The 288,358-nt window shown below is 43.7% G+C and overlaps 2 protein-coding genes, 1 long non-coding RNA gene, 2 other non-coding genes and 1 pseudogene across 13 annotated transcripts; 1 reads left to right on the forward strand and 5 right to left on the reverse strand.

Moving 5' to 3' along the window:
* Positions 1-16,565: 16,565 nt before the first annotated feature.
* trnag-ccc (transfer RNA glycine (anticodon CCC)) lies at positions 16,566-16,637 on the reverse strand. The gene has a single exon. It is a non-coding gene; the product is annotated as a tRNA-Gly (tRNA).
* Positions 16,638-21,835: 5,198 nt separating this feature from the next.
* trnag-ucc (transfer RNA glycine (anticodon UCC)) lies at positions 21,836-21,907 on the reverse strand. Its single transcript has one exon. It is a non-coding gene; the product is annotated as a tRNA-Gly (tRNA).
* A 37,744-nt stretch (positions 21,908-59,651) lies between these two features.
* On the reverse strand, positions 59,652-182,192 carry LOC122552141 (uncharacterized). 7 transcript variants are annotated; one of them, XM_087985055.1, is made up of 38 exons: positions 182,088-182,190; positions 169,701-169,780; positions 167,579-167,662; positions 167,304-167,353; positions 162,386-162,530; positions 162,196-162,272; positions 161,937-162,101; positions 156,511-156,655; positions 155,965-156,041; positions 155,725-155,886; positions 148,883-148,978; positions 147,468-147,563; positions 146,253-146,342; positions 144,201-144,296; positions 141,332-141,427; positions 130,934-131,017; positions 128,134-128,217; positions 126,613-126,684; positions 123,854-123,958; positions 121,899-121,982; positions 118,896-118,979; positions 117,386-117,457; positions 115,028-115,117; positions 112,341-112,430; positions 107,081-107,176; positions 101,667-101,762; positions 101,162-101,257; positions 99,857-99,952; positions 97,629-97,724; positions 95,219-95,314; positions 93,440-93,547; positions 87,040-87,135; positions 86,424-86,519; positions 84,389-84,484; positions 80,058-80,153; positions 78,280-78,375; positions 64,505-64,590; positions 59,652-61,215 (listed from the first exon to the last, which is right to left on the reverse strand). In XM_087985055.1, the coding sequence occupies exons 4-38, from the start codon at positions 167,335-167,337 to the stop codon at positions 61,126-61,128; spliced, it is 3,384 nt and encodes a 1,127-aa protein (XP_087841181.1). In that variant the 5' UTR covers positions 167,338-167,353; positions 167,579-167,662; positions 169,701-169,780; positions 182,088-182,190; the 3' UTR covers positions 59,652-61,125. The 7 variants fall into 7 exon arrangements, with proteins under 7 accessions (XP_087841181.1, XP_087841183.1, XP_087841180.1 ...); XM_087985057.1 differs by lacking the exon at positions 169,701-169,780 and having other exon boundaries at positions 182,088-182,192; XM_087985054.1 differs by lacking the exon at positions 182,088-182,190 and having other exon boundaries at positions 169,701-169,953.
* LOC122552395 (lysine-specific demethylase 4B-like) lies at positions 82,404-83,126 on the reverse strand (annotated as a pseudogene).
* A 25,950-nt stretch (positions 182,193-208,142) lies between the features above and the next one.
* On the reverse strand, positions 208,143-232,455 carry LOC122552143 (uncharacterized). 2 transcript variants are annotated; one of them, XM_087985061.1, is made up of 2 exons: positions 232,323-232,455; positions 208,143-210,402 (listed from the first exon to the last, which is right to left on the reverse strand). In XM_087985061.1, exon 2 carries the CDS (start codon positions 209,666-209,668, stop codon positions 208,856-208,858), a length of 813 nt encoding a protein of 270 aa, XP_087841187.1. In that variant the 5' UTR covers positions 209,669-210,402; positions 232,323-232,455; the 3' UTR covers positions 208,143-208,855. The 2 variants fall into 2 exon arrangements, with proteins under 2 accessions (XP_087841187.1, XP_043550574.2); XM_043694639.2 differs by lacking the exon at positions 232,323-232,455 and adding an exon at positions 218,891-218,987.
* Positions 232,456-232,793: 338 nt separating this feature from the next.
* On the forward strand, positions 232,794-274,730 carry LOC122552144 (uncharacterized). 2 transcript variants are annotated; one of them, XR_015755365.1, is made up of 3 exons: positions 232,794-232,951; positions 242,499-242,588; positions 272,895-274,730. It is a non-coding gene; the product is annotated as an uncharacterized LOC122552144 (long non-coding RNA). The 2 variants fall into 2 exon arrangements; XR_015755366.1 differs by having other exon boundaries at positions 232,920-232,947.
* The last annotated feature ends 13,628 nt before the right edge of the window (positions 274,731-288,358 follow it).

The raw sequence follows: 288,358 nt of genomic DNA on the forward strand, positions 1-288,358 counted from the left end.
AGATTCGAGAATGGGTCTTTTTAACAATCAGGAACTGAGAGCCAGAGCTGAGTTTGCATCCAGATCACAAGATACCTACGGTATAGAAGCTAGCCATTCGGCCCATCGATCCATACCGACCCTCTGAAAAGCATGCCACTCTGACACCCCCGCACACTCTATCCCCGTAACACTGTAGCTGACATACATAGCCTGCACATTCCTGGATATTATGGACAATTTAGCACGGCCAATCCATCTACATCTTTGGACTGTGGGAGGAAACTGGTGCGCCCGGAGGAAACCCATATAGATACGAAGAGAATGTGAGAACTCCCACACACAGTGGCTTGAGTCTGGAATCAACAGCGGGTGCCTAGTGCAGTGAACCACTGTGCCACCCAAAAATACAATATGGTCAGGATCTAAAAGGAGCAGGAGGAGAAAGGTGAAGCAGACAATAAAAGGGGGTGGTGGGGGGGGGGGGGGGGGGGGGGTGGGGGTTTGTGCTGAAAAGACAGAGGTTATAAAATAATAGGATCTGAGATTGGAAAGAGCTGGCACCTGAATGGCATGCAGAGCAGGAAAGGAGCTGTGAATGACAATTACGAGAAGTCAAGAGTTAGGGCAAAGATTTAACAACAGCTGGCGTCAAATACCAAAGCACACGTTTGTTTGCAAATAAAGTACAACAGCAATAGTTTGCAATCTGCCCTGATTTTATTTTTTTAAGAAAACCGCTGATATGGCTACCTTTTCTTTCAGGAGAAAGTGAGGTCTGCAGATGCTGGAGATCAAAGTTGAAACTTTATTGCTGGAACAGCACAGCAGGTCAGGCAGCATCCAGGGAACAGGAGATTCGACGTTTCGGGCACAGGCAGGATTCCTGAAGAAGGGCCTGTGCCCGAAACGTCGAATCTCCTGTTCCCTGGATGCTGCCTGACCTGCTGTGCTGTTCCAGCAATAAAGTTTCAACTACCTTTTCTTTCACCTCATCAACATTATCTGCCACATTTTGGATGTTGGGTAGCAGATTTGTACACCTCATTTATACATGTAATATATTCCCTCTCACTCTGAATGCCGGAAATCTTCTTGCTTCTTGTTCAAAAGCTGCATGACTTTTTTTTTTGCCTTGAATACAACATCTTACTTCCTGTCATTTTACAATTTAATTGAAATCGTCTCCAACAATACTAGCAAACTGTAAGGGCACTGTTCTTGATTCTGTGCAGCTGCTACACATCCCCATTACAAGACTCCCGGATATCTGAACACTCCATACAACCCCATCCCTCGTGCACCACTCTGTTTTTCCAGAAACAATATTTCGACCTTATTCAACGAAAGCAACATACTGCGGATGCTGTAAAAACTAAATAAACAGAGAATGCTGGAGAAACTCAGCAAATCTGGCAGCATCTGTGGAGAGGGGATCAGAGTTCACATTTCGAGTCTAATGTAACGTGAACTCAGAAAGACAAGACACAAGTCATAAATGGAGTTTGATATCCCATGTATTTCAAACGAAATGAAACCACAGGATTGCAGTTTATAAACAAACTGAAACTGTGTCTCGAGGGAAGTCAACAAAAGAACAATCATTGCTATCTATCCCAGGGGTGTCCAATCTTTTTGTCTGATGTGACATGTTTCAGTTTTTTCTATTTCCAGGGACCAATGAGCACACTTCGGGAAGGTCTGGCACAACATAAATATTAATTACAAAAACAAATGTCAAGGAATGACAAAAACGTAAATTGCTGAGCAAGGATAAAGAATATTGAAGCAAAAGACACATGCTTTTCTTTTAAAATTGCCACGAAAGATATAAAGTGACATAGAACTTACAAACGTTTTTGTTTCAGAGCTAGAATGACACTGCCTTTGTGATTAGCTCTGATCATGAGCTAAGCCACTGGATCAAAAGTGTCTGTGTCGGTCTGTCTATTTGTCAGAGAATCAGTAGAAGCATCTAATTGACTCCTGCATAGTCACAAGGATCACATTAATTCCCCATCACCCACAGTGTAATTGTGAGACTGGATGTTTCCTGCTTCTCTAAGTCCTGCTTTCTTTCAGTGTTGCCCCTCGGACAGTTCAGTACTCATTCAGTACAGTCCATCAGGCAGTGCAGGAATCCATCAGTGATGCTCTTTAAACATTGTATCTTTCCTACTCCAGAAATCTATTCTGTTGTTTTAGACATCACCTTGTGAGACTTTGATGACTTCTTGAAGAACCTTGATGTCCAACCCAAACCAAACAACAATTTAAGCATAATTTGTTTCGACTCCATTGAGGAGGAAGAAAGATATTTGAATGTCGAAGCCTCACTCAAGGCCAGCTTTCTGGGCAGACTAGTAAAGGTAGCAACTCCTCAAATCCGCAAGCTTGAGTCACCCTGAACTATCAAGCAACAATCTGCTTTGAGCAGCTGACCATGAGGCAATTGGGGCCCAAGGATATTGCCTATCCGTGTGTCTTTGATGAAGGCTCAGCAACTCATGGCGCCACTGCTATTTTGACTTTCTTCATGTTTGACCAAGAATATTACTCCAATGACAACAAGCAGGAAATAGAAGACAAGCTGCAGGTGATGATTAAAAAGGTCCCATTCCTAAGTATCAAGAAAAAGGGTTCCTTGCAATTCTGAGATGATGAGAAGAAAATTGCCAATTTCAACTGCTCATTTCATGAAGATTTCTTCTTCATCCAGAACCCAGTGAGCTATCAAGATGTCCTGAGTTATTGGGTGATGATGGATAGAATGAAACCAGTTGGTAATTCCGCATCAAGCCACTCACAACCCTGGCTTGGAAAACATCTCATTCCACTAATGCCATTGGTTGAACATCGTAAAGCTCCCTCCTTTATATCTGAACGCGTGAAATTAAAGGTTTAAAAGATCAATGCTATGGCAACTATGGAGTGACCTTCAGATATTGCAATCAATTGTGGAGAAGATGCTTTTGCTACCATGAAAAACACTGGTTTCCAGAAGTAAATGCAGAGCGTATCTTCCTGTCATTGAGCAATGTATAACTGTAGTATGCAACAGCCAGCGGAATGATTTTTGAAATATTTTGGGATGAACAATCGTCTGAACGTTGCTGAATTTCTGAAGCAAAGGCGCATATATGACTCTCTGGAAGGAGTTGGAACACAAAATGCACAAACCCTCAGCACATGCCTGTAATCAAGGAGTAGTGTGGCTGTACCATATTCACGTCTTGCTCCTCCCAAGAGCTTTTGCTAAAGTAAATTGAATTCTCTTTCACTGCGAAATTAGAATTCGTGCATTATTTTACCTACAACAACTTATCTACTACACACCATTGTGTGTTTATATGAACCAAATGAATGGCAGCAATGGAAGATGATAACTCATCACCATCTTCACTACAGCAATCATGTTTGCACAATACGTGGTGGCCCAGCCAGCGATGACCCCAACATATTGGTGAATCATTTTAAGGTGATCACCATTTGGCACCTGAGTATTCCAATGCTGAGTATCTGAATAAACGTGGTTTACATTCTAGAAAATTGGAAGGCGATTTCATTAGGTTTAGACGAGGCAGAGGCTTGACAGGGTAACTGCTAAGAAAGTTTTCATGTGCATCTGGGAATCTGAAACATAAGTTGACAATCTCAGGAGTTGTTGAAAAAGCTCAGCAGGTCAAGCAGCATCTGTGAAGACAAATCAGAGTTCATATTTCTGTTCTGGTGACTAAAGTGTCACTGGACACGATATGTTAATCTCAGTTTCTCTTCACAGATGCTGCCAGATCTGCTGAGATTTTTTAGCAACCTCTCTCTGCGTTTCTGATTTACAACATCCGCAGTTCATTCGGTTTTTATTGATAGAATTTCAGCGTAAGGGGAAGATTATTTTTGACTGAGATAAGGAGACAGCGCTTCTCTAAACGTCTACTGAGTCTTGAATATTTTCTATCCCTGTGGACAGTGACTACTCTCTCATTGACAGCATTTCAAATTGGAACAGACAAATTACGGGTGGCTAAGCGAGACACTGGATATGGGGGCTGGATCGGAAACCGGATTTGAAATCAACTATGATTAGATTGACCGTAAGGACAGGTTGCAGAGTTTAAACAGGCTGTATAATCTCTTCCTGCTCAAATTTCGTGAGGTCTTAGATTGTTACTGAGCCAATTTTCAGTCCCTTTAGATTTGGTTCCATGAAACCGTTTGTCATTAAATCTCTGCAGCCTCCACCCTATTACAACCCATCTTATTCTTTCTTCAGCATTACCCCACCCCAATTGCTCAGAAATCATTACTTTTCTAACATCCTTCCGTTCAGCTGAAGCCCCCCTTCGATTTAACCTTTCCCCTCCCTACTCCTTTGACGCCTTTATCATCTCGCTAGAGATGCTGCCTGACCTTAGCAGTTTTCTCAGGATGGTCTATGTTTATTTCAAACAGAATAACATCTATCTGTTCCTCTTTGTGAGAAGATATATTCTCCAATCCGACTCCTGACGTTCCGTTTGTTCACAGAGAAAAGCAGTCCCACTCTGTCCAAATTCGTAATGTGCCAAGGGCATCGGTTATTGTGGGGATATTAAAACTCAAATATCTTAAAGCTGTTGAAATTCACGAGGAAATGTATATTGCAATGGGATCTTTCACGGGATAGAATTCAATCTGACCTCTCCTGTGTTCCCGGTGAAGCACGCTCCTGAACTACTAATACACACTGAATGCACAAACAACTACTCTCCAGATATTTTATTCAGAAGAAATTCAATAACACGACGAATTAGAACAAAACGTAAACTGTGATGAGTGCTGAATGTAGGAAGTCATGTTCTTCCCGTGGGTTTCCTCCAGGTGCTCCTGTTTCTCCCATGGTCTAAAGATTAAATTACTTACAGTGTGGAAACAGGCTCTTCGGCCCAAGTCCACACCGACCCGCCGAAGAGCAACCCACCCAGACCCATTCCCCTACATTTACCCCTTCACCTGACACTACGGGCATATTAGCATGGCCAATTCACGTAACCTGCACATCTTTGGACTGTGGGAGGAAACCGGATCACCCGGAAGAAACCCACGCAGACACGGGGGGAATGTGTAAACTCCACACAGACAGTTGCTCGAGGCAGGAATTGAACCCAGGTCTCTGGCGCTGTGTGGTAGCAATGCTAGACACTGTGCCCTGAGATATGCAGTTTAACTCGATTGAACATGCTCAATTGCTCAAAGTTTAGGTCAGGTGGATTGCAAGGTTATGGGGATAGAATGGGATGCATCTTGGTGGAATGTTTAATGGTCCGAATGGCATGTTTCCAGACCTTAGGGTGTCTATGATTCTATGCTCCTTCACATCTGCCTCTATGGATGAGGTAGACTATCACTTGATCCAATGTCCCTTTGGGTGTGCAAAGGCTGCCAACATCATGAAAAACCCCTCTCACTCCGTTAACATTCTCTTCCAACCTCCTCTGTCCGGCACAGGACAGAGATTTTTGAACACACGCAGCAACAGCTTCAAGAGTAGCTTCTTCCCTGCTGTTATTAGACTGCTGCTGAATGGAACTCTCTGACTTCAAATACTTGCTGATATTGTCGATATTAATCTCGCTTTGTGAACCTCCTGTATGCCTCGCTCTGTCTAACGCACCCTGTAGTCTATATGTCCTTGTTTGCTGTGATCTGACTGTACTGCTTTTCACTGCACTCAGGTCAATGTGACTACAATCAACCAAATCAAATCCTTATTGAAGTTTATAATTTAATAAGGGGCATAGATAGGATTCATGTTAGCTATCTTTTCCTAGGTCTGGCCATTTCGGGACAAAGGGGCACATTTTTGTAAGGCGGGGGAACAGAGATTAAAAAGTGACGAGGGGCAAAGTTTTCGCACAAAGTGCACTTCGTGTGTGTAATGAACTTCCTGGGGAGTGACGGATGTAAGTACAATTACAATGTTTAAGAGACATTTCAATAAGGACGTGAATAGGAAGGTTTTGGATGGACATCAGCCAAGAGCAGGCAGTTGGGACGAGGTTAGTTTGGGACAATATTCAGGATGGACTGGTTTGACCAAAGGGTCTGTTTCCACGCTGTATAATTCTATGAGAAGTTCAGTGAGTAAGTGGGATGAAAATAGTCTGTGTAATACTATGTCGAGAAATGGGAGTCTTTGTTCCTTCATTCTTGTCTGGAAAGGGTTTCAGAGTATTGTTAGATTTTTAGAAGATGAGCTTAATCCAGACCCAGAAGCAGCAAAGAGCCTTTCTCCCTATCTAGTCCAGCAGTTTGCATTGTTGCCTCAAACACCTTCATTACCTCCGATCCCTCTAAATTCCAGGAGCATGATATCCATTCTTAATGCTACATGGAAACGTGAGGAAACTATCAAACCCTTTTGAATCTGTCACAATAATCTCCAGGATGACAAACATTTTCCTTTGATTCTTTTACTCAGGAATTGTAGAATGCCATTCATTTTCTCCAACTTGATAAGCAAAAGCAGGAGAAGACCACTCAGCCCTGCCTGTTCGTAATAAAAGATAATGAGGCCATTAGGAATGTACATAAGGATAATAGATGCCCATTCAGTCTGCTTGCACTGACTGCATTATTGAAATAGGTAAGGGCGAATATACTATTCAGAGAATACTTACTCTGTACTCACCACCACATTTTATTTTGAATTGAGCCAGGATATAGACTTCACTGGATGGTTCACAATTTATTCCCCATTTCCTAATTGTCCTGGAGAATGTACTTGAACCACTGCAATGTGCTCTAAGTAGACCCATAATGCTGTCAGGCAGGGAGTTCCAGGATTTTGACGCAGTTTCGCAGAAAGAACGACAATTAATTTCCAAGTCAGGATAGTCAATTATTGGTGAGAAGCTTGCACATGGAGTTGTTCCAATGGATCTGCTGTTCTTGACCTTAGTAGTAAGTCATGTGTATGGAAGGTGCTGTCTCATGTATGCAACTGAATTTCTGCATTGCGTCCCGTGGATAGGATACCCTGCTGCTACACAGCGTCAGTGGTGGAGGGAGTTAATATGATGCCATTTAGGTGGACTGACTGAGCCCTGGGTCTCTGGATTACTGATCCAGCTGACAACACCACAATGCCAGCACTTCCTCTTCATTAAACAAGTTGGGGTAATATTTCCACTGGATTTCCCCATTAATCTTTGATAGTTTTATATTCATCAACCTGTCTTAAAATATTATGACACACCTCTGAGAGAAGTGGGCCTTAAATCTGGGTCTTCTAAGCCTGTGCGACAATGATACCTATTTCAAACAACCGGTTCAAACATCTTGTGATGTACCTCCAGGGCAGGTGTGTCTTGAACCCCGGTCTTTTAACTTCAGACATGTACAGTAATACGATGCCACAAGATTTCCTTTCACCATTAAGCTTCTAAACTGATGAAATACGGATGCAATTTGTCCGTATAACAGAACTTAGCACGAGATCAAGCCATCTTACGCCCTGTCCTCAATCCATGTGAAATATTTAACTCTGAGGTAACATTTGAGGTTGATGTTGCTCATGTCCCAGAGGAAACTGCTCAAATTATAACTCTATCTATACTTTCCACCGTTGCTGGCAGCTCTTCGGTCTCTTCCACTCTTCTCAGGCTCTGGCCTGTATCCTTCCTCTTTCCTTCCTTCTGTTTTGTGGCCAGATGGTGAGTTGACAGTGAGTAAGCTGGAAACGTTGTATGTGAAATGGATAGGGACCCACTCTTTATCTCTGGGAATGTCGATTTGTGAATTCTAAAGAGCTTCCAGGATAGCAGATGTTTGACGATCGCAGGATGTGCTCATTAGCTGGCGAACGATCCTGTCATTCTTAAAGTGGTGTCTAATAAAAGGCAGAGAAAGAGAGAGTATTTCTTTTCTTTTCTCTCTCCCGCAGCACTCGGGCCCCGGAGGGAGCAAGTACTCTTTCTTGAGTGTCTCCTTCAGAGGGAGCTGGTACACCAAATTGATCATTTTGCGAGTAGCTTCTGCCACTTCAGCAGGATTCCTCTCTCAGGGGTTAGGATCAGCAGCTGCTGACACGGAGCACTTCTGCCTTCTTTCCCAAATGCAGCAGACACTTGGATCCTGTAGGATGTGGCTCATGACCAGACTTATTGACGAGGTCAATCATGCCATTAAAGCGATAGACTTAAAAACTGCCGCTGGGCCGGTTGGAATGGTGATTAAAGATATAATAATAATTTTGAATAAAGATAATCATATAATTCCTAGAATATACTCTATGTGGATTAGAACCGGAAATGTTCCCAAATAGATAAAACTAGTCATACAGTGCTCATCCCCAAAACGAATGATAAGGAAGAACTAAAACATATAGATAATTATTGGGCCTATCCTGCTCAGGATATTTACGAAAAATATTGCAAGGAGATTGCGTGCAGCAATTGATCTGAATAAACGGCAGAAATGATTTCTCACGAGAGTGTCTGGCTGTGATCAGAACATTAAAATACTACATAATATCTTTAATGCAGCCAAAAAGAAGAAGCAAGAACTGGCGGTAGTGTTTATCGATCTAGCTAAAGCTTCTGATTCTGTGGGAAACAATCACATTATAAAAACCCTGAACAGACTATCAGTGCCTGCAGAATTTGTAAAGTTAATAACAAATTTATATACTAATAATTACACAATAATAGATGGATTGTTAATAATAATAGAACAATAGAAGGACGTTGCAAAACCAATAAAATTGATACCTTAAAAGGAGTTATGCAGGGAGACTCATTGTCGCCCATTTTGTTTAATATAGCATTAAATCCTCAAAGAATTACTTTGGAAGAGGGCAACAAAGGGATTTTTTTTTAGATCCCAATGGTGACACATGTCACTGCGAATCACTGACGTTCACTGATGATATTGCTCTTGTGAGCAGTAATTATGAAGGAATGCTGCATAATTTGAAAATAGTGCTGAAAGAAGCACATCCTGCGATCGTCAAACATCTGCTATCCTGGAAGCTCTTCAGAACTCAGAGACCGGGGTTCAATTCCCGCCTCAGGCGACTGACTGTGTGGAGTTTGCACGTTCTCCCCGTGTCTGCGTGGGTTTCCTCCGGGTGCTCCGGTTTCCTCCCACAGTCCAAAGATGTGCAGGTCAGGTGAATTGGCCATACTAAATTGCCCGTCGTGTTAGGTTAGGGGTAAATGTAGGGGTATGGGTGGGTTGCGCTTCGGCGGGTCGGTGTGGATTTGTTGGGCCGAAGGGCCTGTTTCCACACTGGAATGTAATCTAATCTAATCTATTCTAAAGAGTGGGTCCCTTACCATTTCACATACAACATTTCCAGCTTATTCACTGTCAACTCACTATCTGGCCACAAAACAGAGGGAAGGAAAGAGGAAGGATACAGGCCAGAGCCTGAGAAGAGTGGAAGAGACCGAAGAGCTGCCAGCAACGGTGGAAAGTATAGATAGAGTTATAATCTGTGCAGTTTCCTCTGGGACATGAGCAACATCAACCTCAAATGTTACCTCAGAGTTAAATATTTCACATGGATTGAGGACAGGGCGTAAGATGGCTTGATCTCGTGCTAATTAAGTTCTGTTATACGGACAAATTGCATGGACCACATCCGTATTTCATTAGTTTAGAAGCTTAATGGTGAAAGGAAAACTTGTGACATCGTATTACTGTACATGTCTGAAGTTAAAAGACCGGGGTTCAAGACACACCTGCCCTGGAAGTACATCACAAGATGTTTGAACCGGTTGATTGAAATAGGTATCATTGTCGCACAGGCCTAGAAGACCCAGATTTAAGGCCCACTTCTCTCAGAGGTGTGTCATAACATTTTAAGACAGGTTGATGAATATAAAACTATCAAAGATTAATGGGGAAATCCAGTGGAAATATTACCCCAACTTGTTTAATGAAGAGGAAGTGCTGGCATTGTGGTGTTGTCAGCTGGATCAGTAATCCAGAGACCCAGGACTCAGTCAGTCCACCCAATTGGCATCATATTAACTCCCTCCACCACTGACGCTGTGTAGCAGCAGGGTGTCCTATCTACGAGACGCAATGCAGAAATTCAGTTGCATACATGAGACAGCACCTGCCATACACATGACTTACTACTAAGGTCAAGAACAGCAGATCCATTGGAACAACCCCATGTGCAAGCTTCTCACCAATAATTGACTATCCTGACTTGGAAATTCATTGTCGTTCTTTCTGTGACACTGAATCAAAATCCTGGAACTCCCTGCCTGACAGCATTATGGGTCTACTTAGAGCACATTGCAGTGGTTCAAGTACATTCTCCAGGACAATTAGGAAATGGGGAATAAATTGTGAACCACCCAGTGAAGTCTACAAACCTGGCTCAATTCAAAATAAAATGTGGTGGTGAGTACAGAGTAAGTATTCTCTGAATAGTATATTTGCCCTGACCTACTTCATAATGCAGTCAGTGCAAGCAGACTGAATGGACATCTATTATCCTTATGTACATTCCTAATGGCCTCATAATCTTTTATTACGAACAGGCAGGGCTAAATGATCTTTTCCTGCTTTTGCTTATCAAGTTGGAGAAAATGAATGGCATTCTACAATTTCTGAGTAAAAGAATCAAAGGAAAATGTTTGTCGTCCTGGAGATTATTGTGACAGATTCAAAAGGGTTTGATAGTTTCCTCACGTTTCCATGTAGCATTAAGAATGGATATCATGCTCCTGGAATTTAGAGGGATCGGAGGTAATGAAAGTTTTTGAGGCAACAATGCAAACTGCTGGACTAGATAGGGAGAAAGGCTTTTTGCTGCTTCTGGATCTGGATTAGGCTTATCTTCTAAAAATCTAACAATACTCTGAAACCCTTTCAAGACAAAAATGAAGGAACAAAGACTCCCATTTCTCGACATGGTATTACACAGACTATTTTCATCTCACTTACTCACTGAACTTCTCATAGAATTATACAGCGTGGAAACAGACCCTTAGGTCAAACCAGTCCATCCTGAATATTGTCCCAAACTAACCTCGTCCCAACTGCCTGCTCCTGGCTGATGTCCATCCAAAACTTTCCTATTCACGTCCTTATTGAAATGTCTCTTAAACATTGTAATTGTACTTACATCCGTCACTCCCCAGGAAGTTCATTACACACACGAAGTGCACTTTGTGCGAAAACGTTGCTCCTCGAGTCTTTTTAATCTCTGTTCCCTCGCCTTACAAAAATGTGCCCCTTTGTCCCGAAATGCCCTGTCCCACGGAAAAGATAGCTAACATGAATCCTATCTATACCCCTTATTACATTATAAACTTCAATAATGATTTGATTTGGTTGATTATAGTCACATTGACCTGAGTACAGTGAAAAGCAGTACAGTCAGATCACAGCAAACAAGGACATATAGACTACAGGGTGCGTTAGATAGAGCGAGGCATACAGGAGGTTCACAAAGCGAGATTAATATCGACAATATCAGCAAGTATTTGAAGTCAGAGAGTTCCATTCAGCAGCAGTCTAATAACAGCAGGGAAGAAGCTACTCTTGAAGCTGTTGCTGCGTGTGTTCAAAAATCTCTGTCCTGTGCCGGACAGAAGAGGTTGGAAGAGAATGTTAACTGGGTTGGACGGGTATTTCATGACGTTAGCAGCCTTTGCACATCCAAGGGGACATTGTATCAAGTGATAGTCTACCTCATCCATAGAGGCAGATGTGAAGGAGCATAGAATCATAGACACCCTAAGGTCTGGAAACATGCCATTCGGACCATTAAATATTCCACCAAGATGCATCCCATTCTATCCCTGTAACCCCGCATTCCCCATGGCTAATCCACCTGACGTAAAAGTCCACGGGACTTTGGGTAATTCAGCATGTTTAATCCACTTAAACTGCCCACCTTACGGGCAGCACAGTGTCTAGCACTGCTACCACACAGCGCCAGAGACCTGGGTTCAATTCCTGCCTCGAACAAATGTCTGTGTGGAGTTTGCATATACCCCCCGTGTTTGCGTGTGTTTCCGCCGGTTTCCTCCCACAGTCCAAAGATGTGCAGGTTGCCAATTTGCCCGTAGTGTCAGGTGAAGGGGTAAATATAGGGGAATGGGTCTGGGTCGGTGTGGACTTGTTGGGCCGAAGGGCCTGTTCCCACACTGTAAGTAATTTAATCTTTCGACCGTGGGAGAAAACAGGAGAATTTGGAGGAAACCCACTCAGACACGGGGAGAACATGACTTCCTACATTCAGCACTCATCACAGTTTACGTTTTGGTTTAATTCGTCGTTTTGTTGAATTTCTTCTGAATAAAATATCTGGAGAGTAGTTGTTTGAGCATTCAGTGTGTATTAGTGGTTCAGGAGCGTGCTTCTCCGGAAACATGGGAGAGGTCAGATTGAATTCTATCCCGTTACAGATCCCATTGCAATATACATTTCCTCGTGAATTTCAACAGTTTTTAGATATTTCAGTTTTAATATCCCCACAGTGATGCCGTTGGCACATTGCCAATTTGGACAGAGTAGCACTGCTTTTCTTTGTGAACAAATGGAATGTCAAGGAGTCGGATTGGAGAATGTATCTTGGAGATAGATGTTATTTCGTCTGAAATAAACATAGACCATACTAAGAAAACTGATAAGGTCAGGCAGCATCTCTAGCGAGATGATAAAGGTGTCAAGGGAGTAGGCACGGGAAAGGTTAAATCGGAGGAGAGGTTGCTGAAAAATCTCAGCAGATCCGGCAGCATCTGTGAAGAGAAACTGAGATTAACATATCGTGTCCAGTGACACTTTAGTCACCAGAACAGAAACATGAACTCTGATTTGTCTTCACAGATGCTGCTTGACCTGCTGAGCTTTTTCAACAACTCCTGAGATTATCAACTTGTGTTTCAGATTCCTAGATGCACATGAAAACTTTCTTACCAGTTACCCTGTCAAGCCTCTGCGTCGTCTAACTCTAATGACATCGCCTTCCAATTTTCTAGAATGTAAACCCAATTTATTCAGATACTCAACATTGGAATGCTCAGGTACCAAATGGTGATCACCTTAAAATGATTCACCAATATGTTGGGGTCATCGCTGGCTGGGCCACCACGTATTGTGCAAACATGATTGCTGTAGTGAAGATGATGATGAGTTATCATCTTCCATTGCTGTCATTCATTTGGTTCATATAAACACACAATGGTGTGTAGTAGATAAGTTGTTGTAGGTAAAATAATGCACGAATTCTAATTTCGCAGTGAAAGAGAATTCAATTTACTTTAGCAAAAGCTCTTGGTAGGAGCAAGACGTGAATATGGTACAGCCACACTACTCCTTGATTACAGGCATGTGCTGAGGGTTTGTGCATTTTGTGTTCCACCTCCTTCCAGAGGGTCATGTATGCGTTTTTGCTTCAGAAAACCAGCAGCACGTTCAGGCGATTGTTCATCCCAAAATATTTCAAAACTATTTCAGCTGGCTGTTGCATACTACAATTATACATTGCTCAATGACAGGAAGAAACGCTCTGCATTTACTTCTGGAAACCAATGTTTTTCATGATCGCAAAAACATCTTCTCCACAATTGATTGCAATAGCTGAAGGTCACTCCATAGTTGCCATAGCATTGATCTTTTAAACCTTTAATTTCACGCGTTCAGATATAAGGGAGGGAGTTCCACGCTTAGTGGATTAGTGGCATTAGTGGAATGAGATGTTTTCCAAGCCAGGGTGGTGAGTGGCTTGATGCGGAATTACCAACTGCTGGTGTTCCCTTGTACCTGCTGTGCATACCGTTCCACAGAATAGTGCCATGGGGCTGGGAGCTGCTCTGTGAGGAATCTTGGTGAATTTCTCCAGTCCATCTTGACTCAGATGAACTATTCCAATCAGCTACTTGAGCAGTAATCCTGTAATCCAGTTGATCTGCATCACAAACACTCCTTCCATTGGTCATCGTCTTCCTTTGAAGGATATCCGTCAAGATCATCATAACATTTTCCCTTAATAAATCCATCCTGTCATGAGTTATTTAATCAAGCTTAAAATTATTATTCATATAGCTCTCCCAGAGCCTTTCAAATCGTTTTCCCAGCTCTGAGAGTGTAATAGCAGGTGGACCCCCTCATAATTTGGAGATGCTTAGAAAACCTCTGAGAGATGAATCTCCTTTATTTCATCTCGGCATTTTACCCTGTCTAAGATTACATTAAAAGCACAACCCTTTACCAGAAATTTGCAAATTACTTCCAGGGCCGTGATCATGACCAATTCAATCCGCTGCAACAACAGAAATTATTAGTGAAGTTCGGGAAGCATCAGAACCCATTAGCTTTTTTTTGGACAACGATGGACGGTAATCAAACCCAGGTAAACTGCTTAGAAGGCAGCTGTGCTCACCAAAATACGACTATAGACATGTGATAACTGCGCTCGCCATTCCCAAACACACTTCACAAGACCGTGATCATGACCAATTGGAGTGGGGCTGAAATAACAACAAGAAATTGTTGGCGAAGCTCAGCAGTTCTGACAGCATCAGCATCAGAAACATTCAGTTCCGAAGAACGTTTAGTGGCCTGAAGAGATTCGTTCTGAACTCTCGCCACAACTGATGATGGGCCTACTAAGTTTCGTCGGTAATTTATTATTTATCTTTCAGCTCTCTTGTATCTGCAGTTCGTTGTTTTAAATGCAGTAGTTAAAAATCACACAACACCAGGTTATATTCCAACAGGTTTAATTGGAAGCGCTAGTTTTCGGAGCCCCGCTCCTTCATCAGATGGTTGTGGAGGACACAATTGTAAGACACAGAATTTATAGCAAAAGTTTACAGTGTGATGTAACTGAAATTATACATTGAAAAACGCCTTGATTGTTTGTTGAGTCTTTCATTTGTTAAAATGACCACGATAGTTTCACTTCTTTCGTATATAAATCTCAAAACATTTTTTGAAAAGTTACATTCTCAGGTTAACTGTAACAATTGGTGTCAACCCGATAATATGTTGAAGGCCCCCTGTGTTCCCTGTCTGTGCCACAATGTTTAGATTGATTCTAATCGAAAAGTGAGTTAACAGAGTCTTACATGGATTCATGCAGTTTTTTGAGTAAAGTACAATGTAACTCTGCAAGTACAAATTCATCCCACAAGCGTATGTGTATAGTGCATGTAGGTTTGTGTGTGTGTGTGTGTGTGTGTGTCTGTCTGTCTGGGGTGGGGGTGGGGGGTTGTGAGTATGAGAGTGTTATATGTGTATGTATGTGAGTGTACAGTGTCTAAGTCTGTGAATGGGTGCATGTGTGAGTGTGGGAGTGTGTGTGTGTCTGTCTATCTGCCTGGAGACTTGTGAGTGTGAGAGAGAGTGTAAATGTGTGCGTATGTGAGTGTAAAGTGACTAAGTCTGTGAGAGGATGCATGTGTGAACGTGGGAATATGTGTATCTGTAGGAGTGTGTGTGATTGTGTGTGTGTGTCGGTGGATACGTGTGTCTGTGTGTGTATACGAGTGCCTGTGTTTGTGTGTGTGTGTTGTGTGTGCGTGTACGGAGGCTGAGCAGAGGCTGTTTGCTAAATTCCGTACCCATACCGAGAACACTTTTTCGATTAGAACTAGTCTAAACATTTTGGCACAGAAAGGGAACACAGGGGGCTAAAACCTTCAACATACTATCGGGCTGACACCAATTGTTACAGTTAACCTGAGACTGTAACTTTTCAAAAACTGTTTTGGGATTTACTGTCCTTGCTCTCCAGCTCTCGCTCTATTAGTGACCTCTCAGTATCCCTGGAAATGTGCTAAACCTAATTTTGCTGGATTCCTGACCTTTATCCTTGGTGAGCTGACAGTTGAGGAATATCATTTCCAAATGACTTCTGTCCAAGATAGCAACGATCAATGTGTATCCTTCCTTAATCAGTAAAAATCATTGTTGGGACTGTATTTACGAAATTGATGTTGTTCTGAATCAGAACAAACCGCCTTTGTTAAGAAGATGGACTAGAGCCCTTTTATTTTCTAATTTCCGAAAGGCAAGTATAAGGCATTGCAATTCGATTGGTCAAACTGTCAGGTTGAATCAAAACACATTTTACTCACGCTATCTTTGACATTCAAACATAAAAAAAATACGTAATGCTGGTCTCCCTGCTATCGGAAGAATGCTTGTGAAACCTGAGAGGATGCAGAAAAAAAATCACATGTTTGTTTCTAAAATTTTGATTGTTTTATGGCTCGAGTTTATTTGATCATTGTATAGATTTGACACGTTAATCCTCCCTCCCCACGACTACAGAAGCTGTTCAATGTTTAGTGTTTCCAGCGGCTTCTGTAATTATTTCAAGTTCCTGATGGAAGCAGCCTCTCATTTTTCGGGGAAAACAAAACATCCTTGCAATACGTAAATCAGAAATAGAAAGCAGCAGAGGGGAACATTTCCCAGATGCTGAGCAATGCTGCCCGATCCCCCATTGCAATTCACAGAAACCATCACCACGAAAAGCAAGGAGCAATCTGGTCGATCCGTCTCACCACAGAATAAAGCATGGCGAGTCTCGATTTACCCCCGCAACGTTCCCTTAAAAAAGGGCACAAGACTGCGATGGCTGGGAATCGAACCCGGGTCAACTGCTTGGGACGCAGCTATGCTCACCACTACACCACCATCACCTAGATTCCCCGCGCTTTTCACCCTTCATAAACGCACTTAACCAAGCCGTGGTCATCACCAACTGGATTGGGGCTGAAATAATAAAAATAAACAAGAAATTCCTGGTGAAGCTCAGCAGGTCTGACAGCACCGGAATCAGAAGCCTTCAATTCTGAAGAACAGTCAGTGGATCGGAAAGTTTCACTCCCAACAGATGCTGCCAGACCAATTGAGTTTCCCCAGCAATTCTGTGCTGTCTCTCAGATCTGCTGTTCTTTGTAGTAAACAAAGCAAACGTTGACCCACCGAACGGGTATTGGGTCAGGGGCAGATGTGAAGGAGCATAGAATCATAGAATCCCTACAGTGTGGAAACGAGCCATTGGAAACGTCATATATTCCACCAAGATGCACCCCGCTGCCCTATCCCTGTAACCCCGCAATTCCCATGGCAAATCCATCTGACTGACACGTCCCTGAGCACTATGGGCAATTGAGCATGTGCAATCCACCTAAACAGCACATCTTTAGACTATGGGAGAAAACAGGAGCCCCTGGATGAAACCCATGCAGACACGGGGAAAATATGCAACCTTCACATAGACAGTTTCAATCATTCAGAGAGCTAGATAATTGAGAGTTTAAGAGTGGGAGTCCAGACAATTAGGCTGGCGTGTGAATGATGGTATGCAGACAGATTTCAATGCCATTTAAAAAATCTCTTCAGTAACATGACTCCCTACATTCAGCATTCATCTCAGTTTACGTTTGTTTCAATTCATTGTGTTTTTGAATTTCTTCTGAATGAAATATCTTGAGAGTGGTTGTTTGTGCATTCAGTCAGATCTGTGTATTAGTGGTTCAGGAATATGCTTCATAGCAAACACGGGAGAAGGCAGGTTGAATTCTAACCCCTTACAGGTCCCATTGCAATATGCCATTTCCTCAATTGCTTTAAGATATTTGAATTTCAATATCATCACAATACTCTGATGCACTTCTTAGCACTTTACGAAACTGTACAGAGTGGCATTGCTTTCCTCTGTGAACAAACGGAATATCAAGGAGTCGGTTTGGAGAATGCATCCGCTCACAGAAAGAGGAACAGATAGATGTTATTCCATCTGAAATAAGCATAGACCATACTGAGAAAACTGATAAAGTCAAGCAGCGTCTATAGCGAGATGGTAAAATTGTCTGGGGAGTAGGTAGGGGAAGTGTTTATTCGGAGGTGGGGGCCTCAGAAGGATGTCAGAATAGTAATGATTTCTGAACAATTGGAATGGGTGGAAGGCTGAAGAAAGAATGAGATGGTTTGTAATAGGGTGGAGGCTGCAGAGATTTATTGACAAATGGCTTCATGGAACCAAATGTAAAGGGACTGCAAATTGGTTCAGTAACAATCTAAGAGCTCACAAAATTTGATGAGGAAGAGATTACACAGCCTGATTAAACTGTGTGGTCTGTCCCTGCGTCCAATGCAATCATAGTTGATTTCAAATCCCCATATCGCGTGCCTCTCTTAGCCACCGGTAATCTGTCTATTTCAATCTGAAATGTAATCAATTCACAGGGCATTCACAGTCTGCAGAGAGAGAGAAGATATTCAAGACTCAGTAGGCTTTGAGCGAAGCGCTGTCTCTTTATCTCAGTCATAAATAATCTTCCCCTCATACTGAGATTTTGTCAATGAAACCCGAATGAATTGCAGATGGTGTTAATCAGAAACTAAGAGAGGGGTTGCTGTAAAATCTCAGCAGGTCTGGAAGCATCTGTGAAGAGAATTCGATGTGAACTTATAGTGTCTGGTGACCCTTTAATCACCTGGTCGGAAACGTGAACTCTGTCTTCACAGATGCTGCCAGAACTGTCCAGATTTTTCAGCAGCTCCTGATATAATGAACTTGTGTTTCAGATTCCTAGAGGAACAGGAAGACTTTCTGAGCAGTTACGCTATCAAGCTCTGCTTCCTCACAATCTGATTCATTGTATGAAATCGCTTTTTAATTGTCTAGATTGTAGCCTCAATTTATTCAGGTATTCAGCACTGGAGCACGCAGCTACCAAATAGTGAAATAGTTTCAATGATTCACTAATGTGTTTGAGCGATTACCACCTGAACCACCACATATTGCTCAAACATAATTGCTGTGGCGGAGATGACGAGGAGCTATCATTTTGAATTGCTGCCATTCATTTAGTGCATATAAACCCATAATGCTATGTTGCAGGCAATTTCCTGGAGGTAAAATAATGCACAAATTCGAATTTAGCAGTGAATAAGAATTCAGGTTATTTTCGCAAAACCTTTTGGCAAAATTAAGACACAATACAGTACAGCCACGCGACCCACTGATTACTGCTGGAGAGTTAGGGCATTTTGTGTTGCAACCCCTTTCAGAGAGTTATGTACGCTCCTTTCCTACTGTAAACTGGCAACATGTTCCGGGCCATGGTTCATCCCAAAGGATTTCCAAGATATTTTCCGTTAGCTGTTGCATCCATCAGTTACACATTGCTCAATGACAGGAAGAACCTCTCTGTATTTACTTGTGGAGTCCAGTTTTTGCATGGTAGCAAACACATCTTCTCCGCAAAATCTGAATGTCACTCTGTAGTTACCATAGCATTTCTCTTTTACACCTTTAATTTCACGCGTTCAGATGTAAGGGAGGGAATTCCAGGATATTCAAACAATGGCACTTGTGGAGCTGAGATGTTTTCCAAAATAGCGTGGCGAGTGTCTTGATGTGGAATTGTCAGCTTGGGTGTTCCCGTATATCTGCTGTGCTCAGCATTCCACATGATAGTGCCGTGGGTCTGGAAGCTGCTCTGTAAGGAACCTTGGTGAATTTCTACAGACTGTCTTGAATCAGCTGAACTATTCCAGTCAGCTACTTGAGCACTGATCTTGTAGTCCAGTTGATCTGCATCACAAATCCTCCTTACATTGGTCATCGTCTTCCTTTGAAGGATATCCGTCAAAATCATCATACAAGTTTTCCCTTCGTAAAACCATCCTGTCATGAGTTATTGAATCAATCTTAAAATGAGTATTTATATAGCTCCACAGAGCCTTTAAAAGCATTTACGAAGCTCTGAGAATGTAATAGCAAGTGGATCTCCTCATAATTTGTTGATGTTTAGAAAACCTCTGAGAGATTAATCGCATTTATTTCATCTCAGCATTTTTCCCTGTTTAAGATTGCTTTAAAAGCGCAACAGGGCGATGACACAGATCCGAGCCCGGGTCAACTGCTGGAAGGACACATTGCAAATTACTCCCAAGGCCATGATCATGACCAATTCAATACGCTGAAATAACAACAGAAATTATTAGCGAAGTTCAGCAGTTCTAGAAGCATCCGAACCCTTTAGTTTTTTTTTGGACACCATAACACTGCGATAGCCGGTAATCAAACCCAGGTCAATTGCTTGGAAGGCAGCTATGCTCACCACTATACCTCCATGGCCGTGTGATAACTGCGCTCGCCAATCCCTAACACACTTAACGAGACTGTGATCACTACCATTTAGAGTGGGGCCGAAATAAACACTAGAAATTGTTGACGAAACTTAGCAGTTCTGGTAGCATCAGCATCAGAACAATTCAGTTCCGAAGAACATTTCCTGGCATCGAAACGTTCGCTCTGAATTCTCCACAAATGATGCTTCTCCTCCTAAATTTCGCCGGTAATTTATTTGTTTTCTTTCAGATCTCCTGTATCTGCAGTTCGTTGTCTTAAATACAGTAGATTTTTACCAGCCGAAGGGGATATTGGGTCAGATGTCCGTCTATGTCATTCATTGAGGCAGATGTCATTTTAAACCAGAGAGGGTCTAGAGGAGCGGAGGTGTTTTGAAAAGAGTACAGAAATTAATACAGCTCAGCTCAAAGCACGGCGCTTAGTGCACCCCCGATGGCAGGGGAGCAGATGGGCTGAGACAGGGTGGGAGTGAGGCGACATTGCTCATGTGGAAGTACAGTCCATCAGATAACATTCTGTCAGTCTGACTAACAGCAGTCACTCAGTGGTGAAGAGTCCATGAATAGAGCGGACTGTCCCTGTCATGACTCTCCAGCCCCCGCTCAGTGAGTGAACTCTCAATCTCCCAGGAAATGTGCTGCACCCAATTTTGCTGGATGACTGGATCTGTGGTGAACTGACAGTTGAGAAATATCATTCCCAAATGACTCCTGTCCAAGATAGTCACGATTTCTGTGCCTGTGTATCCTTCTCTAATCCATAAACATCATTGTCGGAAAATGTATTGACGTAGGGCAGCACGGTGGCACAGTGGCACAGTGGTTAGCACTGCTGCCTCACAGCGCCAGAGACCTAGGTTCAATTCCCGCCTCAGGTGACTGACTGTGTGGAGTTTGCACGTTCTCCCCGTGTCTGCGTGGGTTTCCTCCGGGTGCTCCGGTTTCCTCCTACAGTCCAAAGATGTGCAGGTCAGGTGAATTGGCCATGCTAAATTGCCCCTAGTGTTAGGTAAGGGGTAAATGTAGGGGTTTGGGTGGGTTGCGCTTCGGCGGGTCGGTGTGGACTTGTTGGGCCAAAGGGCCTGTTTCCACACTCTAATCGGAAATCGAGGTTGTTGTGAACCACACCAAACCCCCTGTGTTAAGAACATAGTCTCAACCCCTTTTTTTCTAATTTCCGAAAGACAAGTGTAAGGCATTACAATTCGATTGGTCAAACTATCAGGCTTGAATTAAAACACATTTTACTCAACGCTATCTTTTACATTCAAACATTTAAAAAATAATAATGCAGGTTTCCCTGCTATCGGAATGATAATTGTGAAACTTGAGAGGATGCAGAAAATGATTTACAAGGATGTTTTTAAACCTTTGATTGTTTTATGGCTAGAGTTTATTTTATCGTTGTATAGACTTGACACGTTAACCCTCCCTCCCCACGACTACAGAAGCTGTTGGGACTGTTCAGTGTTTCCAATGGCGTGTTTAATTATTTCAGGTTGCCGACGGGAGCAGTCTCTCATTTTTCGAGCAAAACAAAACCTTCAATAATTAAATAAGAAATGGGGAGAGCAGAGGGGAAAGCTTCTGAGATGCAGAGCAATGCTTTCTCGTTCCACATTGCAATTCACCGAAACCATCGCCAGGAAAAGCAACCGTTGAAACCCATTTTACCACAGAAAGGGACACCTACAATTCATCCGCGTAAGTTTTAGTTAAGAAAACGCAGCACTGCGATGGCCGTGAATCGAACCCGGAACAACTGCTTGGAAGGCAGCTATGCTCGCCACTATACCACCATCGCCACGCGAGTGCTGCTGACCCCTTTCCTAAACAGACTTAACAAAGCCCGTGATCATGAGGATTGGGGCTGAAACAAAAAAAAATCAGAAATTGCTGGTGAAGCTCAGCATGTCTGACACCGTCAGAATCAGATGCTTTCAGTTTTGAAGAATAATCACTGGATCCGAAAGGTTCAATACCCGCAGATGCTGCCAGACCTGCTGAGTTTCCCCAGCAATTTCTGTGCTGTCTCTCAGATCCGCAGTTCTTTTTTTAGAACATTACAGCGCAGTACAGGCCCTTCCACCCTCGATGTTGCGCCGACCTGTCATACCAATCTGAAGCCCAGTTAACCTACACTATTCCATATACGTCCATATGCTTGTCCAATGACATTAAATATACTTAAAGTTGGCGAATCTACTACCGTACACTTACTACACTTACATCTGTCCTATATCTATCACCCCTCAATTTAAAACTGTGCCCCTCGTGCTCGCCGTCACCATTCTTGGAAAAATGCACTCCCTGTCCATCCTATCTGACCCTCTGATTATCTTATATGTCTCTATTAAGTCACATCTCAACCTTCTTGTCTTTAACGAAAACAGCCTCAAGTCCCTCAGCCTTTCCTCGTAAGACCTTCTTTGTAGTAAACAAAGCAAACGTTGACCCACCCAAGGGATATTGGGTCTAGTGATACTCTACCTCCCCCCTTGAGGCAGATGTGAAGGAGCACAGAATCATAGAATCTCTACAGTGTGGAAACGGGTCATTTGGCCCATCATGCGACCAACAAGATGTACCCGTGTAACCTATCCCTGGAATCCCACATTTCCTATCTTGAATCCACTAACCCACAGGTCACTGTACATTATCGGCAATTTAGCATGGCTAATCCACCTAAACTACACATTTGTAGATGTGAGGAAGCAACACCATCTGTAGGAAACCCAAACGGACACAGGACAACGTGCAAACTCTACATAGACAGCCTTCAATCAGACAGGGATCTGGCTAATTGGAAAGATTTAGAGAGGGAGTCCAGATAAAGACTGGCGTGTTAATGATGGGCCAAACAGCCTGATTTCAGTGCTATAAGAAACTCCATAGCAACATGATCCCTACATGGAACATTCATCGCAGTTTATGCTTTAGTTTAATTCATCGGGTAAGTGAACATATTGCGAATGGAATAACTGGAGAGTGATTGTGCATTCAGTCTGATTTATGTTCAGGAGGGTCGTACATAGCAAAAACGGAAGAGGTCAGATTTGAATTCTTGACCCTTACAGATGCCATTGCAACATTCCATTTCCTAATGAATGTCAACTGGTTTAAGCTATATGAATTTTAATATCATCACAATACACTGATGCCCTTCTTAATCCGTTACGAATTGCAGTGCAGCGAACCCCTGTGGACGTTCCCCTCAATGACAAAGATAACACTTTGGATACTGTTGGGGACGAGGAATGACCTACCTGCTCCTCGGATGCTGCCTGACCTGCTGTGCTTTTCCAACAATGGAATTCAATGTAGCTAAGTGCGAGGTGATTCACTTTGGGAAGAATAACAAAAAGATGGGGTACTGGGCTAATGGTCGGATACTTGGTAGTGTGGATGAGCAGAGGGATCTTGGTGTCCATGTACACAGATCTCTGAAAGTTGCCACCCAGGTAAATAGTGCGGTGAGGAAGGCATATGGCGTACTGGCTTTTATTGGTAGAGGAATTGAGTTCCGGAGTCCTGAGGTCATGATGCAGTTGTATAAGACTCTGGTACGGCCGCATCTGGAATATTGTGTGCAGTTTTGGTCGCCATACTATAGGAAGGATGTGGAGGCATTGGAACGGGTGCAGAGGAGGTTTACCAGGATGTTGCCTGGTATGAAAGGAAAATCGTATGAGGAAAGACTGAGGCACTTGGGGCTGTTTTCACTAGAGAAAAGAAGGTTTAGGGGTGACTTGATTGAGGTGTACAAGATGATTAGGGGGTTAGATAGGGTCGACAGTATGAACCTTTTCCCGCGTATTGAGTCGGGTATTACAAGGGGGCATAGCTTTAAATTAAGGGGGGGTAGATATAGGACTGATGTTAGGGGTAGGTTCTTCACTCAGCGAGTCGTTAGTTCATGGAATGCCCTGCCAGTAACAGTGGTGGACTCTCCCTCTTTATGGGCATTTAAGAGGGCATTGGATAGGTATATGGAGGATAGTGGGTTAGTGTAGTTTAGGTGGGCTTGGATCGGCGCAACATCGAGGGCCCAAGGGCCTGTACTGCGCTGTATTCTTCTATGTTCTATGTTCTATAACACCAGTCTAATCTTGACTCTAATCTCCAGCATCTGCAGTCCTCACTGTCGCCTAGAGAAAGATTAGGGCTAATCAAGGATGGGAGTGGGAAGTTGTGTTTGGAGTCTGAGGAGATAGGGGAAGAGCTAAATGAATATTTTTCCTGCATTCACACTGGAAAAAGACGATGTTGTCAAGGAGAATATTGAGGTACAGGCTACTTGACTAGACAGGATTGCATTTGCAAGGAGAAGGTCTTAGCAATTCTGGAGAACGTGAAAATTGATAAGTCTCCTGGGCCGGATGGGATTTGTCCTGGGATTGTCTAGGAAGTCAGGGTAGAGGTTGCAGAGTCTTTGGGTTTGATCTTTATGTCATCATTGTCTACAGGGATAGTGCCAGAAGACTGGGTGTTAGCAAATGTTGCCTTCTTGCTCAAGATGAGAAGTAGAGACAACCCTGGTTGTATAGACTTGACACGTTAACCCTCCCTCCCCACGACTACAGAAGCTGTTGGGACTGTTCAGTGTTTCCAATGGCGTGTTTAATTATTTCAGGTTGCCGACGGGAGCAGTCTCTCATTTTTCGAGCAAAACAAAACCATCAATAATTAAATAAGAAATGGGGAGAGCAGAGGGGAAAGCTTCTGAGATGCAGAGCAATGCTTTCTCGTTCCACATTGCAATTCACAGAAACCATCGCCAGGAAAAGCAACCGTTGAACCCCATTTTACCACAGAAAGGGACACCTACAATTCATCCGCGTAAGTTTTAGTTAAGAAAACACAGCACTGCGATGGCCGGGAATCAAACCCGGGTCAACTGCTTGGAAGGCAGCTATGCTCGCCACTATACCACGTCAGCGTGTGCCGCTGACCTCTTTCCTAAACAGACTTAACAAAGCCGTGATCATGAGGATTGGGGCTGAAGCAAAAAAAATCAGAAATTGCTGGTGAAGCTCAGCAGGTCTGACACCGTCAGAATCAGATGCTTTCAGTTTTGAAGAACAATCACTGGATCCGAAAGGTTCAATACCAGCAGATGCTGCCAGACCTGCTGAGTTTCCCCAGCAATTTCTGTGCTGTCTCTCAGATCCGCAGTTCTTTTTTTAGAACATTGCAGCGCAGTACAGGCCCTTCCACCCTCGATGTTGCGCCGACCTGTCATACCAACCTGAAGCCTAGTTAACATACACTGTTCCATACACGTCCATATGCTTGTCCAATGACATTAAATACACTTAAAGTTGGCGAATCTACTACCGTTGCAGGCAAAGCATTCCATACACTTACTACACTTACATCTGTCCTATATCTATCACCCCTCAATTTAAAACTATGCCCCTCGTGCTCGCCGTCACCATTCTTGGAAAAATGCTCTCCCTGTCCATCCTATCTGACCCTCTGATTATCTTATATGTCTCTATTAAGTCACATCTCAACCTTCTTGTCTTTAACGAAAACAGCCTCACGTCGCTCAGCCTTTCCTCGTAAGACCTTCTTTGTAGTAAACAAAGCAACCGTTGACCCACCCAAGGGATATTAGGTCTAGTGATACTCTAAATCCTCCCTTGAGGCAGATGTGAAGGAGCACAGAATCATAGAATCTCTACAATGTGGAAACGGGTCATTTGGCCCATCATGCGACCAACAAGATGTACCCGTGTAACCTATCCCTGGAATCCCACATTTCCTATCTTGAATCCACTAACCCACAGGTCACTGTACATTATCGGCAATTTAGCATGGCTAATCCACCTAAACTACACATTTGTACATGTGAGGAAGCAACACCATTTGTTGGAAACCCAAACAGACACAGGGACAACGTGCAAACTCTAAATTGACAGCCTTCAATCAGACAGGGATCTGGCTAATTGGAAAGATTTAGAGAGGGAGTCCAGATAAAGACTGGCGTGTTAATGATGGGCCAAACAGCCTGAATTCAGTGCTATAAGAAACTCCATAGCAACATGATCCCTACATGGAACCTTCATCGCAGTTTATGCTTTAGTTTAATTCGTCGGGTAAGTGAACATATTGCGAATGTAATAACTGGAGAGTGATTGTGCATTCAGTCTGATTTATGTTCAGGAGGGTCATACATAGCAAAAACGGAAGAGGTCAGATTTGAATTCTTGACCCTTACAGATACCTAATGAATGTCAACTGGTTTAAGCTATATGTATTTTAATATCATCACAATACACTGACGCCCTTCTTAGCCCGTTACGAACTTGGACAGAGTGACACTGCTTTTCTCTGTGAAGAAGCGGAATATCAAAGAGTGGAATTGGAGAATGTATCCCCTCACAGATAGTTGTCATTCCCGCTGAAATAAACATAGCCCATGCTGACAAAACCAATAAGGTCAGATAGCATCTATAGAGGTGGCAAAGACGTGGTGCAATGCAGGCAGGAAAAATATTAACCTGTGGAGTTGGGGTGCGGGGGGAGTGCGGATGTTAGGAAAGCAATGATTTCCGATCAATTGGAATGGGGGTAACGCTGAAGAAAGAATGAGATGGTTAGTAATCGGGTGAGGCTGCAGAGATTTAGTGATAAACGGTTTCACGGAACCAAATCCAAAGGGATTGGGGATTGGTTCAGTAAGTTGAAACTTTATTGCTGGAACAGCACAGCAGGTCAGGCAGCATCCAGGGAACAGGAGATTCGACGTTTCGGGCACAGGCCCTTCTTCAGGAATGAGCAGAGAGTGTTCAGCAGGAGAAGATAAAAGGTAGGGAGGAGGGACTTGGAGGAGGGGAGTTGGAAATGTGATAGGTGGAAAGAGGTCAAGGTGAGGGTGATAGGTCGGAGTAGGGTGGAGGCGGAGAGGTCAAGAAGAAGACTGCAGGTCAGGAAGGCGGTGCCGGGCTGGAAGGATCCGGCTGAGACAAGGTGGGGGGAGGGGGGATGAAGAAACTGGTGAAGTCCAAGTTCATCCCCTGCGGTTGGAGGGTTCCCAGTCGGAAGATAAGACGCTCCTCCTCCGACCGTCGGGTTGTTGTGGTTTGGCGGTGGATGAGTCCAATGATCTGCATATCCTCGGTGGAGTGGGAGGGGGAGTTGAAATGCTGTGCCACAGGTTGGTTGGGTTGGTTCGTCCGGGTGGCCCAGAGGTGCTCCCTGAATCGCTCCGCAAGTAGGCGGCCTGTCTCCCCAATATAGAGGAGGCCACACCGGCTGCAGCGGATGCAGTAGATGATGTGGGTGGAGGTGCAGGTGAATCTGTGGCGGATATGGAAGTTTCCCTTGGGGCCTTGGAGAGAAGTGAGGGGGGAGGTGTGGGCGCAAGTGTTGCACCTCCTGCGGTTGCAAGGGAAGGTGCCGGGAGTGGTGGTTGGGTCGGTGGGGGGTGTGGATCTGACAAGGGAGTCGCGGAGGGAGTGGTCTCTATGGAAAGCTGATAGGGGAGGGGAGGGAAATATATCCTTGGTGCTGGGGTCTGTTTGGAGGTGGCGGAAGTGACGGCGGATGATGCGCTGTACATGGAGATTGGTGGGGTGGTAGGTGAGGACCAGTGGGGTTCTGTCCTGGTGGCGGTTGGAGGGGCGGGGCTCAAGGGCGGAGGAGCGGGAAGTGGAGGAGATGCGGTGGAGGGCACCGTCGACCACGTCGGGGGGGAAATTGCGGTCCTTGAAGAAGGAGGCCATCTGTGTTGTACGTATTTTGAACTGGTCCTCCTGGGAGCAGATGCGGCGGAGACGAAGGAATTGGGAGAATGGGATGGCGTTTTTACAGGGGGCAGGATGGGAGGAGGTGTAGTCCAGGTAGCTGTGGGAGTCGGTAGGTTTGTAGTAGATGTCCGTGTTGATTCGGTCGCCTGAGATAGAAACAGAAAGGTCTAGGAAGGGGAGGGAGGAGTCCGAGACTGTCCAGGTGAATTTGAGGTCGGGGTGGAAGGTGTTGGTGTAGTGGATGAACTGTTCAACCTCCTCGTGGGAGCACGAGGTAGCGCCGATACAGTCATCAATGTAGCGAAGAAAAAGATGGGGGGTGGGGCCAGTGTAGTTGCGGAAGATGGATTGTTCCACATACCCTACGAAGAGGCAGGCATAGCTGGGGCCCATGCGGGTGCCCATGGCTACTCCTTTTGTTTGGAGAAAGTGGGAGGATTGGAAAGAAAAGTTGTTCAGGGTGAGGACCAGTTCGGTCAGTCGAAGGAGGGTGTCGGTGGAAGGGTACTGGGTGGTACGGCGGGAAAGGAAGAAGCGGAGTGCTTTGAGTCCTTCGTGATGGGGGATGGAGGTGTACAGGGACTGGATGTCCATGGTGAAGATGAGGCGTTGGCCTCCTTCTTCAAGGACACAGATGGCCTCCTTCTTCAAGGACCGCAATTTCCCCCCCGACGTGGTCGACGGTGCCCTCCACCGCATCTCCTCCACTTCCCGCTCCTCCGCCCTTGAGCCCCGCCCCTCCAACCGCCACCAGGACAGAACCCCACTGGTCCTCACCTACCACCCCACCAATCTCCATGTACAGCGCATCATCCGCCGTCACTTCTGCCACCTCCAAACAGACCCCAGCACCAAGGATATATTTCCCTCCCCTCCCCTATCAGCTTTCCGTAGAGACCACTCCCTCCGCGACTCCCTTGTCAGATCCACACCCCCCACCGACCCAACCACCACTCCCGGCACCTTCCCTTGCAACCGCAGGAGGTGCAACACTTGCGCCCACACCTCCCCCCTCACTTCTCTCCAAGGCCCCAAGGGAAACTTCCATATCCGCCACAGATTCACCTGCACCTCCACCCACATCATCTACTGCATCCGCTGCAGCCGGTGTGGCCTCCTCTATATTGGGGAGACAGGCCGCCTACTTGCGGAGCGATTCAGGGAGCACCTCTGGGCCACCCGGACGAACCAACCCAACCAACCTGTGGCACAGCATTTCAACTCCCCCTCCCACTCCACCGAGGATATGCAGGTCATTGGACTCATCCACCGCCAAACCACAACAACCCGACGGTCGGAGGAGGAGCGTCTTATCTTCCGACTGGGAACCCTCCAACCGCAGGGGATGAACTTGGACTTCACCAGTTTCTTCATCCCCCCTCCCCCCACCTTGTCTCAGCCGGATCCTTCCAGCCCGGCACCGCCTTCCTGACCTGCAGTCTTCTTCTTGACCTCTCCGCCTCCACCCTACTCCGACCTATCACCCTCACCTTGACCTCTTTCCACCTATCACATTTCCAACTCCCCTCCTCCAAGTCCCTCCTCCCTACCTTTTATCTTCTCCTGCTGAACACTCTCTGCTCATTCCTGAAGAAGGGCCTGTGCCCGAAACGTCGAATCTCCTGTTCCCTGGATGCTGCCTGACCTGCTGTGCTGTTCCAGCAATAAAGTTTCAACTTTGATCTCCAGCATCTGCAGACCTCACTTTCTCCTCGATTGGTTCAGTAAACAATCTAAGAGCTAAGGAAATTTGAGCAGAAGGATACTGTGCTCCCAATTTGAATTGTACAGTCTGTTCTTGCAGTCAATCCAAATATGGTCAATTTTGGATTTCAAATCCGGTTTCCTATCCACTTCCCGTATTCCGTGACTCTCTGAGTTACAGGTAATCTGGCTATTCTAATCTGAAATGTACTCAACGAGAGAGCATTCACAGTCCTCAGGGATAGAATGTATTCGAGACTCAGTGGGCTTGAAGTTAATCGCTATCTCCATATCTCAATCATAAATAATCGTTCCCTTACACAGATTGTGTATATGAAACCCGAAAGAACTGCAGATGCTGTAAATCAGAAACGAAGACAGAAGTGGCTGGAAAAGTTCAGCAGGACTGGTAGCATCTGTGACGAGAAACCAAAGTTAATATTTCGCGTTCGGTAATCCCTCATTCACCGGACCGGAAACGTTCATTGTGATTTGTCTTCACAGGCGCTGCCAGACCTGCTGAGCGTTTTCTGCAACTCCTGAGATCATGAAATTTTCTGTCAGATTCCCAGCCGCACACGAATGCTTTCATAGCATGTACCTTATCAAGCCTCTGCCTCCTCACAATTTGGTACATTCCAATGATTGAAATACATACCTTGAGCATCGGGGCCCTGCAGTTTTGTTTCAGCAGCCGAAGGAGCGGAAGTGTCGCCCAGGGAAGGTGAGTCACTGATTTAAGTACTTACCTAGTCACGCTGAGCAGGAGGGACATGGCACTGCTGAGTAAGTGATGTAATATATTTGGGTTGTTGCATTAGGTAGTGTCTCACACCCATCCTCCTCCTCTCACCAACATATAAGGCTATGTGCGCTAGATTGGTAAGGTAACTAGATTTTTTAAAAAAAAATGCTTCTACAGTCTTTTTGGGAATTTAGGACAGTGAGAATGGTGGTTAGGTCAATTAAATGCTCCTGGAGAATGAGGAAAGTGAGAATCACCACTCGTGTCCCTGCTGACTTCACCTTCCGGAAGTGCACCCAACTCCCCCTCCTCGAAAACGGCATTATGGAATTGGAGCTGGAAGAGCTTGTTGAACTTTGGATCATTCGGGAGGTGAAGGGAGGTAATTGAGAGGAGTTACAGGGAGGTAGTCACACCTCAGGTCCAAGAAAAAGGCAGATGGGTTACAGCCAGAGATCGGAAAGAGAACCAGCAGGCAGTGCAGCGAACCCCTGTGGCCGTTCCCCTCAATGACAAAGATAACACTTTGGATACTGTTGGGGGCGAGGGATGACTTACCTGCTCCTTGTATGCTGCCTGACCTGCTGTGCTTTTCCAGCACCAGTCTAATCTTGACTCTAGTCTCCAGCATCTGCAGTCCTCACTTTCGCCTAGAGAAAGATTAGGGCCAATCAAGGATGGGAGTGGGAAGTTGTGTGTGGAGTCTGAAGAGATAGGGGAAAAGCTAAATGTATATTTTTCCTGCATTCATACTGGAAAAAGACCGATGTTGTCAAGGAGAATATTGAGGTACAGGCTACTTAATTAGACAGGATTGCATTTGCAAGGAGAAGGTCTTAGCAATTCTGGAGAACGTGAAAATTGATAAGTCTCCTGGGCCGGTTGGGATTTGTCCTGGGATTGTCTAGGAAGCCAGGGAAGAGGTTGCAGAGCCTTTGGGTTTGACCTTTATGTCATCATTGTCTACAGGAATAGTGCCAGAAGACTGGATGTTAACAAATGTTGCCTTCTTGCTCAAGATGAGAAGTAGAGACAACTCTGGCAATTAAAGACCAGTGAGCCTCAGTTCGGTTGTAGGTGAAGTGTTGGAAAAGGTTAACAGAGATAAGACTTTTAATCATCTCGAGAGTAATAAGTTGATTAGTCAACACGGTCATGGGGAAGGGTAGCTCGTACCTCACAAACCTTATTGAGTTATTTGAGATGGTGCCTAAATAGGTGGATGAGGGTAAAGAGATCCATGTGGCGTATATGGATTTCCGGAAAGCGCATAATAACGTTGCCCACAGTAGTCTAGTCCACAAAATATGGAGGCATGGGATTAATGTCGATTTAGTGGTTTGGATGAGATATTGACTTGCTGGAAGAAGACAGAGGGTGGTGGTTGATGGGTAATGTTCATCCTGGAGTTCAGTTAGGAGTGGTGTACCGCAAGGATCTAATTTGGGGCAGTGCTGTTTGTTATTTTTCAAATGCATCAGATGAGGGCGTAAAAGGAAGGGTTAGTAAATTTGTGGAGGATACGAAGGTGAGTGGAGTTGTGGATAGTGTGGAAAGATGTTGCAGGTTACGGTGGGACATGGGTAAGCTGCAGGGCTGGGCTGAGAGGTGACAAATGGAGTTTAAGTGTGAGGTGATTCACTTTCGAAAGACTAACAGAAATAAAGAGTACTGGGCTAATGGTCAGATTTCAGGTGGTAGAAGAGCAGAGAGATACCAGTGCCCATGTCCATAGATCCCTGAAAAATGCCACCAGTCTGATTGGGTTGTTAAGAAGGCGTACGGTGTGTTAGCTTTTATTGATAAATGAATTAAGTTTTGGAGCTGCGAGATCATGCTGCAATTGTATAAAACTATGGTGCGGCTGCACTTGGAGTATTGCGTACAGTTCCAGTCATCACATTATAGGAAGGATGTAGAAGCTTTGGAAAGGGTTCAGAGGAGATTTACTAGCATGTTGCATAGTGTGGAAGGAAGATCTTATGAGGACAGACTGGGGGACTTGAGGCTGTTTTCATTCGAGCGAAGAGGGTTGAGAGGTGACTTAATTGAGACATATAAAATACTCAGAGGGTTGGATAGAGTGGAGGGTGAGAGCCTTTTTCATCGGATAGTGATGGGTAGCACGAGGGGACGTAGCTATAAATTGAGGAGTGAAGTATATAGGACAGATGTCAGTGGTAGTTTCCTTACTCAGAGAGTAGTAGCGACGTGGACTGTACTGCAGGCAACAGGTGTAGACTCACCAAGCTTAAGGGCATTTAAATGGTCATTGGATAAACGTATGGACGAAAATGGAATAGTGTAGAATCAATAGGCTTCAGATTGGTTCCACAGTTCGGTGCAACATCGAGGGCCGAAGGTGCTTGTACTGCACTGTAATGTTCTATGTTCTAGTAACCTCATTTCCTGGGAGACTGAGAGGTCACGAAGAGAGCGGGCGCTCGAGAGTCATTAATAGAATAACAGGGACTGCCTGCTCTGTTCACTGACCCTTCACCACTCATTGAATCCAGTGTCAGGAACGACTGCTATTACTCAGACTGACAGACTGTTACCAGATGCATTATCCTTCCACATCATCAATATGGCTCCTGTTCCCATCCTTTCTCAGCTCCTCTCTCATCTTCAATATTCCAAACAGGGAGCACTAAGTGCCGTGCTTTGAGCTGAACTATTTTAAGTTCTGTACTCTTTCTCCAAACGGCTATAACTCTTCAGATCCCTCGAAGATGGTTCTTGACATTTGCCTGAATGAATGAGACACACCGTAAACTGAACCAAAATCCTCTTCAGTTCGTCAACATAACGCAGCATTCTGCAAATGCAGGAGAACTGAAAGAAAACTCAGAAATTACTAGCTAAATTTAGTAGGATAGGCATAATTTGTGGGGAGAAATTAGATGAGCCTAAGGAGACCAGTGATTGTTCTTCAGAACTGAAGGGTTCTGAGACTGATGCTGCCAGAACTGCTGCACTTTGTGAGCAATTTCTTTTTTTTTAAATTTCAGCCCCCATTCCAACTGGTCATGGAAACGGTCTTGTTAGGTGTGATTGGGAATGGCGAGCGTGCATTCAGCAGGGCGGTGGTGGTATAGTGGTGAGCATAGCTGCCTTCCAAGCTGTTGATCGAGATTTGATTCCTAGCCATTGCAGCGTTGTAGTTTCTAAACAGACATTTTAAGTGTTCTGATGTTAATGCTGCCAGAACTGCTGAACTTGTCCAACAATTTCGCTTTTTTAAATTTCAGTCCATTCAATTAGTTATGATGACGGGAACAGTTTGAAAATTACTGGCCAAGGACTGAACACATGTCCTTCTCAGCGGTTGACCCAGACTCGAAACGTTGCAATGGCACTGTTGCTCTTTTAAAACAATCTCAGACTGGGAAAAACGCCGAGATGAAATGAATGAGATTCATCTCTCGGGGGTTTTTCAAACATATTCAAATTATAAGGAGGGTCCACCTCTATTACATTGTCAGAGCTGTGAAAACGATTTTTATATGTTCTGGGGACCATATAATTAATCATTTTAAGATTGATTGAATAACCCATGACATTTACGATGGATTTATTAAGGGAAAAACGTGTATGATGATCTTGACAGTTGACCTTCAAAGGAAGACGATGACCGATAGAAGAAGTGCTTGTGACGGAGATCAACTGCGTTACAGGATTAGTGCGCATGTGCTTGACTAGAATAGTTCAGCTGAGACAAGGTTCACTGTAGAAATTCATCAAGATTCCTTACACAGCATCTTCCAGACCCATGGCACTGTCATCTGGAATGCTGAGCACACAGATAAACGGGAACACATGGCCATGATCATGACATTTCCACAACAAGCCACTCACCACCCTCGCTTGGAAAAATATTTCAATCCCGCAAGTGTCATTGATTGAAAATCCTGGAACTCCCTCCCTGACATCATTGTGTAATTAACTGCACCAAATGAATGGCAGTAGTTCAAGACGATAACTCATCGTTATCTTCACCATAGGAATTATGTTGAGCAATACACGGTGGCCCAGCTGGCAATGATCCAAACACATTAATGAAGGGTTCAATATTGCTCCCTGCATTCTCCAATGCTGTCTATCTGCATCAATTGCGTGTACGTTCCAGGAAATTGAACGACAATTTCATTGAACAGTCTGCCATTACTGCTGAGTTCCCCAGCTATTTCTGGCTGTCTCTCAGATCTGCAGCATCTGCAGTTCTTTGTTGTAAACAAACCAAACATTGCTGACCCATTGAAGGGATGTTTTGGTCATTTGATAGTCTACCTCATCCATAGTAGCAGATGTGAAGGAGCATAGAATCGTAGAATTCGTATAGGGTGGAAACAAAGAACAAAGAAAAATTACAGCCCAGGAACAGGCCCTTCGGCCCTCCAAGCCTGAGCCATCCAAATCTATTATCTAAACCTGCCACCCATTTCCTAAGCATCTGTATCCCACTGCTCCCCACCTACTCATGTATCTGTCCAGACACATCTTAAATTAATCTCCCGTGCATACTCTACTACCTCTGCTGGCAACGTGTTCCAGACACCCACCACCTTCTGTGTAAAGTACTTGCCGTGCGTATCCCCCCTTAAAAATTTCACCTCTCACCTTGAAAGCGTGACCTCTTGTTACTGAATCCTTCACCCTGGAAAAAAAAAGCTTATCTCTATCTACCCTGTCAATACGATTCATGATTTTGTAGACCTCAGTCAGGTCCCCCCTCAATCTCCTTTTTTCTAATGAAAACAAACCTAACCAATGAGCCATTTGGGCCATCATACATGCCAACAAGGTGCACATGCCCCCCCCATCCCTGTAACTCTGCATTTCCCATGGCTAATCCACATGATCGCACATCCCTGGAATCTATGGGAAATTTAGCGTGGCCAATTCTTCTAAAGTGCAATCTTTGGACTGTGGGAGGAAACAGGAACAGTCGGAGGAAACCCACGCAGACCAGGGGAGAATGTGCAAACTCCGCACAGTCTTCAATCAGACAGGGATCTGGGTAATTGGAGAGGTTTAGAGAGGATGACCAGATGTTTACACTGGCGTGTGAATGATGGGCTGAACAGCCTGATTTCAGTGCTGTAAGGAATTCCACAGAAACATGACTCCCTATATGCAGCTTTGTCTTTCCTTTTAATTTGTCGTGTTATTGAACTTATTCTGAATGAAGTATCTGGAGAGTGGTTGTTTGTGCATTCAATCAGATCTGTGTATGATTGGTTCAGGAGCATCATACATGGTAGAAAAGGAAGAGGGCAGATTGAATCCTCGCCTCTTATAGAGCCCATTGCAACATGTCATTTCGTCATGACTGTCAATTGGTTTAAGATATTTTAATTTTAATTTTAATATCATCACAAGACATTGATGCCCTTCTTAGCACGTTACAAATTTCGACAGAGTGGCACTGCTTTCCCTGTGAAGAAATGGAATATCAAGGAGTCAGATTGGACCATATATCCTATCATAGAACGAGGAACAGTGACGTTATTCCCTCTGAAATAAACATAGACAATGCTGAGAAAACTGATAATGTCAGGCATCATCCATAGCAAGATCGTAAAGGTGTGAAGGCAGGTGAAAGGTTAACACGTAGAGGTAGAGGGCTTCAGCAGAGTGAAAGAATTTTAGCAAGGTAATGATTTATGAGTGGAATTGGGGTAATGTTGAAGGAATAATGAGATGTTTTTAGTAGAGTGGGATACACCCGCAGGAGATTGGAAGAACAGAGAAAACCAGGCAGCATCAGGAGGTGGAGAAGTCGACATTTGGAGCATAACCTTTCAGCACTGTGGGTGCGTGTGAGGGGAACTGAATATAAAGACGGTGGCGAGGGCAGGGTGGTGACGTGAGGATAGGTGAAGACAGGTCGAGGGTACGACCTGGTTGGTCAGCGGGATGAATGAATCCAGTTGGTGGCAGAGAGCAGTGGAAGAGGAGGAGAGGCTGGGAAGTGAGTCGGGTTTGGTGAGAAAATTTATTTGGAATTAGAGAACTTAATGTTGTGTCCTATGGGTTGTAGGCTGCCCTGGTTGAAAATAAGATGTTGTTTCTTCAATTTGCACTGTTGTTTGTTTTGGCAATGGAGGAGGCCAAGGTAGGGTATGTCAGAAAGGGAGTGGTTGCGGGAATTGAAATCGGTGGTGAGTGGGAAGTCTGGTCGGCTCCGTGGACCCTGTTGTTGTGCTCAGTTCCCTGTGGTGGTTCCCGAAGTTTATGAGCGGTGTCCCCAATGTAAAGAAGACCAAACTGGGAGCACCTGATGCAGTAAGAGGATGGAGGCTGCAGAGACATAATGACCAACGGTTTCATGGAACCAAATCTAAAGGGATTGGAAATTGGTTCAGTAAACCTCTCAGAGGAAATTTGAGCAGGTGGAGACTATACAGTCTGTTTAAACTGTTCAGTCTGTTCTGGCAGACAATCCAGTCATAGCTGAGTTTAGATTTCAAATTCGGTTTCCTATCCACTCCACATATCCCGTGCCCTCTTCAGCACGGATAATCTGCGTACTCCAATCTGAAATGTAGTCAATGAGAGAGCATACATAGTCTTCAGGGATAGAAAATATTCAAGACACAGTGGTCTTTGAGTGAAGCACTGTCTTCTCTTCTCAGTCATCAATAATCTTCCCTTTATACTGTGATGTGTCAATGAAAACTGAAACAACTGCGGATCCTGTAAATCAGAAACAAAAACAGAAATTGCTGGAAAACCTCAGCAGGTCTGGCAGCACCTGTAAAGAGAAATCAAACTAAACATTTCGGGTCCGGTGACCCGTCAATCACTTGACCAGAACCGTGAACTCAGATTTGCCTTCACAGACACTGCCAGACCTGCTGAGCTTTTTCAGCAACTCCTGAGATTATGAACTTCGGTTTCAGATTCGCAGACGCACAGGAATACTTTCTCAGCATCTTCTCTGTCAGTTCCTTAACAGAGTCCTTAACTCTGTTTACTAAAGATATCTCAAGTACCCCTTTTAGCCCTCTTAATTCTGCATTTCAGATTGGTCCTACATTCCCGATATTCTTCCAAAGCTTCATCTGTCTTCAGTCGCCTAGACCTTATGTCCACTTCCTTTTTCCTCTTAGCTAGCCTTGCAATTTCACCTGTCACCCATGGTTCCCTAATCTTGTCATTTATATCCCTAATTTTCACAGGAAAATATCTCTCCTGAACTCCAATCAACCTCTCTTTAAGTCTCCTACATATTAAATATTGATTTACCTTCAAAAACCTGCTCCCAATCTGGAGCTTTGACAAAGGGTCAGTTAGACTCGAAACGTCAGCTCTTTTCTCTCCCTTCATTCATTCATGCTGCCAGACCTGCTGAGATTTTCCAGCATTTTCTCTTTTGGTTTCAGATTCCAGCATCAGCAGTAATTTGCTTTTATCTTTTGCTCCCAATCTACATTCCCCAGCTTCTGCCGAATTTTGTTATACCTGGCCTTCCCCAAAATTAGCATCATTCCTTTAGACAACTCTCATCTTTGTCCATGAGTAATCTAAAACTTACAGAATTGTGATCTTTCTTCCCAAAGCAATCCCCTACTGAAACGTCAACCAATTGGCTGGGCACATTTCCCAACACCATATCTAGTATGGCCCCTTCCTGAGTTGGACTATTTATATTCTGCTCTAGAAAACCCTCCTGGATGTTCCTTACGAATTCTGCTCCATCTAGACCTGCAAAACTAATTGAATCCCAGTCAATATTGGTAAAGTTAAAATCTCCTATCACTACCATCTTGTTGCTCCTAAATCTTTCCATAACCTGTTCACATATTTGTGCCTCTATCTCACGTTTTCTGTTGGGAGGCCTGTAGTACTGTCCAAACATTGTTACCACACCCTTCATTTTTCTGAGCTCTGCCCATATCGCTTCACTGCTCGAGTCTTCCACAGTGCCCTCCATCAGCACAGTTGAGATATAATATTTGACGAGCAATGCAACTCCTCCACCTCTTTTATCTCCCTATCTATCCCGACATCAATATCTTGGGATAATTAGTTGCCAATCATGCCATTCCCTCAACCAAGTCTTAGTAGTAACAATAACATCATACTCCCAGGTACTAATCCAAGCCCTAAATTTATCTGCCTTACTGACTACACTTCTTGCATTAAAACAAATGTACCTTAGTCCACCAGTCCCTTTGTGTTCTTCTTATGCTTCCGGCCTACTATTCCCATTAGTCGCCCTCACATCATGATCTATTTCTTTACAAGCTTCAGGTACTACCTCCTTACTGTCAACTAACCTCCTCATTTTTTTCCCATCCGTCTTCCACATTAGTTTACACTCTGTGCAACAGCGTTAGCAAAAGCAACTGTAGGGACATTGGCTCCAGTCCCACCCAAGGGTAGACCATCCAATTTGTAAGAGTCTCACCTGCCCCAAAACCAGTCCCAATGTCCCAAAAATCGGAAACCTTCCCTTCTGTACCATCTCTCAAGCCACGTATTGATCCTGCCTCGTCTTTCATTTCTAGTCTGACTAGTGCGTGGCACTGGTAGCAATCCAGAGATTGCTACCTCTGAGGTCCTAGTTTTTAAGTTGGCTCCTAACTCCGTACATGCTGCTTGTAGGACCTCATCCCGCTTTTTAAGCCTATATTTTCGGTGCCTATATGCACCATGACAAATGACCCTTCACCCACCCCCTTGAGAATTTTCCGCAGCCGATCTGAGACAGCCCGACCAATGATCGGGGAGGCAACATACCATTTGGGTTTCCATTTTCGACCACAAAACCGCCTATTTTCATCCCTTACAATGGAATCGCCTATGATTATAGTCCTTCCATTCTTTTTCTCGCCCTTCTCTACAGCAGAGACAAGCACGGTGCCGTGAACATGGCTATTGCTGCCTTCCCCTGGTGAGCTATCTCTCCCAACAGTACCCAGAATGGTAAACAAATTCCTGCTCTTTCTCTGCCTTTTGGTCAACCAGTCCTTTTCTCCCTCGGCAATCCTAATTTGCGGTGTGATCAATTCACTAAACGTGCTATCCACAACCCCCTCAGCATCCTGTGTGCTCCAATATGAGTCCATCTGCAGCTTAAGAGTTGTCATGAGGGCTAACAAGAGCTGCAGCTGCTCACACTTCCTGCACATGAAGGAGTCACTGCCTAAATATACCAGTTCACTCATTTTCCCAGCACGCAATTCCACAGTTCCCACTCAGCTCCTCGCTCTCACCGCTGCTGTAAATAGAGGCCTGATTCTCCAGGTAAGTCCCTTTTAAGTGGGCAATTTACCTTCTCAACAGCCACCTGGTCTTCCCTCTCTCTCTCTCGCTCTCTCACTTCGCACCACCCGAAAAATGGAGACCTGATGCTTATGGTAAATCTCTTTTTTGGTGGAAAATTTTCCTTCCTGGCCGCCCCCTGGTCTTAACTCTCTCTCTCTCCTCCCAAAAATGGACGCTTGACGCTCGAGGTAAGTCCATTTCTAGGTGGGATATTTACCTTTCTGTCAGCCTCCGCTCTTCTCTCTCTCTCTGTCTCTCTTCTCGCTCCTCTCGAAGGATGGAGATTTATGTTATGATTCATTAATGTATTTGGATCATCGTTGGCTGTGTCACAACATATTGCTCGAACATAATTACTTTGGTGAAGAGGATGATGAGTTATCATCTCGAATTGCTGCAATTCGTTCGGTACAGATAAACACACAATGATGCAATGAAGGGCGTTCGACGATTTTCAATCAATGGCAATGTTTTCCAAGCCAGGGTGGTGAATGGCTTGTCGTGGCATTGTCAACTGTTGGTGTTCCTGTCTATCTTCCGTGTTTGGTGTTCTAGGTGTTAGTGCCGTGCGTCTGGAGCCTGCTCTGTGAGGAACCTTGGTGATTTTTTTGCAGTGCATTTTGTCTGTGGTACACAATGCTGATACTGAGTGTCAGTGGTGGAGACAGAGGATGTTTCTGGCTGTGGTGCTGAGCAAGCCTCACTGCAAGTTCATTCTCCCAAATTATGGAGAACACAGCTACTCTCCATCATCATTAATGCATTTCACAGATGGACATCCAGTGATTGCAAGGATCTGCTGTGCAAATCTGTTAATTGCACAAATGATTATGAGATTTTAAACATATTTCACCTCTTCCCTGACTAGATTGAGTGACATCACGCGACAGTTCCACTTTCTCATCAATATTTCATCTGTAAAAGCTGAGAATGATATGGTGGGCCACAGAGTGTGTTAGAGATGGTTAAACTCAGGGCAGTGTCAATGACTGCTCACAGATTCTGCGTGTGCCTCTGTGCTTGTGTGTGCACATTACAGTGTGTGTCTTCGATTCTATGTCTGTGTTACTGTGGTGTCTACCTACTAATCTCTGTCTAACTATCTGTGTGTGTCTCAGTGTTTTTCAACAGATGTATTAGTGTATCTCCATGTTTGTACATCGCTCTGTCTCTGTTCTGTGTGCAATGGGGTCTGTTTTGTTTTTGGCACTATAGCCATTGAAGTAGGGTTTAAACACCCCTCTATCTGTACCTATGTCTAGTCTTCTTGTGTTTAAATTGATGGGATGCTGTTGGTCATGTTGACGTGTGTGTGTGTGTGTGTGTGTGTGTGTGTGTGTGTGCCCACCTCTGCCTGCAATGGGACACAGTTTTTTCTGGAGGGAAGTTTGAATTTAAGAAGTGATGGATCAATGTCTCTGACTCTCTCTCTCTGTCTGCATCTGTCCCTCTTGTGTTTAAAATGATATAATGCCACCATCTGCTGGACTCACCGCGCCACTGCACAAGCAGCAGTATTTTTTATATCTGGGACAATTTGCTCCTGTTCATTCCATTATTTCTTACAATCTCACAATGACCTGGTGGCACGAAGACGCAAGGGCTGTGCGGTGACATCATCCCAAGATGGTTGCCTGCAAAGGGGAGGGAGGAAGCTTGAGGTGACTACAGGTGACTCCAGCCGGGGCCATGAGGCGAGGCAGAGCGGCAACTCTAGCGGCCAGGTGGAGTAATCAATAACCACTGTCTGAATGAAGGAAACTAGGTCATTGTTCTCCTTTCATTATCCAATAGTAAGGCAGCAACCACCCCCAAAAATACTAAAATGAATTATTTCAATGCTATAATACAGGACGTGTGTAAGTATTAGGAAGTATTAAAAGATGAAAACATTTGATACAACACGGTGGTCAGCTCTTCTGCTCATTAAACCAATCACACAGACAAGCCCATCTCTCCTCGTATTCTGTTCAAGTATGAGTGACACTATTTATCTTCCTAAGTGAACATTAAACAACAATTATTTAAAACTCTAAGCCTCCTTTCTCGTAAAGTCTCCCACTCTATAAAAGATACTCATCCAATAAAGCCCCTTGTTAAATTTACACCAACTTAATGTTTTCAAACCCAGAAAACGGCTGTTGTCTCCTGTGTTGATCTTCTTTTGTTTATAGATCTCTCTAGGCGGTCTTCAGTCTTCTGCTATAAAGATGTTTCATATGAGAAAGGTACCTTTGAGAGAATGCTTTGAATAGCAGTTTTTCGATAGCAGAAGGTGTTCTTTCTTTGGTTAACTATCCAAAATGTCTGCTTTTTATACCTCAAAACATTGGGCTGCCTCATTGGTTCGATTTTGTCAAAACAGTAAAATTCATATTGATTGGGTTTTACTATTTTGAGGCATAGTTTAAACTGGTTGGTTAATTTAGAACCACAGTGGAAACAACTCAGTATCTAGATTCCAGCCAAAATATTAGGTGTTTCAATTCTCCTGCACACACTGTGACATGATAGCTGCTTGGCAGCTTTCCCTCCCTCTTAAAGTACAGTACACACCTTCAACTTCATAACACATTTAACATTGTTACTTTGAAAGAAGCTAAGCAAACTGGTCCTGTCTTTTCCTACTTTCTGCCTCCCCCCTTTCTAAGTAAAGGGCTTAGATTAGTTATTTCTCAGTGTATTTCATGCAGAAAATAAAAGTAGAAGAGCAGTAGTAATAGGGGGATGGAACCAGGCAGATGTCTGTCAGGGTGGAGATGTGACACCAGGTAGAACTCTGCCTCCCTGGTTCCAGAGTCTCAGATGTTACTGAGTTGGTGAAGGACAGTGTTAAAAGGGATACCAGCCAATATAAGATGAGGCGACAGAGGGAGCCGTGAAAACAGAATATAGAAAGCTGTAAAATGATTAGTAAAGCAGGACTTTAAAGGGACTCATCTTAATGTCCCATGCTAGCAAGGTCAGGGATGGGTCAAGAAGAACCAGTGGGTGTGTTGCATTTGGATTTTCTCAAATCTTTTGATTAAGTTTCACTTAGAACTTACCATGCAAAATCACCACACATAGGATTGCTTGTGATCCACAGGCATGGACTCAGGACTGCGAAAGAGTAAATGAGTCATTTCCAGACAAAGACTATCCTGTCTACCCGTAATTCAACTTTGAAGGAGCTATAAACTTGCACTCCAATGTTTGATCCATCTCTATTTTCTGACATACTAACTAGTGGAAATTCTTTACCCTGTCAAAATTATTCATAATTCTGAAAATCTACATAAGGTCTCCTCTTAATCTCTGTCCCACAGGAGAACAAGGCCAATCCATCTAAACGTTCCTTGTATCTAAAATCCTTCATTCCCGGTGTCATACTTGTAAGTCAACTTTAAACTCTCTCCAGAGCTTTAACAACATTCTTTAAATGAAGTGCCCAGAACTGAACACAGTACTGCAAATGTGATCTGACCAATAACTTGTAAAATTGCAGCTTCATTTCCTTGTGTTCATACTCTGTTTCTATTTATAAAACCAAGGATCCTGCAAACCTTCTCAACAACTGTTTCAACTTGTCTGGTCACCTTTAGAGAATTAATGTATGACAACCCCGAGGTCCTTCTGCTCCTGTTCAGGTAGTTTTGCTGTTACACAGTAGATGTGTTCCTGTGCAAACCCGTGTTATAGAAAATTCGCGCTATACAAATCACTTTAAAAGTGTTGGTGATGCAATCGTGCTACAGTCAACACATGGTTTGAAAGTTCACACTTTAGAAACATCATCCCCTATTCATCAATCGCGTTACAGCGAATTGATGTTGATGAAATGTGCATCATAGCAGAACGACCTGTCCTCCGCTTTGAGGTGTACCATTTCAGACTGTGTTGTCTCTCCGTGTTACTTCTACTAAACTGCATTCCCTCCTATTTCTGTGCATTGACATTTTTCTGTCAGGTGTCTGCCCATTTGGCCAACTTATCAATGTCCCTCTGAAGTTGCTCAGCATCATCCTCACTGTTCTCGCTAACTTAGTATCATCTTAGAATTTAGAGATTTTGCAACCAACACTCACTTCCGAATTATTTATATAAATCATAAAAAGCAAGTGACCCAGCACAAATCCCCGGGGAACAGCCTTTCTAACACCTCTCCACTCTGTGAAATGTCCAACGATACCTTCCCTCTGTTTCCTGCTTGGAGCCAATTTCTAACCATTCGGCCACAGACCCATCAATCCTATACATTTCTAATTTACTAACCAGACTACCATATGGCACTGTATCAAATGCTTTCTAAAAGCCCCACATCCACAGCACTGCTCTCATCCGCTGCCTGTGTCACATTCTCAAAGAGCACAATTGCTTTTGTCAGACATGACAATGCACAGTTCTCGACAATGCACAGTTGACTGCTCAGCATTAACATTTTGAATCCAATAAGTGTATATTCATCTTCCTCACGATTGATGTCAAGCTGACAGGCAATTCCAGAAGTTTTTTTTAAATTGAATTTAAATTCCACCATCTGCTGTGCCGTGATTTGAATGCGGAACATTAACAGTGTCTCTGAATCAATAGCCTGGTGATAAACCCACTAATTCCCCTTTAGATTTGTGCTGAAATATTTGAATGGGCAGTTGCCAAATCCTTAATGATTCTATTTACCTTTTATTTCATATTCCACTTGATACACCAAGGGATGCCACTGGACTAAGTCACCGGTCAATCCATTTCCTATTTTGATTCTGTTCCTTTTGTGTTGAGGAAGTCCTTTCCAGGCAGATACTGAAGGATCACATTTTTGCAGGATCTGGAGTTGAAGCGACAGAATCCTGAACAATACACCCATTGGGGCTCTCATTAACCTGTGAAGGGAAATGAGAGCTCATGTCAAAAAGTATATCCTTTCTTGTCACATCTTGTCATCTGGTGCTAAAGGGATGAGTGGGTTTGGGGAAATGGTGGATTGGTTATTGAGGTGAATGACTGGCCATGATCAATTGAATGGTGGGACAGGCTCGAAGGGGCGAATGGCCTACTCTTGCTGCTATTTACTATGTTCCTATCTGAAAACAAGAAAACTGACAAAAATGGTAATCATCATTTTGTTTACAATGAATGAAATTCCTAGTGACTAAGAACCTGGAAAACATTTCAACATTTCACGTTCCAGTCATTGAGGGAAATGTACGCTCATATCTCACTTGTTCGAATATCAGCAAATGCAGTCACTTCTGATATCAAGAATCTCACTCACAAAATTTGTGGATACTGCAAAATCCAAACTACAGAAGGTGCGGTTCCATCCATAAATGCAACAAATAAATTATAGATTTAGTTAACATTGATAAAATTAAAAGAATTCGGGGCTACCAGTATGTTAATAGCTGGCTATTATGTATCAATCTGTACAGATCGCGAGCTGATTAGATCTTAATTACGAACTCCATCTGTCCTGTGCTGGCGTTCAAGCCAAATATTTGTGCTCATGTCTAATTATGTTAACTTGAGACGAACCTAGCTTGTCAAAAGGAATCCAGAGACACATACATACAGGATGAGCGTGTCTTGGAGATGTTTCAGAGCTGACTCAGACAGACGCAAGCTGTGTCGCGGCAGATGGGAGTGAATCACTTTCTGTGACTGACAGAGCACTGGCATAATCTCTATGAATGACCGAGATGATGGGCTTCTGTGTTACGTTTGCTAATAACACAAAGTGATGTGGGACAGTAAACTGCCAAGAGGACATAGAAAGGCTGGGAATGAGATTAGGCACGTTCAGTGAGTGAGTAAGAAATAGTCTATGCAACATCATAGTGATAAATGGGAAGCTTTGTTCCTCATTTTAGTTTTTCAAAGTGGTACCGAGAATTGTTCGGGTTTTCGAAGATGATCCTAATCCTAGCCCCAGAAGCAGTAAGCGGCTTTCCTCTCTAACTATTCCAGCTGTCTCATGTGACATGCTCCCCCTTGTTCTGGAATCTCCAACCAGTGGGAATTGTTTAATCTGATCGAGTCGGCCTTGTCCTGTTAATATCCTTGGAACTTTGAGCATATCACCCCTTAACCGTCTCAATTCTAGAGGAAGCAGGCCTTCATATGTATAATCTATCCTGAGAATATAACGCCTGAACTCCAGTATCATTCTTGTAAACCTCCTATATACTCCCTCCAACCTAATAACCACAAACTTGCATGCACTGAACTCCATGGAACACAGTTCTGCATATTCACTCTGTCTACCCTTCCTAACTTGATTGTACTATTTGCACTGTCTACAATGTTGCCGAACATTTTACCTGTCTTGGGAATCTTCGATGCGGTCAGTGTAGAAGAATCTTTACTCTGTATCTAAACCCATTCTCTCCAAGCTCTGGGAGATTCAGATGGAGAAAATGCAGAGGGACACATATTCTGCATCTAATCCAATGGCCTTGCACCCCTAAATTTGTTTGATGTGGGCAGGATGGGGTAAGTGGGTGATTATTCAATATCTAAACCTATGCTGAACCTATCCTGGGAATTTGAAAAGCGGCAGTGTTGGGGGAGGTTTAGACTGTAGGTAACACATTTCTCTACCAGACCTGGAGATTTAAATGGTGACAGTTTAATGTAAGCTTCACATTGTATGGAGCCCAATGTTTCCTCAGCCCTGGGATTGCTTGCTGGGAACACTGTTTAACCTCTCCAATATAGATTCGATGAGTATTGATGGGAGACAGTGTAAATGGAATTGTCAAGGTCGAGTTCGTTCATGTGGATTAGAAAAGGTCTCCAATTGGAATCGTGAGAAAAAAAATGATGAACACGAGCCTAAAGGGTCAGTAGTAGATGTTTAAAGTTGTTTAAGCTGTTTTGATCTCAAGTAAATTGTAATTTTTCAGTGTTGAGTTGCAATAATCTGATGCATTTTCCTCACTATCCTCCTCCAATCCCTGGTAAGATCTGCTCACACATCATTTTCTATCCAAACTGTTGAATGCAGCAGCATGTTTCGTCTTTTCACTTGAAAACCCCTGATCTCCTCCTCACAACATACTTACCAATCGATCTTGTCCACAGCATATTTAAACCTAAGCCTGTCCTTATCTGATGCCATCTGGAAATTCAAATCTCCTTCAGCCCCTTCCTGACTGTTGTACACTGTGCGAGTGTCTGCATTTTCTTTGAGAGACTCAAAGAAAATGAGAGAAGTTTAGCCTGGGAGAGAGGAAATAGACTCTGTGTCAAGATGGAGCAACTTCCTCAGATGAGCAGCTCTGACAACACAACAAGGATGGAGCACAAATCCTCACTAATACCCTCTCTCTGAAGTGCAATTCCCTTTCGTTCTCTCTTTCTCTCTCTCTCCCTCACACACACACATACACACAGACATATTCTCTCTCTCTTTCTCTCTCTGTTATGTACACTGTCCCTCTCAGTCACATACATACTCTCTGATAAGCCCTCCTGCTCTCTTTCTCTCTCTCTTTGTCGTTCTCTCTCTCACACACCACACTCCCTCTGTTGCACACTGTCCCTCTGTCACACATACTCACACTCACTGTCTTTCTGAAGTACACTGTCTCTCAGACTCACATGCTGAAACATACAGAACAACTGTATCATAAACATTCTCACACACAGAGCTGAACATATGTCCCTCACACACAGGCACAGGGATGTAAACATCTCACTCATTGATGTACAAAAGTGAGATCCACACACAGATCCATATATGTTCAAGCAGGTATTGCTCACTGATGTACTCTCTCTCTCTTTCTCTCTCACACACACACTCATACAAACAATCACACAGCCAAACACTCACTTACGAGCACCATCTACAAGAAATAGGCTGCGTTTTCAATACTGTGTGCCATCTGGTCTCCCTGCTATAGGAAGGATGTTGTTGAAAGTGGGTGTCAGCGTTTGTGAGTGTATTGGCATTGCTGTGCAAATATTTGTGTTTGTGCATGTATGTGTGGTAGTATGTGTACATCAGCTCACGTGTGTATGTGTATGAGACAGAGAGAGAGAGAGAGAGAGTTAGGAGTTCCACCATAGAATCATTGACACTCAAATTGTTCAATTAGATTGACATCCACATAGACCAAGTCACTCGCTCACGCAGATCTGCTCGCTCAATATCAGAAACGTACACACACACACACACACACACACACACACACACACACACACACATACACACACACACACACACACACACACACACACACACACACACACACACACATTGTAGAGCCTTTGCCTTTGATCTTTATGTAGTCATTGTCTACAGGATAATGCCAACAGACTGTAGGATAGCAAATGTTGCCCCCTTGTTGAAGAAGAGGAGTAGAGACAACCTTGGTAATTATAGACCAGTGAGCCTTACTTTGGCTGTGGGTAAAGTGTTGGAAACAGTTATAAGAGATATGATTTATGATTATCTAGTTGATTAGGGGTTGCAACATGGTTTTGTGAAGGTTTGGTCGTGCCTCACTAACCTTATTGAGTTCTTCGAGAAGGTGAACAAACAGGTGGATGAGGGTAAAGCAGATGATGTGGTGAATATGGATTTCAATAAGGTATTTGATAAGTTCCCAGGGTAGGCTATTGCACAAAATACAGAGGCATAGGATTGATGGTGATTTAGTCGTTTGGATCAGAAACTGTCTAGCTGAAAGAAGACAGAGGGTGATGGTTGATGGGAAATGTTCATCCTGGAGTTCAGTTACTAGTGGTGTACCACAAGGATCTGTTTTAGGGCCACTACTGTTTGTCATGTTTAGTCATGACCTAGATGAGGGCGTAGATGAGTTAGTAAATTTGTGGATGACACTCAGGTCAGTGGAGTTGTGGATAGTGTGGAAGGATGTTGCAGGTTATAGAGGGACATAGATTAGCTGCAGAACTGGACTGAGAAGTGGCAAATGGTGCTTAGTTCATAAAAGTGTGAGGTGATTCATTTTGGACGAAATAACAGGAATAAAGTGTACTTGGCTAATAGTAAGATTCTTGGTATTGTAGAAGAGCAGAGAGATCTCAGTGTTCATGTACATAGATTCCAGAAAGTTGCCACCCATGTTAATAAGGTTGTTAAGAAGGCATACGGTGTGTCAGCTATTATTGGCAGAGGGATTGAGTTTCAGAACCATTAAGTCATGTTGCAGCTGTATGAAACTCTGCTGCAGCCGCACTTGGAGTATTGCATGCAGTTCTAGTCACCGCATTATAGAAAAGATGTGGAAGCTTTGGAAAGTTTTCAGAGGAGATTTGTTAGGATGTTGTCTGATATGGAGGGACGGTCTTATGAGGAAAGGGTGAAGGACTTGAGGCTGTTTTCATTAGAGAGAAGGCGGTTGAGAGGTAACAACTGCGATTTAGAAGACAATCAGAGGGTTAGAAGGAGAGTAATGGCTAGCACGAGGGTACACAGCTTTAAATTGAGTGATTGTAGATATAGGACAGATGTCAAAGATGGTTTCTTTACTAAGATAGTAGTAGAGGCACTTGCTGCAACAGTAGTAGACAAGCCAAATTTAAGGGCATTTAAGTGGTCTTTGAATAAACATATGGACGAAAATGAAATGGTGTAGGACAGATAGACCTCAGATTGGTTCCATACGTCGGCGCAACATCACAGGTTGAAGAGCCTGTACTGCACTGTAAAGTTTCATGCTCTGCGTTCGATGTACATACACACAGAAATATTGTATTTTATTTTATTTTATAGATGTACAAAAATAGAAGACAGACAGTGAGAGTTATATCTGGGACAGACAATGCCAGCAACTATGCTCTGAGACCGACCTCAGAAATACATCTGCAAATAAACAAAGCTGTAGGATGCAACTTTGTGTGTTTGTGGGTGTGATTGTACTTACACAGGATTGAAGAAAATTGAGACAGTGTGAGGTTTGTATCCAGGATGATAGTGACAGGATAACAGGATACTAATATCTTCAGTCAATGGTGAAATGGAGAGAGAGGGAGAGAGAGAGAGAGAGAGTCTTAGATGTACATGCACACAGTCTCTCCTCCTCACACATATATGCTCGCTCGCACTCAGAAACATGGAGAAGCACACACATACGCACACAGACATGCACACACACCCAGTCTCTCTCACTCACAGTTAGAAACATACACACAGAAGTATAGAACATTTGTTGGAAATATAAAAATAGAAGGTAGATAGAAAGAGTTACATCTGGGAGTCACACAATGGCAGCAGGAATATTCTGAGACAGAACGTCAGCAATTATCTCCAATTATCTGCCCAGTCCTCTGTGTCAGAGTGTGTAGGGTCAGATAATCTTTCATGTTAGTATTGGACCAATGTTCAATATTTTCAAACTTCATTAATGCTGCCAGTCTCTCTTGTTTTTTCCTTATTTATAGCGACAATGTCAGTGTTGTGCTAGCATGAAATAGCTGCCAAGAACAAAGCTAACATATCTTACTGATTCATTTGGGTCTGGAACTCAGGCAGCAAGGGAGAGGGGATGTATCAAAAATTCACACATTTTTGCATTGTAGAAAAATTAATTCTCTTTGCAGAGATAGGAAATCGAGACAGCTTTTTGAGGGTTATTAAAATGCAAAGTCCAGAAGCTATTTACTGTGGACGCCTGAGAATATGTCACATTGCAACAATATGTTTCTTACTTTCCCAGCTCCAATTATCTGAGAGACTGAAATCTACAAAAACAAAAACCCTGAAACAGCTCAGCCACTCAATTGCAAATGTGCAGCTTTGTTCAGTGTCGGGCACAGAGTTTGAATCCTGAGTGGCTAGGCCCAACCTCAAAACATTTTTTTTAAACCAACTACCAGTCTGAACTGCTGGGAGTTCAAATTTTATGTTGTTCACGAATAAAGGAAAACAATGCATTTGCAAATAAACAAAGCCGTGGGATTTAACAATATATGTTTGTTGGTGTGATTGTAGTTACACATGATTGTAGTTACACATGATATGAAATAGTGTGAAATGGACAGCATTGTAACCAGTATGGTAGTGTCATTATAAAATCTTCAGTGAATTGGGAAAACAGAGGGGGACGATTTCAAAACGGGCAAGCGGGGAGTCACGAAAGTAGTGTAGTTTATGTCTTCAACATGCAAAGGTTTATACAAGTTTCTGAATTGTTTTCAGCAAAGGGAAACTGATCACAGCTCAATTACAAATTTTCAGTGCAGAGTAACAATAATCAGATGCATTTTATTCACTTTCCCACTTCAATCTCGGGTAAAATCTGGGAACACATCATTTGTTCTAAAATGTTGTTTGAATCAGCAGATTAACTTGTCCTCTTTCCAATTTTCTTTCCAAGCTATCTCTGCTGAGCCAATGTTTAAATCTAAGACTGTCCTGATCTGATGCCATTTCGAAATCTGACTGCCTTTCTTTCCCTTCCTGACTGTTACTCATTGTGTGAATGTCTGTTTGTTTCTCTCCCACATTTCATAACACATGGAAATTTCCACATGCAGTAGTTGAGTCCTGAGTGGCTCAGCTCATTCTTGAGTTGGTCCATGGTGGGTACTTTCTCGCCTGTTCCCACCCCCTCCGCCCCCATCTGGTTGCTTTGAATTGAAGTTGCCCACATCCCTCAATTAGACTCCAGTCTGAATCTCATTCTCAGGCTTCTGGAGTTCCATATGCAAAACACCCTATCACCTCAAATAGATTCCAATCTATGCCTCACTTTTGAGTATTTTTTATTCTTCTTTATAAACACGCCGAGCCCCTCGATTAGATTCCAATCTGCAATTGACTTCCATTTATCTGGCACTCTGCATATAAACCACGTCAAACCCCTAATCAGATTGCGATCTGTTACTCACTGCTGGGTATTTGCTCTTCTGTAATATTAGGTACCCTGAAACCTCTCGATTAGATTTCAGTGTGTAACTCACTCCCATGTATTTGTGACTCTCTATATAAAACACTCTGAAATCTTCGATCATATTCCAGTTTGTGACTCACTCCTGAATATTTGTTATTCACTTTATACACTAACCCAAGCACCCCAAAAGTTTCTATCTATAATACATTCATGGTTATCTGTTATTCTATGTATAAACCACCAGAAATTCCTCAATTAGATTCCAGTCTGTAACTCACTCGTGGCTATCTGTTATTCTCCATATAAAACATCCTAAACCCCCTCAATTTAATTTCAATCTTTACCTGACTCCCATGTATCTATGACCCTGTACATGAACCATCCTAAACCCCTCAATTCGTTGCCAGTCTATAACTCATCCACCAGTATCCGTATTTCTATTTGTAAACCAAATGAATCCCTCAACTATATTTCTGTCTGTAACTGACTCGCTAGTACCTGTGAGTCTGTATGTACATTACCCAAATCCCTTGATTATATTTCAGATTGTAATTCATTTCCCGCTATGTGTTATCCTACATTTAAAACTCCAGGTCCTCTCCATTAGTTTGCTGTCTGTAACCTTACACCCTGCTGTGTTATGCTCACGTTCTCAACACAATCTTCAGGAAAGAACGATCAATGTATCATTTGACCTCCTATTGTTGTCATTACCATTATGTTAACTTTCTGATATTTGTGTGCAAGGTCAACCGAACCCCCTGGACAATAGTGTTGCAGAATTTCTCACCATTTTAAACAGAAACATTCTGCTTTTTCCATTCTTCCTGCAAACGCGAATCACATGTCACCACATTATATTCCATCCGTCAGTTTTAAATATAACTCACGCAATTCAGATGTCAAAGTAGATGACATGATGGGATGCAGCAAACTCTGTTACACTCAGTACTTTCATGTTGCAATTTAATAATATCCAGTCAGAATCCTGCCCTCCCTAAGGGAGAAAAACTCCCTGGGTCTGGAAGTGTGGACTGGACAGGAAACCGCCAAAGAGAGGGCGAATAAGAGAAAGGAAGGCAGAGAAACAGGGCTAGACAGATGGACAGAGAGAGACAGACAACGAAAGAGAGAGAGGGTAAGACACTGACAAAAAAAAAACAGAAAGAAAAAGAGAAATAAAGAGTCAGAGAAAAAAATAGAGAAAAAGAAAGATTGATAACAAAAGAGAGAGAAAAGAAAGAAAGGGGAAAAGAGTGAAATAAATAAAAAGATAAGTTGGGAGAAAGAAAAAGAGAAATAACATAGGATATAGATCATTAAAGCATAGTACAGGCCCTTCAGCCCTCGATGTTGCATCGGTCTGTAAAAACAATCTTAAACCTATGTATCCTACACTATTCCATGTTCACCCATACGTTTATCCAATGACCATTTAAATTCCTCCAACCAGAAGAAAAAGACTGTGTAAGATAAGGCTTTTTTTTTGTTTTTCTTTTATTTCATATATTTAAGTGCACTGTTTGGTTTTATTTAGTTGATATAAAGCTAAGGCTTACAATGGCAGGGGATCTCAGACCCGTGGCATGTGCCTTTTGCTTGCTATGAAAGCTCAGGGACGTGGCTGACATTCCTGACTCTTACACTTGCAAGAAGTGTGTTCAGTTGCAGCTCTTGTTTGACTGCATGATGGCTCTGGCGCTGTGGATTGACTCACAGCGGAAAATCTGCAATGCTGAGGAGGTTGTGGATAGCACGTTTAATGAACAGGTCACACAGCATGTTAGAATTGCTGAGGGAGCCAGTGACCAAAAGGCAGTAAAAGATTGGGAAGGAAGTGCAGGTGTCCCCTGCAGTCATCTCCCTCCAAAACAGTACAGGGGAACTTCGATTATCTGAACGTGATGCGCAGGCACTATTTCATTTGGATAATCGATTATTTGGTTAATCAATTAAATGCCTTTCCTCTGGGGCTCGGAACTTTGAAAGTCCACTCCCTGTTCAGGAGATTGCAGCAGCACGCAGCGTGCGAGGCTCCGCCTCCAACCCCGCCCCAACCTCGCAACACCGCACCCCACCTCGAACCCCGTGCAACACTGCTCCCCTGACCCCGCCCACCCACCCAACCCCATCCAACACAGCCCCCCACCCCCAAGCAACACCCCTCCACACCCAACCCCGTGCAACTCCGCCCCACCCGAAACCCGTGCATCATCGCCGCTAACCTCAAGTGACACCTCTTCCCACCCCCAACCCCGCTCCGTCAACTCCCTCCAACACTGCCCCCCGCCCGCCCCCAACCCTGTACACTTCCACCTCCCGGGACAGCTGGATTGTACAGCAAAAACAAGACTGCTGCTGCCTTTTGTGGGGTAAGTCTTCAAACAGCGTGCACACACACACACACACACGCAGCCGCAGCCACACACACAACGTTTTACTGCAACATTTTGACAGGTTCCACCTTCGCCCTATACAGGACAAGGTTAGAGAGAATACCTGGGGAAGGGGGGTGTTTAGGGTACACCCCTGTGTAGAACGCCAGGGAAAGTGGGGGGAGAGTGAGCTTAGTCATTTGGAGATGGTGCCTGTTTAATCATTGTATACAAAAGACGCGATCAGTGTTGGAAATGTGTCTTTGATGCAATGTTTCCATCGGGACCTCGGGTAATCCAATTTTCGGATAATTGGTATTCGGATAATCGAGGTTCTTCTGTATACTGTTTTGGATACTGTTGGGGAGATGGCTCACCAAGGGAAGGCAGTATTGCCAAGATCATAACACCGTGGTGGGCACTGCTGTTCAGAAGGGCGGGAAATCGACTTGTAGGGTCATGTTCATAGGGGATTCTATTGTAAGGGGAGTAAATAGGCGCTTGTGTGTCTGAAAGCTGGATTCCCGGATGGTATGTTGCCTCCCAAGTTCTCGGGTCAGGGATATCACAGATCGGCTGCAGAGTATTCAAAAACGGGAGGATAAACAGCCAGTTGTGTTAGTGCATATAGGCACCAACGATATAAGTAAAACACGAGATGAAGTCCTGAAAGCAGAATTCAGGGAGCAAGGAGAGAAGTTAAAAAAGGAGGACCTCAAAGGTGCCACTTGATAGCCAGCGAAGAAATGAAAGAATAGACAAGATGAATAGGTGGCTTGAGCGATAGTGTAGGAGGGAGGTGTTCATATTTGATGGACATTGGGACCGGTTCTGGGGAAGGTGGGACAATTACAACTTGGATGGTCTACACCTGAACCAGACTGGAACTAATGTCCTGGGGGGAATTTTTGCTACCGCTGTTGGGGAGGTTTTAAACTAATGGGGGCTGGGAACCAGAAGAGAAGACAAGTAGACAGCGAGGTGGAAACTGGAGACGGTAAGTATCATGAAGTTAACATTAATAAGGGGAAGAGCAGACAGAGATCGGATCAATGCAAAAGAACTGGTGGCCTGAAGTGCATATATTTTAATGCAAAATGTATAGCGGGTAAGGCAGATGAAATTAGAACTTGGATTGGTGCCTGGGGGTACGACGTTATTGCAATCACAGAGACTTCGTTGAAAGAAGGGCATGATTAGCAACTCAATGTTCCAGGATATAGACGCTTCAGACAGGACAGGGAGGGAAGGAAAAGGGATGGAGGAGTTGCATTGCTGGTCAGGGATGATATCACGGCTGTGCTAAAGGAGGACACCATGGAGGGCTTGATACTGAGGCATTATGGGTGGAGCTGAGAAAGAAGAATGGTGCAGTTACATTGTTGGAGCTATATTACAAGCCTCCCAACAATGAGCAGGAGGTAGAAGAACAAATAACAATGGACAGATGGAGAGGCAACAGGGTAGTGGTGATGGGAGATTTGAATTTTCCCAACATTGACTGAGATACGCTCAGAGATCTGGATGGGGCAGAATTTGTAAGAAGCGTCCAGGAGAGTTTTCTAGAGCAGTATATCAATAGTCCGACGGAGGGGCCATATTGGGCCTGGTGTTTGAGAGATTTATTTGGGAACAGTGACCACAATTCTGTAAGTTTCAGAATACTCGTAAATAATGATGAGAGTGGTCTAAGGGAAGAGTACTAAACTGGGCCAAGGACAATTATATCAAAATTAGGCAGGAGCTGGGAAATGTGGATTGGAAACAGCTATTTGAAAGTAAGTCCACATTTGATATGTGGGAGGCTTTCAAAGACAGGTTAAAGATAGTTCAGGATAGGCATGTCCCGTTGAAAGGAAAAGATAGGAAAGGCAAGATTCGTGAACCGTGGATGGCAGGAGAAATCGTACAACTAGCCAGGAGGAAAAGGGAAGCATAGATAAGGTCCAGGCAACTAAGAACAGAACGGGCCATGGAGAGTAGGACCAGTATTAAACGAGGAATCAAGCGGGCTAAAAGGGGTCATGAAATAGCTTTAGCGAGCAGAATTAAGGAGAATTCCAAAGCCTTTTATTCTTATATATGAAGCAAGTGGGTAATGAGAGAAAGTATTGGTCAACTAGAGGTAAAGGAAGATAGGCTGTGCATCGTACCTGAGAAAATGAGTGAGATTCTGAATGACTACTCTGCATCAGTGTTCACGGAGAAGAGGGACATGATGAATGTTGAGATTAGAGATAGAAGTTTGGTTACTCTGGATCATGTTGACATATGTACAAACGATGTGTTGGGTAGGCTAGAAGTTATTAAGGTGGAAAAATATCCAGGACAGGATGTGATCTATCCCAGGTTGCAGAGGGAGGCAAAAGAGGAAATAGCTGGGGCGCTGACAGGTATCTTTGGAGCAAGCTTAAACACAGGTGATCTGTTGGAGAACTGGAGGGTTGCTCATGTTGTCTCTCTGTACAAGAAGGGTAGTAGGGATATTCTGGGTAACTACAGACCAGTGAGCCTGACGTGGGTGGTGGGAAATTTGCTGGAGATCGTACTGAGGGATAAAATCTATTTATATTTGGGAAAAAGGGCTTATCAGTGATAGGTAACATGGTTTTGTGAGGGGGAGATTGTGACTTACGAAGTTAGAGTTCTTTGAGGAAGTGACCGAGTTGATAGCGGAAGGAAGGACTGTAGATGTCATATATATATAGACTTTAGTAAGGCGTTTGACAAGGTTCCCCATGGTAAACTAATGGAGAAAGTGAAGTCATATTGTGTGCAAGGTGTACTAGCTAGGTGGATAAAGAACTGGTTGAGCAACAGGAGACAGAGATAGTTGTTGAAGGGAGTTTCTTGAAATGGAGAAAGGTGACCAGTGGTGTTCCACAAGGATCAGTGCTGGGTCCACTGTTGTTTGTGATATACATAAATGATCTGGAAGAGGGTACTGTTAGTATGACCAGCAAGTTTGCAGATGACACGAAGATTGGTGGAATAGCAAAACGCATAGGCGACTATTAAAGAATACAGGAGGATATAGATAGACTGGAGAACTGGGTGGAGAAGTGGCAGATGGGAATCAATCCAGGCAAATGTGAGGTTATGCATTTTGGGAAGTCTAATTCGAGAGCGAATTATACAGTAAACGAAAGAGCCTTGGGAAAAGTTGATGAGCAGAGATATCTGGGAGTGCAGGTCCATTGTACCCTGAAGGATGCTGCACTGTTGGATAGAGTGGTCAAGAAGGCATATGGTATGCTTGCGTTCATCGGACGGGTTTTGTGTATAAGAGCAGGCAGATCATGTTAAAAATTGTATAAGGCATTGATTTGGCCGCAATTAGAATGCTGTGTACAGTTGCTGCATTACCAAAAGAATGTGGATGCTTTGGAGAGAGTGCAGAGAAGGTTTATGACAATGTTTCCTGTTCTAGAAGGTGCTAGCCATGAAGAGAGGTTGAGTAGGTTAGGATTGTTTTTATTAGAACAAAGGCGATTGTAGGGGGACATGATCGAGGTCTATAAAATCATGAAGGGTAAAGACAGGGTCGATAGAAATAATCTTTGAACCAGAGTGAAGGATTCAATATCAAGAGGTCACGCTTTCAAGGTGAGACGTGAAACGTTAAAGGGGTATATACGCAGCAAGTACTTTACACAGAGGGTGGTAGGTGCCTGGAACGCGTTGCCAGCAGAGGTAGTAGAGGCAGACACAGTAAATTCATTTGGGATGCGTCTGGACAGATGCACGTGTAGTTGGGAAGCAGAGAGATACAAATGCTTAGGAGTTGGTCAATAGCTTTAGACAATGGTTTTGGATCAGCTCAGGCTTGCAGGGCCGACGGTCCTGTTCCTTGGCTGTAAATTTTCTTTACTCTTTGTTCTAAATGCCCTAAAATTTGGGGGTCTGCGACTGTTGCAGGTAGTGCATTCCATGCCCCTACTACTCTGAGTAAATAAACTACTTCCAATATCTTTCACCGCTCAATTTACAGCTATATTCCCTCGTGCTAGCCATCGCCAGCCAAGGAATAGGGCTCTCACTGTCCACCCTATGTAACGCTCTGATTATCTTATATGTTTCAATTAAGACATCTCTCAATCTTTTCTCTCTAACGAAAACAGCCTCGAGTCACTTGGCCTTTCCTCGTAAGATCTTCCCTCAATACCAGGCAACATCCTAGTAAATTTCCTCTGAAACCTTTCCAAACCTTCCACAGCCTTCCTATAATGTGATGAACAGTAGTGTGCGCAATACTTCAAATGTGGCTGCACCAGAGCTTTTTACAGCTGCGGCATGACCTTATGATTCCAAAACTCAGTATCTCTTCCAATAAAAGCTAAAACACTGTATGTCTTCTTAACAACCCTATTAACCTGGGTGGCAACTTTCAAGGATCTATATACCTCAACACCGAGATCTCTGCTCATTTACACTAACAAGAATCTTACCATTAGTCCAGTACTCTGCATTCCTGTTTCTCCTTCCAAAGTGAATCACCTCACAGTTTTCCACATTAAACACCATTTACCACCTCTTCGCCCAGCTCTGCCTTCTTAACAACCCTGTCAACCTGCGTGGCAACTTTCAGGGATCTATGCACGTGGACACAGAGATCTCTCTGCTCATCACACTACCAAGAGTTTTACAATTAGCCCAGTTCTGCTTATTCCTGTTGCTCCTCCCAAAGTGAAACATCTCACACTTTTCCATATTATCCCCCATTTGCCACCTCTCAGCCTAGCTCTGCAACTTATCAATATCCCTCTGTAACTGCAACATCCTTCGGTACTGTCCACAACCCACCGAACTTCGTGTCATCTGCAAATTTACTAACCCATCCTTCTACACCTGCATCTAGGTCATTTATTAAGATAACAAACGGCAACGGCCCCAAAACAAATCCTTGGGGTACACCACTAGTAACTGAATTCCACGATGAACATTTCCCATCAACCCTTAACCTCTGTTTTCTTTCAGCTCACCAAATTCTGATCCAAACCACTAAATTACCCTCAATATCACGCATCTGTATTCTCTGCAATAGCCTACCATGGCCAACCTTATCAACACTTTACTGAAATCAATATACACCACATCAACCACTTTACCTTCATCCACTTGTTTGGTCAAATTCTCAAAAAAAAAAGAATAGGGTTTAGGAGGTATGACCTACCCTTCACAAATCGTGTTGACTATCCCTCACCAAATTATTCCTTTCCCGATTATTATTCCTGTTGACAATGATGACATAAAGCTCCGCCAAAGGTTCTGCAATCTCCTCTCTAGTTTCCAGGGAATCCTACAATAAATCCTGCCAGGCCTAGGGGATATATTTTTTTCACACTTTCCAGAATTGCTAACATCTTACCTTATGAACCTCATCCTCTTCTCGTCTAATAGCCTGTATCACAGTATTCTCCCCAACAACATTGTTATTAAATAGAGGATTTCCATTGCAACTGTATGCAGACACCTTCCAGTGAACTTTTTTTAAGGAGACATGGTAAAATTGCACTTTCTGCAATTCTCTAGGTTTTATCATCTACGCTCTCAGGTTCTTAGTGGGAAAAGTATTCAAAAGTGGAGTGTGTGAGACCAGCACTGGGTTTGTTCATCTCATTCATCTCATATGTCAGGGGCAAAATCGGGCGGACAAAATTGTGCTGTTTCTCCAATTACATTGCTTAATGAACGAAACAACTATACAGCCTGAGAGTATCACAGGCTAATGTTTTCTTCAAAATGAAGTCTGCCGCTGCTGTAGTGGAGTGGGAAGGCCGCCAGATGATGGCATTGTATCAATTTAAAGAGAAGAGGGAGAGGAAGAGGGACAGAGACTCTGACACTTTGATTCATCACTTTTTTTTAATTTCAGTTAAACCTCCCTCTAGTGATTTCTATTGTTGCCAGAGATGGACATTTAGATACAAATGCATAGAGACACACTTTTGGAGACACACATCAACATAAGCATTGTACCACTGTAAACTCAAGAGGAACATACAGACAGAAAGGGGAGAGAGGGTTCAATAAAAAATCAATGGATTCAGCCCCCAAACTACGGCTTGCCCACTGCACAGAGACACAGGCATAGAGATGCAGACACACATTGATGCAATTTCAAATTGTTGCAGTGACGGAGTTGAATGTCTAAGAATTGATATTTTATCAACGAGCAAGGGCAAGTGCTTGAACAGCCTCAACATTAGGGGATACTGGATGTTTTCCGAGGAAAGCTTGATAGACCAGAATCAGTGTAAAGGAATGTGGCATGATGATGAGATAGAATGGAATATTTCCAACTTTGGACTCAGGATTTTGTTGTAATTCAATTTTTTTGTAATTGTCGGTCATTTCTTTCTTGTACCTACTACTCTACCAAATGAATCATATTGTTATGAGTAAATTTTTATTTCTGTAAATTCCATCTTCAACTAATAGCCCAATTTTACAGAAACACTCGTTCAATGATGATATGCCCTCGTTATCTGTGATGACAGCTACCTGACCCCAGGGAACTGAAATTCAGTCATGAAATTTAGATAAATGTGAGGTGTTGCATCTTGAAAAGGCGCATCAGGCAGGAGTTACACAATTAATGGTAAGGTCCTGGAGAGTGTTGCTGAACAAAGCGATTTTGGAATGCAGGTTCATCGTTCCTTAAAATTCGAGTTACAGGTAGATCGGATAGTGAAGAAGGTTGTTAGTGTGCATTCCTTTTTTGGTCAGAACATCGAGTATAGGCATTGGGAGGTCATGTTGTGTTTAGTGTTTAGTGTGAGAGGGGAAAGACTTAAAAAGGACCTAAGGGGCAATGTTTTGGAATGAGCTGCTGGAGGAAGTGGCGGAGGCTGGTGCAATTACAGTATTTAAAATGCACCTGGATGGATATATGAAGATGTAGAGTTTAGACGGATTTGGGCCAAGAGTTGGCAAATGGGACTACACTGGTTTAGGCTATCTGGTCGGCATGTTCGGGTTGGAGTGAAGGTCTGCTATGATTCTAAGTTCTTTTCTTAAGTTTTAGAACACCGAATCATGAAAAATGCTGGAATTGTAGTTTCTATCTAATTTCAGCAAACAAGAGGTCATTATTTATATGTTGATTTTAAAATAAAACACATGCATAAAACATACATAGAAAATGACGTATGAAGGACGATTAATAACATTAGAATATCGATACATTTATAGTTGAAGACTAACTCTTCTCCAACAGTTACTTTGAGTTGAAAATTGTGAAGGTAAGTGCAAACCATTATGCAATAGGCTTTGAGATGAACAACAATTGTATTAGGGGTATCTGGTGCTGATGAACACTCATATCGCCTTCATGTTTCCAAATTGTCAGCTGAGCAGTGAGCCTCTTTCACTTCCAATTCACTATTGGTGCCTCCCTGACCACTGACCATCGTTCGTATCTAGACCATAAACAGGGAAGAGAATGAGTGCTGTGCCATAACTGCACAGAACTACAGAAGAGTTAAGCTACAAAAAAGGCATACAATCCACCTTTGGCACGAAGCTGATTTTTAGTTACAGAGGGTTTTCTGAATTTTGATGTAAACTTAAAGTGCATGCTCAGCTGTCCGAATGGAAATGCTGGGAGACGGTCTGTTCTTAAATAGGTACATGCAGCAATTGGCTGTTAAATTAATACCTGAGTTTTGATTGCTGTTTTGACAACAGTTCGAATTTAACCAATTAATGTAAATTATATATAGGATACGAAAACCCAATCGAGTTTGAATTTACTCCTTTGACAACATCAGACTGAGACGTACAATATTGGTGGGTAGAAAAAAACACGGGCATTTTGAAAAGAACAATTGCCATTGACAAGCCAAGCAACTGCCATACAGCTGGAGAGTGAATTCCCCGTCTAATATCTTATACTCAAAGAAATTAGATGATGCTCTGTATCAAATAAATCTTTTCATGCAAAACATATGTGCAGTAAAAAGAAAGAAATAGACCCGGAGAGATCAACAGACAGAAGATTGAAGACAGGGGAAAAGACAGAGACTGTGTGAACTTGAGATTAAGTTAGCATAATGTTTAAAAATTGTCGTTTTGGAACAGCATTGTAAATTGAATTGGGGACAGATAGTAAGTAGTTGAGAAAAAGGGGGCTTGGATTTTGTGAATAGTTTTGTTTAGCGTTTACTATTAGAGTTAGGAAAACAAATGGTTAGTTTTCTTTAAATAGTGGCCATTAGGAGTTCCCTGTCACTCACACTGTAACAGATCACGAGGCGTAGGGAGCTTTTCTGGGTGCTTGGCCTTAATTAACAGAATGGTTAAACTTTCACATCACAGATACTAGATTTAATTTCTTTCCTGAGACTGCACCTATGAACTTGCTATTCCCTGTTCTTGTGCCAGCTAAATATTTTTCTTACCTTGAAATTTTCCTCTGCTTTTTTCCCTTGATTTCCACAGATACCAAGTCAGTTTAACGCCCAACCAACAACACTAGTCAAATACCTTGCAAGGAAGTCAATCCTAGATCTTTTCAATTGCAACCTGCCTGGACTGCCCCAGGAATCGTCTTCGTCAAAGCCAGTGTCCCTCCTGCAACATCACTCCCGCCATGCATTCATCTGTCTGATTCTCCTATTTCGCTACTCACTGGTACATTGCACTAGGAGCAATCCAGAGTTCGTTACATTTGAGGATCTGTTTTGCTTTTTTTTACCAAGCTCCTTCAATTCAGAGTGCAGGACCACATACTCCCTTTTTATGCAAGTTAGTAATACCAATGTGGATCATGATCTCTGGCTGTGAACACGACCCCAGAAGAATGTACTCCAGCCTCTCTATGACCTGACAGCAGAGAAGTAACACACCGTCCTGCAGTCACATCTACCGCCACAGAAATGCCTACCTGTTCACCAAACTAATGAATTATCAATCACTACTGCTCCTGTTTTATTGTTTCTCAAAGTATGGAAGTGAAGAAAGAGACAAGTAGAAAGATGGACAGTGTGTGCAGACAGACATATAGGAAGAGAGAAAGACGCAGAGAGGAAAGAGATAGGACAGGAGAGGCAGAGAAAGATGTTGGCTAGAGGCAGAAGTAGCAAGTAACGAAAATCACTGTGAGAAAAGACTACGGGGAAAGTTACTAAACTTTAAATACGTTTTCACAGTAGTTTTTTTTTTAGAAAAGGAAAGGAGACAGCAAAGAGAATGAGACCGTTCAGCTGAGAGAACCTGTTGTACAGAAAATGGAGGATGAAAATATTCATTGAATCATTTGCAGAAGAGCACGGGAGCTGATTCAGTTCTTCTTGAATCTATTACAAGAAAGAAGCGGACACCATCGCATACAGCTTGAGACTGTTAAACAGCACAGTGATGGGGACATTCAGCCTCCTTTAACCGTCTTTACAAGAACAGGAAAAACGAATCAACTAATGTGGAGCCTGCACGCTGGATCTCCTCAAAACTGTTCAGTCTCTGAAAGGTTTCTCTCCCTTTGCTCACTGATTGTGCTGGCCAGCAGGCCACACCACAAGCGGTAGGAAAATAAGAACTGCAATAGGGTTAACGCTGACTGAGAACCAGAGACAAGATTAGAGTGGTGCTGGAAAAGCACTGCAGGTCAGGCAGCATCCGAAGAGCAGAAAAATCGACGTTTTGGGCAAAAGCCCTTCATCAGGAATTAGGCGTGGAGAAATAAATGGGAGGGGGTGGGGCTCGCTGGAAGGTAGCTATGAGTGCAATAGGTGGGTGGAGGTGAGGATAAAGGTGATAGTCAGAGTGAAGGTTGGAGCGGATAGGTGGGAAGGAAGATTGGCAGATAGGACAGGTCGTGAGGTTGATGCTGACCTGGAAGGCTGGAACTGGGGTAAGGTTGAGGGAGGAGGAAATGAGGAAACCGGTGAAGTCCGCATTGATGCCCTAGGGTTGAAGTGTTCCGAGGTGGAAGATGAGGCGTTCTCCCTCCAGGCATCATTGGTAAGGGAGTGGCAGTGCAGGAGGCCTAGGACCTGCATGTCCTCAGCAGAGGGGGAGTTGAAACGTTTGGCCATGGGGCAGTGGGGTTGATTGGTGCGAGTGTCCCGGAGATGTTCCCGAAAGCCGTCTGGGAGAAGGCGTCCAGTCTCCCCGATGTAAAGAGACCACATCAGGAGCAACGGATACAATAAATGACATTTGTGGATGTGCAGATGGAACGTTTATGGATGTGGAAGGCTCCTTTGGGGCCTTGGCTGGAGGTGAGGGAGGAGGTGTGGGCGCAGGTTTTGCAATTCCTGCAGTGGCAGGGGAGGGTTCCAGGAAGGAACGGTGGGTTGTTAGGCGGCGTGGACCTGACCAGATAGTCATGGAGGGAATGGTCTTTGTGGAAAGCGGATAGGGGTGGAGAGAGGAATCTATCCCTGGTGATGGCGTCCTTTTGTAGGTGGCGGAAATGTCGACGGATGATGCAGTTTATACGGAGGTTGGTGAGGTGGAAGGTGAGGACGGGGGATTCTGTCCTTGTTGAGGTCGGAGGGGTGGGGTTTGAGGGCGCAGGTGCGGGACGTGGATGCTATGCATCGGGAGGGCATTGAGGCCATTTGGTGTGTTCGGTGGTGGAACTGGTCCTCCTGCGGGCAGAACTGGGAACTGGCTGACTGGGGACCACTAATTGGTGATTGCCGAAATTCAGAGGAATGATTTGTGGTCTCCTGTGATTAGTGTCAATTCAGTGTCATCTCTCACCTTTTCCTTAGCGATGTTCTTTGCTGTTTCATTATCGAGTTCCACCGGGGAAATGATGCTGATTTTAATCCAAATATATTGCGCATCTAAACACAAACATGAAGAGGTCAAACACATCCAGAGTTAGCTTAGGGCGTAATATATTTCACTTTCATACCTAGACACATCTAATACATGTTTGTGGGCGGCACGGTGGCACAGTGGTTAGCACTGCTGCCTCACAGCGCCTGTAGACCCGGGTTCAATTCCCGACTCAGGCGACTGACTGTGTGGAGTTTGCACATTCTCCCCGTGTCTGCGTGGGTTTCCTCCGGGTGCTCCGGTTTCCTCCCACAGTCCAAAGATGTGCAGGGTCAGGTGAATTGGCCATGCTAAATTGCCCGTAGTGTTAGGTTTAAGAGGTAAATGTACGGGTATGGGTGGGTTGCGCTTCGGCGGGTCGGTGTGGACTTGTTGGGCCGAAGGGCCTGTTTCCACACTGTAAGTAATCTAATCTAATCTAATGATCACATGCACCTTTTCATATTTTATAATGTTTCTTTTCATCCTTCCTCTCCACATATGTGTTATAATCCCTCTATCTCAGTTTTAATTTACCTAACCAATTATAAAACCTTTATTACTCAATGTATTATCCACTTTGCTTATTCTGAATTATTTTAAAGTCATACTTTATCAATTCTCACTCCACTTTTATCAATCACAATCAGGCAGAAAAGTGCAGCAGGAGACAAGGATACAATGATAAGCATCATCAGAAAATTAGATAAATGGAGAGACAGATATAGAGAGAGATACTGTGAGAGAGATAATGAAAGGAAGAATGAAATAGAGATTGACAGAGAAATTGATAGAAACAGCAAGGTGAAGGAGGATGTCAGAGAGTAAAAAGTGACATAATGTCAAAGCAATGGAGAATCATACAGATGGAGGGAGAAGATGAGAAAGAGAGTGATAGGTATCATTAAGACATAGAACGAAGGAGGAGTAGAGAGACAGAGAATCGCTTGAGAGAAAAAGAAAAGACTGAGAAATATAAGAAAAAATATAAGAAAAGACTGAGAAAAAGAAAAGACTGAGAAATAGCAACAGTCATAACAGTCATAGCAACTAGCTGATTAAAAAAAAACACTGAAAAGAGCAGGGAAGTCATGTACAAAGAGAAGATTTAAGCTTGGAGTCCAAACCTTCTAACTTTATATGCTATGGTCACAGGTAACTGAAAAATAAATGTGAAAATATTTTGACTAGTCTATTGCCAATTAAGTTTGATAATACAATGGCATTGTTTTGCTGAGCCAATGGTGGCATTGTGGAATTGCCCTTGGAGCCTGCGAAAGGAATTGGTCTGAATCTGACCGAAGAGTTAGAAGTAATTTACAAATAAACTGCGTGAGTTACAGCTATGGATGAGACTAGTTCTTCAGAAGATGAAAGCAGAGGTGAGGTTTGAGCAAGTATGTGAGTAATGTCGAAAGAGTAGTGAGAAAGAAACTATTTGGAAAGCGTTAAGAACCAAAGGATACAGTTATAAAGTCTTCTGCAAAGGATCGAATTATGATTCAATAAATATTCTTTTGCACAGTGCCTAAGGTCCGAACTCTGCTGCCTGGAAGCGTGCAGGCCGTTTTGACTGTTGCATTTAAGGGGGAATCAAGTAACTGTTTTCCTTGTTATGGGGAAAAAGTCAGAAGATTGGCATCATGTCAGAATGAACAAAAACTGATGCAAACAAGATGAGCCAATGGTCGTCTTCTTAACCGTGAGTATTCTGAGAACTTAAACTCAGGAGGATAGAAATAATAACTACATAGACTGAGGGCTATAGAGGCTCCTGCAAAAATAACAATAACACTCCTTTTCAATTGCAGCTTTGTTTTACACTGGGAAAAGTTAAGATATAGATTTTCCTGAATTTCTTAAAATGTCTACAGCTCTGACCATCTTCAATATTGATCAGAGAGTTAGATGTTTGCTCTGGAGGTCCAGTTGATTACGAATGAGCCTTGGAGTCTGACAGGATCAAATGAATACACAAACGTACAGGATTTAGGAGCAATTGACAAATAGAATAAACCAAATCATACAGAACCCATTCACATTCTGTTTGATCTGTTGTCTCGCGTCCAATCAGCCTGGACCACCTGTTGCTGAAGGTGCATCAATAACTTGGGAATCATTTACATTTTCAACTGGAAAATCCAACATGTTAGAAGTAAGCAAACTGATCGCAAAAATTGAACATCAATAAAGGCGGAAGAACAGTCAGAATCACATAAGAACTCTGGATAAGATTAGCAAACGTATAGAACATAGAGATGGCATAGTGGTGGGGTGCCTCTATCTTCTAGCCAGAAAGCCCAGTTTCAACTCCTACTTGCTGTAGAGATGCATTCTGACACATCTAAACCATGCTACGAATCAGGCCAGACTCCTCGAAGCTGTCAAGAAGGTAGCCCAGGCCCTAATGTTTCTGGTTGTTTCACGCAGATGCAGGGTGCAAATTCCAGGAATGCTGCAGCTGGTCAAATCACTCAGTTTTAACCAAAACAGAATTTATTTATGCACTACCGAATGAAACACAAGCAAAAGATTTTGGAATGACAACTACTGGAACACCTGATCGACATGACATCTCTCACAAATTCACAACAAGCTGTTCCAATTTCCTGCAACATCCCTTAAACACACTCCTTGGCAGAAAGGCAAATTCAAACACAGGTTCTTACAGGGGAGAGAGATTGCAGTGGGGATCAGCCAGGGATCATTGGCTGAAAAATGTAACCTCTTCTTTTTCCCCCAGCAGCTTCTCAGGGTCCGCAGTTAAAACTAAACCAAACGAGAACAATCTCAGAACTGGGAGAACTGACCACTTCCACTTCATTGTACAAGTGTTTGTTTTGAAAACACTTGTTTCCCTGATTGTTTCCTAAGGCAGAATCTACTAACTAAGACAAAATGGCCTAATACCAGACAAATGAGAACTTCTATGTTGTGTACGTTTGCTAATTTTATCCAGAGCTCTTATACGTTTCTTGCTCTTCTTCCACCTCCCTATTGATGTTCAAGTTTTTCGATCAACTTGAGAATTTGCTTATTTCCAACATGTTGGATTTTCCAGTTGAAAATTTAATGATTCTCAAGTCGTTGATGCATCTTTCAGCAACAGGTGGTCCAGACTGATTGGACATGAGACAACAAATGAAACAGAATGTGAATAGGTTGTGTAGGATTTTAAAAAAACACAACCATGTTAAAGGAACAACATTGTCGCACTATAATCATAAGCTCCACCTAATGCACCTGCAAATTTAATCCTTAACTTGGCCCAAATATGCAAGGCGCTATGACAATTAAAGACAAATGTGTCATGCACATTACAGGCAATGTAAAGGTTGAAATGGTAGTTTCCTTCTCAATCTGGAAATATTTCAGCTGATCATCGATAGTCATCTTGAATGACTTTGCATAATTGGCAAACATTGGGCTTAAAGCTTTCAGGTCGTCAAGACCCTTTTGACATTCCTCTGTGCAGTGAAGCTTTCTGCAATTCTCCAAACAATTCACTCAGTGGAAATACCATACTGCTGAAACACTCCAAAATTTATTTCATCAATGATTCTTTACTAAATAATTCAAGCTCCTTCAATAACTAACCGTTCCAGCCAGCTATATCACCTACCTCCTGTTGACTGTGTACCTTTACTCGCAGTTATTGAATTTAACAAGTGAACTCACTTTGACTTGTACCTGAGTTTGCAGTTCTTGTGGGTATAAGTTGAGCAGCATGGTGGCACAGTGGTTAGCACTGCTGCCTCACAGCGCCAGAGACCCGGGTTCAATTCCCGTCTAGGTGACTTTCTGTGTGTAGTTTGCACATTCTCCTCGTGACTGCGTGGGTTTCCTCCGGGTGCTCCGGTTTCCTCCCACAATCCAAAATTGTGCAGGTTAGGTGCATTGGCTATGCTAAATTGCCCGTAGTGTTAGGTGAAGGGGTAAATGTAGGGGAATGGGTCTGGGTGGGTTGCGCTTCGGCGGTCAGTGTGGAACTTGTTGGGCCGAAGGGCCTGTTTACACACTGTAAGTAATCTAATCTAATAAGTGACATCTGCTGAATATATTCTCGAGCCGATTGTTCCTCAGATGAATGAGTTGAAGCAAAGGATAAACACCGAATAGGCATTTTGGATTTCAGATCAATCCAACTGTCAACCATCTAATTCAAGAAAGAAGTAATAACATCCTAAATCTTTTTTAAAATCTTTCTTGGGATATTGGCTGCACGCGTTGAATCAGCTTTTACTGCTCATCGTTAGTTGTCTTTGAGAATCTGATGGTGAGGTGCCTTGCTGAACTGTTGATGTCATTGCGCTGTATAACTTGAAATCCGGGTGAGGAATCCATTCTGCACTGTATCCTAAATTGAATACGTGTAAATTAATAGAGTCCCTGAATTTCGGACACTGTGAATCTCAAATTTATGTCATGAATTGTCTCAGCTATTCCATTTCACTATTTTCAAAGCCGACGAGTCACTTCTCTAAGGGACTGAGCTACGTTTTCCGAAACATCATCACGCTCTGTTGTTATGAACCAGACTAAACCACTTCAAAGGATGTGAAAAAGTTAGCCTCGACCCTAGTCTTTTCGTATTTTAAAGGCAATGCCAGATATTTTCATACTAGATGCAATTCGATTGGTCAAACTACCAATCTTGAATCAAAACACACTTGATTCATACACTATATTTAGAATACAATAAAAGAAAGAAGGAATTGGTATAACTTAAAACGATGAAAAACTTCACAGGATTATCAATTCTATCAAACAATTCTATCAACTCAAGAAAGTTACAGTCCATAAGCACAGCCATTGTAAAGACAAAGTCAGTAAAAGAAAATATCAGACATGCACTTCTCCAGTACCCAAGAAAAAAACCAAGAGAAAACGCTGAGAAAAAAAGTAGCAAGGAAAAAAGTATTGCAGCTTTGAAATGCACCTTCAAGACCCCAGCAACCGTTCCTGAAAAAAAAAACTAAAACTAAAAACCTTAGCTCTAGGGGAGCTTGATCCCACCCAGTTAGGCTGTTTCTAATTTTTTTTGACAATAGGTGCAGGAGTAGGCCATTCTGCCCTTCGAGCCAGCACCACCATTCATTATGATCATAGCTGATCATCTTCAATCAGTATCCTGTTCCTGCCTTATCCCCATAACCCTTGATTCCACTATCCTTAAGAGCTCTATCCAACTCTTTCTTGAACGTATCCAGAGACTTCGCCTCCACAGCCTTCTGGGGCAGAGCATCCCATACACCCACCACTCTCTGGGTGAAGAAGTTTCTCCTCAACTCTGTTCTAAGTGGCCTACCCCTTATTTTTAAACTGTGTCCTCTGGTTCGGGACTCCCCCATCAGCAGAAACATGCTTCCTGCCGATATAGTGTCCAATCCTTTAATAAACTTATGCATCTCAATCAGATCCCCTCTCAGCCTTCTAAACTCAGCGTATACAAGCCTAGTGACGCCAATCTTCCAGCGTAAGATAGTCCCGTCATTCTGGGAATCGACCTTGTGAACCTACGCTGCACTCCCTCAATAGCTAGAAAGTCTTTAATCAAATGTGGAGACCAAAACGGCGCACAATATTCCAGGTGCTGTCTCACCAGGGCCCTGTACAGCTGCAGAAGAGCCTTTTTGCTTCTATACTCAATTCTTCTTGTTATGAAGACCAGCATGCTAATAGCTTTCTTCACTGCCTGCTGTACCTGCTTGCTTGCTTTGATTGACTGATGTACAAGAACACCTAGATCTCGTTGTGCTGCCATTTTCCCAAGTTGACTCCATTTAGGTAGTAATCTGCCTTCCTGTTCTTGCCACCATAGTGGATAACCACACATTTATTCACATTAAACTGCATCTGCCTTGCAACCGTCCACTCACCTAGCCTGTCCAGGTCACCTTTCATTCTCCTGACATTATCCTCACATTTCACCCTGCCACCCAGCTTTGTGTCATCAGCAAATTTGCTGATATTACTTTTAATATTTTCATCTATATCATTAGTGTACATTGTAAAAAGCTGCGGTCCCAACACTGATCCCTGCGGCACACCACTGGTCACCGCCTGCCATTCCGAAAGGGAGCCATTTATCACTACTCTTTGTTTCCTGTCAGCCAACCAATTTTCGATCCATGTCAGTATTTTGCCCCAAATACCATGTGCCTTAATTTTGCTCACTAACCTCCTCTGTGGGACTTTATCAAAGGCTTTCTGAAAGTCTAGGTATACTACTTCCACTGGATCTCCCTTGTCCATCTTCAGAATTACATCCTCAAAAAATTCCAGAAGATTAGTCAAGCATGATTTCCCCTTCATAAATCCATGCTGACTCTGACCTATCCTGTTACTGCGATCCAGATGTGTCATAATTTCGTCCTTTATAATTAACTCCAGCATTTTCCCACTACTGAGGTCAGGATTAACTGGTCTATAATTCTCTGTTTTCTCTCTCCCTCCTTTCTTAAAAAGTGGGACAACATTAGCCAACCTCCAATCCGCAGGAACTGATCCTTAATCTATAGAACATTGGAAAATGATCACACATGCATCCACGATTTCTAGAGCCACCTCCTTCAGTACCCTGGGATGCAGACCATCAGGTCCCGGGGACTTATCAGCCGTCAGACCTAACAGTCTCTCCAACACCATTTCCTGCCTAATATAAATTCCCTTCAGTTCAGGTTTTTCAGCCACTATTACATCTGGATATAGATGAAAGTATACTAATATTACAACTTAAAAAAATCTTCAGGCCTCACAAGATATTTATGCAATTGGATTCAAATAGATAAAATATATCTTAAAATCTCTGTACAAAAGAAAATAGGACACATGGCAACGCTTAAAGTCATTCTATCGCCACAACCCCCTCACAAAAATTAAACTATCAAAATATGAAGATAGCTTTATTTTTAAAAAACATTTAGTCTTATCCTTTTAGTGCACCACAAAATAAATACCGAAACATATACAATGAATTAACAATAAGCATTCACTCATACCAATTATTAGTTTAATGTTCAAATACCAACGTATTTTTCTCATCACTTAACACTTCCCTCCTCGTTCATTAACGATGTGACAATGCAACGGCAGTTACGTTCTGACGTTCTGCCAAGTGTATAATTTTCAAATGGAATGGCTGCAATGGTAAACTCAATGTAAGTAGTCTGGAAATTTCATCCTTAACTCCTCCCAAAAATTAAGGGCGCTAATTTCAGAATATGCAATTCTCTCAGACACATCACTGGCATGTAAATATTAAATCAGTGGTCTCCTTTCTTTAAAAGAAAACCCAAAACAAAATAACGTGACATCATTGCCACATTTGCATCAAATAATAATTCCTTAATAATTTGAGCTCCTTCAATTACTAACCATTCTAGTCAGACCATTACTCGCAGTTGTTGAATTTAATAAATGAACCCAGTTTGACTTTTAACTAAAATTGCAGTTCCTGTGGACAAATGTGACGACTGCTCAAAAGATTTTCTAGTTGATTGTTCCTCAGGCGAATAAGTTAATGCTGTGTCTGCATTTGATGCAGAGGATAAACACAGAAGAGATAGTTTAAACTTCAGATCAAAAGAACTAGTTAATATCTGGTTGAGAAAATGTGAAATAACATTCCATATCTTTTTTGTAATCTTTCGTGGGACGTAGGCTAAGCAAGTTGGACCACCTTTTATTGCCCGTCCTTACTTCACTTTGAGAATCTGGTAGTGACCTGCCTTGTTGAACCGTTGATGTCATTGTGCTGTTCCACTCGAGATCAGGAAGAGAAATCCATTCTGCCTCAACGGACTGTATCCTAACCCTGAATACTGCACAGTGCATGTCCTTTGGCCCTCGATAAGCCCTTTTATCCTTCTCTTATGCCTGTACAAAAGTCACTTAAATATCCCTAATGTATCTGATTCCACTCTGACCACTGGCAATGCTTTCCACACATGAACCACTCAAAGACAAAAGAACAAAGAACAAAGAAAATTACAGCCCAAGAACAGGCCCTTCAGGCCTCCAAGCCTGGCCCAATTCAGATCCTCCATCTAAACCTGTCACCTTTTTTCTACGGGTCTGTATCCTTCTGCTCCCTGCCCATACATGTATCTGTCTAGATACATCTGAAATGATGCTATTATGCTCACCTCTATCACCTCCACTGACAATACATTCCAGGCACCCAGGACCCTCTGTCTAAAGAACTTTGCACGCATATCTTCATTAAACGTTTCCTATCTTACCTTGAATTGATTCCACCATTCGAGGAAAAAGCTTCTTGCTATCCAGTCTATCTATAACTCCCATGATTTTGTAGACCTCAATTTAGGTGTACCCCCACATCAACCTACGTCTTTCTAATGAAAATAATCCTAATCTACACAATCACTCATCGTAGCTAGCGCCCTCCAAAACGGGCAACATCCTGCCGAACCTCCTCTGCACCATCTCCAAAGCATCCACATCCTTTTGGCAATATGGCGACCGAAACTGCACACAGTGTTCCAAAAGTGGCCTAACCAAAATCCCATACAACTGCAATATGACCTACCAACTCTTGTACTCAATATCCTGTCCAATGAATGAAAGCATGCCATATGCCTTCTTGGCCACTCTATTGACCTGCGTTGCCATCTTCAGGGTACAATTGACCTGAACACACAGATATTTCTGTACATCAGTTTTCCCCAGGGATTTTCCAGTTTCAGTATATTGTGGTTTATTTTTTAATGGGATCGTCCAAAATGCATTATGTCGCATTTTCAGGATTGAACTCGATCTGCTATTTCTCTGCCCAACTGTCCAATCTATCTATATTCTGCAGCATTCTCTGACATTCCCCTCCACTATCTGCTACTCCACCAATCTTACTGTCATCTGTACATTATAACTTTTTCCAGATGACTTATGGAGATCATGAACAGCAGTGGTCCCAACATAAATCGCCGTGGAACACTACTGGTCACTCCTCTCCATTTTGAGAAACTCCATTCCACTACTACTTTCAGTCTCCTTTTGCCCAGCCAGTTCTAACTAGTACACCCTGGATCCCATGTGACTTCATGTTCTCCGTCTGTCTACCATGGGAGCCCAATCAAACACTCACCGAAGCCCATGTATATGACAGCCCTTCCCTCATCAATTAACTTCCACACTTCCTGAAATAATTCTAATAAGTTGGTAAGACACGATCTTCCCTGCACAAAACCATGGTGCCTATCACGGATAAGTCCATTTTCTTCCAAATATAAATAGATCCTATCCCTCAGTATCTTCTCTAGCAGCTTCCCTGCCACTAACATCAGGCTCACTTGTCAATAATTGCTTGGTTTATCTCTGCAAACCTTCATAAACAATTGCACAACATTGACAATTCTCCAGCCCTCAGGAACCTCACCCATGTTCAAGGATGCTGCGAGCATATATTTTAAGGCCCCAGCCATTTCCTCTCTCACTTTCCTCAGGAACATGCGATAGATTCAATCTAGACCTGGGGATTGTCCACCTTAATGCCTTTTCGAATATCCAACACTTCCTCCCTCCTTATGCAGACTTGACATAGAGTAATGAAATATATATCCCAAATCTCATCATCCATCATGTCCCTCTCCTCGGTGAATACCATTGCAAACTATTCATTAGGAATCTCACCCATTTTCTCCAAAACCGCAAATAACTTTCTTCCTTTGTCTTTGAGTGTGCCGATGCTTTTCCTGGTTACCTTCTTGCTCCATATATACAAATAACAAGCTTTGGGATCTTCGTTAATCCTGTTTGCTAAATATATTTCATGACCCCTTTTTGCCTTGTTAATTCCTCTTTTTGGGTTGGTCTGAATCCAAGTCATTTCTACAAGTCACGATGAGCAGAAGTCCAGAACATATCCCTGCAGAACATCATTATTCACTGTGCTCCAGGCAGAATACTTTCCATCTACCATCACCCTCTGTCTTCTATGGACTAGCCTGTTGTGTGGCATGTTGGCAGACTTCCGTGTATCCGATACCTCCTTGCTTTCTGAATAAGCCTATCATGTGGAACCTTGTTACGTGCCTTGCTAAACTCCATATGTCTACATTGAATGTAGATTTCTCCAGCTTCCTCATTTCCCCTCCCCCACCTTATCTCAGTCCCAACCCCCGGATTCATCACTGCCCACTTGACCTGCAATCTTCTTCCCGACCTCTCTGTCCCATCCACTCTCCGCCTATCACCCTCACCCTCACCTCCTCCCACCTATCATATTCCCAGTTCCCCTCCCCCAAATTCCCACCCCCTACCCTTTATCTCAGCCCGCTTGGCACTCTAGTCTCATTCCTGAAGAAGGGCTTATGCCCAAAACGTCAATTCTCCTGCTCCTCGGATGCTGCCTGGCCTGCTGTGTTTTTCCAGCACCACATTTTTCAACACTGAACTCTATATACACCACATCCACTGCTCTACCTTCATCAATGTGTTTTGTCACATCCTGAAAATATTCAATAAAGTTTGTGCGGTATGAACTGCCCTCACGAGGCCATGTAGACTATCTGTAATCAAATTATGCTTTTCCAAGTAATTATAAATCTTGTGTCTCAGAATCCTCTCCAATATTTTGCCCACTCCTGACATAAGACTGATTGGTCTGTAATTCCCTGGGTTATCCCTATTGCCTTTCTTGAACAAGGGAATAATTTTTGCCACCCTCCAATCACCTGGTAATACTCCAGTGGACAATAATGATGCAAAGACTATCACCAAAGGCTCTACAATCTCTTCCCTCATTTCCTACAATAACCTGAAGTATACCCCATGTGCCCCAGGGGATTTACGAATACCTGTGTTCATCAAAGATTTCAGTGCATCTTCCTTCCTAAGATCAACCTGTTCCAGGCGATCAGTCTATTTCACATAATCATCAGAAATATCAAGTTTGCTCTCAGTTGTGAATACGGAAGCAAAGTATACATTAAGGATTTCCAATACTTCCTCTGTTCCCTCCGTTATCGCTGATCAGCCCTACTCTCACTCTGGCCATTCTCTTTCTCCTCACATACATGGAGAACGCCTTGGGTTTTCCTTAATCCTACACACTAAAGTTTTTTTATGTCCCCTCTAGCTCTCCTCAGTCCATTCGTCAGTTCCTTCCTGGCTACCTCGTAACACTCTAAAGTCTGATCTTTGCCTCCTCAATGTTCAGTAAGCTTCCTTCTTCCTCTTGATGAAATGTTTCACAAAACTTGTCACCCAAAGGTTTTTCAACCTAACATCCCTCCCCCGCCTCAGTGGAACAAACCTGTCCTGCATTATCAGCAACTGCTTCTAAACAACCTCCACAATTCTGTAGTGCAATTCCCTGAGTACATTTGTTCCCAATTTTCGCACCCAGTTCCTGCTGAAGAGCATTGTAATCCCCCCTCCACCAGCTGCACCTATCCTTTTCCATGAGTATAGTAAAGGTCTGGGAGCTGTGATTACTGTCACCAAAATGCTCTCCCACTGATAACTCTGACACTTATCATGATTCGTTGCCAAGTACCAAATTCAATATGGCCTCGCCTCTAGCCGACCTATGTACATATTGCATCAGGAACCCTTCCTGGACACACCTGACAAAAACGGTCCCATCCAAATTATATGAACTAAGGAGGTTCCAGTCAATTTTAGGGAAGTTAAAACCACCCATGCCAACAACCCTCTTACTTCTGCGCCTTTCTAAATCTGCCTCCCACGTCCATGCCCCACATTTGTAAGGGGTTATGTTACATTTTGCAATCCACTACCACGCTCTGTAGTAATGAACCAGACCGAACCCCTTCAAAATATATGAAGAATATTGTCTAACTACCAACGTTTTCTTATTTTCAAGGTAACTGCCAGACATTGCATTTCGGAAAGAATTCGATTGGTCCAACTACAAGTCTTGAATTAAAACACAGTTTATTCATATACTATATTTCAAATACACTAAAAGAAAGACGAAATTGGGACAACTTAAAACAATCAGAACACTTAACAAATTATGCGTCACTTAACTGCCTAACAGTATCTGTTCAATACTCTAACAGTCCATAAATACCCGAAATAGTCAAATTCAGTAAAATAGATTGTCAGATATGCAATTGTTTACTCCAGAAGGAAAAAAAAAGACAAAATGCTGAGAGACCGATTAGCGAGGAGAAATGCATCTTTGAAATGCAGGTACAATACCCCGGTAACTGCTACTAAGAAAAAAAAAACGAAAACTGAAAATCCTGGCTCGAGGCGAGTTTGATCCCACCCAATCAGGCTGCTTCTAATATTCTAACTTTTAATATAACGCCCTCAAGGCCTCACAAGCTGTTTATTTTATTGGCTTCAAATACACAACTTGACTCCTATATCTTAAAACCTGTCTGAAATAGAAAACATGACAAATTGTGTCTCTTAAAGTCATAGACACATCCCTCCATTACAAATTGAACCAACAATATACAAAAGATAGATTCATTTTTAAAATCCTTACCCTTACTCTATTAATAGTCTGTAATGCATATACATTGTGTGACAAACAGTACAACAGTCCATTACAGTGTTTATTTCTCCTTTCACTGAATGCTGCCATTTCATTCATTGAAGTAGCACCAACGCTTCAGCCACTGCATTCTGTCGTCCGGTCACGTGTATAAATTACAAATTGAATGGATGTAATAAAAAAAGTCAATCTAAATAGTCTGTATTTTTTATCTTTAATTTCTCCACACACAAAAAAATTAGTCCCTATGACAAGTTCATGCAATTGTCAGAGAATCAGTACTGGCAACATTAATATTCAAATGTTAGTTTCCTTCGCAATCCTGAAATATTTCTGCTGATGAGTATTCAAACGTCGCAAAAAATCCACAATTGGTCTTTCTATCCGATGATCGTGTTCTTGCAGCACCGACTCCCAAGTTACTCGCGTCGACATGCAACTTAAATGGCTTTGCCTCATTAGGGCTGGCTAAGACTCGGCTTACAGCTTTTAGGCTGTCCAATGCCTTCTGACATTTCTCGAAGCTGTGAAAGTTTCTGCACCCATTCAAACAAGTCACTCAGTGGGAAATCACACTGCAAATCACTTTCGCATTTTACTGTGTTAAGGACCAGACGCCCTCTGAATAGTTAAGGTAGCCTCAACCATAACCTTTTCCGACTTTAAAGGGAAACGTGAAGTGGGTTGTCAGTGATGCAACTGGACAAATCAGTGGATGCGAAGCAAAACGCAATTTATTTAATGATAACAGTTGAAATGCAAACAAAGGAAAGATGTATTTAGAATAACTAATCTATTGGAAAACTGAATCGCACCGTGGAAACAGTCTTCATTACTCATTCACTGTTCTAGTCTCACAACATCCCATAAACAGACCTCTTGGCAAAATGTTAAATTCAGGCACAGATTCTTACGTTAACATTAAGAGTGAATTCAGATAATGTCACAGTTAGGAATTATTTACTGAATCCACTATTGGTCTGGGACATAACTTAGGGTTGATTCAATAGACACTGCGGTATCTCAAACTTTGCAATCTCTCATAAAAAAGAACAAAACTGACAGCATCGTCACAATTACATCAAGGAATCATTACTCAATAACTTCAGCTCCTTCAATAACGAACCATTTCAGACAGGCCCTACCGTACTTACCAATTGTTGGCCTTGTGCCATTACTCACAGTTATTGTATTTAATAAATGAATCCAATTTGACTTATACCTGAGATTGCTGTTCCTGTGGTCATAGGTGACGACTGCGGAGAAGATTCTACAGTTGAATGTTCCTCAGGCGAATGAGTTGATGCTGTGTTTGGATCTGAAGCAAAGGATAAACAGAGATGAGACATTCTAGTTTTCAGATCAACTGAACTGGTTAATACCTGGTTCAGAAAATATGTTATAAAATACTATATCTTTTTTTAAGGTTTCGTGGGAATTGGGCGGCGCTAGTTAGACCAGCTTTCATTGCCCGTCCCATAGTTGTCTGATGGTGAGCTGCCTTGTTGAACCGCTGACGTCATTGTGCTGTACCACTTCAAATCAGGGAGAAGAATCAACAATGCCCCAAAGAGACTGAATCCCAGCACTAAATTGAGCATCTCTAAATCACTTACAGCCCCTTTACTTAGGACACTGTGACTCTCACATTCATGGGATCATTCTTCTCTGCTGTTTCGTTGCATTCCTCTCAAAAGCCATGTCCCACTTCTCTAAGAACACTCTTTCTCAGAACACTTCTCTAACAACACTCTTTTGTTTTAAATCAAAGCTAATACCCTCAAAATATGAAGAAAATAACCTAGAACTTCATCTTTCCTTATTTCAAGGCAAATGCCAGGCGTTGCATTCCACATATGTAATTCGATTGGTTAAAATACAAGACGCACTTTATTCATACACTGTATTTAAAATACAATAACCGATGACGTTACAGGGATAACTTAAAACAACTGGAAAACTTACCAGAATTATAGATTATTTAACTGTCAAACAGTAAATATTCAACATAGTTACATTTCATAACCAACCCGCTGTTAAGAGAAATTCAGAAAAATAAACAGACGGACATGCAGCTGTCCAGTCCACAAGGAAAACAAACACCAAGGGAAAACACTGAGAAAGCAAGTTTCAGGAAGAAATGTATTGTGGCTTTGAAATGCAGATTCAAGACTCTAACAACTGCGACTGAAAAGACAAAAACTGAAAATTCTGGCTCTAGTGAAAGTTGGCCCCATTGAGTCAGGCTGCTTCTAATATTCTAACATTAAAAAAAACCCTCAAGGTCTCACAAGTTGTTCACATTTTTGGATTCAAATGGACAGCTTCGTAGCTTTGCTTTAAAGTCTCTCTTCAAAAGAAAACAGGACTCATTGCACCTCTTAAGGGCATAGTATTGCCACACTCCACCTCACAAAAAATGAACCATCCATGTACAAAGATAGTTTTATTTTTATAAACCTTTAGTCTTGCCCTATGAGTAGACCACAATACATCTTCTTATACATATCCATTGCACTGACATTCAGCATGCAAACATTCACTACTATAGTCCAGTACAGTCTTCGTTTTTCTCGTCACTTAACACCTCCCACCTCCGTCATTAAAGTCGAAATGACGCATCACCAATTAAGTTCTGCCGTTTGTAGAATTTTCAAATTGAATGCTTGCAATATTAAGATCAATTTGAATAGTCTGGAATTTTCATCCCTACATCCTCCCACCCCCACCCCCCCACCCCCCTAAAAAGCAATCATCTCAGGCACATTACTGGCAACATGTAAATTTTGACATGTTGGTTTCCTCTGATCAAAGAAAACTACATAGGCTCTTTAAAGTGACAGCACCGTCTCAAGTGCTTCAAGGAATCCTTACTCAATGATTCTGGCTACTTAATACCCAACCATTCTAGTCAATCAGTACAAGACCTACTACTTGTTGATCATGTACCATTAATCTCAATTACTGAATTTAAAAAAATGAACTCAATTTGACATATACCTGAGAATGCAGTTCCTGTGTGCATAAGCGATGACTGCTCAAAAGATTCTCGAGTTGATTGTTCCTCCGGCGAATGAGTTAATGCTGTGTTTGGATCTAAAACAAAGGAAAAATACAGAAAAGACATTTCAGATGACAGATCAACGCAACTGGTTAAATATGAAATTGAGGACAGCAGATGCTCGAGATTAGAGTTGAGAGTATGGTATTGAAAAAGCATAGCAGGTCAGGCAGCATCTGAGGAGCAGGAAGATCAATGTTTCGGGCAAAAACTCTTCATCAAAAAACTGGTTAAATATCTGGTTCACAAAATATGAAATAATATTCCATATCTTTTTTATAATGTTTCATGGGAAGTGGGCTGCACTAGTTGAACTAGCTTCATTGCTCGTCTTTCATTGTGTTTGAGAATCTAATGGTGAGCTGCCTTGTTGAACCTTTGATATCATTGTACCGTACCACTCGAAGTCAGGGAGTGGAATCCACTCTGCCTCAATAGAATGCATCCTAGCACTAAATTGCATATCTGTAAATAACTACAGTACCTATATTTCAGACACTGTGAATCTCATATTATGTGATCACTCTTCTGGGGTATTACATTGCAGTACTCCCAAAGTCCATGTCTCACTTCTCCAAGGGACTGTGTTACATTTTTCAATTCAATATCTTGCTCGTGTTATGAATCAGACCAAACTACTTAAAAATATGAAGAAGATAGCCTAGACACTAATCTTTTATTATTTTAAAGGCAAGTGCCAGGCGTTGCGTTCAGGATGCAATTCGATTAGTCAAACTATCAGTCTTGAATCAAAACACACTTTAAGCATACACTAGATTTGAAATACAATGATAGACAGATGGAACTGAGATATGTTAAAGCGTTGGGAAAACTTAACGGAATTATAACTTAATTAGCTGCCTAGGAGCAACTGTACAATATAGTTGCCATCCATAAACACACTCATTGCAACTGTACAATATAGTTGCCATCCATAAACACACTCATTGCAGAAAAAACAAATAGATTTTCGACCATGCACATCTCCAGTCCACAAGAAAAAGACAGAATCAAAAGAAAATGCTGAGAAAGAGAGTAGCGAGCAGAAATGTACTGATGTTCGAAATGCAGCTTCAAGGCCCCAATTGGCACTAAAAACACTAAAACTGAACATCCTGGCTCTAGGGGAGCTTTATGCCACACAGTCAGGCTGCTTCTAATATTCCAATTCTTAAAAAGAAACTCAAGGCCTCGCAAGGTGTTTTCATTTATAGACTCAACTGGAGAGCTTGCTACCTCTTTTAAAATCTCTCCTCAAATGAAATCGGACACATTCCTCCTCTTAAAGTCATAGTATTTCTACAAATCACCCTCACAAAAAGACCATCAAGACACAAAGGTAGTTTGAAATTAAAACTCCTTTAGTTCTATCCAATACGTACACCACAATACATTGACTGATATGCATACATTGCAATGAGTTTATGCATGCAATCTTTTGCTGCTACAGCCCCATTACAATACTTCTTTTTTTCTCATCACTTAGCATCTCCCTCTTCCTTCATGAACGTCAGGACAAATATTTGGTATTCACATCCTGTCTTCTGCTACTTGTATAATTTTGAAATTGAATGGACGTAATAATACATTCAATCTTACAGTCTAGAATTTTCATTGTTAAATCCTCCCAAAAAGAAAGGTGCTATTATTAGAACATGCAATTGTCTCAGACACATTACTGGCAGCATAAATGTGGAAATGTCAGTTTCCTTCTCAATCCTGGAATATGTCTGCTGATGATTATTCAAATCGTCAGAAAATACATAATTAGTCTTTCTAACATCTGGTCATGATCTTGCACCAGTTCAGCACCGACTCATCATATTGAAAGCCACCTTGTTTTTCTTTGCATCATTAGGGCTGATCAACACTTGGCTTACAGCTTTCAGGCTGTCTCAGGCCTTCTGCAATTTATCTGTGCTGTGAACCGTTCTGCTCTTTTTCAATCAAGTCACTCAGTGGAGAAATCGCACTGCTGAAGGACTGTCACGTTTTACAATGTTAAGGACCAGACCAGACCTCCTCTGAATATTTAAAAAAAAAATAGACTCTACCCAAAGCTTCTCTTATTTTTAAGGAAAACGTGAAGTGGGTATTCCAGATTTGATGTGACTGGACAAGCTACTTGATGTTAAGCAAACCTTTTTAAAAGGTTTTGTGATTTACATTGTTCTTTTTTGTTCATCCTTGATTTTGGTGTCATCTTCTGTCACATCTTTTCCAGAAGTTTCTTCAGCTGCTGGTTCACTCAGTATTCTTTGGTCATCAGTTTTCTGCCTCCTGGTCTACTTTCTTCGCCGATAGGATCTTCTAATACTTTTTGCCTTTAATGATGCTTTCCGTTCCAGCCAGTCCTCCATCTCAGGACTTGATAGAGCGGTTGGTTTGTTGTGATCAATAGTGGCAATGTCTTTGCCGTTTTTCCATAGTTCATAGCGATCAGGCTGAAGGAACTGCACAAACACATCCATTGATATCTTCACCATATTCTTTCTACAAGTACACTGGGTAGCCATTTTGCCATAATCAATCCAGCGAAGCGTGGCGAAGTTAGTAGATTCTGCACAATTGAATCCATGGTTGGAAACAGCATGATAGCCATAAGGAAAGGTGATCATGAACTCTCCCGCCTCCTGCGTAATCCTATCAATGGGAATGCTGTACTTCTTCAGTATGGAAGGCGATATAAGAGTCATTTTGTGCCGAAGAAATGCATCACATCCTTGAGAACTGCCTGGGAAGAAGCCTTTTGCCAGTCGCTCCAGCCTCTTACCATGCTCTGGAGGTATTGAATACCAGGATTTGGGCTCCCCAAAATGCCAGTAGTTGATGCTGTAGAGGTCCATATCTTCAGTGTGTCAGGCAAATGTGGTTTTCCACATCCCAATGTATAAGTATGGAGTATTCACACCTTCAATCACAATTCCACACTTCTGTTCCTCCATATCCAGTAACGTATTGAGGTTTCCAATGTTCCACTCTTCTTTCATGTAAGTCAAGACAACCATTTGGCAATTTCATTCTGTCATCTTGCAACTTATACAATTTTGGAATTGAATGGCCGCAATAATAAGCTTAGTCTTATAGTCTGGAAGTTTCATTGTTAAATACTCCCCCACCCCCCCCCCCCCCCCTCAAAAAAGGTGCTATTACTAGAATATGGAATTGTCCCACACACATTACTGGCAACATAAATGTTGAAATGTCAGTTTCCTTCTAAATCATGAAACATTTCTGCTGATCGTCAGAAAAATATATAATTGGTCTTCATATCCTTTGGGCATGTTCTTGCAACAGTTCAGCACCGACATACACATTACGCACATCGAGAGCCATCTTGAATGGCTTTGCCTCATGAGAGTTGGCCAACAATGGACTCATAGATTTCAGGATGCCACAGGCCTTCTGACATTTCTCTGTGCTGTGAAATTTTCCGCTTCTTTTCAATCAAATTTCTCAGTGGAGAAATCACACTGCTGAAGGACTCCCAAATTTTACAGACTAGGCCAAAACCCCTTTGAATCTCTTAAGAATGTAGCCTCAATCATAGGTTTCTCTTATTTTTAAGGGAAACGTGAAGTGAAAGTTCCAGATGTGATGCGACTGCACAAACCACTTAATGCTAAGCAAAACAAAATTTATCTAAACACAATATATAAGCACGAACAAAATAAAGAGGGACTTAGAATAACTTAATTATTGGAAAATTGAATCAAAGCATGGAAACAGTCGACGTTACTAATTAACTGTTCTAGTCGTGCAATATCCAATAAACAGACCCCTTGGCATAATGTTCAATTCAGGCATAAATTCTCACATGCTACTCAACATTAAGAGTGATTTTGGACAAAGTCACAGTTAGGAAAAAAATACTGAAGCTCTTATTGGCCTGGGACCCAACCAGTTACTCACTGCTACAGCGAAACTAAAACTAAAACATCTGATCTGGGATAACTGGCCACTCTACTTCCATTTTTATATCTGCTGTAAAGCAAAACTGAAGACCTGTTAAATTATTGGTTTGGGGCAGATTTAGTAGACAATTCTGCACCTTACCCTTTATAAACTGTCATCACAAAAAAACCCAAAACATTAGAAGCTTTTAAAGTGAAGGCATCGTTACACTTGCATGAAGGAATCATTACTCAATAATTCCAGCCCAATCAATAAATAACCCTCCAGACAGTCACTACTACACCTATCGATTGTTGACCATGTACCATTACTCACAGATATTGTGTTTAACAAATGAACCCAATTTAACTTATACCTGAGATTGCAGCTCCTGTGATCACAGGTGACGCCTGCTGAAAAGATTCTCCAGTTGATTGTTCCTCAGGCGAATGAGCAGATGCTGAGTCTGGAGCTGAAGCAAAGGATAAAGAAAGAAGAGATATTTTAGATTTCAGATCAACTCAACTGGTTCAACCTCGGATGCTGCCTGAACTGTTGTGCTCTTCCAGCACCACTAATCCAGAATCTGGTTTCCAGCATCTGCAGTCATTGTTTCTACCTCAACTGTTTAAATACCTGGTTCAGAATAAAATTAAATAATGTTCCATATCTTTTTGTAATGTTACGTGGGAAGTGGGCTGCGCCGTTTGAACCAGCTTTCATTGACCGCCCTTCGTTGTGTTTGAAAATCTGGTGGGGAAATGCCTTATTGAGCCGCTGATGTCATTGTCCTGTACCACTCGAATTCAGCATGTGTAAATCACGACAGTCCCTGTATTTCGGACACAGTGACTCTCACGTTATGTGATCGCTCTTCTCAACTATTACATTGAATTACTCTCAAAGTCCATGTCCCACTTCTCTGAGGAACTGTGCCACATGTTCAAGTCCCTAGTTACTACACGCTCTTTATTATAACCAGACCAATCTATTTAAAAAAATGTGAAGATAACCTAGACATTAATCTTCTCTTATTTTAAAGGCAATTGCCAGGCGTTGCGTTCGGGATGCAATTTGATTGGGGCGGTATGGTGGCTCAGTGGTCAGTCCTGCTGCCTCACAGCATCAAGGACCTGGGATTGATTCCAGCCTTGGACGACTGTCTATGTGGAGATTTCACATTCTCCCCATGTCTGCGATGGTGTTGTCTGGCTTTCTCCCAAAATCCAAAGTTGTACAGCTTTGGTGGATTGGTCATGCTAAAGTATCCAAAATGTTCAGGGATTTTGGAGTTTCGGTGCGTTAGTCAGGGGGAAATGCACAGAAATGGATTTGGGTGGTTGGTTCGGCCGAACGTCCTCTTTCCACATGTAGGGATTCGATTATTCTAACTACCAGTCTTGAATCCAAACACACTTTCTTCATGCACTATCCTTAAAATACAATAAAGGAAAGACGGAATTGGGATAACCCAAGGGGAAAACTTAAAATAATTAAAATTTGCTAATTGTCGAGGAGTACCTGTTCAATATAGCAACATTCCATAAACACACCCATTGCAAGGAGGAATACAGTAGAGTAGATTGTCCGATATGCACTTCTCCAGTCCACGGGGAAAAGAAATCATCAAAAGAAAACACTGAGGATGAGAGTAACAAGTAGAAATGTACTGATGTTTGAAGCGCAGCTTCAAAACCCCAGCAACTTGGACTGAAAACACTAAAACTGAAAAGCATTGCTCTCGGGGAGCTTGATACCACCGACTCAGGCGGCTTCTAGTATTCCAACTTCAAGAACGAACCCCAAAGCCGTGCAAGCTGTTTACATGAATAGACTCAAATGGAGAGCTTTGTACTTCTTTTAAAATCTCTCCTCAAACAGAAAACCGGACACATTCCACCATTTAAAGCCATTGTATTTTCACAACACTCCCTCACAAAAAACGAACCATTAACACACAAAGATAGCTTGATTTTTAAAATGCTTTAGTCTTATCTGATTAGTACACCACAATACACAGACTGATACCTATACGTCACGATCAATGTATACATGACACCATTCACTGCTACAGTCCATTACAGCCTATTTATCTCATCATTTAACACTTCCCCCTCCTTTCATGAAAGTGACGACAAACATTCAGCAATCACATTCTGTCATCCTGCCACTTGTACAATTTTGATATTAAATGGCTCCAATAATAAGCTAGTTGAAACTTTATTGCTGGAACAGCACAGCAGGTCAGGCAGCATCCAGGGAACAGGAGATTCGACGTTTCGGGCACAGGCCCTTCTTCAGGAAGACCTCACTTTCTCCCCAATAATAAGCTACCACACCTAACGATTCTTGACCATGTGCCATTACTCACAGTTATTGAATTTAATAAATGAACTCAATTTGACTTCTACCTGAGATTGCCGTTCCTGTGGGCATAAGTGACGCCTGCGCAAAAGATTCTCCAGTTGATTGTTCCTCAGGCAAATCAGTTGATGCTGTGTCTGGATCTGAAGCAAAGGATAAACAGAGAAGAGATCATTTGGATTTCAGATCAGCTCAACTGGTTAATTTCTGGTTCAGGAAATATGTTTGAGCATTCCATATTTTTTAAGGTTTTGTGGGAACTGAGCTGCGGTAGATGAACCAGCTTTCATTGCCTGTCCCATAGTTGTCTTTGAGAATCTGGTGGTGAGTTACCTTGTTGAACCACTGATGCCATTGTGCTGTACCACTGGAAATCAGGGAGAGGAATCAACTCAACCTCAATGGACTGTGTCCTAGCACTAACTTCAATATCTGACTCTTCAGCACCTCAGCAATTGCAATCTGTTGTCGAAATAGCCCAAAATAATATAAACTTTTTAAAGTGACAGTAATGTCACAATTGCATCAAGAATTCATGACTCAATAATTCCAGTTCAATCAATGAAGAACCATTTCAGAAAGTCACTACCACACCTACCTCTTGACTGTTTGCCAGTACTCACAGTTATTGCATTTAATAAATGAGCCTAGTTTAACTTATACCTGAGTTTGCAGTTCCTGTGGTCATAAGTGCCGCTTGCTGAAGAGATTCTCCAGTTGATTGTTCCTCAGGCGAATTTTTTGATGTTGTGTCTGGATCTGAAACCAAGGATAAACACAGAGGAGACATTTTAGATTTCAGATAAACTCAACTGGTTCATATCTCTTTCAGGAAATATGAAATAACGTTCATTTTTTAATGTTTCGTGGGCTGCACTGGTTGAACTAGCTTTTATTGCCCGTCCATATTTGACTTTGAGAATGTACTGGTCTGCTGCCTTTTTGAACCGCTGATATCATTGTGCTGTACCACTCAAAATCAGCGAGAGGAATGCACTATCCCGCAATGGATCGTATAAAGTTGGAACACTAAATAGAATTTCTGTACAAAGTTTGTGCGAAGATTTGTAGCTCGGGTGCTCGTTGTTGTGGTTCTGTAAATGATACAGTTCCTCTACATGGACGCTATGACTTTCACATTCATGAGATCACTCTTCTCAGCTATTCCTTTGCGTTCCTCTCAAAGTCCATGTTCCACTTCTCCAAGGCGCTAATTTACATTTTTCGAGTCACACTGCCATTTGTTACTAACCCTTCAAAATATACGAAGAAGATGGCCTGTACGCTGATCTGTTCTCATTTTAAAGGCAAGTTGCAGCCATTGCACTATGGAAGCAAACTGCCTGTCTTGAATGAAAACACGCTTTATTCGTGCGCTATATTTGAAATACAATAAAAGAAAGATGGAATTGGGATAACGTAAAATGTTGGGAAAACCTAACAGAGTTATACATTATTTAACTGCCGAACTGAAACTGTTCAATATAGGAACGTTTCTTGAGCACACCCGTCGTAAAGACAAATCCAGAAAAATAGATTGCAGGGCATGCTCTTCTCCAGTCTACACTGAAAAGGAAACATTAAGAGAAATCGCTGGGAAAGAGAGCAGCAAGGAGAAATGTACTACAGCTTTGAAATGCAGATTCAGGGCTCCAGCAACAATGACTGAATATACCTAAAACTGAAAATTCTGTCTCTTGGGGAGTTGGATCCCAACAATTCAGGCTGCTTCTAATGTTCCGACTTTAAAAAAAAACCTCAAGGCCTCACAATCTGTTTACGCTATTAGTTTCAAATAGACATCTTGGTAACCCTATCTTGAAACCTTTCTTCAATAGAAAACACGACACATTCCACCTGTTAAGGCCGTAGAATTATCAGAACTACCCCTTACAAACATGAACCACCAATATACAAAGACAGTTTTATTTTTAAAAACCTTTTTGTCTAATCATATTAGTAGATCCATTACATATACAGTTACGAATACATTGTATTGACCTTAAGCATGCAAACATTCATTGCTATAATCCAGGACAGACGTTTCTTTCTTGTCAGTGGACAACTCCCGTTTCCTTCATTAACGTTGCAACAACACATCGACAATTACGCTGTGTAGTCCATAACGTGTATAGTTTTGGAATTAAATGGCTGCAACAATAAGCTCAACCTAAATAGTCTGGAATTTTAATTCTTTAATCCTCACAAAAAAATGAAGGCACTATTATCAGTATAATTGCCTCAGACACATTAATGTCAGCAGAACTGTTGAAATGTTAGTTTCCTTCTCAACCCTAGAATATTTCTGCTCAAAATTACACAATCGTCGGAAAAAAATACACAATTGGTCTTTGTATCCTCTGGTCACGTGCTTGTAAGAGTGCAGCACGTTCATGCAAGAGTGGTGCACCGATAGCCACATGACGCGCATGGACAGCCACCTTGAATGGTTTTGCCTCGTTGGACCTGGATAACGTTGGGCTTCCAGATTTTAGGCTAACAAATGTTTTCTGTTATGCCTGTGCGCCGTGAAATTTTCTGTAACCGTTCCAAATAAGTCGCTCAGTGGAGAAAGCACACTCCTCGAACACTTCCAGGTTTTACTGTGTTATTTGCTCAGAAAAAAAACCTCCAAAAACATTCTTGACATCGCCCCAAACCTAACCTTTTAGAACATAGAACATAGAACATTAGAGAGCAGCACAGGCCCTTCGGCCCTCGATGTTGCGCCGCCCTGTCATACTAATCTGAAGCCCATCCCACCTACACTATTCCATGTACATCCATATGCCTGTCCAATGACGACTTAAATGTACTTAAACTTGGCGAATCTACTACCGTTGCAGGCAAGCATTCCATACCCTTACTACTCTCTGAGTAAAGAAATTACCTCTGACATCTGTCTGATACCTACCTCCCCTCACTTTAAAGTTGTGTCCCCTCGTGTTTGCCGTCCCCATACTTGGAAAAAGGCTCTCCCTGTCCACCCTATCTAACACTCTCATTATCTTATATGTCTCTATAAAGTCATCTCTCAATCTTCTTCTCTCTAACGAGAACTGCCTCAAGGAATGTGTTTCCTCATATAACTTTCCTTCCATACCAGGCAACATCCGAGTAAATCTCCTCTGCACCCTTTCCAAAGTGTCCATAACCTTCTTATAATGTGGTGACCAGAACTGTACACAATACTCCAAGTGTGGCTGTACCAGAGTTTTGTACAGCTGCAGCATAACTTCCTGGTTCCGGAACTCAATCCGTCTATTAATAAAGGCCAAAACACTGTATGCAACACTGTCAACCTGGGTGGCAACTTTCAGGGATCTGTGTACATGTACACCGAGATCTCTCTGCTCATCTGCACACCCAAGAATCTTACCATTAGCCCAGTACTTTGCATTCCGATTACTCCATCTAAAGTATATCACCTCACACTTGTCCACATTAAACTCCATTTGCCACCTCTCAGCCCAGCTCTGCATCCTACCTCTGTCTCTATGCAACCTACTACATCCTTCATCACTATCCACAACTCCACCGACCTTACTGTCGTCCGCAAATTTACTAACCCACCCTTCTAAGCCCTCATCCAGGTCATTTATAAAAAATGACGAACAGCAGTGGACCCAGTACCGACCCTTGCGGTACGTCGCTGGTAACTCGATACCAAGATGAATATGTTCCATCAACTACAACCCTCTGTTTTCTTTCAGCAAGCCAATTACTGATCCAAACTTCTATGTCACCCACAATCCCATTCCTCCACATTTTGTATAATAGCCTACTGTGGGGAACCTTATCGAACGCCTTCCTGAAATCTATATCACCACATCAACCGGTTTACTGTCATCTACCTGTTTGGTCACTTTGTCAAAAAAGTCAATAAGATTCGTTAGGCATGACCTACCCTTTACAAAACCGTGCTGACTGTCCCTGATCAGACTATTCTTTTCTAGTTGGTTATAAATCCGATCTCTTATAACCTTTTCCAACACTTTGCCAACAACTGAAATGAGACTCACTGGTCTGTAATTACCGGGGTTGTCTCTACTACCCTTTTTGAACAAGGGAACCACATTTGCTATCCTCCAGTCCTCAGGCACTATTCCTGTACACAATGATGATTTGAAGATCAATGCCAAAGGCTCGGCAATCTCTTCCCTTGCTTCCCAGAGGATCCTCGGATAGATCCCATCTGGCCCAGAGGACTTGTCTATTTTCACACTCTGCAGTATTTCTAATACCTCTTCCTTGTGAACCTCAAACTCTTCTAGTCTAGATGCAAGTATTTCTGTATCTTCCTCGCCAACGTGTTTATTTTCTATAGTGAACACTGTCGAAAAATATTTATTTAGTGCTTCCCCTATCTGCTCTGACTCCACACACAACTTCCCACTATTATCCTTGATTGGCCCTAATTTAGCTCTCGTCATTCTTTTATTCCTGTCATACCTATGGAAAGCCTGAGGGTTAACCCTGATCCTATCCGCCAAAAACTTCACATGTCTCCTCCTGGCTCTTCTTTTTAGTTCTTTCCTGACTTCCTTGTGACCTTCAAGCGCACTAACGTAAATTTTGTCCTAACATAAGCCTTCTTCTTCTTCTTGACCAGGTATTCCACTTCCTTAGTAAACCACGGCTTACGCGTTTTATATCTTCCTCCCTGCCTGACAGGTACATACTTATCTAGGACACACAGGAGCTTTTCCTTGAATAAGCTCCACATTTTAAATGTGCTAATTCCCTGCAGTTTCCTTCCCCATTCTACGCTTCCTAAATCTTTCCTAATTGCATCGTAATTTCCCTTCCCCCAGCTGTATCTCTTGCTCGGTGGAGTACACCTATCCCTTTCCATAGCTAAAGTAAACCTGACAGAATTGTGATCGCTGTCTCCAAATTGCTCACCGACTTCCAAATATAACACCTGGCCAGGCTCATTACCCAGTATTAAATCTAAAGTGGCTTCACCCCTTCTAGGCCTGTCTACATACTGTGTTAGGAAGCTCTCCTGCACACACTGGACAAAAACTGACCCATCTGTAGTACTCGTACTGTAGTGATCCCAGTCAATATTTGGATAAATGAAGTCCCCCATGACAACTACCCTGCCTCTCTCACTCCTACCGAGAATCATCTTTGCTATCCTTTCCTCTACATCTCTGGGACTATTCGGAGGCCAATAGAAAACTCCCAGCATGGTGACTTCTCCTCTCCTGTTTCTAACCTCAGCCCATACTTCCTCAGTTAAAGAGTCCCCAAACATCCTTTCTACAACTGTAATATTGTCCCTGACCAACAATGCTACACCTCCCAATCTTTCACCATCTTCTCTGTTCTTACTGAAACATCAGAATCCCGGAACCTGCAAACGCCATTCCTGTCCCTGCTCTATCCACGTCTCCGTAATGGCCAAAACATCGATGTCCCAGGTACCAACCCATGCTGCCAGGTCACCCACTTTATTTCAGATGCTCCTTGCGTTGAAGTAACACACGTCAATCCAGGTTCTCGCTTGCCAATGTCAGATACTTGATTTTGGAACTCCCTACTCTCATCCTCTTCTGTGCCTGTCCTACAATTTTGTTTCCCATCCCCCTGCTGTATTAGATTAAATCCACCTTAATAGCTTTAGCGAATTTCCCACCCAGGATATTGGTACCCCTCTGGTTTAGATGAAGACCATCCTGCTTGCAGAGATCCCACCTACCCCAGAAAGAGCTCCAATTATCCAAAAACCCGAAACACTCCCTCCTGCACCATCCCTGTAGCCACATATTCAACTCCTTTCTCTCCCTCACTAGCTCATGGCACGGGTAGCAAACCACTCTGTTTGTCCTAGTTCTAAGCTTCCATCCTAGCTCCCTGAATTTCTGCCTCAAGTCCCCATCTCTCTTCCGACCTATGTCGTTGGTGCCAATGTGGACCACGACTTGGGGCTGCTCTCCCTCCCCCTGAAGGATCCCCAAAACACGATCAGAGACATCACGGACCCTAGCACCCAGGAGGCAACACACCAACCATGAGTTTCTCTCGTCCTCACAGAACCTCCTATCTGTCCCCCTAACTATCGAGTCCCCAATGACTACTGCTCTGGTCCACTGTTCCAGATGTGATGAAACTGAATAAACCAATCGATGCTAAGCAAAACAAAATTTAGTTAAAGATAATATTTAAAATAGAAACAGAAGAAAGAGACACTTAGAATACCGTGGGTGGCACGGTGGCACAGGGGTTAGCACTGCTGCCTCGCAGCGCCAGAGACCCGGGTTCAATTCCCGCCTCAGGCTGGGAACTCCATCTATGTGGAGTTTGCACATTCTCCTCGTGTCTGCGTGGGTTTCCTCCGGGTGCTCCGGTTTCCTCCCACAATCCAAAAATATGCAGGTCAGGTGAATTGGCCACACTAGATTGCCCGTAGTGTTAGGTGAAGGGGTAAGAGTGGGTTTGGGTGGGTTACGCTTCGGCGGGTCGATGTGGACTTGTTGGGCCGAAGGGTCTGTAGGGAAACTAATCTAATCTTAGCGTTAGGAAAACTGAATCCAACCATGGGTACAGTACACGTTACAAATTAACTGTTCCCTCTTGTAATATTCCATAAATTGTCCCGTTGACAAAATGGAAAATTGAGAGATAGATGTCACATGTCACAAGTCACAGTTGGGAATCATTTATTGAAGCTCGATCTCCTCTGGGAGCCAAACAGTTCATGTGCGCTACAACTTAAAAAAAGAGTTAATCTGATCTGGGAGAACTGACCACTTCACTTTCGTTGTTGCATCTGTTTTCAGTAAATCAAAAGTCTCTTACATTATTGAGTTAGTTCGGAATCTGTAGAGACTTCGGCACCTCAACCTTCACAACCCCCTTTCAAAATAATTCAAAATAAAATAAGCTTTTCCCAGTGACAGCATCGTCACAATTGCATCCTGGAATAATTACTCAATAATTCCAGCCTTCAATAACGACTCATTTCAGACAGCCAGTACCACACCTAACGATTGTTGACCATGTGTCATTACTCACAGTTATTGAATTTAACAAATGAACCTAATTTGACTTATACCTGAGATTTCAGTTCCTGTGGGCATAAATGACACCTGCCCAATAGATTCTCCAGTTGATTGTTCCTCCGGGGATTGAGTTGATGCTGTTTTTCTATCTGAAGCAAAGGCTAACACACAGAAGAGACATTTTAGATTTCAGATAAACTCAACTGGTTAATATATCTTTCAGGAAATATGAAATAATATTCCATATCCTTTGTAATGTTTCGTGGGAGTAGGGTGTGCTGGCTGAATCAGCTTTCATTCCCTGTCCCTTAGTTGTCTTTGAAAATCTGGTGGTGAGCTGCCTTGCTGAAGCGCTGTTGTCATTGTGTTATACCACTCGAAATCAGGGTGAGGAATCCAATCTGCCTCAATGGACTCTATCCTCGCACTGACTTGAATATCTGTAAATCACTACAGTGCCTGTGTTTCGGACACTGTGACTCTCACATTCATGGGATCACTCTTCTCAGCTATTCAATTGCTTTCATTTCAAAGTCATGTCACATTTCTCTCAGGGACTACGTTAGTTCTTCTGAGTCACTATCACGCTCTTTTGTAATGTACTAAACCTAAACCCCTCAAATTATATGGAGATAGGCTGGACCCTAATCTTTTCTTATTTTTAAGGAAGTTGCATTCCGGATATAATTCGATTGATCAAATTACCAGTCTTAAATCAAAACACACTTTATTCGTGCACTATATTTAAAATACAATAAAAGGTAGAATTGGGATAACGTAAAACTAGTGGAAAACTGATCAAATTTATAATTTATTTAACTGCCATATAGTAAGTATCCATCAGAGTCGCTTCCCCACACCCTCCCCCCCCCCACCACCATTGTAAAGAGTAATCCAATAAAATGGATTGTCAGGCATGCAATTGTCCAGTCTTAAAGGAAAACAAACATGAAAAGAAAACGCTACGAAATAAAGTTTCACGAAGAGAAGTACTGCAGCTTTCAAATGCAGCTTTCAGGCCCCAGCAACTGCTTCCGAATAAAGTAATGGAAAATCCTGGCTATCGGGGAACTTGATACCACCCAGTCAGGCTGCTTCTCATATTCCAACTTTAAAAAGCAAAAACCTCAAGGCCTCACAAGCGGTTTACATTGTTGAACTCAAATAGATAGCTTCGTACCTCTGTTTTAAAATCTCTCTTCAAAAGAAAACAAGACGCATTAAACTCTTAAACACATAGTATTGCTATAACTCCCCCTCACAAAAAAAAGAACCATCAATGTACAAATGTAGCTTTATTTTTATACATGTTTCGTCTTGTCCTATAGTACACAGCAATACATATGCTGATACATATCCATTGCATTGACACCAAGAATGGATACATTCAGGACTACATTCCAGTACAGGCTTTTTTCTCGTCACTGAAAGCTTCCCTCTTACTTCATTAAAGTGGCAACAAAGCTTCGGTTATTATGTTCTGTCGTCATGCCATGTGTACAATTTCCAATTGAATTGCAATAATATCTCAATCTGACTAGTCTGGAATTTCATCATTAGGAAAGTAAAGGCGCTATTATCAAAATATGCAATTGTCTCAGACAGATTACTGACAAAATAATCGTTGAAATGATAGCTTCCACTCTTAAAAAAAAATAGGGCCTTTAAAGTGACAGCATCGTCATACTTGCATCAAGGAATCGCTGTTCAATAATTCTGGCTTCTTCAATAACTAACCATTCCAGTCAGTCAGTACCATACTGACTCTTGTTGACCGTGTACCATTACCCACAGTTATTTAATTGAACAAATGAACCCAATTTGACTTGTACCTGAAATTGCAGTTCCTGAGGGCATAAGTGACACCTGCTCAAAAGATTCATTAGTTGTTTGTTCCTCAGATGAATGAGTTGATGTTGTGTCTGTATCTGAAACAAAGGATAAACACAGAAGAGATATTTTAGTTTTCAGATCAACTCAACCGATTAAATATCTGGTTCAGGAAATATGAAATAAAATTCCATATTCTTCTTAATCTTTCATGGGACGTAGGTTGCACTGGTTGAACCAATCAGTCCTCATGGTCTTTGCGAATGTGGTGGAGAGCTGCCTTCATGGGCCACTGATGTCATTGTGTTGTACCAATCGACATCCGGAAGAGGAATCCCCTATGCCTCAATTGACTGTATCTTAGCACTAAATTGAATATCTGTAAATAACTACAGTATTTTGGATACTGCGAATTTCACATTATGTGATCGGTTTTCTCGACTATTACATTACATCAAAAGAAACGCAGAGAAAGAGAGTAGTCAGGAGAAATGTGATTCACGTTTCCAGCAACTGCTACTTCAAAAAAACTAAACTCAACATTCTGTTTCTTGGGGACTTTAATCACACCCATTCTGGCTGCTTCTAAAATTACAACTTTACAAAAAACGCCAAGGCCTCGCCAGCTGTTTATATTATCGGTTTCAGATGCAGAGCTTGAAACCTCGGTTTCAAAATCTCTCTCCAAAAGAAACCAGACACATTACACCTCTTGAAGTCATAATAGTGCCACGACTCAAATTCACACAAAGATGAATCATCACTACACAAAGATAGCTTGATTTTTAAAATCCTTTAGTCTTATCGTATTAGCACACCTCTGCATAAACTGATACATATACATTTAATTGAGTTTATTCATGAAATCATTCCCTACTACAGTCCGTTGCAACTTCAGCTTCTAATCACTGAACACCTCCCTCTTCCTTCATTAAAGTCACAACAACCATTCGGCAGTTACCTTCTATCATTCTGCCACGTTAACAATTTCCAAATTAAATGGCTGCAATACTAAGCTGAATGTAAATAGTCTGGAATTTTCATCCTTAAAACCACAAAAAAGCTGCTATTATGAGAAAATGTAATTGTCTCCGACACATTATTGGCAATATAAATGTTCAAATGTCGGTTTCCTTTTCAATCCTGGAATATTTCTGCTGATGATTATGCAAGTCGTCGGAAACAAAATACACAATTGGTCTTTCTCACCTCCGGTAGTGTTCTTGCAAGAGTGCAGCACTGACACCCACATTACTCGCATAGAAATACACTTTGAATGTATTTGCCTTATTAGGGCGGGCTAACACTGCGCATCCTGCTTTCAGGCTGTCAAATGCCTTCTGACATTCCTCTGTGCTGTGAAATTTTCTGCACATTTTCAATCAAGTCACTCAGTGGAGAAATGACACTGCTAAAAGACTGGATATTTTATTGTGTTATGAATGAGACCAGATTTGTTTTAAGAAGGAAGCCTGGACCCTAACCTTTTATTAGTTTAAAGTTAAACATGAAGTGGATGCTCCAGATGTGATGATACTGGACAAACCACTTGATGTTAAGCAAAATCCAATCAATTTCAACAATTTGATTAAAACACAAACAAGAGAAAGAGGAATTTAGAATAACTTAACTATGAGAAAAATGAACTGAATCATAGATACAGTACCCATTATTACTTAACCGTTTCAATATAGCAGCATTACATAAACACACAAATTGTCAAACAGGTAAATTCAGACACAGATTCTTCCATGCCGTTGAACATGAAGAGAGATTTCAGGGAAAGTTAGTGTTAGAAATGATTTCTAAAAGGTTAGTTCATTGCCACAGTCGGCTGCGGAGGCGAGGTCATCGAACATATTTAAGTCTGAGATAGGTAGGGTTTTGATGATGCAAGAGAATCAAGAGTTATGGGGAGTAAGTGAGAGAATGGACTTGAGAAACCGATCAAACATCGATTTGTGAAGCAGATGTAGTGGCTGAATGGTTTAATTTCTGCTCCTATATCTTATGGTCTTATGAAGCTTCAACTCTTTTGGAACCCAAGCAGCGTTTCACTGCTACAGCTAAAAAAAAACGAAAAAAATCTGATTTGGCTGAATTGGCCACTCCAATTCCAATCGTAGATCTGTTGTAAAACAGTACATCAAGGACTTTTCATTTACTGAGTGAGGACAGCTCCATTAGGCTTACGTTTTTACAGACTCTCTTCAAAAAACTCAGGAGGAAATATTCATTTTAAAGTGGTTTTACAGCATCGCCATAAGTCCATGAAGGAATCATTACTCTATAATTCCAGCTCCTTCAATAACTAACTATTCAAGTCAGTTAGGACCTCACTGATGCCTCCTTGACCGTGCACCATTACTCACGGTTATTGAATTTAAGAAATGACTGCAATTTGCCTTATACCTGAGATTGCAGTTCCTGTGGGCGTATGTGACGCCTGCCCAAAGGATTCTCCAGTTGATTGTTCCTCAAGTGAACGAGTTGATGCTGTGTCTGTTTCTGAAGCAAAGGACGAACACAAAAGAGACATTTTACATTTCAGATCAACTGAACTGGTTCATATCCATACAGGAAATAGGAAATAACATTCATTTTTTTTAATCTTCCGTGGGGCGTGGGCTGCTCTGGTCGTGAAAACTTTTATTGTCATGATTTGTCTTTGAGAATCTGGTGGTGAGCTGCCTTATTGAACGGATGATGTCATTGCGCTGCCTCATTCGAAATCAGGAAGTGGAAGCCACTCTTCCTCAATGGTCTTTACCCTAGCAGCTTTGAAATGCAGCTTCAAGAGTCCAGCAACTGCACCCGAAAACACTAAAACTGAAAATCCTGTCCCGAAGGGAAATTGTTCCCACCTAGTTAGGCTGCTTCGAATAGTCCACTTTTTTTCCCAAAAAATAAAGACCTCACAAACTGTTTACGTTATTGGTTTCCAATAGTCAGCTTGATACCTCCCTCTTAAAATCTCTCATTTAACGAAAACAGGACATAAACTCCCCTTCCAAAACATGAACCATCAGTCTACAAAGGAGGCTTTTTTTTTTCCTATCCTATCCAGAGTTTTTCTTTCTCGTCACTGAACACCTCTCTCTTCCTTCAGTATATTTTTTAGATTAGATTACATTACAGTGTGGAAACAGGCCCTTCGGCCCAAGGGGTCCACACCGACCCGCCGAAGCGCAACCCGCCCATACCCCTACATTTACCCCTTACCTAACACTACAGGCAATTTAACATGGCCAATTCACCTGACCTGCAAACTCCACACAGTCAGTCGCCTGAGGCGGGAATTGAACGCGGGTCTCTGGCGCTGTGAGGCAGCAGTGCTAACCACTGTGCCACCGTGCCGCCCACAAATCTCGCAACAATGCATCGGCAAATGATGCTGTGTCATTCTGAATTCTGTCACGTGTATCATTTTTGAATTAAATGGCTATAATAAGCTCAAGATAAATAATTTGGAATTTTCATCCTTAAGTCCTCAAAAAAATTAAAGGTGCTATTATCAGAATATGCAATTTTTCCAGACACATTACTGTTAATGTAAATGTTAAAATGATAGTTTCCGTCTCAATCCTGGAATATTTCTGCTGATGATTATTCATTCAGAAAAAAATTCATTCAGAAAGTTTTCTTTCTATCCTCTCGTTCTTAGAAGAGTGCAGTACCGACGCCACCTTGAACGTCTTTGCCTCATTAGAGCTGGCTAACACTGGTCTTCCAGCTTTCAGGCTGTCAAATGCCTTCTGACATAACTCTGTACTGTGAAATTTTCTGCACCTTTCTAAAGAAGTCGCCCAGTGGAATAATCACACTGCTTATAGTTGCTCACATTTTACTGTGTTATGGACCAGACCAGATTCCATCAAAATATTTTAAGAAGGTTGCCTCAACACTAACCTATGCTTATTTTATAGGTAAACGTGAAGTGGGTGTTCCCGATGTGTTGCAAATGCTAAAACCACTCAATGGTAAGCAGAACAAAACTTACTTAAAGACAATAGCTAAACTAGACACAAAAGAAAGAGGAATTTCGAATAAATTAGTTATTGGAAAACAGAATCAAGACATTGATATTGTATCCATTACTAATTAACTGTTTCCGTCTCGTAATACCCCATAAACAGTCCCTTTAGCAAAATGGAAAATTTAGCGACAGATTCATACATGCCATTCAACATGAAGAGAATTTTCAGTGGAAGTCACAGTTGGTAATCACTTACTGAAGCTTTAACTCTTCTGCGACCCAAACAGTTCCTGGATGCTGTAGCTATATAATACTGTTTTTACAAACTAGAAACTTGTTCTGGAAGAACTGAACACTCCACTTCCATTGTTGCATCCGTTTCAAATCAAACCTAAAGTCCTCTTAAATTATTGAGTTAGGCCGGACTCAGTAGACACTTCAGTATCTCAACGTTTACAATGTGTCGTGGAAAAATCCCAAAACAATATCAGCTTGTTAAAGTGACAGCATAGTTTTAATTGTATCCAGGAATCATTACTCAATAATTCTATCTCCCTCAATAACGAACCATTTCAGCCATTCACTACCACACCTACCTCTTGTTGACACTGTACCATTACTCATATGCTTTGAATTTTATAAATGAATGCAATTTCACTTATACCTGAGGTTGCAGTTCCAGTGGGCATATGTGACGACTGCTGAAAAGATTCTCCAGTTGATTGTTCTTCAGGCGAATGATTTGATGCTGTGTCTGGATCTAAACACAGAAGAGACGTTTTAGATGTCAGGTCAGCTCAACTGGTTAATATCTGGTCCAGGAAATATCAAATAACATTCCATATCTTTTTAAATTGTTCCTAAGACGTGGGCTACGCTGGTTAAACCAGCTTTCGGTGTTTGTCCCGAAGTTGTCTTTGAGAATCTAGTCGTGAACTGCCTTGTTGAACAGCTGATGTCATTCTGCTGTACCACTCGAAATCAGGGACAGGAATACACTCTACCTCAATGGAGTATGTCCTAGCACTAAATTTAATACAGTCCCTATATTTCGGACACTGTGACTCTCACATTCATATGACAACTCTTCTCAGCTATTGAATTGCATTCTTCTCAAAGTCCATTTTCCGAGTCACTATCACGCTCTTTTGTTATGAACCAGTCCTAAACACCTCAAAATATATGAAGAAGACAGCCTAAACCCGAACCTTTTTCTTAGATTTTAAGGCAACTGCCAGGTGTTGCATTCCAGATGCAATTCGATTAGTCAAACTACCAGTCTTAAATTAAAACACACTTTATTCATGCAAAATATTTAAAATGCTATAAAAAAGATGGAATAAGGATAACGTGAAACTACTGGAAAACCTATCAGAATTATAAAACAATTTAACAGCCAAACAAAAAAATGTTCAACGCAGTTACATTTAATAAACAATCTTGTTGTAAAGAGAAATTCATTAAAATAGATTGTGAGCGATGCAATAGTCCAGTCCCCATTGAAAACAACATGAACAGGAAACTCTGAGGAAGAAAGTTCCAAGAAGAAATGTACTACAGCTTTGAAATGCAGCATCAAAACACAAGCAACTGCTACAGAAAAGAAGTAAAACTGAAAATGCTGGCTCTAGGGAAACTTGATCCCACCCATTCAGGCTGCTTCTAATATTCCAACTTTAATAAAAGCCTCAAGGTCTCACAAGCTGTTTAATTTACAAAATTCAAATACGTAGATTGGTACCTCTGTTTTAACATCTCTCTTCAAAAGAAAACATAGCACATTACAGAAAGACGTAGCATTGCCACAACACCCCCTCACAAAAAAATGAATCATCAATATGAAAAGATAGCCTTACTTTTAAAAACCTTTCACACAACTTTACATGTATTGATATCCACCACATTGACATTAAGCACCCAAACATTCACAACTACAGCCCAGTACAAATGAACCCGATTTGATTTGTACCTGAGATTGCAGTTCCTGTGGGCGTAAGTGACGCCTGCTCAAATGATTCTCTAGTTGTTTGTTCCTCAGACGAATGAGTTGACGCTGTGTGTGAATCTGAGGCAAAGGATAAACACAAAAGGAGCATTTTAGATTTTAGATCAACTCAACCGGTTAAATATCTGGTTCAGGAAATATGCAATAATATTACACATCTTTTTTTTTAGTCTTTCATGCGTGGTAGGCTGTGCTGGTTGAATCAGCTTTTGTTGCCCGTCCTTGGTTGCTCTTGAGAATCTGATGGTGAGCCACCTGATTGAGCTGCTAATGTCATTGTGCTGTACCATTGTAAATCCGGGAGAGGAATCCACTCTGTCTCATGGGCTCTATCTTAGTACTAAATTGAATATGCAATACTTCAATAACTAACTGTTCCAGTCAGTCAGTACGACACCTACCTCTTGTCGACTGTCCACCGTTACCCACAGGTATTCAATTGAACAAATGAACCCGATTTGATTTGTACCTGAGATTGCAGTTCCTGTGGGCGTAAGTGACGCCTGCTCAAATGATTCTCTAGTTGTTTGTTCCTCAGACGAATGAGTTGATGCTGTGTGTGAATCTGAGGCAAAGGATAAACACAGAAGAAACATTTCAGATTTTAGATCAACTCAACTGGTTAAATATCTGGTTCAGGAAGTATGCAATAACATTACACATTCTTTTTTAATCTTTCATGCGTGGTAGGATGTGCTGGTTGATTCAAGTTTTGTTGCCAGTCCTTGGTTGCCCTTGAGAAACTGATGGTGAGCCACCTGATTGAACTGCTGATGTACCATTCTAAATCCGGGAGAGGAATCCACTCTGCCTCAATGGGCTCTATCTTAGTACTAAACTGAATATGCAAAAGTCACTACAGTCCCTTTATTTCGGACACTGTGACTCTCACATTCATCCGGCTCTGCAGCTATTCTCAGCTATTACTTACTCTCAAAGTCCATGCCCACTTGTCTAAGGGACTAAGTTACAGTTTGTGAATCACTGTCGCGCACTTTTGTTATGAACCAGACCAAACCACTTCAAAAGATGTGAAGAAGATAGCCCTAGACATTTCTTATTTTAAAGGCAAGTGCCAGGCGTTGCGTTCTGGATGCAATTCGATGCTTCAAGCCATCAGTCTTGAATCAAAACACACTTTATTCAAACATTATATTTAAAATACAATGAAATAAAGTCGAAATTGGTATGACTTGAAACGATTGTAAACTTAACAGAATTATAAATTACTTAGATGCCTAGGCAGAAAGAAACCAAACTGCTAACTGACACAGCATTGAAACTGTGCAGTTATTGCATTTGCTGTTTGAATTCATACATCACTGGACACCAGAGTGTGTCTAGGAAATTTAACAAACAACGAAATTCACAACTGATCTTGAAAGAATTCATAGCACAGAAACAGAAAAGTGAATAGTTTTAAGTATTGCCTTGCTATAAATCTACAATAGTGAATCGAGTGGGTTCTTTATTGAGATATGTTTTGTTGAGATATGTCTCAGAAGTTATAAGTATTAATTTAGCCTGGATCAGTGTTTTGTACAGGAATAAGACGGGGCTATTTTCTGGGTCTGTGGATTGGAAGGAGTAAAAATGCTCTTCTTGTCAGATGTGGGAGTTTAGGGAGAGTTTACATCTTACTGAGGATTATATCTGCAACAAATGCTGTTGGTTTCTAATGCTATCAGATGGAATGGATCAGTTGGAGCGACTGTTAAGGGCAATAAGGAATTTACAAGAGCAAGGGGGTGCAATGGATGGCAGTTATAGGAAGGGAGAAAAACCGCAGATAGAGTCACAGAGATGAGATAACTCCAGGTACGTTAAGAGAGGTAGGCAGGTAGTGCAGAACTATTCGGTGACTATCCCCATTTCAAGCAGGTATACTGTTTTGGAAATGTAGGGGGTGATGGATTCTTTGGGGAAAGTAGCACGAACAGGCAAGTTTCTGGTACCGATACAGGCTCTAATGTAATGAGGGGTACGTTAGGTCCCAAGAAATCGACTGATTTAGGGGACTTCCCAATCAGAGACATAGACAGACGTTACTGTGGTTAGGCGCGAAAACCAGAATAGAGTGCTACCTCCCTGCTGCCAGAGGGTGCAGAATGTTCTCAAAGGGGGAAGGGACCAGCAGAACGTCATTGTACACATTGGAACCAACGACATAGGAAGGGAAAAGGATGACATTCTGAGTGGAGTATACAGAAAGCTAAGCAAGAATTTAAAAAAGAGGTCTTCGAGGGTAGTAATATCTGAATTACTCCTGGTGCTACGAGCTAGTGAGGGTCGGAATAGGAAGGTAGAATAGATGAATGCGTGGCTGAAGAGCTGGTGTATGGGAGAAGGATTCACATTTTTGGATGATTGGAATCTCTTCTGAGATAGAAGTGACCTGTAAAAGAAGGATGGATTGCACCCGAATTGGAAGGGGACTAACATACCAGCAGGGAGACTTGCTTGAACTGCTCGGCAAGGTTTTAATTAGTATAGTCGTGGTGGGTGCGGAGGTGGAAACCCACGGAGATAGTGATGAGATAGATCAATCTGAGACTAGTACAGTTGAGAAATGAAGCGAGTTAAGCAGTCAGGACAGGAAGGGACCAAGCACTGAACAAGATAGCACTTATAAATTGCATTTATTTCAATGCAGGAGGACTAACAGTAAAGTCAGATGATCACCTTATCGGGATTGATTTATAGACCCCCTAACAGTCAGCGGGAATTTGATAAACAAATTTGTCAGGAAATCACACTTATCTGTAAGAATGATACGGTGGTTATGGTAGGGGATTTTAACTTTCCAAACATAGACTGGGACTGCCATAGTTTGGGGCCAGCGACCATAATTCTATTAGTTTTTAAGTAGTAATGAAAAAGGATAGACCAGATCTAAAACTTGAAGTCCTAAATTGGAGGAAGGTAAATTTGATGGTATTAGGCAAGAACTTTCAAAAACTGATTGGGGGCAGTTGTTCGCAGGGAAAGGGATGGCTGGAAAATGGGAAGCCTTCAAAATGGGGTAATGAGAGTCCAGATACAGTTTATTCATTTTAGAGTGAATGGAAAGGCTGGTAGGTGTAGGGAATGCATGATGACTGGAGAAATTCAGTGTTTGGTTAAGGAAAAGAAGGAAGCATATGTCAGGTATAGACAAGACAGATCGATTGAATCTTTGGAAGAGTATAAAGACAGTAGGAGTATACTTAAGAAGGAAGTCAGAAGAGCAAATGGGGTACATGAGATAGTCTTGGCAAATCGGGTCAAGAAGAATTCAAAAGCTTTTTACAAATACATTAAGGACAAAAGGGTAACTACGGAGAGATTAGGGCCTTTCAAAGATCAGCAAGGAGACCTTTGTGTGGAGCTGCAGGAGATGGGGGAGATAGTAAACTTGCATATTGCATCAGTGTTTATTGTAGAAAAGGACATGGAAGATATAGAATATAGGGAAATAGATGCTGACATCTTGAAAAATGTCCATATTACAAAGAAGGAAGTGCTGGATGTCTTGAAACGCATAAAGGTGAATACATCACCAAGATCTGATCAGGTTTACCACAGAACTCTGTGGAAAACGGGAGAGGTGATTACTGGGCCCCTTGCTGAGATATTTGTAACATTGATAGTCACAAGTGAGGTGCCAGACGACTGAAGGTTGACAAATGTGGTACCACTATTTAAGAAAGGTGAGAAGGACAACCAGGGAACTATAGACCAGTGAGCTTGACGTCGGTGATGGGCAAGTTGTTGGAGGGAAACCTGAGGGACAGGATTTACGCGTATTTGGAAAGGCAAAGACTACTAAGCGATAGTCAACATGTCTTTGTGCGTGGGAATTTATGCCTTAATAACTTGATTGAGTTACTTGAAGAAGTAAGAAAGAGGATTCACGAGGGCAGCGTGCTGGATGTGATCCACATGGACTTCAGTAAGGCGTTCGACAGGGTTCCCAGTGGGAGATTGATTAGCAAGCTTAGCTCTCAGGGATTACAAGGAGAGCTAGTCATTTGGATATAGAACTAACTCGAAGGTAGAAGACAAAGGGTGTAGGCGGAGGGTGGCTTTTCAGGTTGAAGGTCTGTGACCAGTGAAGTGCCACAATGGTCAGTGCAGGATCCACTGCTTTTTGTCATTTATGTAAAAAATTTGGATGTGGACATAGGAGGTAAAGTTAGTAATTTTGCAGATGACGCCAGAATTTGGAGGTGTGGTGGACAGCGAAAAAGAATACCTCAGATTACAACGTGAGCCTGATCAGATGGGCCAATGGACTGAGGGGTGGCAGTTAGAGTGTAATTTGGATAAATCTGAGGTGCTGCATTTTGGAAAAGCAAATCAGGGCAGGACTTGTACACTTAATGGTAGGGCCCTTGGGAGCGTTGGTGAACTGGACTGCTGGAACATAACTCCTTGAATGTAGAGTCGCAGGTAGATAGGACAGCGAAGAAGGCGTCTTGTATTAGATTAGATTACTTACAGTGTGGAAACAGGCCCTTCGGCCCAACAAGTCCACACCGACCCGCCGAAGCGCAACCCACCCATACCCCTACATTTACCCTATGATTTCCTTTTCTGGTCAGAGTGTTGAGTGTTGGATTTGAGAGGTCATGTTGTGTCTGTACGGTATGTTGGTTAGGCCAATTTTGGAATGTTGCATGCAATTCTGATCTCCCTCCGACCGGAGGGTTGTTGTGAAACTTGAATGGGTTCAGAACAGACCTTCAAGGATGTTGTCAGGTTTGGAGGATTTGAGCTTTTGGGAAAGGCTGAATAGGTTGGGGCTGTTTTTCCCGGAGCGTCAGAGGCTGAGGGATGACCTTATCAAGATTTACAAAACAATGAAAGACATGGATAGGGTAAACAGAAAGAGTCAACTTGAATGTATTTGTCTCACTAGGGTTTGCTAACATTGGGCTTACAGATTTCAGGCTGTCAAATGCCTTCTGATATTCCTCTGTGCTGATAAATTTTCTGCACCTTTTTAATCGAGTCACTCAGTGGAGAAATCAAACTGCTGAAACAGTCACACATTTTTCTCTGTTGTCGACCAGACCAAACCTCCTCAAAATGTTCAACAAGTTAGCCTCAAAGCTGACCCTTTCTTATTTTAAAGGGAAACGTGAAGTGTATGTTCCAAATGTGATGCCACTGGGCAAACCGCTTGATGTTAGCAAAACAATTTGTTTAAACAGTACGAATAAAATACAAACAAAAACAAGAGGAATTTAGAATAACTTAGCAATTGAAAACAAAACTGAATCATAAATACCATACCCAATATTAATTGGCTTTTCCAATGAAGCAACATCCCATCAAGACACCCCTTGTCAAAAAGTAGGTCATGATGTATGTTTAAGAATGCAACAAATGGATTCTTAATTATTCAAGGGAATCAAGAGTTAAAGGAAGGAAGCGAGAGAATGGAATTGAAAAACCTCTCAGTCATGATTGAGTGGCAGAGCAGACTCGATGGGAAAATGGCCTAATGTCTGCTCCTATGTCTTATGGTTCTTTGAAGCTTCAAGTCTTCCTGAACCCAAACAGCATCTCACTGGTACAGCAAAAAATATATAAAATCTGTTTTGGCTGTTTCTCTTCAATTCTTAGATCTGTATAAAAAAAACTAAAATACTACTCATTTACTAATTGAGGCCAGCTCCAGTAGACATTCCAGTGTTTCAGCCTTTACAAACTCTCTTCAAAGAAACCCAGGATAAATAATCATTTTAAAGGGACAGCATCCCTACAATTCCATCAACGAATCATTACCCAATAATTTCATGCAACGAAACAATGAACCATTCCAATCAGTCACAACCTCACCTACCACCTGCTGAATGTCACCATTGCATTTAACAAATGAACCAATTTGACCTATACCTGCGGTTCCAGTTCCTGTGGGTATACGTGACGCCTGCTCAAAAGATTCTCTAGTTGATTGGTCCTCAGGCGAATAAGTTGATGCTGTGCCTGAACCTAAAGGAAAGGATTAACACAGAATTGATATTTTAGATTTTGGATTAACTCAACTGATTTACATCTGATTCAGGAAATATGAAACAACATTCAAGTTCCTTTTTCTAAACTTGTGGGTCGTGGGCTGCACTAGTTGAACTGGCTTTTGTGCATCCTTCGTTGTCTTTGAGAATGTTGTAATGAACTGATTGTTGAGCCGCTGATGTCATTATTCTGTTCCACTCAAACTCAGGGAGAGGAATGCACTCTTCCTCAATGGAAGATATCCTAGCACTAAATTGAATATCTGTAAATCACTACAGTCCCTCGTATGGACACTGTGGCTCTCACATCCACGTGAGCACACTTCTCAGTTATTCCATTGCATCCCTCTCAAAATCCATGTTTCTCTTCTCTAAGGGGGTAAGTTACATTTTTCGTGGCACATTCAAGTTCCATTGATATGAACCAGACCAAACCACCTCAAAATTCATGAACTTAACCTTTTCTTATTTTAAAGTCGTATGCCCGACATTGCAGTCAAAATGCAAACTACCTATCTTGAATGGAAACACACTTTATTCTACATTATATTTGAAATACAATAAATAAAGACGGATTTGTGATAACTTAAAGTGACTGGATAAAGTAATAGAATTAGAAATTGTTTAACTGCCTAACTGTAAGTACTCAATACAATAACATTTCATAAACACACCCGTTGTAAAACCAAATTCTATGAAATAAATTGTCAGGCATGCACTTCTCCAATCCAAAAGGAAACAAAAACAAAAACTTCAAGAGAAAACGCTGAGAAAAATATTATCAAGGAGAAATAAACTACAGGTTTGAAACGCAGCTTACAACCCCAGAAACTTCTTCACAAAAAAACCTAAAACTGAAAATCTTGTCCCGAGGGGAGCTTCATCCCACTCATCACGGCTGCTTTAAATATTTCACAATTTTAAAAAAAACCTCATAGCCTCACAAACTGTTTATGCTATTAGTTTCAAATATTCAGCTCAGTACCTCTATCTTAATATCTCTCTTTTGGATGCGAGCATAAGAGGTACAGTTAGCAAGTTTGCAGATGACACCAAAATTGGAGGTGCAGTGGACAGCGAAGAGGGTTACCTAAGATTACAACAGGATCTTGACCAGATGGGCCAATGGGCTGAGAAGTGGCAGATGGAGTTTAATTCAGATAAATGCGAGGTGCTGCATTTTGGGAAAGCAAATCTTAGCAGGACTTATACACTTAATGGTAAGGTCCTAGGGAGTGTTGCTAAACAAAGTGACCTTGAGTGCAGGTAATTAGGATAGTGAAGAGGGCGTTTGATATGCTTTCCTTTATTGGGCAGAGTATTGAGCACAGGAGTTGGGAGGTTATGTTGCGGCTGTACAGGACATTGGTTAGGCCACTGTTGGAATATTGCGTGCAATTCTGGTCTCCTTCCTATCGGAAAGATGTTGTGCAACTTGAAAGGATTCAGAAAAGATTTACAAGGATGTTGCCAGGATTGGAGGATCTGAGCTACAGGGAGAGGCTGAACAGGCTGGGACTGTTTTCCCCAGAGCGTCAGAGGCTGAGGGATGACCTTATAGAGGTTTACTAAATTATGAGGGGCATAGATAGGATAAATAGGCAAAGTGTTTTCCCTGGGGTTGGGGAGTCCAGAACTAGAGGGCATAGGTTTAGGGTGAGAGGGGAAAGATATAAAAACGACCTAAGGGGCAACTTTTTCACGATGAGTGTGGTACGTGTATGGAATGAGCTGCCGGAGGATGTGGTGGAGGCTGGTACAATTGCAACATTTAGGAGGCATTTGGATGGGTATATGAATAGGAAGGGTTTGGAGGGATATGGGCAGGGTGCTGGCAGGTGGGACTAGATTGGGTTGGGATATCTGGTCGGCATGGACGGGTTGGACCGAAGGGTCTCTTTCTATGCTGTACATCTCTATGACTCTATGACTCTATAAACAAAACAGAACACATTGCACCTCTTAAAGTTATAGTCTTACAAAACATCCCCTCCAAAACATGAACGACCATGAGACATAGGTTTATTTTTAAAAACTTTAGTCGCTTCCTATCAGTACACCACAACACATATACAGGTACAAGTATATTGTATTAACATTAAGCATGCAAACATTCACTAATACAGTCCAGTCCAAACTTTTTCATCGTCATTGAACACCTCCCTCTCTCTTCATTAAATTCGCAACAACGCATGGGCGTTCTGTCGTCCTGTCACGTGTATCATTTTGAAAGTAAATGGCTGCAAAAAGAACCTCAAACTGAGTGATATGGAATTATCATATTTACATACTCCCCCCAAAAAACAAAAAGAGCCGAATATGCAATTGTCTCAGGCACAGTACTGTTTACGTTAATGTTGAAATATTAGATACCTTTTTAGTCATGGAATGTTGCTGGTAATGATTATTCAATTGTTGGGAAAAATGTACAATTGTCTTTCTAACGTCTAGTCACGTTCTTGCAAGAGCGCAGCACCGACAGCCACATTACCCGCATCGACATTCGATGCTTTTCCACATTAGAGCTGGCTCAAACTGGGCTTTCAGCTTTCAAGCCGTCAACTGCCCGCTGTAATGTGAAAGTTTTTGAACCTTTCCAAAGAATTGACTCAGTGGAAAACTCAGGCTGCTGAAAAAATCGCACATTTTACTATGTTATGGACCAGATCAGACTACATCCAAATATTTTAAGAAGGTAGCCTCAATCATAACCTTTTCTCATTTTAAGTGTAAACGTGAAGTGGGTGTTCCAGATGTGATGCAACTGATCAAACCACTCGATGATAAGCAAGACAGCATTTATTTAAAGGCAATAGTTAAAATAGAAGCAAAATAAAGAGGAATTTAGAATAATTTAGCTGCTGAAAAACTGAATCGAACCATGGATACAGTACCCATTACTAAATACCTATTCCCAACTCGTAATATCCCATAAAGAGCCCTCTTGACAAAATGTAAATTCAGTCAAAGATTCATACATGCCGTTCAGCATGAAGAGAGATTTCAGTGGAAATCACAGTTAGGAATCATTTACTGAAGCTCCAACTCTTCTGGGCCCCGAACAGCTGCTCGCTGCTGCAGCTAAAAACAAACTAGGAAACCTGATTTGGGAGAACCGGTCACTGCAAATCCATTACTGTACCTGTTTTACAACAAACTTAAAGTCCTCTTAAATTATTGACTTAGGCCGGATTTTGTAGATACTTCGGCACCTCAACGTTTACAATCTCTCGTCAAAACAAAACTGCAAACAATATAAGCTTTTTTAAGGTTACAGCTTCGTCACAATTGCATCAAGTAATTAATACTCAATAATTTCAGCTCCTTCCATAATGAACTATTTCAGACAGTCACTACCACACCTCCCTCTTGTTGAATGTTTACCATTAATCATAGTTATTGCATTCAATAAACGAACACAATTTGAATTATACCTGAGATTGCAGTTCCTGTGGGCACAAGTGACGCAACTTAATTGACTAATATCTGATTCAGGAAATATGAAAGAACATTCCATATCTCTTCCTTAATAGATGGTGACAAGTGCTGGTTGAACCAGCTTCAATTGCCTGTCTCAATTTTCTTTGAGAATCTGGACGTGAGCTACCTTGTTGAACGGTTGATGTTATTGTGCTATACCACTCGAAATCAGGGAGAGGAAGCCATTCTGCCTCAATGGAATATGTCTTGGCATCAAATCCAGTATCTGCAAATCACTACAATCCCTGTGGTTTGTAGACTGCTACTCTCACAATCAGGTGATCACTCATCACAGCTATATTTTGCTTTCTCCTCCAAGTCCATATTCCACTTTTCTAAGGGACTGCATTACAAGTTCCGAGTCACGATAAGGTCTTTTATTCTGAACACGTTCTAAGCCACTCAAAACGTATGAAGAAGATAGCCGAGACCCGAATGCTCTCTCTTTTTTAAGGCAACTGCCAGATCTTGCGTTCCAGATACAATTCAATTGGTCAAACCACCAGTCTTGAATGAAAACAGACTTTATACATAAACTATACTTAAAATACGATAAACAAAAGATGGAGTTGTAATAACTTAAAACTTCTGGAACACTTAACAGAATCATAAGTTATTTAACTTCCTTACAGAAAATGTTCAACACAGCAACGTCCTATAAACAAAAATAAACATAAATAAACATAAACATAAATAAAGGGATTATCAGTAAAATAGATTGCTGGACATGTAATTGTCCTAGCCACAAGGAAAACAGACATGAAAAGAAAATGCTGAAGAAGAAATGTTTCAAAAGAGCTAAACAGCAGCTTTGAAGTGCACCTTCAAGATCGCAACAACTGACATGGAAAAATCTAAAACGAAAAATGTTGGATCCTGGGGAACTTGATTCCCACCCATTCAGGATGCTTCTGATATTTCATCTTAAAAAAACAAACATCAAGATCTCACAAGCTGTTTCTATTGTTGGCTTCAAATAGATAGCTTGGTACCTCTGTTTTAAAACCGCTTTTCAGAAGAAAACACGAAACATTACACATCTTAAAGACATTGTATTGCCTCAATCTCCTCTCAGAAAACATGAACATCATTATACAAAGTTATCTCTACTTTTAAAAACCTTTTGTCTTGTCCGATTATTACACCACAATACATGTACCGATACATATACAATGCATTGACATTAAGCGTGCAAACATATGCTACTACATTCCAGTACAGCCTTTTCATCTCATCACTGAACACTTCCCTCTTCCTGCCTTAAAGTCACAACAACGCATCGGCAGTTATGTACTGTCATCCTGCCACATGTACATTTCGCAAACTCAATGCCTGCAATAATAAGCTCAATGTGAATCGTCATGAATTTTCAGCATTGGATACTGCAAAAAAGATACTTTTATCAGAACATGAAGTTGTCTCAGACACATTGCTGGCAGCGGAAAGGTGGAATTGTTAGTTTCCTCTCTTCAAAAAGGCCCAAAGCAAATTAGGCTCTTTAAAATGACAGTTTGATCTCAGTTGCATCAAGGAATAATTATTGAATAATTCCGGCTACTTCAATAACTGGATGTTTCAGTCAGTCAGCACTACACCTATGTATTAATGACCATTTACTCACAGTTATAGAAGTTAACAAATGAAACCAGTTTGACTTATACCTGAGATTGCAGTTCCTGTTGGCAGTAGTGATGCCTGCAGAAAAGATTCTATAGTTGATTGTTCCTCGGGTGAATCAGTTGATTCTGTGTCTGGATTGGCGCAAAGGATAAACAAAAAGGAAACATTTTTGATTTCAGATCAACTCAATTGGGAAAATATCTGGTTCAAGAAATATGAAATATCATTCAATATCTTTTTTTTTAAATTGCATTGAAGTAGGCTGTGTTGGTTATCCAAGCTTTTATTGCCCATCGTTCATTGCCTTTGAGAATCTCGTGGTGAACAGCCTTAATGAGCCTCTGACATTTTGCTATCAGTCGAAATCAGGGAGAGGAACCACTCTGCCACAATGAACTGTACCCTAGCACTAAATTGAATATCAGTAAGTTAATACTGTCCCTGTATTTCGGAGACAGTGACTCTCACATTCATGTGATCACCGTTCTCAGTTGTTACATTGCAATACTCTCAAGGTTCATGCCCGACTTCTGTAAGGGTCTAATTTATGATTTCAGAGTCACAATCACGCTTTTTTGTCATGAACCAGACCAAACCACTTCAAAAGGTGTGAAAAAGATAGCCTAGACCTCAACCTTTTCTTCCTTTAAAGTCAAGTGCCAGGCATCGTGTGCCAGATGGAAATCGATTGGTCAAAGGACCAGTCTTGAATCAAAACATACTTCATTCATACAGGTATTTAAAATACAATAAATGAAAGACAGAATTATTATGACTTAAAATGACTAGAAAACTTAACAGAATTATAAATTATTTAACAGCCTAAGATTAACTGTTCAATACAGTAACATTCCATGAAGTCAGCCGTTGTGAAGAGTAATGCAGGAAAATACACTGACAGACATGCACTTGTCGAATCCACAAGGGAAAAAAAAATCAAGAGTTTAAACTGAGAAAGAGAGTAACAAGGAGAAATGTCTGCAGCTTTGAAATGCAGCTTCAAGACCCGAGCAACTCGTACTGAAAAAACTGAAGCTGAAAATCCTGGCTCTTAGGGGTGTTTGATCCTACCCATTCAGGCTGCATCAAACATTCCAACTTAAAGAAAATACACACACGTCCTCTCAAGATGTTTATGTTATTAGTTTCAAACGGAGAGCGAAGTAAATCTCTTTTAAAACCACTCTTTAAAGTAAAACAGGACACATTCGACCTCTTAAAGTGAACGTATTGCCACAACCCCCCTCACAAAAATGGACCATCAATACACAAAGCTAGCTTGATTATTAAAATCCGTTAGTTTTCTCCTGTTGGTGCAACACAATTCATATACTGAGACATATGTATTACAATGATATTATGCAAGTACTCATTCCCAACAATAGTCCATTGCAGCTTTTTTTTTGCTCTTCACTGAATACCTCCCTCTTCCTTCATTAAAGTCCCCAGAACCATTCGGCAATTACATTTTGTCATCCTGCTACGTGTACACTTTTCAAATTGAAAGGCAACAATAATAAGCTCAATGTAAATAGTTGGGAAGTTTCATCCTTCAGTCTTCCCCCAAAAATTAGAGACGCTAATATCAGAATATGAAACTATCTCAGAATCATTACTGGCAACATAAATGTAGAAATGTCAGTTTCCTTCTCATCTGGACGATTTCTGCTGTTGATTGCTCAAATTGTCGGGAAAGTACTCAAATTGTCTTTCTTTCCTCTAGTCGTGTTCTTGCAAAAGTGCAGCACCAACACCCACACTACTCGCATTCAGAGCTAACATGAATATGCTTGCCTCATTAGGGCTGGCTAACACTGGGCTTTCAGGCTGTCAAATGTCTTCTGACATTCCACTGTGCAGTGAAATTTCCTGCATTTTTTTATTCGAGACACTCAGTGGAGAAATCCAACTGCTGAAGCACTCCAACATTTTAGTCAGTTATGGACAGGCTCAGATCACCTCAAAATGTTCAAGACGTTAGCCTCAAACCTGACTCTTTCTTATTTTAAAGCAAAACGTGAAGTGAAAACAATTTGTCTAAACGTTACAGACAAAATACAAACAAAATGAAGAGGAAATTAGAATAAGTTTATTTAACTAAAAATAAACTGAATCATGGATAATTGCTAATTGATTGTTCAAATATAACAACATGCCATAACACATTGTCAAAAAGGCTATGTCATGGTGTGTGTAAAAGAATTAAACAAATGGATTCTTGATTATTCAAGTGGATCAAGAGTTCAGGGAAGAAAGTGGGTGAATGGAATTGTGAAACTTCTCATACAGGATTGAATGGCGGAGTAGACTCAATGGGGACAATGGCCTAATTTCTGCTTCTCTGCGTTGTAGTCCTTTAAAGCTTCAAATCTTCCTGAACCCAAATCGCATCTCATTGCCACGGGGGGAAAAAAACTGATTTGGGAGAAGTGGTCGCTTCGCTTCCATTCTCGATCTGTTTAACAAAAAGCTAAATACTACTCATTTGCTGTTTGAGGCCAGCTCCAATACACACTTCAGCGCTCAGTTTTTACAAACTCTCTTTAAAGAAAACCAGGAGAAAATAATAATTTCAAAGTGACAGCTTCGCGACAATTCCATCAAGGAATCACGACCCAACAATTTCATGTAACAAAACAATTAACCATTCCAGTCAGTCACAACCTCATCTACGGCCTCTTGAATGTGCAACATTGAATTTAATAAATGAACCCAATTTGACTTATACCTGCGGTTCCACTTCCTGTGGGCATACGCGACGCCTGCTCCAAAGATTCACTTGTTGATTGTTCCTCAGGCCAATAAGTTGATGGTGTGTCTGAATCAGAAGGAAAGGATAAACACAGAATCGATATTTTAGAATTTGGATTAACTCAACTGATTAATATATGATTCAGGAAAAACGAAATAACATTCAGGGCCTGTTTTTCAAATATTTTCGTGGGGCGTGGGCTTCACTGGTCGAATTGGTTTTTAATGTGCGTCCTTTGTTGTCTTTGAGAGTCTGGTAGAGAGCTGATTGTGGAACCGCTGATGACATTGTGGTGTTCCAAACAATTTCAGGGAGTGGAATACACTATTTCTCGATGGAATGTATCCTGGCACTAAATTGAATATCTGTAAGTCATTACAGTCCCTGTGTATAGACTGGCTCTCAGATTTATATGACCACTCTTCTCGCCGACTCAATTTCATTCCTCTCGAACTCTATGTTCTTATTCTCTAAGGGGCTACGTTACATTTTTCGAGTCACATTCAAGTTCTGCTGTTATGAACCAGAGCAAACCCCCCAAAGTATGTGAACACAATCTTTTCTTATTATAAAGGCAATGCCAGGCATTGTAGTCCTAATGCAAACTAACTGTTTTGAATGAAAACACACTTAATTCTACATAATATTTGAAATACAATATAAGAAAGACGGAATTGTGATAACTCAAAACGATTGGAAAACGTAACAGAATTATAAATTATTTAACTGTCTAACTGAAAGTGTTCAATACAGTAAAATTTCATAAACACACCCGTTGTAAAGCCAACTTCTGTAAGTACGTTGTCGAGCATGCACTTCTACAATCCACAAGGAAACAAAACAAAAAATCAAGAGAAAAAGCTGAGAAAAAAAATTAGCAAGGAGAAATATACTGCAGCTTTGAAACGCACCTTACAATCCCTGCAACTGTTCCGAAAATAAAATAAAAACTTAAAGGGGTATTCCTGTCTCTAGTGGAGTTTGATCTCACCAATCCCGGCTGCTTTAAATATTTCACTACTAAAAAACACCTCATTGCCTCAGAAGCTATTTCCGTTATTACTTTCAAATATTCAGCTTAGTATCCCTATATCTTAAAATCTCTCTTTTAAATAAAGCAGAACACATTATACATTAATGTCATAGTCTTATAATAACTCCCGCTCACAAACATGAGCCACCATGAGAAATAAGTTTATTTTTATAAACTTCAGTGTTATCCTGTCAGTACACCACAACACATATGTAGGTACAATTATATTGCATAGTCATTAGGCAGACAGGCATTCACAAATAGAGACCAGTTTTCACCATCATTGTACACCTCCTACCTCCTCCATTAAAGTCGCAACATCACAAGAACATTTCGGTTATGTCATTCTGTCACCTGTATCATTTTGGAATTAAATGGCTGCAAGAAGAAACTCAAACTAATTGATATGAAATTTTTATCCTTATATCCTCCCCCCCAAAAAGCAGTATCAGCAGAATATGCAATTGTCTCAGATACAGTACTATTAACGTTAATGTTGAAATGTGGAAAACTCACACTGCTGAAAAATTCGCACATTTTACTGTGTTGTGGACCAGATCAGACTCCATAAAAATATTTTAAGAAGGTAGCCTCAAACATAACCTTTTCTTATTTTAAAGGTAAACGTGAAGTGGCTGTTCCAGATGTGATGCAACTGATTAAACCACTCGATGATAATCAAGGCACCATTTATTTAAAGACAATAGTTAAAAACAGAAACAAAAGAAAGAGGAATTTAGAAAAACTTTGCTATTGAAAAACTAAATCTAACCATGGATACAGCACCGATTACTAATTACCTATTCCCGTCTCGTAATATCCCATAAAGAATCACCTTGGCAAAATGGCAAATTCAGTCAAAGATTCATACATGCCGCTCAGCATGATGAGAGGTTGCAGTGGAAGTCACAGTTAGGAAACACTTACTGAAGCTCCAACTCTTCTGGGACCCAAACAGTCGCTCGCTGCTACACTAAAAAAAAACTAGGAAACCTGATCTCGTACAACCTGTCACTACAATCCATTGTTGCAACTGTTTTAAACCAAACCTTAAGTCCTCTTAAATTATTGACTTAGGCCGGATTCAGTAGACACTTCAACTCCTCAAAAAAAGCGCAAAACAATATAAGTTTTTAAAAGTTACAGCTTCGTCACAATTGCATCAAGTAATTATTACTCAATAATACAGATTCCTTTAATAAGAAACCTTTTCGGACAGCCCCTACCACACCTACCTCATTTGACTGTGTACCATTAATCAAGTTATTGCATTTAATAAATGAACACAATTTGACTTATACCTGAGATTGCAGATGCTGCAGATTCTCCAGTTGATTGTTCCTCAGGCGAATGAGTTGATGCTGTGTCTGGAACTAGAGTGAAGCAAAAACACAGAAAAGACATTTTAGATTTCAGACCAACTGAATTGGCTAATATCTGGTTCTGGAATATATTTTTGTTAATAGGCGGTGACACGTGGCTTGTGCTGCTTGAACCAGCTTCAATTGCCTGACACTTAGTTGTCTTTGAGAAACTGGTGCTGAGCTATCTTTTGAACCGTTGATGTCATTGTGCTATACCACTCGAAATCAGGGAGAGGAATCCAGTCTGTCTCAATGGAAGATGTCTTGGCAGTAAATTCAGTAACTGCAAATCTCTACAGTTACTGTATTTGCTGCACTTTGACTCTCACATTCATGTGATCAGTCATCACAGCTATTTCAGTGCTTTGCTCTCAAAGTCCATGTTCTAATTTTCTAAGGGAGTACATTACAATTGCCGTTTCAAATTATGCTTTTTTTGTTCTGAACCAGATCTAAGCCCCTCAAAATGTCTGAAGAAGTTCGCCCAGACCTGAATGTTGACTGTTTTGAAGGTAACTGACAGACCTTGCATTTCAGGTACAATTCGATTCGTCAACGTATCAGACTTGAATGAAAACAGACTGTATTTGCATTATATTTAAAATGCAATAAAAGAAAGACAGAATATCCGAATCATTAATTATTTTACTTCCAAACATAAATTGTTCAACATAGTATCGTCCCATAGACATCTCCAATCTAAAGGAATTATCAGGAAATTTGATGGTTAGACTTGCAATTATCATGTTCATAAGGAAAACAAACATGAAGAGAAAACGTTGAAGAAGAAAGTTTCTAAAATACCTATATGGCGGCTTTGAATTGCAGCTTCAAGACCCCAGCAACTGCTATGAAAAAAATCTAAAACTAAAAATGCTGGTTCCCGGGAACTTGATCCCACCCATTCAGGCTGCTTCTAATATTTCAACTAAAAAAAAAAGACCTCAAGGCCTCACAAGCTGTTTACATTGTTGGCTTCAAATACATAGCTTGGTACCTCTGTTTCAAAACCTCTCTACAAAAGAAAACAGGATACATTACACATATTAAAGACATTGAATGCTTCAATTCTCTCTCACAAAAAATGAACCATCTTTATACAAAGATAGCTCTACTTTTAAAATCTTTAGTCTTGTCCGATTATTACACCACAATACATGTACTGATACATATCCTTTGCATTGATATTAAGCATGCAAGCAATCATTAGTACATTCCAGTACAACCTTTTCTTCTCGTCACTGAACGCCTCCTTCTTCCTTCCTTAAACTGAAAACAATCTAAGGTCTTTAAAGTGACAGCATCATCTCAATTGCATCAAGAAGTCAGTCCTGAATGCTTCAATGACGAGACATTTCAGTCAGACAGTGCCACAACTACCTATTGTTGACCATGTACAATTACTCTCACTTATTGACTTTAACAACTGAACCCAGTTTGATTTTACCTGAGATTGCATTTCGCGTGGGCAGCAGTGACGCCTGCTGAAAAGGTTCTCTCGTTGTTTGTTCCTCAGGTGAATCAGTTGAATCTGCGTTTGGACCCATAGCAAATGATACACACAAAAGAGACATTTTAGAATTCAGATCAGCTCAATTGGTTAATTATCTGGTTCAGGAAACATAGAACATAAAACATATAACATATAAAAATGCAGCACAGAACAGGCCTTTCGGCCCACGATGTTGTGCCGAGGATTGATGTAAAATAAAATAACTTAAACTACGCACCCCTCAATTCACTGCTGTCCATGTGCATGCCCAACAGTCGCTTAACTGTCCCTAATGACTCTGCTTCTACCACCACCGCTGGCAACGCTTTCCATGCATTCACAAATCTCTGAGTAACGAATCTACCTCTGACGTCCCCTCTATACCTTTCTCCTAATATCTTTAATTTATGACCCCTCACGCCAGTCAATATTGCCCTGGGGAAAAGTCTCTGGCTATTGACTCTATTCGTGCCTCTCATGACCTTAAATATCTGATCAGGTCACCTCTCTTCCACATTTTTCCCAGAGAGAAATGCCCGATCACAGTCAACCTCTCCTCATAAGGCAAGCCCTTCAGTCCAGGCAACATCCTGGTAAACCTTATTGCACCCTCTTAAAAGCCTCTGCATCTTTCCTATATTAGGGCGATCTGAACTGGGAACAATATTCCAAGAGTCGTCTCACCAGAGACTTGTAGAGCTGTAGCAAAACCTCGTGGCTCTTAAACTCAATCCCCCGTTAATGAAAGCCAAAACACCAAATGCTTTCTCAACAACCCATTTTAATTGGGTGGCAACTTTGAGAGGATATATGTACTTGAACACCAAGATCATTCTGTTCCTCCCCACTGCAAAGAATCCGGTCTTTAATCCGATATTCAGCATTCATCAACTGACAATTATCCAGGTTGAACTCCATTTGCCATTTAGGAGGAGAAAGTGAGGACTGCAGATGCTGTAGATCAGAGCTGGTAATGTGTTGCTGGAAAGGCGCAGCTGGTCAGGCAGCATCCAAGGAGCAGGAGAATCGACGTTTCAGGCATGAGCCTGAAGAATGGCTCATGCCCACAACGTCGATTCTCCTGCTCCTTGGATGCTGCCTGACCTGCTGCGCTTTTCCAGCAACACATTATCAGCTCTATCTGCCATTTCTCAGCCGAGATCTGCATCCTGTCGTGCTGCAGCCTGCATAGCCCTCGATACTATCAACGGCACCTCCAACTTTGAGTCATCTGAAAATTTACTAACCTCCCCTTCAAACATCTCATCTAGATCACTCAACACTGATCTATAGGCACAATACTTATTATCCACAACCACTCTCTGCCTTCTGTCATCTAACTAATTCTGAATCCAGATAGCCAAATGGGTGGTGACACGTGGCCTGTGCTGGTTGAACCTGCTTCCATTGCCTGACACTTAGCTGTCTTTGAGAATGTGGTCGTGAGCTATCTTATTGAAACTTTAGAATCTTATATAAAGAGCAGAGGCCCAAGAACAGAGCCCTGCGGGACTCCACTCAACACTGATCTATAGGCACAATACTTATTATCCACAACCACTCTCTGCCTTCTGTCATCTAACTAATTCTGAATCCAGATAGCCAAATGGGTGGTGACACGTGGCCTGTGCTGGTTGAACCTGCTTCCATTGCCTGACACTTAGCTGTCTTTGAGAATGTGGTCGTGAGCTATCTTATTGAAACTTTGATGTCATTGTGCTATACAACTCGAATACAGAAACAGGAATCCAGTCTACCTCAGTGGAATATGCCTTGGCAGTAAATTGAGTATCTGCAAATCACTACAGTTCCTGTATTTCCTACACTGTGACTCTCACATTCATGTGATCAGGCATCACAGTAATTTCTGTGCTTTGCTCTCAGAGTCCATGTTCCACTTTTTTAAGGGACTACATTATAATTTCCGTGTCACTATCACGCTTTTCTGTTCTGAAACATCTAAGCCCCTCAAAATGTAAGAAGCAGATAGCCTAGACCCGAATGTTGTCTAGTTTGAAGGCAATTGCCAGACCTTGCGTTCCAGATGCAATTCGAGTAGTCAAACTATCAGTCTTGAATCAAAACAAAATTTGTTCATAGACGGTATTTAAAATGCAAGAAAAGAAAGACAGAATTGGAATAACTTACAAATTCTGGAAAAATTATCAGAATCATAAATTACTTTACTTCCAAGCAGAACATGTTCAACATTGTAACGTCGCATAAATATCCCAGATCTAAAAGTATTATCAGGAAAATAGATTGTTGGACATGCAATTGTCCTCGCCACAAGGAAAACAAACATGAAGAGAAAACACTTAAGAAGAATGTTTCCAAAAGTGCAGCTTCAAGAGCCCAACATCTGCTATCGAAAAAAAACCCCTGAAAATGCTGGACCCTGGGGAACTTGATCCCACCCATTCGGGCTGTTTCTGATATTCCAACTTTCAAAAAACCTCAAGACCTTACAAGTTGTTTAAATTGTTGGATTCAAATACATAACTTGGTACCTCTGTTTCAAAACCAAAAGAAAACAGAACACATTACGCATTTTAAATACACTGAATTCTTCAATTCCCTCCCACAATAAAAAATTATCCATCATTGTACAATGATAGCTCTACTTTTAAAAACCTTTTGTCTTGTCTAATTATTACACCACAATGTATATACTGATACAAAGCCATTGCACTGATATTAAGTATGCAAACGTTCACTACTACAATCCAGTACAACCTTTTCTTCTCGTCACCTAACGCTTCCCTTTTCCTTCCTTAAACCCAAAGCAAACTAGGCTCTTTAAAGTGACAGCATCATCGCAATTGCCTCAAGAAATCAATACTGAATGCTTCAATGACTAGACATCCAAGTCAGTCAGTACCACACCAACTTATTGTTGACCATGTACCATTACTCACAATTAATCAATTTATTAAGTGAACCCAGTTTGGCTTATACCTGAGATTGCAGTTCGTGTGGGCAGTAGTGACGCCTGCTGAAAAGATTCTCTCGTTGTTTGTTCCTCAAGCGAATTAGTTGATTCTGTGTTTGGAACCATGGCAAAATATAAACACAAAATAGACCTTTTAGAATTCAGATCAACTCAATTGGTTAAATATCTGGTTCTGGAAATATAGAACATAAAAATAGTACACAGAAAAGTTTAACACAGAACAGGCCCTTCGCCCACTATGTTGTGCCGAGGATTAATCTTAATGTAAAATAAAATGACTTAAACTATGCACCACTCAATTCACTGCTGTCCATGTGCATGCCCAGCAGTCGCTGAAATGTCCCTGATGACTCTGCTTCCACGACCATTGCTGGCAATGCATTCCATGCCTTCACAACTCTCTGCGTAAAAAAAACCTATCTGTGACGTCCCCTCTACACCTTTCTCCCAATATCTTAAAACTATGACAATTGCCCAATCAATCCTGCCCTGGGAATGTCTCTGGCCATTGACACTATCCATGCCTCTGATTACCTTGTATACCTCGATTGGTCACCTCTCTTCATCCTTCTCTCTGAGAGAGAAAAGTCCGAGCTTAATCAACCTCCCTTCATAAGGCAAGCCCTCCAGTCCAGGCAACATCCTGGCAGATCTTATTTTCACCCTCTGCAAAGACTCTGCATTTCTCCTATGATACAGCGACCAGAACTGGACACAATATTCCAAGTGTGGTCCCACCAGGGACTTGTAGAGCTGTAGCAAAACCTCGTGGCTCTTAAACCCAATCCCCCTGTTCATGAAAGCGAAAACACCATATGCTTTCTTAACAATCCACTTGGGTGGCAACTTTCAGGGATCTATGCACTTGAACACAAAGGTCAAGTGTTCCTCCACACTACCAAGAATCCTGTCTTTAATCCTACATTCAGCATTCGAGTTCGACCTTCCAAAATATATCACTTCGCGTTTATCCAGGTTGAACTCCATCTGCTATTTCTCGGCCCAGCTCTGCATCTTGTCTATGGCACGCTGCAGCCTGCAATAGCCCTTGATACAGTCAACGGCACCTCCAAGCTTTGTGTCATCTGCAATTTTACTAACCCACCCCTCAACCTCCTCATCCAAGTCATTTATAAAAAAAACACCAAAGAACAGAGGCCTAAGAACAGACCCCTGCGGGGCACTACTCAACATTGACCTTCAGGTAGAATACATTGCGATAACAACTAACGTCTGTCTTCTGTCAGTTAACCAATCCTGAATCGAAATAGCCAAATCTCCATGTATCCAATACTTCCTGACTTTGTGAATGAGCCTATCATCAGGGACGTTATCAAATGCCTTGCTGAAATCCATGTACACCACATCAATTGCACGACCTTTGTCGACCTGTCTTGTTATCTCTTCAAAGAATTAAATAAGAATAGTGAGGCATGACCTGCCCCCACAAATCCTTGCTATGCTATGCTATAATCATGCTATGCGATTCCAAATACTCATAAATTCTATCCCTCAGAATTATTTCCACAACCTTACTGACCACAGATGTAAGACTGGCTGATCTGTAATTGCCAGGGATTTCCCTATTACCCTTCTCGAAAAGAGGAACAACATTCGCCTCCTTCCAATACGACTCCCGTGGAGAGTGAGGAAGCAAAGATCTTCGCCAATGGTTTAGCAACATCCTTTCTCGCTTCCCAGAGACAGCTAGGATAAATCTGGTCTGGCCCTGGGGACTTATCAATCTTAATGCTTGCCAAACTTTCCAGCACATAAACTTCATCAATCGTGATGTATTCAAGCCAGTATCCCAGCTCCTCAAATTTCTTCATCAAGTTCCCTTGAACTAGTGAAAACCGAAGCAAAAAACACATTTACGGCTTCCCCTATCTGCTCAGACTCCACCCACAAGTTCCCTGATGGGCCCTAACTTCTTTCTGATTATTCTCTTATTCCTCACTTTTGAGTAAAATGCTTTTCGTTTCTCCCTCATCCTTCTCAAAGGCCTTTTTTGTGCCATCTCCAGGCTCTCCTCGGTGCGCTTCTGAGCTCCTTTCTAGCAAGCCTGTAATATGAAATAACATTTTTTTTTAAAATGCAATCAACATCGGCTGTCTTGGTTGTAACAGCTTTTACTGCCCGTTGTTCAATGCCGTTAAGAATCTCGTGGTGAGCAGCCTTAATGTATCACTGACGTCATTGTGCTGTAACAGTCGACATGAGGGAGAGGAATGCACTCTTCCACAATGAACTGTATTGTAGCATGAAATTTAATACCGTCCCGGTATTTCGGAGACTATGACTCTCATATTCATGTGATCATACTTCTCAGTTTTTACATTGCATTACTTTCAAGGTTCATGCCCGACTTAACTAACCGTCTAACTTGCAATTTTCGAGTCACTATCACGCTCTTTTGTTCTGACCCACATCAACCACTTCAAAAGTTGTGAAAAAGATAGCCAAAACTCGAATCTTCTCTTATTTTAATGTCAAGTGCCAGGCATTGCGTGCCTTCGAATGGTCAAAGGGCCACTCTTGATTTAAAACACATTTATTCGTACAAGTAAAACAAAATAAAAGAAAGGCATTATTCTGACTTGAAATGACTGGAAAATGACTGGAGTCACATTCAAGTTTTGTTGTTATGATCCAGAGCAAGCCCCCACAACGTACATGAACACAATGGTTTCTTATTTTAAAGGCAATGCCAGGCATTGTAGTCCTAATGCAAACTAACTGTTTTGAATGAAAACACACTTAATTCTACATAATATTTGAAATACGATATAAGAAAGACGGAATTGTGATAACTTAAAACGACTGGAAAACGTAACAGAATTATAAATTATTTAACTGCCTAACTGAAAGTGCTCAATACAGTAACATTCATAAACACACCCGTTATAAATCCAACTTCTGTAAATACGTTGTCGAGCATGCACTTCTACAATCCATAAGGAAACAAAACAAAAAAAATCAAGAGAAAAAGCTGAGAAAAAAATAGCAAGGAGAAATATATTGCAGCTTTGAAACGCACCTTACAATCGCTGCAACTGTTCCGAAAATAAAAAAAACTTAAAGTGGAAATCCTGTCTCTAGGGGAGTTTGATCTCACCCATCCCGGCTGCTTTAAATATTTCACTACTAAGAAAAAACTCATTGCCTCAGAAGCTATTTCCGTTATTACTTTCAAATATTCAGCTTAGTACCTCAATTTTAAAATCTCTCTTTTAAATGAAGCAGAACACATTACACCTCTTAATGTCATAGTGTTATAATAACTCCCCCGCCCAAACATGAACCACCATGAGACATAAGTTTATTTTTATAAACTTCAGTGCTATCCTGTTAGTACACCACAACACATATGTAGGTACAATTATATTGCATAGTCATTAGGCATACAGGCATTCACTAATATAGCCCAGTTATCACCATCATTGTACACCTCCCACCTTCTCCATTAAAGTCGCAACATCGCAGGGACAATTCGGTTATGTCATTCTGTCACCTGTATCATTTCGGAATTAAATGGCTGCAAGAAGAAACTCAAACTAATTGATCTGGAATTTCCATCCTTATATCCTCCCCCCCAAAAAGCGGTATTAGCAGAATATGCAATTATCTCAGATACAGTACTATTAACGTTAATGTTGAAATCTTAGATTCCTTATCAGTCGTGGAATATTGCTGCTGATGATTATTCAATTGTTGGGGAAAATGCACAATTGGCTTTCTGAAGTATTGTCAGGTTCTTGCAAGAATGCAGCACCCACTGCCACATTACCCGCATCGACAGCCACCTTTGCCACATTCCAGCTGGCTAAAAGTGGGCTTTCAGCTTTCAAGCTGTCAAATGTCTTCTGAAATTGCGCTGTGCTGTGAAAGTTTCTTAATGTTTCCAAAGGTGTGACTCAGTGGAAAACTCACACTGCTGAAAAATTCTCACATTTTACTGCGTTGTGGACCAGATCAGACTCCATAAAAATATTTTAAGAAGGTAGCCTCAAACATAACCTTTTCTTATTTTAAAGGTTAACGTGAAGTGGCTGTTCCAGATGTGATGCAACTTATTAAACCACTCGATGATAATCAAGGCACCATTTATTTAAAGACAATAGTTAAAAACAGAAACAAAAGAAAGAGGAATTTAGAAAAACTTTGCTATTGAAAAACTAAATCTAACCATGGATACAGCACCGATTCCTAATTACCTATTCCCGTCTTGTAATATCCCATAAAGAATCACCTTGGCAAAATGGCAAATTCAGTCAAAGATTCATACATGCCGCTCAGCATGATGAGAGATTGCAGTGGAAGTCACAGTTTGGAAACACTTACTGAAGCTCCAACTCTTCTGGGACCCAAACAGTTGCTCGCTGCTACACTAAAAAAAAACTAGGAAACCTGATCTCGTACAACCTGTCACTACAATCCATTGTTGCAACTGTTTTAAACCAAACCTTAAGTCCTCTTAAATTATTGACTTAGGCCGGATTCAGTAGACACTTCAACTCCTCAAAAAAAGCGCAAAACAATATAAGTTTTTAAAAGTTCCAGCTTCGTCACAATTGCATCAAGTAATTATTACTCAATAATTCAGGTTCCTTTAATAAGTAACCTTTTCAGACAGACCCTACCACACCTACGTCGTGTTGACTGTGTACCACTAATCAAGTTATTGCATTTAATAAATGAACACAATTTGACTTATACCTGAGATTGCAGCTCCTGCAGATTCTCCAGTTGATTGTTCCTCAGGCGAGTGAGTTGATGCTGTGTCTGGAACTAGAGTGAAGCAAAAACACAGAAAAGACATTTTAGATTTCACACCAACTTAATTGGCTAATATCTGGTTCTGGAAATATGAAATAACATTCGGTATATTTTTGTTAATAGGCGGTGACACGTGGCTTGTGCTGCTTGAACCAGCTTCAATTGCCTGACACTTAGTTGTCTTTGAGAATCTGGTGCTGAGCTATCTTTTGAACCGTTGATGTCATTGTGCTATCCCACTCGAATTCAGGGAAAGGAATCCAGTCTGTCTCAATGAAATATGTCTTGGCAGTAAATTCAGTAACTGCAAATCACTACAGTTACTGTATTTGCTGCACTTTGACTCACACATTCATGTGATCAGTCATCACAGCTATTTCAGTGCTTTGCTCTCAAAGTCCATGTTCTAATTTTCTAAGGGAGTACATTACAATTGCCGTTTCATAATCATGCTTTTTTTGTTCTGAACCAGATCTAATCCCCTCAAAATGTCTGAAGAAGTTCGCCCAGACCTGAATGTTGTCTATTTTGAAGGTAACTGCCAGACCTTGCATTTCAGATACAATTCGATTCGTCAACGTATCAGACTTGAATGAAAACAGACTTTATTTGCATTATATTTAAAATGCAATAAAAGAAAGACGGAATATCAGAAGCATTAATTATTTTACTTCCAAACATAAATTGTTCAACATAGTATCGTCCCATAGACATCTTCAATCTAAAGGAATTATCAGGAAATTTGATGGTTAGACTTGCAATTATCATGTTCATAAGGAAAACAAACATGAAGAGAAAACGTTGAAGAAGAAAGCTTCTAAAATACCTATATGGCGGCTTTGAATTGCAGCTTCAAGACCCCAGCAACTGCTATGAAAAAAATCTAAAACTAAAAATGCTGGTTCCCGGGGATCTTGATCCCACCCATTCAGGCTGCTTCTAATATTTCAACTAAAAAAAAGACCTCAAGGCCTCACAAGCTGTTTACATTGTTGGCTTCAAATACATAGCTTGGTACCTCTGTTGCAAAACCTCTCTACAAAAGAAAACAGGATACATTACACATATTAAAGACAGTGAATGCTTCAATTCTCTCTCACAAAAAATGAACCATCATTATACAAAGATAGCTCTACTTTTAAAACCTTTAGTCTTGTCCGATTATTACACCACAATACATGTACTGATACATATCCTTTGCATTGATATTAAGCATGCAAGCAATCATTAGTACATTCCAGAACAACCTTTTCTTCTCGTCACTGAACGCCTCCTTCCTTAATCCGAAAACAAACTAATGTCTTTAAAGTGACAGCATCATCTCAATTGCATCAAGAAATCAGTCCTGAATGCTTCAATGACGAGACATTTCAGTCAGACAGTGCCACAACTACCTATTGTTGACCATGTACAATTACTCTCACTTATTGACTTTAACAAGTGAACCCAGTTTGATTTTACCTGAGATTGCATTTCGCGTGGGCAGCAGTGACGCCTGCTGAAAAGGTTCTCTCGTTGTTTGTTCCTCAGGTGAATCAGTTGATTCTGTGTTTGGACCCATAGCAAATGATACACACAAAAGAGACATTTTAGAATTCAGATCAGCTCAATTGGTTACTTATCTGGTTCAGGAAACATAGAACATAAAACATATAACATATAAAAATGCAGCACAGAACAGGCCTTTCGGCCCACGATGTTGTGCTGAGGATTGATGTAAAATAAAATAACTTAAACTACGCACCCCTCAATTCTCTGCTGTCCATGTGCATGCCCAACAGTCGCTTAAATGTCCCTAATGACTCTGCTTCTACCACCACCGCTGGCAACGCTTTCCATGCATTCACAAATCTCTGAGTAACGAACCTACCTCTGACGTCCCCTTTATACCTTTCTCCTAATATCTTTAATTTATGACCCCTCACGCCAGTCAATATTGCCCTGGGGAAAAGTCTCTGGCTATTGACTTTATTCGTGCCTCTCATGACCTTAAATATCTGATCAGGTCACCTCTCTTCCACATTTTTCCCAGAGAGAAATGCCCGATCTTAGTCAACCTCTCCTCATAAGGCCCTTCAGTCCAGGCAACATCCTGGTAAACCTTATTGCACCCTCTTAAAAGCCTCTGCATCTTTCCTATAGTAGGGCGATATGAACTGGGAACAATATTCCAAGAGTCGTCTCACCAGGGACTTGTAGAGCTGTAGCAAAACCTCGTGGCTCTTAAACTCAATCCCCCGTTAATGAAAGCCAAAACACCAAATACTTTCTCAACAACCCTCTTTCATTGGGTTGCAACTTTGAGAGGTATATGTACTTGAACACCAAGATCATTCTGTTCCTCCGCACTGCAAAGAATCCGGTCTTTAATCCGATATTCAGCATTCATCAACTGACAATTATCCAGGTTGAACTCCATTTGCCATTTAGGAGGAGAAAGTGAGGACTGCAGATGCTGTAGATCAGAGCTGGTAATGTGTTGCTGGAAAGGCGCAGCTGGTCAGGCAGCATCCAAGGAGCAGGAGAATCGACGTTTCGGCCATGAGCCTGAAGAATGGCTCATGCCCGAAACGTCGATTCTCCTGCTCCTTGGATGCTGCCTGACCTGCTGCGCTTTTCCAGCAACACATTATCAGCTCCATCTGCCATTTCTCAGCCGAGATCTGCATCCTGTATATGTCGTGCTGCAGCCTGCATAGTCCTCGATACTATCAACGGCACCTCCAAACTTTGAGTCATCTGAAAATTTACTAACCTACCCTTCAAACATCTCATCTAGATCATTTATAAAAACTACAAAGAGCAGAGTCCCAAGAACAGAGCCCTGCGGGACTCCACTCAACACTGATCTACAGGCCAAATACTTATTATCCACAACCACTCTCTGCCTTCTGTCATCGAACTAATTCTGAATCCAGATAGCCAAATGGGTGGTGACACGTGGCCTGTGCTGGTTGAACCTGCTTCCATTGCCTGACACTTAGTTGTCTTTGAGAATGTGGTCGTGAGCTATCTTATTGAAACTTTGATGTCATTGTGCTATACAACTCGAATACAGAAACAGGAATCCAGTCTACCTCAGTGGAATATGCCTTGGCAGTAAATTGAGTATCTGCAAATCACTACAGGTCCTGTATTTCCTACACTGTGACTCTCACATTCATGTGATCAGGCATCACAGCTATTTCAGTGCTTTGCTCTCAGAGTCCATGTTCCACTTTTTTAAGGGACTACATTACAATTTCCGAGTCACTATCACGCTTTTCTGTTCTGAAACATCTAAGCCCCTCAAAATGTAAGAAGCAGATAGCCTAGACCTGAATGTTGTCTGTTTTGAAGGCAATTGCCAGACCTTGCGTTCCAGATGCAATTCGAGTAGTCAAACTATCAGTCTTGAATCAAAACAAAATTTGTTCATACACGGTATTTAAAATGCAAGGAAAGGAAGACAGAATTGGAATAACTTACAAATTCTGGAAAAATTATCAGAATCATAAATTATTTAACTTCCAACCAGAACATGTTCAACATTGTAACGTCCCATAAATATCCCAGATCTAAAGGTAATATCATGAAAATAGATTGTTGGACATGCAATTGTCCTTGCCACAAGGAAAACAAACATGAAGAGAAAACACTTAAGAAGAACGTTTCCAAAAGTGCAGCTTCAAGAGCCCAACAACTGCTATCGAAAAAAACCCTGAAAATGCTGGACCCTGGGGAACTTGATCCCACTCATTCGGGCTGTTTCTGATATTCTAACTTTCAAAAAACCTCAATACCTCATAAGTTGTTTAAATTGTTGGATTCAAATACATAACTTGGTACCTCTGTTTCAAAACCAAAAGAAAACAGCACACATTACGCAATTTAAATACACTGAATTCTTCAATTCCCTCCCACAATAAAAAATGAACCATCATTGTACAATGATAGCTCTACTTTTGAAAACCTTTTGTGTTGTCTAATTATTACACCACAGTGTATATACTGATACAAAGCCATAGCACTGATATTAAGTATGCAAACGTTCACTACTACAATCCAGTACAGCCTTTTCTTCTCGTCACCTAACGCCTCCCTTTTCCTTTCTTAAACCTAAAGCAAACTAGGCTCTTTAAAGTGAAGCTTCAAGAAATCAATACTGAATGCTTCAATGACAAGACATCCAAGTCAGTCAGTACCACACCAACTTATTGTTGACCGTGTACCATTACTCACAATTAATCAATTTATTAAGTGAACCCAGTTTGGCTTATACCTGAGATTGCAGTTCGTGTGGGCAGTAGTGACGCCTGCTGAAAAGATTCTCTTGTTGTTTGTTCCTCAAGCGAATTAGTTGATTCTGTGTTTGGAACCATGGCAAAATATAAACACAAAATAGACCTTTTAGAATTCAGATCAACTCAATTGGTTAAATATCTGGTTCTGGAAATATAGAACATAAAAATAGTACACAGAAAAGTTCAACACAGAACAGGCCCTTCGCCCACTATGTTGTGCCGAGGATTAATCCTAATGTAAAATAAAATTACTTAAACTATGCACCACTCAATTCACTGCTGTCCATGTGCATGCCCAGCAGTCGCTGAAATGTCCCTGATGACTCTGCTTCCACGACCATTGCTGGCAATGCATTCCATGCCTTCACAACTCTCTGCGTAAAAAACCTATCTGTGACGTCCCCTCTACACCTTTCTCCCAATATCTTAAAACTATGACAATTGCCCAATCAATCCTGCCCTGGGAATGTCTCTGGCCATTGACACTATCCATGCCTCTGATTACCTTGTATACCTCGATTGGTCACCTCTCTTCATCCTTCTCTCTGAGAGAGAAAAGTCCGAGCTTAATCAACCTCCCTTCATAAGGCAAGCCCTCCAGTCCAGGCAACATCCTGGCAGATCTTATTTTCACCCTCTGCATTTTTCCTATGGTACAGCGACCAGAACTGGACACAATATTCAAAGTGTGGTCCCACCAGGGACTTGCAGAGCAGCAGCAAAACTTCGTGGCTCTTCAACTCAATCCCCCTATTCATGAAAGCGAAAACACCATATGCTTTCTTAACAATCCACTTGGGTGGCAACTTTCAGGGATCTATGCACTTGAACACAAAGGTCAAGTGTTCCTCCACACTGCCAAGAATCCTGTCTTTAATCCTACATTCAGCATTCGAGTTCGACCTTCCAAAATATATCACTTCGCGTTTATCCAGGTTGAACTCCATCTCCTATTTCTCAGCCCAGTTCTGCATCTTGTCTATGGCACGCTGCAGCCTGCAATAGCCCTCGATACTGTCAACGGCACCTCCTAAACTTTGTGTCATCTGCAATTTTACTAACCCACCCCTCAACCTCCTCATCCAAGTCATTTATATTAAAAAAAAACACCAAAGAGCAGAGGCCTAAGAACAGAGCCCTGCGGGGCACTACTCAACACTGACCTCCAGGTAGAATACATTGCGATAACAACTACCGTCTGTCTTCTGTCAGTTAACCAATCCTGAATCGAAATAGCAAAATCTCCATGTATCCAATACTTCCTGACTTTATGAATGAGCCTATCATCAGGGACGTTATCAAATGCCTTGCTGAAATCCATGTACACCACATCAATTGCACGACCTTTGTCGACCTGTCTTGTTATCTCTTCAAAGAATTAAATAAGAATAGTGAGGCATGACCAGCCCCCACAAATCCTTGCTATGCTATGCTATAATCATGCTATGCGTTTCCAAATACTCATAAATTCTATCCCTCAGAATTATTTCCACAACCTTACTGACCACAGATGTAAGACTGGCTGATCTGTAATTGCCAGGGATTTCCCTATTACCCTTCTTGAAAAGAGGAACAACATTCGCCTCCTTCCAATACGACTCCCGTGGAGAGTGAGGAAGCAAAGATCTTCGCCAATGGTTTAGCAACATCCTTTCTCGCTTTCCAGAGACAGCTAGGATAAATCTGGTCTGGCTCTGGGGACTTATCAATCTTGATGCTTGCCAAAATTTCCAGCACATCAACTTCATCAATCGTGATGTGTTCAAGCCAGTATCCCAGCTCCTCAAATTTCTTGATCAAGTTCCCTTGAACTAGTGATAACCGAAGCAAAAAACACATGTACGGCTTCCCCTATCTGCTCAGACTCCACCCACAAGTTCCCTGATGGGCCCTAACTTCTTTCTGATTATTCTTTTATTCCTCACGTATGAGTAAAATGCTTTTCGTCTCTCCCTCATCCTTCCCTACAGGCCTTTTTTGTGCCCCCTCCAGGCTCTCCTCGGTGCACTTCTGAGCTCCTTTCTAGCAAGCCTGTAATATGAAATAACATTCTTTTTTTTTAAATGCAATCAACATCGGCTGTCTTGGTTGTAACAGCTTTTACTGCCCGTTGTTCATTGCCGTTAAGAATCTCGTGGTGAGCAGCCTTAATGTATCACTGACGTCGTTGTGCTGTAACAGTCGACATGAGGGAGAGGAATGCACTCTTCCACAATGAACTGTATTGTAGCATGAAATTTAATACCGTCCCGGTATTTCGGAGACTATGACTCTCATATTCATGTGATCACTCTTCTCAGTTTTTACATTGCATTACTCTCAAGGTTCATGCCCGAGTCTAACTTGCAATTTTCGAGTCACTATCACGCTCTTTTGTTCTGACCCACATCAACCACTTCAAAAGTTGTGAAAAAGATAGCCAAAACTCGAATCTTCTCTTATTTTAATGTCATGTGCCAGGCATTGCGTGCCTTCGAATGGACAAAGGGCCACTCTTGATTCAAAACACATTTATTCATACAAGTAAAACAAAATAAAAGAAAGGCATTATTCTGACTTGAAATGACTGGAAAATGACTGGAGTCACATTCAAGTTCTGTTGTTATGAACCAGAGCAAGCCCCCACAACGTACATGAACACAATGGTTTCTTATTTTAAAGGCAATGCCAGGCATTGTAGTCCTAATGCAAACTAACTGTTTTGAATGAAAACACACTTAATTCTACATAATATTTGAAATACGATATAAGAAAGATGGAATTGTGATAACTTAAAACGACTGGAAAACGTAACAGAATTAAACATTATTTAACTGCCTAACTGAAAGTGTTCAATACAGTAACATTCATAAACACACCCGTTATAAATCCAACTTCTGTAAATACGTTGTCGAGCATGCACTTCTATAATCCATAAGGAAACAAAACAAAAAATCAAGAGAAAAAGCTGAGAAAAAAATAGCAAGGAGAAATATATTGCAGCTTTGAAATGCACCTTACAACCCCTGCAACTGTTCCGAAAATAAAAAAAACTTAAAGTGGAAATCCTGTCTCTAGGGGAGTTTGATCTCACCCATCCCGGCTGCTTTAATTATTTCACTACTAAGAAAAAACTCATTGCCTCAGGAGCTATTTCCGTTATTACTTTCAAATATTCAGCTTAGTACCTCAATATTAAAATCTCTCTTTTAAATGAAGCAGAACACATTAAACCTCTTAATGTCATAATCTTATAATAACTGCCCCTCACAAACATGAACCACCATGAGACATAAGTTTATTTTTATAAACTTCAGTGCTATCCTGTTAGTACACCACAACACATATGTAGGTACAATTATATTGCATAGTCATTAGGCATACAGGCATTCACTAATATAGCCCAGTTATCACCATCATTGTACACCTCCCACCTCCTCCATTAAAGTCGCAACATCGCAGGGACAATTCGGTTATGTCATTCTGTCACCTGTATCATTTCGGAATTAAATGGCTGCAAGAAGAAACTTAAACTAATTGATCTGGAATTTTCATCCTTATATCCTCCCCCCAAAAAAGCGGTATTAGCAGAATATGCAATTGTCTCAGATACAGTACAATTAACGTTAATGTTGAAATCTTAGATTCCTTATATGTCGTGGAATATTTCTGCTGATGATTATTCAATTGTTGGGGAAAATGCACAATTGGCTTTTTGAAGTATTGTCACGTTCTTGCAAGAATGCAGCACCGACTGCCACATTACCCGCATCGACAGCCACCTTTGCCACATTCCAGCTGGCTAAAAGTGGGCTTTCAGCTTTCAAGCTGTTAAATGTCTTCTGAAATTGCGCTGTGCTGTGAAAGTTTCTGAATCTTTCCAAAGGTGTGACTCAGTCTAAAACTCACACTGCTGAAATATTCGCACATTTTACTGTGTTGTGGACCAGATCAGACTCCATAAAAATATTTTAAGAAGGTAGTCTCAAACATAACCTTTTCTTATTTTAAAGGTAAACGTGACGTGGGTGTTCCACATGTGATGCAACTGATTAAACCACTCGATGATAAGCAAGACACCATTTATTTAAAGACATTAGTTAAAAACAGAAACAAAAGAAAGAGGAATTTAGAAAAACCTTGCTGTTTAAAAACTGAAACTAACCATGGATACAGCACCGATTACTAATTACCTTTTCCCGTCTGCAGGATTGAAATACAGCTTCAAGACTTGTTCGACAAGAAGTAAAACTGAAAATCCTGGCGCTCAGGGGAGCTTGATCTCACCCATTCAGAATACCTCTAATATTTCAACTGTAAGAAAAACCACACAAGTTCCCTCAAGCTGACAAGTTATTAGCTTCAAATGTAGAGAGAAGTAGAACATAGAACATAGAACATAGAAGAATACAGCGCAGTACAGGCCCTTGGGCCCTCGATGTTGCGCCGATCCAAGCCCACCTAAACTACACTAACCCACTATCCTCCATATACCTATCCAATGCCCTCTTAAATGCCCATAAAGAGGGAGAGTCCACCACTGTTACTGGCAGGGCATTCCATGAACTAACGACTCGCTGAGTGAAGAACCTACCCCTAACATCAGTCCTATATCTACCCCCCCTTAATTTAAAGCTACGCCCCCTTGTAATACCCAACTCAATACGCGGGAAAAGGTTCATACTGTCGACCCTATCTAACCCCCTAATCATCTTGTACACCTCAATCAAGTCACCCCTAAACCTTCTTTTCTCTAGTGAAAACAGCCCCAAGTGCCTCAGTCTTTCCTCATACGATTTTCCTTCCATACCAGGCAACATCCTGGTAAACCTCCTCTGCACCCGTTCCAATGCCTCCACATCCTTCCTATAGTATGGCGACCAAAACTGCACACAATATTCCAGATGCGGCCGTACCAGAGTCTTATACAACTGCATCATGACCTCAGGACTCCGGAACTCAATTCCTCTACCAATAAAAGCCAGTATGCCATATGCCTTCCTCACCGCACTATTTACCTGGGTGGCAACTTTCAGAGATCTGTGTACATGGACACCAAGATCCCTCTGCTCATCCACACTACCAAGTATCCGACCATTAGCCCAGTACCCCATCTTTTTGTTATTCTTCCCAAAGTGAATCACCTCGCACTTAGCTACATTGAATTCCATCTGCCACCTTTCTGCCCAGCTCTGCAGCTTCTCTATATCCTGCTGTAACCTGCCACATGCTTCCTCACTGTCAACAACTCCTCCGACTTTCGTATCATCCGCAAACTTGCTCACCCAACCTTCTAACCCCTCTTCCAGGTCATTTATAAAAATGACAAACAGCAATGGTCCCAAAACAGATCCTTGCGGAACACCGCTAGTGACGGCACTCCATGAAGAAACTTTGCCATCAACTACTACCCTCTGTCTTCTTCCATCCAGCCAATTCCTAATCCAAACCTCTAACTCACCCTCAATGCCATATCTCCGTATTTTCTGCAGTAGCCTACCATGGGGAACCTTATCAAACGCCTTACTAAAATCCATATATACCACATCTACCGCTTTCCCCTCATCAACCTCCTTCGTCACCTTTTCAAAGAATTCAATAAGGTTTGTGAGGCACGACTTGCCCTTCACAAAACCATGCTGACTATCCTTGATCACATTATTCCTATCTAGATGTGCATAAATCCTATCCCTTACAATTCTCTCTAAGACTTTGCCCACAACAGAAGTGAGACTCACCGGCCTATAGTTACTAGGGCTATCCCTACTCCCCTTTTTGAACAAGGGAACCACATTTGCTATCCTCCAGTCTTCTGGGACTACTCCTGTAGACAAAGAGGACATAAAAATCAAGGCCAATGGCTCTGCAATCTCCTCCCTTGCTTCCCAGAGAATCCTAGGATAAATGCCATCAGGCCCAGGGGACTTATCTATTTTCACCTTTTCCAGGATTTCCAACACCTCTTCTCTACATACCTCAAAGCCATCCATTCTACTTATTTGTGCCTCAGTATTCTCATCGACAACAATGCCCTGTTCCTGAGTGAATACTGAAGAAAAGTATTCATTCAGTGTCTCCCCAATCTCTTCCGCCTCCACACGCAACTTCCCACTACTATCCTTGACTGGACCTATTCCTACCCTAGTCATTCTTTTATTCCTAACATACCTATAGAAAGCCTTAGGGTTTTCCCTAATCCTATCTACTAAGGACCTTTCATGTCCCCTCCTTGCTGCTTTTAGCTCTCTCTTCAGGTCCTTCCTGGCTACCCTATAACTCTCAATCGCCCCAATTGAACCTTCACGTCTCATCTTGAGATAGGCCGCCCTCTTCCATTTAACAAGGGATTCCAATTCCTTATTAAACCACGGCTCCCTCGCACGACCCTTTCCTTCCTGCCTGACAGGTACATAATTATCAAGGACACTCAATAGTTGCCCCTTGAACAAGTTCCACATATCATTTACACTCTTGCCTTGGAGTCTACTTTTCCAAGCCACACATCCTAAGTCATGCCTCACCGCATCATAATTTCCCTTACCCCAGCTATAATTCTTGCCCTGTAGTACACACTTATCCCTCTCCATCACGAGTGTAAAAATCACCGAATTATGGTCACTATCCCCAAAGTGCTCACCTACCTCTAATTCTAACACCTGGCCTGGTTCGTTACCCAGAACCAAATCCAGTATGGCCTCACCTCTTGTTGGCCTGTCTACATATTGTGTCAGGAAACTCTCCTGCACACATTGAACAAACACTGACCCATCTAACGAACTTGAGCTATAGCTTTCCCAATCAATATCAGGAAAGTTAAAGTCCCCCATAACAACCACCCTATTACTGTCACTCATCTCCTGAATCACCTTCCCAATCCTTTCTTCAATGATTCTAGGACTATTAGGAGGCCTGTAAAAGACTCCTAACAGGGTGACCTCACCTTTCCTATTCCTAACCTCAGCCCAAACTACCTCAGATGGCAAGTCCTCATCCATCGTCCTTTCCACCGCTGTAATACTATCTTTGACAAGCAATGCCACACCTCCCCCTCTTTTACCCCCACCTCTGACCCTACTAAAACATTTAAATCCCGGAACCTGCAACAGCCAATCCTGTCCCTGTTCTAGCCATGTCTCCGTAATAGCCACAACATCGAAGTCCCAGGTACCAACCAACGCTGCAAGTTCACCTACCTTATTTCGTATACTTCTTGCATTGAAGTATACACACTTCAAGCCACTTCCCTGTTTACAGGCACCCTCCTTGGAAATTGATGCCATGTTCCTCACCTCCCTACACTCCAGGCCCTGCACCCTGAAGCTACAATCTGGGTTCCCATGCCCCTGCCGAGTTAGTTTAAACCCCCCCCCAAGAGCACTAGCAAACCTCCCCCCAAGGATACTGGTTCCCCTCAGGTTCAGGTGTAGACCATCCTGTTTATAGAGGTCCCACCGTCCCCAGAAAGAACCCCAGTTATCCAAAAACTGGAACCCCTCCCTCCTGCACCATCCCTGAAGCCACGCATTTAATTGTTTAACTCTTTTAAAACCTCTCTTCAATGTAAAAAAGACACTTTCCACCCCATAAAGTCAATGTACCTCCACAACTTCCCCTCACAACAAACTGGACCATCAATACAGAAAGATAGCTTGATATTTCAAATCCGTTAGTTTATCGTATTAGTATTTCACAATACACATACTAATACACAAACATTGCAATGAATTTATGCAGGAGAAAGTGAGGTCTGCAGATGCTGGAGATCAGAGATGGAAAGTGTTGCTGGAAAAGCGCAGCAGGTCAGGCAGCATCTAGGGAACAGGAGAATCGACGTTTCGGGCATTAGCCCTTCTTCAGGAATGAGGAAAGTTGGTCCAGCAGGCTAAGATAAAAGATAGGGAGGAGGGACTTGGGGGAGGGCGTCGGAAATGTGATAGGTGGAAAGAGGTCAAGGTGAGGGTGATAGGTCAGACTGGGGTGGGGGCCGAGAGGTCGGGAAGAAGATTGCAGGTTAGGAAGGCGGTGCTGAATTTGATGGATTTGACTGAGACAGGCTGGGGGGAGGGGAAATGAGGAAACTGGTGAAATCCGAGTTCATCCCTTGTGGTTGGAGGGTTCCTAGCCGGAAGATGAGGCGTTCTTCCTCCAACCGTCGTTTCGCTGTGGTCTGACAATGGAGGACTCCAAAGACCTGCATATCCTTGGTGGAGTGGGAGGGGGAATTGAAATGTTGAGCTACAGGGTGGTTGGGTTGGTTGGTCCGGGTGTCCCAGAGGTGTTCCCTGAAACGCTCCGCAAGTAGGCGGCCCGTCTCCCCAATATAGAGGAGGCCACATCGGGTGCAAAGGATGCAATAGATGATATGTGTGGAGGTACAGGTGAATCTGTGGCGGATATGGAAGTTTCCTTTGGGGCCTTGGAAGGAGGTGAGGGGGGAGGTGTGGGCGCAAGTCTTGCACTTCCTGCGGTTGCAGGTGAAGGTGCCGGGAGTGGAGGTTGGGTTGGTGGGGGGTGTGGATCTGACGAGGGAGTCACGGAGGGAGTGGTCTTTGCGGAATGCTGATAGGGGAGGGGAGGGAAATATATCCTTGGTGGTGGGGTCCGTTTGGAGGTGGCGGAAATGGCGGCGGATGATGCGCTGTACATGGAGGTTAGTGGGGTGGTAGGTGAGGACCAGTGAGGTTCTGTCCTGGTGGTGGTTGGAGGGGCGGGGTTCAAGGGCGGAGGATCGGGAAGTGGAAGAGATGCGGTGGAGGGCATCGTCGACCACGTCGGGGGGGAAATTGCGGTCCTTGAAGAAGGAGGCCATCTGGGATGTGCGTTTTTGGAACTGGTCCTCCTGGGAGCAGATGCGGCGGAGTCGAAGGAATTGGGAGAATGGGATGGCGTTTTTACAGGGGGCAGGATGGGAGGAGGTGTCGTCCAGGTAGCTGTGGGAGTCGGTTGGTTTGTAGTAGAGTAGAATTTATGCAAGCAATCATTCACGACTACAGCCCATTACAGCTTTTTGTGCTCTTCACTGAACACCTCCCTCTTCCTTCATTAAAGTTACCAGAACCATTCAGCAACTTCATTCTGTCATCCTGTTACGTGTACAATTTTCAAATTGAATTAGAACAATACCAGGCTTAATCTAAATTGGCCGAAAGATTCATCCTTCAATCTTCCCCCCAAAAAAGCGCTGTTATTATCAGAATATGAAACTATCTCTCATACATTTTCGGCAACATAAATGTGGAAATGTCAGTTTTGCTCTCAGTCTTGGACTATTTCTGATTATTATTCAAATAGTCAGGAAAATACTCAATTTGTCTTTCTGTCCTCTCGTCATGTACTTGCACGGGTGCAGCACTGAAATGAGCATTACTCGTATTCAGAACCGACATGAATGTATTTGCCTCATTACGGCTGGCTAACACTGGTCTTACAGCTTTCAGGCTGTCAAATGCCTACTGACATTCCACGGTGCTGTGAAAATTTCTGCACTTTTTTTAATCGAGTCACTCAATGGAGAAATCCAACTGCTGAAGCACTCCGACATTTTAGTCAGTGACGAATCAGACCAGACCTCCTCAAACTGTTCAAAAAGCTATCCTCAAACCTGACAATTTCTTATTTTAAAGGAAAACGTGAAGTGGATGTTCCAGATGTGATGCCACTAAGCAAACCAATTGATGTTAGAAAATCAATTTACTTAAACAGTACAGGTAAAATACAAACAAACGGAAGAGGAAATTAGAATAACTTCATTTAATTAAAAATAAACTGAATCATGGATAACATACCCATTAATAACTGACTGTTCCAACATAGCAACATCCCAAAAAACACATCCTTTCACAAAAAAAGGCTATTTATGGTGTGTGTTTAAGAATGAAACAAATGGATTCTTGATTATTCAAGGGGATCTAGAGCTAAGGTAAGAAAGTGGGAGAATGGAATTGAGCAATCTCTCAGCCATGATTGATTGGCCGAGCAGGTTAGGAATAATTGCCTAATTTCTGCTCCTACGTCGTATGGTCCTTTGAAGCTTCAAGTCTTCCTGAACGCAAACAGCATCTCACTGTTACAGCAGAAAAATGTTTAAAAATCTGACCTGGGAGAATTGGCCGCTCCACTTCCATTCTTAGATCTGTTTCAAAATACTACTCATTTACTGATTGAGGCCAGTTCCAGTACACACTTCAGCGCTTCAGCCTTTAAAAACTGTCTTTAAAGAAGTCCAGGAGAAAATAATCATTTTAAAGTAACAGCATCGCTGCAGTTCCATCACGGAATCATGATCCAATAATTTCATGCAACAAAACAATTAACCATTCCAGTCAGTCAAATCCTCACGTACCGTCTGTTGAATGTGCGCCATTGAATTTAATAAATGAACCCAATTTGACTTATACCTGTGTTTCCAGTTCCTGTGGGCATACGTGACGCCTGCTCCAAAGATTCGCTTGTTGATTGTTCCTCAGGCCAATAAGCTGATGCCGTGTCTGAATCTGAAGGAAAGGGTAAACACAGAATCGATATTTTAGCTTTCCGATTAACACAACTTTAATTGTATCAGATTCAGAAAGTATGAATTAACATTCGATATCTTTTTTTAGTATTTCGTGTGTCGTGGGCTGCACTGGTTTAATTGGCTGTTATTATGCAAGTTTTCTTTGATAATGTGGTAGTGAGCTGTCTTGTTGAACCGCTTACATTTTCATTTTCGAGTCACATTTAAGTTCTTTTGTTATGGGCCACAACAAACCCCCGCAAAATCCATGAACACAATCAGTCCTACTGCAAACTTCCCCTCTTGAATGAAAAAGAATCGGATTCTACATTGTATTTAAAATACAATAGAAGAAAGAAGGAATTGTGATAACTTAAAACGACTGGAAAACGCAACAGTATTAAAAATTACTTAACTGCCTATCTATAAGCGGTCAATACAGTAGCATTTCATAAACGCACCCGTTGTAAAGCTAAATTTTGTAAAATAGATTGTCGGGCATGTCCTTCTCCAATCCACAAGGAAACAACAAAAATAAATCAAGAGAAAACGGTGAAAAAGAGATTAGCAAGGAGAAATGTCCTGCAGCTTTGAAGCGCAGCTTACAACTCCAACAAATGCTTCCGAAAAAAAATTAAAGTTGGAAATAATGTCTCCAGCGGAGCATGATCCCACCCATCCAAGCTGCTTTATATATTTCAGTATTTTAAAAAAAACCTCATGAACTCACAAGCTGTTCACGTTATTAGTTTCAAATATTCAGTTTAGTACCTCTATCTTAAAACCTCTCTTTTAAAGGAAACAGAACACATTACACCTCTTCAAGTCGTAGTCTTACTTTAGCTCCCCCGTGAAAACATGAACCATCAATATGCAAAGACAGGTCTTTTTTTTGAAAAAAAGGTAGTCTTGTCCTTTTCGTACACCACAGCACACATGCAGGTACAAGTATATTGCACTGCAGTTAAACATCCAAAACGTCAGTAACAGAGTGCAGTACAGACGTTTTCCCGCCACTGAACACCTCCATTTTCCTTCACTAAATCGCAACAACGCCCGAAAATTGCGTTGTGTCGTGCTGCAACTTGGACCATTTTGGAATTAAATGGCTGCAAGAAGAAGCTCAAACTAAATGATCTGGATTTTTTTATCCTTAAATCCTCCCAAACAAATTAAGGCGCTATTAACAGAATATGCAATTGTCTCAGACACAATAAAGTTAACGTTAACGTCGAAATGTTAGATTCCTTCTCAATCCTGGAATACTTCTGCTGATGATTATTCCACTGTTGGAAAAGAAATATACACAATTGGTCTTTCTAACCTCTGATCACTTTTAGATTTTAGATTAGATTAGATTACATTACATTACAGTATGGAAACAGGCCCTTCGGCCCAACAAGTCCACACCGACATGGATGCAACTTGTCAACTCTGTTTTTGCCCACTAAGATGCTGCCAGATTAGATTACATTACATTACATTACATTACAGTGTGGAAACAGGCCCTTCGGCCCAACAAGTCCACACCGACCCGCCGAAGCGCAACCCACCCATACCCCTGCATTTACCCCTTACCGAACACTACGGGCCAATTCACCTGACCTGCACATCTTTGGACTGTGGGAGGAAACCGGAGCACCCGGAGGAAACCCACGCAGACACGGGGAGAACGTGCAAACTCCACACAGTCAGTCGCCTGAGTCGGGAATTGAACCCGGGTCTCTGGTGCTGCGAGGCAGCAGTGCTAACCACTGTGCCACCGTGCCGCCCAGTTCTTGCAAGACTGTAGCGCCGACAGCCACATTGCCCGCATCGACAACCACCTTGAAAGGCTTTGCCTTATTAGAGCTGGTTAACACTGGGCCTCCAGCTTACCGACTGTCAAATGCCTTTTGACATTCCTCTGTGCTCTGAAACTTTCTGCCCATTTTCAAACAAGCCACTGAGTGGAAAAATCATACAAGCTGAAAGACTCACACATTTTACTGTGTTATGGACCAGACCAGACTCCATCCAAATATTTTAAGAAGGTAGCCTCAACCATAAGCTTTTCTTATTTTAAAGGTTAACGTGAAGTGGGTAGTCCAGATGTGTTGCAATTGATCAAACCACTCGCTGATAAGCAAAACGCAATTTTTAAAAAGACAATAACGAAAATAGAAACAAAAGAAAGAGGAAGTTAGAATAACTTAGCATTTGGAAAACTGAATCGAACCACGGATAAGGTGCCCATTACTAATTATCTGTTCCTGTCTCGTAATATCCTATAAATGGTCGCCTTGCCAAAAAGGTAAATTCAAGCAAAGATTCACACGTGCCATTCAACATGAAGAGAGACTTCAGCTAAAGTCACAGTTAGGAATCATACACTGAAGCTCCAAACCTTCTGGGAGCCAAACACCTATTTGCTGCTGCAGCTAAAAACAAAGTAGAAAACCTGATCTGGGAGAACCAGTCACTCCACTTCCATTGTTACAACTGTTTTAAAATAAACCTAAAGTCCTCGTAAATTATTGACTCAGGCCGGATTCAATAGACACTTCGGCACCTCAACATTTTTAATCTCTCTTCAAAAATAACCCAAAACAATGAAAACGTTTTAAAGTGACAGATTCGTCGCAATTGCATCAAGTAATCATTACTCAATGATTCCAGATCGTTCAATAACAAACCATTTCAGACAGTCACTTTCACACCTCCCTCTTGTTTAACGTATATTATTACTCACTGTTTTTGAATTTAATAAATGAACATAATTTGACTTCTACCTGAGATTGCAGTAGCTGTGGGCATAAATGACTCCTGCTGAAGACATTCTCCAGTTGACTGTTCCACAGGCGAATGAGTTGATTTTGTGCCTGGATCTGAAGTGAAGGATAAACACAAAAGAGACATTTTAGACTTCAGAAAAAAAACTCAACTGGTGAATACCTAGTTCAGGAATTATAAAATAGCATTCTATATCTTTTTTTCTTAATGGCTCGTGGCACGTGATCTTTTGGTTGAACCAAAATCCATAGCCTGTCACTTAGTTGTTTTTGAGAATCTGGTGGTGAGCTGCCTTGTTACACCATTGATTTCATTGTGCTGTACCACTCGAAATCAGGAAGAGGAATCCAGTCTGTCTCAATGGATTGTGTCCAAGCAGTAAAGTGAATATCTGTAATTCACTACGGTCCATGTACTTCGGACACTGTGACTCTCACAATCATGTGATCACTCTTCACAGCTATTCTAGTACATTGCTCACAAAGTCCACACTCCACCATTTTCTGAGTCACTATCACGTTATTTTGTTATGAACCAGTCCTAAGCCACTCAAGATATGTGAAAAGGATAGTCTCGACCCTAAACTTCCCTTATTTTAATCAACTACCAGGCGTTGTGTTCTGGATGCAATTCGATTTGTCAAACTACCAGTCTTGAATCAAAACATACTTTATTCATACAGTATATTTAAAATACAATAAAAAAAGACGGAATCGGAATAACTTAAAACTACTGGAAAACGTATCACAATAAAAAAGTATTTAACTGCAAGCAGAATATGTTCATTTGGAATGTTCCATAAACACAACCGTTGTAAAGAGATATTCAGTCAAATAGATTGTTGGACCCATGCAATTGTCTAGTCCACAAGGAAAACAAACATGAAGAGAAAACGCTGAGAATGAAAGCTTAATGAAGAAATGTCATGCAACTTTGAAATAAAGCTTCAAAACCCCAGCAACTGCTGCCGAGAAAACTCAAATTGAAAACATTGGCTCGAGGAAAATATGACCCACTCATTCAGGCTCCTTCCAATATTTCAACTTTTAAAAAGTCCGCAAGGGCTCACAAGCTATTTACATTACTGGATTCAAATATATAACTTGATATCTGTGTTTTAAAATCTCTCTTCAAAAGAAAACATGACACCTTACTCCTCTTAAAGACATTGTATTGCCTCAACTACCCCTCACAAAAAATGAACCCTCAATATACAAAGATAGCCTTACTTTTAAAAACCTTTTGTCTTGTCCTATAATTACACCACAATACATGTGTGTGTGTGTGTGTATATATATGTATATATATATATATATCCATTGCTTTGACATTCAGCACGCAAACATTCAATAATACAATCCAGTGCAGTCTTTCTTTTTATTCAACAATCACTGAACGCCTCCGACTTCCTTCCTTAAAGTTGCAACACCGCATCAGCAGTTATCTTAGATTAGTTACAGTGTGGAAACAGGCCCTTCGGCCCAACAAGTCCACAGCGACCCGCCGAAGAGCAACCCACCCATTCCCCTACATTTACCCCTTACCTAACACTACGGGCAATTTAGTATGGCCAATTCACTTAACCTGCACATCTTTGGGCTGTGGGAGGAAACCCACGCAGACACGGGGAGAATGTGCATACAGTCAGTCGCCTGAGGCGGGAAACGAACCCGGGTCTCTGGCGCTGTGAGGCAGCAGTGCTAACCACTGTACACCGTGCCGCCCTGTTACGTGCTGTTGTCCCGATACATGTACTAGGATTCTTTCGAAGTGTTAAAGGAGCTATTATAGAATATGCATTTTTCTCAGACACGTTGCTGGCAACGGAAGCGTTGAAATGTTAGTTTCCTCTCTTCAAAATAAAACACAAAACAACATAGGTTCTCGAACGTGACAGCATGGTTACAATTGCATCAACGAATCATTACTGAATAATGACTACTTCAGTAACTAACCATTCCACTCAGTCAGTACCACACCTACCTATTGTTGACCGTAGACCAATAATCACAGTTATTGAATTTAATAAATGAACCCAATTTGACTAATACCTGAGGTTGCAGTTCCTGTGGGCATAAGTGACGCCTGCTGAAAAGATTCTGTAGTTGATTGTTCCTCAAGCGAATTAGCTGATTCTGTGTCTGGATCGAAAGAAAATGAAAGAGACATTTTCGATTTCAGATTAACACAACTGGTTAAAAACCTGTTTCAGGAAATATGAAATAACATTACAAATCTTTTTTTTTAAGTTTTCTTTGAACGTAGCCTGTGTCAGATGAACCATGCATGTTTGCCCATCATTCGTTGCCTTTGAGAATCTGGTGGTGAGCTGCCTTATTGAGCCACTGATGTCATTGTGCCGTACCACTCGAAATCAGGGAGAGGAATCAACTCTGCTTCAATGGACTGTATCGAAGCATTAAATTGAGTATCTGAAAATCACTATTTTCTCCCGTATGTCAGACACCGCGATTCTCACATTTATGTGATCACTCTTCTCGGCTATTGCATTGCATCACTCTCAAAGCCTATGCCCGACTTCTCTATGGCACTAATTTACATTATCTGAGTCACAGTCAAGATCTTCTCTGATGAACCAGACCAAATCACTTCAAAAGATCTGAAGCAGATAGCCTAGACACTAATCTTTTCTTATTTAAATACAAGTGCCAGGCATTGCTGAAGAAGGGGTCATGCCCGAAACGTCGATTCTCCTGCTCCTCGGATGTTGCCTGACCTGCTGCGCTTTTCCAACAACACATTTTCAGCTGAGAAACTTATCAGCCAAGATTGAATGGCGGAACAGACCCGATGGGAATACTGGCCTAATTTCTGATCCTATGTCTTATACTCTTATGAAGCTTCAACTCTTCCTGAACCCAACAGCATCACACTGCTCCAGCTAAAAAAAAAGGTCTGATCGGGGAGAACTGGCTACTTCTATTGTCTGTTGTCTAACTGGCTACTTCACTTCCATTCATAGATCTGTTTCAATAATAAAACGAAAAGACTTTTAATTTACTGATTGAGGCCAGCTCCAGTTGACACTTTAGTGACTCAGCCTTTACAAACTCTCTTCAAAACAACCCAGGAGATATTAACAATTTTAATGTGACAGCATTGCCACAATTCTATTAAGGAATCATTACTCAATAATTCCGGCTACTTCAATAACTAACCATTCTAGCGAGTTTCGACATCACCTACCTCCTGTCGACTGTGTGCCATCACTCACAGTTATTTAATGAACTCAATTTGACTTATACCTGACGTTGCAGTTCCTGTGGGCGTAGGTGATGCCTGCTGAAAAGATTCTCCAGTTGATTGTTCCTCAGGCGAATGAGTTAATGCTGTGTCTGGATCTGAAGCAAAGGATAAACACAGAAGAGATATTTTAGATTTCAGATCAATTGAACTCGTTCATATCTGGTTCAGGAAATATGAAATAACATTCAACATATTTTAATCTTTCATGGGACACGCACTGCACTGGTTGAACTAGCTTTTATTTCCCGTCCTTCGTTGGGTTTGAGAATGCGGTGGTGAGCTGCTTTGTTGAACCGTTGGGGTCATTGTGCTGTACCACTCAAACTCATGGAGAATAACGCACTCTGCCTAAATGGAATATATCCTAGCACTAAATTGAATATCTGTAGATCACCACAGTCCCTGTAAACGAACGCTGTGGCTCTCACATTCTTGTGATCACTCTTCTCAGCCATTGCATTCCTCTCAAATTTCATGTCCCAACTCTCTAAGGTGCGAAGTTACATTTTTCGAGTCACTTCCACAGTCTATTATGAACCAGACGACCCCTTCAAAATCTATACAGGAGTCAGCCGAGACCATAATCTTTTCTAATTTTATATGCAAGTGCCAGTCATTGTATTCCTATTGCAAACTATCTGTCTTGAATGAGAATACACTTTATTTATGTAGAAAATTAGGACTGCAGATGCTGGAATCCTGATGAAGGGCATTTGCCCGAAACGTTTGATTGTCCTGATCCTCAGATGCTGTCGGATCTGCTGTGCGTTTTCAGCAACACATGCGTTTTATTTTGCACTGTGCTTGAAACATAGTAAAAGAAAGACGGAATTGGTATAATTTAAAACGACTGGAAAAGTTTACAGAATTGAAATTATTTAATTGCCTAACTGTAACTGTTCACTACAGTGGCTCTTAACGTTAATGTTGAAATGTTAGATTCCTTCTCAATCCTGGAATACATCTGCTGATGATTACTCAATCGTCAAAAAAAACCACAATTGGCATTTCTATCCTCTGGTCACGTTCTTGCTAGGACCCAAACAGCTCTTCGCTGCTGCAGCTACAAACAAGCTAGAAAGTCTGATCTAAGAGAACTGGTCACTCCACTTCCATTGTTACATCTGTTTTAAAACAAACCTAAAATCCTCTTAAATAATTGACTTCGACCGCATTCAGTAGAAACTTCGGCAGCTCAACGTTTACAATCTCTCGTCAAAGAACCCCAAAATTAATGTAATCTTTTTAAAATAACAGCATCGTCACAATTGCATCAAGGAATCATTGCTCAATAATTCCAGTTCCTCTAATATTGAACCGTTTCAGACAGTCAGTACCACACCTACCTCTTGTTGACCGTGTATCCTTACTCACAGTTATTGACTTAAGTAGGTGGATCCAGTTAAACTTTTACCTGAGGTCGCAGTTCCGGTGGGCATAAGTGACACCTGCTCAATAGATTCTCCAGTTGATTGTTCTTCAGGCAATTGGGTTGGTACTGTATTAGGATCTAAAGTGAAGGATAAACACAGATGAGGCATTTTTGATTTAAGATCAACACAACTGGTTAAACTCTGGTTCACAAAGTATGAAATAACATTATATATAGTCTTTTAAAAAATTGAACGTAGGCTGCATCGGTTCAAACAGCTTTTATTGCCCGTCCTTCGTTGACTTTGAGAATCTGTAGGTGAGCTGTCTTGTTGAACCACTGATGTCATTGTGCTATCCCACAGGAAATTAGGGAAAAGAACCCACTCTGCCTCAGTCCACTGCATTCTAGCAGTAAATTCAATATCTGTAAATCACTACGTCCCAGTCTTTCAAACACTGTAAATTACACATTCCTGCCATCACTGTCCTCAAGTATTCCATTGCATTCCTCTCGAAGTCCATGTCCACATCTCTCAGGGTCTCAGTTACATTTCCCGAATGCCTGGCATGCTCTGTCCACAGACATTGTGCTCATTCAGCATTCCCTCGTGCAATTGTGTCAAAATCAGATGTCCAAATGGACTGCATGGCACGTCCTGCAGTTAACTTGTCACCACACCTTGTTGTTGCTACATTTTATTTACTGCAGTATGCACCCCACAGTTTACTACATTCAATCTTCGTAGTCAGTAAATGCTAAACACCAAAGGTATGAGGTGTGTTCACCTGCAACTCCTCTCAGACTGCATGGATCATTTCGAACAGCAGTTGGACTCAATGAAGAGAGTACAGGAAGCAGGAAGTTTTGTGCATAGGAGTTTAGTCACTTTGAGGTTTCAGAGAGATTGATCGGTGAGCACCAGGAAAGGCAGGCAGTGTAGATGTGGGTTTCAGAGGAAGTAACAGTTGCAACCAGATCTGTGGTACCACAATGATTCTGCTGTATAGCAGGAAGGGTTGAAGTGTCAGCGAACGGCAATGATGGGGGGCTCTACAGTCGGAGACACAAAAAGCCATTTTTGTGGCCGCGAGTGTTATGGTTCGTTGCCTTCATTCTGCCAAATCAAAGATGTCTCTGAGCGGGCACCCGACATTCTGAACGGGGAGAGTGTGCAGGCAAAGGATGAGGTCCATACTGGTACAAACAACAGAGGCAGCAAGACAGATAAGGTCCTGCAAAGGGAAGTTAGGGAGTTAGGTAGAATTTTTTTAAAAAAACTGATCCTCTAATGTTGTGATCTCAGGATAATTCCCTGTGCCTATCCTAGTGGAATAGGAACAGAGTACAGTTGAACGCATGACTAAAGAATTCAGGGTAGATGTGGTTGTTACTTTCTGGATGAGCTGGTAAGCTTGTTTGCAGACGTTTTCTCAGCATACAAAGTAACATCACCAATGCGTCTCCGGTGAAGCGTTGGTGTTCTGTCATGCTTGCTATTCATGTGTCCCGAATTGCTGAGGTGAGTGGTATAACTTCCGTTTTTGCTTTTCAGTGATTGCTATATGGTGTCTAATTCTACCTGTTTGTTCATGGAGTTCTGGGTTGAGTGTCAGGCCTCCAGGAATTCGCGTGCATTTCTCTGGCTTGTCCTAGACAGACATGATGAACTTGTGTCCACCCACATAGACAAAGAAAGACACCAATTTGACTGGGACAATGTATCCATCTTATCTTAAAGTGATGATACATGCTTTCAACATTGTAACCCTGCTGAGTCCACTTTTGTTTGTCATTTATATAAACGATGGAGATGATAATATAGAATTCATGGTTCATAAATTCGCGAATGACACCAAAGTTCATGGCACAGTGGTCAGTAAAGACGATTATCCCACATTACAAAGAGCTCTTGATCAAATGGGTCAATGGGCTAAAGAGCGGCAGATGGAGTCTAATTTGGAAAAATGACTTAGAAGGAGAGGCTGTATAGGCTGAGATCTTTTTTCACTGGAGCATAGGAGAGGAATTGTGTACAGAGATGAACTGAACATATTTGCAAGCAGCCCTGCTATTTCCAGCCTTGCCTCATTAAACGATCTACGTTTTAACTGGTCCAAAGATTTCTCTACTTTTAAGCCAGCCAAAACACTCAGAACCTCTTAAAAGTAATTGCTAATTTGTTTGATTGTGTCACAGACCTTCTCCCTGATTTCGATATTTACAGTATCCCTTTCACTCAAGAACACTGACACAAAGTGCTCATTCAGAACCCTGCCTATATTCTCTGGCTTCAGATACAAATTACCACTGTGGTCCTTAATGGGCTCTAATCCTTCCCTTTTGTCCTTAAGAATGTACTTGTTAAAATAACTCTACTCTTTTAAGTTCGCTCTTGCACATTCTAAACGTTTGTCGGGCTCACGTTGTTTTGAACTTTTGATAACTGCTATAATCCTTCTTTGTCTCTTAATTTAATGCAGTATTTCTCTGGTATCCAGGGTTCACAGGATTTTCTAGTTCGATTTTTTGTTTTGTTTGTCAGATCATGTTAGTCCTGTGCTCTCCATATTTACGTTTTGAACACATCCCACTGTTGAGAGAGGGATTTACCTGAAAGCATCTGCTCGTGCTTGACTCTGGCCAAATCGTATCTGATCAAATATATACAAATAACTCCTCATCGTTTTTGCACTTTACTAACTAGTCTCTAGATGGTGCTATCATTTCATTTTACACGACATCGCTCTTGCCTCCATCGATACTTGGGTATCTTTTCAGTCATTACATACAATTCATTACTACCAATACATGCAAATGCCATCAGTCACTTGTTACTAAAGTGTAGAGGTGTACTGTACGTTTAAGAGAGAGAGGAAACTAGCAAGGAATGACTGAAAGCACTTGAGCGTCCTAAACAAGATAAAAACGTCGAAACAAATAGCTAGAGTCGTGTTGCCATGGAACAAAAACAAATTCAAATTCGGGCCATCAATTTAAATTATGCCGAAGAAACCAAAATCCAATCGAATTTGAATTTCACTGTTTGGGATGACATCAAACTAATGAAATTATCTGATGTTTTGGGGTATAAAACCAGACATTTTGAACAGTTAGGGAGAGAAATGCCAGGAAAACCAACAAATATAGACTGCTAGCCGAATAGCTCTCTGAAAGCTACCTGCTCACATGAAAGACCTGTGAAGCAGAATACTGAAGGAAAGACAACAGAGGAAAATCTGCAGAGGAAGATACAAAGAGAAGATTCGACAGCTGGCTGGTTTTGAAATTTGCTTTTATTTTGTAAGTCATTATCGGGGTTTTTATTGGACCAGTATTGTAAAGTGGGAAGTAAAAGATAGGTTTAAGAGGAAGGAGTTGTAAATTGTTGTTTAATGTTCTCGTGTGGACTTAAAGAATAAAATTGTTAATTTTTACTTTAAATAGTGACCTTTGTCACTTGGAATTTAACAGATTGTGACGTGAGGTGAGCTTCTCTGTATGTTGGGTTTAAATTAGCAGAGGGTTTACCCCATGTCGTAACACACACTATCCCACTTTCCTCAGTCATCTCACTCTTACTAAGTCATCCTGTCCAAATTGCCTTCAATCATGCAATCCCATCTTAAACTATTATCGTATTAAGCCTCTGGAATCACAATCAAAATAAGTTAACATGCAAAAGTACAGCATAAGGGTCAGTTCAGAACATTCTTTGTTTGGCAAGAGATTTCAGGGAATGGTCCAGTACAACATTATCACATGCTCTTCAGATCCGTCAGTGAATAATGTGCACTGCATCATTCTATCCCAGAACTTTCAACCAGACTATTAAGTCACCATGATTCACTGCATCCCCTCCCCTCAGTGCCCACATGATAACATTTTAATGACTGATAATTGTAACGCGCTGCATTTTAGAAAACCAAATCAGTGCAGGACTTATACACTTAATGGTAAAGTCCTGGAGAGCGTTGCTGAACAAAGACACCTTGCAATGCAGGTTCATAGTTCCTTGAAAGTGGAGTCCCAAGTCGATAGGATACTGAAGAAGGCGTTTGGTACGCTTGTTTTTATTGATCAGTGCATTAAGAATAGGAGTTATAAGGTCATGTTGCGACTGCATAGGACATTGGTTTGGTCATCTTTGGAATGTTATGCGCAATTCTGGTCTCTGTCCTTTTGGAAGGATGTTATGAAACTTGAAAGGGTTCAGAAAAGATTTAGAAGGATATTGCCAGGGCTGGAGGAATGAGCTGTAAGGGGAGGCTGAATAGGCTGGGGCTATTTTCCCTGGAGCATCGGAGGCTGAGGGGGTAACCTTATGGAGATTCATAAAATCATGACCAGCTCAGACAAGGTAAATAGACTAAGTGTTTTCTCTGGACTGGGGGAGTCCAGAACTAGTGGACATAGGTTTAAGGTGACAGGGATAAAAAATAACAGGGACCTAAGGGGCAACGTTTTCACACAGAGGGCGGTGTGTGTATGGAATGAGCTGGCAGAGGAAGTGGTGGAGGTTGGTACAATTACAGCATTTAAAAGGCATCTGGATGGGTATATGAATAGGAAGGGTTTAGAGGGATATGGGCCAGTGCTGGCAAATGGGAATATATTAAATTAGAATATCTGGTCTGCATGGACAAGTTGGACGAAATGCTCTGTTTCAGTGCTATACATCTCTATGAGTCTATGCCTAACCCAGGCCCAAACTTTGTGGACATCCTAGTATAAATATTGAACTATCATGCTGTTTCGTTAATTACATCTTCCTCAGTCCTCCACACGTCCCCATAGTGTTCACTGCTCACTCCATATCATTCACTTACCAGCATCGTGTCTATGAGGAGGCAATGGCCTTGTGGCGTTATTGGCACACTATTACTTCAGAAACTCACCTAATGACGGGTACGCAGGTTCAAACGCTGGCATGGTAGATTGATTGTCAGAATATTACATCTGTTTTGCTCGTGTACTTTACGGATGGAAACCTATTATCTTCCCTCGTCTGGCCTTCATGTGATCCCGTACCCCAAGCACTGAGGGTGATTCATAACCTTCCTCTGGGCAATTAGTGTTGGGAATAAATGCTGGTCCAGCCAGCGATGCAAAAAAAAAACTACCCCCTTCTCCTGACTATTCCAGCTCCCATTCACTGTGGTTATCGATTTCGTTACTGTCTCGCCAGCTTGATTGCCTTCTCCTTCTTGTTCTCCACTGTATCCCTCTTTATCTTGTACTTTGACATGTTTTTTTCACTTATTTCAACACTGTGACTCTCAAGGACTATCGTCGATCATATTGGATTATTTATCATGTATCCAAAGACTCGGGATGGTGTGCCTAGGCTGGGCCTAAGTGACTGCTAGAAACGTATTACCTGGATAAGGCTGAACAAGATTTTCTGTTAAGAATCTCTCAGTTTGAGCGTCTTTTGCCCAAGATATCAACCTCCAGCAATCATAGAAAGCAAATTTTCCTGCCATCGTCCTGGACGAGATGTTTTCACTCAGAGAGTCATTGAGTTCCACATCATGTGCAAACATTGCCCCTCAGGTCCCTTTTAAATCCTTCTCTTCTCACTTTAAACCTCTGACCTTTACATTTGGACTTCCCTATCCTGGGGAAAGAAGACCTTGGCAATTCAACCTATTCATGCCCCTCATGATTTTATAAACCTCTAAGGTCATCCTTCAGCCTCCACACACCAGGGAAAATCGCCACGGCTTATTCAGCCTCTCCCTATAGTTCAAACCCGATAACCCTAGCAACATTCTTGTAACTTTTTTTCGACACTCTTTCACGTTTAAAAACATTTTTCCTTCGGCAGGGGCAGCAGAATTTAGCGCAATATTCCAGAAGAGGTTTAAGGAATGTTCTGTACAGATGCAATGTGGCATCCCAACTCCGGTACTTAATGCACTGTCTAATGAAGGCAAGCATATGAAAGACCTTTCTCACTACCTGCCTACCTGTGACTCAATGTTCTAGGAACTAATAATCTGCACACCAAAGTCTCTTTGTTCAGCAAAACTCCGCAGGACCCCACCATTAATTGTACAAGTTCCGCCCTGAATTAGCTTATCAAAATGCATCACTTCACATTTATCTAAAGTAAACTCCATTTGCCACTCCTTAACACATCCAAACAAGGTCCTGTTGGACACTGATAACCTTCTTCACAGTCCACTACGCCACCAGTTTTGGTCCCATCTGCAGACTTGCTTAAATTACAATAAGAAATAAAAGGATTTTTAAAGAACATTTTCAGTAAGAATTCTACATGTTGAATTTGGTGTAAACCTTAATTGCTGTTACCAGTGCATTATCACAGCAATTTGTTTTTGATTTCTTGGTTTCAGTTTTTCAATCTATTCTCAAAAGAATTGCCAAAGGTGGCAATGCTCAAAAATTTGTACACACTTTCAGAATTGCCATTGTCTAAGAACAAATAATATTGCATTATTAGCAACCTGCGTGTAAGTTAGTCCCAGAAACCCAGTATTACTTATCAATCGTAAAAACAGACTTCCATTATTAACACTTTCAAGATCTGGAGCTTTTACCTGTAATAATAGGATGTCTAAAATCTGACAGCTATTCATTATTGATATTTCCATTTTAATTCTTAAATTCTGAAAGTATCAACTTTTCAATCCATTAGTCTTATTCTTATTTGACTGGATTCGCCTTTTGGCTTCCCATAATCAAAACACAGAGCCTCAATACCCTTTAGTTTCAGTAAGTAGTTCAATTTGTTTTAAGTGTTTCTTATTTGTGTCTGCATTTCGACTCAAAAAGATGAAAGACTTCATTTTTAATACTGTCGGACATAAAGAGTATTTAGTGTCAACTTTGCAGGCAATTCCAAAGACGTAATCTACCTGTGCAATAAGCTGCGCAGTAGAATAATGACTTCAATTCATAAACGAAGAAACTGGCACAGTTTTTGACCTTTATCTCATGCACCCAATAGCAGGGGTTTCCATTCCAGTTAATACAAACTGTTCTTGTCACTTCCCCCTCAACTCTGTCCGGATGAGAACCTGAAAGTAGATTTATAAATAGTGAAGGTTGTAAACAATGTGAAAAGTGCGAACCTATGTTACAACATTCAAACATACCTTGTAACCAGGCACTGGAATAAGCGGAGCAGCGATGTGTTGGAACTACTGACTCTGACATTTTCCATCCGCCAGAACTGAAACAGAGATTAGAGTCAAACTCTTGATGCATAGTATGTACTAAGCGACAGACCATCTGGCAGGCTGAATGGTGCAATAATCATAACAATACGGCGGGGGAAAGGGAGGAAGTTATCCCACTGGGCTACTAATGTGAAGATATATGCAAATGCTTGGTGGACAGGGTTTGGCACCCACCACAGCAGCTCGTGGTAAGCAATATCAATGAAGGACTCTAAAATTAACTGGTCTGTGATGCCAGGCACCAAGTGATATGGTGGATTCTTAGTTGCTCTTTGATATGACCAGCAGGTGCCAGAGGAGCAGAAAATGACTACACCACTTCAAAAAGACAGCACACTTCATAATGACAATTTTGGATGGGCAACAGGTTTTGGCATTGTTGAATACCCTATGTGAAAAAAAAATAACGAAAAAGATCGCCTGTTTATTTAATAATGCATCTAAAATTGACCTTCCAATTACCTCTTAAATCTGTACCATCCATAATTAGTGTAGGTATCACACATTAGCATCCTGGAGCATTTCAAATTTCTACAACTTGTACTCCTCCAGGGCTGATCCAGGACAGTGTGATCTTCGCAGGGGTCACTTTGTATTAAATCCGTAACTGAGGAACAAAAACGTGTTTATTTTAAGATAAAGTGTACTCCATGTCACTTAACAACTTATGCCAATAGTTCAGTTTCGCCAGCCACTCAGTTCATAAAAACATTGAATGATTACTCCCTGTGTAATGCACACAGGCAGTCGTGTGCATTATGGCTTACTTTTCAGACAACGGAAAGTTTCCTCTTCACAACTGTTTTAGTTTCTGATTTCCAGCATCTGCAGTTCTTTGTCTTTAGCGTTTAACTCACTGCCAATCTCTTCCAGGTATGCCCTTGTTGAAGTTTTGCTCCTCTCTTTGACACGATCACCGTTCTAATCTTTAATCTTGTTCACCATAGTCACTGTAGTTGTCGCTCCTGGCGTTTGACAAGGTATTTGCCAAAACTCACTTCCACAGCCTTGTCAAATTACTCAGTGACTCCCTCTGGCTCAGGCTCGTCCCACATAAATTCCAAGTCCAGTTTCACCCAGTTTTGCAAAATTGAGTTCTGGAGAAGGGTCGCTGGTCCTGAAACATTAATTCTGCTTTCTCCCCATAGATGCTGCGAGACATGCTGAGGTTTCCCCCAGAAATGGCGCTTTTGTTACAATTCCATCTTTCGACTTTTGGTTGGGGGATGTGGTGGTCTGGTGGTAAGATCACTGAACTAGTAAGCTGGATGTCCAGGTAATACATAGAGCATAGAACAGTAAGGACAGTATAGACTCCTCGTCCTCGATTTTTTGTGGCGACCTTTTATTCTACCCTCAGCTCAAACTAAACTACGTAAGTACATACGTATATTCTGTGAACCGGGGTCGAATACTAACCTGGTGGATTTGAATTCAGTAAAAACCTGGAATTAAATATCTAAAGGTGACCATAAAACTATCGGGAATTGTCAGCAAAGAGTGTTTGGTTCACTTCTCTATGAAACACAGAACTGTACAACAGAGGAAACAGGCCATTTGGCCCACAATGTTTTGCCGAACATGACGCCAAATTAACCTAATCCCGACTGCCTGTGCTTGGCCCATATCCCACCATTCCTTGCATATTCATGTGCTGATCTGAAAGTTCTTTAAAAGTAGTCATACAAGATTCGAAACGTTTGAACTGTTTCTCACTCCGAGTTCATAAAAAAAATCCCAGTAGTTAACTTCCACAGCTGACTGTGAAGTCACGAACATCTGTGGAAATCAGATCTAAGAAAAACAAAAACAGTGAAATGCACTGCTGACATTGGGGAGGATGCCTTATCGGAACTTCTCAGAGCTGGGAATCAGGTAAGTGTTGTTTTTTTTAACGTCTTATAAAACATAGACTTTTTAAAATAAATCCATAATAGTAAGAACCTTTCCGAGATCTGTCTCTCGATTAAGTCTTCTTAATATAAAACACAGCTACTAAGTTACTGTGGAGCAGTGTGTTTAGAACAGTAAGACTGTGCTATTTTCTGGAACTGTCGATTGTTCAAGTGATTAGATGATCTTGAGTAGAGTTATATGCTCTTCCTGTTGGAGATTTGGGATGATATCACACTTCCTGATAATTATGTATACGGGCAGTGTGTTTGATTGCAAATCTTATGAGTTGGAGCAACAGCAACAAAAAAATAGGAAGGGTAGGCAGGCAATGCAGGAGTCTCCTGTGATAATCCCAATCTCAAAGAAGCATGCTATGTTGGACAATGTAGGGGGTGATGCACGGTCAGGAATATAGCATTACCACCAGGTTTCTGGTACCAAGCCTGGCTCTACGGTAACGAGGGTACGTCAGGCTCCAAGTAATCAGTTGTCATTGGAGTCTCTCTGGTCAGAAGCACAGATAGTCCGATTTGAGGCACCAAAAGGGTGCGTAGCCTCCCTGGTGCCAATGTAAAGGATGTCTTGCAGGGTATTCCACAAGAGGAGAGTAACCAGCAGGATGTCATTGTACATGTTGGTACCAAACACATAGGAAGAGAAAAAGATGATGTTCTGATGAGAGAATATAGGAAATTATGCAGAAGGTTAAGAAATAGGTCATCGGGAAGTAACAGCTGGATTACTCCCATGCCATGTGCCAGAGAGAGTAAGAATAAAAGGAAAGGAGAGATAACTGAATGGCTGAGGAGCCCGTGTATTGGAGAAGTGTTCACATTTTTGTATCACTGGATCTCTGCTGGGATAGAAGTGACCTGGGTAAGAATGATGGGTTGCACATGAATTGTAGGAGACTAATACACTGGCAGAATGATGTGCTGGAGCTACTTGGGAGGATTTAAATAAGTGAAGTTGGGGAGTGAGAACCCACAGAGGCTTTTGCAGTTGAGAAAACCAACAATTCAGAACAGGGCAGGAGCAAATCAGAGAATGCGGTAGGACTGATGAATTCAATTGCATTTATTTCAAAGCAAGAGGCCTGACTGGCAAGATAGATAAAATCAAAGCATGGTTGGGATTGGGATATCATAACAATTACAGAAACGTGGTTGAGAGATGGACAGGACTAGCAGCTTAAAGTTGCAGTTTCTGGATGCTATAGGAGGGATGGGGGTGGGGCGTGGAATCAAGTTGGGGGGAGTGGCAGTTTTGGTCAGGGATAACGTTACAGTTGTAGTTAGGGAGGAAATACTGGGGAGTACATTCAGTCGACTACATGCGGGGAACTGAAAAATAAGAAAGAGATAATCACCTTTTGGGATTGCATTATAGACTCCCCAATACTCAGCGAAAAAATTGAGGAGCAAATGATAGGTGACTTTAACTTTCTTATCAGAGGCTGGCATTGCCATTGTGTTCATGGCTTAGATGAAGAGGAATTAGGAGAGCAAGAATTCTAGTCGGCACATTACCAAAATGATGTAGAAGCTTTGGAGAGGGGGGAGAGGAGTTTCACCAGAATGTTGCCTGGTATGGAGGGCGCTAGCTCCGTCGAGAGTTTGAGTAGGTTAGGATTATTTTCATTAAAAAATTCGAAGGTTGTGGGATGGTGGAAACCTGATTGAAGTTTATAAAATCGTTATAGAGATGGTGGGTAGTAAGAAGATTTTTTTTCTTCCCAGAGTTGGGGACTCAACTACTTAGTGTCACAAGTTCAAAGTGAGAGGGGAAAAGTTTAGGCGAGATATACGTTAAAAGTTCTTTACGCAGAAGGTGGTGGGTGCCTAGAACATGTAACCAGCAGTGGTGGTAGAGATGGGCAAGATTGCATTATTTAAGATTATCTAGACAGATATTTGAATGGTCAGGAAGCAAAGGGAAACACATACTTAGAAAATAGGTTTAGATAGAGGGTCTGGATCAACGCAAGTTTGGAGGGCCAAAGGGCCTGTTACTGTGCTGTAATTTTCTTTGTTCTTTGTTCTTTGAAACAGCCAAAATGCCAGAAATCCAGTCTAATGGAGACATAGGCTTGAATTCATTTGGCAGATATTGAAATTTCTGATTCACTCATGTCCTACAGGAAAGGAAATCTGCTATCAAAAGTCAGAGAGATCTCCACCATAGAAAAAATAGCCCATTCAGTCCATCGAGTTTGCACCAGTTATAAAAAAGCAACTGAACCTGTTAGTGTTGAACTTGTGAAAGTCTCTACCACAGAAAATAGTTGAGGTCAAAGCTTTGAATGTTTTCAGGAAGAAGGTGGATATATTTCTTTGGGCTAAAGTATATGAGGTGATAGTGGGAAAAGGTTACTGAGTTGAATGGTCAGCAACCACCATGTTAAATGGTCTAGCCCTGCTGCTTTTTCTTATGTTTCTATGCTCTGTTAGAATCCAATTTTCCAGCACTTGGCCCATAGTCTTGTTGCTCTTGGTATTGCAAGTGCACAGCTGAATACTTCTTAAATATTATGAGGGTTTCTGCCTTACCACCCTTACAACGTGGGAGTGAATTCCCGATTCCCACTATCGCCAGAGTGAAAAGATCCTTTCCTCATTTCTCCTTGAAGCCTCTGGCAGCTTGCCTTAAATCTAAACCCCCAAGTGTTTGATCCCTCCTCCAAGGGGAAAAGTTCCTTACTGTATACCCTGTCTATGCCCCTCATAACTTTATATACCTCATGGTGTTTCCGTGTATCCCATTCCCTTGTCCTTCTATGTCTCAGAGGCCCCCTTAAGTTTCTGCAGGACTTCCTTACTTGGCCTGGCCTACATGTGATGGTAGATCCTCAGTAACGTGGTTGACACTGAACTGTCCACTTGGAAACTTGGGATGGGCAATAAGTTCTGGACTTGAGAGAACTAACGAAACATAACTTAGCCTTCAAATATGACTTATTGGCACAGAATGACTAATGGTATAAAGGGATACTTCAGCCTTCTGTTCTTAGAGTGTGAGGTTTTGCAGTTTGGACTGAGCAAGAATAGATTAGGGTTCTGTCTAGATGGTGTGAAGTTAAACACACCAGATATCCAAAGAGACTTAGGTGCACAGATTTTTCAATTGTCATCAACACATGCTGAAAACAACCCAGAAAGCGGATGGGATGCTGGAAGAGTGTAATGTAGTTTCAGAAGTTATGCTGCAGCTACAAAAAGCCGTGGTTCGACCCCACCTGGAGTCATGAGAGCAGTTCTGGTCACCATATCTTAGGAAGGATGTACTGGCCTTGGTAGGAGGAAAATATAGGCTTGCAAGAATGTAAGCCTGGGCTTCACAGGTTAATCTATGAGGACAGATTATACAAATTAGAACTGCTTTCTCCAGAATTTATGAGGGTAAGTGGTGGTCTTATTAAAGTCTTCAACATATTAATGGGAAAGCTAGGAAATATATGGTTTGCCACAGTTTGGGGATTCGAGGTTGAGTGGCATAGTCTGCGAATTATGGCCAGGTCATTCAGGAGATAAGTTAGGAAGCGCTCTGCACAAAGGGCAGGATATTTTTGAACCTTTGCCACAAATAGCAATGGATATTAGATCAGTTGTTAATTTTAAATTTGAAATAGATTTGTTTTATTAAGCAAAATGGTATTAATGGATATAGACCAAAGGCACATATATGGAGTGGTGCCACAGAAGGGCCATAATCTCATTGAATGACAGCAAAGGCTCAAGGTGGTGAATGGTTTACTCCCATTCCTGTGTTCAGCTTTTCCTCCGTTAAGTCATGTTCCTTGAGACCCTTTTCCCCAGGGGTTTTCCAGACATCCTGGTAACAAAAGGCCATTTGATTTGAATGAAACCTTTACTGCCTGTTTTCATGTCGTATCTACCTTGTGTGAGAAACAAACAGAAGGAGAGTGCATAATGTTCTGAATTAATTTTGACGTTGGGAATGTTTCAGAAGCATTGTAAACAAAAATATCATACCTGTGCAATAAGCAGCGTGGCAGCCAGGAGTTGGCTTTAAATGATAAACAAAGTAATTGGAACAGTTCTTGATCTTTATCTCTCGATTCCAGTGGCACCGATTTCCATTCAAGTTAAAACAAACTTTTCTCGTTAGTTCTCCCTCTTCAACGTTTGGATGTGAGCCTAAAAATGTCGTTTAGAAATGATTAAGCATTTAATCAATACGAACCACGCAGGCCAGTGAACAAAATTCTGGTCTGATAAAATCTGATCGTACCTTGTAGCCAGCCTGTGGCACGTGTGGAGCATTGCCTCGCTGTGACGACAGTGTCTGGAATTCTCCGTCCACCAGAACTGGAATGACAAGTAGAAAGCCAACTCCTGAGATTTAGTCACTGTGACAAACTTAGGCCCAGTAGAAACTGGTGCCCATAACTCCTGGTATCTAATTCGTAACTTTACCTTACCTTTGAAATTTATACCATCCGGCGCTTAGAAAGTTGTCACACATCAACTGGGCAGCGCACTCAGTCTCAGTGCAATCAATACTCCTCCAGGCCTGATTCAAGACTGTATAATTCACACAGGGGTCAGTGAGTGCTGAGTCTGCAACTAAAAGATGTTTAGCTTTAATAAAATAATATTGAGGATAGAAAGTACTTCAGGCAATTTCGCAGATGACACTAAAATAGGTGGGAAATTAAGTTACAATAAAGAAAATAGAAATTTACAAATCGGTTCGTTGAATGGACCTAACTTTTGACTGGTCCGACCGGTCCATCTTCTTTTCCACCCATTTGCTCCACCCTCCTCTCCGACCTATAATGTCCACCCGCACCTTCATCTACCGATCACATTCCCTGCTACCATACCCCCAGCCTCACCCGGCTCCCATTTACCTAGCCCACAAGCCTCATGCCTAATGAAGGGCTTATGCCCGAAACGTCAATTCTCTTGCTCCTCGGATGTTGCCTGATCTGCTGTGTTTTTCCATCCTCTCGACTCTGACCTCCAGCATCTGCAGTCCTCACTTTCGCCTAACATCTGCAGACGAAGTTTGATGTGGATATGTGTGAGGTTACGCATTTTGGCCAGAGGAATAGAAAGACAACGAATGGAGAGAAATTTCAGAGTGATTTGGTGCAGAGGGTGTCCTCGTGCATATATCACAGAAAACTAATATGCAGGTAATAAGGCAGGCAGGTGGAATTTTGGCATTTATTGGTAAATGAGCAGAGAATAAAAGTCGTGAGGTAATTTTATAATTATACAAAGGATTAGTGCAATTAATGAGACATGGAGAATTAGTTACTCTTACTTAAGGAGAAATGTAATTATATTGGAGGCAGTTCAGAGGAGCTTTATTGCATTGAGTCCAGAGATGAAGGATTAGTTTTTTCACAGAGATTTAGCAGTTTAGGCCTATACCATATACTGCTTAGAATACTGAGAACAGATATAATTGAAGTACAGAAGATAGTAAAGGGGACTGAAAAAGTAGACATGGAGCAAATGATTCCCACTGCGTGAGAGATCATGGTTTTAGGACGAGGATTAGCATATTGTAAAGAGAGATGAGGAGAACTTACTTCTCTTTAAGGGTTGTGAATCTTTGGAATTCACTACCACAGAGTGTGGTGGACATTGGGACGTTGAATACATTTAGGGCGGAGGAGACTCATTTTTAATGAGCAATGATTTCACGAGATATAGACAGTAGGCAGGAAAGTGGAGTTGATGCTAAGATGAGATCAGCCATGATCAACAGCCTCAAATTGATGGATTGTCTAGACCTGCTTCTAGATTATTTCACATTCCAGGAGACTCGAGGACCAGAGGGCATAATTGCATAGTTAGCGGGTCGCCTATTTAAGAAAAACAAATACAATTTTGTTTTTATACATAGCGTAGTGACTCTGCGGAATTCCTTAATGCAGAGGATTACAGAGGCTAGCTTGTTGAGTACATTTAATGCTGACAGAAGCAAAATAATGCGCATGTTAGAAATCGAAAAAAAACGCAGAAAATCACAGGAAAACTCATCACCGTGGGCGGGACGGTGGCACAGTGGTTAGCACTGCTGCCTCACAGCGTCTGAGACCCGGGTTCAGTTCCCGCCTCAGGCGACTGACTGGAGTTTGCACGTTCTCCCCGTGTCTGCGTGGGTTTCCTCCGGATGCTCCGGTTTCCTCCCACAGTCCAAAGAAGTGCAGGTCAGGTGAATTGGCCATGCTAAATTGTTCAGGTCGGTGTGGACTTGTTGGGCCGAAGGGCCTGTTTCCACACTGTAATGTAATGTAATGTAATGTAATGTAATGTAATGTAATGTAATCTAATCTGGCAGCATCTTAGTGGGCAAAAACAGAGTTGACATGTTGCGTCCAATATAACTTCTACAGAAATTCGAGGCAGTTCCTGATAAAGAGCTATATCAGATTCAAAATGTTACATGCTGCCAGACCTGCTGTCGTTATCCAGCATTTTCTACAATCAAGACTGAGGTAGTCATATTGTTAGAGAATGAACGGTTATGCGGAGAAGGCAGGAAAGTGGATTTGCTGATTATCAGGCCAGACATGATATTGAAGCAGATTTGATGGGCCGAATGTCACAAGTTTGCTGCTTTGTCTCGTACTCTTGTGATTCCAAGGTGCTGCTTTTGTCTTTGACTTTAAGGACTTCATCTCCGAGTGAAATTTAAATAGAAATAAATATCTGTTAAAGGTAGTTAATTATTGCAAGTTTTTAAGCTTGCAAGTACTTGATGGCACAGCAGTAGTACAAGTTGCTTATTGCTTCAGAATACAAGGTCAATATTCTGGGAATTCAAGAATTAAACTAATCTGACATTCAAAGCTGATATATTTAATGGCGATCATAAGGATTTGGGGCGACAGGGTTTCATTAGATGTAGTCAGCATAGCTTTGTGAGTGGGAGATCATGCCTCATGAATTTGTTGGAGTTATTTGATTAGGTGACCAGGAAGGTTGGTGACGGCAGATGGTAGATGTGGTCTATAAGGATTTCAGTTTGGCCTTTGACATAGTAGGTTCTGGACGTTTAGACTGAATGGAATCCCAGGAGAAATGGCAAATTTAATACACGATTGGCTTAATGGTAGGAAGCAGAGAGTAATAGTGGAAGGATGCTTGTCAGACTGCCGGCCAGCAACTAGTGGGTTGCCTCAGGGGTTGGTGCTGGGCTCATTACTATCTTTTAGATTAGATTACTTATAGTGTGGAAACAGGCCCAACAGTCCACACCGACCCGCAACTCACTCAGACCCATTGCCCTACGTTTACCCCTTCACCTAACACTACGGGCAATTTAGCATTGCCAATTCACCTAACCTGCACATTTTTGGACTGTCGGAGGAAACCGGAGCACCCGAAGGAAACCATACACAGGGTGAATGAGAAAACTCCACACAGACAGTTGCCTGAGGCGGGAATTGAACCCAGGTCTCTGGCGCTCTGAGTCAGCAGTGCTAACCACTGTGCCACCATGCCACCCACTGTTTGTTATCTGTATCCATGATTTGGATGAGAATGTAAAAAGCAAGATATGATTAATAGGTTTGCACATGATGCTAAAAGAGGCAGTATCGAAGACAGTCAGCAAGGTTACCAGAAATTGCAACAGGACCTTGATCAACTGAGGAAGTGCACTGAGAAATGGCAAAATGGAGTTTAATATAGGTAAGAGCGAGGTCTTGCATTTTGGAAAGTCAAATCAAGATAGGAGTTTCATGGTGAATTGTAGGGCCTTAAAGAATGTAGCAAAACAGAAGGATCTTTGAGTTCAGGTTCAAAGTTTTCTGAAAGAGAAGTCGCAGGAAGACAGGACAGTGAAAAAGGCTTTTGGCATACTGACCTTCATTAATCACAGCATTTCTTATACAGGTTGGGAAGCTATATTGCAGTTCTACAGGACGTTGGTGAGGCTTGCTATAGGAAGAATGCTACTACATTGGAAGCAGTGCAGCAGAAATTTACAAGGATGTTCCCAGGACTCGCTGATCTGAGTTATAAGAAGAGGTTGGACAAGCTAGGACTTTTTTCTCTATAGCGAAGGAGATGGTGGGGGTGGGAGGGAGATGGATTTTATGGAAGCATATACGATCATGAAAGGGATGGATGGAATGAATGCACTTGGTCTTTTTTATCTCTTGACAGGAATCGAGGGCTAGAGAGCATTGGTTTAAGGTTAGACAGGAAAGAATAAAAGTGAATCTGAGGGGCAACTTTCTTGTGCAGAGGGTGGTATGCAAGTTGAATGACCTGATCGCAGAAGCCATTGATTGGGTGCATGAAGAACATTTAAAAGGAATTTGGAGAGATACATGTATAGTAAAGGATTAGAAGGATATGGGCTAAGAGTGTGTTGCTAGAAAAAGCACAGCAGGTCAGGCAGCATCCGAGGAGCAGGAAAATCAACATTTCAGGCCAGAGCCCTTCATCAGGAATGAGCAGGAATAGGAATGCCCTTCCTGATGAAGGGCGATGGTCCGAAACATTGATTTTCCTGTTCCTTGGATGCTGTCTGACTTGCTATGCTTTTCCAGCAACACACTCTCAACTCTGATCTTCAACATCTGCAGACCTCACTGTCTCGTTAGAAGGATATGTGCCAAAGTGCAGGGAAATGGACATTTTGGTCAGCATGGACCAGTTTTGGCCACAAGGCCTGTTTCTGCGATGTCGGACACTGTGACTCTAAAATTTTGACTTTAAGTACAAACACATCCACATTTTTCACAAACATTTTGAGAACGCAGTTTAACTCCTCAGTTCTAACACGTGAGTTATAATATTGTGGTTGAATGTTGCTTACCCTCTGAAATTGCCCAATGAGCCATACAATTTAATGTCAATTAGCGACTGGCAACAAATCATGGCCTTTCCCAAGAAAGAGTAAATAATTTTGGTTCTATTTATGACGGAATATTTGAATATTATCAATCCATGTCTGTCTAAATTTACAGGTAAGTATCTGTCCATTAACATTTGTGATGAATATGAAGACTGGGGGCACGCCTATGGAATATAGATATTAAGTAAAATAGAAGGAAATAATAGGAGAGCGATAATTGAATTAGATGCTGAAAGAAAGTGGATTTACAAATATCAGACATCGCACAAAGCAGGCTTAAAACATTAACTTTCTCTTTCCACAGACGCTACCAAACCTATCATTTTCTCCAGTATTTTACTTTCATTTTAGATTTCCAGTGTGCACAGTAGTTTGTTTTTATTCTTTCCACAATTACATTAGCCATTTATGGAATCAGATCTCTGTGAAGCATGTCTTGTCCTGTGAAGCATGTTTTGTCCTGTCAAGGCATTCTAATTATATCGATGCTGTCTCTAATGAAAATTACTCACGCAGGTAACCCAGAAAGAGCAGCAAAGTTCTCATCACACCGGCTGATATCCTAGAAAGGAGAATATTATAACTATTAGGCGGAGTGAATTAAATTGAAGATATAATGGGGTTGGACAGCAGTAAAAATGCATTCCAATTCAAACAGTATATTCATTTACAATGGGTGAGCACTCACACATCACTCAGGACAAAATTAGATAATCTCTATCAATAAAAATCTGTAGGCAATGAAGTCTATCTCTCAGACTAGGATCCCAATGAATAATAAACTCACCCTCCTTGATGTCCTTGATGTCCTTGATGAACATCAATTTCTTGACTTCAGTCCTTCCTGTTTCTTGGTACAATTTAAATCCACCTTGAGCAAGAGTGACACATGTTACTGATTTGCTGTCTTTCTTCTTCCTGGCCTTTCATGACTAACTGGACAGCATTACTTTAATATGCTGGATCAGGCCAGATACTAAGGGCTATTTTGAGACAGTACATGCTGTACATCAGTATCAGAGAGAGTAGAAATAATACACACACCTCTAATTTGTTTTCAACGCTGCTTGTATAATCTGTTTACTAAACAATCCGAAATAGAATTGGTGTTACATGTTTAGTTCACCTGCTTTCTCTCAGGTATAGTCTTTTGGGAACATTTTGAGTCTAAATATCAGAACATCTAACACTTCACATCTCATAATTCACAGCTGGCAGCCCTAGTTGCGTAAATGCTAGCATTTCAGCCATTTGACTCGAGAACAGTTTGGCGGGTACAGTGGCTCAGGGGTCAGCGCGGCTGCCTCACAGCACTAGGGACTCCATCCTCGAGCCTGAAAATAGAATTTGCACATTCTCCCCATCGCTGGGTGCTCTGGTTTTCTCCTACAGTCAAACGTTGTGCAGGTTCGGTGGATTAGCCATGAGAAATGCAGGGTTGTAAAGTGTGTCGGGGTGGAATGCTATTAGGAGGAGAGTCGATGGGCTGAATGACCTATTTCCACACTGTAGCAATTCTAGGACAGAAACTGTGCAAGTTAAATACAGAGATGTTTGTATCATATACATGGATGCGGGAACACTAGACAGTGGCTAATGTTAAGTTTTCTTTTTAAAAAGACTACAAAGGAAAACCAGGGTTGACGTTAGAAGTTTGACGTTAACATCATAGAATCCCTACAGTGTGGAAACAGCCATTTGGTCCAACAATTGCACACCAACCCGTCAAAGAGTAACCCACTCAGATCCAGTCCCCTACTCTATTATTCAACATTTACCATGTCTAATGCACCGAAACTACACATCCCTGAACACTATGTGCAATTTAGCATTGCCAATTCATTTAACTTGCACATCTTTGGATTGTGGGAGGAAACTGGAGCACCCAGAGGAAACCCACACAGACAAAGGGAGAATGTACAAACATGCAGATTGTTGGCCGAGTTTGGAATCAAGCCTGGGACACTGGTGCTGTGAGGCAGCAGTGCTAACCACTGAATCACCATGCTGCCCCTTAATTCGTGTGGGATAGGTTATTGAAGGGGACTGTTAGAGATAACATTCGCATGCACTTGGGAAAGCAAGGACTGATTACAGATAGTCTTCATGGTTTTGTGCAGAGGAAATCATGTCTCGCAAACCTGATTGAGTTTTTTTTGAGGACGTAACCATGATGATTGATGAGGGCAGAGTGGTAGACATTGTCTACATGGACTTTATCAAGTACTGGTGAGTAAAGTTACATCACATGGGATTCAGGGAGAGCTAGCCAATTAGATACAAATTTGACTTCACAGTAGGAAAAAATGATTCAAAATTTTGAGCAACTCAATAAAGGCATGACTTAATCATAACAAAACAGGAATTGCTGAAGAAGCTCAGCAGGTCTGGCAGCAACTGGGAAGATGAACCAGAGGTAACGTTTCGGTTCTGGTTATTTTCCACAGAATTATTTATTTATTATTCACTGTTTAATCTTCTATGCGTCAAGGAGAATAAGCCCAGTCTTTATTCCTGGCACCATTCTCGCAATTCCTTCATGCCTGGTATTATTCTTTTCAGTTAAATTTAAAGGACCTTACTTCAAGACCACAGATATAACGAGTTAGTTTCTTAACCTGCGGACCCTATATGCAAAAATATGCAAAAGGATAATTTAAAACAAACATACGACGAAAAAAGTATACAAATATATAAATATATGTATATGTAATGGGCTCACCACTGTCACTCAAAGGCAACAAGGGGTATACAATAAGTATTGGCCCAGCCAGTGATGCCAATGGTACACGAGTCAATAGAGACAAAGATTTTAAACGTGTATAAATCATTTACTATAGAATAGTAAGCAATAGTGGAAAATTCAGTAAAAGTAAAAAAGACAAATTCTCACTTATCAATCACTTAACTGATATGTCACACTGGTGTGTTCACTCAATATTTCAGGACTTCTGTGTTTTATCTCCCTGTAGTGAGCAAGAACCAATTGCTACAAGACAAGATGGGGTGAAAAGCAAAATCAAATGCAAACAAACAAACACAGTCTTGCCCACTCACCGAACTCCCCACCGACAAAAGTCTGGAGGTGTACACTCAAACAGACATAGCTGAGGTTGAGCTACAATGAAATCTCACTTCTGAAATAATTTGATCTTTGAATTCACAGTAAACTATTTTGAATGTTACCTAATGCAAATCACTGAAGATAATGATAACATTTGAAAGTCAGTTTGTTAATTTTATTACAGAAGCCTAACTTAATCATAGACACTCCCTTCTCTTAGTGATACGTCCTGAAGGGCAACAAAGATGATCATCAGCATATACAAATAGGATTTGCCTGTAAAATTAAGCTGCCTTCCCTAACACTCCATAGCAAGAAAATTGGAAACAAAACAAATGCTGGTCTCGCTTCCCCAATATCCCCTAAAATAACAACTGTCAAGTAATTACAGTCAGCAAATGACTAAAATTAACTTTATTCATTTGGTATTTTGTTTCAAATAGAAACTTGAATTAATTGATATTGTGCAGACTTTTCCTGACATGAATTACACAAAATAATTCAATATGATTTCACTAACTCATGGGAAAGACAATAAGATTGAGGCAAGATTCTATTTTACACAGAGGGTGATAACTGCCTGGAATGTGCTGCTGGAGGAGGCGGTTGAAAAAATAGACACGTGAATAGGCATGGATTAGAGTCTTTCAGACCGTGTACAGGCAAGGGGGCTTTTTAGTTTATAAAGGTGCAGGCTTGATGGACCCGAATGCCTGTTCCTGTGTTGTACTGTTGTTTGTTCTTCGCATTCTGATGGTCAAAGTGGGAAGTGACATCCAGTTTTCAGTAATGGTAGTTAATCATTTCAGTAATAAAATATGACTTCAAGAAATATTTATGCTATTCTGATGAATGGATTTGCAGTCTGGAATTGTCATGAGTCACGCAGCAGATGATTGTTTAAGACATTTTCCTGATGCATAGATTCATATAAACAGAGAGCACGAGTCACACATTCAGTTTTCAAGACTGTTGTGGCACTCAGGCTGGGCATGGCTGATTCTCTTTCTCAGTACCATATTCCTGTTTTCTTCCACAATCCTTGGTACCTTTAAAATATAAACAATTATCTCTCTATTGTTTGGATATATTCAATGATTTAGTCTCTACATTCTTCTTAGGTAGATGATTCCACAATTCAACACTTTTAATTGAAACATTTTTCCTCGTCTCAGACCTAAATGTTCTTCCCCATATCCTGAGACTGTGTCCCCGTGTTCTCTCAACTAAGGAAGCAGTACTATTGCTGAGTGTTGCTGAGATCTGAAGGCTTGAGTCTGGGGACCCTGGGTTTTCCACAACTGTTAGCACTCCCAAACTATGGAGTACTTTCTGGCACCAAGCTTTTTGAAGAATCCAACCTGATTTTCAAAACTACCATTTCTGGCACAAACATGCAGACCCTCATAACCAAAATGACAATAATACATTCAGTGATCATGTAAAATGGGTTTAGAATAACTAGGTAGCTGTTTTGGACTGGTGTGGATGCGTTTGTCTGTGCTATCTGGCAAACTTGAAATTGTGCTCCCAAATTCCTGACATATGATCCAGCGAAAACAGAATATTCCTGGTTTACCCTGCCAAAATCATTCAGAATTTTGAACAGCTCAATAAGGTCATATCTTAATCTTCTCTGCCTCAAGGAAAGCAAACCCAATCTGTTTAATCTTTCCTCCTATCTAGAACATTTATTCCTGGTATTATTCTAGTAAATCCTTCATTTTCGGCATCATTCTATTCAGTTAAATTTAAAGGATCGCACTCCAAGATCACAAGAATGAAATAGTTGAACTCTTACCCCGTTAACCCAATATGCAAAAAGTTAATTTCTAAACTATGAAAATAGCATTTTAAAAAAATCAAGGACTGCTGTGGTTCAAGGAAGGATCTTGATTACTCTGCAGGATGATCAAATATTCAATTTGCCTGAAGTAAACTGGAAGATTCAATCACAATTCATAAACATTACAGGCCTTGCTTTTATTGTAAATTACAAATCTAGACACAGAACTGACCGTGCATTTACAATTAGAATAAAGGACAAGATTTTTTCACATTATGCTGATCCAGATAGAATACCTACTTTATTCACATTTCCCAACAGATAATTTAGATTTCCTTTTAGATTTTATTGTCACTTCTACTCAAGTACAGAAGGACTAGAGTGAAAAGTGCATTATGCTACCATGAAGATCACCACTTTAGGTTTAAAAGTACCTAGGTACAAAAAAAAACTTAGGGACAAAATAGTAAAAGAAACTAAGTTAAGCATTTCCTTCATAGAATAAGTAGAAAATAAAGAAATAAGGTAGTAATTAACATTAAAGTTCTTCTTAATATAAACTAGAAAACTGAAGATTTTAAGTTAAAAGTTCAACAATATCGCTGCTTGAATATTACAGTGACAGAGCTGGCAATGTGTTGCTGGAAAAGCGCAGCAGGTCAGGCAGCATCCAGGGAACAGGAGAATCGACGTTTCGGGCATAACCCCTTCTTCAGGAATGAGGAAAGTTTGTCCAGCAGGCTAAGATAAAAGGTAGGGAGGAGGGACTTGGGGGAGGGGCGTCGGAAATGTGATAGGTGGAAAGAGGTCAAGGTGAGGGTGATAGGTCAGACTGGGTTGGGGGCGGAGAGGTCGGGAAGAAGATTGCAGGTTAGGAAGGCGGTGCTGAATTCGATGGATCTGACTGAGACAGGGTGGGGGGAGGGGAAATGAGGAAACTGGTGAAATCCGAGTTCATCCCTTGTGGTTGGAGGGTTCCTAGGCGGAAGATGAGGCGTTCTTCCTCCAACCGTCGTTTTCTTGTGGTCTGACGATGGAGGAGTCCAAAGACCTGCATATCCTTGGTGGAGTGGGAGGGGGAATTGAAATGTTGAGCTACAGGGTGGTTGGGTTGGTTGGTCCGAGTGTCCCAGAGGTGTTCTCTGAAACGCTCCGCAAGTAGCCGGCCTGTCTCCCCAATATAGAGGAGGCCACATCGGGTGCAGAGGATGCAATAGATGATGTGTGTGGAGGTGCAGGTGAATCTGTGGCGGATATGGAAGTTTCCTTTGGGGCCTTGGAGAGGGGAGGTGTGGGCGCAAGTCTTGCACCTCCTGCGGTTGCAGGGGAAGGTGCCAGGAGTGGAGGTTGGGTTGGTGGGGGGTGTGGATCTGACGAGGGAGTCACGGAGGGAGTGGTCTTTACGGAATGCTGATAGGGGAGGGGAGGGAAATATATCCTTGGTGGTGGGGTCCGTTTGGAGGTAGCGGAAATGACGGCGGATGATGCGCTGTACATGGAGATTGGTGGGGTGGTAGGTGAGGACCAGTGGGGTTCTGTCCTGGTGGCGGTTGGAGGGGCGGGGCTCAAGGGCGGAGGAGCGGGAAGTGGAAGAGATGCGGTGGAGGGCATCGTCGACCACGTCGGGGGGGAAATTGCAGTCCTTGAAGAAGGAGGCCATCTGGGTTGTGCGTTTTTGGAACTGGTCCTCCTGGGAGCAGATGCGGCGGAGTCGAAGGAATTGGGAGAATGGGATGGCGTTTTTACAGGGGGCAGGATGGGAGGAGGTGTAGTCCAGATAGCTGTGGGAGTTGGTCGGTTTGTAGTAGATGTCCGTGTTGATTCGGTCGCCTGAGATAGAAATAGAAAGGTCGAGGAAGGGGAGGGAGGAATCTGAGACTGTCCAGGTGAATTTGAGGTCGGGGTGTAAGGTGTTGGTGAAGTGGATGAACTGTTCAACCTCCTCGTGGGAGCACGAGGCAGCGCCGATACAGTCATCGATGTAGCGGAGGAAAAGGTGGGGGGTGGGGCCAGTGTAGTTGCAGAATATGGATTGTTCCACATATCCTACGAAGAGGCAGGCATAGCTGGGGCCCATGCGGGTGCCCATGGCTACTCCTTTCGTTTGGAGGAAGTGGGAGGATTGGAAAGAGACGTTTGGAGGAAGTGGGAGGATTGGAAAGAGAAACTTCCATATCCGCCACAGATTCACCTGCACCTCCACACACATCATCTATTGCATCCTCTGCACCCGATGTGGCCTCCTCTATATTGGGGAGACAGGCCGGCTACTCCTCCCTACCTTTTATCTTAGCCTGCTGGACAAACTTTCCTCATTCCCGAAGAAGGGCTTATGCCCGAAACGTCGATTCTCCTGTTCCCTGGATGCTGCCTGACCTGCTGCGCTTTTCCAGCAACACATCTCCAGCTCTGATCTCCAGCATCTGCAGACCTCACTTTCTCCTCAAATATTACAGTGACAGCCCTTTCAGTTTATTACTGTACACATTTGCAATTTCTTAACCAATTCAGGTACAAAACTGTTGCAGACCTCCACAGTAAAATAGAGTAGCTTACATTTGTCATTTTTACCATGTATAACTGATACAGTGAAAACAAGACAGCGTTTGTTCAGGACCAAGGATGCTACATCGACAGTACAAACTACACAATCATACAGGCTATTAAGTTCATAAGAAGTGCAAAACACGTAAGTTACATGGAAATAGAAGAATGATAAAAATATACAATTTTTCTAGCAGCAATTCGAAGTGCAAAGAATTTCAGATGAGAAAAGAGTCCAATCATACTGTGTTAAGGAGCCTGATGGCTTGGCGTAAGAAAGTATTGCACAGTCTGGCTGTGAAAGACAGATCGGTATCTTCTGGCAGATAGCAGAAGGTAGAAGTGTTTGCGTGAGGAGCATATGGGGTCTTCCTCAATAATCTTCGCTTTTTGGATGCAGCGTGTGGTGTAAATGTCTGTAATGGAGGGAACAGAGACCCCGATGATCTTCTCAGCTATACTCATTGTCCATTGCAGGGCTAGCTCATAAGTTAGACTTCAGGGTTTTTTTGTTGCTATTGCCTTTATCCAATAATTTGTCGTGTATTTTTTTTTTATTCATTTAAAGATCATTTGGGCTTCTGCTAATGATAATGTACTTTGGACTGTAGCATGAATTTCTGCAACTCAAAAGTAGTATCCATGTAATAGTCCAGCCCATAAGTTTAATTTAAAATAAACGTGGAAGAGTCAATCTCTACGTGAGTATATATAATTGTTGTGGTTCTGTTCGCCGAGCTGGGAATTTGTGTTGCAGACGTTTCGTCCCCTGTCTAGGTGACATCCTCAGTGCTTGGGAGCCTCCTGTGAAGCGCTTCTGTGATGTTTCCGCCGACATTTATACTGGCTGGTCTCTGCCGCTTCCGGTTGTCAGTTCTAGCTGTCCGCTGCAGTGGCCGATATATTGGGTCCAGGTCGATGTGTTTGTTGATAGAATCTGTGGATGAGTGCCATGCCTCTAGGAATTCCCTGGCTGTTCTCTGTTCAGCTTGTCCTAAAATAGTAGTGTTGTCCCTATTATACTGTTACTATAGGACTATTACACTACTATTACACTACTATATCGGCCACTGCAGCGGACAGCTAGAACTGACAACCGGAAGCTACAAATCTTCTAACAAACTTTGAGTATATATTGTAATTGGCTTACTGGCAGGAGATAGAGTGGTGGTTGATGGTTGCTTTTTGGACTGGAGGCCTGTAACCAGTAGTGTTCCACAGAGATTGCTTCTGAGTCCGCTTTTGCTTGTTATTTATGTAAGTGATTTGGATGAGAATATAGAAGGCATAGTTAGTAAATTTACGGATGACATCAAAATTAGGGCAAAATAGACAGTGAAGAAGGCTTTCTAAGATTACAAAGGGATCTTGATCAAAAGGGCCAATGGATTAAAAAATGGCAGGTGGAATTCAATCTGGTTAAATGTTAGGTATTACATTTTCGTACAACAAATAAGGGCAGGACTTAAATATTACATGGCAGTGTTATGGACTCGGCCAGATCACTCAAAACATTCTTAAGCAGGCAGCCAAGACTATAACTTTGCAATTTGTTTCAGTAAGTGTACAGTGAAAATTACCCAGATTAAGTTAGCGATGTTGACTGCCAGGTTTAAAACAGGCAAAACTTTATTCACAAAATTACACAATGAAACACAAAGATCAGAATAAAGAATCCCTACAGAATTCAGTCGAACCAAACTAGATTTAAGTATGCTGTTTCGAATCTACACAACAGTCCAAATAAGCAAACTCCTTTTGATTGGATTAGCTTACCGACAGTGTGGAAACAGGCCATCCAGCCCAATAAGTACATACCGACCCTCCGAAGAGAAACCCACCCCCCTATATTTAGCCCTGCCTCATCTACCTAACACTACGGGCAATTTAGCATGGCCAATTCACCTAACCTGCACATCTTTGGACTGTGGGAGGAAACCGAAGCACCCAGAGGAAACCCACGCAGACACAGGGAGAATGTGCCAACTGCACGCAGACAGTTGCCCAAAGCAGGAATTGAATCCGGGTCCCTGGCACTGTGAGGCAGCAGTGCTAACCACTGAACCACTGTGCTGCCCGTAGAACCCATTATAAATGGCACACATACTTACAGATTGAAGTTGAAGGGCAGAAAGAGAGAGAGAGAGAGAGAGAGTTTCCACATAGCTCAATTTTGAACACCTCACCAGTTCAAGAATGAACGAAACTACTCAGCTCGAGAGCTGACCATGTACCTTTAATTATACAGGCTACTTCTAAAACATGACCACTTTGGCCTGAAGTCTCGTCTGTTTACATATAAACAAGAGGCCTTTCAAAATCCTTTTCATCTCTGTACCAAACCAGACTGATCAGAGCCCGGTTCCTCTGAAAAAAAATCAAGGACAGAGCTTTCTTGAGCCAAGAAACAGCTTTTAGAAAGAAAACTGACTACCTTTGTGACAATATTTAAAGGAGATCGGAAGAAGTACATGAATAGGAAAGATTTGGAGGGATATGGGCTAGGAGCAGGCAGGTACGACTGGTTTAGTTTGGGATTATGTTTGTCATGGACTCGTTGGACTGAAAGGTCTGTTTTCCGGGTGTATGAGTGTATGATTCTACAACAATCAATCAACATTAAATACTGCATCCTGCGTGGTGTAGCAATTAAGAAAGTCCACTTGCGAATTTGTTATGAAGATGTAGAGGTATACTGTACCCTTAGAAGAGTGAAAACCAGCAAGGACTGATAAATCACGAGGAGTCTGAACAAAGTAAGAATGTAAAACTCGGGAAACAAATAGCTGAAACTGAGTTGCCATGAAACAAAAACAAATTAAAATTTGGCAAATCAGTTTAAATTATGGCCCAAGATACCAAAATCCAATAAAATGTGAATGTAGTAGTTTGGTAATATTATAACCAATGAAACAATCTGATGTTTTGGTGTATAAAACTGGACATTTTGGACAGTTAGAAGGAGAACTGCCAATGACGTCCTCAAACATAGACTGTGAGCTGAAGGGCTCTCTGTAAGGTACTTGTCTATAAGAACTTTGTGCAGTAGAACATTGAAACCGACCTGGGGAACATTTACAGAGGAAAATTTACAAAGAAGAATCGACGAATCTGACTGGCTTTTTGAAACTGTTTTTAGTTCGTAAATCTTAATTAGGATATTTTATTGGACTAGTATTGTAGAGTAGGAGGTAAAATATGGTTTAAGAGAAAGTAGTTGCGAATAATTGTTGGTTTTAATATTCTCTGTTGGACTTAAAGAATAAAATTGTTTATTTTTACTTTAAATAGTGACATCGGAGATTGTTCTTTGCCTCTCGAATTTTAATGGATTACGGTTGAGGTCAACTTTTCTGTGTTGCAGGTTTAAATTAGCAGAAGGGTCCACCCCATGTCGGAACAAACTAATCAGTACTATCCTTTCACACGGCATAAATGTAGCCATATATGCAATACTGCATTTAATTCTGGTCTCCCTGCTAGATGAAAGATGTTGTAAGTTTGAAAGGGTTTGAAACAGGTTTACAAGAATATGTTGGTGCTGGAAGCTTTGAATTATAAGAGGAGGCTGAGTAGGCTGGAGCTATTTTACTTAGAGTGTCAGAGGCTGAGATCTTAAAAAGGTTTATAATATCATGAGAGGCCTGGATAGGTGAATATCATAGAGTGAGGGAAACTGTATCTCTCCAATGTGAACTTGCTGGTGCTGCAGCAGACTGGATGATTCCTTGAATCTCTTTCGGTACAGACAGCAGTCAAAGTGGGCAAGAGAGGAATCAATCAAATAGTGGTGCTATTTTATATTAGGTATGTGGAAATTGGTTTCAGAAATGTACAGTTGATTCATGTTTGTCAGGAGGGGATTGGTATCAGTGACTATGTGTTACTGTTGGAATGGTAAGTTGACAAATCTCCAAGTTCTTGAGGGTTTCTCCTTAGGATCCTAAAAGAAGTAGCCAGTGAATTACTTGATGCATTTGGTTTTAATTTTTCAAATGTATTAGATTCAGGGAAAGTTTTTTCTGAATAGGAAAATAACTAATATGACTTCTTTACTTAAAAAGGGAGGGAGGCAGAAAGCAGGAAACTACAGGTCAGTTAGGTTCAAATTTTTCATAGTAAAAATAGAAACTATTATTATATATCATAATTGGATACTTAGATAAGAACATGATAATCAGGCAGAGTCATTATGATTTATCACAGCGAAGTCATGTTTAATCAATTTATTGGAGTTGTTTGAAGAAAATCTTGTGCTGTTTCTAACGTGGAACCACTGGATGTATTGTATTTAGATTTCCAGAAGATATTTGATAAGATGTCACATTTTATAAGATTTTAATATATTGGCAAGGAAAGAAGATTGGTTTGTTAACAGGAAGTAGAGAATAGGAACAAGTGGTCTTTTTCATTCTGGCTGGCAGAATATCAGAGTGGTGTACGACAGGGACAATTCTGGGACGTCACCTCGTTATAACTTATATACATAATTTGCATGAAGGGAGTTAAGGCGTGGCAGTCAAATTTACGACAGCACAATGATAAACTGAGTTATGAAAAGGACATAAGTCCACAAAGGAATGTAAATAAATTAAGTGAGCAGGTAAGGATATGATAAATGGAGTATAACGTGGTGAAGTGTGAAATTGTCCATTCCAAGAGAAAGAATAAAATGAGAAACATATTATTTAAATAATGAGAAGTCGCAGAGCTCTCAGATGCAGAGAAAGCTGGGTGTCCTTGTGCACGAGTCTCAGGAGATTTGAATGTATGTACTGCAAATAATCAGGAAAGCTCATAGAACATTTTAGTTTGTTGCGAAGAGACATGAATGCAAGGGAAGTTATGGTTCAGTTACACAGGGCATTGCTGAGATTGTGTCTCGAGTCTTGCCAAATACAGGGCATTGTACTTACAAACGGATACAAATGCTTTAGAAGCAGTTCAGAGAGGTTTTATTTATTAGATGAATTCTTGGCGTGAGTGGATTCCCTTACGTAGAAAGGTCAGACTGATATTCTCTGGAGTTTAGAAGAGCATTTTGAAGATGATTTAATGAAAACATGCAGAATCCTAATGGACTTGACTGGATGTTAAAAGGATGTTTAAATTTTGTGGGAGAATCTAGAACGAGGGAACATAGTTAAGGTAAGGTGGCTCTCATTTAAAACAAAGGTGAGAATTTCTCACAGAAGTTTGATTTATATCAGGCAGGAAGAGATTAGTGTTAGTGACTATCGGATTGATTTATATCAGAGAGGAAGAGATTGGTGTTAGTGCCTAAGCTTTAGATCAAAAGAGAGAAGTTGCTGTCAGTGACTGTGACGTTGAGTTATTATCTGATGTAAGTGGATTCAAGTCACTGCTGTAAGATTTAGGGGTGGGGGGGGGTTGTTTATGGGATGGGGGCTGGCTTGGCCAGCTTTTATTTCTCTCCCTAATTGCTCAGAATGCAGATAAGAGTGAATCACATTGCTACAAACTATCACATGTATACCAGAGCAGAAGAGGATGCCGATGTACATGTAAATGATACCTGTGATAGAGTTTTGTTTTACAGATATCAACAATAGTTATATAATTGCCATGGGGCTTTACTTCCTAATTTTTACTAAATTCATAATTCACTATGTGCCATTTTAGGATTCTTGTCCATGTACTCAGCATGTTAGCTTGAGGTTTTTGATTATTGGCCCAGTGTTTTTACCACAATTGCACCACCTTGCCTTAGATTTGCATATATCAGACAGGTGGATATGGTATCACTAACTGGGCTGTTTTATTTGATACAGCTGGAGACTGTGAAACGGCAAAAATTCTGCTGTTGTAGTTCCTGCCATTATTACTATCCTGGGATTGGTCAGAACTAATAAAGAGTTTCTACACAACGAGTGTGGGGCGATAGGGTTGAAGGAATGCTTTCAAGATGGTTTCTTAAAGGTGCATAGTCTGGAAGTGAACAAAGAAAGGTTATACCAGTGTTAGTATTAATTAATGTGACAGGTTCAATTCAGTGCCTCAGAATAAAGACACTGCTAAGTCGCAGCAACCACAAGATGCCTGAACTTTACATACAATTTGGAATGGAGATGATTGAGTCTAAGATGAGTAGTTTAAACTTAAGTAAGCCAACTATCTGGGCGTGCAAGCTGACTCAGCTCAAGTGAACTGGTATATGGCGTTCGGGTGTAGATCATTCAGGATACAGTGACAATGTTTTAGCGGCTAACAGAAAAATCTAAGTATATTCCTAATATGAAGAAAAATTCGAAAAGGATGTTCTCACCATTCGTGGTGAACTAAACATTAAGCACGAACTTGAGTTGAAAGTATATAACTGCACAAAAATGATTGGCAGTTCTTTCAATGAACAAAGAACAACATAGCACAGAAACAGGCCCTTCGGTCTGAACAAGCCTGCACCAACATACTTTGCCCTTCCAAACTAAAACTTTTCTTATTTTCAGGTTCTGTATCCCTCTATTCCCTTCCTATTCATGTATTCGTCCATTGAATGCTGTTATTGTATCTGCTTCCACCACCTCCTCTGGCAGCAATTTCTGGGCACTCAACATCCTTTGTGTGAAAAACGTGTCTCCCCCCATCACTTTTATACGTATCCCGCTCAACTTGAACCTATATCCCCTCGTAATTGACCCCTCCATTCTGGGAAAAAGTCTCATATTTTCCACTTTATCCATTCTATTCACAATCAACCACATGCATTCCAGTGAGAAAAAAAAACAAATCTATGCAAACTTGTGTCATAGGTTATATCTCCCATAACAGGGAAAGTCCTGGTAAACCTTTTCTGTAACCTCTCCAAAATATCCTCATTCATGCTGTGTGGTGAGCAGAACTGTATGCAATATTCCAAGTGTGACCTAACTAAAGTTTGATAAAGCTGCAGTATAATTTGCCTACATACACAATGCCCCTTCCAATGAAGATAAACATGCCATAGGTATTTTCTATTATCTTATCTACCTGCACTGCCACTTTCAGTAATCTGTGGACCAGCACAGCCAAATGCCTCTGTATATCAGATTCTCAAAAGTTCTGCCATTCACTGTGTAATTTCCACCTGTACTTGACCTTCCAAAATGCATAACCTCACATTTGTCCAGATTAAACTTCATCTGCCCTCTTTTTGCCCATTCCTCCAACTGATCTATCAGCAACTTCACCAATCTTTGTATTGTCCACAAGTTTACGAATTAGACAAGCCAGGCTTTCCTCCAAATTATTTCTGCAGACCATGAACAGCAGAGGTACAATACTGGTCACTGTGGAACACCACTAGTCACAACTCTCCATTCTTTAGATTAGAGTAGTGCTGGAAAAGCACAGCAGGTCAGGCAGCATCCAAGGAGCAGGAAAGTCGGCGTTTCGGGAAAAAGCCCTTCATCAGGAATGCTCATTCTTGGTGAAGGGTTTTTGTCCGAAACATCGATTTTCCTGCTCCTCGGATGCTGCCTGACCCGTTGTGCTTTTCCAGGACCATTCTAATCTAACCTCTGGTTTCCAGCATCTGCAGTCCTCACTTTTGCCTCCAAATCTCCATTCTGAAAAGTGTCCTTTCACCACTACTCTCTGTCTCATATGACTAAGCCATTTCTGTATTCAGCTTGCCAGCTCACCCCGATACCATGTGACTTTGTTTTTTGTGCCAGTCTGCCATGAGGGATCTTGTAAAAGGCTTGAATGAAGTCAATGGAGATATTATCAACCGCTTGCCCCATATCAATCATCTTCGATAGCTCCACAAAAACCCGATCATGTTAGTGAGCCATGACTCCCCCCATCCCACACAAAACCGTGCTGCCTATCACTAATAAGTCAATTTGCTTCTAAATGCATATAGAAATTGTCCCTGAGAATCTTTTCCAATAATTTACTTACAACCAAACCGAGGCTTACACATCTGTAATTTCCTGGATTATCTCTGCTGTCTTCTTAAACAATTGGACAACACTGGCCATTCTCCGGTCCTCTGGGACAGCCCCTATGGCCAAAGAGGACACAACATTTTCCGTCAATGCTTCAATAGTTTGTTCTCTTGCCTCCCTCTATAGACTGGGATAGCTCCCAATCTTTTCTACCTCAATACTTTTTTAGGTGCACAACACCTAAATAGCAACTTTGCTGAGAAATTCGACATTTCCTTCTTTGAGATCATATTCCATCAATCCATTCTCTTTGGTGAATACTGACAGAAAGTATTAGAATATAGAACATAGAACAATACAGAGCAGAACAGGCCCTTCAGCCCTCGATGTTGCGCCAACCTGTGAACTATTCTCAGCTCGTCCCCCTACTCTATCCCATCATCATCCATGTGCTCATCCAAGGATTGTTTAAATCTCCCTAATGTGGCTGAGTTAACTACAATGGCAGGTAGGGCAGTCCACGCCTTTACCACTCTCTGAGTAAAGAACCTGCCTCTGACATTTGTCTTAAATCTATCATCCCTCAATTTGTAGTTATGCCCCCTCGTACAAGCTGACGTCATCATCCTAGGAAAAAGACTTTCACTGTCTACCCTATCTATCCTCTGATCAACTTGTATGTCTCTATGAAATCCCCTCTTAGTCTTCTTCTTTGCAATGAGAACAGACCCAAGTCTCTCAGCCTTTTCTCGTAAGACCTTCCCTCCAGACCAGGCAACAACCTCGTAAATCTCCTCTGCACCTTTTCCAATGCTTCCACATCCTTCCCGAAATATGGCGACCATAACTGTACACAATCTTCCAAGTGTGGCCACACTAGCATTTTGCATAATATTGTGACTCCAGAACTCAATCCCTCTACCAATGAAATCTAACACACCATAGGCCTTCTAAACAGCACTATCAACCTGGGTGGCAACTTTCAGGGATCCATGTCCATGGACTCCAAGATTCCTCTGCATATCCACACTACCAAGAGTCTTTCCATTGACCCAGTACTCTGTCTTCCTGTTATTCTTCCCAAAGTGCATCACCTCACATTTAGCTGCATCGAACTCCATTTGCCACCTCTCAACTCAATCCTGCAGTTTATCTACGTCCTCTGCAACCTATAATGTTCTTCCAAACTGTGCACTACTCCACCAACGTCAGTGTTATCTGCAAATTTACTCATCCATCCACCTATGCTTGCGTCTAAGTCATTTATAAAAATGACAAACAGTAGTGGTCCCAAAACAGATCCTTGTGCCACACCACTAGTAACCGGACTCCAGGCTGAATATTTTCCATAAACATTAATTTAAGATCTCACCTATCTCTTCTAGCTTCCAATGTAGATTTCCTCCTTTGTCCAAGAGTGGGCCATCCTTTCCCTGGCTACCTTTTTATGTATGTGTAAAAAGCCTTCAGATTCTCCTGAGCACAACGTGAGTCCTAATCAATATAGGTGGAGTTAAAATTACCCACTACAACAACCCTGCTGTTTATACATCTTTCCAAAACATGATTATATAGTCTCTCCTCCATCTCCAGTTGGCTTTCGGGAGGCCTATAGTATATCCCTAGCATTGTGACTTCATCTTTTCTATTCCTGAGTTCTCCCCATACTGCCTCACTGCAGGAGTCCTCTGCTTTGGCTGGGTAGCACGGTGGCTCAGGGGTTAGCACTGCTGCCTCAGTCCAGGGACTTAAGTTCGAATCCAGCCTCTGGCGACTGTCTGTGTGCAGTTTGCACATGCTCCCCGTGTCTATGTTCGTTTCCTCCCACAATCCAAAGATGTGGTGGTTAGATGAATTAGCAATGCTAAATTGCTCACAGTGTTCAGGGACGTGTTGGTTAGTTAGGGATAAATGTAGAATAACAGGGATGTGGAATTGGTCTGAGTGGTGTTACTGTTTGGAGGGTTGGTGTGGACTTGTTGGACCAAATAGCCTGTTTCCATACTGTATCCTCCTTCAGGGTTCAGCTGTGAGATATTCCTCTACGAGGAATGTAACTCCCCAAGCCATTTATTTCCCCTTCTATCATACCTGAAACATCTAAATCCTGGGATAATCTGCTGCCAAACCTATCCCTCTTTCAACCAAGTAATTCTCGTTAATCTATTTAACAGAATATAAAGTATAGCAGAAAATAACGAAAACTTTTTTTTTTAAAAAAGTTAGATTGAGGAAGCCAGCTCAAAACGTAAAGATGGATGGCAAGAACCTGTACAACTCGAAATATCCCTAAAATGGGAGAGCTGGCCCAATACTCTTTCGAGTACTGGAGCTAGATCAGTTTTTGTCCAATGTGAACAGGAGAATTTCCTGACACAGTATGCAGACTGGCCAACAAGGGACTTAGGCCACACTGGATTTGGTACAGGGTAATGAACACGGCCAGACGTTAGATTTGACAGTAGGTGTGCACTTTCGTGAGAGTTACCACAATTCAGTTATGTTTACTTTAGCAATGGAAAGGGAGAGGTATATAACACATGGCAAGAGTTATTGCTGGGGGAAAGGCAAATATGATGCGATTAGGCAAGATTTAGGATGCGTAGAATGGGGAAGGAAACTGCAGGGGATGGGCATGATTGAAATGTGGAGTTTATTCAAGGAACAGCTACTGCATGTCCTTGGTAAATATGTAACTGTGAGGCAGGGAAGACGTTGTCGAGTGAGGGAGCCATGGTTTACTAAAGAAATTGAATCTCTTGCCAAGAGGAAGAAGAAGGCCTATATTAGGATGAAACATGAAGGCTCAGTTACAAGGATACAAGGGTTACACGTTAGCCAGGAAGGACCTAAAGTAAGAGCTAATAAGAGCAAGGATGGGGCAGGAGATGTCCTTGACCGCTGGGATCAAGGAAAGCCCAAAGTCTTTCTACAGGTATGTCAGGAAAAAAAAATTATTACAGTAAGATTAGGGCCAATCAAGGACAGTAAAGAGAAGCAGTGTATGGAGTCAGAGGAGATAGGGGAAGTGCAAAATGAATACTGAGATACAGGCTACTAGACTAGATGGGGTTGAGGTTCACAAAGAGGTGTTAGTAGTGCTGGAGCGTATGGAAATAGATAAGTCACTTGGGCCGGATGGGATTTATCCTAGGACTCTCTGGGAAGCCAGCGAGGAGATTGTAGAGCCTTTGGCTTTGATGTTAAGGTCGTCATTGCCCACAGGACCAGTGCCAGAATACTGGATGATAACAAATGTTATCTTGATCAAGAGGGGGAGTAGAGACACCCCTGGTAATTATAGACTAGTGAGCCTTACTTCGGTTGTGGGTAAAGTATTGTAAACGTTTATAAGACATAGGATCTACAATAATCTAGAAATGAATATGTTGATTAAGGATAGTCAACAAAGATTTTGAAGGGTAGGTCGTGCTGGACAAAACGTATTGAGTTTTTTGAGAAGGTGGACAAACAGGTGGATGAGAGTAAAGCAGTTGATGTGGTGTATATGGATTTCAGGAAGGCGTTTGATAATGTTCCTCATAGTAGGCTATTGCATAAAGTATGAGGCATGGGATTGAGGGTGATTTGGCGGTTTGGATCAGAAATTGGCTCGATGAAAGCAGACAGAGGGTGGTAATTGATGGGAGATATTCATCCTGGAGTTCAGTTACTAGTGGTGTACTGCAAGGATCTGTTTTGGGACCACTGTTATTTATCAATTTTAAAATAATACCTGGATGAGGGCTTATAAGGATTTGTTGTAAATTTGCGGATGACACTAAGGTCAGTGGAGTTTCGGATAGTGCTGAATGATGTTGCAGGTTGCAGAGGGACATAGATAAGCTTCAGAGGTGGGCTGAGTGGTGTCAAATGGAGTGTAATGTGCAAAAGTGTGAGGTGATTCACTTTGGAAGTAGCAACAGGAATACAGTGTATTGGGCTAATGGTAAGATTGTTGGTAGTGTAGAAGAGCAGAGAGAAGTCGGTGTCTATGTATATTTATCCCTAAAAGTTGCTACCCAGGTTGATAAGGTTGTTAAAAAGGCACACGATGTGTTAGCTTTTATTAGTAGAGGGACTGCGTTTTGGAGGCAGGAGATCATGCTGCAGCTTTACAAAATTCGTGCAGCCGCACTTGGAGTATTGCTTACAGTTCTGGTCATCACACGACAGAAAGGATGTAGAAGCATTGCAGATGGTTCAGAGGAGATTCCCTAGGATGTTGCCTGGTATAGTGGGGAAGTCAGATAAGTAAAGGCCGAGGGAATTGAGGCTGTTTTCATTCGAGAGAAGAAGGCTGAGAGGTGATTTAATTGAGATATATAAGATAATAAGAGCGTTAGATAGGGTGCACAGTGAGAGTCTTTTTCCTCGGATGGTGATGGCCAGCACAAGGGGAAATAGCTTTAAATTGAGGGGTACTAGATATAGCCCTGATGTCAGAGATAGTTTCTTTACTTTGAGAGTAGTAGGGGCATGGAATGACCTGCCTGCAACAGTAGTAGACTCGCCAACTTTAAGAGCATTTAAATGGTCATTGTAAAACATATGGATGAAAATGGAATAATTTTGGTTGGATGGGCTTCAGATTGGTTTCAGAGGTCAGCACAACATCGAGTTCCAAAGGGCCTGTAATGCACTGTCATGTTCTATATTCTATGTTCCCCTTTCATTGTACAAGTGTTTTTTTTTTCTATAAAAAGGCTAAAAGTTGTTTCCTTTACAGCAGAGAAGGCTGATGCATACCTGTTTGAAGTGTACAAGCTTTGAGGGATATGGACAAGGTGAATAGGAAGCAGCTTTACCCCTTGCCTGAAGTATCAATAACTAACGATATAAGTTTCAAATGAAGGGCAGAAGGTTTCAAATGGATTGAGTAAAAAACTTTTCACCCAGATATTGGTGGGAATCTGAGTCAAGAGTGTGGTGCTGGAAAAACCTAGCAGGTCAGGCAGCATCCAACGAACAGGAAAATCGACATTTCAGGCATAAGTCCTTCATCAGGAATGAGGCTTGTGAGCCAAGGGGGACTGAGAGATAAATGGGAGTGGTATGGGGATGGGGGGGGGCGGGAAGGTCACTGAGAATGCAACAGGTAGATGAAGGTGGGGATGAAGGTGATAGGTCAGAGAGGAGTGTGGAGCGGATGGATGGGAAAGGTGATGGACAGGTCAGGAGGGTGGTGCCAAGTTGGAGGCTTGTGACTGGGAAAAAAAAACGTGGGGGCAGAGGAAATGAGGGAAGTAATGAAATCAACATTGATCCCGTGTGGTTGCAGGATCCCAGTCAGGATCTCCAGTATCTACGGTCCTCACTTTCTCCTAGTTGGGTGGGAATCTGCAATGCCCTGTCTGGGAGGGCAGTAGAGGTGGATACAATTCAGATGTTTTAAAAGTACTTGGATAAGAACTTGAAATGTCATGACATTCAAGACTATGACCAAACTGCTGGCAAGTGGTATTAGTGTATATTCGATGAGGTGAAGGGCTTCTCCTATGCTATATGACTGTATGATTACATCTAGCGCAAATCATGCTTGTTCTGAGAGTTTGGAGTGTTTCAGTTGCTGTTAATCATCTTTGTAACTGGCTGGACTCTGAAGGGGAGGTGGTAACATTGTGGTAATACCAGTGTCCTCGTAATTCAGAGGCCCATGCTAACATTCTGGGGAACCAGAGTGAACATTTATCATACATCTGATCGAATTTAAGTTCCATTAATAAGTCTGGAATTGAAGCTACTATGAATGGCAACTACCATTGATTATTGTTTTTAAAAAAATACACTGTGGTCACTGATATCCTTTAGAGAATGAAATTTGCATCTTTATTTGTTCTGGCCTACGTGTAAGCCAAAACCTATGGCAGTGATGTTGATTCTTAATGATCCTCCAAAACCACTCAGTTCAAGGGCAATTGGAAATGGGTAACAAATGATCTCACCAATGATACCCATACCCCACAAAAGCAAAAGGCCTTTGAAGAATGCAGTTATGGGTCTAACTTCAAGAAGTCAGCTTTAAATCAAACTCCCAATGTTTGAACATAAAAAGAACAAAGGAGACATCCAGCACAGTAACAGGCCCTTCAGCACTCCAAGCCTGTACCAATCAGCATGACCTAACTAAAATTAAAAAAAACTTCCACCCTTATTCAGTCTGTATCTCTCTATTCCCGCCCTATTATTGTAACCATCCAGATTCCTCTTAAATGTCACCAATATGCCTGCTTCCATCACCTCTTCTGAAAGTGCATTTTAGGCTCCTGTTACTCTCTGCGTGGTAAAAACCTCTCACAAATCTCCCATAAATTGTTCCCCCCTCACCCACCTTGAAATTGTGTGCCCCATTGTAACTGAAGTTTGAACCATGGTGGAAAAGGCATCAGACTATCCGCCCTATCTCGGCCTCTCATAAATTTGTAGGCCTCTGTCAGGTCCCCTCACAGCCGCTGTATTTCCGGTGAAAACAATGCAAGCATTTTTAACCTTTCCTCATAGTCAACGCCATCAAGACCAGGCACATCCTGGTTCACCTTCTCTGCACTCTCGCCAATATTGCCAACAGTTTCATTTTTGTACATTTTTCAGGGAATACTTGCATTTGTATCATGCTTGATCTCACCTCAGACATTTCCGAAGACAGTCTTTCCAAATATAGACACCACGGTAGTAAATGTAGCTGCCAAATTGTGCACAAAAAGATCCTCAAGTTAAAACAGGATTCTGACCAGAGAATCTATTGTGATGTTTATTAAGTGTTCAATATTGTGTGGTTTACCAGGGAGAACTGCCCTTCTCTGCAGAATAACACAAGGAGGAATGTTTATTTTCAACTGAGTGGGCGAATCAGGCCTCATTTCTTTTTTCCCATAATATCCCTTCAGCGTGAAAACATGTGATCAGCCCAACACTGAACCTCCAAGCGCATTTCACCCAAATCCATACTCCTATACTTTTCCCTGCAATTCTGCATTTCTCATCGTTAACACACCTAACCTACACACCGCTGAACACAATGGGCAATTTAGCATGGCCAATCCACCTAATCTGCACATCTTTGGACTGTAGGAGGAAACCAGAACACATGGCAGAAACCCATGGGGAGAACGTGCAAACTTCTACACAGGCAGGTGCCAGAGGTGCAATCGAACCTGGGTCCCTGACGCTGTTAGGCAGCAATGCTAACCACTGAGCCACTGAGTTGACTGCCTGATTCCAAATGCACTGTCCTTGACAGAGCAGTGTGGAAAATTGCTTCGATTTGACCTATCACAAAAATCAGGAAAAATTCAACCTGCTCCATCAATCTATACCTGACCAACAGTAAAACAATGGAAGGTGTTGTCAACAGTGCTATCCAGCAGCAGTTTCTCAGCAATAACCTGCTTGTTCAACCTCCATTTAGCCTCTGTCTGGGTCAGTCAGCTCCTGACCACTTTTTGGTTCAAAGATTAGTCAGTGGGATTCATGGGAAATTCTCTCCTGTTTGGTGTCATATCTAACACCTTGGAAGATGGTTGTGGTTGGAGGTCAATCATCTCAGTTGCGAGACATCATTGCAGTGGTTTCTGAGGATAGTCTCCCAGGTCCAATTATCTTCATCCCTTCATCATAAGATAAAAAGTGGGGATTTTCACAAGTGATTGCAGAAAGTTTCGCACTATTCATTATTCCTCAGATTCTAAAGCAATCCATGGTAAAAAGCAACAAGGTCTGGACAATATCCACACTTGGAATGATGCATGGAAAATAACTGTAGCCAGAAGAGCCGGGTCAAAGGCTGGGAATCCAGGAGAAAGAACACACCTCTTGACTCCCTAATGCCTGTCTGTTTGTACACAATGCAGAAGTCAGCAGTGTGGTAGAATACTCGCCACTAGCTGGATGAGTGCAGTTCCAACAATACTCAAAAAGCTTGTCATCTTGACAAAGCTCCATTTGCACAAATATTTGTTCGCTACACCATTGATACTCTGTAGCAGCATTCTATAACATAAACAAATTGCACAAATTCACAAGGTCTCCTTACACAGTGCATTTCAAACCCATCACCACTAACATCTAGAAGGACAAGTGAAGTAGATACTTGAGAACACTGCTTCTGCAAGAGTTTCTCCAAGACACTCACTATTCTGAATTAGAAAGATATTGCCATTTCATCAGTATCCGTCGGCCAAAGTCCTGGAACTCCTAGATTTAGGTTTTCTGGTCAGCATGGATGAGTTTGACCAAAGAATCTGTTTCTGTTCTGTACAACTCTATGATTCTGACATTGTGGGTCTACTTACATCAAATGGATTACATACATTCAAGAACCCAGCTTGATACAAACTTTCTTCAGGATATTTAAGATGGGCAATGATTGCTCGGCCAGCCAGCAAATTCTGCATGTGCCTGGCAGTCTCCTTAGAATTCTTTACTGATTCCAGATCAGACAAACAGACAGCTCAAGCTGAGCTCGAGATTGGAATTGCACATTGCCCACTTCCTCAATCTTCTCAAGCTGTCAAAATGTTAGACGAATGGCAACATGGGTCACTTCCAAAAGCTCTGTCCTGTCTGAAGTACGTTTTCTTATAGGAAGCCTATTTCATAACTCACTTTCCTGGGGATACAAACACTATTTTAAACTTTGTTTTCCCAGTTCTACTAGGACTTTTCTCAGTGTTGCTCAAATGCTGTTGTTTGTTGTTTGTCTTTTCTTCAGGCACCTTTGGCAAAGACAAGTTCAGTCTCACAGCTAAACAGAAGCTGGAACTGCTTATCAATAGAAGGATCCTAGATTCCCAGCCTTATGACTCCATAGTCATAGAGACATAGAGATGTACAGCACAGAAACAGACCCTTCGGTCCAACTCATCCATGCCAACCAGATATCCTAAATTAATCTAGTCCTGTTTGCCAGCATATCCCTCTAAAGCTTTCCTATTCAGATATCCATCCAGGTGCCTATTAAATGTTGCAATTGTCCCAGACTCCACCACTTTCTCTGGTAGTTCATTCCATAAATGCACCGCCCTCTGCATGAAAAGGTCCCTTTTAAATCTTTCCCCTTTCACTCTAAACCAATGCCGTCTAGTTCTGGACTCCCTCATGGTCTGCTAGCACCAAATAATGACTTCAACATGGAATCCCATTAACAGGGAACCAAAGTTATTTGGCCTTTGACGATTGTACTGGAAAATTAAAGATGGATACTCACTCATTAGTTATTCGTTGTCACTTTCCAACACTGATCTGCCAGCATGAAAACAACATCATGCTTCTGAAACAGAAATTTATTTTATTTTCTCAAGGGGGCTGTCCTACAATTTTCTCAAAGGCTGTCTTTTAATTTTTTTGTGGCTACCTTTACAGTTTCACTAACTGGTTCTTTTGATGGTGCAACCTCGTTGTAAGAACATTATCTCCTTGCCCTGATCTAGGGGGTCTTTGGACAGAAGCCGAATTAGAACAACATTCTCAATAAAAATCAATAACTTATATTAAAGCCACACGAAGAAAACATTAATTTTCTCGGCCCCAGTGATTGAGGAGAAAATGAGGTCTGCAGATGCTGGAGATCAGAGCTGGAAATGTGTTGCTGGAAAAGCGTAGCAGGTCAGGCAGCATCCAGGGAACAGGAGAATCGACGTTTCGGGCATAAGCCCTTCTTCAGGAATGGGGAAAGTTTGTCCAGCAGGCTAAGATAAAAGGTAGGGAGGAGGGACTTGGGAGAGAGGCGTCGGAAATGTGATAGGTGGAAAGAGGTCAAGGTGAGGGTGATAGGTCAGACTGGGGTGGGGGCGGAGAGGTCGGGAAGAAGATCTCAGGTTAGGAAGGCGGTGATGAATTTGATGGATTTGACTGAGACAGGGTGGGGGGAGGGGAAATGAGGAAACTGGTGAAATCCGAGTTCATCCCTTGTGGTTGGAGGGTTCCTAGCCGGAAGATGAGGCGTTCTTCCTCCAACCGTCGTTTTGTTGTGGTCTGACGATGGAGGAGTCCAAAGACCTGCATATCCTTGGTGGAGTGGGAGGGGAAATTGAAATGTTGAGCTACAGGGTGGTTGGGTTGGTTGGTCCGGGTGTCCCAGAGGTGTTCTCTGAAATGCTCCGCAAGTAGCCGGCCTGTCTCCCCAATATAGAGGAGGCCACATCGGGTGCAGAGGATGCAATAGATGATATGTGTGGAGGTGAAGCAAGAGTCATAAGTGAGGAAGAAGTATTTTCTTAAATCATGCTTACAAACTTCCAAACATGCTAAGCATAATTTCTGAGACTGCTGAGATCATAGCTAGTAGATTGCCTAATTGTTTCTATCACAGTCATTGCACCTCAAGTAATTCACACTCCGTGAGACACTTTGAGATGAGGTACCACATAAATGCAAACCTTTATCAAACTATCCAACTTACATTACAATCACATTCACTATATTTCCCTCCATTGTTGTAGGTCTTATTTAACTCAGAGTCTGCACAGTAAATTGTATGGAAACTATTAGCTTGGTTTTCTTGTCTAGAAAGGTATTGAAAAGTTGAAAACTCGTTTTTACCCTTTGTCGCTCCTCTGTCCTCTTTGTAGCTCCTCTCCCTTCCTCCAGTTTGTATTGTCATCTCTCTTCCCTTCCCTGAGGACCTCAACTTTGCTTCTCCCCCGAGGACCTCAACTTTGCTTCTCCCCCTATCTGACAAGGATTTGATTTCTTCCTTCATTACCTTGTCCAGGTAAACTCTCCTAACCCACTGGCTGTTCCCACAGTGACATCTGGCCTTGCTGAGTCCACCCAGTCACTTCATTCACTCACATACTTGCTGCTGATGGGTCTGCAGTGACACTAACTTTGGTGATATGAGAAACAAGTGACCTGTTTTTTTTTCTCATACACGCAGCATACATAAAGAACATAGAACATTACAGCACAATACAGGCCCTTCAGCCCTCCATGCGGCACTGACCTGTGAAACCAATCTGAAGTCCTTCCAACCTACACTATTCCATTTTCATCCATATGTCTATCCAATAACCATTTAAATGTCCTTAAAGTGAGCAAGTCTACAATTATTGCAGGCAGGTCATTCCACACCCTACTACTCTCTGAGTAAAAAAAAACTACTGCTGACATCTGTCCTATATCTATCACTCCACAATTTAAACCTATGTCCCCTCAGTGTCCACCATATCTAACCTTCTGATTATCTTAAGTCTCAATTAAGTCACCTCTCAACCTCCTTCTCTCTAACAAAAACAGCTTCAAGTCCCTCAGCCTTTCCTTTTAAGAACTTGCCCGCATACAGGCAACATTCCAGTAAATCTCGTCTGAACCCTTTCCAAAACTTCCACATCCTTCCTATAATGCGCTGACCAGAATTGTACGCAATACTCCAAGTGCGGCCACAGCAGAATTTTGTACAGCTGCAGCATGACCTCTATTTTAGCAAGATCTCGATATCTGCAGCAGGTCTAGTTTTGTTTCATGTCATTTGATCAAATGATTATTTGCGCACTATGCCCCTGTATTTTGTACAACTGGCTTGATCTTTATTTAAAAGGAATTGAGTACAGAAAGAGGAAAATGTTGCTAAAACTATCGGTTGCTAGTTAGGCCACATCTGAAATATTGTGACCAGTTTGGCTTCCCTATCTAAGTAAGAATATATTGGTATTGGTGGAAGTCCAGAGAAAGTTCACTAGATTGATATCATTTTGTCTTATGATGAGGAGTAGATTGAGCCTGTGCTCATTGGAATATAAAATAATGAAAGGTGAACTTATTGAAACATAGATTTATTTTGGGAGACTTGACAAGTTAGATGCAGACACGTTTTCCTTCAAGGGAATGTTTAAATCCAAGTGCATACTCAGAATATGAGGTGGCTGACACTGGTGAGGATAAATTTCCCCCAGAGTCCTGTGAATATGTTAAATTATTTACCACAGATGGCTGTTGAGATTGGGTTATTAGATACAATCAAGTTTAAGAGATGCGAGGAAGAGGGGTGGAAGAGGGGTTGGAGGAGGACTAGAAGTGGGAAGAAGAGGGAATTGAAGAGGACTGGAAGTGGGGAGAAGAGGGGGAGAGGGAAAGAGTGGGTGAGGGAAATGGGGGAAGCGGGTCATGCAGCAAACAGCCTGTGAGATGGGCAGATTGAAGGTGTGGGGGTATGAGCAGATGGGGAGAGATGGGTAAGATTTCAGGGTAGATGGGGAGGGATATGTGAATGTGAGAGGAAGTAGGGGGAGATGTGGACGGAGATGAGGAGACTGAGGGAGATGTGGGCAGATGGGGAGATGGGGATTGCGAATTGGGGGAATGGGAGAATTAGCGAGGTTTGGGAAGAATAGGGTGAAGGAGAGGAGATGGGGATTCGCGAGCGGTGCGTGAATGGTGGACATGTGGAGAGTTGGGGTGCAATCGGGAGGAGAGATTGGTTGGGAGATTGGGTGAGATGGGTTGAGAGATGAGCGAGAGATTCGGAAGATGGAAGGAAAAGTGGGGAAAGGTGCGCGAGATTGTGCGAGAAATGGGGAAGCGAGGTGAAAGTGGGGTGGAAGTGGGGAAAGGGGGAAGGGGCAAGGGGAGCAGGGGAAATGGGGAAGAGGGGGAGATGGAGGAAAGAGAGTGAGAGATTGGAGAGATGCGGAGAAATGGAGGGCAGATGGGGAGTTCGAAGGAGTGGGGAATGGGAACATGGGGCAGAATAGCAAGGTATTGGGGAGATATGGACGGATGGGGAATGCGATAAGATGTAGGGCGAGATGTGGGGGTGACGGGGAGATTGGAGGAGGTGTGGGTAGCTAGGGGTAAATGGGAGAGATGTGTGTAGATGGTGGAGATGGAGATTGCGAATTGGGGAGATGGGGGAATTGGGGAGCTTTGGGAGGGTGAAGGAGGGGAGATAAGGGATTGGAGAGGGATGGGGGATTGGGGAAATAGGGAGAGTTTGGGGTATAGATGGGAGGAGAGATTGGTTGAGAGATGGGGGAGAGATGTAAGGAAAAGTAGTGAGAGCTGGGGGCGATTGGGGTGGAGGAGGGATGGAAGAGGGGTTGGGAGAGGGTTCGAAATGGGGGGAAGAGGGGGAAGAGAGGAGAAGGGGTCAGAGGAAATGAGGCAGGGGGAGATGGGGGAAAGAGAGTGAGAGATGGGGAGATGCAGAGATGTGGAGGGTAGATGGGGAAATCAAAGGAGTGGGGAGATGGGGAGATGAGGGCAGTATTGAGGGATAGGGTGAGATGGGGGAATGTGATAGGAAGTAGGGGAGGTATGGGGGAGATGAGGAGATTAGGGGACATGTGTGTAGCTGTGGGTAGATGGGGAAGATGGAGATATGGGGGATTCAGGTGGTTTGGGAGGACCAGGGTAAAGGAGGTGGGATAGGGGTATGGCGGAGGGGTGGAGGAGTAGGGGAGATGGGCAGAATTGAATATACAGATGGGGGAAGAGTAGTTGGCAAATGGGTGAGAGATGGGGCGAGAGATGGGAGAGCTGTGGGGGGTTGAGATGGGAAGGGGAAATGAGGAGGTGAGATAGGTGAAATGGGGAAAATGGAAAAGAGATGTGGGAAAAGCTGGGGGAGAATCAGGAGAGATGGGGGAGAATCGGGAGACATGGAAAGAATCAGCGAGAATTGTAGGGTGGAATGGGGGGAATGGGGAGGGGACAATGGGGGAATGGAGAAGAGATGGGACAATGTGGGAGAGGTGGAATTGAGGGGAATTGGGTTATGCAACGAAGGAATTAATGGATGGAGAAATGGGTGGGGGAGAGTTGAAGTAGGGAGATGGGATAGATGTGGGGAATGGAAGTGGGGGAAATGACTTTAATGGACTGGGGGGGAGATGGGGGTGGGAATGGAGGGGAAATGGGGGCTATGGGGAGATGGGGAATAGGACAGAATGGGGGAATGAGGTGACATGAGTGGAGAGATGAGGTTGTGGGAGCGGATGTGTGGGTGGTTGATGGGAATTGGGGGTAATAGCCTAGGGAGTTGTGGGGTTGAGAGGGTGAGAATGGGAGAGATTGGGGAAGATGGGGGAAATTGGGGGAATGGAATGAATGGGAAATGGATGTAGATGGGAGAATGAGGTAATAGGGTGGAATGGGGGAACGGATGGAATGCAGGGAATGAGGAGAATGGAAGAGCTGGAATGGAATTGGGGGAGTTGGGGGGAATTGAGGTTGGTGGATATAGGGTGGAGATTAGAGGGAAAATTAGGTGGCGATAGGGTGGAAATTGTGAGAATGGTGTGGAGATTCAGGGTGATAGGGAGTTGAGTGATGGGGAAGTTGGGGGAGATGGGGAGAAGGGTTGGACAGGGGTGAAGAGACACGGTAGAATGAAGGGGGATGGGACAGAAGATGGGGTGCGGTGAAAGATGTGGGGGTAGAAACCGGGGTTGGGGAGGAAAGGAGGGAGTGAGGGTTGAAAGACTGGTAGAAGACGTTAAGGTGGGGGAAGACTGTGTGAAAGTCAAGAATATGGGGAAAGGGGGAAAATAGGAGAACAACCGGGTGAAGGAGAGGAAGGGCAGTCTCCTTTTTTTTTTAACAAATTAGTATCTGACACCAACTCTATTAAAATGCTGCTCCAATAACACGATTACCACACATTACATGAAGTCAATCTCAAGTCCACATAGTCACTTATGCGGTCTTCCTTCTGGTCTTCTGAATCTCTTACTTCCTTCCATCCTTTCAATTTAGCTGCCTTCTTCCTGGGTCTTCTTCTAACTTTCTACTTCTTTTATAGGAAAAGGTACCTTTTGATAGATAGCACCTTCTGAGATTTCTTTGAGCGCAAAATATTTATTTCTTCAGATTGCAGTTGTTCTATGGTTCGATCAGCAGTTAGCTCTGACCAATTTTCTGCTCAACACTTCAACTCCCCCTCCCACTCCACCAAGGATATGCAGGTCTTTGGACTCCTCCATCGCCAGACCACAACAACACAACGTCTCATCTTCCACCTAGGAACCCTCCAACCACAAGGGATGAACTCGGATTTCACCAGTTTCCTCATTTCCCCTCCCCCCACCTTGTCTCAGTCAAATCCATCGAATTCAGCACCGCCTTCCTAACCTGCAATCTTCTTCCTGACCTCTCCGCCCCCACCCCAGTCTGACCTATCACCCTCACCTTGACCTCTTTCCACCTATCACATTTCCGACGCCCCTCCCCCAAGTCCCTCCTCACTACCTTTTATCTTAGCCTGCTGGACAAATTTTCCTCATTCCTGAAGAAGGGCTTATGCCCGAAACGTCGATTCTCCTGTTCCCTGGATGCTGCCTGACCTGCTGCGCTTTTCCAGCAACACATTTTCAGCAATTTTCAAATGCCCTGTTTTCTAAACCCAACATCGTACCTGCTTATTGTCCAATGTTGTCAATACAATACATTCAAACACAATTGCTGTTTTCGTATGCTCGGCATAATTTCAATTAATTGTCTAAATTTGAATTGTTGTCGAAACGTCAACGAAAACTCAGGCATCCATTTAACAGCCAATTGTCACATGTGGTTTGGAAAACCCGTCTTTTAGCTGTTCTGTACACTGACAGTTGTTGTTCTTCTTAAAATTCAGAAGAACAAAACACTTTATCTTAAAGTGACCCTACACTATTTTAACGTTATAATATGGGGAGGGGGGAAAATCAGGGTAACAGGGAAAATGGGAGGTAAATGAAGTGGGGGTGATGATGGCAAGAATGACAAGGAAATGAGAAGGGAGGAAGGACTGGGGTGAGACAGAGGAAGGAAGGATGTGGGGAAGATTGAGGCAGGAAAGGGGGAAGGAAGAAGTGGTAAAATGTGGCAAGATGAGGGGAGGTGTAGGAAAGACAGGGAAAGGGAGGAAAATGGGGTGGGGAAGCAGGCAGCGATGTTAAAGGAAGATGGGGTGGGAAGAGATGGGAGGAAATACAGAGACAAGTGGAAAAATGGGAGGAGGCAAGGAAGGAGGGGGAAAGATGTTGGAAGTGGATGGGCGGTGATGATGGAAAATAAAGGGAGAAAGAAGTGGGGAAGGATGGAGGGGGACTGACGGGGATGGATGGGGTGATGTTGCAGTGGGGAAGGTGGGGAAAGATGAGAGACGACTGGGGGGAGGATGAGGGGATGCCAGGGGGAGGAATGGAAGGTGGTTTAAAATGACAGGAGAGAAGGGAGAAGAGGAGCAGGGGGAGGAAAGAACTGGAGTGATGTCAGGGAAAGAAAGTGGAGAGAGACAGAGGGATTCTAAATGGGGGAAGGATGGGGTAGATAGAGTGACAATGGGGCAAAGTTGGGCAGTGGAGAGGGGAGACAGGAGCGAGGAAAAGGGGAAATTATGGTGGGGACAGAAGGAACGGCAAGTGGAAAGGTTGGGAAAAATAGGTGGAAGATATGGGGTTGTTGGGGGGGGGGAGGGAGATGAGTCCAATATAGGAAGACAGGAGGTTGGTGGAGGGAGGCATGGTGATATAGAGAACAGTGGAAAGATGGGAAGTGGGGGATGGGCAGAGGAAGGGGGGACAGACAGAAAGTTGAAGAACAGTCATGGGAAATTGGGGAAAGATGGGAAGAAAGGGTGAAGATTGGAAGAAATGGGAAAGAGAAAGATGGTTTAAGGGAGAAAAGTGGTGGAGGAAACTGGGAAAAATGAGTGAGGAAATGAGTGAAAGTCAGGCGAGGAAAGGGAGGGGGAATGGGGAGAGAAAAGGGAAATGGGAGAAGGGGAAATGGGACAAGGGGCAAAGATAGGAAGAAGGAAAAAATGGGAAGTGGAAGACAGAGAAGGGGAGAAGATGTGGGCAGAAGGTGGAAGATGGGTGGGGTGGGTAGATGGGTGAGGGGAAAAGATGGGAGATGTGTGGGAAAATATGGGGGCATGTGGTAGGGAAGACAAAAAAAGCAGGAAGGAGAAGATAGGAGTGCAGTTTGGGGAAAGATTGGGTGATGGGGTGTAAGCAGGGGTGGAAATGGGTGGAAGCATGGGGTTGAAAGGGGTTGGAAAGATAGAGATTGGGGGATCGACAAGGAGGAAGAAGGGAAAGAGTGAGGGCAAAGTGGGTAGGGGATTGAAGGCTGGGGACATAATGGTGGAATAAGCTGGGGAAAGAAGGGGGTACAAATGTGGGGGAAGGACAGAGGGGGAGGAAGGATTGGGTGGGTAGGAGTTATACGAAGTGGGGGATGGGGAAAGGTAGAGGAGAAATGGGGAAAAGACAGGGAGGGGTGAATGTGATAATGGGACGAAAAAGGGAGGATGGCAGGAGAGATGGCAAGGGAAAGATTGGATAAGGGGGGAAATGGAGGAAAGGAGGAGGGGAAGGGAAGAAAAGACTGCAGAAAGATGGAGGAGGCAAAACTGGAGAAGATAACTGGAGTAAGGACAAATATAGATGGGGCATAGGGAGGTAGGATCCCTCCCTTCTCCATCTTTCTCCTTCCCTCCTGTCTCCTCCACCTTCCCCTGTCCGTCCCTCTTTGCTCCATCATCTTTCCCCTTCCTCCTCCCTTTCTTTCCTAAGAATGATGGGTTGGGGGTGCCTATTAAAGATGTGGGCAAGTGGGGGAAGACCTGGTGGGTTAGGGTGTGGAGTCAAGGAGTGTGGTGCTGCAAAAATACAGCTTTTCAGACAGCATCTGAGGAGCTGGAGAATCGACGTTTTAGGCATAGACCCTTCGTCAATAATGAGGCTTGTGGGCCAAGGGGGCTCAGAGAAAAATGGGAGGGGGCTGGGGCTGGGGGGAAGTTAGCTGGGAATGTGATAGTTGGATGGGGGGCAGGAAGTGATAGGTCAGAGAGGAGAGTGGGACAGATGGTTGGGAAGGAAGATAAACAGGTCGGATCATTCAAGAGGGTGTTATCGAGTTGAAGAATGGGACTGGAATAAGATGGGGGGTAGGGAAATGGGGAAACTGGTGAAATCCACATTGATCTTGTGTGGTTGGAGACAATAGACAATAGACAATAGGTGCAGGAGTAGGCCAATCTGCCCTTCGAACCTGCACCACCATTCAATATGATCATGGCTGATCATCCTTAATCAGTATCCTCTTCCTGCCTTATCTCCATAACCCTTGATTCCACTATCCTCGAGATCTCTATCCAAATCTTTCTTAAATGAATCCAGAGACTGGGCCTCCAATGCCTTCTGGGGCAGAGCATTCCACACAGCCACCACTCTCTGGGTGAAGAAGTTTCTCCTCATCTCTGTCCTAAATGGTCTACCCCGCATTTTTAAGCTGTGTCCTCTGGTTCGGCACTCACCCATCAGCAGAAACATGTTTCCTGCCTCCGGAGTGTCCAATCCTTTAATAATCTTATATGTCTCAATCAGATCCCCTCTCAATCTTCTAAACCCAAGGGTAAACAAGCCCAGTCGCTCCAGTCTTTCAGCATAAGGTAGTCCCGCCATTCCAGGAATTGACCTCATGAACCTACGCTACACCCCCCCAATAGCCAGAATGTCTTTCCTCAAATTTGGAAACCAGAACTGCACACAGTACTCCAGGTGTGGTCTCACCAGGGCCCTGTACAGCTGCTTCTATACTCAATCCCTCTTGTTATGAAGGCCAGCATGCTATTAGCCTTCTTCACTACCTGCTGTACCTGCATGCTTACCTTCATTGACTGGTGTACAAGAACACCCAGATCTCTCTGTACTGCCCCTTTACCTAAATTGATTCCATTTACGTAGTAATCTGCCTTCCTGTTCTTGCCACCAAAGTGGATAACCATACATTTATCCACATTAAACTGCATCTGCCATGCATCTGACCACTCACCTAACCTGTCCAGGTCACCCTGTAATCTCCTAACATCCTCCTCACATTTAACCATGCCACCCAGCTTAGTATCATCAGCAAATTTGCTAATGTTATTACTAATACAATCTTCTATATCATTAACGTATTTTGGAAAAAGCTGCGGTCCCAGCACTGATCCCTGTGGTACCCCACTGGTCACTGCCTGCCATTCTGAAATGGAGCTGTTTATCACTACTCCTTGTTTCCTATCACCAACCAACTTTCAATCCAAGTTAGTACCTTGCCCCCAATACCATGCGCCCTAATTTTGCTCACTAACCTCCTATGTGGGACTTCATCAAAAACTTTCTGAAAGTCCAGATACACTACATCTACTGGATCTCCCTCGTCCATCTTCAGAGTTACATCCTCAAAAAATTCCAGAAGATTAGTCAAGCATGATTTCCCCTTCATAAATCCATGCTGACTCTGTTACTACTATCCAGATGAGTCGTAATTTCATCCTTTATAATAGACTCCAGCATCTTTCCCACCGCTGAGGTCAGACTAACTGGTCTATAATTTCTTGTTTTCTCTCTCCCACCTTTCTTAAAAAGTGGTACAACATTAGCCACCCTCCAAGCTGCAGGAACTGATCCCGAATCAATCGAACTCTGGAAAATAATCACCAATGCATCCATGATTTCTTGAGCCACCTCCTTCAGTACCAAGGATGCAGACCATCTGGCCCCGGGGAATATCAACTTCTGACCTAACAGTCTCTCCAACACCAATTCCTGGCAAATATAAATTCTCTTAAGTTCAGGTACTTCAGCCACTGTTACCTCAGGGATATTGCTTGTGTCTTCCCCAGTGAACACAGATCTGAAGTACCAATTCCTCTGCCATTTCTTTGTTCCCTGTAATATATTCCTCTGTTTCTGTCTTCAAGGGCCCAATTTTAGTCTTAACCATTTTTTTTTCTTCACATACCTAAAAAAGCTTTTACTATCCTCCTTTACGTTTTTGGCCAGTTTACCTTCTTACCTCATTTTTTCTCTGCGTACTTCGTTCTTAGTAATCCTCTGTTGTTCTTTAAAAGCTTCCCAGTCGTCCGTTTTCCCACTTACCTTTGCTATGTTATACTTTTTCTCTTTTAACTTTAGATGTTCCTTAACTTCTCTCGTCAGCCACGGCCACCCATGCCTCCTCCTACGATCTTTCTTCCTTTTTGGAATGAACTGATCCTGCATCTTCTGCATTAAACACAAAAATATCCGCCATTGTTCCTCCATTGTCATCCCTGCTAAGGTATTGCACCATTGAACATTAGCCAGCTCCTCCCTCATAGCTCCATAGTTCCCTTTATTCAACAGAAATATTGTCACTTCCGATTGTACCCTTTCCCTCTCAAATTGTAGATTGAAGCTTATTGTATTATGGTCACTACGTCCCAATGGCTCTTTCACTTTGAGGTCCCTGATCAATTCTGGTTCGTTGCACAATACCAGATCCAGAATTGACTTCTCCCTGGTAGGCTCCAGCAGCAGCTGCTCTAAGAATCCATCTCTGAGGCACTCCACAAAGTCTCTTCCTTGAGATCCAATACCATCCTGATTCTCCCAGTCTACTTGCATGTTGAAATCCCCATAACAACTGTAGCAACATCTTTGCGACAGGCCAATTTCAGCTCCTGATTCAACTTACATGCGACATCCAGACTAGTGTTTGGGGACCTGTAGATAACTCCCAAGAGGGTCTTTTTACCCTTAGAATTTCTCAGCTCTATCCACACTGATTCTACATCCCCTGATTCTCGGTCCCCCCGTGCAAGGGACTGAATATCATCCCTTACCAACATGGCCACCCCACCCCCACTACCCAAGGTGGAAGATGAAGCATTCTTCCTCCAGGCATCAGGTGATTCGGGTTTGGTGATGGGGGAGGCCCAGGACCTGCACATCCTTGGTGGAGTGGGAGGGAGAGTTGAAGTGTTCAGGCACAAGACAGTGGGGTTGTTCAGTGCGGGTGTACCAGATCGGGTGTACAGCACGAATGTTCTCTGAAACAATCCACAAGTTGATGTCCTGTCTCCCCAGTGCAGAGGAGACCACATTGGGTGTAACAGATGCAGTACTGATGTACTGGTAAATCTCTGTCAGATGTTGAAGGATCCTTTAGGGCCATGGATGGAGGTGAGGGGGAGGTGTGGGTGCAGGTTTTGCATCATCTCTGATGGTGGGGTTTGTTTGTAGGTGGCAGAAATGGTGGAGAATAGTGCAGTATATCTGGAGGTTGCTGGAGTAGAAGGTGAGGACCAGCAGGGTTCTGTTGTTGGTGTGGAAGCTTGGGAGAAAGGGGATCATAGGGGAATGGAGGGAAGATAGGGAAAAGAGAGGGTAAGATGTGCATGATGTGGGGTGGGGAAGAAGGAGGAAGTAAAGGGAGGGAAACGGGGGAGAAAATAGAGTAAGGAGGTAAAGACAAAGGGCGGAAATTTGGGGTGGGGCAGGAGAGAGGGGCAGAAACATGGATGGTGGAATTTGAGGAAGGATGGGGTGTGGGGAGGGTGGCGAAGAGGAAGAAGATGGGATGGAGTTCAGAGATGAGATGTGGGCCACAAGGAACAGGGGAGGGGGAGTTAAGGTGGAAAAGATAGGAGGAACAGTAGGAAGGGGAGGCAAGATGGTAGAATGGAGGAAAATAGAGGGGAGAAGGGGGATAAACATAGGGGCTGAGACCAGGAAATGGGGTGAAAGGCAAGGGGGTAGCTAAACATGGACGGGGAATGGGAGTAGAGGAGGCAGGAAAGTCAGGTGGAAAAGACAGGGTCGAGGGAGGAAAGGAGGTGAAAGGAAGGGAGTCGCGGGGAAGTGGGGGGAGAAACACAGGAGGGTAGCTTGGGAAGAATTGGTGGGGGAGGGTTGGGGTGAAGACCGCAGGGCTGAGGAAGAAGGGGGAAGATGGGTTGAGGGGAGAGACCAAAAGTGGGGGAGAAGGACAAAGATGGGGAAAGGGATAGGGGAAGGGCGTGGGAAGGAGGCAAATGGAGGTGGGGGCTGGTCTGAAAATCCCAGGGCACAGGGTAGTGAAAGCTGTTATGGGGATGTGCCTTAAATCTGCACAGAATGGCAAGCACTGAGGGGAAAATGCCTGGAAGCCATGGGTGATGACTCCTACGGTGGGAGAGGGAGGGGAAGGGTGGGGAAGTTTCTGAAATTTCCTGAAGAGTGGGCATGAGGCACCAGAATTTTGTTGTGAAATCACTATCTTAGGAGTAGTCATCATTGTGGAGCAAGGTGGCCAACTGACTGCCATTTTGGGTCCTGTGCCCAAGCGAGGTCCAGAGAGTTTCAGGGGGTGGCAGATAGAGTCAAAGAATACTGTTGTAATTCTATTTTTCAATAGTTGGCTCACAGCTTGGCATTGCAAGTGTATATTTAAGACATAGTTAAATATTATCAGAGATTCCATCACAACTTTTACAGGTAGTGAGTTCGAAATTCCCACCATCCTCTCAGTGAAAAAGCTTTTCCTCACATCTGTTTCAAACCTGCTGCTTACTTTAAATCTATCCCCTTCATCAATGGGAAAAGTTTCTTCCGGTCTACCCTACGTATGCCCCTCATAATTTTATACATTTCAATCATGTCCCCTTTCAATCTCCTCTTGCTCGAAGGAAAACCCCAGTCTGCCCAATTTCTCTTCATAACTGAATGTCTCCAGCCCTGGCAGCATCATGGTAAATCTCCTCTGCACCTTGTCCAGTGCTGTCACTTGCCTCCTATAATGTTCATTCCCCGATGACCCTTGCTGTGGCCTAAGCAACATTTTGTAGTTTCATAACATTTCTTCTCTCAAACTCTATGCCTTGACTAATTAAGGCCATCTGCCTTCTTAACCATTCCCTCACCTTTCCTGACATCATGTATTCCTGATCTTATTTATCCTGCCCAGCTGCATCATTGCACCATGCAGGTGCCACGATGGGCTCAGTGGTTAGCACTGCTACCTCTCAGCACCAGGGATCTGGGTTCAATTCCAGCCTCAGGCGACTGTCAGTTTGCACGTTATCTGCACGGGTTTTGTCCCATCAGTCCAAAGGTGTGCAACTTAGGTGAATTGGCCATGCTAAATTGCCCATAGTGTTCAGGGATGTGTTAGTTAGGGGTAAAAGTAGGGGAATGGGTTTGGTTGGGATACTCTTTGGAGGGTTGGTGTGGACTTGCTGAACTGAAGGGTCTATTTCCACACTGCAGGGATTCTATGCTATTTATCCAGATTGAATTCCACTTGCCACTGATCAGCTCGTCTGCAACCTCTTGGATTCTGTGCTATCCTCTTCACTATTTACTACCCCAATTTTTGTATCATCTGCAAACTGACTGATTATCCCTTCTACATTAAAATAAAAGCCATTTGTATCAAGTGTGTTAACAGAAAGGGGCTTAACATTGAACCCTACCAGACTCTGTTGGACACAGGCTTCCTGTTAGAAAAACAGCATCTGATCAGCCCATCTGACCAGAAGGCTCAGAATCAAGTCCTAACTGCTCCAGACTTTTCTGACCCAGGCTGACTGAAACTATCTCAGGAAGGGAGTCAAAAACTCCACACAATATTCCAAGTGTGGCCTCACTTAACAACTCTATGTAGGAATACATCCTTGCTACTGAACTCAAATCTTCTTGAAATTAAGGCCAATATACCAGTTACCTTCCTCGCTGATCATTGTACTTGCCTGTCTACTTTCATTGACTAGTGTACAAGGACACCGAGATGACTTTATGTATCCACATTTCCTATATATCACTTTATGTTTCATTTTTCACAGCAAACTATATAATTTTGCATCCATCCACATCATACTGCATCGGCACCCATGCATGCAAGTGTTGAGAATACTCCTGAAGCAGCCTTGCAGCCTCCTCTCATCTGAGTCTTTTCATGATTAACTGGGCCTTATCTCTGCAGTACACCAACTATCATTGCCTGGCACAGGAAAAAAGACTCGTTGATTCCCACACACCGTTTCTGGTCTGTCAATCAATTCACAATCTATGCTCGTATATTACCCCCTAATCTCCTGTGCTTAACTTTTGCTTACGTGAGACCTTATCTTCTTGAATTCCAACTGCCCCACATCCACTAGTTCTCATTTATCTATTTTCATCCTCAAAAATGTCCTGTACATTAGTTAAGCATGCTCTACCTTTCATAAACTCATTATGACTTTGCTTAATCTTTTAATGCTGCCCAAGAGTTCTGTCATTACATCTTCCAAAAGAGCACTGTATTGGTCACACCAAAAGGTGCCTGATACAGTCCCACATAACAGACTTGAGGAATGTGATAATCATAGAATCCATTCAGTGTGGACGCAGCCCATTTGGCCCAAGTTCACACCAACTCTCTGACTTGTAACTGCATTTCCTGTGGCTAATCCACCAAGCTTGCACATCCCTGAACACTATGGGCAATTTAGTATAGCCAGTCAGCCTAACATTTTTTAGACTGGGGGAGGAAACCGGAGCATCTGGTCTACTGTCCACAAACAATGGGGAGCATGTGGAACTCCATACAGACTGTCACCTGAGGGTGGAATTGAATCCAGGTCCCTGGCGCTGAAAGGCAGCAGTGCTAACCACGGAGACACCGTGTGGCCCCAGATCATGGAATGAAAGTAACAGTAGCAACATAGATGCACAATCGACTGAGGGATACAAAACAGAGGTAAATAGTTCTTCTTTGAGGTGAAAGAAAGTGGGGAGGGGATCTTCCCAGTGGTCACTATCGGAACTGGTGCTTTTCATGATTTTAGAACATAGAACAGTACAGCACAGAACAGGCCCTTCACCCCACGATGTTGTGCCGACATCAAGGACATTTTGGTGGTATTCTTAGATTCAGATGTAGTTCAATGCAGAGAAGTGTGAGGTGGAATATTTTAGGACAGAGAACACAGAAAGCCAGTTTACCTAAGGGGTAATATTCTAAAGGATGCATGGGAGCAGACAGACCTGTGAATATATGCGCATAAGTCACTAAAGGTGGCAGAACAGGAAGACAGAACTGTTAATAAAGTATTCATGGTTTCATTAAAAATGGTATAGAGAAGAAAATCAGGGAGATTATGATCAACTTATATCAGACACTAGTTAGACCTCAGCTGCACTGTTGTTAACAGTATCATATAAGTATGCACAATCATTGGGAAGTGCTCATTTTCAGTATGGCAACCCGCAACCAATGACTCTTGCCAGGTTTGTGGATGTTTTTCCTATCTCCATTAATAATGCTCAATGGTAGCAGACTGCAGAAATGCACCAAGTATCCTTAGATGTAACTTTCCTGCCTACAAGGACAGCGAATACATGAGAACAATACCACCTGCAAGTTTCCCTCCAAGCCACTCACCATCCTAATTTGGAAATATATTGTCATTCTTTCAATGTTGCTGAGTCAAAAATCCTGCAACTGCCTCCCTAATGACAGGATGCGTGTCATTACACCCAATAGATTGCAGTGGTTCAAAAAAGCAACTCACTACCACTTTAAGAGGAAAAAGGAATGGTCAATAAATGTTGGCTGAGCCAGCAACACACACATCCCATAAGTGAATCTTTTAAAAAAGGATTAGATCATAGAATTCCGACATTGTGGGAACAGGCCATTTGTCCAACAAGTCCATACCAATCTTCTGAAGCGTAACTCCCCCCCACTTTATTACTCTACGTTTACACCTGACTAATGCATCTAACCTACATATCCCTGAACGCTACAGGCAATTTAGTACAGCCAATTCGCCTAATCTGCATATTTTTGGATTGTGGGAGGAAACTGGAGCACTTGGAGGAAACCCACGCATACATGGGGAGAATGTGCAAACTCCACAAGGCAGTCGCCTGAGGCTGGAACCCAACCCAGGTCTGTGGTGCTGTGAAGCAACAGTGTTAACCACTGAGCCACCATGCCGATTGATAACCAAACAGCACAGTTTTAAAAGTGTTTTGCAAAAAAGCAGGAGCTGAGAAATGTCTTTTTCTCACTGGAAGTAGTTAGGGACTGGAATACATTTCTGGGAAATGTGGTGGAGACAGTTGCAACTGAGGCATTCAAGAAGGATTTAGACCATTATTTAAATAGAAACATTGTGCAGGGTCACAGGGAATAGGCAGGAGTTTAGCACTTTGTCTAAATGTTCACAGGCCAATGCAGGTACAATGGTTTGATTCAGCACCATAAAAGTTCTGCAACTCTGAAATACCCTACAGATCCTTCTTTACTCAGAATTAAATATATATTGTACAACTTTCTCAGCAGTTAAACAATCTTTTCATCAAGACCAACCTATCTTAAAGAGATTTATTGTAAGTGAGGTAACAGCTAAAATTCTGAAATACCTTCAAGTGGTAGATTAAGGAGTGTCACAAAAACAAGTTACATTTGCACAATAATTAAGACATTTTAAGATTCAAAAAAAATCCTTAAACCTCCAGTCTGGAACAGATCACAGTTTGACACCAATCTCTGATTTCAATGCAGTTGCCCAGCATTCGCCATTGGTCTATCAGGGAACCTTCCAATTCGTGTTTACGAACTCTGAATCACAGCAGAGGGGAGCTCGGCCATATTTCTCACACGTCCCAGGTTTAATCCACAGTCTTTTCCATCAAATAACAGTGAGGAGAAGGACCAAAATACCATTTGTACGTCTTGGTGTGGCCTTGAAGGACTGTGTCGAGGCAGAAATTATTTTCCAGCTAAACAGTCCTTCACTCAAGTTGTCCTGTCCGAAGAAGACTCGAAATGTAAACAGAGTTAATTAAATTCTCCACCAATGCTGCCAGACCTGCACATTTCCTTCAGAAACTTTTATTTCTGACCTTCTGCTGGATTTTCCCTTCATACGATTGTCCTTTCTGAGCTTCATCCAGGAGGGAAAGACAGTGTACTTCAAATGAACTTGTTTCACTTCATAGTTATCCTGAGTGTTTTAATCTAGGCCTGCTACTAAGTTCAGCACAAACACATTAACATTTTTCAACTATGAGAAGAACCCGGTCAGTCCTGGATGAGATTAACCCCAGCAATACCAGCAGAATCGAACCCTGACTGTTGGCTGTGAATATGCTGGTGCTTCAACAGATTGTTTGACTGGGCGAAGCCCTTACCACACACAGGGCAGGTGAACGGTCTCTCTCCAGTGTGACTACGTCGGTGAGACAACAGATTCCATTTGCTTTTGAACCTCTTTTCACAGTCGGGACATTGGAAGGGTTTCTGGTCACTGTGAACCAGCCGGTGTGAGCTGAGGCTGGATAACTGAGTGAACGCCTTCCCACAAACAGAGCAGGCGAATGGCCTCTCACCAGTGTGTATGCGCTGGTGTTTCAGCAGGTCGGATGAATCGGTGAACCTCTGCCCACACTCCGAGCAGGTGAACGGCCTCTCCCCAGTGTGAAATCGCTGGTGTCTGAGGAGGTGCGATGGCTGAATAAATCCCTTCTCACACACAGAGCAGGTGAACGGCCTCTCCCCTGTGTGTGTGCGCTGATGTGTTAAGAGGTCCTTCTTGCTCTTAAAGCTCTTCTCACAGTCAGGACATTTGAACGGTCTGTGATCAGAGTGAACTCGCTGGTGAGTCAGGAGATTTGATGAAGCATTAAATCGCTTTCCACAGTACAGGCAGAGGAATGGCCTCTCGCCTGTGTGAACCCGCTGGTGTGTGTGCAGTGTGCATGACTGGGTGAACCCTTTCCCACAGACTGTGCAGGTGAACGGCCTCTCCCCAGTGTGACTGCGCCGATGAGTTTCCAGTTGGTATGGGTAACTGTATCCTTTCCCACAGTCCCCACAAATCCACGGCTTCGCCATTGGATGGGTGTCCTTATGCCTCTCCAGATTGGATGATCAGTCAAAACCTTGTCTCCGGAGTCTAGAAGGGGGATATGATTGGAACTTACAGAAAACTGGGATCCAGTGGACATAGAGAAGATGTTTCCATAACTCGCAGAGTCTAGCAGCCAAGGGTGCAGCCTCAGAGTGCAGGGACCACCCTTTTGAGCACAGAGGAGGAGCTATTTCTTCAGCTCCGGGATTGTCACACTGTGGAACCCATTGCTCCAGAGGGCTGTAGGGTCCAAGTCATTAAAGTACACTTAACACCGAGATAGATAGGCTCTTAACGACAAGGGAAACCGGGCAGGAGCATGGGGTTGAAGAACATATCAGCCATATCGAATATTGATGCAGATGCAATGGGCTGAATAGGCTAATTCTGCTGTTTCTTATGGTCTTATTATGCTCAAACACATGTACGGTATCTGCCTGATATGAACAGTGCAATGATTTATTGCGCACTGGCTAACTGGTCAATGCTGTTTCCATAGTCAGTGCACTGAGACATCCTCATCTGGGTGTGCACATCTCGGTGCTTTGAGTCACACACATATTTGAAATCTTTTCCCATTAACGGAACAGGCAAACAGCTCTCCCTTCTTCATTCAAAGGCTAATGACCTTTGGAGCCTGACGAGTCACATGACTGCTACATCTCAATGTTATGCTTGGTTTGCGTTCTTGATCTGGAAATGCTCCCTTTCCAATATCCTGTAAAAGAATTTGTAAAATCCATCAATTCAACTACAAAATAAAAATTCAGAGCAAAAAGTTCTTGTTGTTTTCTGCTTTTGTTCCCCCAAAATCAGAAATTTTGGTTATACATTTTCCCTCCTCCCTGAAATAAAAAGCCATTACATCATTGACACCCTTTCTTCCTCCACATTCAGTTTAAACCCTACCTCTGTTGTGATGGAATTTAATTCTCCATCCCACATGGAGACTGAGAATAAAGTCAGTCAATTTTCAGTTGCTTTTCAATGATCTAGAACGAGACAATTTCCAGGCTTTGACTGACTAGTGGCAAATAACATTTGCACCACTCAAGTGTCAGGTAATGAGGAGCTCCAGCGAAAGAGAATGTAACCATCACCTCTTGACATTCAATGGCAGTAGAGTCATTGAAGCCCCTACTATAAAGAGCCAATGGTTACCATTGACCAGAAACTGAACTGAACTAGTCAGTTAAGTAATGAGGCTACAAAAGCAGTTCAGAAGCTAATAATTCTGGAATAAAGAACAACACAGCACAGGAACAGCCCATCAAGCCTGTATTGACATATGACACCTTTTAAAACTAAAAGCCTTTTCCCTCTATGTAGTCTGCATCCCTCTATTTCCTGTCTATTCATGTATCTGTCAAGATGCCTTTAAACATTGCAGTTGTATCTGTTTCCACATCTCCTCTGGCACCGCATTCCAGGCACTTACCACCTTGTGTAAAAAAAACATGCCTCTCACACCTCCTTTAAACTTACCTACTTTTACCTTAAATCTATGTTCCCTACTAATAGATACTTCTGTTCTAGGAAAAAATGACTCAAACTATCCATTTTATCCATGCCTGGCATATTTTGTAAATTTATTTCAGATCGCCCCTCAGCCTGTGATGTTTATATGAAAACAAACCAAATTTGTCCTACCTTCACTTCCAGGTAACACCCTCCAAAAGCAGGCAAAATCCTGCCAAACCTTTCCTGAACCCTCTTAAAAGCAGTCCAGTTGTGTGGTGACCAGAACTGTTCACAATCTTCCAAATATGGTGTTTTTAAAGTTCCATAAAGCTGCAACATGACTTGGCAATGTTTATACTCTATGCCTGACCAATGAAGACAACATGCCAAATGCAATCTTGACCACCTCATTCACTTGTGTTGCCACTTTCAGGGAACTGTGACAAAAAAGCTAATTCTCTCATTCATTCTGTGGACCTGAAAGCTGAGATCTGCCTGTATCTTGATGCTACTAAGTGTCGTGCCATTTACTGTATACCTCCCTCCTGTATTAGAATCCCCAGGGTGCGGAAACAGGCCATTCAACGTAACAAGTCCACACTGACTCTCAGAAGAGCATCCCACCCACACTCACCCCCCCATCCCATCCCTATAACTTTGCATTTTCCATGGCTAATCCACCTAACCCACACACCCCTGGACATTATGGGTAATTTAGCATGGCCAATCCACCTAATCTGCATACTTTTGATCTGAGAGGGAAAACCGGAGCACCTGGATGAAACCCACGCAGCCAAGGGGAGAATGCACAGACTTCACACAGACAGTCACCCGAGGCTGGCATTGAACCCGGGTGCCGAGCACTGTGAGGTAGCAGGGCTAACCACTATGCTAATGTGCTGCCTGCAAAATGCATCACCACACGTGGGCGGCACGGTGGCACAGTGGTTAGCACTGCTGCCTCGCAGCGCCAGAGACCCGGGTTCAATTCCCGCCTCAGGCGACTGACTGTGTGGAGTTTGCACGTTCTCCCCGTGTCTGCGTGGGTTTCCTCCGGGTGCTCCGGTTTCCTCCCACACTCCAAAGATGTGCAAGTCAGGTGAATTGGCCATGCTAAATTGCCCGTAGTGTTAGGTAAAGGGGTAAATGTAGGGGTATGGGTGGGTTACGCTTCGGCGGGTCGGTGTGGACTTGTTGGGCCGAAGGGCCTGTTTCCACACTGTAAGTAATCTAATCTAATCTAATCTAATCTAATCACACATTTACATTTTATCTGCCATTTCTCCACCCAAGTGTCCAGCCTATCTATATCGTGCCATATTCTCTGGTGATTCTCTTCACTATCTGCAAGTTCTCCAGGCTTTGTGTCATTTGCAAACTTACTAATCAGACCACCTAGCTCTCCTCCAAACCACTTATGTTCATTACAAAGAACAGGGCCCCCAACACTGATCCCTGCAGAACACTACTGGCCACAGATCTCCAGTCAGGAAAACACAGCTACTCTCTGTCTTCTATAACCTAGCCAGTTCTATATCCATCTTGCCAGCTGACTGCAGATCCCATGTTTTGGCTCAGCCTGCCATGAGGGACCTTGTCAAAGGCCTTGCTAAAGGCTATGTAGACAACAGCCACTGCACTGGCCTTAATCAACTTTGGCATTCCTGAAAAAATTCAATCAAATTTGAAAGGCATGACCTCCCCCACACAAGCCACGCTGTCTACTGCTGATTCCATGTGTGTAAATCTGCCCATAAGAAGTTTCTTCAGTAAATTCCCTACCACTGAACGGACGGCATGGTGGCTCGGTGGAGGGATGGCACGGTGGCTCAGTGGTTAGTACTGCCACCTCACAGCGCCAGTGACCGGGTTTGATTCCAGCCTTGGATGACTGTCTGAGTGGAGGTTGCACATTCTCACTGTGTCTGTGTGGGTTTCCTCCAGATGCACCAATTTCCTCCCAAAGATGTGTAGGTTAGGTGAATTGGACATGCTAAACTGCCCATGATGTTCAGGTTTGTGTATGTTAGGTGCATTAGTCAGGGGTACATATAGATGATAGGGTAGAGGAATGAATCTGGGTAGGTTACTCTTTGGAGGGTCGGCGTGGCCTCGTTGGGCCGAAGAGACTGTTTGTACATGATAGAGTCTCCATCATTCTAACTCTAAGGCTCACAAGGTCTGTAATTTCCTGAATTATCCCTGTCGTCTTTCTTAAAAAGGAACAACATTGGCTGGTCTCCAATCCTCTGGGATCTCTCCTGTAAATAAAGAGGACAAAGTCTTTGTACAAGGCCCCAGAATACTCCTGCCTCTATCTCAGTATTCTGTAATCAATCAGGATCTCGGGACCAGTTCCCTTAATGCTTTTGAAAACACCCAAGATCCCCTCCTTTTATATATTAACATGCCTTAGAATATCAACATGCCCCATTCTAGACTTACAATCCACCATGTCTTTCGTCTTTGTTAATACCGATGCAAAGTATTTAATAAGAACCTCACCCACTTCCTCCAGCTCCACTCATAAATTCCCTTCTTGATCCTTGAGTGGATCTACCCTTTCCCTAGCTGCCCTTTTGATTCCTGTATATGTAAAAAAACGCTTTGAGATTTTCCTTATTGCTGTATGCCAAGGACTTGCTGTGACTTCTATTAGCCCTATTCCCTTGCTTGAATTCTTTCCTAATATCTTTATATTCTTCATGGGTTTTGTCTGTCTTCAGTTTCATAAACCTTAGTATGGTTTATTTTTCTTTTTGACTAAGCATTCAACCTCTCTTGTCATGTAAGCTTCCTGAATCTTATCATTCTTATCCCTGATTTACACAGGAACACGCTGATCAACTAGTCTTTAAAAGATTCCCAAATCAGAGGTGAATTACCTTCAAACAGCTTCTCAAAATACATTCCAGTTCCTTCCCAATATTGTCGTAGTTAGCCTTTCCCTAGTTCAGCACTTTCACTCTTATTCTTATGCATTAGTTACTTAAAAACTTGTGGAATTATGGTTACTGTTCCCAAAATGCTCCCCTACTGAAATTTTGATCACCTGGTCTGGCTTATTCCCCAACATCAGGTCAAGCAAGCACCTTTCGAGTTACACTATTCACATACTGCTTCAAGGATCCTACAATGGAAAACTCACCTCGTGATCCACCCAAAGCTTGTCCAACATCTACAAGGCAAAAGTCAGGAATGTGATGGAATACTCCCCACTCCCCTGGAGGAGCGTAGCTCCAATAATTCTCAATATGACTGGCACCACATCCACAAACATTCAGCTCCTACACAACTGACACTCAGTCACAGCAGTGTGCACCATCTTCAAGATGAACTGCAAAAATTCACCAAGGCTTCTTAAGCAGCAACTTCCATAACTGCACCCATCGAGAAGACAAGGACAGCAGATACGTAGTAATACTACCACCTGAAAGTTCCTCTCCAATCCACTCACCATCTATACTTGAAAATCTATCACTGTTCATTAGTATCACCAGGTCAAAATCCTAGAATTCACACCCTAATCGCATTTTGGGTGTAGTAAATCAAATGGACTGACAGAAGGCAGCTCACCACTATTTTCTCGAGAGATGGACAGTCAATGCTTGCCCAGTGTGCAACATCCATCTCTCTTGGTCACAGATACCCTGAACATCTGCTTGATCTGTGCTGGCCCACGCATTACCATACTACTGCAGCTCAGTTTCAAACCCTGCCTTAATCATTATTGTGCGCATCCACACAATCTCTCTTCCTGTTGTAATTTCATTGCACAAGGTGTCAGTAGAATGTGAAGACAGGAAACAATGCTTTGGGGCAGGACAGAGGTGTGGAAAGTGGGGAGGGGGAAATTGCAGTTTTGATTAAGGCGAGCATCACAGCAGTAGTCAGAGATGAAATAACTGAATGATCATTCAGTGAGGCTTTGTGGGTGGAGCTAAGAAATAAGAAGGGGATGGCGATGATATTGGGGTTGTACTATATTCCCCCAAATAGACAATGGGAATTAAAGGAACAAATACGCAGGGAAACTGGGGAGACTTGCAGGAGCAAGTCATAGTCAGGGATTTTAATTTTCATAACATAGACTGATACTGTCTCAGCATTCAGGGCTTAGATGGGGTGGAGTTTGTTAAGTGCGCTCAGGAAAGTTTCCTCAAGCAATATGTAGAGAGTCCTACTGGGTCAGGGCAACACTCAACCTACTCTGGGGAAACAGGGCAGGACAGGTGACTGAGGTAACAGTGGGAGTGCACTTTGGGGCCAGTCACCATCGTTAGATTAATTTTAAAATAGTTATGGAGAGGGACCTAACTGGTCCACAGGTTCAAGTTCTAAATTGGGGCAAGGCAAATTTTGATGGAATTAGACAGGAACTTGCAGGGATTGATTGGAACAGTTCGTTTGCAGGCAAAGGGACCTCCGGCAAGTGGTGGCTTTTCAAAGTGAGATAGTTAGAGTTCATGTCTACATGTTCCTGTGGGGGTGAAGGGCAAGTTTGGCATGCTTAAGGAACCCTGGATGACAAGAGATATTGAGGCCTTGATCAGAAAAAAAAAGAGGCATAGCTCAGGTACAGGCAGCTAAAATCAAGGGAACCCCTGGAGGTGCATAGGCAATACAGGAGTTTATTGAAGGAAATCAGGAGAAAGAAAAGGGGGCACGAGATAGTCTTGGCTGAGAAGACTAGGGTGAATCCAAAGAGGTTCTTTAAGTATATTAAGGGACAAAGAATAACTAGACAGATAATAGGACCCCTCAAGGCGCAAAAGTGGCCATGAATGTGTAGAAATATAGGAGATGGGTGAGGTCCTCAATGAATATTTCTCTTCTGTGTTTACTGCGTAGAAAGACATGAAAGCTTGGGAACTTTGGGAAGTTAGTGGTGATACCTTGGGGACAGTCCATATCACAGTAGAGATGGTGTTGGACACATTAGAGTGCATGAAGGTGGATAAATCTCCTGGTCCTGACCAGGTATATCCAAGAACACTGCAAGTGGCTAGAGAAGAAATTACGGTGCCCTGGCTGATATTTTTGCATCAGGGTTTGCCACAGGTGAGGTCCTGAAAGACTGCAGGGTAGCGAACATTGTGTCCTTACTCAAGAAGGGCTGGATAGAAAAACCTGGAAACTATCAACCACTAAGCTTAATGTCTGTGGTCTGTAAGTTACTTGAGAAGATTATGAGAGATAAGAGATACATGCATTTGGAAAGACGGGGTTTGATTAGGAGGCTTTGTGCATGGCAGATCATGCCTCATAAATTTGTTAGTGTTCTCTGATGAAGTGACCAGGAACGTAGATGAGGGCAGGGCGGTAGACATAATCTATATAGATTTCAGTAATGCCTTTGATAAGGTTTGATGTGGTGTGCTGTTCAGGAAGGTGAGACTGCATGGAGTCCAGGAGGAACTGGCAAATTGAATACACAACTGGTTTGATGGTAGGAAGCAGAAGGATAACTGTCGGACTGAAGGCCTGTGAGTAGTGGAATGCCTCAGGGGTCAAGGCTGGGCCCATTACTGCTTGTTATCTATATCAATGATTTGGATGCAAATGTACAAGGCATGATTAGCAAGTTTGCAGATGACACTAAAATAGGCGGTATCGTGGACAGTGAGGATGGTATCAGAAATTGCAGCAGGACCTTGATCAATTGGGGAAGTGGGCCAAGAAATGCCAACTGGAGTTTAATATAGGTAAGTGTGAGTTCTTTCATTTTCATGGTGAATGGTAGGGCCTTAAAGAGTGTAGTGGAACAAAAGGACCTTGGGGTTCAGGTGCACGGTTCTCTGAAAGTGGAGTCACAGGTGGACAGGGCAGTGAAGAAGGCTTTTGGCCTTCATCAGTCAGGGCATTGAGTATAGAAGTGGGAACGTTATGTAGTAGTTGTATAGGACAATGGTGAGGTCGCACTTGGAGTACTGTGCTCCGTTTTGATCACCTTGCTATCAGAAGGATGCTATTAAGCTGGAAAAAGTGCAGAAGAAATTTACAAGAATGTTCCCAGGACTTCAAGGTCTGAGTTACAGGCAGAGTTGGACAAGTTAGGACTTTTTTCTTTAGAGCGTAGGAGACTGAGGGGAAATCTTATAGGAGTGTATAAGATCATGATAGGGTGACTGCACTCAACTTTTACCCATGTTTGGGGAATCGAAGACAAGAGGGCATCAGTTTAAGGTTAGAAGGGAAAGAAAAGGGAAGCTAAGGGGCAATTTTTGTTTACACAGAAGGTGGTACACATATGGAATGAGCTGCCAGCTGAAGTGGTTGAGGTGGGCATATTAACATCAGCTAAAAGGCATTTAGATAACTACATGGATAAGAGAGTTTTAGAAGGATATGGGCCAACTGCAGGGAATGGGGATAACGTAGATGGATACTTTGGTCAGCATGGACCAGTTTGGGGTGAAGGGCCTTTCTCGTGCTCTAGGACTCTATGACTCAAAGTCAGGAATATGATGGAATACTGGCCACATGCCTGGATTAGTGCAGCTCCAACAACTGTCAAAATGACTGGCACCACATTCACATTCAGCTCCTTCACAACTGACACTCAGTGCACACTGCTGCCACTATCTTCAAGATGAACTGTACAAATTCACCAAGACTCCTTAAGCAGCACCTTCCATACCTGCTCCCACCTAGAAGGCAAGGACAGCAGATGTAAAATTACACTACTTCGTGAAAGTTCCTCTCCAAACCACTCACCATCTAGACTTGAAAACATATCGTTGTTCCTATTGACACTTGATGAAAATCCTAGAATTTGCTCCCGAATTGCATTCTGGGTGTAATACACCAAATGGACTGAGAGATGGCAATTCAAGAAGGCAACTCACCACTATCTTCTCTCGGAATTGGCAGTAAATACTTGCCCAGCCAGTGACAATCCCATTTCCCTTGGTCACAGATACTCTGAACATCTGCTTGATCTATGCTGGCCACCCATTACCATATTACGGCAGAAGAATGTGAAGACAGAAAAACCTAAATCGAACTGCACATTATGAACTGACATACAAAATTAGGGTGGGGTGGTGATGTTGGTCAGGGGTAGTGTCGGGGTGGGGATGGTGTTGGGCTGGTCTTTGTACTCACACATCGAGGACCGAGCGCAGTTTGAAGGCTGATATTGGGGTGGAGGCATTTTGCATTGGTTCTTGTATTCACATGCAGAAGATCAAATGCAGTTTGGAGGTGTATGTAGGTGAGATGTGGTGTTGAAGTGGTCCCTGTACCCAGACCAGAGGACCAAGTGCAGTTTGGAGATGGGTATTGGGATGGAGGTGGTGGTTTGGTTGAGAAGACAGTATTGGAATGGTCTCAGTAGCCATACACAGAGGATCAAGTGCAATTTGGAGGCAGGTATTGGGTTGGGAGTGGTGATGTTAAGCTGGACGCCCCATACGCTCAAAAAAGTACAATTTGGAGATAGGTTTCGTGTAGGGGTGGATGTTGCAGTGGCGCACACACAGAATTTAGAGTCATACAGCACGGAAACAGACCCTTCTGCCCAACTTGTTCACACCGACCAGGTTTCTGAAACTGAACTAGTCCCATTTGCCTGCATTTGGCCCATATCCCTCTAAATGCCTCCTATCATGTAACAGTCCAAATATCTTTCAAATGTTATAAATGTACTTCCCTCTACCACTTCCTCTGGCAGTTCATACCATATATGCACCATGTGTGAAAAAATTGCCTCTCAGATCCCTTTTGAATCTTTCCCCTCTTACCTTAAATCTATGCCCTCTAATTTTGTCCTCCCGTATCCTGGGGACAAATCCTTGGCTTTTTACAAAAATATTCATTCAGAGGAAAAGAACATTGCTGTGGTTCTGTTCGCCGAGCTGGGAATTTGTGTTGCAGACGTTTCATCCCCTGTCTAGGTGACATCCTCAGTGCTTGGGAGCCTCCTGTGAAGCGCTTCTGTGTTGTTTCCTCCAGCATTTATAGTGGTTTGTCTCTGCCGCTTCTGGTTGTCAGTTCCAGCTGTCCGCTGTTTTTATAGTGGTTTGTCTCTGCTGCTTCCGGTTGTCAGTTCCAGCTGTCTGCCGTTTTTATAGTGGTTTGTTTCTGCCACTTCCAGTTGTCAGTTCCAGCTGTCCGCTGACAGCTCGAACTGTCAACTGGAAGCAGCAGAGACAAACCACTATAAATGCCGGAGGAAACAACACAAAAGCGCTTCACATGAGGCTACCAAGCATTGAGGATGTCACCTAGACAGGGGACGAAACATCTGCAATACAAATTCCCAGCTCGGTGAACAGAACCACAACGAGCACCCGAGCTACAAATCTTCTCACAAACTTTGAGCAAAAGAACATTGTTGGCTAGGCCAGTATTTATTGCCTTTCCTGGAGGGCAGGTAAGAGTCAAGCACATTGATTAGATTAGATTACATTAGATTACATTATAGTGTAGAAACAGGCCCTTCGGCCCAACAAGTCCACACCGACCCGCCGAAGCGCAACCCACCCATACCCCTACATTAACCCCTTACCTAACACTACGGGCAATTTAGCATGGCCAATTCACCTAACCTGCACATTTTTGGACTGTGGGAGGAAACCGGAGCACCCGGAGGAAACCCACGCAGACACGGGCAGAACGTGCAAACTCAACACAGTCAGTCGCCTGAGGTGGGAATTGAACCCGGGTCTCTGGCGCTGTGAGGCAGCAGTGCTAACCACTGTGCCACCGTGCCGCCCACTAACTATGGGTCTGGTGTCACACGTAGGCCAGACCAGACAAAGATGTTGGTTTCCTTTCCTAACGGACATCAGCAAACCAGACGGGTCTTTCTCCAAAATTGGCAATGGATTCATAGTCATCCTTAGACACTTAATTCCAGATTTTTAATTTAATTCACCACCTGCCGCAGTGGGATTTAAACCCTGGGTCCCCAGAACATTACATGGGTCTCTGGATTAACAGTCCAGCAATGTCACCACAAGCCCATTGCCTCCCCTTGTCACCTTATCTACACCCCTCATGGTTTTACAAATCTCTACAAGATCACATCTCATCCTCCAGGAGAAAGAAGTTCCAGCCTATCCTTATAACTGAAACATCCCAGTCTCCCTCATGTCATAGAGTAATAGAGATGTACAGCATGGAAACACACCCTTCAGTCCAACCCGTCCATGCCGACCAGATATCCCAACCCAATCTGGTCCCACCTGCCAGCATCTGGCCCATATCCCTCCAAACCCTTCCTATTCATATACCCATCCAAATGCCTCTTAAATGTTGCAATTGTACCAGCCTCCACCACTTCGTCTGGCAGCTCATTCCATACATGTACCACCCTCTGCGTGAAAACATTGCCCCTTAGGTCCCTTTTATATCTTTCCCCTCTCACCCTAAACCTATGCCCTCCAGTTCTGGACTCCCTGACCCCAGGGAAAAGACTTTGCCTATTTACCCTATCCATGCCCCTCATAATTTTGTAAACCTCTATAAGGTCACCCCTCAGCCTCCGATGCTCCAGGGAAAACAGCCCCAGCCTGTTCAACCTCTCCCTATAGCTCAAATCCTCCAACCCTGGCAACATCCCTGTAAATCTTTTCTGAACCCTTTCAAGTTTCACAACATCTTCCCGATAGGAAGGAGACCAGAATTGCACGCAACATTCCAAGAGTGGCCTAACCAATGTCCTGTACAGCCACAACATGACCTCCCAACTCCTGTACTCAATACTCTGACCAATAAAGGAAAGCATACCAAACGCCTTCTTCACTATCCTATCTACCTGCAATTCCACTTTCAAGGAGCTATGAACCTTATAAATCTTTTTGTACCATTTCCAGTTTATACCAACAATCAAGTTGGAGGACAGCACTAGAACGGGATGGTAATAGGGGTGTTTGGATAGCCCCTGTACCCGCAGACACAGGGTCAAGTGCAGCCTGGGGGTGGACATTGACCTGGAGCCAACATTACAGGGAAGCCGCGCAGGCGCATTGCGTCCAGAGTGAAGCAGGCGCTGAAACAGCAGCCGCTTTCCCCGGGATCGGTGGACACAACCGCTTTTCCTTCCGGCTCAGCAGCCGTCAGTCGGCGTTCAAAAAAAAATCTACTTCTCCTCCGCTGACGTCCTTTTCCTTCCCGCACGCCCACACTCGCCTGATCCTCCGCCCGGTCAACCAACCGTTCCGCTTCGGGACTGACTGCGCATGCCCCCGCACCGGCCCGTATTGCGCATGCTTCAATCACTTCGCTATGATTGCGCGCGCAGCTCCTGTTCTGGAGGTAGGGCGTATTCTTTACGTCGAGAATACTGGGTAAATCAACCCCCATTGTTGCAGCCTGCCGTTAAATCAAACTACCAATTTTGCGACAGGATTCCAATAATTCTGTGGGTGCATGTACAAAATTATGGATATAGAATAATATACATTGGCCTTACACCATTTTTATATTCCGAAAGTATTCAAAAGCACTGTCCACAATTAATACTTTGCTTTGGTCTTTACAATTGCAAGGGCAATACAAGTATGGATATCAAAGCGAAGAGCTGTGAAATAGTAGAATAAATGAATACAGCGAGTCCAGAAGCCGTAAAGGGGAGAAGTTCGTCGCCACGTTGTCAAGGGCAAACCGAGATATGCAGTGGATCAAGGTTTGAGTAAAGATTTGTAGCTCGAGTACAGGTTGCGGTTGTTGTGGGTATGTTCACCAAGCTGGGAATTTGGTTTACAGATGTTTTTTTTCCCTTTTCTAGGTGACATCCTCAATGCCATTGAGCCTCCTGTGAAGTGCTGCTGTTTTGTGTCAGTTGGAATTTATTTGGTTTTGTTCCTGCTGCTTCCAGTCGCTTGTTGCATTGGTCAGTATTTAGGTGAAGGTCAATGTGTTTATTGATGGAGTCCATGGAATGAGTGCCATACCTCCCGAAATTCTCTGGCTTCCTCTGTTTGTCTCGCGCTATTGTTGAATGCTGGCCCAGCCAGTGGCACCTACAATCCATAGTAAATAAATGTCAGGTTGTAAATGTGCTTGCTGAGCTGGTAGATTTGTGGGAAGCTAGAGAAGTGATTGCTGGGCCTCTCGCTGAGATATTTGTATCATCGACTGTCACAGGGGAGGTGCCAGAAGACAGTAAGTTGGCTAACGTGGTGCCACTGTTTAAGAAAGGTGGTAAGGACAAGCCAGGGAACTATAGACCAGTGAGCCTGATGTCAGTCATGGGCAATTTGTTGGAGGGAATCCTGAGGGACAGGATGTACATGTATTTGGAAAGGCAAGGACTGATTAGGGATAGTCAACATGGCTTTTACATGGGAAATCATGTCTCACAAACTTGATTGAGTTTTTTGAGAAAGTAACCAAGAGGACTGATGAGGCCAGAGCGGTAGATGTGATCTATACGGACTTCAGTAAGGTGTTCGACAAGGTTCCCCATGGGAGACTGGTTAGCAAGGTTAGATCTCACACAATACATGGAGAACTAGTCATTTGGATACAGAACTGGCTCAAAGGTAGAAGACAGAGGGTGGTGGTGGACGGTTGTTTTTCAGACTGGAGGCCTGTGACCAGTGGAGTGCCACAAGGATTGGTGCTGGGTTCTCTACTTTTTGTCATTTACATAAATGATTTAGATGTGAGCATAAGAGGTACAGTTAGTAAGTTTGCAGATGACACCAAAATTGGAGGTGTACTGGACAGCGAAGAGGGTTATCTCAGATTACAACAGGATCTTAACCAGATGGGCCAATGGGCTGAGTGTTGCTGAATAAAGAGACCTTGGAGTGCAGATTCATAGCTCCTTGAAAGTAGAGTGGCAAGTAGATAGGATAGTGAAGAAGGCATTTGGTATGCTTTCCTTTACTGGTCAGAGTATTGAGTACAGGAGTTGGGAGGTCATGCTGTGGCTGTACAGGGCATTGGTTAGGCCACTGTTGGAATATTGCGTACAATTCTGGTCTCCTTCCTATCGGAAAGATATTGAGAAACTTGAAAGGGTTCAGAAAAGATTTATAAGGATGTTGCCAGGGTTGGAGGATTTGAGCTACAGGGAGAGGCGGAACAGGCTGGGGCTGTTTTCCCTGGAGCATCGGAGGCTGAGGGGTGACCTTATAGAGGTTTACAAAATTATGAGGGGCATGGATAGAGTAAATAGGCAAAGTCTTGTTGTGGTTCTGTTCGCCGAGCTGGGAATTTGTGTTGCAGACGTTTCGTCCCCTGTCTAGGTGACATCCTCAGTGCTTGGGAGCCTCCTGTGAAGTGCTGCTGTGATCTTTCCTCCGGCATTTGTAGTGGTTTGAATCTGCCGCTTCCGGTTGTCAGTTCCAGCTGTCCGTTGCAGTGGCCAGTATATTGGGTCCAGGTCGAATAAGGTTTAGGGTGAGAGGGGAAAGATATTAAAGAGACCTACGTGGCAACGTTTTCACAGAGAGGGTGGTACGTGTATGGAATGAGTTGCCAGATGAAGTGGTGGAGGCTGGTACAATTGCAACGTTTAAGAGGCATTTGGATGGGTATATGAAATAGTAAGGGTTTAGAGGGATATGGTCCGGGTGCTGGAGGTGGAACTAGATTGGGTTGGGATGTCTGGTCGGCATGGACAGGTTGGACCGAAGGGTCCGTTTCCATGCTGTATATCTCTATGACTCTATTGTTCTCAGATGTTTCATCACCATGATATGGGTAACATCATCAGTAAACCTCCAGTGAAGAGTTGGTGCTCTGCCCCGCTTGCTATTTATCTATCTTGGTTGTTGTCGTAGCTGATATCATTTCTGTTTCTGCTTCTGAGAGTTTGCTAAATGGGGTCCAGATCTAATGTTTGTTAATGGAGTTCCAGTTTGAATGCCAGGTCTCTATGAATTCTCGTGTGAGTCTCTATTTAGCCTGTCCCAGGAAGGATGTATTGTCCCAGTCGAACTGGTATCCCTCTTGTTTTTTGGTGCTTATGTGTCCTGGTGGCTAGTTTCCTGCCCGCTTGTCCTTGCAGGATCTTTTGTATGTTCATTCTGCTGGTTGGTGATACAGGGTCCTTTAAATTCATCAGGAGCTGTTTCAGTTTGGTGGTAGTTTGTGGGCTACCATGATACCTGGGGGCTAGAGTAGTCTGGTCATCATCTCCGAGATGTCTTAGATGTATGGCTGAGTGGCTAGAGTCTCTGGGGGTGTTGTGTCTTTTTGTTTGGGTCAATTGTGCAGAAATCAGTGGACTGTGCTTATTGGGTACCCATTGTTCCTGAGTACACTGTATAGGTGTTTTTCCTCAGCTTCGCATAGTTCCTGGGCGCTACAGTGTGTTGTAGCTCATTAAATAATGTCCTGCTTCAGTTACGTTTTTGGGCATTAGCATCATTGCTCCTGTAGTTGAGAATCTAACACTGGGACAGGATAAACAATGGGAATTCCTAGAGGCCTGGCATTCAAACCAGAATTCTATTAACAAATATCTAGATTTGGACCCCATTTACCAACCGCTCAGAAACAGAACTGGAGATGATATCACCCACCACAACAAAGAGAGAGATAAATAGCAAGCGTGGCAGAATACCAATGCTGCACCTGAGGCTCTGATGATGTTACCTACTTGCTCAGCAAGCAAATTTACAACCTGAGCTACAAATCTTTTCCAAAATCTCAAAGTAAATAAATGTATTTCTAGTCTGTTGTGGCAAGCAAAGCAGGAGTGCTGGCATTAATATACAAATCCCTAATGGTCACCGAGGTGTTAGAGGATTACAGCACTGAAGTCATCCCATAAATTAAAAAAAAAAGTGAGGATGGGATAGGAAATTACAGTCTGGAAAAACTGAGAACTGCAGATGCTGGAGATCAGAGTCTAGATTTAGAGTGGTGCTGGAAAAGCACAGCAGCTCAGGCAGCATCAGTCCGTCCAGATTTGGAGGCAATGATGTTATGAAAAAGAATTCTGACAGATAGCACATATAGTGATAGAGATGAATCAGAAATAGCATGGAACTGTTAGAGGAAGATCATGTTTGACCTTCATTGAAGCTTGTGTTTGGGAAGAAAACAAGGAGTGTGATAAGGGTCATGTTTTTGATGTGGTTTACATGGATTTTATTAAAAGCTTTGGTAGACACCTTCATGGCAGACTGATCAAGAAAGAAAGAGTCTGTGGGATCCAAATCAAATGATAAGTTGGATGCGAACTTGGTTGAGAGTCAGGAAGCAGAACTGATGGTACAGAGATATTTCTGTGACTTGAAGTCAGTTTCCAGGTGGGTCTGCAGGGCTCAGTTCTGGGGATGTTACTATTTGTATGGTGTATAAATGGTGTATAAGTGATCTGGGCATAAATGTAGGGGCTACGATCAAAAAGTTCATGGATGACATGAAAATTGGTAGGGTGGTAAATTATGATTAAATAGGTGTAAACTGCAGGGGGATAGCAAATATTCGTCAGGTGAGCAGAGCAGTAACAGCTGGAATTGTTAGCCCTCTCACTTGAAAAGGAAGTCTTTGTGGGCGGCACGGTGGCACAGTGGTTAGCACTGCTGCCTCACAGCGCCAGAGATCCGGGTTCAATTCCCACCTCAGTTCTCCCCGTGTCTGCGTGGGTTTCCTCTGGGTGCTCCGGTTTCCTCCCACAATCCAAAGATGTGCAGGGTCAGGTGAATTGGCCATGCTAAATTGCCCATAGTGTTAGGTAAGGGGTAAATGTAGGGGTATGGGTGGGTTTCGCTTCGGCGGGTCGGTGTAGACTTGTTGGGCCGAAGGGCCTGTTTCCACACTGTAATCTAATCTAATCTAATCTACATCAAAAAGATCTAAGTGTGCATATCCATAGATCTCTGAAGGGCATGGCAGGTAGATAAGATAGTTAAGAAGGCATCAGTGATACTTCAGTGATCAGATATGCATAAAGGCTCTTAGGCCACAACTGGAGTACTGTGTGCAATACTGGTTATCACATTATAATAATGATGAATTGCATTAGAGAAATATAGAAGTGATTTGCCATCAGGACAGCTTAGCCTGTTGATTGTTATCTGAGCTACCAATTGAAACATTCCATTCCTCAAAAGCTAACACTTAGTAGAAGCAGCATTTACAAGATGTGCTTCCTAGACAGCATCACCTAACCCTTTCCTGTTGAAGAGCTTATGCTCAAAATTTCAATTCTCCTGCTCTTCAGATGCTGCCTGACTGGCTGTTCTTTTACAGCACCACACTCTTCGACTTTCCTAAACTAATGACCACCACCATCTCAAACTTCAAGGAGAGCAGATACATTTGAAGACCACTTCCTGAAAGGTCTCCACAAAGCCATTCACCATTCAGATTTGAAAATATAAGGCAATAAGACATAGGAGCAGAACAAGGCCATTTAGCCAATCTAGTCTGCTCCATTATTCAATGACATGCGATTGATTTGATAAACTTCAATTCCATTTTCCTGTCTGTTTTGCAAAATCCTTGATTCCGTTATTGGTTAAAAATGTTAGCCATGAAAATGAATGCTTCTCATTCTTCTATATTCCAATGAGTACAGGTCCAACCAATCAACCTCTCCTCATAATGCAGTCCCTCGATACCTGGTGTCAGCCCCACTGTACCTTCTCTGGACTGCCTCCAATGCAAGTATATCTTTCCTTCGATAAATGACCCAAAACTGTTCAGAATATTCCAGCTGTGGAATGACTAGTGTCTTGTATAAGTTGAGAAAAACCAGTGTACTCTTATACTCAATTCCCTTTTAAAATAAAGTCCAACATTCCATTTCCCTTCCATATTGCCCATTGAACCTGGATGCAAGCTTTTAGTGACTCATGGACAAGGACTCCTCAAACCCTGTGTTCTGTAGCTTTCAGCACTCTATTTCCATTAAAATGGTGTTCACCGAGATTCATACAGCACAGAAAATGCCCTTTGGCATATTGAATCTGCACCAACATGCCTACCATTAAAAATGTGCTCATCCCAATTTCCTGCACTTATAGTCAGAGAGTCATAGAGATGTACAGCATGGAAACACACCCTTCAGTCTAACCCACCCATGCCAACCAGATATCCCAACCCAATCTAGTCCCACCTCCAGCACCCGGCCCATATCCTCCAAACCCTTCCTATTCATATACCCATCCAAATACCTCTTAAAGTTTGCAATTGTACCAGCCTCCACCACTTCCTCTGGAAGCTCATTCCATAACCATACCACCCTCTCTGTGAAAACGTTGCCCCTTAGGTCTCTTTTATATCTTTCCCCTCTCATCCTAAACCTATGCCCTCTAGTTCTGGACTCCCTGACCCCAGGGAAAAGACTTTGCCTATTTACCCTATCCATGCCCCTCATAATGTAGTAAACCTCTATAAGGCCACCCCTCAGCCTCCGACGCTCCAAGGAAAACAGCCCCAGCCTGTTCAGCCTCTCCCTATAGCTCAAATCCTCCAATCCTGGCAACATCCTTGTAAATCTTTTCTGAACCCTTTCAGGTTTCACAACATCTTTCCAATAGGAAGACCAGAATTGTATGCAATATTCCAACAGTGGCCTAACCAATGTCCTGTACAGCCGTAATATGACCTCCCAATTCCTGTACTCAATATTCTGACCAATAAAGGAAAGCATACCAAATGCCTTCTTCACTATCCTATCTACCTGCGACTCCACTTTCAAGGAGCTATGAACCTGCACTGCAAGGTCTCTTTGTTCAGCAACACTCCCTTGGCCTAGGACCTTACCATTAAGTGTATAAGTCCTGCTAAGATTTGCTTTCCCAAAATGCAGCACCTCGCATTTATCTGAATTAAAGTCCATCTGCCACTTCTCAGTCCACTGGCTCATCTGATCAAGATCCTGTTGTAATCTGAGGTAACCCTCTTTGCTGTCCAGTACACCTCCAATTTTGGTGTCGTCTGCAAACTTACTAACTGTACCTTTTATGCTCGCACCCAAATGATTTATGTAGAGGACCCAACACCAATCCTTGTGGCACTCCACTGGTCACAGGTCTCCAGATGGAAAAACAACCCTCCATCACTACTCTCTGTCTTCTACCTTTGAGCTAGTTCTGTATCCAAATGGCTTGTTCTCCCTGTATTCTGTGAGATCTAACCTTACTTGTCCCATATCCTTGAATTTACTGATATTTGAAGTACTTATCCAAATATTTTTGAAAAGATTCTAAGGTTTCCAGCCTCCACTACCTTCTGCAGCAATAAATTTCCTCTAAATTTTCTACCCCTTACATGAAAAATATGCTCTTTCATGATTGACCCCTCAACCAAGAGGAACAGCTGCTCTCTATTCAGCCTGTCCATATCCTTCATAATCTTAGAAATCTCAATAGCAGAGGCTCTAAATAAAACAATCCAATCTTATCTTATCTCTCCTTACAGTTCAGTTTCTCCATCCCAGGCAACAGAATGAAGAATCTGTTCTGTACCCCCTCTAGTGCTACCACATCCTTTCAGTCAAACTGCACACAGTACTCCAGTTGTGGCCTGACCAGCACTCTGTACAACTCCAACATTACTTCTTTGGTCTTGTATTCTATGCCATAACTAATGAAAGCAAGTGTCCTTCTTAACTTCCTAGTTGTATGCTCTGCTGACTTCAGGGATTGTGAATTATTACCTGAAGATCCTTCTGATTCTCTAAGCTACCCATTGTCCTACCATTCATTAAATACTCCATCATCTTGTTTCTTCTAAAGTGCATCACCTCTCACTTATCAGGGTTAAAAACTATTTCCAATTGCTCGCCCATCTGGCCAACCCATCTATATTTTCCTGTAACCTACAACCATTTCATTTGTTATTAGCCACACTACAAATCTTGGTGTCATCTGCAAATTTGCTGAATATTCCCCCATCTATATCATTTATGTATATAACAAACAATAAGCGTCCCAGTACTGATCCTTGAGTTACTCTACGAAACACTGGCCTTCAGTCACTCAAACAGCCTTCTACCACCACCCCTTGTATCCTGATAAAGGGCTTTTTGCCTGAAACATCGATTTCCCTGCTCCTCGGATGCTGCCTGAAATGCTGTGTTTTTCCAGCACCACTAATCCAGAATCCTATTACTAAGCCAGTTTCTTATCTATTTCACCAAGTGTCCCTCAATTTCATGTACTTTAATCTTCTCGATCAGTCTCCCATGTGGGACTTTGCCAAAAGCTTTGCTAAAAACTACATTCAGTTGAACTTCCCTCATCCACACACTTTCATCACATTTTCAAAAGTTCTAATAAATTTGCTAGGCATGACCTCCCTCTGACTATTCTTAATTAACCCATGGCTTTCCCAGTGTGTATTAATTCACTCCTTCAGAACTTTCTCTAATAGCTTCCCAACCACTGATGTTAGACTCACCTGGTTCATCTCTGCCACCCCTCTTACATTGGCAATCTTCTGATACTTCCCCTGTGGCTCAAGAGGAATTTTAAATTTTGTGTCAGAGCTCCTGCAATTTCCTGTCTGACTTCCTACAGCAACCTGAGATGCAATTCACTTGAGCAAGGGGATTGTCTGGTTTTAAGCCCAACAAAGATTAGATTACTTACAACAAAGCCACACTGACCCTCTGAAGAGCGACCCACCCAGACCCATTGTCCAACATTAACCCCTTCACCTAACACTACGGACAATGTAGCATGGTCAATTCACCTAACCTGCACATTTTTGAATTGTGGGTGGAAACCGGAACACCGGGAGGAAACCCACGCACACACTAGGAGAATGTGCAAACTCCACACAGACAGTTGCCTGAGGCGGGAATTGAACCCAGGTCTCTGGCGCTGTGAGGCAGCAGTGCTAACTACTGTGCCACCGTGCCGCCCAAAGCTTCATATACCTCCCCACTTCTGATGTCAGACTATGTAAATTCCTCACACTTCCTTTTCCTGAATAATGTACCTAATTCATTTCCTGTATTCTTCCTGCCAAAGTTCTTAACCTTACATTTTCCCACATCATATTCCATCTGCCAGGTTTTTGCCCACTCACTTAATCTGTCTATATCCCTCTGCACACATTATCACGAGTGCCTATCTTTGTGTTTTCTGAAATCTTGGCTGGACTACATCACCTTTCCTCATCTAAGTTATTAATATTTATTGTAAATACTTGTGGACCAATGCACTGATTTCCTACAGCACACCACTATTTACAGGTTTCCATCCCCCATGTATCTTCTATTAGTATATTAGAAATGCATCACAGCTCGCAGACACCTCCTCCTACTGCCCCCTTGACCATGACCTCACCTCCCACCACAAATCCATCATCTCCCAGACCATCCATAACCTCATCACCTCAGGGGATCTCCCATCCACCGCCTCCGACCTCACAGTCCCACAACCCCACACCGCCTGTTTCTACCTCTTGCCCAAAATCCACAAACCTGACTGCCCCAGCCGACCCATTGTCTCAGCCTGTTCCTGCCCCACCGAACTCATCTCTGCATACCTCGACACGGTCCTGTCCCCCTTAGTCCAAGAACTCCCCACCTACCTTCGGGACACCACCCACGCCCTCCACCTCTTCCATGATTTTTACTTCCCTGGTCCTCAATGCCTTATCTTCACCATGGACATCCAGTCCCTGTACACCTCCATCCCCCATCACAAAGGACTCAAGACCCTCCGCTTCTTCCTTTCCTGCTGTACCAACCAGTACCCTTCCACTGACACCCTCCTTCGACTGACTGAACTGGTCCTCAATCTGAACAACTTCTCTTTCCAATCCTCCCACTTCCTCCAAACCAAAGGAGTAGCCATGGGCACCCGCATGAGCCCCAGCTATGCCTGCCTCTTCATAGGATATGTGTAACAGTCCATCTTCCACAGCTACACTGGCACCATCCCCCACCTTTTCCTCCGCTTCATCGATGACTGTATCGGCGCTACCTCGTGCTACCACGAGGAGGTTGAACAGTTCATCCACTTTACCAACACCTTCCACTCCCACCTTAAATTTATCTGGAGCGTCTCAGACTCCTGCCTCCCCTTCCTAGACCTCTCCATTTCCATCTCGGGCGACCGAATCAACATGAACATTTACTATAAACCAACCGACTCCCACCCTACCCCCTGTAAAAACACCATCCCATATTCCCAATTCCTTCGTCTCCACCACATCTGCTCCCAGGAGGACCAGTTCCAATACCATACAACCCAGATGGCCTCCTTCTTCAAAGACCTCAATTTCCCCCCAGACATTTCCACCGGTCCTCCGCCCTTGAGCCCCGCCTCTCCAATCGCCACCAGGATAGAACCCCACTGGTTCTGTCCACCTACCACCCCACCAACCTCCATATACATCGTATCATCCGTCGCCACTTCCACCACCTCCAAACGGACCCAACCAACAGGGATATATTTCCCTCCCCTCCCTTATCAGCATTCCGAAAAGACCACTCCCTCCATGACTCCCTCATCAGGTCCACACCCCCCACCAACCCAACCTCCACTCCCGGCACCTTCCTCTGCAACCGCAAGAAATGCAAAACTTGTGCCCACACCTACCCCTTACTTCCCTCCAAGGCCCCAAGGGATCCTTCCATATCCGCCACAAATTCACCTGCACCTCCACACACATCATATACTGCATCTGCTGCACCCGATGTGGCCTCCTCTATATTGGGGAGACAGGCCGCCTACTTGCGGAACGTTTCAGAGATCACCTCTGGGACACCCGGAATAACCAACCCAACCATCCCGTGGCTCAACACTTCAACTCCCCCTCACACTCCACCAAGGACATGCAGGTCCTTGGACTCCTCCATCGCCAGACCATAGCAACACGACGGCTGGAGGAAGAGTGCTTCATCTTCTGCCTAGGAACCCTCCAACCACAAGGGATGAGCTCAGATTTCTCCAGTTTCCTTATTTCCCCTCCCCCCACCTTGTCTCAGTCCCAACCCTCGAACTCAGCACCACCTTCCTAACCTGCAATCTTCGTCCTGACCTCTCCGCCCCCATCCCCACTCTGGCCTATCACCCTCACCTTAACTTCCTTCCACCTATCACATTTCCAATGCCTGTCCCCCAAGTCCCTCCTCCCTACCTTTTATCTTAGCCTGCTTTGCACACTTTCCTCATTCCTGAAGAAGGGCTCAAGCCCCAAACGTCCATTCTCCTGCTCCTTGGATGCTGCCTGACCTGCTGCGCTTTCCCAGCAACACATTTTCAGGACTGTACAAACTTCTCTGTAACCGGGAACGTTTCATACCTTGTCCTGTCAGGCCTAGTTATCCGTTTTTGTGATTTTAACACAACATGTGCATGACAAGGCTGTCACTCAGCCATGCACCAGGGTGGCTCTCTCCACCATTCCAGGGGGTCTTGACTTCCATGCAGGAGAAAGAAGCTTTGTCACTGAAGTTGTAAAGAAGCTTTGTTACTGAAATTGCCTTTCTGAATTCCTATTATAGCTGATTGCATAGAAATTCCCACACACAAATCATTGGGATTTGAGCCCATGTCTGCAGTACCAGCTCCGAGAGTCACCGAACTCGAAAAATTTGTTTCTCTGTCCACTCGGATTAGCTAAGTACATTTTCCAGCATTCTCTGTTGCGTGTTTCAGATCTGCAGTATTTTGCATTTACACACACTGCTTCCCTGGTTCGAGAGACTCAATCTCACTGGAAGCGAAATGTTAATTCTGTGGGTTGTTTTCGCCAGCAATTCCCGTTTCTGAGACTTCCCTCTCCACTCCGAATTGCAGGAGTAATAGAGTGGGACTGCGCATGAGCGGCTGCGGTGTTGCTTCGTGAGCATGCGCAGCTCTCGGGTGGAAGGGTGCGAACTGCGCATGCACGGAGGAGCCGTGGGGTCCGCATTCGGGAGACGGTGGTGGGTAAGAAAGTAATCAATCAATAACTTAGTCATTTACAGTAAGGGCTACTTCGAGCCAAAACGGAATGAAAAGAAAAAAATAACACAGCCCCTCTGTGAACTCGTTCATAACGGGAAAATAAATGGCTGCTGGATTAGGGAGCGTGTGTAACTTCAGGGGATATGGAGACCGGGGTCAGGGAGCGTCTGTAACTTCAGGGGAAATGGTGGCCGGGGTCAGGGAGCGTGTGTAACTTCAGGGGAAATGGAGACCGGATTCAGGGAGCGTGTGTAACTTCAGGGGAAATGGAGACCGGGGTCAGGGAGCGTGTGTAACTTCAGGGGAAATGGAGACCGGGGTCAGGGAGCGTCTGTAACTTCAGGGGAAATGGAGACCGGGGTCAGGGAGCGTCTATAACTTCAGGGGAAATGGAGACCGGGGTCAGGGAGCGTGTGTAACTTCAGGGGAAATGGAGACCGGGGTCAGGGAACGTCTGTAACTTCAGGGGAAATGGAGACCGGGGTCAGGGAGCGTCTGTAACTTCAGGGGAAATGGAGACCGGGGTCAGGGAGCGTGTGTAACTTCAGGGGAAATGGAGACCGGGGTCAGGGAGCGTATGTAACTTCAGGGGAAATGGAGACCGGGGTCAGGGAGCGTGTGTAACTTCAGGGGAAATGGAGACCGGGGTCAGGGAGCGTGTGTAACTTCAGGGGAAATGGAGACCGGGGTCAGGGAGCGTGTGTAACTTCAGGGGAAATGGAGACCGGGGTCATGGAGCGTGTGTAACTTCAGGGGAAATGGAGACCGGGGTCAGGGAGCGTGTGTAACTTCAGGGGAAATGGAGACCGGGGTCAGGGAGCGTATGTAACTTCGGGGAAATAGAGACCGGGGTCAGGGAGCGTCTGTAACTTCAGGGGAAATGGAGTTCGGGGTCAGGGAGCGTCTATAACTTCAGGGGAAGTGGAGACCGGGGTCAGGGAGCGTCTGTAACTTCAGAGGAAATGGAGACCGGGGTCAGGGAGCGGGTGTAACTTCAGGGGAAATGGAGACCGGGGTCAGGGAACGTGTGTAACTTCAGCGGAAATGGAGGCCGGGATCAGGGAGCGTGTGTAACTTCAGGGGAAATGGAGACCGGGGTCAGGGAGCATCTGTAACTTTGGGGAAATGGAGTCGGGGTCAGGGAGCACGTGTAACTTCGGGGAAATGGAGACCGGGGTCAGGGAGCGTGTGTAACTTCAGGGGAAATGGAGACCGGGGTCAGGGAGCGCCTGTAACTTCGGGGAAATGGAGACCGGGGTCAGGGAGCGTGTGTAACTTCAGGGGAAATGGAGACCGGGGTCAGGGAGCGCCTGTAACTTCGGGGAAATGGAGACCGGGGTCAGGGAGCGTGTGTAACTTCAGGGGAAATGGAGACCGGGGTCAGGGAGCGTCTGTAACTTCGGGGAAATGGAGACCGGGGTCAGGGAGCGTGTGTAACTTCAGGGGAAATGGAGGCCGGGGTCAGGGAGCGTCTGGAACTTCAGGGGAAATGGAGACCGGGGTCAGGGAGCGTCTATAACTTCAGGGGAAATGGAGACCGGGGTCAGGGAGCGTCTGTAACTTCAGGGAAATGGAGACCGGGGTCAGGGAGCGTGTCTAACTTCAGGGGTAATGGAGACCGAGGTCAGGTAGCGTCTATAACTTCAGGGGAAATGGAGACCGGGGTCAGGGAGTGTGTGTAACTTCAGGGGAAATGGAGACCGGGGTCGGGGAGCATCTGTAACTTCGGGGAAATGGAGTCCGGGGTCAGGGAGCGTGTGTAACTTCGGGGAAATGGAGACCGGGGTCAGGGAGCATGTGTAACTTCAGTGGAAATGGAGACCGGGGTCAGGGAGCGTCTGTAACTTCGGGGAAATGGAGACCGGGGTCAGGGAGCGTGTGTAACTTCAGGGGAAATCGAGGCCGGGGTCAGGGAGCGTCTGGAACTTCAGGGGAAATGGAGACCGGGGTCAGGGAGCGTGTGTAACTTCAGGGGAAATGGAGACCGGGGTCAGGGAGCATCTGGAACTTCGGGGAAATGGAGTCCGGGGTCAGGAAGCGTGTGTAACTTCAGGGGAAATGGAGACCGGGGTCAGGGAGCGTCTGTAACTTCGGGGAAATAGAGACCGGGGTCAGGGAGCGTCTGTAACTTCAGGGGAAATGGAGTTCGGGGTCAGGGAGCGTCTATAACTTCAGGGGAAATGGAGACCGAGGTCAGGTAGCGTCTATAACTTCAGGGGAAATGGAGACCGGGGTCAGGGAGTGTGTGTAACTTCAGGGGAAATGGAGACCGGGGTCGGGGAGCATCTGTAACTTCGGGGAAATGGAGTCCGGGGTCAGGGAGCGTGTGTAACTTCGGGGAAATGGAGACCGGGGTCAGGGAGCGTGTGTAACTTCAGGGGAAATGGAGACCGGGGTCAGGGAGCATCTGTAACTTCAGGGGAAATGGAGACCGGGGTCAGGGAGCATCTGTAACTTCAGGGGAAATGGAGACCGGGGTCAGGGAGCGTGTGTAACTTCAGGGGAAATGGAGACCGGGGTCAGGGAGCGTCTGTAACTTCGGGGAAATAGAGACCGGGGTCAGGGAGCGTCTGTAACTTCAGGGGAAATGGAGTTCGGGGTCAGGGAGCGTCTATAACTTCAGGGGAAATGGAGACCGGGGTCAGGGAGCGTCTGTAACTTCAGAGGAAATGGAGACCGGGGTCAGGGAGCTTGTGTAACTTCAGGGGAAATGGAGACCGGGGTCAGGGAGCATCTGTAACTTCAGGGGAAATGGAGACCGGGGTCAGGGAGCATCTGTAACTTCAGGGGAAATGGAGACCGGGGTCAGGGAGCATCTGTAACTTCAGGGGAAATGGAGACCGGGGTCAGGGAGCATCTGTAACTTCAGGGGAAATGGAGACCGGGGTCAGGGAGCATCTGTAACTTCAGGGGAAATGGAGACCGGGGTCAGGGAGCGTGTGTAACTTCAGGGGAAATGGAGACCGGGGTCAGGGAGCATCTGTAACTTCAGGGGAAATGGAGACTGGGGTCAGGGAGCGTGTGTAACATCAGGGGAAACGGAGACCGGGGTCAGGGAGCGTCTGTCATTTCAGGGGAAACGGAGACCGGGGTCAGGGAGCGTCTGTAACTTCGGGGAAATGGAGACCGGGGTCAGGGAGCGTCTGTAACTTCGAGGAAATGGAGACCGGGATCATGGAGCGTGTGTAACTTCAGGGGAAATGGAGACCAGGGTCAGGGAGCGTCTGTAACTTCGGGGAAATGGAGTCCGGGGTCAGGGAGCGGGTGTAACTTCAGGGGAAATGGAGACCGGGGTCAGGGAGCGTCTGTCATTTCAGGGGAAACGGAGACCGGGGTCAGGGAGCGTCTGTAACTTCGGGGAAATGGAGACCGAGGTCAGGTAGCGTCTATAACTTCAGGGGAAATGGAGACCGGGGTCAGGGAGTGTGTGTAACTTCAGGGGAAGTGGAGACCGGGGTCGGGGAGCATCTGTAACTTCGGGGAAATGGAGTCCGGGGTCAGGGAGCGTGTGTAACTTCGGGGAAATGGAGACCGGGGTCAGGGAGCGTGTGTAACTTCAGGGGAAATGGAGACCGGGGTCAGGGAGCGCCTGTAACTTCGGGGAAATGGAGACTGGGGTCAGGGAGCATGTATAACTTCAGGGGAAATGGAGACCGGGGTCAGGGAGCGTGTGTAACTTCAGGGGAAATGGAGACCTGGGTCAGGGAGCGTGTGTAACGTGAGGTGAAATGGAGGCTGGAGTTGGGGAGTGGCTGTAATTTCAGGGGAAATAGAGGCTGCAGTCAGGGAGCGTCTGTTCCTTCGAGAGAAATGGAGCCTGGGTTCCGGGAGCATCTATAACTTCAGGGGAAAGGGAGACTGCGGTCAGGGAGTGTCTGTAATTTCAAGTGAAATGGAGGCTTGGGGTCAGGGAGCACGTATAATGTCTGGGGAAATGAAGCCTGGGGTCAGGGATCATCTGTAATTTGAGGGGAAATGGAGGCTGGGGTCAGAGAGCTTCTGTAAGATCAGGGGAAACTGAGCCTGCAATCAAGGAATGTATGTAACTTCAGGGGACTGGGTTCAGGGAGCATCTGTAACATCAAGGAAAATTGAGCCTGGTGTTAGGGCCCCTCCGTAATGTCAGGGAGTGTCTATAGCACGAGTGGAAATGGAGGCTCAGGTCAAGGAGTGACTGTAATTTGAAGGAATATGGAGACTAGGGTCAGGGAGCATCTGTAACTCCAGGAGAAATGGACGCTGGGTTCAAGTAGCGTCTGTTCCTTTAGGAGAAATGGAGACTGTGGTCAGGGAGCCTCTATTACTTCAGGGAAAATGGACCCTTGGGTGAGGGTGCATCTCTAACTTCAGGGAAAATGAAGACCGGGGTCAGGGTGCGTCGGTAACTTCAGTAAAAATGTATCTCGGTAAGGGAGCATGTGAAACATCAGAGGAAATTGAGGCTTTGGTCATGAAGTGTCTGTAACTTCAGGACTTGAAATGCAGCGTGGGGTCAGGGAGTGTCTTTAACTTCAGGGGAAATGGAGCCTGGTGTCAGGGAGCGTCTGTAACTGCAGGGAAAATGGATGTTGGGGTCAGGGAGCGTCTTTTACATGAGGGGAAATGGCTGTTGAGGTCAGGGAGTGTCTGTAACGTCAGGGGAAATGATGACGTGTCAGGGAGCATCTGTTCCTGCAGCAGAAATTGAGACAGTATTCAGGGAGCATCTGTAACTACAGGGGAAATTGAGAATGGAGTCAGGGAACGCCGGTGACTTCAGGGGAAATGGAGCCTGGTGTCAGGACTGTTTGTAATGTGTGGGGAAAAATAGACCTTGGGTCAGGGAGCATCTGTAACTTCAGGGGAAGTGGAGACTGGGATGAGGCAGCATCTGTAACTTGAGGGGAATTAACCTTCGGTCAGGAAGTATGTGTAACTTCAAGGAAATAGGGCCTGTCTGTATGGTTGGAAAATTGTGCATGGTGTCAGGGTGTGTCTGTAACTTGAAGGAAAATAGAGATGAGATCAGGGAGCGTCTGTAACTTCTGTGGGAATGGAGGCTGGGGTCCGGGAAAATCTGTTCCTTCAAGAGAAATGAAGCCTAGGGTCAGGGAACACCTGCAAATTCAGGGAAAATGGCACATCTGTAACTTGAGGGGAAATGGGGGCTGGGTCAGGGAGTGTCTATAACCTCAGGAGAAATGGAGGCCGTGGTCAGGGAGCATCTGTAACGTGAGTGGAAATGGAGACTGGGGTCAGGGAACATCTGTAACATCAGGGGAAATGAGTCCTGTGGTCAGGGAGTGTCTGTCACAACAGGGGAAATGGAGGCTGGGTTCAGGGAGTGTTTCACTACAAGGGAGAGGGAGACTCTGGTCAGGGGAAATATAGTGAGTGAAAGCAAGATAAGAAAAAGTATGGTGACAGGCAGAACGATCAGGCTTAGCCATTCACTGACTGAAGCTGAACAGGTGACTCTGACAGGGTCTCCTGGTGTTCCTCTGGGAGCTTGGCCCTCTTTAGCACTGTGTGTGTCCATGCAGCCTCCCCTTGACCTTGACTGCAGTGCAGGTGACCAGCAGGACGAGGAACGGGCCTTTCCACCTAGGCTCCAATTTGCCCCAGTCCTAATTCTTAGGCTTGGCGCTTCTGTGAATGTAAACTTTGAAGAGTTTTTGTTAACTGATGCAGATATTTCCCACTTGTCCACCATTGTTGTGGCAACAGTGTCATGTGTTGGGATGATTTTGATTCATGTACTAAACACACCTACTATTAGAACATAGAACATAGAAGAATACAGCGCAGTACAGGCCTTCGGCCCTCGATGTTGCGCCGATCCAAGCCCACCTAACCTACACTAGCCCATTATCCTCCATATGCCTATCCAATGCCCGCTTAAATGCCCATAATGAGGGAGTGTCCACCACTGCTACTGGCAGAGCATTCCATGAACTCATGACTCGCTGAGTAAAGAACCTACCCCTAACGTCTGTCCTATACCTACCCCCCCTTAATTTAAAGCTATGCCCCCTTGTCATAGCTGACTCCATACGTGGAAAAAGATTCTCACTGTCGACCCTATCTAAACCCCTAATCATCTTGTACACCTCTATCAAGTCACCCCTAAACCTTCTTTTCTACAATAAAAACAACCCCAAGTGCCTCAGCCTTTCCTCATACGATCTTTCTACCATACCAGGCAACATCCTGGTAAACCTCCTCTGCACCCGTTCTAGTGCCTTCACATCCTTCCTATAGTATGGCGACCAAAACTGCACACAATACTCCAGATGTGGCCGCACCAGAGTCTTATACAATTGTCTGATAATATTGTCTTATTATCAGACAATATTCAGAACAATGTATTCAACGTAATTCTATTAAAGCAAGATATAGACAAGTAAAAATCCCATCAGGCAATGAAGTGGTTCAACAAACGCAGGAAATCTCTTTTACAGTATTTGTCTTTTTTTCTGAAATCAGACATGCTTCAGCTGTTTTCTCAGCTGCTGTCTGAAAATCTGGGTGCTACCAAATTTGTAATGGAGTATTGACTATTCTCTCACTGGCACAAGGGTGTACAGTAATGCATATAATCAACTAAAATAAGCAAAAAAGGAACACAACCTTGTCCAGCAGGGGTCACCCACATTTTGGCTTGAGTATCGAGGGGATTTCCTATTTGAGGCCATACTTTGTACTCTTCAGCAGGGGCTTTCTCTGTGATCTCTGTACCTTACCCAGGTCTGGCATACACATCCTTATATTGTCTCTTTTGCTAGGGAGTCAGTGGGACCAGAAGTTTGGGGTAAAAGGTTGCTTGCTTGGCAGCAGCATCTATCTGCTCATTCCTTTGGAGACTGTATCAGATGTCTCAGCGTGAGCCGGACATCTTGATAACTGCCAGGTTTATTGGACAAAACAGCATAACTAATAGGTTGTCCCATGGAAGTTAAATCCTCCATGTTACCACAAGGCTCTGTAATCTTGGGTCACACCAAAAGCACCATGAGGGTCGGGGTATATTGGCTGATTTTCCATTTGCTAGGATGCAAGCATGTTGATCCTTGAATTAGATGCAAAGTAATGCTAAGGACACGCCTCTCTCCAGTGCCCATATTTCCCCAGTTAAAGCAAGGGCCCGCCATTTGTCTCTGGAGGATTTCGCTGTCTTGTTCCCAGTACCTTAGGTGTAAAAGTGGGGCCTGCCTGTCCCCACTTCCATGGTCCCCTCAGGAAAGGGTTGCTCAGTAATGCTTGCTGGGCGAGCATCTGAGATAGGTTCTGCCCCCAGTGGGTTGCCACATGGGGTTGTGAGGTCGCTGGACATATCCAGTCTTTACCTATAGCTTGCACTGTGGTTCAGTCCAGTTCGATCCAGTAGACAACCACCTCATCATGTGACTGGGAATTCTTGGACTAGTTCATATTGTTTGTCCAGATCATTTCAGCGACATCAGAAAGAATACATTGCAAAAGCATTGTGTTAAATAAAGGTGAGGGTCAGCATCTCGATTATTTTCATTTGTGGGCTGTATACCACTTCCGTCAGACAGATGGCCACTTATTTTAGTCCTATAACGCAAGCCATTTGTATTCACGTCACTCCCAGAATTTTGCTGCCTTTACATTTGTATTGTTCTTTGGACAAAATAAGCAAATTGGGCCTGTTTCTCCTTATGGTCATGGGCTTCTGTCATGAACAGTACTCTCATTTCAGATTGCCCCTGGTTTACAATGTCTCAGGCTGCTCACTCCCATCATGTCGGCTTGCAGCTGGTTACAAAATACTGGACTCCTCACCTTCAGAATAAGGGAAGGTTTATAATCAGGGGGTGTGCTGGGGACTATCAGAAGATGTTACAGGTTCAGAGAGTATCCTGGAATAAAATCCCGATTTCCTCCTCTCAAATAAGGTCAGTATGCCAGACATAGGCTTGGGATTCTGAGTAGAATGTAAGTTCTTTTATTTTACAGTGTTGTTGATTTAACTTTTTCTTTATATTTCTCAGTCTTAGTGGCCTTACCCTGTTTCTCCTGTTCCCTTTATTTTTCGTCTACATTCACACTCAGCTTTTAACTTCTCTCAGCTTTTGAGAGTTCTATCTGCTGTACATACCTCTATCCCCCGATCACATGTATAATTCCTCCAACTGACCAGTAAGGTATCTTTCCATTTCCTGTTGGATTGATCCTTCCATTCTTTAAGTCATAATAAATCAATGCAGCAATGCTTCAAATTAACTATGAGGCAATGACACAGATCCCTGACCACGTGTTGTGGTGTAAAACCAATCAATCCTGCAAATTAATTCTGATTTTGTGATTTGGGGCTAATACAATTGGTTATAAAAAATATTCACTGTTAACACGATTATCTATAATTGAGAGATGGAAACGCAACAAGTGACCAGGGCATTTTAAAAATAATCAATATAAACTGAAAATTCATTGATTCAAAATTCAATTATAAAATGTAAAATGTACACAGTTTCCGACTCTGAAATCCATTATAATTACCTGGTTGTAGTCCCTTAATTTAAATCCCAGATTAGGTTCTTAAGCAGTTCAGATCAGTTATTGCTCATTTACGATGTTGTAGGCTGTGAAATGACTACAGCTGCATTAATGCACAAATCTGCTAATGCACAAATAATGGCCTAAGTCCACCATGCAGATATTAACAATACTATCTTATGTGATTTTTCACGATGTAATGTTGAACTGAAATTTCAATTCTCAGTGAGGAAGGGAAATTGATATAGAATAAAGCTCTGACTGGGACTCCATAATTGCCAATGCGATGCAGCAGTCTTAAGTGGAAACAAACAAGTCCAAAGCAAAGAAAAACAAATTAATTTGGCTTGTATCATTTCCTGAAAACAATATTGTTGGTTTAGGATCCTTTCAGTTTTGCAACATTTAACTAAATTATATAAAGTTCGTGTAATTCCTCCACACAATGAACAAATGTTAAAGTCTGAGGTGATTTTCCTCAATGTTAGGTTTAGATTATTATTTTTAAAAATTGAGCAGACTCTTGCTAAGGCCAGGATTTACACTGCTACTGCTTTTCCTTCCTTTAGTCAATCTTTGGTTAGTCCAATGAGGTGACAGGGGTGAAATTGATCTTTGGCAGTAGCATCAAATTACGGGGGAATTTGAGAGCAGGTTTATGCTGGTGTCAAATTATAATGTCGTGTTCCTCTATATTAAACTGATTCAAATTTAAGTAAGAATCGCTTTCATGTAGGCATAAAATGTGACTAGTTAGGAATTGACAGGAGGGTTGTCATGGTCTGCAAGAAGAACTGGTGGGTTAATATTTCATGAATATTACCTTTTCTTAACAAAACTTGCATTTCATAATCCCTGATGATTCCTTAAATCCCTTAAAATAAATCGTTTTTTTAGTTCCCAAACACACACACACACACTCTCTCTCTCTCTGAGGACCCTGTTGAGTACTCACACTAGTATCTTGTGGCTGAGTAGGCAGAATTGTATCAGCATTTCTAACAGCATTTTTTTTTTCTCTTCTGGGCAGCATTCCTCTCTTTGGATGCAACAAAAGCAACAGCTGCCCTCTATATTTCATCTCTCAAACAATATCGGCAAGTGACCTGGCAGAACCAAGGTATCCCCAATCTTCCTCTGGATTCAAACATATTTCCTGTGGCGGTTATGTGTTTTCCTCGTGACAGCAGACACTAGCTGCCCTGCATAGCGAATCAAGATTTACTTGTCCCTTTCTGCAGGGTGTTTGGAACTCACCGATCCCATCAAAATATCACCGGTCCGTTGCGCGAGTCTGTAAACTGGAAAAGAAAATCCACACAAAGACTAACGGGTGTGGGTGCAGCTGCCAATAACTCAAGGTCACCTTAATTTAGAAATTGTTCTTGCCGATTCCCTTCTTTCCTCAGCGTCTTTCTGTAGATCAGTCTGTCAGCTCAGCTGACTGTCTCTGGGAGTGTGTGCAACTCCAGGGAAATAGAGCCTGGGGTTCCCGAGCATCTGTAACTTCAAGGAAAACGAGGCCTGGGTTAGGGAGTGTGTGTAATCTCAGGGGAAATGGAGCCTGGGGTCAGGGAGCATCTGTAACTTCGGGAAAATCAAGCCTGGGGTTAGGCAGTATCTGTAACTTCAGGGGAAATAGAGGCTGGGGTCAGGGAGTGTCAGAACTTAAGGGAAATGGAGCCTAGTGTCAGGGACAGTTGTAACGTCAGGGAAAATGGAGCCTTGGGTCAGAGAGTTTCTATAACGTGAGGGGAAATGGAGATTGGGGTCAGAAAGTGTCTGTAACATCACAGGAAATGGTGGCTGGGGTCAGGGAGCATCTGTAATTTCTAGGGAAATGGAGACTGTGGTCAGGGCACGCCTGTGACTTCTGGGTTTGAAATAAAGCCTGGGGTTAGGGAGTGTCTGAGCCTTCAGGGGAATTGGAGCCTGTGGTTATGGAGGTGTGTAACTTCAGGGAAAGTGGGAGTGGGGTCAGGGAGCATCTGTTGCTTCAGGGGAAATGGAGCCTGGGGTCACGGAGCATCTGTAATGTGAGGGGAAATGGAGGCTGGGGTCAGGGCACATCTGTACCGTGAGGGGAAATGGAACCTGAGGTTAGGGCACATCTGTAATGTTAGGGGAAATGGAAGTTGGAGTCAGGGAGCATCAGTTGCTTCGGGCAAATGGAGCCTGGGGTCAGGGAGCATCTGTAGCTTCAGTGGAAATGGAGACTGTGGTCAGGGCATGTCTGTGACTTCTGGGTTTGAACTGAAGCCTGGGGTTAGGGAGCGTCATTGACTTCAGGGGAAAAAGAGCCTGTGGTCATGCAGTGCCTGTAACTTCAGGGAAAGTGGGAGTGGTGTCAGGGAGTGCCTGTAACTTCCAGGGAAATGGAGTCTGGAGTCAGGGAGTGTCTGTAACTTTAGGTGAATTGGGGATTTTGGTCAGGGAGCATCTGTGACGTCAGGGTTTTAAACAGAGCCTGCGGTCAGGGAGCGTCTTTAATGGCAGGGGAAAGGGAGGCTGGGTTCAGAGAGCGTCTCACTACAGACACGATGGAGACTGTGGTCAGGAAGCATCTGTAATGTCGTTGGAAATGGTGGCTGGGTTCCGGGAGCATCTATAACGTCAGGGGAAATGGTGGCTGAGGTCAGAGGGTGTTTGTAAGTTTAGGGGAAATGGGGACTTGTGTCGGGGAGCACTTGTACCTTCAGGGGGAATGGTGCCTAGTTTCAGGGAGCGTCTGTTCCATCAGGAGAAATACAGACTGCGGTCAAGGACCATCTGTACCTTCCGGGCAAATGGAGACTGGGGTCAAGGAGCATCTGTAACGTTTGGGGAAAAGGAGACTTGGGTCAAGAAGTGTCTGCAACTTCAGGGGAAATTGAGGGTTGGTTCAGGGACTGTGTAACTGCAGGAGTTGAATTGGAGACTGGATGGCCTGTAAATTGAGAGGAAATGGAAACTGGGATCAGACGCATGTGTAACTTCTGGAGAAATGGAGGCTAGAGTCTGGGAGCATGTGTTAGTGCAATTCTTGAAACGGAGACTGGGGTCAGGGAGCATCTAACCTCGGGATACGGAGGCTGTGGTCAGCGTGTGTCTATAACTTCAGGAGAATTGGAGCGTGGGGTTAGGCAGCGTGTGACTTCAGGGAAACAGCCTGTGGTCAAGGAACGTCTGTAATGACAGGTGAAATGGAGGCTGCGTTCAGGGAGCGTCTGTATCCTCGGGAAATAGAAACTGGCATCAGACAGCATCTGTAACTTCAGAAGAAGTGGAAACTGGGGCAGGCAGCGTGTGTAACCTCGGGAACTGGAGGCTGGGGTCAAGGTCCTACTGTAACTTCAGGTGAAACGGAGGATGGGGTAGTGAACATCAGTAACTTCTGGGGAAATGGAGACTGCAGTCAGAGAGCATCTGTTCCTTAAGTAGAAATGGAGTCTGGGGTCAGGGAATGTCTGTAACATCAGGGAAAACAGAGGCTGGGGTCAGGGAGCATCTGTAACGTGAAGGGAAATGGAGCCTGGGGTCAGGGGGCATCTGTAACGTTAGGGGAAATTGAGGCTGGGATCAGGCAGCATCTGTGACTTGAAGGAAAATGGTAGCTGGGATCTGTAACTTCAGGGGGGATAAAGTAGTGGTATCAGTGAACATCTGTAACTTCAGGGGAAATTGAGGCTGTGGTCCAGCAGCATCTGAAACCTCTGGGTTTGAAATAGAGCCTGCGGTTATGTTGCATCTGTGACTTCAGGGGAAATGGAGACTCTGGTCATGGAGCGTGTGTAACTTCAGGGAACTGGAGACTCGGGTCAGGGAGCGTCTGTGATGTCAGGGTTTTAAACAGAGCCTGTAGTCTGGGAGCATCTGTAATGACGGGGAAACGGAGGTTGGGTTCATGGAGCGTCTGTAACTACAGGGGAGATGGAGACTGCGGTCAAGGAGAATCTGTAATGTCAGGGGAAATAGTGGCTGGGGTCAGAGAACGTCTGTAATGTGAGTGGAACTGGTAGCTGGAGTCAGAGAGCATCTATTACTTGAGGGAAAATTGAGCCTGTCCTCATCGAACGCCCATAACGTGAGGGGAAATGGAGGCTGGAGTCAGGGAGCATCTCTAACCTCAGGGGAAATGGAGGCTGTGGTCAAGGAGCATCTGTAACTTCAGGGGAAACGGAGGCAGGGGTCGGGAAACATCTGTAACGTCAGGATAAATAGAGACTCTGGTCAGGGAGCTTCTGTACCTTCAGGGGAAATGGAGCCAGTTTCAGGGAACGTCTGTTCCTTCAGGAGAAATACAGACTGCGGTCAAGGAGCATCTGTACCTTCCTGGCAAATGTAGACTGGTGTCAGGGAGCATCTGTAACTACAGGGGAAATGGAGACCTAGGTCAGAGAGCGCCTGTTCCTTCAGAGAAAATGGAGCCTGGCATCGGGGAGGATCTGTAATTTCAGGGGAAGTGGAAACTGGGGCCAGGGAGCATTTGCGACTTCAGGCGCAATGGAGACTGTGATCAGGGAGCATCTGTGACTTAGGGTTTGAAATGGAGCCTGGGGTTAGGGAGCGTGTGTAACTTAAGGCAAACAGAGCCTGTGGTCAGGGAGTGTCTATAATACAAGGGAAATGGAGACTGTGGTCCAGGAGCATTTGTAAAATCAGGGAAAATGGGGCCTGACGTCAGAGAGCATCAGTACCAAGGCACAATGAAAAGTCTTGTGTTGCGAACAATACAGGCAGATCACATGTTTAAGTCGCATAGGTAAGTAAATAATATGTAAATAGTGGCAGAAACAAAAAACACAGGTACAGGCGAATGTTAGGAGTTTGAGAGTCCATTCAGAGTTCTAACAACAGGCGAGTAGAAACTGTTATGAAACCGGCTGATACGTGTGTTCAGGCTCCTGTATCCTCTCCCCGATGGTAGACGTTGTAGAAAACCATTGCCAGGGTGGGATGAATCTTTGAGAATGCTGGCAGCCTTTCCTTGACAGCGGTCCTGGTGGATGGATGCTATAGATGGGAGGTTGGCCTTTGTGATTATCCGGGCTAAGTTCACCACTCTCTGTAACCGTCTCCGATCTTGAATGGTACAGTTGCCATACCAGGCAGCGGTACATCCAAACTGAATGCTCTCGATGGTGCACTTATAAAAATTGGCGAGGGTATTTGCCGTCATGCCAAATTTCCTCAGCTGCCTGAGGGAAGAAGAGACGTTGTTGGGCCTTTGTAACCAATGCGTCCACATGAAGAGTCCAAGAAAGTTTGTTGTGGATGACTGCTCCCAAGAGCTTGACACTCTCCACTCATTCCACTGCTGTGTTGTTAATGTGTAGGAGGGCATGAGTAACATCCTGCTGAAAGTCAATAATTGGTTCCTTGGTTTTGCTGCATTGAGAGCTAGGTTATTCTCAGTGCACCATTTTTTCAGGTCTTCCACCTGCCATCTGTGGTCTGTTTCGTTGCCATCTGAGATTCGACTGACGATAATGGTGCCATCAGTGAACTTGTAAATGGCATTAGTGTGGTATCAGGCAACGCAGTCATGGGTATACAGTGAGTGCAGTAGGGTGCTGAGTATGCACCCCTGTGGTGGGGGTGGGGGGGTGGAGCTCCAGTGTTGAGTGTTACTCATTGGGGGAGGTTAATATGGAGACTGGTGTCAGGGTGCATCTGTAACTTCAGGGGAAATGGGGACTGGGTTCAGGAGCATCTGTAATTAGTTTTTGAATGGAGACTGGGGTCAGGGAGTATCGAACCTCAATGGAAACGGGCATCTGGCAGTATCTGCAACTGAAGAAGAAATAAAAACTCTGGTCAGGGTGCATGTGTAACCTCGGGGAATGGAGGCTGTGGTCAGGGACCATCTATGACTTCAGGGGAAATGGAGGCTGGGGTCAGGGAGCATCTGTACCTTTTGGAAAAAAGTGGACTTGGGTCACCGAGCATCTGTTCCTCCAGGGAAAATGGTGACTTTGGTCAGGGGGCTTCTGTACCTTCTTGGGAAATGGAGCCTGATTTCAGGGAGTGTCTGTTCCTTCAGGAGAAATACAGACTGCGGTCAAGGAGCATCTGTACCTTCCGTGCACATGGAGACTGGTATCAGGGAGCGCTTGTACATTCAGGGCAAATGGAGACTGGTGTCAGGGAGTATCTGTACCTACAGGGGAAATGGAGACCTGGGTCGGAGACTGTCTGTTCCTTCAGGAGTCTGGCATTGGGAAGGATCTGTAACTTCAGGGGAAATGGAAACTGGGGTTGGGGAGCATTTGCGACTTAGGGTTTGAAATGTAGCCTGGGTTAGGGAGTGGCTGTAACTTCAGGGAAAGTGGGAATGTGGTCAGGGAGCATGCGTAATATCAGGAGAAATGGACACTTTGGTCAGGGAGCAACTGTAACTCCAGTGGAAATAAAGACTTGGTCAGGGAGCATCTGCAACTTTAGGGGAGAAAGGGAGTGGGGTCAGGGAGCATCTGTAACTTAAGGAGAAGTGGAGCCTGGGGTGAGGGAACGTCTGTAATACGATGGGGAATGGAGGCTGGGGTCAGGGAGCAGATGTACCTTCAGGAAAAAAGGAGACTGCAGTTAAGGAGCATTTGTAACTTCAGGGCAAATGGAGTCCGGAGTCAGGGAGCCTCTGTAACTGCAGGGGAAATAGAGACTGGGGCCCGGGAGTGCCTGTTTCTTCAGGAGAAATGGAGCCTGGCATCAGGGGAAATGGAAACTGGGATGAGGGAGCATCTGCAACTTCAGGGAAGTGGAGCCTGGGGTAGAGATGCATCTGTGATTTTACGATTTCAATTGGATCCTGGGTGAGGGAGCATCTCTAACTTCTGGGGAAATGGAGCCTGTGGTCAGGGAGCGTGTGTAACTTAAGGGAAAGTGGAAGTGGGGTCATGAGCGTTTGTCAGTTAAGGGGAAATGGAGTCTGCGCTCAGGGAACGTCTGTGACATGAGGTAAAATGGAACCTGGGGTCAGGGAGCGTCAGTAATACAAGGGAAATGGAGACTGTAGTCAAGGAGCATTTGTAAAATCAGGGAAAATGGGGCCTGACATCAGAGAGCGTCTGTAACTGAATTGAATTTATTGTCACGTGTACTAAGGCTCTGAAAAGCTTTGTGTTGCGAACAATACAGGCACATCACATAGTTAAGTAGCATAGAGAAGTAAATAATAGGTAAACAGTGGCAAAAACAAAAACACAGGTACAGGCGAATGTTAAGAGTTTGAGAGTCCATTCAGTATTCTAACAGGAGGGTAGAAACTTGTGAAACTGGTGCGTGTTCAGGCTTCTGTATCCTCTCCCCGATGGTAGACATTGTAGAAAACCATTGCCCAGGGTGGAATGGACCTTTGAGAATGCTGGCAGCCTTTCCTTGACAGTGGGCCTGGTAGATTGATTCTATAAATGGGCGGTTGACCTTTGTGATTGTCCAGGCTGATTTCACCACTCTCTGCTACTGTCTCCGATCTTGAATGGTACAGTTGCCATAACAGGCAGTGATTAATCCAGACAAAATGCTCTCGATGGCACACCTATAAAAGTTGGCGAGGGTATTCGCCGTCATGCCAAATTTCCTCAGCTGTCTGAGGGAAGAAGAGACGTTGTTGGGTCTTTATAACCAGTGCGTCCACATGAATGGTCCAAGAACGTTTGTTGTGGATGACCGCTCCCAGGAGCTTGACGCTGTCTACTCGTAAATGTGTAGGAGGGCATGAGTAACATCCTGCCAAAAGACAATAATGGTTCTTGGTTTTGCCGGCATTCAGAGCTAGGTTATTCTCAGTGCACCATTTTTCCATCTGCCATCTGTAGTCTGTTTTGTTGCCATCTGAGATTCGACTGACTTTGGTATCATCAGCGAACATGTAAATGGCATTAGTCTGGTATTTGGCAATGCAGTCATGGGTACACAGTGAGTACAGTAGGGGGCTGAGTACACACCCCTGGGGGGGCTCCAATGTGAGTGTTACTCATTGTGGGGGTTGGGGGGGTGGGGGGGGCGGTGAATATGGAGGCTGGCGTCTGGGTGGGTCTGTAACTTCAGGGCAAATGGAGACTGGGGTCAAGGAGCGCTTGTACGTTCAGGGCAAAAGGAGACTGCAGTCATGGAGCGTCTGTAAATATAGGGGAAATGGAGACCTGGATCAGAGAGTGTCTGTTCCTTCAGGGGAAATGGAGCTTGGCGTCGAGGAGGATCTGTAACTTCAGGAGAAATGGAGACTGTGGTCAGGGAGCTTCTGTGACTTAGGGTTTGGAATGGAGCCTGGAGTTAGGGAGTGAGTGTAACTTCACGGGAAAGTGGGAGTGTATGTAACTTCAGGGGCATTGGGGAACATCTGTACGTTCAGGGGAAATGGAGGCTGGGTTCAGGGTGCATCTGTAACTACAGGGGAAATGATGCCTGGGGTCAGGGATCATCTGTAACATTAGGGGAAATGGTGGCTGGGGTCCGGGAATGTCTGGTCCTTCAGGGGAAATGGACTCTGACATCGGGGAGCAGCTGTACCTTCGGGGTAGATGGAGACTGCGGTCAGTGAGAATCTGTAACTTCAGGGGAAATGGACACTGTGGTCAGGGAGTGTTTTAATTCCAGTGGGAACAAAGACTTGGTCAGGGAGCATCTGCAACTTTAGGGGAGAAAGGGAGTGGGGTCAAGGAGCATCTGTTCCTTCTGGAGAAATGGAGCATGGGGTCAGGAAATGTTTGTAACTTCAGGGGAAATGGAAATTAGGGTTAGATAGTCCCTGTAACTTCAGGACAAGTGGAACATGGCGTGAGGGAGTATCTGTAATACGATGGGGAATGGAGGCTGGGGTCAGGGAGCAGATGTACCTTCAGGAAAAAAGGAGACTGCAGTTAAGGAGCATTTGTAACTTCAGGGCAAATGGAGTCCGGAGTCAGGGAGCCTCTGTAACTGCAGGGGAAATAGAGACTGGGGCCCGGGGGTGCCTGTTACTTCAGGAGAAATGGAGCCTGGCTTCAGGGGAAATGGAAACTGGGATGAGGGAGCATCTGCAACTTCAGGGGAAGTGGAGCCTGGGGTAAAGGTGCATCTGTGATTTTACGATTTCAATTGGATCCTGGGTGAGGGAGCATCTCTAACCTCTGGGGAAATGGAGCCTGTGGTCAGGGAGCATGTGTAACTAAAGGGAAAGTGGGAGTGGGGTCAGGGAGCGTTTGTCAGTTAAGGAGAAATGGAGTCTGCGCTCAGGGAACGTCTGTGAAATCAGGTAAAATGGAACCTGGGGTCAGTGAGCGTCAGTAATACAAGGGAAATGGATACTGTGGTCAAGGAGCATTTGTAAAGTCAGGAAAAAATGGCGCCTGGCGTCAGAGAGCGTCTGTAACTGAATTGAATTTGTCACGTGTATCAAAGCATAGTGAAAAACTTTGTCTTCCGAGCAATACAGGCAGACCACATAGTTAAGTAGCATAGATAAGTAAATAATAGGGAACAGTGGTAAAAACAAAAACACAGGTACAGGCGAATGTTAAGAGTTTGTGAATCTCTTCAGTATCCCAAGAACCGGACGGTAGAAACTGTTATGAAACCGGCTGGTGCATGTGTTCAGGCTTCTGTACCTTCTCTCCGATAGCAGAGGTTAGAGAAAACCATTGCCAGGGTGGGATGGGTCTTTGAGAATGCTGGCAGCCTCTCCTTGACAGCGGGCCTAGTAGATGGATGTTATAGTTGGGAAGTTGGTCTTTGTGATTTTTCGGGCCAAGTTCACCACTGTCTGAAACCATCTCTGATCTTGAATGGTACGGTTGCTATATCAGGCAGTGATACATGCAGAAAGAATGCTCTCGATGGCACACCAATAAAAGTTGGCAAGGATATTCGCCATCTTGCCAAATTTCCTCAGCTGCCTGAGGAAGAAGAGACATTGTTGGGCCTTTGTAATCAGTTCGTCCACATGAGTCCAAGAAAGTTTGTTGTGGGTGACCGCTCCCAGGAGCTTGACACTCTCCACTCGTTCCACCGCTGTGTTGTTAATGTGTAGGAGGGCATGAGTAACATCCTGCTGAAAGTCAATAATTGGTTCCTTGGTTTTGCTGCATTGAGAGCTAGGTTATTCTCAGTGCACCATTTTTTCAGGTCTTCCACCTGCCATCTGTGGTCTGTTTTCTCGCCATCTGAGATTCAACTGATGATAATGGTACCATCAGTGAACTTGTAAATGGCATTAGTGTGGTATTTGGCAACGCAGTCATGGGTATACAGTGAGTATAGTAGGGGGCAGAGTATGCACCCCTGGGGGGGGCTCCAGTGTTGAGTGTTAGTCAATGGGGGGAAATAAGGAGGCTGGCGTCAGGTGCGTCTGTAACTTCAGGGAATTGGAGACTTGGTTCAGGGAGCATCTATAACTGCAGTTTTGAATGGAGGCTGAGGTCAGGGAGCATCTGTAACCTCAGTGGAAATGGAAACGGGCATCTGGCAGCATCTATAATTTAAGAAGAAATGGAAATTGGGATCAGGGTGTGCGTGTAACCTCAGTGGAAATAGAGGCTGGGGTCAGGAAGTGACTGTATCTGCAGAGGAAATGGAGATTGGGGTCAGCGAGCATCTGTAATTTCAGGGGAGATAGAGACTGTAGTCAGCGAGCGTCTGTGATATTAAGATTTGAAATGGAGCCTGGGGTCAGGGAATGTCTGTAATTACAGTGGAAATGGAGGCTTGGTTCAGGGAGCATCTGTAACAGCAGGTTTTGAAATGATGACTGGGATCAGGGAACATGTGTAACATCAGTGGAAATGGAGGCTGGGGTCAGGGAGCGACTGGAACTTCAGGAGAAATGGAGACGGAGGTCAGGGAGTATCTGTAATTTCACAGGAAATGGAGACCGGGGTCGGAGAGCTTCTGTAACATGAGGGCAAGTGAAGACTGGGGTAATGGAGCATGTATGACTTCAGGGGAAATGGAGGCTTGGGTCAGGGAGCGACTGGAACTTCAGGGGAAATGGAGGCTGAGGTCAGCAAACATCTGTTCTTCTAGGGGAAATGCAGACTGCGATCAGGGAGCAAGTGATCCTTCAGGGCATATGGAGACTAGGATCAGGGAGTGCCTGTAACTTTAGGGCAAATGGAGACTGGGGTCAGGGAGTGTCTGTAACTACAGAGAATTGGTGCCTGAGGGGCATCTGTCATTTCGGGGAGAACAGAGCCTGTTTTGAATTAGAACATAGAACATAGAAGAATACAGCGCAGTACAGGCCCTTTGGCCCTCGATGTTGCGCCGATCCAAGCCCACCTAACCTATACTAACCCACTATCCTCCATATACCTATCCAATGCCCGCTTAAATGCCCATAAAGAGGGAGAGTCCACCACTGCTACTGGCAGGGCATTCCATGAACTTACGACTCGCTGAGTGAAGAACCTACCCCTAACTTCAGTCCTATATCTACCCCCCCTTAATTTAAAGCTATTTTCCCTTGTAATACCCGACTCCATACGCGGGAAAAGGTTCACACTGTCAACCCTATCTAACCCCCTAATCATCTTGTACACCTCAATCAATTCACCCCTAAACCTTCTTTTCTCTAATGAAAACAGCCCCAAGTGTCTCAGTCTTTCCTCATACGATCTTCCTTCCATACCAGGCAACATCCTGGTAAACCTCCTCTGCACCCGTTCCAGTGCCTCCACATCCTTCCTATAGTATGGCGACCAAAACTGCACACAATATTCCAGATGCGGCCGCACCAGAGTCTTATACAACTGCATCATGACCTCAGGACTCCGGAACTCAATTCCTCTACCAATAAAAGCCAGTACGCCATATGCCTTCCTCACCGCACTATTTACCTGGGTGGCAACTTTCAGAGATCTGTGTACATGGACACCAAGATCCCTCTGCTCATCCACACTACCAAGTATCCGACCATTAGCCCAGTACCCCATCTTTTTGTTATTCTTCCCAAAGTGAATCACTTCACACTTAGCTACATTGAATTCCATTTGCCACCTTTCTGCCCAGCTCTGCAGCTTCTCTATATCCTGCTGTAACCTGCCACATCCTTCCTCACTGTCAACAACTCCTCCGACTTTCGTATCATCCGCAAACTTGCTCACCCAACCTTCTAACCCCTCTTCCAGGTCATTTATAAAAATGACAAACAGCAATGGTCCCAAAACAGATCCTTGCGGAACACCGCTAGTGACGGCACTCCATGAAGAAACTTTGTCATCAACTACTACCCTCTGTCTTCTTCCATCCAGCCAATTCCTAATCCAAACCTCCAACTCACCCTCAATGCCTTTTCTGCAGTAGCCTACCATGGGGAACCTTATCAAACGCCTTACTAAAATCCATATATACCACATCTACCGCTTTCCCCTCATCAACCTCCTTCGTCACCTTTTCAAAGAATTCAATAAGGTTTGTGAGGCACGACCTGCCCTTCACAAAACCATGCTGACTATCCTTGATCACATTATTCCTATCCAGATGTGCATAAATCCTATCCCTTACAATTCTCTCTAAGACTTTGCCCACAACAGAAGTGAGACTCACCGGCCTATAGTTACTAGGGTTATCCCTACTCCCCTTTTTGAACAAGGGAACCACATTTGCTATCCTCCAGTCTTCTGGCACTACTCCTGTAGACAAAGAGGACATAAAAATCAAGGCCAATGGCTCTGCAATCTCCTCCCTTGCTTCCCAGAGAATCCTAGGATAAATGCCATCAGGCCCAGGGGACTTATCTATTTTCACCTTTTCCAGGATTTCCAACACCTCTTCTCTACATACCTCAAAGCCATCCATTCTACTTATTTGTGACTCAGTATTCACATCGATGACAATGCCCTGTTCCTGAGTAAATACTGAAGAAAAGTATTCATTCAGTGTCTCCCCAATCTCTTCCGCCTCCACACGCAACTTCCCACTACTATCCTTGACTGGACCTATTCCTACCCTAGTCATTCTTTTATTCCTAACATACCTATAGAAAGCCTTAGGGTTTTCCCTAATCCTACCGACTAAGGACCTTTCATGTCTTAGCTCTCTCTTAGAGCTCTTAGCTCTCTCTTCAGGTCCTTCCTGGCTACCCTATAACTCTCAATCGCCCCAATTGAACCTTCATGTCTCATCTTGAGATAGGCCGCCCTCTTCCATTTAACAAGGGATTCCAATTTCTTATTAAACCACGGCTCCCTCGCACGACCCTTTCCTCCCTGCCTGACAGGTACATAATTATCAAGGACACTCAATAGTTGCTCCTTGAACAAGCTCCACATATCATTTACACTCTTGCCTTGGAGTCTACTTTTCCAAGCCACACATCCTAAGTCATGCCTCACCGCATCATAATTTCCCTGCCCCCAGCTATAACTCTTGCCCTGTAGTACACACTTATCCCTCGCCATCACGAGAGTAAAAATCACCGAATTATGGTCACTATCCCCAAAGTGCTCACCTACCTCTAATTCTAACACCTGGCCTGGTTCGTTACCCAGAACCAAATCCAGTATGGCCTCACCTCTTGTTGGCCTGTCTACATATTGTGTCAGGAAACTCTCCTGCACACATTGAACAAACACTGACCCATCTAACGAACTTGAGCTATAGCTTTCCCAATCAATATCAGGAAAGTTAAAGTCCCCCATAACAACCACCCTATTACTGTCACTCATCTCCTGAATCACCTTCCCTATCCTTTCTTCAATGATTCTAGGACTATTAGGAGGCCTGTAAAAGACTCCTAACAGGGTGACCTCACCTTTCCTATTCCTAACCTCAGCCCAAACTACCTCAGATGGCAAGTCCTCATCCATCGTCCTTTCCACCACTGTAATACTATCTTTGACAAGCAATGCCACACCTCCCCCTCTTTTACCCCCACCTCTGACCCTACTAAAACATTTAAATCCTGGAACCTGCAACAGCCAATCCTGTCCCTGTTCTAGCCATGTCTCCGTAATAGCCACAACATCGAAGTCCCAGGTACCAACCCACGCTGCAAGTTCACCTACCTTATTTCGGATACTTCTTGCATTGAAGTATACACACTTCAAGCCACTTTCCTGTTTATAGGCACCCTCCTTTGAAATTGATGCCATGTTCCTAACCTCCCTACACTCCAGGCCCTGCACCCTGAAGCTACAATCTGGTTCCCATGCCCCTGCAGACAGTTTTGAGACAGCTTCTGTTACAACAGGGGAATTGAAGACTGGGACCAAGGAATGTATGTAATTTTAGGGTTTGAAATTGAGAATGTTGTCAGGGAGCATCTGTAACTCAAAGGGAAATGGAGTCTGGTGTCAGGGAGTGTCTGTAACTTCAGGGGAAATTGAGGGTTGGTTCAGGGACTGTCTGTAAATGGAGGAATTGAATTGGAGACTGGGCCCATGGAGTGCCTGTAACTTGAGGGGAAATGGAAACTGGGATTGGGAGCATGTGTAACCTCTGAAATGGAGGCAAGAGTCTGGGAGCATGTGTAACTGCAATTCTTGAAATGGAGACTGGGGTCAGGGAGCATCTGTAACCTTGAAAAACACAGGCTGGGGTCAGTGTGTGTCTATAACTTCAGGGGAATTGGAGCGTGGGGTTAGGTAGCATGTGTGACTTCAGGGATACAGAGCCTGTGGTCAGGAAACATCTGTAACGACAGGTGAAATGGAGGCTGTGTTCAGGGAGTCTGTAACCTCGGGAAATAGAAACTGGCATCAGACAGCGTCTGTAACTTCAGAAGAAGTGGAAACTGGGGTAAGGCAGCGTGTGTAACCTCAGGGGAACTGGAGTCTGGGTGCAACTGTAACATAAGGTGAAGTGGAGGCTGGGGTTGGGAACATCAGTAGCTTCTGGGGAAATGGAGACTGCGGTCAGGAAGCATTTAACTTTAGCAGAAGTGGACACTGGTGTCAGGGTGTGTCTGTGACTTCAAGGGAATGGAGGCTTTGGTCAGGGATCAACCGTAACTTCCGGGGAAATGCAGACTGCAGTCAGGGAGCATCTGATCCTTCAGTGCTAATGGAGAGTAGGGTCAGGGAACATCTGTTCCTTTGGGAGAAATGGAACCTAGCGTCAGGGAGTGTCTGTAATTTCAGAGAAAATAGACATTGGGGTCAGGGGCCATCTGTAACTTCAGGGGAAATGGAGACTGGGTCAGGGAGCATTTGCAACTTCAGGGAAGTGGAGACTGGGGTCAGGGAGCATCTGTTTCTTCTGTAGAAATGGAGCCTGTGGTCAGCAAGTGTCTGTAACATCAGGGGAAATGGAAACTGGGGTCAGGGAGCATCGGTAAGTCAATGGGAAATGGAGACGAGGATCAGTGAGCGTCAGTAACTTCAGGGGAAATGGAAGCTTGGGTCAGGAAGCCTCTAACTTCAAGGGAAACTGGGAGTGGGGTCACGGAGCATCTGGAACTCCAGGGGAAATGATGACTATGGTCAAGGAATGTCTGTGACTTCAGGGTTTGAAAAGGAACCTGGGGTTAGGGAGCGTCTGTGACTTTATGGTTTGAAACGGAGGCTGGGGTCATGGAGCATGTGTAACATCAGGGAAAGTGAGATTGGGGTCAGGGAGAGTCAGTAATATCCATGGAAATGGAGCCTGGGGTCAAGAGTGTCTGTAAACTTCATGGAAATGAAGCCTATGTAACTACAGGGTAAATGGAGACGTGGGTCAGGGAGCATCTGTAACTTCAGAGGAAATGGAAATTGGGGTCAGGGAGTGTCTAACTTCAGGGTGAATGGAGCTGGGGGGTCAGGGAGCGTCCCTAACTGCAGTTTTTGAAATGGAGACTGCGGTCAGGGAGCGCCTGTAATCTCAGTGGAAATAGAAATTGGCATCAGACATTGTCTAACTTCAGAAGAAATGGAAACTGGGGTCAGGAAGCATCTTTAGCTTCGAGGGATATGGAGGCCAAGGTCAGGAAGCATGTGTAACTTTAGTTGAGGTGGAGACTGGGGTCAGTGTGTGTCTGTAATTTCAGGAAAATGGAGACTGGGGTCAGCAAGGGTCTGTACCTTCAGGGGAAATGGAGCCTGTGGTCAAGGAGCATCTGCATTTTCAGGGGAATGGGGTAAGGGAGCATCTGTAACTATAGGGGAAATGGGGATTGAGTTCAGGCAGAGTCTATAACTTTAGGGGAAATGGAGTCTCTGGTCAGGGAACGTCTGTATCTCAGGAGAAATGGACCCTGGGGTCAGGCAGCTTATGTAACTTCAGGGGAAACGAGGAGTGGGGTCAGGGAGCACCTGTAACTTCAGGGTCTGAAATGGACACTTGGTTCATGGAGCGTCTCTAACTGCAGTTTCTGAAATGGAGACTGGGATCAGGGAGCTTCTGTAACCCCAGTGGAAATAGAAATTGGCATCAGACAATGTTTGTCACTTCAGAAAAAATGGAAACTGGGGTCAGGGAGCGCCTGTAACTTGAGGGGAAATGGAAACTGGGATAGGGAGCATGTGTAACTTGGTGAAATGAAGGGTGGTGTCTGGGAATTCCTTCATTCAGAAGAATTGGTGGCGTGGTTCAGGGAGCGTCTGTAACAGTAATTCTTGAGATGGCTACTGGCATCAGGGAGCATCTGTAACCCCAGGGGATACGGAGGCTGGGGTCAGTGTGTGTCTATAACTTCAGGGGAGTTGGAGCATGGGGTTAGGCTGCGTGTGTCACTTCAGGAAAACAGAGCCTGTGGTCAGGAAACGTCTGTAACGACAGGTGAAATGGAGGCTGGGTTCAGGGAATGTCTGTATCCTCGGGGAAATAGAAACTCACATCAGACAGCATCTGTAACTTCAGAAGAAGTGGAAACTGGAGTCAGGGAGCGTGTGTAATCTCGGGAACTGGAGTCTGGGGTCTGGGTGTGACTGTAATGTCAGGTGAAGTGGACGCTGGGGTGAGGGACATCAGCAACTTCTGGGGAAATGGAGACTGCGGTCAGGGAGCACATATAACTTCGCCAGAAATAGACACTGGTGTCAGGGAGTGGCTGTGACTTCAAGGGAATGGAGGCTTTGGTCAGGGAATGTCTGTAACTTCCAGGGAAATGCAGACTGCAGTCAGGGAGCATCTGATCTTTCCGTGCTAATGGAGACTGGGGTCAGGGAGCCCCTGTAACTTCAGGGGAAATGGAGACTGTGTCAGGAAGCATTTGCAACTTCAGGGAAGTGGAGACTAGGGTCAGAGACTAGGATCTGTTCCTTCAATAGGAATGGAGCTGTGGTCAGCTCTGTCACGTCAGGGGAAATGGAGACTGGGGTCAGTGAGCGTCGGTAACTTCAGGGGAAATGGAGGCTGGGGTCAGGGAGTGTGTGCAGCTTCAGGGGAAACTGGGAGTGGGGTCATGGAACATCTGGAACTTCAGGGGAAATGGAGACTATGGTCAAGGAGCGTCTATGACTTCAGGATTTGAAATGGAACCTGGGGTTAGGGAGTGCCTGTGACTTTACGGTTTGAAACAGAGGCTGGGATCATGGAGCATGTGTAACATCAGGGAAAGTGGGATTGGGGTCAGGGAGAGTCAGTACTGTCCATGGAAATGGAGCCTGGGGTCAAGAGTGTCTGTAAACTTGATGGAAATAGAGCTTGGGGTAATGGAGCCTATGTAACTACAGGGAAAATGGAGACATGGGTCAGTGAGCATCTGTAACTTTAGGGGAAATGAAGAGACTGGTGAGCGAGTGTCTGTTGCTGAAAGAGAAATGGAGACTGCGGTCAGGGAGCATCTGTCACTTCAGGAGTTTAATCGGAGCCTGGAGTCAGGGAGCATGTGTAATTTCATGGGAAGTAGAGTCAGGGAGCATCTGAGACTTCAGGATTTCAAATGGAGTCTGTGGTCAGGGACTGTCTCCACCTTTGGGGAAAATGGAATCCGGGGTCAGGGAACACCTGTAGCGTCAGAGAAATTGAGAGTGGGGTCAGGGAGGGTCCAAAACTTCAGGGAAAGGGAGCCTGGCATCGGGGAGCACCTGTAACTTCATGGTTAGAAATGGAGCTTGGGGTTAAGGGATGTCTGAAATTTCAGGAGAAATGGGGCCTCTGGTCAGGGAGCATCTGTAACTTGAGGAAAAATGGAGACTGGGGTCAGGGAGCATGTGCAGCTTCAGCTGTAATGGAGACTCTGGTCAGGAAGCATCTGTAACTTCAGGGAAATGGAGTTTCCGGTCAGGGAATGAAGCCTGGGGTCAGAGAGTGTCTGTAACTTGAGAGGAAATAGAGGCTACGGTCATGGAGCATCTGTAACTTGAGGGTTTGAAATGGAGCTGGGGTGAGGGGGCATCTGAAAATTCAGAAGAAATGGAACCTGGGGTCAGGGAGTGTCTGTAACATCACGGGAAATGGGGAGTGGGATCAGGGAGAGTGTGTAACTACAGGTGAAATGTAGAATGGCTTAGGGAGTGTCTAACTTCAGGGTTTGAAATGGAAACTGGCGTTAGGGAGCATATGAAACTTCAGGGGAAATGGAGAGTGGGGTCAGGAGCATCCATAACTTCAGGGGAAATGAAAATGTCTGTGACTTGAGGGTTTGAAATTGAGCCTGTGGTTAGGGAGTGTCTGTAACTTCAGGCAAATGGGGAGTGGTGTCAGGGAGGGTCTGTCCCGTCAAGGGAAATGGAGGTGGGGTCAGGGAGCTTCTTTAACATCAGGGGGAATGGAGGCTGCAGTCAGGAAGCATTTGTAACTTCAGAGTTTGAAATGGAGGCTGGGGTCAGGGAGCATTAGTAATTTCAGGAGAATTGTCGGCTGGGGTCAGGGAGTGTGTGTAACTTCAGGTGGAAAGGAGGCTGGGGTCAGGAAGCATCTGTAATGCCAGGGGAAGTGGAGTCTGGTGTCAGGATGCGACTGTATCTTCAGGGGAAATGGAGACTGTGGTCAGGGAGGGCCTGTTTCTGCAAGAGGAATGGAGACTGCAGTCAGGTAGCATCTGTAATTTCAGGGGAAACGGGTAGTTGAATCAGGGAGTGTCTGTAATTTCTGGAGACTGAGTTTAGGGAGCATCTGTAACTTCAATGGAACAGGTAATGGGGTCAGTCAGCTCCTCTAACCTCAGGGTAAATTGAGCCTGCAATCGAAGTGTCTGTAGTTTCGGGGGAATAGAGACTGCTGTCAGGGAGTGTCTGTATCTTCAGGCAAATGGGGAGTGGGGTCAGGTAGAGTCTGTACTGTCAGAAAATGGAGAACATCTTGGGTCAGGGAACATCTTTAACTTCAGCAAAATGGAGTTTGGGGTCAAGGGGCATCTGTAACCTTAGGGGAAATGGAGTCTGGTGTCTGGGAGTGTGTGTAACTGCAAGAGAACTGAGGAATGGGGAGTAGTGCATGTGTAACTTCAGGAGAAATGGAGGCTGGGGTCAGGGAACTCTGTACTTCAGGGTTTGAAATGGAGGCTGAGGTCAGGGAGTATCTGAAACTTCAGGGGAAATGGAGATGTCTGTGATTTCAGAGTTTGAAGTTAGGGAGTGCCTGTAACTTCAGGAGAAATGAAGCCTGGGGTCAGTGAGTGACTAACCTAAGGTGAAATAGAGGCTAAGTTCAGGGCGCATTTGAAACGTCAGTGTTGGGGTCAGGGAGCGTCTGTAATTTCAGGGGAAATGGAGCCTTGGCCTAGGGAGTGTCTGTAACTTGAAGGGAAATGAGGAGTGGGGTCAGGAAGCATCTGTAACTTCAGGGGAAGAGGAGACTGTGGTCAGGGAGCATCTGCAACCTCAAGAGAAACTGTACATATGGTCACGGGCATCTGTGACTTCAGTGTTTGAAGTGAAGCCTGGTGTTGGGGAGCATCTGTAATTTCAGGGGAAATGGAACCTGGGGTCAGGGCATGTCTGTAACTTCAGGCAAACGAGGAATGTGGTCTGCGAGCATCTGTAATATCAGGGGAAATGGAGTATGGGGTCAGGCAGTGTTTGCAACTATAGATTTAGATTAGATTAGATTACAGTGTGGAAACAGGCCCTTCGGCCCAACAAGTCCACACCGACCCGCCGAAGCGAAACCCACCCATACCCCTACATTTACCCCTTACCTAACACTACGGGCAATTTAGTATGGCCAATTCACCTAACCTGCACATCTTTGGACTGTGGGAGGAAACCGGAGCACCCGGAGGAAACCCACGCAGACACGGGGAGAACGTGCAAACTCCACACAGTCAATCGCCTGAGTCGGGAATTGAACCCGGGTCTCTGGCGCTGCGAGGCAGCAGTGCTAACCACTGTGCCACCGTGCCGCCCACATATCTCTGTCCTTAAAAAGGTGAAAGTGCATTTCAGGAGAAATGGAAGCTGGGTCAGGGCGCATCTGTAACTTCAGGGGAAGTGGAGGCTGTGGTCAGGGAATGTCTGTAACTTAAAGGGAAATGGTAAGTGTGGTCAGGGTCTGTGACTTCAGGGTTTGAAGTGGAGCTTGGTGTCAGGGAGCAACTGTAATTTCAGGGGCAATGGAGGCTGGGGTCAGGGCATGTCTGTAACTTCAGGGAAATGAAGAGTAGGGTCTGCGAGCGTCTGTAACATCAGGGGAAATGGAGGCTGGGACCGGGGAACGTTTGTAACTTCGGGGGAATGGAGACTTGGGTCAGGGAGCGTCTATCTCTTAATGGAAAATGGACTCTTGGGTCAGGGAGCATCAGTAAAGTTGCTGAGGCCTGACCTCCCCTATACAAAACCGTACTGTCTATTGCAATAAGGAGAAAGTGAGGACTGCAGATGCTGGAGGTCAGAGCTGAAAATGTGTTGCTGGAAAAGTGCAGCAGGTCAGGCAGCATCCAAGGAGCAGGAGAATCAATGTTTCGGGCATGAGCCCTTCTTCAGCCCTTCCTGAAGAAGGGCTCATGCCCGAAACATCGATTCTCCTGCTCCTTGGATGCTGCCTGACCTGCTGCGCTTTTCCAGCAACACATTTTTAGCTCGTGTCTATTGCAATATGTCAACTTGCTTTTAAACATAGATCTTGTCCTTGAGAATCTTTTCCAATAATTTACCTCCAACTGACATGAGGCTTACAGGCCTGCAATTTCCTGGATTAACCCTGCTACTCTTCTTAAGCTATGGGACAAAGAAATTACAAAGATGCTTGTCAATGCTCCAGCAATTTGTTCTCTTGCCTCCCACAATATTCTGGGATAGATCCCATCAGCAACCAAGGACGTATCTACCTTAATACTTTTTAAGAAACACAGCGCCTCTGCCTTTTTAATAGCAACTTGGCTTAGAAATTCGACACTCCTTTCCCTGAAATGGTCCTCTATTAATTTGTCCTTTTTGGTGAACCTTGTCTACTACTACTACTACTAGCTCCACACATAGGTTCCCTGTTTTGTCCTTGAGTGGGCCAAGTCTTTCCCTGTCTGCCATGTCAATCTTTTCAGTAACGTTTCCCAATCCATCATAGCCACATACCAGCGTAGTTTCCCTTATTAAGATTCAGGACTGTATGCGTAGTATCAACTTCTTCACTCTCCATCTTGAAGAATTGTATTATGATATCTTAGTGGTATTGTAAAGAGTTGCCTAACAATTATTCCTTTCTCTTTGCCTCACAGCGCCAGAGACCCGGGTTCAATTCCCGCCTCAGGCGACTGACTGTGTGGAGTTTGCACATTCTCCCCGTGTCTGCGTGGGTTTCCTCCGGGTGCTCCGGTTTCCTCCCACAGTCCAAAAATGTGCAGGTCAGGTGAATTGTCCATGGTAAATTGCCCGTAGTGTTAGGTGAAAGGGTAAATGTAGGGGAATGGGTCTGGGTGGGTTGCGCTTCGGCGGGTCGGTGTGGACTTGTTGGGCCGAAGGGCCTGTTTCCACACTGTAAGTAATCTAATCTAATCTAATCTAAAGTGGCCTGTTCTGTAGTTGATTCCTTAATATACTGATGCAAAAACAAATTCCATTTTCACTCCAGGAATTTGTCATCTCCAGTATTGTGACTAATTTGATTCACCCAATTTTATGCAGATTAAAGTTTACAGATATTTCTTTATGCATCTTTGAATTTATGTTTAATGCCATTTCCAACATTACTACTGTAGTTTAGTGGCCTAAATACCACTATCATTAATATTTTTTTTGTCCATTTTATTTCTATGCATACAGATTGTACAATGTCTGAAATATTATTTTTCCTCTATCATGTTTATATCCTCTTTAACAAGTAATGCAACTTTTTTTTCCATTTATTCTGTATTTTCTAAATACTGAATATTCCTAGTGTTCAGTCCCATCCCTCATCACCCTGAAGTCATGTCTCCATAATTTCAACTATATCATACATGTTCACAGCCATTTGCTTGATTTTTAAAAAAATAAATTGTGGATGCTGAAAGTCAGAAATCACTGGAAAAACTTAGTAGGTCTGGCAGTTTTTAAGGTGGCACGGCGGCTCAGTGGTTAGCACTGCAACTTCACGGTGCCAGTAACCCAGATGCAAATCCAGTTTTGCATGACTGTCTTTGTGGAGTTTGCATGTTCTTCCTTTGCCCATATAAGTTTCAGCTGGGTGCTCTGGTTTCCCCCCACATACTAAAGATGCGCCGGTTAGGTGGATTGGTCATGCTAAAAATTGCCCCGGAGTGTCTTGAGGTATGCAGATTGGGTGGATTAGCCGTGGTAAATGCGGAGTTATGGGGTAGGGTGGTATCCTCTTCAGAGGGTTAGTGCAAATACAATGGCCTCTTTCTGCACTTTAGGGATTCTGTGATTGTGGGAGATAAAGCAGTGTTAATGTTTCAAGTCCAGTCACTTCTCTGCATTAACTCTGCTTTGTCTTTAGACATGCTGCCAGACTTGCTGAGCTTCAACTAATTTCTGTTTTTGCTATTGTATTTGCTAGATTGATTGATTTATCCATTTCAAATGCTCCATGTGTACAAGGATGTTGCCAGGGTTGGAGGATCTGAGCTACAGGGAGAGGCTGAACAGGCTGGGGCTGTTTTCCCTGGAGCGTCGGAGGCTGAGGGGTGACCTTATAGAGGTTTACAAAATTGAGGGGCATGGATAGGATAAATAGGCAAAGTCTTTTCCCTGGGGTCAGGAGTCCAGAACTAGAGGGCATAGGTTTAGGGTGAGAGGGGAAAGAGATAAAAGAGACCTAAGGCGCAACATTTTCACGTAGAGGGTGGTACGTGTATGGAATGAGCTGCCAGAGGAAGTGGTGGAGGCTGGTACAATTGCAACATTTAAGAGACATTTGGATGGGCATATGAATAGGAAGAGTTTGGAGGGATATGGGCCGGATGCTGGCAGGTGGGACTAGATTGGGTTGGGGTATCTGGTCGGCATGGTCATTATAATTGTGTTATAACGAGTGCACGCTTTCAAAGTTTGTGATATGGAAACTCTGTCAAACGCGTTACAGCGAGTTCACATTAACGAATCATGCAGTATAGCAGAACAGCCTGTATTTGAAATCAGCGTAAAGAACCCTCTGTGGGCTTCTTCCAATGTCAGTATATCTTTCCTTTGATCAGAGAGCCAAAACTGTTCAATGTATTCAAGCTGTGGTCAGGCTCGTGCATTTGATGGTTTAAGAAAACCTTCCTCTTTTTTTTATGCTTCGTTCTCTTTGAAATAAAGGCCCACATTTCATAGTCCTTCATAAAAGCAGAGATTGCTTGAAAAACTCAGCAGGTCTAGCAGAGAGAAATCACTGTCAAAAAACAATACAGCATGGAAACGAGCCCTTCGGCCCTCCAAGCCTGCTCGAACACATTTTGCCCTTCCATACTAATACTGTCTTCACTAACAGGATCTGTATCCTTCTAATCCCGGAGTTAATGTGTCGGTCCAGTGACCCTTCTTCAACAAGTGAACTCGTACAGTCCTTTGTGAATATTTATGATATTCTTTCTAGATGATCCCTCAAGCTCTAGTTGAGGCAAGTATATGCACACAGTCCTTTGAGAGTATTTATAGTAATATGACTCAAGTTCCTGATGGAGATAGGAGTGGCTCGTATTCAATTTTGAAAATATGGGACACCCCCTGCCAACTTTTTGCACAAGTCTTCTATGCGTAGCATAGGGTGTCTATCTAATTGGCAAATTCTGTTGACTGTCAACTCATAACTCACAATTCCCACAGAGAATGACTGAGTTGTCAGGTTTCACAATTGGCTGTAGTGTTGTGACCCCTTGAGCAAATTGTACTAGATGTATTATGCCATGTTCCTTGAGCTGTTGCACTTGGATCTCCACTTGGATGCATGGGGCATTGGGGACTGGTCATGTTTTGAAGTATTTAGGTTTGGGCCTCTGTGTCTACATAGATCTATGCCCTGTGTCTTTTATCTTCCTGAGGCCCTTTTTGAAACACTTTGTGATACTTCCCAATGACTTCATACAGGTCACTAATACCCTTTTTTTTAAACTTGTTGCCAATCCAGGCAGATTTTGGGCAGCCAGTCACTTCCCAAAAGGTTGTGACCTGGTGCTTGCACCACCACTAAGGGGAGTCGGACTGTCTGTTGCCCATGCATAACTGGTGTTGCTGTGGTCCCAATAATATGCAAGCTTCCCCAGTGTATGGGCACAGTCTAGACTTGGTGTCTTGCTGACTTAAAGGCAAGATGGTCCATCGGAGTTCCCTAAAGGCTAGCTCTCCAGTGTTGGGTACAGTGGGAACTGTGTCGAGCTCCATGTTTAGGAGGTGGCCATTTAGCTGAGTGGTTTTTATAATTGCAGCCACTTTGGGAGCAGTGATATAATTTCTCATTCTTGATTTGAATTATTTGCACAGCCCTGTCATGAGATGATGTCACCCTACAGCCTGCATTTTGCCTGTTTCAGTAGTCTGGTTTGGGATGGACCCTATGACTACAAGTGTGGCATGAGCATTCTTGCTCCTGACATATGGAGAAACTTTCTGTTCAACCTGCAAATAGGCAGCCTCCAACTACAATTGAATTTCTTTGCTAGCAATAGGAGCCCTGAGTATTATCTGGTTGGGACTTGGCTCTATGTTATGGGATATGCCAAGGTAGAGGACCTCTGAACCTTCTGAGTCCCTTCTTCCATTTATCTCCATGGGAAAGGGCCAGTTCTGTGGCTTTCTTGATGTCTCGATCTGTTTCATTCAGTAGACTTCCTTGGTTCACAATATTATTAATTCCATAGATGAAGTGATCCCTTAATATTTCCCAAAATGCTGGCCTGTTTTCACTAATTTTCACGGTCTTGTCAATAATTTCGTAACTGGTTCCCCAGGAAGTCTGTCTGCTGTGGTAAACCTGTAATGCTGCAATATAACAGATAACTTGTGGTCATAGTAGTCTGTAATCATATCTATCGGTTCGTGAAAAGATTTTTACTCCAGGGTTGCTGGGCAGGTTAAAGTCTTCATGATGCAGAAAGTTGTTGCCCCACAAGCAATTGAGGGGATGGCTTTTTGTCCGTAACCCCTTTATCCCAGTTGAAAAAAGCCAATATTCCACATCTACATCACAAGGCTCCAGTTTCCCAAACTGCAGCAGTTCCCATATTTCTTGCTATTGTACTTATTCCATCCTCTACCATTAAAGTTACCGTATGATCCTTTCCTTTTTGGCGGTCACACACCCACAGCTATTTAGTTTCTAGCTTTGGTCTCCTTGCAACCATGTCTCCATAATGGCTAGAGCATCATGCCCATCTGTTTGTATCGTCAGTTCATTTACTTGCTTTTAATCTCAAAGTGACGTTTGCATAAAGAGCCGTTAAGGTTGCCTTTGTATCACTCTCTCACCACCTACTGACCCTACTTGTTGCTGTTTTTCAATTGTTTTTATGCTCTGGGTGAGCTGTCATGCCATGCTGCCAAAACCTTTTGTAAGCCTACGTTTCCAGTCGGACAAGCTCCTCACTGTTCAAAGTTTGTCCACAAAGCCTCCTTTATAATCCTATCATGTAATTAATACCAACCTGGATGATGATTTGGAGATGCCGCCATTGGACTCGGGTGTACAAAGTTAAAAATCACACAACAGGTTATAGTCCAACAGGTTTAATTGGAAGCACTAGCTTTTGGAGCGCAGCTCCTTCATCAGATGGTTGTGGAGTACACAATTGTAAAAGACTGAATTTATAGCAAACGTTTACAGTGTGTTGTAACTGAAATTACACATTGAAAAATACCTTGATTGTTTAAGTCTCTCATCTGTTAGAATGGCCATGATAGTTTCACTTCTTTCATATGTAAATCAAAAAACACTTTTAAAAGTTACATTCTCAGGTTAAAATTGGTGTCAGCGCAGATAAGTTGTTGAGATATTGATGGTGTTAGCCCCCTGTATTCCCTGTCTGTGCTAAAATGTTTAGACTGATTCTAATCTAAAAAGTGAGTTAACAGAGTCTTTTATGGATTGATGCAGTTTTTGAGCAAAGTACAATGTAACTCTACAAATACAAATTCACCCCACAAACATATATTAGTATGTGTGCATGTTGGTTTGCTTTGTGACTGGAGAGGGGGGTTGTGAGTGTCAGAGACAGTGTATGTGTGTGTGTGTGTGTAAAGTGTCTAAGTCTGTGAGAGGGGATGTGTGTGTGTGTGTGTGTGTCCGCCCGTGTCCTTTGGGTGACCATCCAAGGTGGACTTTGGGACAGACAGCAGCGAAAACTGGCCAAGCACAGGCTGATAGCTAAGTTGGGTATCCATAGGGAGGGCCTCAATTGGACCTTGGGTTCATGTCAAATTACAGATGACCACTATTGCACGAGACACACCTATGCGCGCGCACACACGTGCACTCTCCCTCCCCCCGCGCGCGCTCTCCCTCCCCCCGCGCGCGCTCTCCCTCCCCCCGCGCGCGCTCTCCCTCCCCCCGCGCGCGCTCTCCCTCCCCCCGCGCGCGCCCTCCCTCCCCCCGCGCGCGCCCTCCCTCCCCCCGCCCGCTCTCTCCCTCCCCCCGCCCGCTCTCTCCCTCCCCCCGCCCGCTCTCTCCCTCCCCCCGCCCGCTCTCTCCCTCCCCCCGCCCGCTCTCTCCCTCCCCCCGCCCGCTCTCTCCCTCCCCCCGCCCGCTCTCTCCCTCCCCCCGCCCGCTCTCTCCCTCCCCCCGCCCGCTCTCTCCCTCCCCCCGCCCGCTCTCCCTTCCCCCCCCCCGCACGCTCTCCCTTCCCCCCCGCACGCTCTCTCTTCCCCCCCCCCGCACGCTCTCCCTTCCCCCCCCGCACGCTCTCCCTTCCCCCCCCGCACGCTCTCCCTTCCCCCCCCGCACGCTCTCCCTTCCCCCCCCGCACGCTCTCCCTTCCCCCCCCGCACGCTCTCCCTTCCCCCCCCGCACGCTCTCCCTTCCCACCGCCCGCTCTCTCCCTTCCCCCCGCCCGCTCTCTCCCTTCCCCCCGCCCGCTCTCTCCCTTCCCCCCGCCCGCTCTCTCCCTTCCCCCCGCCCGCTCTCTCCCTTCCCCCCGCCCGCTCTCTCCCTTCCCCCCGCCCGCTCTCTCCCTTCCCCCCGCCCGCTCTCTCCCTTCCCCCCGCCCGCTCTCTCCCTTCCCCCCGCCCGCTCTCTCCCTTCCCCCCGCCCGCTCTCCTTCCCCCCGCCCGCGCTCTCCTTCCCCCCGCCCGCGCTCTCCTTCCCCCCGCCCGCTCTCTCCTTCCCCCCGCCCGCTCTCTCCTTCCCCCCGCCCGCTCTCTCCTTCCCCCCGCCCGCGCTCTCCTTCCCCCCGCCCGCTCTCTCCTTCCCCCCGCCCGCGCTCTCCTTCCCCCCGCCCGCGCTCTCCTTCCCCCCGCCCGCTCTCTCCTTCCCCCCGCCCGCTCTCTCCTTCCCCCCGCCCGCGCTCTCCTTCCCCCCGCCCGCTCTCTCCTTCCCCCCGCCCGCGCTCTCCTTCCCCCCGCCCGCTCTCTCCTTCCCCCCGCCCGCTCTCTCCTTCCCCCCGCCCGCTCTCTCCTTCCCCCCGCCCGCTCTCTCCTTCCCCCCGCCCGCGCTCTCCTTCCCCCCGCCCGCGCTCTCCTTCCCCCCGCCCGCGCTCTCCTTCCCCCCGCCCGCGCTCTCCTTCCCCCCGCCCGCGCTCTCCTTCCCCCCGCCCGCGCTCTCCTTCCCCCCGCCCGCTCTCTCCTTCCCCCCGCCCGCTCTCTCCTTCCCCCCGCCCGCTCTCTCCTTCCCCCCGCCCGCTCTCTCCTTCCCCCCGCCCGCTCTCTCCTTCCCCCCGCCCGCTCTCTCCTTCCCCCCGCCCGCGCTCTCCTTCCCCCCGCCCGCGCTCTCCTTCCCCCCGCCCGCGCTCTCCTTCCCCCCGCCCGCGCTCTCCTTCCCCCCGCCCGCGCTCTCCTTCCCCCCGCCCGCGCTCTCCTTCCCCCCGCCCGCTCTCTCCTTCCCCCCGCCCGCTCTCTCCTTCCCCCCGCCCGCTCTCTCCTTCCCCCCGCCCGCGCTCTCCTTCCCCCCCGCCCGCGCTCTCCTTCCCCCCCGCCCGCGCTCTCCTTCCCCCCGCCCGCGCTCTCCTTCCCCCCGCCCGCGCTCTCCTTCCCCCCGCCCGCGCTCTCCTTCCCCCCGCCCGCGCTCTCCTTCCCCCCGCCCGCGCTCTCCTTCCCCCCGCCCGCGCTCTCCTTCCCCCCGCCCGCGCTCTCCTTCCCCCCGCCCGCGCTCTCCTTCCCCCCGCCCGCGCTCTCCTTCCCCCCGCCCGCGCTCTCCTTCCCCCCGCCCGCGCTCTCCTTCCCCCCGCCCGCGCTCTCCTTCCCCCCGCCCGCGCTCTCCTTCCCCCCGCCCGCTCTCTCCTTCCCCCCCGCCCGCTCTCTCCTTCCCCCCGCCCGCTCTCTCCTTCCCCCCGCCCGCTCTCTCCTTCCCCCCGCCCGCTCTCTCCTTCCCCCCGCCCGCTCTCTCCTTCCCCCCGCCCGCTCTCTCCTTCCCCCCGCCCGCTCTCTCCTTCCCCCCGCCCGCTCTCTCCTTCCCCCCGCCCGCTCTCTCCTTCCCCCCGCCCGCTCTCTCCTTCCCCCCGCCCGCTCTCTCCTTCCCCCCGCCCGCTCTCTCCTTCCCCCCGCCCGCTCTCTCCTTCCCCCCGCCCGCTCTCTCCTTCCCCCCGCCCGCTCTCTCCTTCCCCCCGCCCGCTCTCTCCTTCCCCCCGCCCGCTCTCTCCTTCCCCCCGCCCGCTCTCTCCTTCCCCCCGCCCGCTCTCTCCTTCCCCCCGCCCGCTCTCTCCTTCCCCCCGCCCGCTCTCTCCTTCCCCCCGCCCGCTCTCTCCTTCCCCCCGCCCGCTCTCTCCTTCCCCCCGCCCGCTCTCTCCTTCCCCCCGCCCGCTCTCTCCTTCCCCCCGCCCGCTCTCTCCTTCCCCCCGCCCGCTCTCTCCTTCCCCCCGCCCGCTCTCTCCTTCCCCCCGCCCGCTCTCTCCTTCCCCCCGCCCGCTCTCTCCTTCCCCCCGCGCGCTCTCCCTTCCCACCCCCGCGCGCTCTCCCTTCCCCCCCCCCGCGCGCTCTCCCTTCCCCCCCCCCGCGCGCTCTCCCTTCCCCCCCCCGCGCGCTCTCCCTTCCCCCCCCGCGCGCTCTCCCTTCCCCCCCCCCCGCGCGCTCTCCCTTCCCCCCCCCGCGCGCTCTCCCTTCCCCCCCCGCGCGCTCTCCCTTCCCCCCCCCCCGCGCGCTCTCCCTTCCCCCCCCCCCGCGCGCTCTCCCTTCCCCCCCCCCGCGCGCTCTCCCTTCCCCCCCCCCGCGCGCTCTCCCTTCCCCCCCCCCGCGCGCTCTCCCTTCCCCCCCCCACACTCTCCCTTCTCCCCCCCACACTCTCCCTTGCCCCCCCTCCACACTCTCCCTTGCCCCCCCTCCACACTCTCCCTTGCCCCCCCTCCACACTCTCCCTTGCCCCCCCTCCACACTCTCCCTTGCCCCCCCTCCACACTCTCCCTTGCCCCCCCTCCACACTCTCCCTTGCCCCCTCTCCACACTCTCCCTTCCCCCCCTCCACACTCTCCCTTGCCCCCCCTTCACACTCTCCCTTCCCCCCTTCACACTCTCCCTTCCCCCCCTTCACACTCTCCCTTCCCCCCCCTCCACACTCTCCCTTGCCCCCCCTCCACACTCTCCCTTCCCCCTTCACACTCTCCCTTCCCCCCTTCACACTCTCCCTTCCCCCCCTTCACACTCTCCCTTCCCCCCCCTGCACACTCTCCCTTCCCCCCCCCTGCACACTCTCCCTTCCCCCCACTGCACACTCTCCCTTCCCCCCACTGCACACACTCCCTTCTTCCCCCTGCACACTCTCCCTTCCCCCCCTTCACACTCTCCCTTCCCCCCCTTCACACTCTCCCTTCCCCCCTTCACACTCTCCCTTCCCCCCTTCACACTCTCCCTTCCCCCCCTCCACACTCTCCCTCCCCCCCCGCACACTCTCCCTTCCCCCCCTCCACACTCTCCCTCCCCCCCCGCACACTCTCTCTTACCCCCACCCCGTGCACACTCTCTCTTCCCCCCCCCCTCCCCCACCGCGCATGCATCCTCTCCAGACTTTACTTACACACATACACAAACACACACACACACACACACACACACACACACACATAAACACAGTCTCACAGACACACACGCAGGAGGAAAATAATTTTTACCCGGTTAATGGGGGGAATCTGAAATGCACTGCCAGGAAGGATAGTTGAGGCAGAAAACCCCACAACATTTAAAAGTACTTGAATGAGCACCTGAAATGTCATAATGTTTGAAGCTGTGAGCCAAGTAGTAGGGAATGGAAGTAATGTAGATTTAGTGTAGCTTTGTTAGTGCAGACTTGGTGAACCTAAGGGTCCCTTTGGAACTCGGCCATTGAACCGAAGAAAGTGAGGACTGCAGATGCTAGTGATCAGAGTCGAGAGTGTGGTGTTGGAAAAGCACTGCAGGTCAGGCAGCATCCGAGGAGCGGGAGAATCGACGTTTCGGGCAAAAGCCCTTCATCGGGAATGAATGGCTGATACAGGGCTCCTAATGAAGGGTTTTTGCCGGAAATGTTGATTCTCCTGCTGCTTGGATGCTGCCTGACCTGCTGCGCTTTTCCAGCACTACACTTGCGACATGCATCCATTTGTCCTGTTTTCCTAGATTGAATGTAAGGAGGGGTAGGTGAGGACTCGAGATGAAGAGGAATATTTTGCCCAAATTTGTGATGGGGTATCTGGAATTTTCTGCTTTAAGGGTAGTTGAGTCAGACACGTTAAATCGTATTTAGATATTCATTTGCATTGGACGAAGAGCTGAAAAATGGGTTTAATGTAATCGGCTCTTTATTAACTGGTGTAAATGCAATGAACCAAATGGCCACCTCTTGTGCTCTACATTTCTGAATCTATGAACCAGAGGGAGCAAAAATGAACATAGTCCATAGGCACCTTCAGGCAAGAGAGTGGAAGCAGTGAGCGTGGAAATGAACCAGGCTCTGGGAAGAGGGACAATGGGAATGTAGGATGTAGTTATGAGAATGTGAAGGATCTGGATATCCACACAGGGAGGGGGAAGAATGTGGCAGATCGTGTTTTTCAGCTTTCAGGGTGCAAGCAGGTTATTGCCTGTTCTGAAATTCTATCCTTTCCTCACAATGAAGATATTTGTTTGACTTTTTTCAGGAGATTAGAAAGGAAGTACAGGTTGACCGGGAGACTGCAACCAAATATTGTATCTGCGTCTGACAGTCACTCGATTCATCAGGAGCCAAGACTGTCGACCTTGAGTTTGGAGAAGAAAGGTTTGTCTGTTGGTAAAGGTTTCAATCATCCGTGTGCATGGAAAAGCACCAAGTGAGAATGTTCCAGCGCACTGACTGTGGAAAGAGCTTTAACCAGTTACTCAGCCTGTGATAAATCAGGGCCAGACACGTGTTGCGTTTGAGGCTTCAACTGATTCCTCAACCCGGAGAAATACAAGGGCATGGACCCCACGGAGAAGCCATGGAAATGTGGGAAGGGATACAGATCCCCCATCCCTTCTGGAAGTTCACCAATGCAGTCACACAGGGGAGCAGCTATTCACCTGCTTCCAGTCTGGGAAGGGAGTCACTCGGTCATCTGGTCTGTACAAGCACCAAAGAACACATTCTGGGGAGAAACCGTTCAGCTGCTCTGTGTGGAAAGGGATTCGCTCAGCTCGCCCACTTGCAAACACCCCAGCGGATTCACATGGATGAGAGATCCTCTAACTGCTGTCAGTGTGGGGGCTGGTTTAAAACCTCTGAAGGGCTGATCACACACCAGTTGATTCATACTGATACGCCATTCTGTTGCTCCAGATATGGCGAGAGGTTCCGGCAATCCTTTGAGCTTCTCGGGCATCAGTGGGTTCACACTAGGCAGGGATTCACCCAGTCCTCAGAGCTACGGGCGCACTAGCGAGGGCATGGCAAGGAGAGGCCATATGCCTGTTCCAATTGTGGGAAGAACTTCATGAATTCTCCCAACCTGCTGCAACACCGGCAGGTTCACTCCGAGGAGCAGCCATTTCATTGTTCTGTGTGGTATAGGATTCATGTACCCTTCACTGCTGGAAAGTCTTATGCGTAGCCACACCGGTGAGAGGCCTTTCATTTGCTCAAGGTGTGAAAAGGGATTCACTCTGTTATCAAGTTTGCAGATACACGAATGCGTCCACACAAGTGAGAAACCTTTTAAATGCTCTGGCTGCAGAAACAACTTCAAGAGCTCTGCAGAACCGACTGAGCACCGACGAGCTCAGGCAGACGGGAAACCGTTTCCTTGTTCCCGTTGCGAGATGAGAGTTAGGCAGTCTTCCCGTCTCGCCAAGCATGCGCGAGTTCAAACCGGGACGTCTCCATTCACCTGCTCCGTGTGCGCGAAGGGATTCACTCGTTCTTCAAACCTGTTGATGCACCAATGCACCCGTGACGGGGAGTGGCCATTCTCCTGCATTGAGTGAGGAAAGAAATTTCCTCCGAAGTACAGGCTGCTAAGGCACCAGCACATGCACACCGGGGAGAGGCCGGACACCTGCTCCGAATGTAGAAAGCGTTTCCCAAATTCATCTGACCTTCTCACTCGTCAGCACACTCTCACTGGGGGGAGACTGTTCCCCTGTTCTAAGCATGGTAAAGGATTTGGTTACACATTACAGCTTTACTGCGCTCCAGCGGATTCACACCAGAGACACCTTTCAACTGCACAGTGTGCTGGGAGGCATTCTCTCAACCATCTAATTTGTGGAGGCATCACTTACAACTGCAGGCCTTAGATCATACCTAGAATTGAACCAACTCATTAATGAATCGAAACCTGCAACGCATTCTAAAAGATGAAAAACTCAACTGCAATCTAGATTTGTTCAATATATCGCATCAGTGTATGACACAATGACGTTTTGCTGTAAATTCTCTGTCCTGTGATCCTACTCCACTAACCACCTGATGAAGGAGCAGTGCTCCGAAAGCTCGTGCTTCCAAATAAACTGTTTGAATATAACCGGGTATTGTGTGATTTTTAACTTTGTAAAACTAGGCCTTAGTCGGATGACACCTTGAAAACTGCACAATTTTGGTCTACTCAAGTAAGGAAAGATATACTGACATTTTAAGCAGTTCAGGCTCACCAGGTTGTTACCTGGTCTGGCGGGATTTTCTTATGAGGAGAGGTTGAGTAGCTTGGGCCTGTACTTATTGAAAAATGTTAGATTCTTATGGGCTGGTCAGGATAGATGTGGCAAGGTTGTTTCTCACTGTGGGACAATCTAGGACCAGAGTGGATAATTTCAGAGGATGGAGTCATAGAGGTCTACAGCATGGAAACATGCCCTTCAGTCTAACTTACCCATGCTGTCCAGTTTTCAGAGTTAATCTAGTCCCACTTACTTGTGTTTGACCATATCCCTTCATCCCTGTCCCGTCCATATATCTGTCTAAATGTTTCTTAAAAGACAAAATTGTCTTCACTTCCACCACTACCTCTAGCAGTGTGTTCCATACACACCACCATCTGTGCAAACAAATTGCCCACTGGACTCTTTTGTATCTCTCTCCTCTCACCTTAAACCTTTGCCTATCGTTTAATGTTCCCATAGGTAAGTAGGGCACCGGCTGGATTGATTGCCAGGTAGAAAGGGGTACATTGTGAGGTGCTGGAATTATAGGGTGCCAGGGTACCAGGTTACATTGGTAATTGGGTAGGGTGGTGGGTGGGGAAGTAGTAGGCTGTCACAATTTGAATACTTAGACAGCATTTGTCTCCCTACTTAATAACTAATTTGCTAGCCAAGTAGGTGCCAGCTGGGTAGAGATATATAGGCAGCTGATTAGGAGGCCAGATGTAAATGGAGTAGTTCACCAGGAGCTAGATTTGGATGTAGGTGAGCACTTTGGCGGTAGTGACCACAATTCGGTAATGTTTACAATAGTAATGGGCAGAGATAGGTATATGCTGCAGGGAAACCAGTAAAGTTGAGGGGAAGGCAATTATAATGCGATTAGGCAAGATTTAGGATGCATAGAATGGGGAAGGAAACTGCAGGGGTTGGACACACTTGAAATATGGAGCCTATTCAAGGAACAGCTACTATGGATCCTTGATGAGTATATACTTATCAGGCAGGGACATAGTTGTCGCGAGAGGGAGCCATGGTTTATTAAAGAAGTTGAAGCTCTTGTCACGAGAAAGAAGAAGGTTTATGTGAGGATGAGGTGTGAAGGCTCAGTTAGAGGGCGTGAGAGTTACAAGTTAGCCAGAAAAGATCTAAAGCTAAGAAAAGCCAGGAGAGGACATGAGAAGTTGTTGATGCTTAGGATTAAGGAAAAACTAAGGATGGCTATAGATATATCAGGAATAAAACATGTTTAGAGTAAGATTAGAGACAATCAAAGACAGTTGTGGAATCTGAGGGCATAGGGGAAGCACTTAATGAATATTTTTTGTCAGTATTCACTTTGGATCAGGGCAATGTTAATGAGAATACGGAGATACAGGCTACTAAATTAGATGGGATTACAGTTGACAAAGAGGAGGCATTAGCAGTTTTGGAAGATCTGAAAATAGATAAGACTTGTGGGCCGGATGAGATTTATCCTTTGATTCTCTGGAGGCCAGGGAGGAGATTGCAGAGGCTTTGGCTTTGATCTTTGTCATCATTAGCAACAGGAGTACTGCCTGAAGACTGGAGGATTGTGAATGTTGTTCCCTTGTTTAAAAAGGGGAGTCGGGGACAACCCTGGTAATTATAGGTCAGTGAGCCTAACTTAGGTTCTGGGTAATGTGTTGGAAAAGGTTATAAGAGATGGGATTTATAATCATCTGGAAAGGAATAATTTGATTAGGGATAGTCAATGTGGTTTTGCAAAGGGTAGATCATGCCTAACTGAACCTTATTGAGTTCTTCAAGAAGGTGACAAAACAGGTGGATGAAGGTAAAGCAGTTGATGTGGTGTATATGGATTTCAGTAAGGCGTTTGACAAGGTTCCACATGGTAGGCTATTGCACAAAATATGGCATTTCGAGATTAAAGGTGGTTTATTGGTTTGGATCAGAAATTGGCTAGTTGAAGGAAGAGGTGGTGGTGGTTGATGAGAAATGTCCATCCTGGAGTTCAGTTACCAGTGGTGTACCGCGAGGATCTGTTTTGGGACCACTGCCGTTTGTCATTTTTATAAATGATCTGGATGTGGGCGTAGAAGGATGGGTTAGTAAATTTACGGATGACACTAATTTTGGCAGTGTTGTGGATAGTGCCAAAAGATGTTGTCAGTTACAGAAAGACATAGATAATTTTCAGAGCTGGGCTGAGAAGTGATAAATGGAGTTTAATGCAGAAAAGTGTGAGGTAGTTCACTTTGGAAGAAGTAATAGGAATGCAGAGAACTGGGCTCATGGTAAAATTCTTGGCAGTGCAAATGAACAGCGATCTCTCTCTGTCCAGGTGCATAAATTACTGAAAGTTGCCACCCAGGTTGATAGGTTTGTTGAGAAGGTGTGTGGGGTGTTAGCATTTATTGGAAAGGGGATTGAGTTTCGGAGCCACGAGGTCATGCTTCAGCTGCACAAGACACTGGTATGGCCATACCTGGAGTATTGTATAACGTTCTGGTCACCACAATAAGGAAAGATGTGGAAGCTTTGGAATGGGTTCAGAAGAGATTTGCTAGGATTTTGCCTGGTATGGAAGGAAGGCCTTATGAGGAAAGGCTAAGGGAACTAAGGCGGTTTTCATTGGAGAGAAGAAGGTAGAGAAGTGACTTAATTGAGATATAAGATAATCAGAGGGTAAAATAGAGTGCACAGTGAGAGCCTTTTTCCTTGGATAGTGAAGGCTAGCACGAGGGGACATAGTTTTAAATTGAGGGGTGTTAGATTTAGGACAGATATCGGGGTAGTTTCTTTATGCAGGGAATAGTAGGGGCATGGAGTGGCCTGCCTGCAACAGTAGTAGACTTGCTGATGTTAAGGGTGTTTAAATGGTCAGTGGACATACATATGGATAATAATGGAATGGTAGATTAGATGGGCATCCGATTAATTTCATGTTGGTGCAACATCAAGGGTCAAAGGGCCTGTACTGTGCTGTAACATCCTATGAAGTGTGGTACTATTAAATATAATTGAAGTTATAGGTTTTTAATGTTTAATGGTGGATACCATTGCCAATAACTTGTAATGTAATGACGTGGAGGAAGGACCGGAAAGTATCAGAAATAAATTGTTTGACAGTGAGGGGTGGGCAGACTTGAGATACAAAGTAATGAAATTTTCCACTTGAATACAGAAATACAACATGAAATTCAATTCCGAGAGAAGTGAAGTGGTGCTGTTGGGCAGGGCAAACAAGGCAAAGGATTATATAATAAATCGTAGGACACTGGGATGCCCTGAGGATCAGAGGAAATTTGGTTTGCACGCACACCAATTGCTTAAGGGATCAAGGGAGATGGGTAAAGTAATAAAGCATTTGGTATACTTTTCTTTATTAGTGGAGACAGAGAATTTAACAGCAGGGAGGTGATGCTGAATCTACAAAACTTTGGTTTAACAATAGCTAGAGTATTGCGTGCATTTCTCAAATCCACATTATGGGAGGGATGTGGTAGCATTGGAGATGTTGCAGAAATTTACTGCAAAGTCGCATGGGTTGGAGAGTTTCAGTCATAACAATTGGGTTTGCTTTCCCTGGAGAAGAGGGAACATGGTAGAGATTTCAAAACCTATGACGAGCATAGATAAGATAGACAGGGAGAAATTGTCGTCGTTGAAGGGGTCAATGACTGGGAGAAAAGGCTTAAGTGGCAATGTGCGAAAAATCTTTTCACCTGGAGAGTTGAGGAGATCTGGAACTTTCCGCTTGCAAGGGTGTCACAAGTGTGACATGGAGATCTACAGCACAGAAAAAGGCCTTCAACCCATCACATCTGCGTCTGTCACAAATACCTAACTATGTGATCCCATTTTCCAGCAATTTCCCTTTTGCTTTGTATGCTTATCGTTGCAAGTGCTCATCTAAATGCTTCTTAAATGTTATGGGAGCCTCTACCTGTACCTGCTGGACATAGACTGTGCTGTAGATCTCTATGACAATGACTATAAAACAAAACTAACATAGTAACATAAGAAAGGAACATAAGGGAAGGAAGTTGTGTAGAATTGGCAGAAGATCATTTCATGAATCACCATTGTAACAAATAAGGTGCTATTCGCTACAAGCTCAGTAATTCTTCCAAAGATCTAAACATTCATTCTGAGCATTTTTGGCATAATGGTAGTATCCCTACCTCTGGGGCACATGTTCTTAGTTTAAGTCCCACCTGTTCTGAGTAGGTTGATTATGGAAAAGGTACATCCAACCAATTTATACACCAAACAGGAAAGCATAACGTTTGCACTACCCACCTTTTAGGTGAGATGGCCAGGCTAAAGTCCCACTTGCCCAAGAGATGTGAAGTAACGTGTCCATACAACATGATTTAATATGCATGCAGCATGTCTCCAATATCTTACATTATTACAACAATGCAACACAATGATATTCAGTTGACTGAGAAATCATAGCCATTAGCTTAGAATCATCATAGTGAGCCAGAAGTTATATCTTCAAATTTCACTAACTCCAAAAGTGTGTCACAGCTTGCCCAAACAGATTGATAATGATTTTATTCAGAGATTTATTACGTACAACTGGATAAGTCTCAGCCATCCACTGGCACAACACTCTTCTGTCCCACTAGGAGGCAGAACATTCTTGGCTATTGCTACTTAATCGTCAATGATACTGACCGCTCCATACCCTGTTCATACTTTGATCAGTAAAAGTCAGATCACAGCGCTGTGTTTCTCCTCCCATTTTACAAGCAGAAGTTGAAACATGATGGTCCAGCAGAGAAAGTAGAGCAATGCTGGTCTGAGGCAGCAGAAGAGCTTCTATCGGACTGCTTGGAATCAGTGGACTGGTCTGTATTCAAGAATGTTGTGGCCAACCTCTGTGAATATGCCATTACTGTCACGAACTTCACTCACATATGTGGAGAGGCCTGCTTGCCAAAGAAGTCAATCCCTTATGTTCACCAACCAGAAATCATGCATAAACAGAGAAATCCATTGCCTACTGTTATGAAGGTATAGATGCGTACTGTACCTTTAAGACAGAGTGAAAGCTGGGAATAGCTGACTGAAAGCAGAGTGTGCTGAACAATTTAAACATGTAACGTTTGGCTGTGAAACAAATAGCTGGAGTTGGGTTGCCATGGTACACAACAAATTCGAACTTGGTCAATCAGTTTAAATTATGCCCAAGATACCAAAATCCAATAGAATGTTACTGTTTTTGATGACATGAAACCTCTGAAACAGTCTGATGTTTTGTAGTATAAAATCCAGCATTTTGAACAATTAGCCAGCGCGCAAAGAGACTGTACCCACAGAATCACTTGCTGAAAGGTACCTTTTCATATGAAATCTGTGGAGTGGAAGACCAAAGAAAAGAAAACAGGAAAATATACGGCAGAAGATCGACCCAGTTGACTGGTTTTGAAATTAGAATTTTTGTTAAACTTAATCAGGGTGTTTTATTGGATCAGTATATTGTTTTAGAGTGGGAGGTAGATAAATTGATCTGACAAAGGAGGATTACAGTGTAGATAGTTGTTGTTTAAAGTTCTTGTGTTTCTTGGAGTAAAAAGTAAGTTGTTATTTTTATTCCTTACATACATGGATTTTTGTAGTTCTTTGTCTCCCTCATAATTTAATAAACTATGAGGCGAGGTGAGCCTTTCAGAGTGCCTTGTTTAAATTAGCAGAAGGGTTTACTCCGTGTCGTAACACTACTGAAGAACAGGCAATGTTGACCCTGGCTCTGACAGGATGCCCTGATATGACCTCCACAAGTCCATCAGAAATGTGAGGAGGCAATAGACTAAGTTAGAGATCCAAACTAACTACATGGACACCCTTCATCTGTGGTAAGGCCAACATGACATAACTGAGTACAAAATGAAGCATAACAGAAAAGCAGACAAAAAATATCTCCCTCCCTAATGCACTTTCTCCTTGATTCAAACAGAAGGTCTGTGAAACAATCTCACCTGCCCTGACAGTCTCAGATGTACCTGTTCCTTCAGTCACCACTGCAGACATCAGATCTGCCTTCTTGAGAGTGAAACCTTGGGAAGCAGCTGGCACAGCTTGACTCCTCAGCCATGCATTCAGATCCTTTGCAGACCAGACTGGCAGGAGTATTCACTGACATCTTTAAACTCTCATTGCTTTGATCTGAAATCCTCACCACTTTAAGAAGGTCACTGTATTAGTGGCACAGTGGTTAGCCCTGCTTCCTCACAGCACCAGAGACCTGGGTTCAATCCCCACCTCAGGCGACTCTCTGTGTGGAGTTTGCACATTCTCCCTGTGTCTGCGTGAGTTTCCTCTGGGTGCTCCGGTTTCCTCCCACAATCTAAAATTGTGCAGGTTAGGTGAATTGGCAAGGCTAAATTGCCCGTAGTGGAAGGGGAGTGGGTCTGGGTGATTTGCGCTTCGGCGGGTCGGTGTGGACTTGTTGGGCCGAAGGGCCTGTTTCCACACTCTAAGTAATCTAATCTAAAAATAAACCACATTTTGTGCCTCAATGACCACTGCTAGGTGGCTCTGGACTCCACGATTATGAAGTCCTTCAAGAGGTTAGTCATGGCTCATATCCCCTCTAGTCCCCAAACCCTTGCAATTTGCCTACCTTCGCAACAGGTTCACGGCAGAGAAAATTTCCCTGGCCCTACATTCATCTGTGGGACATCTGGATAATAAAGGAAACAATGTTAGGCTTCTACTTATTGACTACTGCTCCGCCTTCAACGCAATAATCACAACCAAACTAATTTCCAAACTCTGAGAGCTAGGTCTCTCCTCTGTCATCTGCAACTGGATCCTGTGCTTCCAGACCCACAGACCACAATCAGTGAAGATATACAACAGCACCTCCTCCACGACAATCCTCAACACTGACGCCCCACAAGGATGCGTACTCAGTCCCCTACTGTACTCCTTGTACACTCATGAATGTCTGGCCAAATTTAATCTGAACTCCATCACAAATTTGCTGATGACACCACTGTTGTAGGCCGGATATCAAACACTGACAAGACAGAATATAGGGAAGAGAGTGTTTGATGACATGGTGCAAAGAAAGCAGAATCTCCCTCAATGTCAGTAAAATTATGGAGCTGATCATCAACCTGCAGAAGCAAGGAGGAGGGTGCACCCCTATCTGCAACAATGGAGATGGTCAAGAGTGTCAAGTTCCGAGGAGTGATGATTTACAACACTCTGACCTGGAACACTCCTGTTGACGCTACAGCCAAGATGACACAACAACTCATCTTTTCCGTCAGGAGGCTAAAGAAATTCAGCATGTCCATAAGAACTCTCACCAAGCTTTATAGATGCACCATGGAAAGCATTCTATCTGGATGTATCACAGCTTGATATGGCAACTGTTCTGCCCAGGACTCTAAGAAACTACAGAAAGTTGTGAACACAGCCCAGACCATTGTGCAAGTTAACCTTCCATCCATTAATTCCATCTACACTTCTTGATGTCTCGGAATGGCAGTCAACATCATCAAAGACTGTCCCACCCTGGTTATAATCTTTTCCAAACTCTTCCATCAGACAGAAGATATGAAAGCTTAAAGATACATACCAACAATATGAAAAATAGGTTCTTCTCTGCTCTTATTAGACTTTTGCATTGACCTCTCAAGTTTCAAGTCTAACATTGATCTTGATTTTCGTGTATCTTCTTTGCAGCGGTAACTTCGTATTCCTTGCTCTGTTCAATTACTTTTCGATCTTTGTTAATCATGATTTACCTGTAGTGCATGCAAAATAAAGCTTTTCACTGTACTTAGGTACATATCACAATAACAAATAAAATCAAGTAAATTGAACTATAATCAATCTGTTCAATGGTGTTATTACACACCATTGGAGCAAGGTGGGGTTTGAGGCCAGGCTTGATGTTCCAGCAGTTGGGATACATCACGACTTCATAAGATCCCTGTGCCACATTCTTCCTATATGCTTGAATACAAATAACAGGCTTTTCACATAGTAAGATTTTTCTCTGGTCTTACCCAATGCTGTAAATCAGTTGCACACATGGGATAGAAGGGCAATTGCTTTTTTCATTGCATTCACAGTACAATACATCACAGGATGAGACCATTTCGCTTTTCAGGTCGTTGAAAGAACTAAACAACTAATCTGCTTATCCTAACCTTAAACCAGAGCCATAGCATTGTTCCACAATTATTGACTTAATTCCATTCTTACAGCTATCATTGGCCCTATTTCCAACATTGAGGTGGTGTGTTTCAGAATATAGAATACTCAGTGTGTCAAATAGAACACCTACTCTCCTCTATGGTTCAGTGTGAATCAAGTTAACGCAGCGTCTCCTGTTAAGCAGCCCACATCATGGAGCATAATTCTGCTTACTTATTTGAACAAATTCCTTCAGTCTTCTCACATCATATTCTAATGCCAAGTTTTTGTCTGCTGAAGTAACCCATCTACATCCCTCTGTAGACTCTGTGCTATATGTACCACTTGCCTGCCCACCTATTTTGTTGTCATTTACGTACTTGATGATCCTCCCCCATCCAAGTCATTCATATAAACTGTAAATAATTGGTTCCCAGCATAGATTCCCGTAACACTCCAGTAGACACAGGCTGTCATTTTGAAAATGTGTAACAGACAAAGACATAAGCTCTCCATTGAGGAATAGTGGCATAAAGTTTAGGATAACTTCCTTATTTTCATGCTCTATAATTATTTATCAAGTCAAATATCATAATTCAATAATTTTTAATACAACTGTACTTGTAATAACAAAGAAATATTCACATATAACCCATATTTTCATGCATGCTATTCATAATCATGTTTTAATTTGAGCTCTAATTCCTTCATTCTTCATTCTAATTTGATACTTCATACTTCTGTCTCTTCATTTAAGAAACTGTTATTACCTTCAGCAACTTGTTACAATAGAACATAGAACAAATAGAACATAGAACAAAACAGCACAGAACAGGCCCTTCGGCCCACGATGTTGTGCCGAACATTTGTCCTAGCTTAAGCACCCATCCATGTACCTATCCAATTGCCGCTTAAAGGTCACCAAAGATTCTGACTCTACCACTCCCACAGGCAGCGCATTCCATGCCCCCACCACTCTCTGGGTAAAGAACCCACCCCTGACATCTCCCCTATACCTTCCACCCTTCACCTTAAATTTATGTCCCCTTGTAACACTCTGTTGTACCCGGGGAAAAAGTTTCTGACTGTCTACACTATCTATTCCTCTGATCATCTTATAAACCTCTATCAAGTCACCCCTCATCCTTCGCCGTTCCAATTCGCCATTCCATCCTTCACCTAGCACTCTCAACCTATCCTCATACGACCTGTTCTCCATTCCAGGCAACATCCTGGTAAATCTTCTCTGCACCCTCTCCAAAGCTTCCACATCTTTCCTAAAGTCAGGCGACCAGAACTGCACACAGTACTCCAAATGTGGCCTAACCAAAGTCCTGTACAGTTGCAACATCACTTCACGACTCTTGAATTCAATCCCTCTGCTAATGAACGCTAATACACCATAGGCCTTCTTACAAGCTCTATCCACCTGAGTGGCAACTTTCAAAGACCTGTGAACATAGACCCCAAGATCCCTCTGTTCCTCCATCTCACTAAGAACCCTACCATTAACCCTGTATTCCGCATTCTTATTTGTCTTTCCGAAATGGACAACCTCACACTTGGCAGGGTTGAACTCCATCTGCCACTCCTCAGCCCAGCTCTGCATCATATCCAAGTCCCTTTGCAGCCGACAACAGCCCTCCTCACTATCCACAACTCCACCAATCTTCGTATTATCTGCAAATTTACTGACCCACCCTTCGACTCCCTCATCCAAGTCATTAATAAAAATTACGAACAGCAGAGGACCCAGAACTGATCCCTGCGGAACTCCACTTGTAACTGGGCTCCAGGCTGAATATTTACCATCTACCACCACTCTCTGACTTTGACCGGTTAGCCAGTTTTCTATCCAATTGGCCAAATTTCCCACTATCCCATGCCTCCTGACTTTCGGCATAAGTCTACCATGGGGAACCTTATCAAATGCCTTACTAAAATCCATGTATACTACATTCACTGCTTTACCCTCATCCACATGCTTGGTCGCCTCCTCAAAGAATTCAATCAGACTTGTAAGGCAAGACCTACCCTTCACAAATCCGTGCTGGCTGTCCCTAATCAAGCAGTGCCTTTCCAGATACTCATAAATCCTATCCCTCAGGACCCTTTCCATTACTTTACCTACCACCGAAGTAAGACTAACTGGCCTGTAATTCCCGGGGTTATCCCTATTCCCTTTTTTGAACAGGGGCACAACATTCGCCACTCTCCAGTCCCCTGGTACCACCCCCGTTGACAGTGAAGATGAAAAGATCATTGCCAACGGTACTGCAATTTCCTCTCTTGCTTCCCACATAATCCTAGGATATATCCCATCAGGCCCGGGGGACTTGTCCATCCTCAAGTTGTTCAAAATGTCCAACACATCTTCCTTCCTAATATGTATCTCCTCTAGTCCGTTTCACACTCTCCTCTTCAACAATACGGTTCCTCTCATTCGTAAATACTGAAGAAAAGTACTCATTCAAGACCTCTCCTATCTCTTCCGACTCAATACACAGTCTCCCACTACTGTCCTTGATTGGACCTACCCTCGTTCTCGTCATTCTCATGTTTCTCACATTCGCATAAAATGCCTTTGGGTTATCCTTGATCCTATCCGCCAGAGATTTTTCATGCCCTCTCTTGGCTCTCCTAATCCCTTTCTTCAGGTCCCTTCTGGCTATCCTGTATCCCTCCACTGCTCTATCTGAACCCTGTTTCCTCAACCTTATGTAAGCCTCCTTCTTCCTCTTTACAAGATATTCAACCTCCCTCGTCAACCAAGGTTCCCTCACTCGACCATTTCTTTCCTGCCTGACCGGTACATACATATCAAGGACACGTCGTATCTGTTCCTTGAAAAAGTTCCACATTTCCACGACATCCTTCCCCGACAGCCTATGCTCCCAACTTATGCTCCTCAGATCCTGTCTTACAGTATCGTAATTCCCCTTCCCCCAGTTGTAAAACCTACCCTTTTGCACACACCTATCTCTCTCCATAACCAAGGTGAAAGTCACAGAATTGTGGTCACCATCACCAAAATGTTCACCCACTAACAAGCCCATCACTTGTCCCGGTTCATTACCGAGTACCAAATCCAAAATGGCCTCCCCTCTGGTCAGACAATCTACTACTGTGTTAGAAAAGCTTCCTGGACACACTGCACAAACACCGCCCCATCCAATCTACTTGATCTAAAGAGCTTCCAATCTATATTTGGGAAGTTGAAATCGCCCATGACTACTATCCTGTGGCTTCTGCACCTTTCCAAAATCTGTTTCCCAATCTGTTTCTCCACATCTCTGCTGCTATTGGGGGGCCTATAGTAAACACCCAACAAGGTGACTGCACCTTTCCTATTTCTGACTTCAGCCCATACTACCTCTAAAGGCAGATCCCCCTCGAACGGCCTTTCTGCAGCTGTTATACCATTTCTAATTAGCAACGCCAACCCCCCTCCTTTTTTACCACCCTCCCTAATCCTACTGAAACATCTGTAACCAGGAACCTCCAACAACCATTCCTGTCCCTCTTCTATCCACGTTTCCATGATGGCCACAACATCGTAGTCCCAGGTACCTATCCACGCCTTAAGTTCACCCACGCCTTATTTCTGATGCTCCTTGCGTTGAAGTATACGCACTTGAACCCATCTCTGTGTCCGCAAGTATTCCCTGTCTGTGCTACCTTCTTCACAGCCTCTCCACACACTTGGACATCCTGACAAACAGCTAGCCTACTTGCTGGACTACATGTCCGGATCCCATCCCCCTTCCAAATTAGTTTAAACCCCCCCGAAGATAGCTAGCAAACCTACCCCCCAGGATATTGGTGCCCTTCTGGTTCAGGTGCAACCCGTCCTGCTTGTACAGGTCCCACCTTCCCCAGAATGCAGTCCAATTGTCCAAATACCTGAAGCCCTCCCTCCTACACCATCCTTGCAGCCACGTGTTCAACTGCACTCTCTCCCTATTCCTTGCCTCACTGTCACGTGGCACCGGCAACAACCCAGAGATGACGACTCTGTCTGTCCTAGCTTTCAGCTTCCAGCCTAACTCCCTGAGCTCTTGAATGACCTCCCCACCTCTCTTCCTACTTATGTCGTTGGTGACAACGTGCACCACGACTTCTGGCTGCACACCCTCCCCCTTAAGGATTCTGAAGACACTGTCCGAGATGTCTCGGACCCTGGCACCCAGGAGGCAACAAACCATCCGAGAGTCTCGCCCATGCCCACAGAATCACCTGTCCGTCCCTCTAACTAGAGAGTCTCCTATAACTAGCGCTCTCCTCCTCTCCCCCTTTCCCTTCTGAATACTCTTAGTTATCAACAGTATTGTTGAATTCCACGGCATTTGCACAGGTTGAAATGAAATTTAAGTAAATAAAACAAAAGAACAGCAGATGCTGTCAATCTGAGATAAAAATAGAAACTGCTGGAAAAGCTCAGAAGGTCTAGCAGCATCTGTGGAGAGAAATCAGAACTGAAATGAAATCATTTGTGCAATGCAATTTAATACTCCACTCCACTCTAATTAGAATACTAATGTTATGAGTTCAGCCTTCTATATACCCTTCACCCACAACATATTCCTGCTGCCATTACCTGCCAATCAATTGTTTTCATCATTGATTGTAAATATATCTATTTTATTGGTCACATTTTTTGAATGTCCGTCTGCGTAAGATCATCCACACTAGCCTCATTATATCACTCCAGTAATTCACCAGATAATTTCATCACCTTTTGTAATCCATTGTATCCAAACCCAAAAAAAATTATTAGGTTACGGCTTCGGAATATGCCTCACAACTGATTTTCAACTAATTCAAATTTATAGGCTGTATCTCTTTACCTTTTTTTAAAACAGGGTGCAAGATTTGTGACATTCAGTTTTTCCTCTGCCAGCCCCATGTCCCACTCATACTGTTCAAGGCCTCAGCAATGTCCTTTCAGCAACATCTTGTGGTCTGCTTACAAGTTTAACTGCATGTTGTTGAGGGAGGTGTTGGATTGACAAACATCAGACAATTCTGTTTGTTCATATACTGTAACTAATTCCAGTCCCTATGGAGTCTAAATGTGATGAACTGCAGACATTTTGTTCTTCTATAAATAAGGGTCTTCCTTTGCTGCAGTGTGACATTAGCTCTGGCAGAAAGAACCATAACAGTTCCAAAGAGAGGAGTAACATAGATCTGATGAGATAACAGTAGACTGGAAGGTTAAATCTATTGATTTGAATATATTCACATTAGATTTACGTTTTACAATGGGAAATCATGGAACTGCAGATTCGAATGTGACCAGAAAGTACAGTAGCTTTTTGGGGAATGTTGACTACCTTTCTAGAGATTATGATAAATT

This window comes from Chiloscyllium plagiosum, unplaced genomic scaffold (assembly GCF_037043375.1).
Source record: "Chiloscyllium plagiosum isolate Xiang-an unplaced genomic scaffold, Cpla_swu_hap1 HiC_scaffold_50, whole genome shotgun sequence".
Lineage (NCBI taxonomy): Eukaryota > Metazoa > Chordata > Chondrichthyes > Orectolobiformes > Hemiscylliidae > Chiloscyllium > Chiloscyllium plagiosum.

Coding starts and splice junctions, on each gene's coding strand:
- LOC122552141 (XM_087985057.1), bottom strand. CDS start 167,337: ATGAGAACTTTGCTGCTCTTTCTGGGTTACCTGC. Junction 146,343..147,467: donor CACAGGAACTGCAACGTCAG/GTATAAGTCAAA, acceptor CTTTCGATCCAG/ACACAGAATCAGCTAATTCG. Junction 80,154..84,388: donor CACAGGAGCTGCAATCTCAG/GTATAAGTTAAA, acceptor CCTTTGTTTTAG/ATCCAAACACAGCATTAACT.
- LOC122552143 (XM_087985061.1), bottom strand. CDS start 209,668: ATGGCGAAGCCGTGGATTTGTGGGGACTGTGGGAAAGGATACAGTTAC.